This window comes from Vanessa cardui, chromosome Z, assembly GCF_905220365.1.
Source record: "Vanessa cardui chromosome Z, ilVanCard2.1, whole genome shotgun sequence".
NCBI lineage: Eukaryota > Metazoa > Arthropoda > Insecta > Lepidoptera > Nymphalidae > Vanessa > Vanessa cardui.
In genome coordinates, this window is record NC_061154.1 from 15,268,310 (window position 1) to 15,489,276 (window position 220,967).

The 220,967-nt window shown below is 32.2% G+C and overlaps 10 protein-coding genes across 15 annotated transcripts; 7 read left to right on the forward strand and 3 right to left on the reverse strand.

Annotated features, from left to right (window-relative positions):
• Nucleotides 1-2,972: 2,972 nt before the first annotated feature.
• On the forward strand, nucleotides 2,973-7,396 carry LOC124542848. The gene is made up of 3 exons (XM_047120733.1): nucleotides 2,973-3,144; nucleotides 5,278-5,454; nucleotides 7,179-7,396. The coding sequence occupies exons 1-3, from the start codon at nucleotides 2,973-2,975 to the stop codon at nucleotides 7,394-7,396; spliced, it is 567 nt and encodes a 188-aa protein (XP_046976689.1).
• A 6,688-nt stretch (nucleotides 7,397-14,084) lies between these two features.
• LOC124543210 (protein Teyrha-meyrha) lies at nucleotides 14,085-23,925 on the forward strand. 2 transcript variants are annotated; one of them, XM_047121326.1, is made up of 7 exons: nucleotides 14,085-14,144; nucleotides 21,060-21,254; nucleotides 21,958-22,123; nucleotides 22,398-22,573; nucleotides 22,681-22,894; nucleotides 23,054-23,156; nucleotides 23,589-23,925. In XM_047121326.1, the coding sequence occupies exons 1-7, from the start codon at nucleotides 14,142-14,144 to the stop codon at nucleotides 23,773-23,775; spliced, it is 1,044 nt and encodes a 347-aa protein (XP_046977282.1). In that variant the 5' UTR covers nucleotides 14,085-14,141; the 3' UTR covers nucleotides 23,776-23,925. The 2 variants fall into 2 exon arrangements, with proteins under 2 accessions (XP_046977282.1, XP_046977283.1); XM_047121327.1 differs by having other exon boundaries at nucleotides 23,054-23,151; nucleotides 23,589-23,674.
• A 1,651-nt stretch (nucleotides 23,926-25,576) lies between these two features.
• LOC124542850 lies at nucleotides 25,577-38,041 on the reverse strand. The gene is made up of 15 exons (XM_047120734.1): nucleotides 37,945-38,041; nucleotides 37,218-37,335; nucleotides 37,014-37,090; nucleotides 36,580-36,749; nucleotides 36,002-36,077; nucleotides 35,696-35,786; nucleotides 35,224-35,312; nucleotides 33,817-33,930; nucleotides 32,381-32,460; nucleotides 31,141-31,314; nucleotides 30,731-30,797; nucleotides 30,528-30,571; nucleotides 29,471-29,655; nucleotides 26,570-26,786; nucleotides 25,577-25,955 (listed from the first exon to the last, which is right to left on the reverse strand). The coding sequence occupies exons 1-15, from the start codon at nucleotides 38,036-38,038 to the stop codon at nucleotides 25,842-25,844; spliced, it is 1,710 nt and encodes a 569-aa protein (XP_046976690.1). The 5' UTR covers nucleotides 38,039-38,041; the 3' UTR covers nucleotides 25,577-25,841.
• Nucleotides 38,042-40,276: 2,235 nt separating this feature from the next.
• On the reverse strand, nucleotides 40,277-44,549 carry LOC124543004 (cdc42 homolog). Its single transcript, XM_047120990.1, has 5 exons — nucleotides 44,413-44,549; nucleotides 42,789-43,088; nucleotides 42,564-42,673; nucleotides 42,255-42,452; nucleotides 40,277-42,147 (listed from the first exon to the last, which is right to left on the reverse strand). The coding sequence occupies exons 2-5, from the start codon at nucleotides 42,964-42,966 to the stop codon at nucleotides 42,058-42,060; spliced, it is 576 nt and encodes a 191-aa protein (XP_046976946.1). The 5' UTR covers nucleotides 42,967-43,088; nucleotides 44,413-44,549; the 3' UTR covers nucleotides 40,277-42,057.
• Nucleotides 44,550-45,324: 775 nt separating this feature from the next.
• On the forward strand, nucleotides 45,325-53,471 carry LOC124542917 (peroxiredoxin-6). The gene is made up of 5 exons (XM_047120849.1): nucleotides 45,325-45,955; nucleotides 46,703-46,878; nucleotides 47,109-47,310; nucleotides 47,859-47,931; nucleotides 53,191-53,471. Exons 1-5 carry the CDS (start codon nucleotides 45,870-45,872, stop codon nucleotides 53,329-53,331), a joined length of 678 nt encoding a protein of 225 aa, XP_046976805.1. The 5' UTR covers nucleotides 45,325-45,869; the 3' UTR covers nucleotides 53,332-53,471.
• Nucleotides 53,472-53,931: 460 nt separating this feature from the next.
• On the forward strand, nucleotides 53,932-111,541 carry LOC124542916 (angiopoietin-related protein 2). The gene is made up of 8 exons (XM_047120848.1): nucleotides 53,932-54,210; nucleotides 98,626-99,744; nucleotides 99,952-100,159; nucleotides 104,852-104,983; nucleotides 105,761-105,948; nucleotides 106,534-106,677; nucleotides 109,532-109,656; nucleotides 110,248-111,541. The coding sequence occupies exons 1-8, from the start codon at nucleotides 54,047-54,049 to the stop codon at nucleotides 110,337-110,339; spliced, it is 2,172 nt and encodes a 723-aa protein (XP_046976804.1). The 5' UTR covers nucleotides 53,932-54,046; the 3' UTR covers nucleotides 110,340-111,541.
• Nucleotides 111,542-116,571: 5,030 nt separating this feature from the next.
• On the forward strand, nucleotides 116,572-124,024 carry LOC124542995 (protein diaphanous homolog 1-like). Its single transcript, XM_047120973.1, has 11 exons — nucleotides 116,572-116,803; nucleotides 116,879-117,486; nucleotides 117,563-117,638; nucleotides 117,719-117,810; nucleotides 119,216-119,294; nucleotides 120,431-120,590; nucleotides 120,746-120,808; nucleotides 120,949-121,023; nucleotides 121,103-121,223; nucleotides 122,851-123,111; nucleotides 123,193-124,024. Exons 2-11 carry the CDS (start codon nucleotides 116,883-116,885, stop codon nucleotides 123,339-123,341), a joined length of 1,680 nt encoding a protein of 559 aa, XP_046976929.1. The 5' UTR covers nucleotides 116,572-116,803; nucleotides 116,879-116,882; the 3' UTR covers nucleotides 123,342-124,024.
• Nucleotides 124,025-141,408: 17,384 nt separating this feature from the next.
• LOC124542992 (protein diaphanous homolog 1-like) lies at nucleotides 141,409-155,952 on the forward strand. Of its 3 annotated transcripts, XM_047120970.1 has the most exons (14): nucleotides 141,409-141,785; nucleotides 141,861-142,468; nucleotides 142,566-142,641; nucleotides 142,724-142,815; nucleotides 144,212-144,290; nucleotides 145,394-145,553; nucleotides 145,720-145,782; nucleotides 145,921-145,995; nucleotides 146,075-146,195; nucleotides 148,108-148,368; nucleotides 148,450-148,640; nucleotides 153,464-153,621; nucleotides 154,624-155,018; nucleotides 155,091-155,952. In XM_047120970.1, exons 2-11 carry the CDS (start codon nucleotides 141,865-141,867, stop codon nucleotides 148,596-148,598), a joined length of 1,680 nt encoding a protein of 559 aa, XP_046976926.1. In that variant the 5' UTR covers nucleotides 141,409-141,785; nucleotides 141,861-141,864; the 3' UTR covers nucleotides 148,599-148,640; nucleotides 153,464-153,621; nucleotides 154,624-155,018; nucleotides 155,091-155,952. The 3 variants fall into 3 exon arrangements, with proteins under 3 accessions (XP_046976926.1, XP_046976925.1, XP_046976927.1); XM_047120969.1 differs by lacking the exon at nucleotides 153,464-153,621; XM_047120971.1 differs by lacking the exon at nucleotides 153,464-153,621 and having other exon boundaries at nucleotides 154,624-155,008.
• A 1,992-nt stretch (nucleotides 155,953-157,944) lies between these two features.
• On the forward strand, nucleotides 157,945-165,673 carry LOC124543306 (GATOR complex protein NPRL2-like). Of its 2 annotated transcripts, none has more exons than XM_047121487.1 (9): nucleotides 157,945-158,278; nucleotides 158,651-158,742; nucleotides 159,703-159,859; nucleotides 160,324-160,435; nucleotides 161,360-161,598; nucleotides 162,128-162,238; nucleotides 162,987-163,121; nucleotides 163,941-164,101; nucleotides 164,677-165,673. In XM_047121487.1, exons 1-9 carry the CDS (start codon nucleotides 158,093-158,095, stop codon nucleotides 164,867-164,869), a joined length of 1,386 nt encoding a protein of 461 aa, XP_046977443.1. In that variant the 5' UTR covers nucleotides 157,945-158,092; the 3' UTR covers nucleotides 164,870-165,673. The 2 variants fall into 2 exon arrangements, with proteins under 2 accessions (XP_046977443.1, XP_046977444.1); XM_047121488.1 differs by having other exon boundaries at nucleotides 161,363-161,598.
• An 8,036-nt stretch (nucleotides 165,674-173,709) lies between these two features.
• On the reverse strand, nucleotides 173,710-215,201 carry LOC124543178 (proton-coupled amino acid transporter-like protein CG1139). Of its 2 annotated transcripts, XM_047121257.1 has the most exons (9): nucleotides 215,053-215,201; nucleotides 189,833-189,901; nucleotides 181,094-181,216; nucleotides 180,815-180,965; nucleotides 179,672-179,881; nucleotides 179,054-179,326; nucleotides 178,657-178,835; nucleotides 177,090-177,259; nucleotides 173,710-175,582 (listed from the first exon to the last, which is right to left on the reverse strand). In XM_047121257.1, the coding sequence occupies exons 2-9, from the start codon at nucleotides 189,895-189,897 to the stop codon at nucleotides 175,344-175,346; spliced, it is 1,410 nt and encodes a 469-aa protein (XP_046977213.1). In that variant the 5' UTR covers nucleotides 189,898-189,901; nucleotides 215,053-215,201; the 3' UTR covers nucleotides 173,710-175,343. The 2 variants fall into 2 exon arrangements, with proteins under 2 accessions (XP_046977213.1, XP_046977214.1); XM_047121258.1 differs by lacking the exon at nucleotides 189,833-189,901 and having other exon boundaries at nucleotides 215,053-215,187.
• Nucleotides 215,202-220,967: the final 5,766 nt, after the last annotated feature.

Here is a 220,967-nt window from a genome sequence, read left to right on the forward strand (position 1 = left end):
AGGTGTTAATACCACCAGTGGTATTTTCATCAGATAAGGCTTCTGCTCGTTTGCTACCGATCACATAAAAAGTCACATATACAGTTTAAATATGTGACTGTTTATTGTGACTGTGACCCTATTGTACTGAAATTTAACGCAAAAACACAAATATTTTTTCTTCAATGAATTCGAATTCGAACATAGAGCTTAGGGATTTCAAATAAGACTGAATACAATTCAGTCACTAAATCGAACAAGATTTTTTTATTTATATGCATTTATATATTATATTTATTTATTGGCCCTTGAAATAGTGGTGCAAAAAGCTTCATCAAAAGTATAACACCTCGCCTTGTTGCCACTGGTGACTGGTGGTGAGGGCTGGTTCGTATTTAGCCCAGAGGATCGGAAATAGAGGGAAATGTTGCTAGCAATCTTGGCACCATTCCACGTAGTCAAGATTTATACAGTAACTATTTTTTATTGAAGAACTGTATAAAAAAAAAATATCCTACACATACATAATAAAGACAAAAGTAAAACTGATATTTTATATTAAACAAACCTCTCCTTAGTCTTTTGTTTAAAACGAAGGCTTTAACATCGGCTTTTTTGTGCAAAGTCTAAATGATAATTTATATAAGGAGATATTTAAAAATAGCATTCAATTACTTTTAGCCAAGTAAGTCTTCACTCTTGTTCGTAATACATACCGTTGCGTAGAACTTACGGTAAGCTGTAATATTCGGTATTTTAAACATCCTGTAAGTAATAATTTCAAATTGAGAAAATAAATGTAAATGAAAAAGACAGACATGAAAATAGCTAAATCAAATCGATTGTGCTTTCCCTAAAACAAAAAATGTAATTCAGGCTAAAGTCTTTTCATTAAAATAATTTTAGGACTTGATACATAACATTTGAAAAATCTAATTTATACTGTAGTTTGTCACTATATTATTAAAATAATTTACAAAAATATTTACAATATATTGTATACATTTAAACGTCAATGAAACTAACTAGATTCTCCAAATGGAATAAAACTAAAAGACATCTAATATACTACTATTAAAAATAGAAAGAACCGGATTACATCCGTTTATTTAAAAGCGTGAAAATAGGTAATTATAATCTTATTTTTTCTTTCGCGAATTAAATCACAAAACATGGGACATAGTGCAATTTAAATAAAATAGCTTAACTAGAATTATGAAACAAATTGAATAGTATTGAAAGTTATTTTCGTTTTCTAAAATAACTCAATCATCAAAAATAATAATATTAAAAAAAAATAACAAAAGAATAATGATTATTGGTAAAATCAATGAACACTTCTCTCTCTGTGTATGTGTCTGAAAGAGAACGCGATATACACACATATATTGTATAATATGTCTGTAGCTTCAATATATGGCTTTTTATTTTCAAATGATGTGTATAAATGGCGCGAGGGCGGGACCTGGATGTTTTCCACTGGGCGGAGCGAAAGAGAAAAATCAACGCCTTGTCGACGCCACGCCCACATCGTCTCGCTTTTCCTCTTCAACCATTTTACTGTTCTGCCTTTATTACGTATGTCTGCGGATTATCGAATTAAGAGCATAGCTTTGCATAAAAATCTCTACTTTGCGAAAATTGGACTATATATTGAATTTTTATTACACTACCTTTCAAAAATACTTTTTATATGTATTGTATACGTATTTGATAATAGTTTAATTTGGTTTTTTATAATGATTATCAAATTTTTATTTTTTTTATTTGGTATTTAATTGATCATTGAAATGATACTACACATCTGAAAATATATTTATTATTTCATTTAAAAAGAAATAATCACTTGCCTATAATAACATTAAACAATTTAAAATAAAGCCAAGAATCAATAATTTATTAATTACATTTAATATTGCGGCAGAATATTTTGCGGTCAATGACATTTCATTTTTTTTTTTTTTTCAAAGAAATGTCATTGGCGCCAAACGTCGTCGAAGCGAATATAAATATAAATATACTAATAGTGTCATTATAACTTGTTAATCATTATTGTAACTATTATTAATATAACATCGAAAATATTTTCATCAGTGTATTGTAATTAAGTATTGTAGCACAATAATTTTGAAAATGACTGACTGTCAACATTTGGCGACTTCGATGTTTTTTCAGCCCGATTGGCTTGAACGTCTTTTAGAAGATTGCGAACGCGAAGGTATACTATAATTTATTGAGGATTACTTTTAATTAAAACTTATATAAAAATAAGTGAAAAATTAATTAACTTTTACGCTGAATATGTATAAATACGGAAATCAAATCCAGAAGACCACGTAGATACTACCAAAAGATTTAAATAAGTAAAAATTTAAAACATTGTTTTTTTGGCAGTGAGGTAGTCGTTATTTTATAAATTTTGACGCTTTTCTATCCGATTAGCTATAGATTATCGAAACGTGAAGCTCCTAAAGAGAGAGGGTCGATCAGCCGTATGGAATGTGTGCATGATGCTCGGCTGCCTGTCACACGGAGTGCCGGGTCAAGCTTGTCATCTTTTCGAGCGTTACTTGTATAGGCTCCTAAATAGTCAAGGAAACCTCAGCGGTATTGTTTATTTTTATATTTAAATATAAAAAAAATACAATCATTACTTTAACCCCCCCCCCCCCCCCATTGATTCATTTTAACCAAGAATCATAGAGAAAAGTAATAAATTCATAACAAAGGTCTTATTCTCCTCTTCTCCCGATCACGGGTATCAGTTCCTGGTTAGTTAATTGAATAATTTAAAAATCGAATTCTTGGTTTTTTTTTCATCAAAATCGACTGACGGACTTTTTTAATTCCTAAAAAAAACGGGACAAAATTAAAAAAAAAAAATCTGTAAAATTTTTAAAATAATATCTAATCATGTGAATTTAAGGCACACGCTTCACCGTGTAATGTAAATTATAGATCCTGAGTCACAAGTAGTAATAGTAGACAACATTATGCCACGGTTCCTTCTTATGATAACTTGCTGCGTGCAGCTCTCTGCTAAGATGAGCTCCGCGGACACGCACAACAACGCTTCATTATTGCGAATAGCTCTGCTGACTAAGGGCATATCATATTCTACTGAAGAAATCAATGCGACTGAGGCGGAAATCTTCAAAATGTTAGGTATGCACTTTCGATATTATTACAGTTTATGTTGACTTATTACCGATAATATAAAACGCTATTAATAAGCATAGTATCGATTCCTACGGAAATATTAACAAGACAAGTTAGGAATTCTTACACAATAATCGATTTCTTATCTAAACGCAATCACGCAATGTAACTATCTGTAGCCCAAGTCTCTATAAACGATATCAGCGCAGCTTCTCATTTCCCAATATCTGTACCGGCTATATTCAATCGAACGTAGTGTACAAGATTAAGATGATATTATATATAAAAACTCTTACACTAATTGTACATCAATGATTTATACACATACTTACACACACACACACTTACATATTTTTTATATTAATTAAAAGTTTGTTTATTCTTTGGTTGCTTATATAACACAACATGTTATGGAAGAGTGGGTCCCTCTGACACGAGTGTGAATCATGCTCACTAGAGAGACCCAACCTTAAATATGCTATGTAAACTGTGGTAACGAATAAATAAATAAAAATAAACAAAACAAATAACATTATCGCAATAGCATGAAAGCGTTTTGTCATTAACCGTTTAGCGATTTTCTTAGTCTTCCAACACAGATCTGGTGGTTCCGTTGAAATGCGAAAATATATCGTAACTAAATTTTTTTGTTATTGAGAAATCAAAACGGGAGCATGTCATAACCGTTATAAAATAATAGTAGAAATCGCCGACAACTCGATGGATACCTTATTTTCATATAACATTTGAGATTCGAGATGGCCCAGTAGGAGAGTCGAGATAGCCCAGTGGTTAGAACGCGTGCATCTTAACCGATGATTGCGGGTTCAAACCCAGTCAGGCACCGCTGATTCATGTGCTTAATTTGTATTTATAATTCATCTCGTGCTCAGCGGTGAAGGAAAAAATCGTGAGGAAACCTGCATGTGACAAATTTCATAGAAATTCTGCCTCATGTGTATTCCACCATTGGAAAAGCGTGGTGGAATATGTTCCAAACCTTCTCCTCAAGCGGAGAGGAGGCCTTGAGGCCAGGTTGTTGTTGTTGTAAATAACAATTATCCAAATCCTTGCAGTTAATACAATCTTTTAATATGAATTGTAATGTAAACTAAATTTCCAGTTGCAAATAAGAGGTCAAAAGACAACAGCTTAACAAAGCTGACATTGAATTAACGCGTTGTTGGTCGAGATTCTGAGTGATCAATGAAATTAATTATGGCCTCTCAACAAATATCCCTCCCTGTACACTTAAAATGACTCGCAATCTTCATCAATTAAAAAGTATTTCATGTTTTATTAATTATTATAACTGTAACATAACATTAAAATTACATTTTAAATAATAACAAGATCATGACTTAAATCTACTGACTGACTGATAAAAATTAATGTACTAATAATAATAAAATAACAAGTAATAATCTTTCCGAAGAGGGTTTATCGCACAAACAAAATAAACAAATAACTTACAAGTGTTTTTTTAATGATTAAGTTAGACGGATAGTCACCCCGCCCACAGACATCGATTCTTTAAAAAATACAAACAATTCCATACTCCGCTATCGACACCGAAAATGTACATAAAAATATATAAAAAGTCTTTCGGATGGTACTAGTTTTCATACAAAATTTCATCAAATACGATTCAGCAAAGTGGTATTGAAAAACAATAGACAAACTGAGCATGGGATTTATAATATCATACTATTACTAATATAAGTGCGTTTATAATACTTGATATTAGTACGCGTATGAAATAACTTTCCAAATTCGTCTTTAACATCTCTTTCCACAATGGGATTTTTTTTATGGTATAGGTTGGCGGACGAGCATATGGGCCACCTGATGGTAAGTGGTCACCATCACCCATAGGCAATGATGCTGTAAGAAATATTAAGTATTCCTTAAATCGTCAATGCGCCACCAACCTTGGGAACTAAGATGTTATGTCCCTTGTGCCCGTAGGTACACTGGCTCACTCACCCTTCAGACCGGAACACAACAATACTGACTACTGTTATTTGGCGGTAGAATAACTGATGAGTTGGTGGTACCTACCCAGACGGGCTTGCACAAAGCCCTACCACCAAGTAATACATGAAGATTTCGAAATTAAAACAGTTTCATTTTTTACAGATTTCCGTATGCCACTATGGACGAGTGTAGACATGGGCGAGCTCTTGGCTACGGAGCTGAAGCTCCCAGCCCAGATAATAAAGGCGGTAGCTCGTATCGTGGACTTGTCTGAGTACTACCGGGAGGACATTGAGAGGAAAGTCTTCTGGGCCGCGAATTTGACGTCACCGACACAAAGTATGTATCTCAAAATTTTACTTATTGACTTGTAACTAAATTTTAGAATGTGGTAACGAGTGAAAAATTTGGTTAGTCTATATATACGTCATCCATAAGGATTGAAGAAGCGATAAGGAGACCTTAACCCAGCTGTGAGATGTTGTATAGGATATTATTATCTGGAAAGCGTCCCTCTTCTATGTCTTTTACCATTTTATGGCTAAGTCCAGTGGTTTCAATTTTGATGAAATGACATACGAAATAAGCTTGAACCGCAAGGACGGACATGTTGGGGGTTGTATGCAACTTCTGAAACATTTTCGTCTCAAATTGAATTCCAAGCGGTTATATCCGCGGGTTTATCTAGTATTTTTATATACTCTTAGTACTAAATTATAACCTCATTTCGTTTGTTTTGTAAATATTTTAGAAAGCTGGATTGTTTGAGAAAGCCTTTCTATGTTTGTGTATGTATAAATATACACACACATGAACGATTATTTTCTCTTCATATAATTATACTGAATATATTTAAATTCCATACATTGGGTGGAACCGGTTTATAATTCCTTGTCTGAAATGTCCTCCTTGCGTTAAGCAGACCGATAGTTATTATGTGAGGCGAGTATTTTGGCTTACACATATTTTATTGAAATATTCTTAATTAAAAATAAATTTATTTTTATTAATTACAATCTCATCGTTCTTTTCTTCATTTCATTCTTTCATTCATTCTTTTTCTTTATAAAAGCCAAAATGAGAATCCTGGTGACATTTGTAAGGTGGGTTGCGGTCCAATTAACTTTGGGAACCACTGATGCAGAATATGGTCACAGTTAAATTGAAATTGAAGTAATGATAGTAGAATTTATTTGAAAATTGTCATGTTGTATAATAAGATGTGTTTTAAAGGAAATTATATGTTTTAGGTTTGAGGGTTTCATTCAAATGTTTTTTTTAAATCATCTTTTTATTTGTGTCCAGAATTGAATTTGAATTTTAAGTTTTTGTTACATTCATATACAGATAGAAGTAATTACAGCGAAAATGAAATGCTTAAAGATTTAGGATATCATAATGTCTATAGGTCTGATAATATACGAAGGCGCGCCCTTCCAAGCGTGCATTAATAAATATCTCCTTATAATCGATTTAAAAAAAGAGATGCTTTTTCTTCTTCTATTTGCTATCTTCTTTCTCACATAAGTCATTTTACGCACACAAATACATCTTGTAAATACAAATGCACTCACACTAATACGTTGATAATTTTGCGCGGAGATGCTCGCCTTCGTGAGTGAATGGATCTGTAAGACCTTATTATATCGCTTATATCGCTTTTACGCACACAAAGACATCTTGTAAATACTAATTGCACTCATACTGATACGCTGATAATTTCGCTTGGAGAGGCGCGCCTTCGTGAGTGAATGGATCTGTAAGACCTTATTGAATATCGCTCGTCACCACTGGTCGCTGGTAAGAGTGAATGGATCTGTAAGACCTTATTGAATATCGCTCGTCACCACTGCGGTCGCTGGTAAGAGTGAATGGATCTGTAAGACCTTATTGAATATCGCTCGTCACCAATGCGGTCGCTGGTAAGAGTGAATGGATCTGTAAGACCTTATTAAATATCGCTCGTCACCACTGCGGTCGCTGGTAAGAGTGAATGGATCTGTAAGACGTTATTGAATATCGCTCGTGACCACTGCGGTCGCTGGTAAGAATGGTCGGTTTAGATGTGACCGGTATACGGTCGCTGCACCTCTCCGCGGGCGCGGTGGCGGCTGCCGTGCGCCTCTCGCCGCACCGCCCGGACCCCGCGCCCGCCCTAGCGCGCCTGCTACGGCTCCCGCAGGCCTACGTCGAGTGCCTCCGTGACGTCATCTTGAAACAAATGGCCGGCAACCGCACCACGCCGACGATATTGAAAAGGAAAAATTCAGCATCGAGTTAAACAACCCAGTGATAAGTGAATTGTACAAATTTATATCTCCAAGTTGATTTGAAACGCTTGAGGCAATCATACCTCATTTACGTTTTGTTTGTATGTATTTTTTCGTCGAATATGACAATGTTTAAAGGTTTTGCAAGTTTATATACGAGATCACAGTACAAGTCAACGAATACGATCACCAACTGAAACTAATCTATCTAGATAGATCTAATAATGCTTGTCTATGTAAATTTCCACTTGATAAATATAGAAGGAAACAACCAAAAAAAACAATTATTTAACCTGTCTAGTTCTTGTAAACGTTTGGTAAATTTAAAAAAAGACTCAAGTAATAAACCGACTAACAAACTAATCATATCTCTATAAATACAGAATTTCTTTACATTTATATTTCATACTATTATAGCTTAAAATACAATTGATCAAAGAAAATAATGAAAGGGCTGCGTTAAAACTATTGTTTATATGTTAAATTATATTTCCTTATTATTTCAACTCGTGCACAGTTTTAAAAATGGAATAGAATAAAAATTCTTATTCTATTCGATTTTCAAAATTGTGATAAATATATTTAAGCCATATGTTATCTGTTATTAGCATGTTTTGATTAACGATATTAAAGAAAAAAGTAAAAAACCATTTACAGACGATTCTGTCTCTTGATTATAATCTCTGATGCGTTTATTAGTCTTCAGTAAGTAGTAAATGACTCATATATTTAGCATGCTCAATAAATCAATATTAGTAATATTAAAGGCGCTAACGCGTTAATATTCACATAAATAAATTGATATAGTAATAAAAACTATAATAAATAAATGATATATGTATAAAATTGTATGTAGAAATATAAGTTTTTTGTACGTGTTATTGAAACCATCGATTCAATTGTTTACGGTTTGTATTCGTAGAATTAAATATAGATATATTTAAGTGGTTATGTAACGCTCAAAAATAAGAGAATAAATATATTTTTTTAAGTATTTACTAATTTTTTTATTTAATCAATCATTATGTTTTACCAACAATACTAGTCACTGCAAATAAATCAGTTTCACTCATCATCAACAGCCTGAAAATTTCCATTGCTTTGCCAAGACCTTCTCTCCCTTTGATAAGAATAACTCGAGCATATTCCACCATGCTGCTCCAATGCGGATTGGTGGATACACATGTGGAAGAATTTCGTTGTAATTTATCACATGCAGGTATCCTCACGATGTTTTTCTTCACCACCGAGCACGAGATGAATTACAGACACGTGAAAAGCAGTGGAGCTGACTTGAATTTGAACCCGCGAACACCGTTAAGATGCACGCTTAACCACTGGGCCATCTCGGATTTACAGATTTGCCCAGTTTTATTCAATACAACATCTACGTCCAACAGTGTCGTCTGAATGCTGAGTACCGCCTGCTAAACCTGATATTGCATCTGCATGTATGACGTTTTCATTGTGAGATATAATTGTTGTAGTCTATGTCACATACCACTTTCTGATGTTTCACGTTGATCTTAATGAAAAGTAAGATATCACGACATGTTTTTTTTTATGGTATAGGTTGGCGGGCGAGCATATCAGCCACCTTATGGTAAGTGGTCTCTATCACCCATAAACAATGACGCTGTAAGAAATATTAACTATTCCTTACATCGTCAATGTGCCGCCAACCTTGGGAACTAAGATGTTATGTCCCTTGTGCCTATAATTACACTGGCACACTCACCCTTCAAACCGGAACACAACAATACTACTGTTATTTGGCGGTAGAATAACTGATGAGTGGGTGGGTACCTACCCAGATAGGCTTGCACAAAGCCCTACCACCAAGTATATGATGTAGTCATGTCCTCGATATGATCGACTACTGTATCCGTCAAATATTAAAATGTCAAACATTATAATACAAATTTTCGTATTTACAATATCAGTTACATTGTACTTAGTGCAGTTTGCATGCCATCGCCCGAAACCTAGACAGGGTTGAACGCCTGTATGTCCAATTATTTGTAATGAGATTGAAGCCGCAATTAATTGTCATTACAATTAGTATACACATACTATATTGTCATAGGCTATGTTTAATATTTTTAAGTAAAATCCTAGCAGATTTTGGTTACGCCTTATAATTTCTATATGAAACTAAACGAGTTTATAAAATTAAAAAAAAAATAGAAAATTCATTCGAAATTTAAATACTATAGGGATTTCCTTGAGAACGAATTAGTTGGACAATATTCAGCAAATGATACGGGTTAGTGATCTTAGCTGTAATTTATATTCCTGATTGGAACGATATTTCGATGTACATCTCAGTTAAATGTAATACGTATGATGCGTCACAATATATGTAGCAAATATTGAATAACTAAATAAAGGAAAAGTTTATAAAAATAACGAATCTCATCAATTTGTTTTTTATAAGAAATAAATATAAAAATATTGTAATTATTTTCTTACATAAACATAATGATTCTTATTTTTTATCGTTTGTCAGGTTAGGTTTATATTACTTCTTTTGCTACGGTACTTTATTAAAGTAATATAAAAGATTAAAAAAATGTTACCATAAATCAACTTAGTTATTCTAATTAAAATTTCAAATAAATTAGAGGTTCATATGTCCTAACCGCTTGAAGCCTCGTACTAAATACATCTGCTTATTGAAGATCTCGGACTGCGAGGCTTTGACGTCGATATATGTTGCTGAATGAATATATATTGTAGATAATTGCAATCAAATGTTTTGTAGCAAATAGTAATCATAAATAGTGAACTTAAATGAATCCAGGAATAATACGAACTAGCCATAGATAATAAATTTTGTTTTATAAAAAGATGCTTAAACAAATGAGCTGAGAAATATAATGGGTTATTTGGTTTTAGGGTGTTGTACCTTCCCTGTCGTACCAAACAACCACTCATTATACTTATATTCTACCGCCAAGCAGTAATACTTGGTATTGGTGTGTTCCGGTTTGTCTAGTGAGTAAGCCAGTGTAACTAAAGGCGCAAGGGATGAAGGCTCCCAAGGCTGGTGACCAATTGGTTATGTAAGGTATTCTCAATATTTCTTATAGCACTAATGACTATGACCGCTTACCAAGCGGTCCACAGCCCGCGTATGTGGCTTTTTTTCACGTCCGCCAAATTATATTATAAATAAAATGAATATTATACTCGTGCTAGAAATAATATTAAAAAAAAAACTATGAATTAAAAAAAAAGATAGAACTTTTTCTTTTTTCAAAGTCATAAACACGAAACATCATTTATTCACATTTTATTATAATTCGTAACAGCCTCAGTGCGAAGCACCACTTGTGAAAAGACAAGGGTTATTAGAGAATTTACTCTCATAAAGACTATAGCTAACCTTTAATGTTGGGGTGCTGGAGATATTAAAGTGATTCGACTTCCCAGCCGAGCAGCGCTTTGACTAGCGAAGCGCGAAATATGGCTGCACTGACGGAACCTAAACCCGCTACTCCCGCGATGCGTTCGGTTTTAATATTGGCCTTAATTCGGTTTAATATTGCGTAACTAGATGATTCCATCGACTCATACCGAATATTATGTGTGGAAATTAATAATAGTACTTTCGAATTAAGAATGTGTACTCAACATATCTCAACTTGTACAAAATATATACATAGGTATATTCACTACGATAACGCTTTCTATGAAATGCTTTAACATTAAAATTATAAATACAGTAAGAATCAGTTATTGTCATAATTAAAATCAAAATATACTTCATTCAAGTAGGCTTTTACAAGCACTTTTAAATCGTCATTTAGCAAATTATATAATGGAAGCTACCACCGGTTAGAAAGCAGATTCTACCGAGAAGAGCTAGCGAAGAACTCTTTTTTTTTATTTGTACAAATAAATCTTTGTTATTCTGAAGAGGGCTTCAGACCTTATTCACATTGCTTTATAATTTATTACCTTTGAACAATTATGCATACATATAAAAAAAATTAACACATTTTACTTAAGACTGCGAGGTTAAGATGAAAGATTTTTTGAATCTAATCAATATGAAAATAAAAGATTAAAAAACTATAACTTGCCAACCCTGAAGTAAAGGCGATAAATAATGTAATTAATTTTGTGTCCCAAATTAAGCACGTGAAAACTTAGGTGCTCAAATGTTATTGACCCCGTGTTCTTCAGTTGAAACCTAAGTACTACATCTACTGGGCTACCTCGTCGAAATTGTAAATAGACTAAAGGAATTTAATTAGATAAATCTTTTGGAGTAACCATGAATGCGATCAAAATTGTGACAAGTTATAAAAATTATGAATTAATGTCATCTAGACGAGGGTCGGAGGGTGCGCGGGCGCGGGCGCGGGCACCGCCGCGGCGGGCGCACAACAATGGACTTAGCTTTGGGGTGCCCAATAAAAACTTGACAAATGGCGTTTCATAATCGCGTCGCATACCGAGTCTCGTCACCGGCTTACCTTTTTGTCCTACCCTCGGAAAATACGTTCGCCATCCCGAAATTACATTGTGTGGTGACGTTCTATCACGACTCGTTAGAAATGAACCTTTGTCGTGACCGCAAGTCCGCATGCCACGCTCACTCAAGTCTCACAGATCACCAGGTATCATATCAAAAGCGATTGTTATTGGCTACTTATGTTTGTATTAGCTTTCAATTAATGCAGCCGCCAGGTTCAGTATGCGGTTTACATTATCTGTCGAGTGATAGTTTGCATGTCGTGTAATTATTGTTGATCAGCCATCCGATTTATGTATATATCTGGTATATTAAGATCTGCGAAACTAATCCAATTCAATCCAATCTGGTCCATCGAATCGTTCTACTTATTTTAGTCGCTTTATCGATCGTCGTTTAAAAGCTACGAGTGATATATTACGTTAAACACGTCGAGATCACGTTGTATATAAAACTCATAAGGTTAAGGTTTATTCTCACATAAAATTGCGAAGAGGTCATAAAGTAAGTCGAGGGATTATTATTATTACCCACTACTTGCCAGCGAGGAATTCCCGGTAATAAGGGTCGGTATTAGCGTCACCAAAATATTGTGGTGTCACCGGGCCCGCGCCCTGCTCCGATAATATTATTAAAAATAATTTCTCATTTTTATTGCCTTTCGTGGCTTGAGTGTTTGTAATAAATAATTACGTTATTATAGTTGCACTGATATGTCACCAGTTTACCGATTAACAACCTTACTACATTACTTCAAAACTAAATTGTTGTTCACTCATCTCCCTAAGAAATACATTTTTACTCGATTTTGGAGTTTAAAAAAATATTATGTCTGCTACGTATAAATTAATATAAAAATAATTAAATTGTCATAAACATTACTCCTTCGTCAATAATAGCTGTAAATAAATGTTATTCGTCAGGCAATAATTTTCAACAACGCGTAGCGTGTTCGTAGCACCTTTGTTAAGATCGCTTATGTTAACAATTAAAAGGATTATTGTATGACGGCATATTATTATAATTAACTTATCTTATAATTTCCTTGTTTTAAATTTTAAAGGACGTCTATTTTATTGATTTCTTTTTATTCTTTTTTCAGAACAATTTATCAATAGTATTCTATTAGATATGATATTATTAAAAATGTTATGATGTTGTATTCAATACGTATTTGTAATCATTTTAAAGCGTTGAGTTCTTTCTGGATCATATCGTTATAAATATGCAAATCCTCGTTGGATAAATTTGTTTTCTCTTGTACATACATCTGCGCCAGGGAGAGGTCTCCTCGTTCCGCCCTGTTTGGTTTCTTACATTTTTAGGTAAAACGAAACCGTTTAAAATGCTAAATTTTCTTATTCGACGCTGCTATGTGGATACTTACAAAATCGATCTGAAAAGAGCAATTGTCGATAATTCAACAGAATGATGACGTTAATCAAATCGCCAGTAAATGCGATATAAATTGTTACTAGAAGAGGAGAATAGAGGTGTTTCGTGGAAATCCAATAAGTTTTGAGTGTTGTTATTTTTTTCGTTGTGTGATGGGGCGTGTCGCGAGCGGGCCCGCCCAGCGGCTGCCGCCCGGCAGTCGTCGCTAGCTTTTCACGTTGAAAGCACGTAACGCGCGTCATAAAACTCAAACCGCGTATTTTGTGTAGGAGTTATTGAAAGAAGGTAAGTGTTAAATAAACTTTAATAAATATTGTGTGAGAAATATAGTGAAAATATTAAATTCAGATTATTCTTACGAATAAGTTAAAATATATACTTAACTTTTTATACGATTTTAGAGACTTTTTTAAATGGAATTTTTAATAAAATATTTAATTGATGTTACATGATAGACCGTGTACTTTAATAAATCAATTGAGCATTAAAAATACATTCATTAACATTAATTGAAAAGTTTTTGCAAGTTACATTACAGGCAACCATTATCATGTCTAGTAAAGACAGTTCACTAATTTTAATAATAGTTTATTATTTACATGTATTCATTATAAAAACGTGTGACTTATTGAAGGAAAGAAAGGTATTTTTTTAAATACGTAAATATTTATATAACGAATTGTATACGTAATTCAGTTTCATACATAATAATATTATACATTATACTTTACTTTTATACGTTATTAGTGTTGTAGTACGAGTGATAAGTTTAGTTTCATTAAATAAACGTCATTAGTGATTGCTTCGGAACCATTATTTTCAGAAGACCCTCAGCGTCGAGAGTGTCGGGGACGTTGTCGCAATGTTAATATGAATAAATGGTATGAGTTTTAAATATACAATTACGCATTGCGACTTTTCCATTTTTTGATTTTGAAAATTTGGTAAATATATACTTGAAAATCGTTTGGAAATTATTTGATATCTTAGATAAGGGTTGTGAACTGTTTTACAGCTTCAAATAATTTTGTTAGTTATGCGATATATACGGCAAAATTTTCCCTATTTTTTTTTATTATCTGTGACTTACATATTTTGTTAAATCCATCAGCCTCCTTTTACGTTACATATATACCTTAATGTATATATTACTCTATATATTACTCTATAGATAACGAGAAAAATACTACAATAATAAATAACAAATCGTAAAATTAAAAAAATTTTATAACAATTTATAGTTTTATTAAAAAAAAAATTAGTTATCTGAGATTGAGTATTATTTTATCAACTTTAAAATACAGTATTACTTAGTAAAAATATTCATAATACTTATAAGAGAAAACACAAATAAGTTATTATAATATTTAATATTGAACTACAATTCACAATAAAGTCTTATTAAATAATCTTTTATTGATTCGTAATTTTTTTATAAATAAATGTTAAAATAGTGAGAGATAACACTGAAATCATATCTGACCGCAAGGGATAGTGAAAGGCACGTAATGAGTATAGTCAACGAATTCAGCAAAATTTTCAATACTCTTACAACGATCTCTGACAATATGTACTTAGTATTGTAATTTCAATTGTCTTCAAGTAGATCTCACCTTAAAACCGAAAACTAGGTTCAATTTAATATTATGCTACAGAAAATAATAATCCATTTCTGCTACATTTGTAAGGACCATCTTACAATGGAGTAGAGTGGATGAGTAGCAGAGTTAGCTCCCAGCCTACTCCTCAACAGGAGAGGAGGCCTTTGTACAGCAGTGGGACATTTACGAGTACTAATTTTATGCTTTTACACTAATGAGACGGAGTATTAAATCGTATAATACATGTCTTTAATACTTGTTTAAGATATTTAAAAATTAAAAAAATATATATCTAGATTCAATAGTTTTTTTTTTTTTTATAAACGAAAAATACTTTCTGTGTTAAATAAAAGACGTAACGAAGATTTAGAACTTCGTTTTTGGAGAAAAAAATTTAATTGCATAGTCGGGCCGCCGTTCCGCGGCTCTAGGCAATGATTCTTATCGCGTGGCTTATTGAAAAAGGGGCGCATTCCTATCACGCATAAATCAGGCCCAACAGTATTTCTTTCAACCACTACACGCTGGATTTTATTGCCCACTTATTGGCCAATTATTACTGAAATCAATGAAAAATAGCCTATTCACAGTCAGAAGTCAGAAACATACTAAACTATTATACAAAACGATTTTATTATCATCCATGACAGTCTTTTTTAATTCAAACAGTTTTTATTTTGTTCACATAATAGGTATAACCTGTTTCAATATATAATTATTATATCTTTTAATTATATATTTAAACGTTAATATAAAATATATTTAATTATTGTGAAAACCACTGTTAAATTGTTTTTTTTTATTTACATTGGCTAAAATAGAAAAATTCTCAGGCATCATTTTGAACTTGGATTACTAAAAATTTGTTTTGTTAAATAATTATATATCTCTTGGCTAAGGTTATTGTGGTATAAATTAAGGTAAGAGTTATAAAAAAATACACGGGATTTTTTTTAAAGAATATTTTCATAGCTTAAAGGTTTTTCGAAAGGTTTTTTCTATTATATTTATAACGTACGGATTATTATTCTATTAAAGTAAAATTAATTTAATTATTTCAAACTTATAATTTTATATTTCATTTAATGTTAAATGCTACCTGTAATGGTCTAGCCATATCAATGTTCAGTCAGCGCTTTACGACACGGAAAGCTAAACGCACAGTTAATTCATGATACCTTAAAACATTAGTCATTTGATTATTATTATAAAATAGTTATATTCTCCACTAGAAACATTTATTTACACTTTATGCTAACATTATCGTGAAACAAACTCAATTTATAAAATGGTACATCGAAACAGTAAACAATCAAGAAACAAACAAACTCAGTCATGAAATCTGGACCAATTTCTCCGACGGTCTTTTCTCAAGTATTTTCCAACGAAAACATATTTTCACCTTTCATATTCTCACTCCATGGAGTCACTTTTAAAGCAATGTTAAGATGTTTTTAAAAAAATGTGTTCTTAAAGAAAGTGAAGGAAAATCTCCACAATGTATCCCGGAGAATATTTTGAGATAATTGGAAGTCTGATGTAGCAAAATTTTAAAGACCACGGATTGGAATTACCTAAACCCTTCAAGCCCGCTGGACCCATGACATGAAGAAAGTGGCGGGGCCCTAGATCCAAAACACGGAGAACCGAAAGGTTTATGGGCCTATGTCAAATAGCCAATTGCTATTGGCTGATGATGGTGAAAATGGTTATCTCTTATGTTATGGTAGTTGTTAATTAGTCAACATTTAGCCTTTTAAATTTTCTTTGGATGTTTCCAAAGTTGTGCGGCAATGAAGAAATATATAAAAATTAGAGGGTTTGATTCTTAAATAATACTTTATAAACCGAACTATGATTTAGTAGATTGTCAAACTAACAGAATATATAACTACAATAATATGAGATTAAGAGTTTATATTCTATGTTTACACTTAATTGCCAATTGTTTTTAATGTTTGATGTGTATTTTTATTCTTGGTGGTATATGAAAATGTTAGTGTCCTCACTAGTTTAATATTTAAGAACTTTAGAATCCATAAATTTCTTCCTACAAATGAAAGAAATAAATATTTCTTGTATTTTGTATAGATCACCTAAATACCTTACCCAGAGAAGTACACAAAACGTGCCAGAGCGCTCTTTCCAGATGTTTCGCAACAATAATTAAAATATTTAGCAATTACAAATGATCAAGTTAATTAACATGTGTAATGTGTAACCTCCAACTTTAAATATAAAAAATATAACGTAATAACCCTAAAATATCTAACAGTTAGTATCCTTTTCGATATCTGTATAGGTTCGATATCTGAAGTAGTTACGTGCTTAGCCTCAACTAGGACTCGACTTTGTTTAAAAATAGACAAACGGAAACGTACAGAGGCGAGTGCACCAAATGTATCATTTCATAAAGTTTACGTTAGTAGGTGTATTTATTGCTCGGCGGCCATATTCTTTTCTCAATTGTTTAGGTTTGCACGTAACGATGACGGTAGAAATGATCGTTGCGTATAATGCGTTCCAACTGTTCTATTCTATACTTGTGGTGTATGGAGCGATGAGCAACGGTACTCCACGGAATACAACTATAATACTGTATTCTATTATAGGTACTAAAATATTATGACACATTTACTTAGGTATCAAATGATAATAATAATTGTTTTTAAATGATATTAAAATCATTAAGGATTTTTTGTTATTAAACAATTATCGACTCTCAATTTTACATGATTATAGATTTATAACACAAAAATTTATATGGTTGTTCTTTAACTGGATTGAACTACATAACTGATTGTAATGAATAATCGAGAGATAACTCGAGACCTGGAAAGGAATAAAAACATACAAATAACAGTCGCGAGGAACAGGTATAAATCCGGGCAAACACTACTGAGTATATGTATTGTGTTTATAATTTATATCGGGTTCAGCAGTAAAGAAAAATGTCGTAGGATAACCTGTATGTGTCCTGTGAAAATCTACTACTTTTGTATCCACTAAACCGCAGGAGTCGACTGAGACCAGAAGTGCAACATTTAAAGTTTATTTGTTGATTTTATATTTTGTTTTCTCCTTAAATCGTCAGTTTTATAAAAATATACATGTAAACTCGTAATATCAACATGAGCAATAAAGACCTTACTGAGCTGAACCAATACAATCCTCAGTAACCAATTCCGAAGATTCAAGATGCAACGATCTAGAAATATGATAACAATTTCGCTGCTAATTCGTTTCAATTATTTAATAAATTGAAAGTACTATTGCAACGATACGAAAGCTATTTGGTCCTTAACATGTCACAAGCAATTATATAAATGCAAAGTGCATTAAGATCGTTTTGTATTTGGATCAACGGAACACGTAAGAGGTCATTTGCATAACACCTATCAATCTGAAGTGCGGCAAACGTTACAGAGTCCTATTAAGGTAAGATTGTAGCGTTGATTGCAAAACTACCTCGTCGCATGCTCAGTTTGAATTACAATTTCGATTACTCCAAAGCAAATCGGTATAGTTATGGTGTGATTCTAACGGCAGCAGCGCCACAGTATTGATCTTTTATATCCTTATTTGTACGCGATCATCTCATATTTTGATTTTACTGCCCATTAACAATAAATAAATAGATTTCTTGTAATGAACGTGGAATCATAACACTAACTTGTTAATCATAGTAAAAACTAACAGCGGCTTGGATTGGAAATACTCTGCATTGAGATCACAGCATTTTATTATTGTTTTGAGTGATTTAAATAAATAAATCAAGCGACCTCTTATATAACCAATCGCCCGTATTGTAATGTATTTTCCCGCACACGACGCTCTGCCCACCTCATATTTTGATGCGCTTATTTAATTATAAATATATACGATAAATAGCAAAGTGTAATCGTGATTATTATTCTAAATTTATTTAATGCAGTTGGTATATTTATCTACCTACTCCTCTTTTCAAATAAGCAATAGTGACCGCGGGCTTTACTGAAGATAATTTTGGGGGCGTAATATTTATGAAAAAAGTGATTTGTTAAAAGTGTTGGCAACATTTGTTTTAATAATGCCCAAGACCTAAACTCTTTTGATCTACGTTGACATTATAATATTTAATTCAAAAATATATACCAGGTTAGCATATCCTGCATCCGTTCTGAACTTTTTGGTCATAATTTGAAAATCTCATGAATCGAATTAGTATTTCGAAAAATTCTCTTCGGCAGCAAAGTTATCGTATTTATAACGGCTGAATTAGACCTTAACTATGATGTGAAGACATTATGCTGCGATACTTAATTATAATAATACATTTAACAATTAATTTTATTTATTAATTCAAAAGAGAAAGAGCATATATATTAAATTTTCCGATACTGTGCTCAGTAATTAAAAGTTTGTCAAGACGTAAATAAATATTTTTTTAAACGTTTGTAACTTGCTTTGATTGTCTATATGCTTTAATGCTTCACTATAATGCACCGCGCGATCCATTGATAATGCCATCCATACATGCCTTTTGGTTTATAATCCCTCTGGTATGACATAAGTTTTAGCTGAAAAGATACACGTGATAAACATATTTCAGCAATGCATCGTGCTTTATATACGAGCTATATCGTAACAAAGTACAGTCTGCACGATGTCTCGTGTTTACAAAGAAAACAAATAAATGCATCAGACACGTGGCTCCGTGTTTGTTAAAGCTAAGGCCAACAGAACTCGCACCTGACTCAAAGGAGATCATTGTTTACTACCCGATTGATTACGACGCAGCCATTCCACCTAATACCTGAGGACTAATTGGAGACCAACACAGTAAGGGCTGTCATCAACGACCACAGACACATCGCTGTTTGAAGTCTACTCATTCGTAAATAAATGTTTATTTATACAGGTTTAGGTACTCCTTGTCTTGTAATTATTAATAACTTTATCCTCGTCTACTTACTTAACTTTGTAACTTTTATATAAAAACAAGATAAACGATCATAAAATTAATTAGTTTTGCAAAGACAGTGTTCTAAATAAACTTATAACATAAATAAATACAAAAATAATAGTAATTATATATTATTAAAAATACGTTGTCGCTTTTTTATTTCTACGCGATAATTTTTAAATCGTAAATGTCATCCCAGTTGGAAAAGTCTTGTTTTGTTATAAAATAGATTCTGGGGGATCAGCCTTTACTCTTATAACTAATAATAATAAAAACCGTGAAAAATTCCGTCATTTCTGAAAAATCAACCATATATATTTCCTTTAAGAGCAAAACTTTGTTAGCTACATACAAATTTACGTGCATATAATTATTAATTGCTCATTTAACATTATAAGGCAAGCATCCTCACCGTCATAATACTAAGGAATGTATTCTTAAAACCAAAATTAAATGTTACGCAATTCTCAGAACCGGTGGTCAGCATCACGTACATACGTGTGTTTTAGAGGACGTTTATTGTTTCAAGGAGGAAGCCCTCCCGAACTATCGGCCGGAGCGCTCCCGACAAACATGTAATACGATTGTTTTCAAAATAAACACTTATAACTATTCTTGTGGTTTTATTCTTTGACGGCTGTTAATCTTTTTCTGTTTATTTCTCTTGGGTCATTTAAAACGACTACTTTTATGAAGGAAACGTTTTTACTATTTTGTGATCGGAATGCTTTTGTTTCTTCCTTCAGTACTGTGACAACGATTGTTATTTGTATTTTTAAGATAATTTAGAACAATCTTTGAAATTATTTATTCCATAGAATTAGTTCATGTATATTATTGTGTTAATATATCGGTATTCAATTCAATTCAAAGCTTACAGTTTTACAGACTGAGTCAAAAGCACAGATAAATAATGTTCTTTAACTAATAATAAAAACAGGTTGACATATTACATAGATTTATTATGTTATTAGTTTCCGCTCGTGGATTCGCTCGTTTGTGTGGGGAAAAGCAAGTGTTAGGCATATCAAAAGTACCTATGTGCCATTTCAAACTTTAATCTATCGTTGTGCCAAATAACATTCAGATCCGTTCATCCATAAAACATGCATTCATTCGTTCGTTCAAACGTTCAAGTTTATAATATTAGGAAGATAGTTTGGTGTTCTATTGTCATATAATATTTTAATGTTGCGCTATGCGATTTATTCATTTTATAATTCATCCTTTAACAAGATATTTGTTTTTAGACGGCTGCGATTATCATGGAGGGTTTCCTTCATCATATGGCGCCGCAGTTCCTGCACCCAGCGCTGCAGAGTTTCGGTTGTGGTGCATTTCGACCGATAGGAGGTGCATTTCATCCGCTTTATCCCGGAAAAGCATTTGCTAGACATTTGGGGGAGCAATATGCTCTTGGACAAAGCGTCGGACAAGCATTAAGAGTGTGTATAACTTTGAGTTAATGCGAATTAAATAACCAGTTTATTTATATGTTTAATATTCAGAGTTACTTTGTCGTATTAAATTGATGTACGAAATTAATAATTTTTATAATCCTGATCCTGAGTATCGCTTTGTAGCGCACAAGTAAACGCATTGTGGTGTTAAGTTTTCTTTTGCCTTTGCTATTACTGTTAAGTTGCCACTATTAAGTTATTTTCTCATTTAACGACTAATTACGCTATATACTTTTACTTCTGTATATACTAAAGCTATGTATACTTTTGTAGCAGAATATCTGCTATTGTATATCTTATTCATACAGAGCCTTTTTGGTGTCCTGTCTGTATTAGATCTAATCGAAGACACGCAGATTTAGACTACTACTTTATTCATTTTGTTTTGAATATGTATTAACACTTTTTATCTGGTTTGTTGCAATTAAGTACAATTAGTAAATTGTACAATATTTTATTTTATATATTGAAATCGTACACGTAGCGCCATTTACTATAGTGTCAAAAAATACTTTTTTTCTTACTTCCTTCTTGTCTCTGGCTCTGTTTCGAGTTGTAACAAGAGTGTGTGTCTGGCAGTAATAAATAAATATCTTAATGAAAAAGGTATTATTTTTTCATCAAATCATTATAAAATGGTTGATCGACATATTGTTATTGAGGTGATCTAGAGTGCAATTTGGTTTAGGGTGTCCGCGACGACAACAGCACTCCGCCGCTCTATCGGCACACGTATGCGGTGCGCGACGACACGAGCTCTCCCGGCTCTGCGGCCTCAGCCTCGCCGCGGCCCTGCAAAGACGAGGACCAACCAGCTACCGCTACTTGTTCCGACTCCCATGAACTATTTTCGCGTAAGTAATATAACCTAATTTTTCAATATGACGACCTCCGTGGTCGAGTATTATGTACACCGGTCTTGAATCGCTGTAGAAAAACAAGTTCATGTTTGTGGTACTGTTCTGATTTTCCATAGCACCAGTGCTTTAGCTACTTCCATTGAAGTCAGAGTAGTGTATGTGATGCTGTCCAATATTTATTTATTAATTTTTCAATATCCTAGAAATCTTGGATAATTCTCACAAAATACCAACTTTAAGTTACATTAACAACTAAATCTTTTGACAGCGGACGGTGAACGTAAGTCCGCTTGCGGCGTGTGCGGAGCCAGACTCGGACCAGGCGTTGCGCAGGCGCATTTCTTGCAAGAACTGCAGCATTTGTACAGCCTAACAGCGATACCTCGCGAAGCGGCAGCTCCTTCACATTCGCTTCATCACCAAGATGAGGATGCTCGCTGGGAGGTAATTATAAGAACATTATTTTAAAGAAAATATGATATAAATGTGCACTTTATAATTCATAAAGTATGATTTATTTATTATTAAATGAGAGTATATTTTATAAACAGACCTACCAACGTATCCGCGCAAACCGACAGAGGAGACTAAAGTTGCGTACACGCAAGCGTCACCACACTGTGGAAAGCATGCTCGGCTACGACTTAGAAGATGAAAGGCGCGAGGAGCGTCCACGCGAGTCTCGTTCGTACGACGCTGAGGACGAGCCTGTGGATGTAGAGGGCGACTCGCTCGGCTGGCCGGAAGCTGCCATAAACGTCGACGGTACGTTGTTTATAACATAAGCACGTAATACGCACCTTATACTAGTTGGTTGACTTGTCAACTATGAGTCAGGAACTAGAAACATATGCTGGAGCAGCAAACGCTGCTCTCTGCAAAGTGTACGTCATAATATTTTACGTAAATATTTTTGTATTTCAGAAAAAGACTCACGCAACGATGGAGAAAAGATACACCTGAGTTACGCTGAAGATCTTGAAATTTCGAGCACCAACGACACGATGCAGTCGCCTGAACGCGTGAGGTATTTTCTAAGTACATCACACGCAAACGAATTCCCTTCTAATGCACAAACACTTTCAATTTATATCAATTAAAATAGAAGATTTCGCCACCTGCTTATAAATAACAATGGGCCATAGACTCTTATTGTAGAAGTTCTATACATTAAGTTACTATTTTAGAATCTTAGAACTTTGTTACACTGGCTCACTCACTTAAGTAGAGCGTAGCGATGTGAAGAACATTTATTGGTTGTAGAATAACCAATGTATGGACGCTATCTACACGTATAACTTGCTAAATACATATATAATTCAACGTCGTTGTCTTTAGACGTAGTAAACTTTTCTTCCAGAAATTAGTTAAAATAAAAAAAAGTCGAGCTTTTATTTTAAATAAATGGCTCAGTAACTCATGACAAATAAATTCGAATGTATCCTTATCGTGAATACAGGATTGAGACCCCCAAGCCTCTGTCACTCGAGTGCACCAAGACGGAGAGTGTGGAGAGGCCGGCCGAGGTGAGCACGTCGGAGTGGGCCGCCGGCACGGACGCGTGGCCCGCGCTCGCCGACGCTTACGCCCACGCTCGCCACAAGATCGACGGCGAAATGCCTTCCTCGACAGACTCGCGCAACTAAACCTACTTTATTCCTTAATCATATTCTATGATTTTTTGTGTCCGGATGGTCTAGCAGTCACTGTAACTGACTTCTGTGCCATCGGTTACTAGTTCGGTACGAGTACAGCTACTAATCACGAATACTTATCGTTATATCTATGATTTGGGTGTATTCAGACCCTTGACACAATGTCATCCGAGTGAGGCAGTTTGATCGTGAGGTTTCATTCTTTTAGTAGAAGGAAAAAATTGAGTGTGGACGAGTAACAACGACACGTCAAAATGTTGGCTTACTTCGTAGTTCTTTTGTTATGGACTAAAACCTCGTAATCATTTTCGAAATTGTGTTTTTAAAGTTAATATAGCCATAATAAATAATTATTTCAAAAGAAACTAATTATGACTATTGTCTTAATCTTATCATTTTGTTGGATTTTATTAAGGTTTGCCAAGGTTACTTCTAAAAAATATTAATATAAGATATGTACATATAATGTAACTACGATAGCCTAAAATATCTAAAAAAAATAGTATCATAAATATACTTAGACTAAACAGAAGTTGAGAATGTAATGTAATTTAGTATTATCTTAGCTTTTAATCAAAATGTTTAAAATATATTTGGACACCGAGCCAATCATATCTTCACTTTGTAATTGTTTTAAAATTTCAGCAATTTCAGCGTTTTAAACAAAAGTAAGTTTTGGTATAGATTTATAATGACATCGCGTCACCGCTTAAATCCGCAACATATTTTTACCGCGCGTATTTTAAATAGCGTGTACGTACATATGATTACAATAATTGTTACAGAAACACAAAATTAAACAATGTGGATTTTTTCCTATCGTGGAATATACTGTATGCTTATATATACTTTGCTTCGTGTTGTTAATTTAAAATATAGTTGATTTATTTATTATAATTATAATCTTAATTGTTTAATATAGCTGCTTTGTCTTCCTCGATTAAAAAAAATATACATACCTTTATATATAATTATCAAAACTCCTTTGTAAATATGTGTCCATTTTAACCTATTAATAGAATTCTTCAGATTTAATATAAATCGAATAATTGGTAAAATTGAATTGTTGAATTTATAATATTTGTGTAAATATGTCTGTTTCATTGATGTTAATCGTATTCTTAGAATATCTAATCTGTGTCTAGTATTAAAGGGTTACTAGTCTAAAAAATGCATGCTTCACTGTGACATCGTACGTCGTAATGCCCCGTGTACACAGGTGATTACCATACATATTTAATCATCTGTGGTGTTATTATTTTCATGAGAAATAAAACGTTGATGTATTTAAAACATTTTTATTGACATTGACAAAATTGCAATTACGTCATAGCATGGTGTCTGCTAACAAATTTAAATACGAACGATTCACATTCAAAAAATCTAGACTACATTTCCTTACTAAACTTAGCCTAGCCACACAAAAATACATGCGATTTAACGGAGTACATATTATTAGCTGACAATCGAATTCGCTTTTTAGCTTTTTTTATATAACGTACATATTTTTCAATGAAATCAAATTAAACACAATAAATTACAATATTCATTCACAAAATATAGTACTGCACAGCGAGTCATAACTAAGATCTACCTACATACATACACATCTAGATATAATACATGAACATCGAATATTGTCGTTTATTTCATTGAAACGATTTATAATAAAAGAAGTACAACTTGATCCAACGTACTCAAAAAAGGCGAATTTCGACCACAACCAGTGTCAGTATTGAGTACAGTATGTGCATACAAAAAAAAACAAATAAATGGTGTACTTTATTTCGTTTCAATGCAATTTATGAAATAAGTGATTAACAAATTTAATAATATAGCTCATGAGTCTTGTCTCTATAATTAATTATTGACAAGTAAGAAAATCCAGGTTTATTTGATACAAGAATATTACATCTATATTCATTTCAAACGCAAGATGTTGCAAGTTAAAAAAAAACTGTGATTAAATTAGATATTATTGTAATATCCATCAGTTTCATTCACAATATATAATTTAATATACGTATAATTTCTCACATTCATAAATACATAATCCGTCACTGTTGGGTCTTTGTTGATAGTAAATCAAACTTCAAATTCTGATAATCCTCGTCCGCAATAGTAGCCTTTAAATCTTCCGCATTATTTTCGTCCCCCGTATCTCGAACGATCTATATATGTTTAGATATGTTCAACTACGACTTTGCTCGTGTTTTAGGGTGTTGGTTGCTATTTGTTAGGCAAAAAATAGCCTTCTTGGAGTTCAAGTTTGCTTCATACCAAATTTCATCAAATTCGGTTTAGCGGTTTGGTCGTGAAAAGCAACTAACAGACAGACAAAGTTAAAGTAACACACGTCGTGCTAACAATAACAGACCAACACCGCTGACGCTACTTCTAAGCGATTAGGCACATATTTTAGCCAATTGGCAGGTCGTGAAAGATCAGCGAAACTTACCTGAATTTAAAACTGCCACTTTTTTCAATTTAAGTTTAAATTGCATTTTTAACATGAAGTAAAAAAAATATTTTAGTTGCATTAATTGAATTTCAATAAAAAGATCCTTTTTTTCAGAATCTTAATGAAATAAACCTAACCCACTACCTCAAGAGGTCCTACACCAGTATCGTTGACTACGGTCGTATGTTATTCCTACTATAATCCTGTAGAAATAACCACTCCGTTTTATGATTACGATTTAATTTTCATGACGCATCATATTTGATTTCAGGAAACTTGAAAAAGTACAAAATTCTAGAATAATGTATCGATACGACATTTTACCTTTCGAATATACTTTTCACGTTCTGTAAGTTTCTTTTCCAGGCTGTCCTTATGTTTTTCAAGATCAGGATCATAGTTCTCATTAAGGCGCTTCTCGACCTGCTCGTACTCCCTGAACAGCGCCACGTATTCAATTAGGTTCTTTTTCTCCCCCTGACTCCTGCTTCGTCTTTTCGACTGCGCTGTCGCATTTTCTTCTGGATTCGTCGTTAGACTGCTTAATCCAGAAATAATAATTTAAATAACAGTCGGGATAAGAAAAGGTTCGCCACCATAAGATCTATTTTCGTGTGCTCAGAATAAGCGATAAGCTGCTGATCCGATCGAGAATGACATATTGCGTCGCAATGATTTGATGTTTAGATTCAAAAGGTACTAACAGTTTACTAAGCGACCGTTTAATAATTTATGAATATTTTTTTGTACAAATGTGTATATCTTAAACAAGTAAGTATGCCAGCTAATATGATCAGATTTCCAAAATAATTAGTAATTGCCGTATTATAAAAAAGGACATGATATAAATATCATCTTTAAAAATATACGTTGCGTCATGGTAATCTATGTAAGATTTGCGAAGTCTACCTCAAGCATAATGTGTTTTTTGAATAAACAACATTTATTAAAGGGAATAGGTTTTATTTTATATTTTTAAACTTAATTACATAATTATTAAATAAATGCGAAAGTTTATGTATTTAACAATTGATACTCAATCACACTTGACTGGACGGATTCTGATAAAATTTTGTACGAAAGTCGCTTCTAGCAATATTTAATGTCAATAAAATAATGATTTTCTTTTGCTTTCAATTTACATTCAGTGAAGCAGCGCTGCAGATTTACGACAAATTTTGTCTGTCAACAGTCATTTGAAAAGTATGATTTGCAAAAATCACGTGCATACTGAGGTAAAGTAACCCATTATATATAGAGCGTTGATGCTTAATTTGAGAACAGTGTGTATTATTATACTGCACAAATTAATTACTGATTCTTAAAAAAATACCATACAATTACGTTACTCGTTTATGGTTCGTAATTTAATATAATATAATACTTTTCAGAACATTTATAACTTACTTTTGTTAGTACACCACTATTTCTATAATTATTCACAAATCTAGCAAACTTATCTACAAAAAAGTGGAACAAAATGTTGTTTTCAAAGTTCCAAATAACTCAAGATAAAGTAAAACACGAAATATCCTGTGCAAATATTGTACATTTTATTTAAAAAAAAATCCTAATAGTATCGATTGAAATATTAGAAACATAAGAAAATGAAACATAAAAACAATTATGATTGATTCCTTCGTCTTGTTTTTTTTTCTGGCCACGATATTATCTGTAACGAAAACGTTCCTTTTTTAAATTTTGCATTTTTTTACATTACATGACTGTTAAGCTGGTGATAGACGTACGAGCAGAACATTTACGTACTACTCGACGATTTTTTTCGTCTGTGTCTCACTGTAAGTGCGCGTACTTCGCAATCCGTAGTCGTAGTTCGCCTCGGTTCCTATAAACCAGTGCTTCACCCAATTTTCAATAACGTATATTATAACATAATAAACAAGATCTGTCACACAATAAACTCTTTTGTCGACGAAATCACAATACAGTGTGAGCAAATTTATTTGTTTTACCTACGTCGAGTCAATGCGTTTGCGATCTTAAAAACCCTCTACTTAAATTTCGTACGTCTAACACCAGCTTTAAAGTAAAAATAAGGCGCAACACTATGACGTAACTGTTTCAAGAGGAAAGAAACAAAAATTAAGAAAAATAAAATAACTAGTATTAGAATTTGTTTCAAATATTTCAATAGTAATGATAATAAGTAAATATTGAACATGAAAAAGCCGATACGCAAAAAAATATCACGTGAGCAGCTAATCAAGTTCGTAAGATTACCTTCTGCTGATATGGATGGAATTTTAACAATAAATATATTTTTCAATATTATAATCGTAATATCCTTATAAAATTTAGTGATTAATATTACAGTAAAATATGTCTTGTATTAGAAATTCAAATACTCCGTTATCACCTCAATAAGTTGTATTGGCGAATGAGAAAAAAAAAGTCTATGCTGTATATAGTCTATGCTTTATTTTATAGCGTCTATTCATGCGGCTGAAATATGTCAATGTCAAAATCAAGTTTCTGTCTATTTGACAGTAACACAGAGGGCTATACAAATATCTAGATTAATTCATAGACAATTATTGTAAATCATTACCTAAAAAAATCAAAATTATTATGATTAAATTTGGCAAGCGGAAGCTATTCGTCTTTCAAATAAAAGAAAACCTCACAATCAGTTTGGCAATTATTAAAGAACACAAGTTTTTGTAACTTCTTGTAAGAGCAAAACTTGAATGAACTATAGGAAGCAAAATGTTTTTAAAATATGCTAACTAAGAATTTTTACTCTATATCAATACTCACAAAACATTTCTGAACATAGACAATATTTATGAATATAGTTTGATATTTAATTTAATTTGAATGTTTCAGAAAGGCCGTGGTGCCAATAGCTTCTAGAGCTTCTAGTGAGAAGGGCAGACTTTCGCTTATAGACAAGCACTTTTGGAGAAGTATAAGCCTCTCCTTACATCATGAATACAACGGCAATGACATATTAGATATAATGTCTCTCTTGTCTGTATTTACATCCGCTGCTCAAAATCACAGCGAATAAACATCAACAATTATTGCTGTTCGTCGGTTGAATGAGCCTGTTGTATAGACCAAAACATGTCTGCATGAAGCACTACCATCGATTCGAATATTTAAAAATAACTAAAGTATTATTTAGGAATGAGCCTAGAAATCAGTCAGTCGATTTAGAGTTCTTACGGGTGTGATATAATAAAAAAAAAAAAAACAACTTACTCGCACATAGACGTGTAGAAGTAATGTGGCCGCCCGTTGGCACACAGGAACCTGGACACCAGGCTGTTCCCCGCGCGGTAGAGCGACAACAGCCGGCAGTAGGACATGGTCTTAAACGACGGCAGGTGAAGCAACCTCTGTCCCAGCTTGATAACATTCATTTCACTGCTTTGCAACGTCGGAGACTGAGAAATTAACATCAAAATCAAAATTAACTTTATTCAATTAGGCTTTTATAAACACTATTGAATCGTAATGTAACAACTATCGGTTCGGAATGTAGATTCTACCGAGAAGAACCGGCAAGAAACTCATGTATTTATTATATCCTGCCTGGAAATTAAAAAGTATGCCTTCTTTACCAACATACATTTTATTAATATTATATAAATGATTTGAATTTATAAAACGGCAAAGTTAAAAAGATCCATAAATATAGTTTTATGTAACGTATAATCAGACAATCCACCCATCGACAGCCGCGTGCGATCACTCAATATGACCGAGCATTGTCTTGAATCCTAAAATGAAACGCTCGCAAGTCGAATTTTACAGTCTTCTATAGATTGGTCCGTAAGAAAATTACTGATACGTTATGCCTAATAACCCAAAAACTTTATACGGCAGTGTAAAGAAATCTGACGGTACATGTGCATTGAAGAATCGAACGTTCATCACACACGCATGTAGGTACTACCGTGTGTTAAACTTGTGTTCTGGAAAACTTTTTCTACATCGAGTCGAGGCCGGAAATGGAACCCGGGACCTCAGATTGGTGTACCCATGAAGCATTTGCTATATTGGAGTACGTTCATATGGCATACATTGATTCAGCTACTCTGTCATTAGGCAATGTCAGACGAAACAAATGACTGCATCGTGTTACACTGCACTGTTCGCCTTGACGTACTCGCCGATTTAATCCTAGTCTCAGTTATTGTGAGCACGAATACCCTATGTAGCTATTATTGAACTGGCTATTATACTTCGAACATGAATAGATCAATATCAATCAATTTAGTGCCAAGATAACTGAAGTATTATCCTTCGTACTTACCGTCATATCGCTTTTAGTTCCGCTCGTGGGAACATGACGTAGGCCTGTCAAAGAAAGGTATCATTACTAAACTTTATACAAACTTGTCACCAGTATAGAAATCTAAGGCACGTTTGCAGGCAGATATGTTTAAAGCGACGGACGGAAACTAGTATTTGACAGTAATAAACTAAAATAATTCACAATAACATCTAAAAACTAACCCATGTGGTGAGCGATTGTAAGTGGTATTTTCGAGATCGGCTGCTGTACTCTGAGTCCGTTTAAAATCTGCTCAAGACAAATACTGGTTGTAATATATATATACACATATATACACAGAATCAATATTTAATGGATACTGTTCATAAACATAGGCTTATTCAGTTTTATTCACCTGAATTGTAACAATTCACTTCTACTATTGTGTAGCGAGTTTCAAGTTTATCTTTAAAGAACCTCCTGTACAGATTCGAGTACAGTACAGTACAGTACAGTACGCATTACTGTGAGTGAAAACATTTCTGGTCATGTAAGCCAGTATATGTTTACGAATATGACAGAGGAAATTACTTTCACTATTTCTGAAAAGTCCAAAATTAAATGGAACATTTTTAAGTTCATTTAATTTTACCTGCTGAAGATTAACACCGACGTTGTGGGAAGGTGCGGAACTCTTGCTGACGACGAACGGTATGGCGGCGTGAGCCAAATTATCGTTGTAGCAGTGGAGAACAACTCGCTTCATTTTAGACGACACGGTGGGCAACTCGTAGTGCCGGTTGCGGTACTTTACGTTTTTATTACCCTTTAATTAAATACTTCATTATTTAGTTATGTTTATTGTAAACCTTTTAGGAAATTATGAGACCTTTTATGAACTGGATACAGGAATATATGGCACTTAACCAAAACACTAAATTTGCAATGAGGAACCACGCATTATAGTTAAATAAAACATAGTATGTATAAATTTTAATATGAGTTAACATCAACATGAGTTGAAGAATAGTGGAGGTGAAGGGGTGTATAAGCACCTAAACCTCTGTAATATGAAGGTCCTATTGTAGTTGGAAGTTTGGGATGCTACTTACTTTTAGAAAAGTGAAATATGTTAAACAAATATATTAATTGAAAATAATCTATTAATTGTATAATAACACTTTTTTGGCATAAATTATATCTATTCAATATCCATAATCATTTACTTTTACTGCTTAATATAGCTTGTTCAAAATTCATTAGTAATTAATTCATTATTAGAGACCTCACAATTTAAAAAACTAACATCTATATAAATGATTTTGTTTTTTGTGCTTCGGTAGTAGTATTTGGAATATTATGATAATTACACATTTCGTAAATTGAAAACCATCCATATAGATGTTTCAATGTTGCACTTCATATAACATAGACATACAACCATTGTTCTGCCTGTGTATAACAATTGGTATATAGTCAATTGTCTTGGCCATCGATTGAATTGCATTGATTTTGATGTACCTATTATGGCGCTGCTCGCCACCTAGCAGCGAATTACAGCAATGTGGATAGAATAAAAACCTTCTAATAACAAAACACATATATGTATGCACTTTCATGGATGACGGAGTCAAAGAGAACTTCCAAAATCAAAGGATGGTTTTGAGTATACCTTTCTTTAGCTTTTACCAGTCTCCAATAGTTTAGTGAGACGTTTTTTTTTTTAATTTCAATTCCAACTATTACAATTAAGAGAAAAATATTCATAGAACAAAATTGGGGCCTTTACATGAATGAAGTCGAGCTGCGTAACGGGTATAAAAGTACCTCCGTAAATTGTGCGTTCAAAAACTATTCAAACTTTTTTCAAAATTCAATGCAATTTTTGATACCTTTGGTTTCTTCAAATATGTTTGTGGCCCATTTTCCACTGGACCATTCGGCGAATCCTGCTTATATAGGGCGGCATTGTCTAAAATTAATGAATTGTATTAACTCAAAGACAATGATTTCGGTTTAAACCAACTCATTACTATGTTACTCTTATTTTTTTATGAATAGATAATAGGCTATTTGACTGGTTTTATATTATTTAGTAGAGGTTAAGGATAAGGAACCCAGTAAAAGTTGTTTTTTTTTTATTTCTAGTACATATTGCCGAAAAATATCATATTAAAAATTCCATATTTAAATAACGCGCGAAAACGCTACATGGACAATATGGCGCTGCAATGGGGTCGGTGACGTCACTTTGCTGTATTTTAATCTGTGGTACATATAGTAGAAAAGCAAGGTTTACAATAAAGTGACTTCATCATAACCCCGGCCAATCAGGAGCGTTTTGTGTCACGTGACAAACCTTTGATTTTTGAATAAATTAAGTATTGTTTTCAAGTTTGTTTAGTAAATAACCATTTTTAAACTCATAATATACACTGATTACAATAATTCACAGTTTATGTTTCGCATTGTCAAATAGCCTATTGTGTTATTTTTATTGCAATACTAGGTAGGTAGACCGAAAAGTGGATACTGGGATAACACTAATACTGGTTACTATTTCTGTCATGTGTTACAAATTATTAAGTTTGATCTGGAATATATAATATCCTCCTGACCGTCCTGGGCTATGGCGGCCAATCTCAAGTGGGACTAGCCAGGATATATTATAAAACGATACAAGTGTGTGCGCGAACACTGTGTGCATTCTATTCTCTCACTCTAATAATCATGGGATGAAAAATTCCGACACGATCGGAATGAGTACAGACGCACGATAAGTGGCTTTTCGTTCTTTCATAGGCATTGGAGTATTCACGATCAGGAGTAACTAACAAGTTACAGATTCATAAAAATATTCTTCAATTAGCAATATATAACAATTGTTTTTTTGCGATTAAGCATAAATTGAAAATGGTGAGCAGTAAGAATGAAGTTGTGTGGGAGTGTGGCTCCAATTATAGAAGCGTTTGGACGAATGATTGCAGTCGTACCAACTTCAAATCTGCGCAATTATTGCTATAGGTTATTCTTATAGGGGCCGTCGAGGCAGGAAATGGGAGGATGATTTGAAACAGATAGCTGGAACATTCTAGGAGCACCCATTGGAAGGAATGGGATCCAATGGGCCTATACCAAATGGCAATAGGGACCTTTTATAACCCTACGTTTAGGAATAAAAGGCTATTATTATTATATTCTTATACTTCGTAGGAACACCATGTTTAACTTCAAAATTAACTGGTGTGATATCATTGGTTGAGATTTGTTATTTCTTAGATTTATTATTCCTGTAAGAAATATGTTTGGATCTTTAGCAGCATGTTACCTTTTACTTTATTCATCTCCTTTGCAATGTTGATGTTCAGCTGTCGCGGACTGCGAGCTTCGTTCTTAAACAGCTCCACAACTTGCCCTCGTTCCGATTCACTTACCTTTGAACCTATTCATTTTAACACTCTGTTATTATCATCATAACATATCATGGCCTACATGCTAACCACCCATTATTATGTCGTATTGGCAAAATACTCCTCATTTTTCTACTGGTTTGCAAGAACTTGTAATATTTCACTTTATCACCGAATACGAAATGCCTTATAATGAAATACAAAAGATTTATTTGGATCAGCAATCTTATCTTTAAGTTTACTACTTAAGCCATCTCGGTGCTTATCACCAATGGTGATCTTTGTACAGAAATTTCAATATACTACTATATACTAAAGTATTGTAGTCAGAATGCTCAAACAGACAGAAAAAAAGTTATCTATTTATTAACAAATAAAAGCTACACTTGAATTATTTCGAATGAATTAATTATTTAGGTACTTACTTATATAAAAAACACTAAAATAAAAATATTCATGTAAAACAAATAGAGTTGCCATGGAGCAAGTAAAGAAAATAGACTTTTTTTATATATTTTTGTTTATTTTGGCCAAAATTATCATTTCACTACCGAAAGGCAAGTGGTCACCATTAACCAAGGATATGCACGCTATGACAACAGAATATCACATGAGTGTGTGGTATCAATACAGAAAGGCACTCATCTCTACCACCAAGTAAACATTGTATGTCTTTTGTCACAAGTAAGTACTGCGATTAATCTTCAAAATCATTCACTGGAATGCCCCTCTTATCATTAATGTATTTTTTATCATAAACGTGTTTTACAAAGTTGTTAGAAATATTTGAAGCTGAGTCAATCGCTATTTATTTTATTGTGACATCAGATCACTTCCATGACGCTTTGCGTCCGAGGTATAAAACGTGATGACCTATGGCGGCTTACTTCTAGTTCTCAAATGACTCTAATTCACGTTTAATTTTATGATATTATAACAATAAAGGCGTCTCAAATAATTTAATGGGATGAGGCCCGGCTTAGGTCCATCGCCTGTAGCGATGAAGTAGCGATGCTGGCACGACGTGCGTTTAGTAAACGCTCGACAGCATCGCTACCAAAAGTCATCGTGGGAGAGAGCTCTAAACATCTCCTTCTATGTTTCTCCAAAATATCATCGATGTGATTCGTCCAGAAGGTATCCCAAAAATATTTTTTGGGTATATATATCGCCAGAGTACTGGTTGCACCGGGATGCTTATTATACGAAGGATGGCGTTGAGTTAAATTTACATATTAAATATTTCTGTATTCGTAGAATAAATCTCGTACTTCTTACTCTATAGCCTTCATTGATACATTCATGAAGTGTACTATTAGTGTTACCTGTTTGTGATGCTGACGGTTTTACGTTTGCAGCGTTTCGTTTTGCCTTACTTTGTTTGGATTGTGGTCGACTGTGGTAATCTCTTTTTCTAATAATAAATAAAAAAAATATTATTATTTATATTATACTAGTCAAACCTTACCTATCTGAGTATTAAGTAATCCTCGAGGTATAACTGTGTCTTTAGTTCCAACCGTATAATTGAAGGTCAATTAATTTTAAAATTATTACAATATCAGCCAAATCATCTAAATATTTTACAAACTTTCAACTTAGACTTTTTAAAAGAATTTAAATTAATTCAACTTTCTAGGAGGTGAAATTACAATTTGCTAATAAAAAATTAAATAGAAAGTGAATAATAGTAGTCGCAACCGTAATTCTCATAGTTCCATCCACTCTCCAATTTTAGGATCATTTATATTTCTATGAGAAAAAAAAGCAAACCCTTTAGGGGTTAAAGGTACTCACTGTGAATAATACGTATTTTGTTCGTTGAATGACTTATCATCGGATGATTCATCTTCGCCGCATAATTCTGGGGGCACACTTTCTTGCTCACCTAGTCGATCAAAATCAAAAATGATTTACGCTAACGTCCACTTTTGGAGTAAACTATAAAAACATTTCCTTTAAAAATATACAGAATATTAAATATTGTCTTTGGTTTTGACTTACGTGGTTTGAGAATTATAGGTACGTATAGGAGAATCAACTTTTTTTCGTCAACCTAGTCCTCGTGTAATAAAGACTAAAGAAATTAAAAATTAGACTAACTGTCGCCATCAGCTGGAGGTCGGCGTAAATGCATCCGTGATTGGGCCGTATTTTCTGGGCCACGATTCGACTTTAACTGTACATTAAAAATAAAATTATTGTTTTTTTTTTAATAATATCTAATACAAGTATTTCAGACTATGGCTTTTAGAAAGAGTATCTAAGAACTAAATGGGAAGTTTGTTTAATTAAAATAAGATTAGTTATTTATGTAACAACCGTGCATTCTTTCTTAGTATTCTATCAGTAAAATAATGGGCATGATGTTAACGGCTGATAAAGTAACTGAAAGTTATATTTAAACCATTTTTCATGTAATAGATAAGCCGGCAAATAGGCCACCTGAAGTGGTCACAATTGCCCATTCAAATTGTCACTGAAAGAAATGTTAACATTTCCTAAGCTCCCCAATCTTAGAAACTATGGTGTTATATCTTCTGTGAATATAGTTACGCTTTAAACCGAAACAAAGTTAAATCAAGTTTTTCTTTTTTGAGGCAGAATACCTGATGAGTCGAGCCACACAAGGTCTTGCTCAAAGCTATATCACCAAGTGAAATTATTACATTTAAACTCGCCTTCGACGGTCTATGCTGTTGTTGATGTGGCTGCCTGTTCCCTTGAATTCTATTCAACATTTGCTGCTGCTCGATCACAGCAGGATCAACATACCCACGTGTAGTTTTTGTGGGAGGGTTTGCCTTGGCATTTTCAAGCCGTCGAAGAGTCTCCGGCTGCTGCGATACTTCTGAAAACATAAACGCTAGACCGATATCCATGTATATACGACTAGCCATTTTGTATGTATAAATCTATCATTTGGATATGTTTGCTGCCAATTCCATGAAGTATAATATACGTAAGTCGTAATATGTAAATATTGGATCGATATTCTGAAAAACTGAAACCTACGAATTGTTCCAAACTTTTTCATCGAATAGCTCCGTGAAATTTCAATTTTATTTATCCCTATAATAAGCACCACAACATATAAAATAAAATCCAAACTCACTTTTTTTCGGCCGACTTCGAAACGTAATCAGCGGTAAGTTCGTCATTGTTGACACTGGTTCGGTTATTGTGGTCATACTAAAATTCATTATTCCATCATTAAATTTATATTCAAACAAATTTCATATAAATTACATCAACTAAGAAACTTGGTAACTACGAATACTTTTCTACCAATGAAATTATATGTAATGATATCATATACCTTCTCTTTTTTAATTTCTTTTTTCGTTTTAGACCTTTTACTAAATCAATTTTCTCTTGCAAACTATCACATCGTGCTTCCGCTAAAGCGAATTGATCATCAACTTCCGGAATTGAAGCTTAAAAAAAAAACAAATGTTATTTACACCACTAATTAAAGCCTTAATTTACTTTTTGGATTAAAGCAATAACATTGAGGGAACTTCGTAAATACTATGACAAAAGTAACCAGCAAGAAGCAGAAACCACAACAGTCAACCAATCAGGCAATCTGTAAGCTTGTAACGAAGATGAAGACTTCTTTGGCACGAAGATTAAAATGCAGGATAAAATAAGAATTTAATACAAAAAGAATAACAAAAACATGCCAAGAGTTCGGTCGCTATTCATTTAAAAAGTGTTCTCCTACTCATACTAATAATAATTATTGAAAAAGTAAGGATAACAAGATGGCCATATGACTTTATGACGAATACGAAGATGGAGGTCGATATCTCACGTTCTTTACCGGCAAAGTAAAGAAACTCAAACTCACAAATTGTGATTCCGATATCTGTTTAAATTTATCGTGATGCCAAGGAGCTATCTAGTATCGAAGCAAAAATTTGTATAAAACTTCGTTTTGTCTTTAAATAATCTATCTCAAGTCTTAAAATGTATATAATTTAGGTGGCGTTTATGGATATAAATACAGCTAGCTAGCTATAAGCTATTTAATATAAACATACCCCGAACATCTAATTTTTTTTCAGAACGAACGCCTTCCAGAATTCCAGCAAGACTACTGGAGCTCCTGTGACGCTTGTCTGGAATTTCGACCATTACATTTTGTGTGAATATTATGTATTCGTCACAAAAAATACGTTTGTAATTAAGTTTATTCCTAATAAACAAGTTTCTTAATTGCAAGTAAATTACTACCTATAGTTTTCTAAAGTAATAAATAATAGTGTGGTGATTAGTGGTCAACTTCATCCCTAGACATTGAAGAAGAATACGACAAGAAAAATTAACCACATACTATACGCGCAATGCGCTACCCAAACATGAGATCGGAGATCTTAAAGTTTCGAATAATTGTTGTGATACGTTATGTTGTAATGGCGAGTGTTCCTTCCCCCATCGACTTCATAAAACTGGTACACATAAATAAAGCTATTCCATTGTTCAATGATAGAATAAAACGTTAATATGGACAGCGGACCTTACAACTTCATTTCAATAAAATTGTTTTTTAAAAAAATTTAAACTTAAAGAAAATAAATCTGAAGTTTTCTATATGTATATTTTTAAGACACATGAACATATTAACTATTGTTTGAGTGTTTGAAAAATAAAATGATCTTTAAAAATAAACTATGACCCAAAATTCAACATGGACCAAAAGCAAAGAGTTAATTTGGTAACGAATTAAATGAAGTAAGTGATTAAAAAAATACTAAATCCATTTTCAGCGACAGTACCTCATCCCAAAAACGTTAATGATCAGAATTGGCTGTTAATGATTTTTAAATAACAACACTTTAGGGTCCATTGTATGAAATGAAAGACATCAAATCTGTCTTTAGAGCTTGTGATGTGAAAGTTGATATTTCAGTATAATGCCAGCTGTACCAATTATTTTTACAGGTATGAGTTGGTTTATGTATTTCAATCAATTATAAAATCATTATTTAAAAATAAATAATACTGAAAAAAAACCAGCCACCTCATTGCTTTTTTTAAATAAGTAACGTGTTTAATATGACCGAAGAACGTCATTGATAAGTCTTTGGTATACCTAATAGTCCGCCATGTTGATATTACGTTTATCAATTCTACTAAAGCAACCAGATTTTAAAAAGGAATATTTAGTATACCTTAGTATACAATGTATTCTTCTACATTTAGTTATTATAAAATAAAATTATGATTATAAGTAAATTTAAATTTACTCGCCATATGGTATCCTAATACCGTCACCCATTTCAACTTAAAATTTTCATATCACATAAAAGCTTCGTAACAATTAAAAAACCTGAAAATTGCTAAATACTTATAAAAAAGGTGTTTTAATATAAAATCCACTAAAAAATCATTACGTCAAAGTTGTCAAAATTATGCCATTAAAAACAAAATAAAATCGTAACATTAAAATCTATGAACATAGTACGCATATATTTATAGAATAGACCAGTGATTTTTTTTGAACCGCCATTTTCTTAAATGTTGGCATGTAAAGCCAACCTTATTCCGCTATATGTTGAGAGTCGGAGTAAATTATTTGTTTATATTTTAAATTACTTTTTATTGCAAGAAAAACATATTTTATAACTGAACTACAAAAAAGACTAATAGAGGTACAAGTTAATTGTAAAATGTTTGTCACTTATTTATATTTATCTATATAGTTGTATATTGTTTAGAAAAAATGTGTCCCATTTTATTTAAATTATATATTTTTATTTATTATTCTCATACTGAGTGGTAGAATATCCTGGAACATAGTGTGATATGACGTAAGATATTCTGACTCATGCCACACGACGAGACTAGCATCCCGGATGATTTATATTGTATTACATGATTAATAGCAACAATAACAATGACCCTCAACTCTATATAGAGTGACGGTACATTCGTAAATAATAACTTCAATTTTGTCAATTAATTATTGCATCCTGTATTTTCATAATCCCATTATTATCATAAAACCATTGGTTTTATGATTTGTTTAGATCAAAAGTCAAATTAAAGCTATAGTTTCAAAACACTGCACCCAATCTTCTCATAATTACAAACATTTTTTGCCATTGTAATAATTGGGAAATCTTTCGAATGCGCCATTAGCTCGTTAAAATTTCTTTCATTTTAGTCGCACATAAAAAATTGGTTCTATTGCCAGAATGAACGCACCTACAAACAAGTGACACTATAGCCGTAAAGACTGCACCTTATTTTCAAATAAATTATATCGAAATTAACCATAAATAGTTGATACTAATAAACGCAACTGTCAATTAAGCATCATAATCGCTTGCCAAGAATAATTAACTTGATATATATTAATAAAACGCACCATTTAATCTTACATTTATTAATTTAATATACACCTAAATCTAATTACTGACACAAAGAAAAATTTTATAACCCAAATATTAAATGAAAGTCGTTTAAAATTATTCGCACATGTTATATATTCTTTATACCCCGAAAGTCAATAATATAATACCTTTAAACTCAGTACATATTTAATTTCATATAAAATCGTGATAATCATTCATATTTACATAAAGTATGGTATAATTCAAACGCAATTATAATTATAATAATGAATGCAAATATTCATACAAACAAGAGTAATATTAAATTAGTGAGTGAAATGCACTGCATTTTTCTTTGTATAAAAATCTTTCTTACCATGAGTACATACATACACTATTACCTGAGCATAATTATCGAGGAAGGCGTGAGGAAACAATACTGTAGCGATACTTGGTGGTATGTCCCTGTGCGTTTCTTTGTGTCGAGGCAACAGCATATACAGAGTATAAAACCGGGACAATGGCATCTGCTGCATTATATTAGCGCAAGCGGTTACATTGTATTATCCTTATAAAAATTGCAGTGCGTATATGAAAAATGCAAAAACATTCTACGGAATGAATACTTTCAATTCAGTCAAAATTCACAAAGCGATACATTGTGATAAAAATGCTACTTTTACTAAAGATTAATTCTAATAATTGATATTCACACCATAATATACTCTGTATAGTTAACCCCACGATGATATTAGTGGTACGCGTAGAGAACCACGTATCAATAATCTCATCGACTTCATAAAATTAATTGTTAATGAATGTTTAGAGAAATTAATATGGTTAAACCTAGTAGTCCGTCGCAAACATGTGTTTCTTTCTAATCAAAATACCGATTAAATAATTATTAAAGAGGTGGAATATTCAGTAACCCAATGAAGTACTTAAAGCCTTTGATATAATGATTTAAAAAAATTAAATTAATATCAAAATTTTCTCTGTATGAATTTTCAATTATTTTTGTCTTAGTTGTTAAGTCGGTAACTATTTTGATAGTTTGAATAGTTACAGTTGATTTGTGTTAGCATGACATTTTTTATTTAGAGTAACTATTTAGTCTTACTATTGCATGAAGTACATCACTATGATGATACAAACCCTGAACCGTGAAAATTGGATGGAAAACATTTTGAGAACATATTACCCTATTATACAAGCTATAAAAATGGTGTTGTTCCAAATGCAAGGAAGACAATGTATTGTTATAAATTTCTTATTATATTTACGTAAACTTCTTAATTTATTGGAACTTATAATGTATCAGTGAGCAATGAAAATGTCTAGTCTTGTTGAATATCTCCACCTCTATAGATATCTTAAATTACAAATATGCAAAACAACACATAAGAACAATAAATAATGTAAAGTTATAAAAGTCTTGTGATTAAAAGCATATAACCATTTCATAACATTGTTATGGTTAATAAAACTGATTAACTCGATATAGGTTATAAAGTATCAAAATTGTTTTATATAATACTATTAATAGGTACAAATGACTTACAAATGTTAATATTTAATAACTGACAAATGACATCATATAAATTTGCCTTACAACATTAATCAAGTATATTGAAAATATTAAAAGCCCAAATAGGATACTGTAGCACAAGACTTATTTCGATATTGCTATTTTTTTAGTTATGGCATATTCAATAGTAATGATAATAAAAATAAGATGAACATAGTGTTATCTTATGCTGGTCGCATAAACGCAGTAATCATTTTGATGGTAGACACAGTAAATGTGACTGTGACAAATTACAACAGAACACATTTCCTCCTCTTTACAGGCTCCGGGGGCTCCAGAGCAGCTAGAATTGCTTCATCAAATACATTCTTTAGCCCTTTCTGAAATACACAAATTATTTTATTTAGTCATAATTTCGATACTTAACACTTACAATTATAAATTCATAACAAATGAAATAATTATTATACAAGAAATTTTATTATACCTGAGTAAGAGCTGAGCATTCAACATATTTAACAGCTTTCAACTCCTTAGCAAGTTTCTCACCCTGTTCAAGTGAAACAGGCTTTTGTTTTATTTTAGCTAGCTTTTCCATAGTAGCTGGATCATCTCGTAAATCTATTTGAGTTCCCACCAGAAGAAAAGGTGTTTTCTGCTGATGATGAGTTATTTCTGGTACCCACTGGCAACACACAAATGTTACAATAAATAATTATATCAATAATGTTATAGGTAAACATTTTTAGGTTTTTTCATAATGTAACTGTAGATTTATACTTATGAAACAATTTACCTTTTCCTTAACATTTTCAAATGAACTTGGACTGACCACACTGAAGCAAACAAGGAAAACATCCGTCTGTGGATAACTTAGAGGTCTCAGCCTATCATAATCTTCCTGACCTGTTGATTAATAAATTTGTGATATAAATATAAAACCATTTTCAATATATTTTAATTACAAGTATGAAAATATCATTATAATATTCAAGTTATTTAAAACACATGTGGCACACACCTGCAGTATCAAAGAGCCCCAAGGTGTAAGGTTCACCTCCTATCATAACAGTCACAGCATAGTTGTCAAAAACTGTCGGTACATATTCAGAAGGAAACTTGTTTGTAGTATAACTGATCAGCAAGCAGGTTTTACCCACAGCACCATCACCCACCACAACACATTTTATTGTTTGCATCTTGTTAGTTGTGTATGGTATATTTTTAAAAGTGTCCCGTTATCAATTCTTCTATTTTGATTAATTTAAAATTTATCATGTAATTCGTTATTCATAGCACCTTACACTGAACTTTCAATTACCTGAAAAAAAAGTTATTCAATGTAAAAAAAAAAATATGACTAATTGAAATCAATCGCTATGCATGTGAAACAAGTTTAACAAAATATAACAAAAAGATATTCAAAAAAGGAACAAGCATAATTATTTTTAAAAGCTTACAGTCCATAAATCGATTTTAAACAATAATATTTGATGTATTGATTATATCAAAAATGTATTACATTCTTTAATTTGTCAACACTTAAATTAAATCAAGCAATGTACATACACATTTACATTCCAGAGTACAAGTAAAATGTGTCAACTTATGAATTCGCATTTGATAATATTGTAATTGTTTACTTAAATAAAAACTAAAACAACAAACAAACATTCCATACCACTTCTGTCATAACTGACATAAAATTATAAAAATTAGGTTTGAGAATATTAAATTATTACAGAAAAGGCATAAAAGCTCTATATCACCAGGTAAGCAGTAGCAATAGAAGATGTATGAATCACATCCTGCTATCAATACAGCATGAGTCCGAAATTAAGCTGGCTCTTTTAAGTTTCTATACAGAACACATCAATTTGGTGTTTTGCTTTTTGGCAGAATGATTGTAATCACTCGGAATCGCAGTAAGCCCTTGCAAAGTAAGTTTGAACCTATTTAAGCATATCTACTGACTAAGTATTGCATATATTTACATCACTAAAAATTATTAAGATATTTTATATACTAGTTTACTATAATACAAAAAAATCTTTAGATATTAACACCACTCATACATACATAGCTTCTAAAGCAAAAATTAATAAAATTTAAAAACAGAACACAGAAAATAATATCGCTTTGCATTTTAAACATAATTAGAAGATAATACCAGACTTGGAATTATAAGTACATTTGCTACATAGATTAAGTACTGAGTAAAAGAGGACAATGACCTTATTATATGTCATGTAAATAGAAAGATATGTTTTTATTACACTTTGCATTTGTAATGTTATTAAAATTCGGTTTCGAAATGCTTATCTTATATATTGATTGTTGATTCAGAGATCGCCATGCTCTCTTCCTACTTCAGGACATTAGCTATGCAAATTTCCGATGGGTTCTAGAGGAGTACTCGATATGATATTTTGATATTATATACGTAATACATTTTTGTAAGAAAGGTAAGCTTAAACGTTCGTTTAATAACTATTCATTATTAATTATATGATTAAATAAAATGTTATTTTACATAATCACGTCACAATACAATTTGACGTCCATTTTGTGTCGGGTCAGGACACCCAAGTATGGAAGTCGAATAAATGTCTATATTTTATCATATAACAATGAAAATTACTTACGTTTAATAACACAATAACTGAATAAATCTTTATAATGAACTCCAGTACGCGAAATACACCAAGAAACTACAAATTGCACGCAGCGGGTTGGGTCCTTGACGGTGACGCCATTGATTAAGATTTCAGTCACAGATAAGAAAAAGCTATAGACAGACAATATAATAATTATAATATCATCTAAAAATCAATATTCATATAAAATTGCGTTTTTGTGACGATTCGAATTTTTAGATTAAATTTATAATAAACCAAATTAAAATATAAATAAATATTCATTTGTTTTCTGATTGTACTTATAATTCCTTCTCAGTCAATTTAGGATTTAAACCTTAAAAAAATAACTGTAGTTACTAATTTACTAGTTAACTAATTATGTGGTAAGACGTAACGTTTAATATTATCTATAAATTAAATTTTTGATGTTTGTAAATTAGTTTCACAATCAAGAATTATAAAAACTAATGCTGGAATCTATTTTCTTTTCAACTGACTAATGTTTCTTAGAGTCTCTTTATTAGTCACATATTTTACATAATTTTTACATTCATTCATATAACATTCAAATATTGAATATGTCATATGGCACTTGTAAGCAGCCCTGAGCTCTCTTATTGTGATAATGCTATTTTAACTTCGACTGAATCTCATCTGGATAACGTGTAATGAAAACTTAATACTATACCTTATTTTTATTTTTTTTACTACAATAATTAAAATATTTTATATTCAACGATATAATTTACTAGGGGTAGGCAGCAATATTAAGTAATGCTTTATTCCGAATTAAAGCATTTTTTTTTAGCGAGTGTGAATGTAACTAATGAAACCTAAAATTTTAGTTCCTACAGTTAGTGGTGCATTAACGTAGTTAAGAATGCAAAGTATTTTATACAGCGCTAGTCTACAAGCAATGTCACTTACAGTCAAGTGGCCCACTTGCCCATCGGCTTAACTGTACGGCTAACGTGTAAATAATAAATAAAACTTTATTTTTTATATACGTCTTCTTCTATATTCAATCTGTCTTGTCTTGTGATTGTCGGTCATCTAATTTAACCATATTTGCACTGCAAGAAAGTACCTAATTTTGTTTATTGACTCTATAAAATTTCAGAATCAGAAAAATATATATTCTCACAGTATCGATGTTCAAACTTCAAAGTACTTTCTACTGTAAAAAACTTGAGGTGTATTAGTATGTAAACCTAGCCTTAATCTATGATATTCAAAAACAACAACAATTATTGCAACAGATAAATTATTTTGACTTATCTATAGCTCTTGTAGAGTATTATTTTTTTGAAATTTCGTTCTGTTTCAAATTTTTTAAATTCAGAATTTTGTATTTGAATATTACTCACTTGTGAAATTCAAATAAGTGTAAGCTTCAATCTTATTCTGACAATTATCTTGCACACATTTTTCTGTGTTCTTTAAATTTTAATATAACCTACACAATGGTGCTTCTTGGAGATGTTTTTCCCAATTTTACAGCCAATACTACAGAAGGCAAAATAGATTTTCACGATTGGCTTGGTGAATCGTAAGTATTTTTTTTATTTTAATAAATTATTTTATAATATTATTTCTGATAAAACAGTAGTGGTCAGGAGATATGTAAACATAAGGTATAAAATTGAAGCGACTAATATTTGTCATATTTACGTACTTTAGTAGCGCTTTTGCTTTTATGTCTCCTATCGTTATGATAGTTAGTTATTAATTTCGGGATATTTACCATGTTTTTTATTTTTTTAATAATTATTCGGTGAAGCTCGATATTTCGACATTATCTACGAACGTCTTGTTCTCGTGAACAAGACTTTCACATGGTAAATATTCCGAAATTAATAACTAATAATTTATTAATAATAACCATGTTAATTTAAAATCGTTATGATAGTGCATACAAGGAATGCATTTACTAAAAGTGCTTAATTTCTCTAACAAAATGGTGCATTGTTCTTGAGCCCCGGTTTTTATTATTGTAATCGGAAACACTTCTATCCATCACTTACAACAATACTTTTAAGAAGTAGCTGTTGTTGTACATTTTTTATATATATACATTATGCAGAATTCAATTAAGAAATTATGAAAATAATATTACAGTACAGATTAATTTAATTTATATTTAGAAATACGTAAGCAACATGCAAGTTACTGGGTTTTTAAATTTGTCCACATTTTAGTAACTAAAATAATGGATTAATAAGTAACAAAAAATTTATAATAGTCTGTAGTAATAGGTAGTAAAAACTTTTTGTCATGTTGATATTATCAATTCCAGGTGGGGTATTTTGTTCTCACATCCATCTGACTTCACACCTGTGTGTACAACGGAACTCTCTAAAGTCATTACATTGCTGCCTGAGTTTAAAAAACGCAATGTCAAAACTATTGGCTTGTCCTGTGATTCGGTGACTTCGCACATGGACTGGTGCAAAGACATAAAAAGTTATGCTGGTATGTATTTCACTATATAATAACATTTTAAAAAACACTGCCAAATTAACTTAATCATTCATAAATGTAATAAAATCCATAGTAGTATTTTGTAAGTGATTTTAAACAGTTATAAAAAGTTAGTCAATTATAAGCTGTCATATGTTTGTAATTTTAATTTAGCAGGTGTATATATATTATGATAATGCAATATTTGAAATTACTAAGCTTAGAACAATAATTTTCTTCAGGATGCCATGAAGATGAGAAATTCCCATACCCTATAATCGAGGACAAAGACAGGAATCTTGCCAAGAAGCTAGGTATGCTAGACAAAGATGAACTGGATACAGCTGGCATGCCATTAACTGCTAGGGCTGTATTTATTATAGACTCAAACAAGAAATTTCGACTGTCTCTGTTATATCCCGCTACAACAGGCAGAAACTTTGAGTAAGTATGTTCATACATACTATCAAGATATGTAATGAATAGATATTTCGTGTTTTATTTATAACAGACAAGTAGCTTCCTTACCTTTACATCAATGTAGTAAAATTTCCAATTACAACATTTGCCTATTTAAGAAAATGTTCTATTCGCAGAAAACTTTAGATTCTAATAGATCATTTTATCCAATCAGATTATAGTGACTCATTATTTATTAAAACTATTCAAATTCATTTAATTTTTATTATGATCCTCTGAATGGTGGTATATGATACCCTCAAATCACGGATAGTTTTTTTTAATGAGACATTTTTGGTGATGTCTGTGATATTAGGTCTGTTGTTTTCATTCTCCAAAATTGTTTAAATAAAGTATACCACTAGCATGTGTATGCACTCACAAATAAGTAAAAAGTTTTGCATGAGCATTATTGGGCAATGTGTTGCTGGATTGGTACACCATTCTCTCTATTTCTATTATACATTCTATAAAATTAAGAATTATTAACAAACTAGTGTACACCATCTTAACTTTTATAAATATTGTTACAGTGAGATCTTGAGAGTGATAGATTCCTTGCAGCTAACCGACAAGGCAAAAGTAGCAACTCCTGCAAATTGGAAGGTTAGTTCATTTATTTATATATTTATGCTTTATTGCACCAACACTTAATGCTACATTATACTTAAGGATTAATATTTAAAAAGTTGCATGAATACAACAGGTGGCCTTATCGTTAAAAAAGCTACCTTTTCCAGGTAATTTTTCACTTATATAAATATGCAATTTTATATGTGGATAGTTATAGATAGACAAACCCTGGATTAAAAAATTCACTCTTGAATAGTTTTTATTGATAAAATTCCAAATGTATTACATTTAATAATAATGTAAATAATATTACAAGAGAACACAGAACTCAGTAAATGCAGAATTGTTCAGTAATTCATATTCAATGATTTGAGTGAGTGAGTCCTAATTTTTTCGTTTGGACAAAATCAGACAATAATAGAAAATATAACTGGTTATAATGATAGCAGTCAAAAAGTGAAATATGTAAATAATAAGTATAATAACAATAAAGAATCGCCTTCAGATTAATAATATGAAGATGCAGTAAAATATCTGTAGTATGATATAAATACATGTAATTTAAATATTATAATAGTCATTTATCATTAGAACTAAAAAGATGTTATATTTTAGAATGAGCTCATATTGTCTTATCAGAAATGAATGTGGTCATATGTAACGGCAGATTATTTTTATTGAATATTTTCAGTGTAAATCTTCAACAAAAAACATTCTGAGAATAAACATGCTAAATATAATGATACAAATTACATAATAAAATATTCAGCTAGTTTTGCGTGATAAGTTTTCAAAAGGCAAGTCAATTTTATAATTGAGAAAATAAAATGGTCCAAGAATTGGTCCCTGGGAAACCTGTATCATTCAAAAATATTGATTATAAATTAATATGTTCAACAGAATATATTATTTCAATATGTATCCAAAACAATCTTTGTTAAAGTAGTCAGCAGAAGAGTTATTTTGGTTATGTATACTAATATTATGAATATGAACGTAAATAGTCGTTTCAAATTTGTTATGGAATATAAAGTCCGTCGGTAGACAATAGGGTATAGACTTTTTCATTCTACCCTAAGGGAGTAAATAGAAGGGTTTGTGTGCTATATGAAGGTGAAGTTATTATTAATAATAAATTTTATTCATGCGGAGAAGGTTCAGATATTGTCTTATTATTTAAAATGATACTACTAATTTGTAAAGTATTATTTGATAAGCGATTGCGAGGGCCACGGGTTATTTTCTAAATTTATATTTGTTTTAAATAAACAAAAATTGAAATGTTGCAATAAATAAAAATATGTATTCTCACTGACAGACTTGTGAAGTCATAAAAGTTATTGGCATATGCGGAGTGTCATGTAATTATCCATTGAAACATCTGTCTTGGACTGCATAGAATCATAAGATCGTTCTAGCATTCACGATCTGACCTTTATTGTGCAAAAGAAGGCACGCTCGAATAAACTTGCCTTCTTTTGCATAAGTTGTTTTTTCTGTAAATTTATTGTAGTCCTCATACCTTTTATCGTGCCATTCCCATGTAACAATTTTCAAGTGCCACCAAAAGATATATGTATTATAATATTTTATTTTAAAAATTGTTAAATTATCTTTTCATTATTACTGGATATACCCTAGGACCTGAATAAGAGCGATATCCATAAACTTATAAATATACAACGCAACAACAAACTAGCCTAGCCTTCTTGTAATCTCGTATTATAATATTTTATTTTAAAAATTGTTAAATTATCTTTTCATTATTACTGGATATACCCTAGGACCTGAATAAGAGCGATATCCATAAACTTATAAATATACAACGCAACAATAAACTAGCCTAGCCTTCTTGTAATCTCTGTCATTGGGTTCTCTTATACTTGCGCTGAATCGTCGCGTTATACAATCATTAAAATTATATTATATAGCGCATTTTGACCTTTTGACGTCACTCGATTACGAATTCAACAAATAACTCGGACCGTAAGAAATATGCAGTAATTAAGGAAATTGAAAATTGGAAAATGTCAGTGCTATCTGGGTCAGTGCAAGAGGTATTCTCTCGTTAAATACTGTTTGAACATGAGGTGAAGATATTGCATCAAAATTGAAATTGCGTGTTGAGTATTTACAGTAATGGTGAAAAAGAAAAAAATACATTTGTCATAATCGAAATAATTTTATAAAGCAATTGAAGCATAAATTCTCGCGCGTATATATACACGCACCTTTTTTTTATTGTACGTAAATCTTGCATTTGCTTGTTAATTTTTCTTGTTGTTATAATTTTTTTAGATGCATGTTTCTAGATCTATCCAATACTCGTGTACATTTTGGTCTGAAAGTGCATGTCACCATAATACTGTAAATACCGTTAGATTATAATCTATCTCACAGGTTGTGAACTATCTAAAGATTGTGAACCGTAATATACTACACACTGCTTGCAAATTAAAGCATTATTTTTCGGTTTGATTATAATCTATCAATTGTGAGTAAAAGATTTATACAGTAACTAGTTTCAATTCATATTTGTATATAAATATTTAAGCATTTAATGTTGTTAATTCTTACGTTAATAAAATCTTGAATATTGTGAGTTAAATTATAAGAAACTAACCTAACATATATGAAGTTTTAAACTATCGAAATTGTATATGTTTTATTGTGAATCTTTCGACAATTTATAATTAGATAGATTATAATCTAAAGATATTTACAATTTTCGTTGATATACATACATATATTATAAAACAATCTAATATGAAATTTGTAGTTAAATGGCAATGTTAATTGGTTGGAAATTTATATTAAAAAAAGCATTTGTTGCATTGAGGTCTATCTTGATCCAAATTAGGTTACAGATAAAATATAATAAAACAAAAGTTAGTATTCAGAATATTTTTATTTAATTATTTTCTACTAGATTTTTATATAACTGTAACGTTCATAAGCAGATATTTTCGAAATTAAAAAAAAAATTAACGCACTTCTTATCTTCGTCAAATTAGTAACATTAACATATTAAAATGACATTATAAGTGTGTTTGACATCCTTAGGTCATAATGACGACGCTCTTTAATGTATTTCTTTTCTAAACATACGATAAAGCATACTCATAAAAATGTTTCAAATCAAATCAATTTTATACAAGTAAACTTCACAATTAATCGTTTTTGAATCGTCAATAATTAAATACTCTACCATTTTAACGAGATTACCTACATGTATCATAAATTTATTTAGTACAGTTTATACTTCGTATTATATTTCGTCATTATCTCAAAAAATAATTAAAATGTAATAAGACAGAAATTAAAGTTTGACTCATCAAAAGCATTTTTCTTTATTTTTGATTTCACCTCTGCTAATTAGTTAAGTATTCATAAAGTATTCATAATATTATTAATATTGTTTAATATGATATATATTTGTAATTAAGTTATGATATAATTATGAAGCTTATCTTTATAATAGTAACGTCCGTTCTTCTAACAACTCATATCCGTAATAGGCACCGTGAATGATATATTGTTGTTTTTTCCAGTTCCTTTTATAAAAATCAATAAATATTGTATTAAATCACGATAACCACGAAACATTATGCTATAACTTCATAATATCAATAAATTATGTATAAATACATATTTTTTACTTTAAATATCAACATTAGTAACACATCATACACATTAAATACTAAAAAGGTATCGTAAAGGTGCGTTTACACGAAAATATGTTTATCTTTATTTTTATTTAATAGATTTGTTCGCGTTAAATCTTAAACAGCTATACATACAGCTACTGATGAGTAATAACACATATGTAATGACATAGACTTCCCATCAATTTATAACCTAATCCAACCGCAAGAAAAGGTTGAGGTAAATAAATAACTCTGACATTTAATTGACTCGATATAATTCGGTCGGTTCGCGAAATTAATTTTCATTCATTTTTAATGCCGTCGAAATTGTTGCTGGAACATTGGAAGTAAAATTAAAATTGATGTAAAGAGTTAAGTGGAATAGAGTTGTATTATAAATAAAATATTTCTCAATAACTAATACGTCAATATGAGCTCACAAATATTTAATTTGATCGACATACAAAAAATTAACAGATAATGTAGCTCAAATAAAACCGAGGTCAATGGTCCTATAGCTTTTTGATGTCATAATAAAAAGAGTTTAGGTACGTGTGGCTAAAACAAAAGTTTAGATTATGGCGAAAATAGTTTTTGTTCGACACTTTCACTTTTGGTTCAATGGCTTGGGATTATGTCTTTTGGCACACACAGTTCATAATCTGGATTAGCACAGAGATTAATATTTATCCCTAACACCTGCATACTAGACATTAGACGCGGGTGAAACTGCAGTCGGAAACTACCATTCAACCGCGCGATCGTCTGTTCTTAACCAACTCTGCCAACTTTTGATATTTACCGCTTCAAAACGAACACGATTTTCGACTTGTTCTGTTGAACTGTTTTTTGTATTCCACTTACAGAAACTTGAAACAACACGTGTTGACGACAAAAAAGTATTATTTCTTGTGAGAAGGTGACAGATATTTTTTGGCAAAAATCAAACGATTCGGCTTATGCCACTTACTGTAAACTATTTCAACTATCTCGAGTGTTTTATAATTAAATAAATTATCTGTTTCCTCAAAATATACGATTGAACGCGCAGTGATAAAGAACGAAAACATATATGAAATTTTTCGGTATTTACATATTGGGCCATGTTTTTGTTGTAACCACGTTGTGTTAAACAATCTTAAACAATATAATTTTACCAGATTTTCTTGTAATTTCACTTTAGTAAATTTCTTTTTACAATTCAATGTAACTCTTGATCTTTAATACTATTTGTGCGTATGTCCGGTTTTCTCTCGCATTACGTATTTAAAGATTTGTGCGTATACGTATCTGAAACGACATTTAAATGGAATTATGTAGGTACCTGACTTATACAGAGTTATAATTCAGTAATTGAGTTTCCCGCATCTCGTAATAACTAAACTATAGTGCTTAAGCTGTCAATTCATTCGGACCGGGTTCGTATAAAAGTATTTCCCGTCAAAATAAATGTATTTCTTACGTCTAATTGAACATTACTAAGTTTCCTTTTTATAATCAATGTTAAAGGAAATAAATAGTAATTAATTCTATTTGCCATGACATATAAAAAAGAATGTGTCTTGCATACAGACTTGGTTCTAACGTTCTCGTTGCGTAAAAAGACACGATACGACAAGTAAATACGGACTTTTATCGGTTTTAGATGGGCGACGATTGCATGGTTCTACCGACTGTTCCCGAAGATCAAATAGACAAGATGTTCCCGCAGGGTGTCACGGTGGTGCCTTTACCTTCCGGAAAGAAATACCTTAGGAAGACTCCGTGCCCAAAAATTGAATATTAAAATGTAACCGTTTAATATTTAACATATTAAAATATACTATCGAAACTGTTTATGTGATAAATTTGCACGTTTATATTATATGGCCAAATATGTGCACCTGTTATATTTTAAAATAAATGAATTAATAAAACTGAAACTTTTTTTAGTTATTTAATTTTATATTTTAATAGTTTACGAATTGCCTCACTATTTAACCGTTTTTTGGAAAACATGTTGATGAATCTGAGTGTAGAATAAAAATAAAAAACCTAAAAACGAAAATTATAATACCTACGCTATCAGGAACTCAAACAAAACTTGTCCGATCTCATAACGTTTCTGCGTCAAGGCGATTGAGCTTGACCAAATGTCTCGTTCATTTTCGGAGTTCGAATTTAAAACTCGAAGCAATCACACTTACTGCTGTTTTTGTAATCGTCGCGATCGGATCTCATGATTGCACGGTGAGCCAATAAGTGTATAGACTACCCCAGTGAGAGAATTATTATGAAAGGACGTTATCTAGTTTAAGGATTGGCATAGTGGCCCGTGGACTGAGTGCAAGCAAATAGTAGTGAAAGCCTTCGCTTTCATCGTAGTGGGGCGTGCGGCCGCCGGTGGCGTTGTAGAGCGAGGCACAACAAAAGTGAAGGTGGTTGGAAGCGAGTAGCTCACGGTGAGTCGGTAACTCGCTAGCGTGACTGTAGGTCGTGTCGCGTTCGTGCCCGGTCCCGTGATGTACAGGTGGTGGTTGGTGGTGGTGCTGGCAGCGGGCGCAGCGGCGGCGGGAACCCGTCTGCCGCGGACTTCGCCGCCCGCGCCTGCGCCCGCGCCCTCTCCCGCAACTCGTTTGCCCCAGAGGAACTTTACTATTTCTTCCCGTTCTTCGGTTAGAAACAGGTCAGTTGCATTTCCAGTACCCCGAACAATAAGCTAAGTTATCCATCTACAAATGTATCGGTGACATTAACTAATGCAAGATCTCAAAGGGCAGTAGCTGAGATCTCATACGTTTGCAGGTGTTTCGCTTGGAGTTTACTTTGTGAATATTGAGATAAATATATTACAGCGAGTCTTAAAGTTCATCGTAGATTAATGTAACTGACATTTATTCCGTAACCGCACTTATTATAACGTAGTCTGTCAGTCTTCTTTCAATTCGTTTGCTTAATGACTGAATGATCTATTAAATAGTTTGAAAGAAAAACTTAACCAACTATTATTTCAAAATGTCATGTGTTTGAATATTCGCATTTTAATTGTTATTGACACACTTTATCGCAGCCTTGTTTAATATTTACAAACTTAGTTCTAAAGGCGATTTGAAAATCAAATTTTAGGCCTCATATTATTATGACGTATAGCACATTTATCGCAGCTATTCCCGATTTATTGTATAATACAGAATCTTGTTAATGAATTGTACGATCGGACCGGACGATCTATACTATTCCCGTGTACATACTATTCCTGGATACATACAATTCGAATAAGACACCTTAGCACCAAATCCCATACGATTAACTAGAAGACTTCTTAAAATATTACTTTACAATGAGTAACTTATATTGTTTTTATTAATACTTAATATAAAATTATTGTAATATTAATAATTGAGAACTTTTATTTGTTGTGTCCGGATGCACAGAAACTGCTGATCTGATAAATATTAAAGCATTAATATATTTATCAGATCAGCATTTCAGGACGGATATGAGTATATTATAAGGTTTTCAGTTAGCTTTTGAGTTTCATAATTCAACATCTAAAATTAAAATATACGAAACATAAAATTTTAGAGAAAAAAATATTCTGAATAACTTCGTGTATGTTTAATATAAAGCAAAAGTTATTTGTAGACCACTGAAAGTCTGCAAAGGGCACCTTATTGATGACTTAAGACCAGTCAGACAATATCAACATTAATTGGATTAAATGTTATTTTTTTTATTTTGTTTTATATTAAAAATCGCCTTTCACAATCTGGAAATTTAAGTAACTATTTATACATATAGATAGATAGATCACCTGTCTTATTGCTGATTGTTTTTGTTGCTTATTTTATTGGTTAAAAATTAAAAAAATATTGATGACCATTTTTTAATTATTTAAAAATTTTAAAATGGGATAAAACTGCAACTGCTACCCGTGCGAAGGGACTTGAAGCCGGTATAAAATAATATAAATTCAATCGTGCTATAAAACATAAGTAATAAAGGTTAATTGTGGCGTGTGGATGTAGACCATTCACTTTGGGTGTAGGTATTAAAATTTATTTGTAATTTGATTTATATTTTTTGTTTCCTTTCAAGAACAATCGCCGGTTTATAAATATCGATTTATAAAAAAAAAAAAAAAAACATCTGGTTATTGCAGTCAAAATATATAATTAAGAATGTATATTTTGGATACAAAAGGTAAACTCACTATTCGGGTCAAAAAACTGAAGAAGAATCAGGTGAATCCAGTTCATCGTTGCTGTGTGAAAAAAGGCGATAAACACATTTTTATAATATGTGTAGGGATCTCAAACTAATGAAACTTGATTTCAAATTACGACTCGATCAGGGAACGGAAAGAGACATATGTATTAGTTTTTATAAATTTGGTACAGATGTTTACAGGTTCTTATTAATATTAGTTAAACATAAACGACAAAATAAAAATCGTATGTTGTATATTACACAAGTCGGATATGAATCTTCAGGGTGAAATTGATTAGAAGTTTGAGTGCGACGCAACAATACAAACACTTTGGTCGTTGTGCGACATATTCAAAAGGCTTAAATTATATAAATTAATGAGTTTTTTAAATCAATTTTATTACCACCCGAAAGATAATTTCCAGAATATAATTTCGTAGCATTGAAAAGTATTGCCTTGAATCAATGACTTGCAAAAAACTTAATAATATAAAATCATAAAATATGGAGTGTTTAGTAGTCGCGAAGACGCGAAACCTCTTTTATGACATTCCTGTTGACCACACCAACACATAACACCTTAAAAAGTTGCGTTTCTGTTAATTATCAAAAAATTATATAATGTTTTGACATTTAGTTATTTCAATGTAACGTACTATTAAATTGAACTTAATATTACGTAAACACTCCATTTTACATATTTTTTGGAACTGAGCGTTCTATTGTTGCAAATGATTTTGATAAAATACTGTCAATTTTATATTTAAGGTAAACAATATTTTTATTGCCTTGAAGATGGTATAAAATATAAGGGCTTTTTCGTCATTACTTATTTTATTTTATTAATATTTAATTTGGTAGGTAATCAATTTAAAGAAAACCCTATATAATGCCACTACCTAAATATACCAGCTCCACATGGTTAAAAATAATTAACATCAGTTAAGACGAAATAATAAAGTAAAAAAGATTTGATTAAAATCGAACTTTTTGATTCTGAGATGATCGTCATAAATCAACGTATACATATTATAAAGCAGTTTGCTTTATATTACAGTATTGGAAGAAGAAAAAAACAATTCTATACTCGATAAAATATTAATAGCACGCAGTTTGGCATTGATCAATACATCTTTTATTAAGTAGATCAATTCAATGTTATTATTTTGATGTCGTGATTAAAATTGCGTGTTATGTGTAATCAAGAGAAGATTTCCTAGCCGCATACCGCGCGCATCTCTTCGCTTTCCATTTTCCGTACACTGATAAATTATTTTGCTATTGTTATAATACAACCATTGTAATGGCCGAGGCGATATGTTTGTATGAAATATTAACTCCGAACATGACAGGGAAACATATTCATGGTCACATTCACTTCCTCGATACCGGCTACTGTGAACCGAATTGTGTTCGCTACGCGAGTTTAAGAATATTTTGTGAAATTTTCACATGCCATGTCTATTTATTGTTTAAGTATGACAACGATGAAATAATTAGTATCTATATTTATACTTCAGAGAAAAATTTGGGATTATTTTTATCATCGTTATTATCTTGCCCTTAATCCAATTGTTTGGTTTGTTTTTAAGATATTACAAGAAATATTTATATTATAAGAATTCAACAATAAAAATATACTCAAGAGTATGTTTTTATCATTATATTGATTGTACGCTACTAAAAATTTTGTCAGCACTAATGACAAGTTTGAGTCACAGTCTGCGTATTATACACGCAAGATACCACACTCTCCTCTACCATATGTAGAGGTTAGGTTAAGTTAATGATATAAGTGTGTATAATTCTAATTTACAGATAGACAGATATAAGGTTATTCCATTTTTTTTCAGAAAGAGATAGTAATGACTCAATTAAACATACGTATTAATGATGAAAAAAGGGTTGTTTTATGTATTATTATGTGATGCGTTACAAATTTTTTTATAGTTTATATACATAAATTAGATATCTAAAACTTTATTTTTTTTGTTTTTGTAATTTTTCGTATGATATTTCGGATTCGTTATCTTTCCGTAGTATTATAAACTAGCAGATGTGTTTGATTACGAGCGTTGTTTCAAACGAGATCAAGGCCAAATATGATTATTGTTACTGCACTACATAAAGCTGACGGCGTGTCAATAACGACCAAGTCAGGACTGGTCAATGTAGTTTCTAACGAAGACAAACGATAACTATTTATTATATAATAAAAAAACGAGCGCTATTAATAATATATTATTATTACACGTCACGTGTAGAGTTCATTATAAAGGACATATAAGAAAATACATGTATATTTCGAAGGGAAACTTAGCTTGGTCGGCCAAGGACACTAAGCACGTAGGCGAATGTATGTATGTCTCGGCATCTTGGGTTAATAAAGAACGATACATTTCAGTGCAAGCGGCCTTTTCGAATAGTGGCATCCCCTTCACACACTTTCAATAATAAGATTTTCGTTTCGTCCGTGCTCTGTTTCGCCTAAATGTCAATGTCGATCAACTTCGGTACAGGAAGAGACTTTGGGCGTAGTACGGTGCTGCTCGCTCTGATCATTGTCTTTTACATGTGTATGTGTAACAAGGACACCTACTGTGACAAGGATGTAGGTATTTGATCGTAGGTACGTACGACTATACCCAAATACATTAAGATCAAATTGCCACGGCTAATGTCTCTAATTAAAGTAATGTTGTTAACCTTTCAATGCTATTCAGATTAAATAACGACTTAATATTTAAAAAGCAATGAGATTTTTTTAAGATTAGAAGAGAATTAAAAAAATTGCATTTTTTTCAATGCACCTGCGTGACAATGGGAGATTAGGCTAATACTCAACGGGATGACAGATTCGAATGATGTATAGTACGACACAACTTAGATGTCGCATCGGCAAAATGCGTAAAACCGATCACGTCCGAATTGAGTACGCTATCCTAAATTATCAATATTTATTTCTCATGCGAATATGATTTTTCCACAAACGTAATAACTTGTAATATCATATGACCTAATATATTCGTCAATTTGACACGTCGATTTACATGCACTTGCGTTCTCTGTCGTGAGAATCTATGGCGACGAATAGCGTCGAATGGCTCGATAGGGAGCTATTTCTATTGGCCGTGTTAATCGGCAGTAATCGGTTTAATTTTCAATCCATTACATTTTCAGATGCTACATCTAATTTGTGTCGTACTATTACGAGCGGAGTAACAAATACAGCCTGGGGTTTGTTCGGAATCTGCAGTATTATTGGCTAGATAATGGACCTACCCAATTGACTGTACTATATTCCATATTTGTAGTTTTACTATGAATACTTCTAAAATTTTAGTTTTTGTATTTCAAGTTAACCAATAATACATAACGTGCATGTAAATTAGTTCACGATTTGGCTATTAAGCAAAATTATTACAGAAATACTACGGTATCACTTTTTCTAGTACATTACACACCCACTGTTCTTCCTAGTAGTTTTAATTGGCAGTAATTTTGTATTTACATATAAATATGTTTAAGTAGGTTTTAATCGTATATCTAAAAAAAGGAAATAAATGAATCGTAGTTGTTGCATATAAGGAGAACGTGGGCGGATCATTCGTTTACGAGAAAGTTAATATTTGCTTAAGCTGGTATACTAACGACAGTACAATAGTACCCACTAGTTCAAACAAACTGACGCTGCTTGTGACGATATCGGTGTCAAACGTGATTTTTCATTGATTTTCTCCAACGAACCCTTGAAAATTAAAATGCAATATGTACTTGAATCAGTTAATGCAATGTTAAAATACGCCTACGTATTTTTTTAAATGTTGTTATTAACATCCTGCAGGGTTTTATTAGATGATCGAACACCGACGATCAACAAACACAAAAATGACAAATAAACATTCAGAGTTGCTTGCCAAACCACTGGTGGGCTAATGTCTATTTCTCTCTGTTCGAGGAGAAGGTAATTCAAAGACATATATGAGATAATAAACTAGGTGTTCCAACCACAAGCTTATCTCGGCGCTCAGTTATAAGTTGTTCTAAATAAAATATGACAAAGTTTAAGATCATAAATCTAGTACTTTTCATGAAATATTTATTGCATAGATAACTAGAATTCTGGTCTGTAATAAAAATACTTATTAAAGAAAAAAATTAACCCGAAGTTATTTCAAAATAAATAAACTGATTGTTATTATAATCACCAAATACTTTTTGTATCTGAAGTAATGTTTGTTGGGTAATTGAAAATACTTATAATAGGTATGAAGCAGGGAAACTTATTCAGAAGTAAATATTAAACTTATTGTTATGGATTAGTAGCTGTAGAGAGCCGAGATGGCCCAGTGGTTAAAACGCGTGCATCTTAACCGATGATTTCGGGTTCAAACCCAGGCAAGCACTACGATATATATGTGCTAATTTGTGTTTATAATTCGTCTCGTGCTCGGCGGTGAAGGAAAACATCCTGAGGAAACCTGCATGTGTCTAATTTCATTGAAATTCTGCCACATGTGCATTCCACCCGCATTGGAACAGCGTGGTGGAATATGTGCCAAGCCCTCTCCTTAATGCGAGAGGGGGGCATTAGCCCAGCAGTGGGAAGTTTACAGATTATTACTTTAGCTATCAGAAGTCGAAGATTATATGGAACGATTCTCTTTTACGATGTGATTACAAGATTTCTCGATAGTAACTTAATAATGCCTGAGATATCTCTTGGAATATATCAATAGCGCTAGTTACAGAACTAAGGCGGACTGTGTCATGACTGCCCGACTTAATTTGATACAAGCAACGCTCGGTTTACGCAATTTAACCCGATTGTAGGGCGGAAGCATACTTATGGTAATATATAGTTGACTGCTGTTATTTTCCATTGAACGTAACCTGCTGGGTGCAGTCAGCGGGTGGACTAGGAGTGGGACCGCTTGCGACACAATTAGTAGACGGTGAAAGCAAAAATTTATTTGTTATAATTTTACCTTTACAGGTACAGCGACTACACAAGGTCGTTTAAAAAGGTTTTATATATTTTAATTATACTTAAATACTTTAGTATTTCACTTTGGTCCTAAATATACCTAAATAAACGAATAACTCTAATTCACCTTTTATTGAAATTACAAAACTTTGAGCTAGTGGGGATATTTGTTAAATGTCGCATAATAAAACATTATCTATTTAAGAATATTTATGAATAAATTTATGTACCGACTTAAAATATATTTAAAATAAGATAAATCCACTTTAAATTTTGATTACCTGTTGACTTCCAGGCAGGAAATATTAATTTAAATAATTGTATTAACTAACAGGACTTTGTATTTTTTAAATGTTGAAAAAGAGTAACTACTGAGTTTCTTGCCGGTTCTTCTCAGTAGAATCTACTTTCCGAATCGGTGGTAGCTTCACTTAATTGTTAAATGACGATTCAAAAGTGTTTGTAAAAGCCCACTTGAATATAGTTTATTTTGATTTTGATTTTTTAATGTACATGGACATGTTACTATAACCATTAAATAACGGGAAAGCGTCTATTTTATGGTCACCTTCCGATTCTTTAGGATAGCAACTTTATGTTAAGTCTATTCTAAAAATGTAGTACCAACGTTAAGCGAGCTCAGAGATTAGCTTTTTAATATTAAGATATATTAAGTTATTATTTTCACTTGGACAAAAACGCAATACAGTAACCGACAGTGAAACTATTTATTTGTATAAAATAAAGAGCGCATTGTTTTTACAATATAAAGTGGAGAAGTTCTTATAATGAATCACATTGTTTTATTTCTTACAATTCCCACGAGGTAACTTTCTAATGATGTTTGCACCAATTCTTCCCACTTTTAGCATAGTTTAAATTGTACTACAATTGTGTTAGGGTGCATTTCATTAATAATTTACGATCATTAAAACATCGAAATGTATGTCTGTGAAGAAATCCAAATCTAATGCTGGCTTTCGATATTCCAAGTAACAGGCGAAACTGCTATGAATATAATTTTCTAATTAATAAATTAATATTATATCTAAGAATGTTGAAGACATGATATGTACGTATCATGTTGTATGTATTTGTATAAAGCATAAATCACACATAATCCTTTTGATAAAAATCTTCACTAAATTAATTACATGTTATGATTATTTGCAAGCACTTCTATGATAGCGTGGTACAAGTTTATTACCCTGTTCATAAATCTGAATTCAAATTTATTTATACTGCTATAATTATTTTGACTTTATTTACTTTCCGATCTCCTAAACAATATTATTTAACGTGTAAAGGTGTCTTCACATGACCTAAATCATATTTGTAAGTCTTCACTCTTTCAAATATAAAACAATACCGATCTGTGAATGTAATTAAATTTTATTTGTAATAGTAACAATGTGTTAAGTCTTTAGCAATATTATATCATAGAAGTTGTTTTAAAAATATATAAGAATATGTATGTGGCTTTGTTACTGACCGAACCGTATAAAAACCGCAAGTAATCCTACCCATGTTTAGTGAAGATTTAACGAATTAATTTACATTGGCATTTACTTTAGGTAATGGTATTTTAGTTAATAATTAATGGCATAGGAATTTGATACAAGATACCTCATATTATGTAGTAAATCAAGTCACTATTAATGAAAATTACATTACTACGCTAATGTCCTGATTTACCTACTGACTGTGAACGGTTCACAAATATGGCGGGCGAAAGGGTTTTGCGAAATTTTCGTTTTAAGGTGGGCGCTACACCACCTCCATTTAGATCCAATCAATCCGTTCATGTAAAATAAAAGATTTTTTTTATAACACCGAGACAAATTAAGTTATTAATTTAATTTTAATTTTTTAGTCAACATTGTAAAGTCGGCCTTTAATATATTTTCCATAGACGAAGACCTATATAGACGTATATATAGTGCTTAATGTATTAATTTGAGACAAAAGCAAAAGAAAAGGTAAATCTATTTCATAAGCGTTGAAGTTATTAATATCCACTTAACGTATTTCCAAGTAAAAAACTAAAGTTATGAGTCCGCAGTCTACTGTCGAAACGACATCGAATATAATTTTAAATTGCGTCCGATGAAAGGCGATTTCAACACCAACAGTGTCGAGAGTAAAGATTTAACTGCATCTTTTGATATGCTATTTTATTACTTTAATTCTCTTTATATGTGTCGCATATTATAAAGATTTTAAAAATACTATTCATAATTTTAATAAAAAAATAATTATTTATAATATATTTTTCGTCGTCGATTTTAGTAAATGGAACAATAGTTTCCTCCTTATTTCACGCACCGTGAAATGTATTCGTTTTTATTTATTTTAAACGGTCTTGAAAGAACTGAAATTCTCTATTACACCAATGCGAATTTGCATGTAAATGTTTATGTAAGTATCTTTGTGTGTTTGCAATTTCTTATAAACGAATAACCGGATTTCAATGTCTCTTAGAAAGTTCTTAATGCTTAAAGAAGATCTTGTTTTTTTTTTAAAACATTATGCTAATCAGGTATAGTCATAAATACATATTACGTTAATAAATTAATTAAACAGGAGAAACGTTTAAATTAAATTCATAAAAGTGCTTGTGAATGGTCGTTATGTTATGATTGTTATTTACAATGTATCGGCCATGCAGTTTCTTCGATAGACGAGTCACAAAAGCTAGTTTCAAAATATCCGACCTTCAAACATCAGATTATCTGAACTTTTACAATCCGAGCAGAGGCACGCGGGCTGTATCAGGCTGAATGGCGACGGCTTAAGTAAATTAAGTTGACATTGTGTGGCTAACAAGTTTGACAGGATTGGTAATTTTCTTTTGCTATAAAAGATCAATGATCGCATCTTCAATACTAACATAAAAATAACACCGTTAACTACATTGTTAATTCATCCATTCATCGAACGTAATGTTATTTTTTATATAAAAAGTGCATAAACATCACTAACTAAAAATCATCACAAATAGTAGGTATCTTTTTCTTACGATATTTTGATACTTTGGGTTTCTAAATTTGTGGAGTGGCTCGTAATATTTAATTAATTGCTAAATTAAAACACTATACGAGTGTATCCATATTAATTTATAAATGGAAAGTAACTTTGTTGCGCTGTCACGGCTCAACCGTTGGTCAAATTTTACATCACTATTTCTTATTAATTACATAGCATACATATATTATGCATTAGGTACATACATAGATATATACATAGTTTAAGGTTAGTGAACGATTGTAAGAATAAGAAATGTTAGGTGTCTAATGCGTCTAGATTTAATCAGAGTTTTCGACGATAAACTCGTTATTAGTGATTATATTTAAAGTCCATCGACCGCAACAAATCGTTTGATAGAATCAGTATTGAGCAATATGATTTATACTCAGTATTAATACGTTGTTAGCGCTTTTTTATCTTTGACACTCGTGGCAGCCGATTAACTTTTTATTGGCACACCCAAATTAAGACAAATAAGAAACACTAGAATTGTTTTATTAATTCCAATTACTCAATAAATTGAATATAAAATAGTAATTGAAATAAAGTTATAAAATAATATTTTGGGTAAAACAAATAAAACTACATTACATTTAAGAAGGCAAGCACTTCACCATTATACAAGATCTAGACTTTGAAGATTATATAAATCAAAATTAAAATCAAAAGTATATTTTACTTTATTCAAGTGGGCTTTTACAAGAACTTTTGAATCTTTATTTAACAATTAAGTGAAGCTACCACCGGTTCGGAAAGTAGATTCTACCGAGAAGAACCGGCAAGAAACTCAGTAGTTACTCTTTTTCAACATTTAAAAAAAATACAGTCATGTTAGTTAATACAATTATTTAAATTAATATATCCTGCCTGGAAGTCAACAGGTATTCCATGTTTTTTTATCATCTACAAAATCTTGTATCGAATAATACGCCTTTTTTACCAATGTATTTTTTATAAACGATTTCAATTTACGAGACGGCAAAGTTAAAAATGTGTGCGGAATTTTAGTATAGAAACGGATACCTTGCCCCAAGAAAGATTTATTGACTTTGCGGAGTCGGAAACTTGGCGTTATAAGCTTATCCTTAATTCTAGTGCATACACAATACATAGCGAAGACAATACAAGTTGTTACTCTATAAGACACCACACACGTATGCACACACACATACATACATACACACACATACAAACATACACACACACGCAAACCCTTGATTACTCACTCATTATACTATTGTTCTATACCATCCACATATGAGATATGATGATCTCAATGAGCACACAAGAGTAGTTTTTAACAGTTATGTTATAAAACCTTATAAATTTGGGTACAGATAAACAATGTTATGAACAAAACGGCTAGTTAAATATAACATTGCATACGTGTATTGTTCATAATCACGTTACCGACCCTTGACCCGAGACGTTCAAGACCAATTTCTGTTCTTCGCATTGAAATTCATTGAATAAAAGATATGTACGTCATGACAAGATCAGATATTTCGTTAACGCTACACTGCAATGATGTTTTAGTAAACAGATATGTTATTAACGCTCAAAAAGTGAAGACTAGAAAACGTCCTAATTGGGAAGTTTGCCTTTAGTCGTTTTACGTAGTAATACGTTATAATACATCATAATTACGTAAAACATCTAGTTATCCCTTTTAAGCTATTCTTTTTACTTTTAACGAAATGTAAAAATAAACTAAAATAAACGGTCCCCGGCGCGGTACACTTTTTTCTGTTGTTTAGTATGGATATAACATATCTGTTTATTAGAATATCATTGCTACACTCCCATAAGTTTTATGTATACGCACACATATTACTTCTTGCTTCTGAACAGTTATGGACTGATCTATAATTAAACCAATTTTAAAAAAACACTTAGTAAACTTAACCGAAAAATATAATCAATCGAAATTGTATGCGCTTTAATGCTAATTTAATGGTCTGTTCAAATTTTTCTACTTTCAATTAGTCTAGATCTATTCTAAAGTAACTGCCCTTAAAATGTTACTGTGTCTTTACACTTCATTGAAAAACAATATTGTACATGTCGCAGCATCAGATAAATCATATAGTTTAGATATTTTATTCTGAATGGCCAGTGAGGTCGAACTCTTTGTCATGTTAGAAAAAAAAAACAAGGGAAGTCAGCTGTCAAGATTTAGATGACAGATGATGTCGCAAATATGAAGATTATGAAATATTGTTCTTCTCCATCGCACGTGGCGAAATAATCTGTGCTCTCTTGGCACAAATAAAAGCTATATATATAAAAAAAAATTGTAAAAATCAATATACGATAATAGTTCGTGAAATATTGTATCTATTTAATTTATAGCTTCGAATCGTTAGATTATATTCTTATTATACTTTGTTTCAGGAAGACAGTACATTACAATTTGACCTCTAAATATATAATATACGTAATATAGTAACGCTACAAATATTAACATTATTTTATTAAATAATAGTTTACAAACATGACCTCGTTTCATTGTTAATATTTCTATATCATATTACTTAAAACCAACATTTATTTTTTATAATTAATCTTAGGAAAGCACACGTGTATGTATATACAATAGAGCCCCAAGTATTTGTAAGTACACATCGTAGGAGCATTGAGTATTGACTGCTGTAAGACATATCGCCGTCGACAATATCGCGTTCATCATTTGATTCAAGATATATCTAGTAACGGTAACTGCATGGCCCACTTAGTAATCAAATCGCATAAATTCGCTGTTTGATGGTAAAGTAACTGATAAAATAAACACGCCTACACAAAGCCCTATCATCGGTGAGATTAAATTGCATATTGTTTGGTGATTATAAACAAATGGTACCTCAGAAAATTGCGCTAAATTTTGCGAACACACAGTAAACTCGGTGGTATACTCTACCGTGCAGCAGAAATACAAGTTCTGCTGTGTTACTGTTTCAAGGGTGTATTTAGAGGTACAAGGCAGGAAATTCCTTTGTTACAAAGTTTGGTGCATATTCAGTGTAAGGAATGAATAATTTTTTATGGCATCAACTGTGGGTATTATCGACCATATACCATTGATTATCTACTCGCTAGCAAAGACTACAATATTTTTAAAGAAAATCTATAAATATGTTTCTATGTTAAATAAATATTTTAACTTTAACACACTTGTTCATACGTACAGTCATCAACACTTTACAATGATTTTTAATTTCAGGTGATCAGGAGATAATAAATTGAAGCTTGGTAATAATTGTCCAACAAATATATTTCTCAATAACTAGCAATCACCTAATTATTTTCTCTTCACAGATAATCTTTTTTTTTAAATAAAAATACAAGTATGCGTACGTTTTTGTTCCAGTCTTAAAGTATACCAAATAAAATTAAAGTTTAACTAATTAGTAACCAACTAATTACAATAATATTTTTCTAAGTACATAATAATGTGAAATAAATAGTTTTTATTATAATCATTAGATCTAAAGTGATATAATTAATTATGGCATCCTATGACATAACACCGTAATGGAGGCTAGGGTTACTCGCTAACACAATACATGAACAATGTATGAGGTTCTAGTGAGATTCCGTTAATGAGAAGTAACATAGAAATTATCTCTTCAGCGTACTTGTAATTAGACACTTAACACATTTATGAATATCAACCTTCTTACTCAATAATATATGAATTAGGTCATGAGAAGTTATTAAGTTCAATTACATCGGATGTTGATTTATGAAGATCGATAAAAATACTTGTTTGGTAACATATGTATCAATGACACGTTAACTTATTTTGGCCCTTACTCATTTGAAATGCTGCTTAACTGCTGCTACGTAATATGGATTAATTTTAAATGCATTACAACATTTTATTATATATTACACAGAAACAATCGCTTGGTGACAATTATAATTTAACTACTATTTTTACTTAGTGGATTTTATACATAGTGGATTTATTATCAGATATTCTAACTCCATAGTACTCAGTAATGTTATAAAAGTCACATAAAATCTGAGTTCCAAAGATTGCTGTCGCATTGGCGATCTCGGGTTAGTACTTTTGATATTGTCTATGGGCGAAAGTGTTTGTCTACCAATATAATAAAATAAAAAGCTTGTGTAGATTTTGATGAATAGTACTGATAGAACTGTAATGTCAAGCTTACTTGGACGGCTGATAAATCTGCCACTTCATTGTATTATAATAGTATCTGTGTAAGACTAATATATTATCTTTTATCAGTAAAACAAGTGCCCTTGGTAAGGTTGCCCCTGCAAGTGGACAACATTCACAAATTATAATACTTATTACAAGTAAAACAATTACTATGTCCGGTTCTATTTATGGTTGTGCATATAAAATTAACTCTTATGTAAAAACTACTCAATATTTCAATCGAAGTCTTTAAAGAAATACATAGTGGGCTGCGTCGTTATTTATTTTAAGTTACTGTAAGGCCCACAATTTATTCACATTGTTTTTTTTTAAATATTTAGCTTAGAGTATATTGCAGTGTAGGCATCCAAATTTAACAGCCATAAGTATAATCCTAATGAATTTAGTGTTTAAATTATATACATATATATATAAATAAATTTTATTTGTTCATTGTTCAAAATGTTATTCGATCAGGTAATTTTATTAAATTCGTCGATTAAGTTATTGATTTTAAATTCGTCCACATTCGTAAGTCGCAGCTAACCTTGCGACTGCCAAGACAAGCTGCGATAACAATGTAACTCATGGAGACTTATAGACTCTAATTCATACATTTAAATTTTCCGTGGAAGGTCAAAACATTATATCGCTATTTAGTATATATTTATTATAACTTGTTCGATTCGCTTACGAATGCTATATAATTTTCGATTGTATATCTTCTTAAACGATTTGACCATATGTTTCAAAATTTAATAGGCTTTTGTAATTTATGTATTTATAGCTTTCTTCCTTTTATGGTTTACTTCAAAATCATAATAGACTTTATTCTAGTGGTTAAATGCACTTCTTAATCCTAATTTTACAAGGTTCAAATTCTAGTCCGGAATGTTGATTCTAACGAGAAAAATCGGCAAGAAACTCAGAAGTTAATCTTTTTCTATCAAAACCAATTTAGGTGTAATAATCATTTATAATTAGATGTATATACTTATGTATCCTCTATGACCTTCGACGAACATTAACACCAATCTCTTCTATCATTTATATAATCCTGTACAGTATAATGTGCCTTATTTGTTTTTTATTTAACGTGCGTTTTAAATGTAGCTACAGACAAATGTAAAATATTCTACAATTTTTTTTATAAAATCTAATACCCTGCACCAAGAAGGTTGTACTTACTTTTTAAAGTCGAAATCTTGGTCTAACAAGCTTATCGATATTAAATTGATATTATTGTATATATACTAACTTACTGTAAGTCTTCCTATGTTATGAAACTTACGTACCGAACGAAGTCACTAGTTCTAAGAATATATGTCCAAAGCTATTTTTGAAGAACGAATATCGTTTTAGGCCTTAAACATTACACCAAAGTAATATATCATGAGACATACTATGAAAATAATTAAAATATACCAACCGAGTATCAAGGCCAGTTAGTTGTCTAACTTTCCTAAGCGCGTATGCTGCTGAGCTAAATCGAATATGAGTAGGAATGATAAATGAGAATTATATTGATGTTTTAAATATACAGTACACACATACAGTGTGATTATTGTCTAACATAAGCTAAACATTTTGTTTTTATGAATGTACGAGTATGTCATTAGGTAAATTAAACACGGCTCGTTTAGTATATTTGTTATTAAAAACGAAACTATGATTTGTGAACCTTTTATTTATTTTTCAATGCGTCACTAACCTTGGGAACTAAGATGCTTGGTCCCTTATGCCTGTAGTTAAACTGGCTCACTCACCCTTCAAACCGGAACACAACAGTACCAAGTAATGTTGTTAGGTGGGAAAATAACTGATGAGTGGGTGGTATCTACCCAGACGGGGTTGCACAAAGCCCTAACACCAAGTAAATGGTGATAAAGCATTTACGTCGTCAGAATGAAAAAGAGAAATAATGCAAGTATAATATAATAAATTTGTTTAATACAATTAATTTGTACACTATCCAGCTTACAAACGGTTTATTGTAAATACGATTACGATATATGTTATTTATTATACTTGCCGCTTATATTGTAATATTAAAAATAAACAGTGTAAAGTAAGTAGTCTTTGATTCTCCCTGGGACTCGTAGTATTATACCGAATCAAATCGGGTTGTTGTTAAGTATGATAAGGTACCAGACAGAGGTACTTTAGCATTAGCAATATTAGTAGGAATATTTATAAAGAAAAATCATCATCATTACATAGCATAAAACAAAGTCACTTACTGTTGTCTATCCCTATGTATGCATAGATCTTTTTATTTTGCGCAACGGATTTTGATGCGGTTTTTCTTAATAGATAGAGTGATTCGAGAAGAAAGTTTTTGTACATAATACCTGGATAATAAAGTAAAGAAATATTGATAATTTTAGTATTGCACCCGTGCGAAGCCGGGGAGGGCCGCCAGTTATACTACATACATAGTACGCATAAAATATTGTCATATATTATACAGTTGATACAGTTAATTTAAATATAACATACATACAGTTGATTTAAATATAATTACATTTATTTACGTTTAAATCGATTATGTTTATTTATGTTTATTAGCTGAGTTTATTTATTTAATATAATTTGCTGCAATATCGCGGAAGCTGACAAATTGTTTGCTCCGAAATATTGACTTTCATGGACACTAAAAATACATCATATTTAACATAATTTAAGTCACGTAAATAATAAAACCGGTATTACGTCGCTGCAAACTTATAAATTGGTCTAGTACAGTTTGCTATCGAGAACGGGATACAAGTTATTGGAGTTTTAATTGATTTTTCTTATGTCCTTTACGTTTTTTTTTATATAATTAGGTTTTATATTACCCTATAAAGGCTGTTGCTTAACAACGTACTCCTGTACCGAAATGTGCGTAGTGTTGAGTTATCTCTAAACTTGTCATACGACCTGGCTGTTATGGTAAGGTACAGAGTAAATTCTCTCTTGCACAGTTCGCTTAGATATTTAGAACTGCGTTCGTATATTACAGAAATCATGTTCATCAACCAAACGAAGATGTTCACTTATCGAAGTGTGCATCATTAGAATCAAGATACCTTAATTGGGAAGAAGTCATGACTCTTTATAGATGCCTGACCTTGGATCGGACAAACATGTAAAATGATGTTATATTTACTATTGAGTATTTCGCCGCAACATATTAAAACCAACTTAGTAATACTATTGCCGTAAAAGGATTTAATGATGAGATGGTTATATATTATATAATGTGATGTTAGCGAGTGTTTAAGTCTTAGCTAAATTGTAAACATGTTTATTTTAAATCGAAATTTTTATCGGTTTCATCGGATACAAACGAACACTACTTACAAATATATTATGCGCTATATAATTTCAGAATCAATATAGACTTATGTTTACAAAGACTTTCTTAATCTTTAATAACATAGGTAATGTCAGACTCTACGTGGTCCAATAGTTCGCTGTCATTACAAACGATAATGGATAAACTAAACGTTTGTATTTAAGATTTGATTCGGTAATAGTCAATTCGGTCAGGTACTGCAATGGTTTATTTTTGAATCGTTGAGGTGGATTATCGCAAAAGCCCATGGTGAAAAGTGAAAAAAGAAACATACACTAACGATTACATAATAAACAAACTCTGAGCAAGGAAAATAGTGGGCTTGTCAAATTTCGTAATTCTGTAATCTGTCAACCTGAGTTCGAAATTCAAAACTGATTGTTTTTTTTAAACGCAAAAGGGGCCTTCTATTTGAAAGTGATCACTATAGATCGCAGCTAAAAAAACAACAATGAGAACAAATATATTACACCTGTTTTTGCTTTAATCAAACTAAATAAAACTCTGAATGAACGGTAGAATCTGATAACTAGCACCTCGGCACATTTGTATTCTTAGTCATATCAATTTTTTTAAGTACAATTGTTGGGGTCAGCTCAATTGTGACGTTTACGAACGTCGTGTTTGATACAATAGCTAATGTCATAATAATAATCTTCGATTGAGCAAACCGGCGTGCGTTTCTGCATGAAAGGCTACTCGATCACGTCGTTGAGCGAGATTTGTACTTGTGACTAAAATTAAGCCAAGCTATAAATAAGTATTATGATATAATTTCCTGTTATTTATATTAATTATGCATAATTATTACAATACGGTCAAATAACAAATTATTTTTTTAAGGTTATTCATAACACAGAATATAAGTCTATTGAAAACGTATCATAACATATATGTGTGTGTTCTTATTCTTATTAATTATTGAATAAATCTGGAAAGTTTTTATATAAAAGAACATAAGTATGAATACATATATCTATCACATACAAAGTTGCGGTAATATCACATTCCTATAAGTAAGCACTGAGCATCCCACCAAAATCATTTTTATGTAAAAATAATGTTTCCCCAGCTTTCGTCCGGTTGCAATGATCATACTTAATATAGTATAGAATATCTTTACACACAGCTTTTTGTCATTAGACAAAAGAAACCGCTATGTCCTGCATATTAAATCTGTTACATCTTCGAAAATATTCATTTAAATTATACATTGAACAGAATGAACAGTCTACTATATATTAATATAAATAGGTAATATTTGGTCTAAATATCTGAATAACATTTGTATCATATCATTATCTTTATATATTTTGCATCTGTAAGAAGCCTGTGGGTCGTTATATTATAATGGAATCGTTTCTAGCAAAAGGAAATCTTGAAAAAAACGTTTTACTAAAATATTTCTTTATGTTGTCAAGCGTTACTGCCACACATTGGTTTTTTTTAATAACTAGGTCGGTTTTTAGGCCGCAAAAAACTGTATCGTAACGTGTAAACTGCAGATATGTACATTGTACATAATTTAATAATTTGTCCAATCAAGGGTATACAAGTGAACGTTGGTGACGAGGTTTTTTATTAACATTTAATATGGTATTCGTATTATTTCAGTATTAATTGTGAGTTATGTAACCATGGTTAAAATAGCAATCCGAATTTTAATGTGTAGAAGTAACTACTGAATTACTTGCCGGTTCTCGGTAGAATCTACTTTCCGAACCGGCAGTAGTTTCACTTAATATAGTTGTTAAATGACGATTCGAAAGTGCTTGTAAAAGCCTACTTCAATAAAGTAGTGGTAAAAAAATCAATGTCAATCAAAAACATATAAACACCTTAATAATATATTATTCACTTATATTTAATAGCAAATTTATATGTGGTGTTTCTAGTTAGCTTTAGAATAAATCAATATGAGCTAGTATTATTGTAATACAAGTATGTTAATATGCAAGTCTCGAATTTAGATTAATATCAAAATATATTTATGGAAATTTATTTGATTCATATTAAATGATGTTTTGAAATCACGCCTTATTAAATAAAATTTAAAATAATAAACATTTATACTCATCACCACCCACTCATCAGATATTCTACCGCTAAACAACAGTACGCAGTATTGTTGTGTTCCGGTTTGAATTGTGAGTGTGCCAGTGTAACTACAGGCACAAGGGACATAGCATCTTAGTTCCCAAGGTTGGTGGCGCATTGACGATGTAAGGAATAGTTAATATTTCTTACAGCGTCATTGTCTATGGGTAATGGTGACCACTTACCATCAGGTGGCCCAGATGCTCGTCATTTTTTATTCCCTATTCCCATAAAAAATTATAACGTATTCTTGTTTCCTAAATTTAATAAAATCACAAAAAACGCTACTAATACTTTGGCTATCGAAAAAAGTATCCGTTTAATTTATAGTTTTGTCACCTATAATTTAGTAAGATTAAGTTTTCAAATAATCCTATTGTGTTTTCCTTAGTTTATATAAGATTTACGTTGACAAAACAAATAGAAAGAAAATTTATGCGAAAAGGATTCAAAGAATATGCAGAAGCCAAAAAAAAAATAGTTTGTCTTTCCAAATCTTTATTTAAAAACGTGTGCGTAATAATATTTAAAAAAAAGTAATTCAAGTATTTCCTGCTGTAGCTTGTATTTACAATTTGAAGATATTTTAACACTTTCTCAAAGACACACCTGTATGACTCATTTTGTAATTATTTATCATTCATATAATCGTTTTTGTAACACAGAGTTAAAACGATTGATAATAATTCTCGACAGAACTACTTTTACGGGCGATTTATTTTACTTTTCAAATATAGCAGTTAATAGCGGCTTGAAGCGAGCCGAGTTCGTTTTGCAATAGCTGATTACGAGCCTTGTTTATAAAGGATTAGGTATATGCAGTACGTATACCTACGATGTATAATCTTTCTCGATTCTCTTGAATTCTGAACAACTTCTTTTTATAGACGACCCTAGTTAAAATCAATTGACGCTCTCATTTTTAAAATGTTCATATATTACTTGAGTTAAAAACGTACCGTCCTGCTTCTATGATCGATTACAACCCTTATGGTCCTAACAAGATACCTAAATAAGACAAAATATGTTTTAAATTCAATTATAATTTATTTATAAATTATGATTTGCAACTTAAAGCTTGGAATTATACTTTGTTGACTCCAAATAGAGTATCGGTGACTCGGCCTGATAATAAATTAATAAATAAGCTTCAGCAACGTTCGAAGGAAATATAATTTGCAATGTTACAGATTAATGCCTGCGTGCTGATGCAAGAACAGGTGCCTTAATGAAAAATGTATTACGTGTCTGAGTGCTTTTATGTTAGGCTCCACGGCATGATCTACTTCGAATGTGGGCGATCGTGATTATGCTATATATTATGTTATATTATATTATATTGAATATTGTGGTTAGGTACTCTTACACCTTTTTTAAAGTAACGATATAACAGTAGGTAATTTCAGAGTAGGATATATTTTCTGAATAGCCAAGTAGGTTTTAGTTTTTTTTTCTTTAATGGTTATCTTAGCTAAGAATGCCCTTTGGCGCTATGGCCTAACGACCTTTTAATATGTTTCGTCTGAGTCAACTGACACTAAAATACATTATCACGCATGCATGTCGTTTATATACGACAAATATACGTCAGCCATGTGTTCAACTTTTATTTAAAAACAACGTTTGTAATGTTTAATGAATTGGGTATTTGCCGCACAATAAAAAAAAAATTACGATTATGTAAACAAGTTTTACCTTATCGTTGTGTTTTTTATTAATTTAAATATATTCATGATGTAATAATGATATTTGTGCGATACGTGAGTTATAACGGCGTTCTCATCGCCGATCATTGCGTCACTCGTTTGACAACAACGATTTTCCATCACATAAGCACTAGTGCCGCGCGGACCTCGCTCATTATACAAATATACATTTCGATTCGAGTTATCATTCATTCATTCATGGATTCGATTGTAAATATTTAGAAAAAAATATTTATAAAATTGATAATCTATGAAAAAGAATGGGAATGGAATACTATAATTATGTTCTATTTTAAACGTACAAAACATTCAAATGTTCCAACATAAAATGAATCGCGTAACAGCTGATCCGTACCTTTTAATTCGAGGTCTCTTTAAGTATGATACAGTTTTATAACTGCTATAAAGAATTCACTGAATGGGACCTTGTACATTTTATTATCTGTAATAATTGTTGCAATTGATTGTAATTGCCATTAAAAGCGCAGTTGAACTGTTGAATTGACGATGTCGGCTCCATATCTTGCCTCAATAATCTAATTGCACTCGACTTATATAATTATAAATTAAACATTAATTGCATTCGGACAAGAGAGTACTCAATACTTGGTACTCAATATTTTTAGGACAGTGTAATTACTTTAATACTTTGTTTTAATGTGCTATTTAATTGTATTAATAATAAAATACTTTTCAAAAGTTAATTTTTTGTTCGAATTATGTCTGGAGCCAAGTAAAAGTAAATTAAATTTTAATATCGTTATTTTTTATGTTTTAATAAAATAAGTCTTCGTTAACTGGTCGAAATCCATCAAACATCTTATTGTCAATTTTTATTATTGATAACATCAGAGCTCATCAAAAGCTACCAAATAGAAAAACAAGAAGAAGACATACATATGAGCTTGATGTACTGAACTGTGTTGCCCTTATATATTCTTAATCAAGAAATAATAATAACATATGACAAAACGTTACAGAATACGTTTCAATTGACGTAAAAAACATCACACGCATCATAAGTTTGCCAGTGTAAAGTTAGGATATTCGAAACATTCAGGTATATTATTACCTATAACATAAATATGTGCTAATCGTGCAAGTACATACAATACATATTTACTTTTCAAAACTGAGTTTCGTCCCGCAACATGCCCTTGTTATTCTACATTACTAACTTAGATCCCGAATCATATTTGAAGGAAAGCCTCAATGTCATAGTGAATGTGATGATAGAGTGAACTAATGAGGCTTTGGGGCCCCGTGGCCGAGTGCTCATTGGGCGATCGCTAACGTAGACGCAACATATAACCCATGACCATTGACTTTGACCGACAAATCTTAAACATCATTAAATAAGCTTAACTATACAATTAGAGTAACTAAATGATTAATTGTTTCATTTCCATGTAGTTGACAATTGTAGATTTGTCTTGTTTAGCAAATAAATTAGCACGTCCGATGTATATTTGCTGTCATAAAGCTGGTTCGTTCAGTCAGTGGGTCATTTCATAACGACATTGACAACTGTTTTGATAATGCATGCTTGGTTACATAATCGACGGCGAGTAAGTCGTAACTTTGTGTGAACGAGCTTGTGCGACTGTCGGCGTCTATTTGTAAATGATAACAAAACGAATTTCTTGTTATTGACGGTCATTTACACGATGACCTTTTCTTGAAAGTGGATTTTAACAATTTGATAACCTCAAAAAAAGATGATCGAGGCGATGAGTTTAAAGATTTTCTTGTATACGTGTGATCCTTTCCAGGAATGAGGAACTAAATAGTATTATATTTCATTTTTATGACATTTATCTCTGATTCGTTCACGACAACCTTTTTAGTACTGTTATTGATGTTATTTGTATTCTCAAATAACGAAATAGACACAAGTTATCATCAGAATATGAAACAATCAATGTACTAAAAGTTATTTCGTATGATATATATAAAATTACATTTTAGAAAATGGACGGGTAATTGTTAACCAATTTGTCTGATAACATAAAAGCTAATGCCGGCATTCCGATACTATTTTTTACAAACAATTATCTGATACGACTTGCGCGCATCTTATTGTACGTCGTCGACGCCAGAAACCTTTACGTAAATGCCAACAACGACTACAAAGTTTAAATGCAATCAGATGAACGATGTGTGCAATGAGTGTAAATACGTTTAAAACGCGTTGAACTACGTAACAAATTTAAATTTAAAAAAAGTACTCGCTATAAATATTTTGTTATTATTCCATAACATTGTAATAAATATATTTTACTAGAATAATTCATAGGTTGTCAAGTAAATAACATTATTAATAAGATGTTACGCAATTCATTCTTTTAAAAGAAGTAAAATGTCATTAGTGTCGTTCAATGACATGTTATTCCAGCTAACGAGAACCTATTCTCGTCGTAAGTGCCACACTCAAGCCCTCGGCTTCACGTAATGCTCTCATAGTACATCCTCACGATTTGTCTTATCTGATGCAATTGCTAGATCCCACCGGTTACTTTACTGACAGTTAACTTACTAAAGTTTTGTTCTCAATTCGCGATGTAATTATTGTTCGAAATTGAATGTGTTACTATTTAATCGACTTCGATGTATTAATTTAAATAATTTTATAGATGTCTCGGGGAAAACGATTACTCAGTTTTAATTCAATAAAGTTTTAATTGCCTAGATAAATTATTACTTTTAAGAACGAATTTAAACCACCATGAAACGGAGCATACATTTTGTTTATAATAAAATATACATAAACTGATTGAAAGTACATTTTGATCAATTACATCACATAATATAACAATTTATTAAATTATTGCATAATATTTATCCTCCAGTAAAATATATTAAACATCACACGTATTTATTATTTATTAGTCATGACTTATTAAGCGGCTTAGTCTAGAAATTGTATGATTTATAATATGTACCTAGTAGATTAATCCATATAAAAATATGCGAAATATAATTCACCTTTAACAGAATATGTTCTCAAGTTTATTAAGTAAAGTTCATTTCTCGAGACAATCGTTTAATATTACTGCTGTTAGTTATGATAAGCTTTGATCAAACAAAGGAGCTTACTTTTAGAATTAATAAATATGTAATTTAAACTCCAACAGTCAATAGTATATATAATAGCCATATAAATTAGTCTTTGACGTTTTATTGATTTACATATTCAATACCAATTGACAGTAAGCGTTGTTGAAGACTAAATGAAATCACCGTCTAAATATTATTCAGAATACTGAACATAGAATGATGGGATGAAGTTATGACTGAGTAATTATGTGTCATGCATAAATTTCTACAACAGGATCCCAGAAAAGGTTCAAATTGATTCTGTAGCCAAATAAAAAAAAAAATTAAAGAACGCTTGTGTGCAAAAGGTTATTCTACATTTAGTCAGTTTATGATTTCTAGCAAGCCTTGGGAATGAAACGATCGCATCCTTGCTTCATTTCTATTCATATGCAATATATGTAAATAACATAATTGAGGAAAAAAAGATTTGCCGAAGTTTCTTTCGCTGTTTCTTCTAAGATCATTTCATTTAAGAAGCTTCCATATTTAATAAAAGATTTGAGTTTGAGTCACAAAATATAAAACTTAACCAAATATTCCCAACCGGGGCATTACTATTTTTATGTACTCTACAATGCATTTAATTATCTCTGAAACTTGAAAAAATTACAGTACAAAGATTGTAAGATTTTTTTGGTTTTATGTAAGTACGTTATTGCATCGCATTGCACATGAAATATGTAAAGAATACGATTATTGTATCGATTGAAGTAAATCAACCGTTTTTATAATATTCCATGTTCATTACCTACATCAAATTGTGACTTTTGTACCAAATAATACTGAGATTATCATAAAAAATATAATGTTTACAAAATCAGAAATCAAATTAACTTTTATGTAATGAAGAACAGAAATTTCTTACAACACACTATCATGTCAGTTCTTATTTACAGTTACCGTTACTTTTAAAAAGGTATTTATTGGCCTGCATAATATAACCAACCTCCTTTGTTTAAATAATAATAATAAAACTGGCTGGAATGTCAATGTTATTGTATTATAAAGATTCAAAATAAATCGATTACATAAGGTACAAAAATATTCACTTGGAATTCGATGTTCAAAACAATGATAGCTATAATAGCATGTAATGTTCGTCGACCCATTGCCATCAAAATGACTTGCAGGACTATTCATAATAGCTTTTATAACCATTGAAGTGAAAAGGAAAGTGACATACTTTCGTCTATAGAATTATAATAAGTGACATGGTACGCTCGGAGTCGATTCATAACGTTTATTATATTTTGTTAACAATTTGCGTAACATTGATATCATTTGCTGAGCCTATTTAAATTAAAACGAAATAACTAAATGGATGTACCGATCATACACTGATTGATCACGAAATTTCAGAAACTAAAACACGTGCAAACTTCAAATTTGCTCTTATAGGATGTAGACATCCGTTGAGAAGGGATGAAACGAAACTCCATCTCTAAGGGGTAAAACGGAGGTTGGAAGATTGTGTTATATAAATTTCGCGAGAGTAAAGCCGCAGGTTCAGCTAGTAAATTATAAACTACAAGCAAAAGAGATGTAGCAATTTAGTTTACAAGATTGATGACTTGTTCGCGATATAAGAAATGGTTTAAATTTCTTGTGGCATCAATGTTTATAGACAGTAACCACTAGCATTCAATGGCCCGTACGTTTAACTACGTTAGAAAAGAAATAGACGTATCGTTAGAAATGTAAATGTAGTTTCGTTACCGCAACTGAAAAGTTTTCTCGAACTCAGTCGTGACTGCTTAATTTGTTGTTAAATAATCGTGTTGCCTCCAAACGACATAAAGCTGTGATGCCAGATGATCTATTTCAAAGAGAACATTGCTCTTAAAATAGTTCGCGGGTTCACGTTTTGCTAAGCGTTATTCAAATTTCTTGTGCGCAATGTTACTACTACATTTTACCTCGGTCTCGGCGGTGAAAGAAAACATGCAATATATACAACATACAGATATACATACATATGAATATACATAATTATATCACCAATAATATAGCAATATACATAGGTATATACATGTCTTTAATTAAACGCTTTTACCGATTTCGACGAGAGGTTTTGAATGTATTTGAATGAGACGAACAATTTCGTTTCATATAAAATAAGATTTAGTGCAAATAATGTCGTATTATAATTTTATAAACTATATTATGAAATTGTAATATCGCATCTCCTAATATAGAGATAGATTACAGGCACAATTTAATTCTGAAAGCATAATCGCAGTAGACTCTTTACAGCACAATAAAAAAAAATATTATTAAAATAACATATAATTACTCCACCTTAAAATTTGTTTGTATGATGCACTGTTTTTCTTATTCTCCATTATTAAAAATAAGTAACTATTGCATTATTTAGGTTTTTTTTAAATATATATCGATATATTTTCTACAAGATTCATTTGATATATCATAATGAAATCTGCCACATTTCATGATGATATATCAATATATCGAAAAAAATATTTTCTCGAAAAATTGCTAATCAACAAACATGTCATCATGTTACAAATACGTACCAATTTATAAAACAATTAAAGTAATATTACCTGTAGAAAGTTTTGGAATTTAAGAGGTTGTTTTAGTAAGTATTGGTTTATATAAAGTGGCTGCGATTTCTCTAGACGAGGAGGTAACGAGTTCCCATTATTGTGTGATTCTAATGAACTTTCGCTCTTTGGTCAATGCCATGGCTATCAGATGTGCAGATAAAATATAGATTAAAAAATATATTCTGCTATTGTCTTATAAAAAGAAAAAAAGTGACATAATTATATAATTTAATTACATAGTATAAAGTTACCGCTGTCTGTCCCTATGTATGCTTAGATCTTTAAAATTACGCAACGGATTTTGATGCGGTTTTTTTAATAGATAGAGTGATTCGAGAGGAAGGTTTTTGAATATAACACAAAGACGATATAATAAAGAAACACTGATAATTTAGAAGGTTCAATTTGATCTCGAAAACAAATTCCGTAGTATATTTAGTACATTGCAATTTGCACCCGTGCGAAGACGGGGCGGGTTGATAAGTACATGTCAAAATGTCCAGCAAAATCCTTCGCCCCGCTAAAGTTTCACTCTGCATAATGAAATTTATTCAAACACAACATAGACACAACAAATTTGGCTATATTTTAGTTAATATAAGATTTATTAAACGATGTTTCCTTTCGCAATTGAGTACGAGATCACCGGATGTGAGCTCGCGTTCTTATAGTTAGAATCTACGCAACTTATCTTCTGAAGTCTTATTTAAATTAAACATTTATTGTACCTATCATGAAATATTTCAAAAGCAAAAATTTAATAAACTTATATGAAGCAGGTTGAAATGAAGAATGTATTTTTTTTAGTTATTGTGAATGTATTATTTTAAATGATAACTTATATTTCGGTAATTAATAAAAAATACTGTACAATCTCTGATACCTAAATTAATATAGTTTTTATGGATATGTAATCGTTGATGCATATTTAAGCATTAGTGTAATATTAGAATGACTTAGAATACGTTGAGCGAATATTCTGTACGAACGTATAATCCTATTTGATTGCAGGTAAAACCGCGTGGCTAAGCCACTATATTTTCATTTCACATGGATGACGTTCTATGATCGATCGGTTCATTACTATTTGCAATAAATATCATCACAAATGACATAACACGGTCGTACAAAGTACGTCTTAATAATTATGTTTATATCATTTAATGTTCATGCGTGTTCCACTTTGATTTAGAGGAGTGCTATTTTATGGAATAATTAATGTACTTAAAAACAGTGTCAATCGTCAACGACGCTCGAGGCTGTGGCTTTAACTGTAACAAGGTGGTCGGCCGTCTCTCTAATCTTTCTATTTTCGGAGCGTACCGTCGCGCACAGATCATTAAATCAGAACAACCGAATAAATAATCGTGAATGTGTCGCTGAATGTACTCACATAATCTGTATTTTGATGTCAATCAACATGCGCCTGTTGTGCTTAATGCGGGCATTTGTTTATTTATTATTATAGCAACTGGTTCAATTACGTACCTGTATCAATATGTGCAATCGATGCCTTAATAATCACATATGTTATTTAAATGCTTACGGCCTTACTGTTAAACGTTATAGAACGGGTGAATTGTTACAAATAGATTTATCTATTTCTGTCATCAGTAATTTTGTATTTAACTACAAATTTTATAACATGATTTTCAAATTATATTTAATTATTTTTTATAGTTTATTACATACACTTACGAATATCATCAGCTATATTCAGTCAAGCATATATTTAAAAGGCTTGATAAATTTTAGAATATATGCGACGTACAAAGTCATTAGTAATGTTTTCGGCGAGTAATGATATCTATCGTTAATCGAGATACAATTACAATGAAAAGAAATATTCTCCGTCAATTTAAAAATATTTGTTTATCTAAAATTTGGTGAGAAAATATGTTTTTGTTATCTATAGACATAACTAGCCTTGGCAGTAAATATTACAACAATGTAATTAACGGTTCTGTAATCGTTCGCTAACTTGCTTTTAATTACAGATATGTACCTTCCGCCCTTGTTCTGTGAAAAATTTGAACAATAGGAGAGGTAGTTATTGTTAATCTTATCCGAGATAACGGCGTCGCGGCGTGCAGGGTCGCGTTGTTTATGCGGTCAAGGAAGACGGACGGTCGGCGCAGAAACCGACACTCATAATAGTGCGTTTCTTGTGATTCGCAAAACATGAAATGTCACATTATATTCATGATCATTTTATCTTATAAACGACACGTACGTCTTGCAACACCACTTGAGCTAAGATTCAATGCTATACATGACAAAAAGGCTTAAAGTAGAATAGAAAGACAGTATTTTTAACAATAAATTAAATAAGTATGTGGTTACATAATTATACGGCAACAAATAGAATGGTCACGTTTTGCATTGGGAAGAAATATTGTACATTCCTTACAAAAACCAATGCGACACTAACCCGGGTATTAACTGTTCCTGTAAATAACTAGTGTATTTGCCCTTTAAACCGGAACACGATAAAATTTGGTGGTAGCATGTGTCATGTACTCACCATATGTGGTACCCAGGCGGACTTGCACAAAGCTCTCTATTATAAATATTTAGAGTTGTATTATAATATACCTACGCCTAGAATACGAGTAAGTCTTAACTGAAATTTAATTCTTCGTTTATGAAGGCAATCTCATTCTTTACAAACTCACTTCGTTTCTCACTCATGAAATTTTACTAAAACTGGCCATTGTGTATGCATATGTTATAATTAATATCGTCAGTGTCGCAGATCACTTTCTGACATTACACGATCATGTTCTGCGCTAAGTTTCGAGGTTGTCCTTATAGAATAATTGCATTGGAAAGATTATTACACGTTGATGGAAACGGAAAAAAAATAATAATTATTATTCGAATTGAGAAATTATTATTTGTTTATTATTAATATTTTACACTGTATTACAATAACTATATTCGTTTAAACACGTTCATAACAAATGCGTTCCGAGTTAAACGGTAAGCGATTGGTCACGAGTAGCTGAACAGATTTAGTTTTTATCAACAACAGTTGAGGTTAGACTAAGAGCCACGAATATCCATATTGTGCGGTTACAATTACGTAAATATTCAATAAATCGTATTTTTTTTACATATACAAATATCGATGATAATTATTTCCAACACTTTCGCGTCTCAATAAATCATCTGTATTTCATTCGATTGATTAATTAATCGATTGGATCTATCGATCGATAATCGATTCTATTTAGATATTAGAATAGAATCTTGCGTATCCTAGGAATTCGTGTGTAAATAATCGGCATCGCTCTAATTCGAGAAATATCGATTAATAAAAACCTCTACTTCTACCCTTGTCAATATGTAAATTATGCCTCGTGTAATTTTTTTTCTGTTTATTTGACCTTTTCCGTTACGCTCGCTTTATAAAAAGATACTTACTCAGGTATTTGATTATTTCAGACGTCATTTTAAGCTATAAGAAAAAATAATATGGCGTTAAAAAGAAATTATTGCGTCTAGTACATGCGATTTCATGGTGCCATAGGTTTGTGATATCCAAGATTCCTAACTATTCTCACTGAGTACAAGAAGTATTTTTTTCTTATTAAGCACTGGTTGTCGCTCGCGTTTGTATAGATTATAATATGATGAAAGGGAGAGTAATGCGCTATATTGTACAGTACTGCTCGCTCTCTTGAGTAATGTTAACACTTTCACCACGTGGAAACAAATCGTTACGTCATTTTAAATAGTTAATTTTTTCTATATCTATTTTCAACATATATTTTTATTAATTCAACGTTAGCCTCATATTGTTTTATAAGTTAAAGTTTCAATTTTGTAGTTGAAAATAGATTATTTTAAACTTCTTTATAATGTATTTAATGTCAATTGTGACGTGCATTTTATGGTCAAAATTTATGTTGACCTGCGTGGTTTTCGAGTAGTATTGACCTTATCTTATCGTAGGAATCGACAGGGCGGTTTTTTGTGTTAAGCGCAATAATGATATTGAAAAACCTATCCAACCGTTAAAACCACACTGCACACACGACCTCAAATAAATGAGTTATGATGTTTCGTATATGGTGTTATCGACCAATGCGCCGGCAATAATTTATTAAAACAATATATGATTTGAAATGTTCTACTATTATTCTATTCGAGACAATAATATAGTCCATATACTTAAATATAATTGTATATATACCTATGTATTTAGTTGGTCTGCAGGTGTGTGTTTTATATTACATTTATCTATCTTAGTCGTATCTAAAACTGTATGGGTTAACAGAAACCTTTTGCATTAGACTATAACTAGACCTTTTCCTGAGCTAAGATTGTCTGGTAAAGCCTAATAAAAATCTGTTATTTTGGTTTTATCATAACGGTTTCGTCTTTGTGAACAATAAATCTGAATATGTGCAATACATAATGAAGCAATTGTGTGCTTAGCTGTTAAGTTCGAGTTTAAAAAAAAAAGCGCTCGTGTCGCCAGTCAGCAGCGAGACGGCGGGCGTGGCGAGCAGCAACTGTCCTCGTTTGCCGCTAATCAGCCCCAGTCCGACCCACTACTAATGAACTCCGCTAATGTATAATACTCAAACTACCATTCATCATAAGCAAGTCTACTAACACCCATAATTAATCAAACTTATTCATTACATACGCGGACCGCATTCATGCTAAGATTGTCAAGAGCCTTTTGAGCCTACAGACCGCCGCTTGGTTCACGCGTTACGCAATACATTTCACTTACACTTTAGTTATTTAAATGAGTAATGGAACGAACCTGCAGTAAATATTCAAAGGTAACTAATTAGTTACAAAAGAATTTAAAGACGTCGTGTCGATACCAATGCGTTTAATTAGAATAAAGAAACGATTCAAAAGCGCTACCAAATGTAATTAATAATTGTAATATATACAGATAATAATTAAGTCTTTATTTGTTGTTGACAGTAATATTTGTTTTACGATAAATAATTATAGACATAGCATCGCGTGAAAGTCGAACTAAGACAATGAAGTATTTACATCGCAATGTTAGAATTAAATGTTTCAATGTTTATTTTATAAGAAAATAAATACTATCATATAAACATTAATTTTATATTCTGCTGGCCCAAAGATCAAGTTAAAGAACTGGTTTTAAAAAGTGGTTTTCTTATTAAATAGGACGTTGAACTTTTTGCCCAAAAGTGTTATGTAATTCGCTACATAATTTGTTTTCACTCCGTCATTGGGTCGCATTCTTGATATTAATAATAGAAATAATTACAGATATTCATAATTGAACAAAATATTAAAGAAAACATACCACTGTTCAATTAAGTGATGTCGTATTTATTTTTTTATAAATCGAGTAGAAATACTAATCACATTGCTGTAAACCAAAAGAATAATAATCCTATTATATGCCGATATTTTTCTACATATTTTGAATAATAATATAAAAAAACACAGTGTGCCTGTATGGGAAAGATGATTGCATTTGATATTTTAATCAAGAATGTCTAGAAACAAACTAACCGAACATTATACACGATTCTTTTAGAAATTGAACTGCACATCTAACTTTTAAAGCGACTTCAAAAAGGAGGAGGTTATCAATACGTCTGTATTTTTTTTTATATAAAATACTTTTTGTTTTAAACAGTTAATCTGAACGGCTTATTCTGGTTTATATCATTTGTGACACAGAATTAAATGTCACTTAAATAAACGACCTAGTAACTTGAATTAATAACAATTACGGCTCTATTAATTTGGACCAGGCGGGTGCCAATTTTACTAACAAATTGATACTTTATCGCAGTCAAACCGAAGCGCACCCGACCGAAGTTTTAATCAGAATAGAACTGGGAATATAACATAATCCGTTAAATGTTCGTAGAATTATCTCCGTACTTTTGAATTTAGAATAATGTTTTCTGGTGTAGAAGTCTGACGCTACACTACAGTTCTTGACGCTACATTACTGTTCCCGTCTTAATTTAATAAAATGTATTCTGACACTGCTAAAATTGATACAGCCTTTAATCCTTTATATTGGATACGTTCATGGTGCATTGTTTAATATGTAAACATTGATTGTTTTTCATATAAAAGCAACATGAATATTTGACATATGTATAAAAAGTATTTATAAGATATTCGCAGTGAATAATAAAACATAACACTGAATTACTCTAAACGTTCTCAGAGACGTTCCGCATTTTCCATATTGATTCGATGCAAAATCTTACGATTTATATATAAAAAGAACAAAGCGTTTTTTTAAATAAGGATACGATGCCTTCGAGCAAACCATATTCACTTTCCGCGACTCCATAAACGCCCCAAGAATTTAAAGATATGAACATAAAATGACTGAATATGAAAAATCTTTGAATTCATGTCCCTAACTAGATAATGACATTTCCGATTATAGAAATTATTAATGTAATCATGCCATAATACATGTTACCTATATAACGCGACAATTAAAAAAATAAATCATTATTATTTAAAATAAGGTTATACGTATAAATAATTTCGAACTGCGCAGTATATTACTCAGAATAAAATTGAACCAATCAAATCATTATTCGAAATATAAACACTAAACTTGATTATCGATTGTCTTTCGATCGATTTCTCGTAACGATTAATTGTTTCTGAAGTAATCGTTATATTAATTTATTATACAAATTAGCGTAGTAAGTCGTAACTGAGCTCTATATAATAATAAAAATGTTATTTTTTTGACTAAAAAAACCGGAACAATTAAGAAAACATAAACTTTATAGGTCATGTTATATTATTAGTCTAAACGAAAACAGTCTCCAAATTATGTTGAAAAATTAGGAAATAACTGTTGTAGTTATTGTACTTGATATTTAAGAGTAATACAAGGTGAAGTAAGTTAAACCATAATTATTATTATTAAAAAACACTTCAATCGTTTTCTAACAACGTTAAAAAAGTATTAAAAATTAATGTTCACAAAACTGGAAGATTATAACTGTAATATAACCTTGACTACTTCTAACATGTTCATCTTATATAACGTACTGATTCAGATCTGTTGAATATAACGTGATGGTAAGGCTTTGTGCAAGCCCGTCTATACACACATTAATCAGTGAGCTGTGTTACACTGGCTCACTGATTACAGGCACGGGGTATATGACGTCTTGGCTCCCAAAATGGGTGGCGCATTAGTGTAATGAAAGGAATGGTTAATATCTCTTACAGTAACCACTTACCTACCTATTACATAAAAAAAGAATATTGGCAATAGTAGGTGTAGAGTTCATTTTGTTTTTGTATTTGTGTCGAATGTTTTGCAAATGGGTTTAAAATTGTTACGTAATTACACAATAACTTTGCCACACAACACACTTAAAAATAAACTAAAATTTTTTGCTGTAACATTCATAAAGCTGCGTCGACGATCAACATGAGAACCAATATCGAATACCATTACAGTTACCATAAATAATACCGGTCAGCTAAATATCAAAGTGTCATTCATATTTGCAATATATCATTCATATAACAATATGTAGGTATAAATAAACACTCGCAATATATGTAGGTATTAAAGGGCTTCTCGATGTAGTAGTTTTAAATAACATAAACTTGAATTACATAATTTATGATTTTTCGTATGTAAAATACTAAATGAATACTCCGTAATATTAAGTATGAGCGTAATATTTAGTAAGACCTTGCACGGCCGCAGTTAAACGGCCCATAACCAAGCACCTTTGACCTCCACTAGAGTTCCGCTAAGCGTCGGCAGTAAATTTACATGGAAGGGGTATAATTGTAAAGACATCAGATCCGACTGCAATTTTATTTATATGCTTAAATATAGTATATGGAATAAATGCCGTAATGATAATAATCCTTATTGCCTCATAATTACATATCGTGTCCATTGCTACCGCAGTATATATTTTGTTTGGACGCGTTAATCAATCAAAATGAGAATACAATTGATCGAGCGAGTCAATTAAATATTCTAGCAACACTGCAAGAGTATTCTGTTGAGAAATTTTTCTGATACAGCATTGTGTTTTTGATTTTGTAATGCGATATCACCAATGACAATCATTTAGGTTACACGCTGCTAGTGTTTGCTCCGTATTAAATACTATCGGCTTTTGAATGTTGCTTAGCGAGTGTCTGATCAACGCTTACTTCTTTCCTTCGTTTCTCTTTGATTTTACATTGAAAACAAAAAGACGCAGCTTTGTTAACACACTTATGACACTTTTATAATTGACACAAACTGAAATCTTAGTGTTCACTAATTAAATATTTCTAAAGTCTTCCTTTATTTTTAATTTCGTAGAAAAAGTCAAAAATTAAAAGTTACCTTGCAAGTTTCTTATTATTTGTTTGTCAATATCCATTGAGCAAACATATCGTCGCGTCGCCATAATAAAACAAACACTTTAAACTATATTACAGATGTACTTCATCAAAAATACGTCAAGGTTATTGTTAAATCATTAAATATTACAAACATATACTGGCCATCGCCTTGTAATGTCAATTTATTATGTCTCTCAGTTATAGTAAAGAAGAGTTTAAGACGAAGGCGCTGCGATGACAAGAAATGAATGTTTAAGACTAATTGTAACAATAGGCTATTTGACTGGTTTTTAAAATCAATTTTATATTATTAAGTAGAAGTTAATGAAACCACTAAAAGTAGTGTTTTTTTTATTTCTAGTATATATTTGCCGAAAAATATCATATTAAAAATTCCATATTTAAATAGCGCGCACAAACGCTACTTGGACAATATGGGGGGCAATGGGGTCGCTGACGTCACTTTCCTGTATTTTTTTTAATCTGTGGTACATATAATAGAAAAACAAGGTTTACAAGAAAGTGACTTCATCATAAGCCCGGCCAATCGGGAGCGTTTTGTGTCAAGTGACAAACGTTTGCAAAAATACAATTTTTATTGATGGATTTTTGAATAAATTAAGTATTATTTTCAACTTTAGTTAGTAAATTTTCATTTTTAAACTCATAATATAAACTGATTACAATAATTCACAATTTATTTTTCGCATTGTCAAATAGCCTATTGTAGATTTGAGTCTGTCCGTTCGCCTGGGTATAGATGTAGAGTTTTACGTCGTTCTAACATTTTTAAACGTAATGTAACATCGCGTTTTGAAGTCAAAGTTCCAATCTGGTAGTACATATAAAACTTCTCTTTCGAATTATAATGTATAATAGATAATTATTACAGAAAACGCTTAATTTACAAGTTTTAATGAGCGTATAATTCAGTTCGACAAATGACCTGAATATACTTTGTTCTATTATTATATATATCTACTATTATATTTAATATAAAAGATAGACACTTGTAATGAAGTCTATAAAATAGTGTTGTATAAGCGTTTGTGTTCAGAAAACTATAACCTATCGTAATTGGATGGTTCCATCAATCGGATTAGTAGTTTTTACGCGAATCCGGAAAAGACTGAGAAACAACCATAACCTCTTTATGATATTAGTGTGATACATTGTTACGTGATGCGACATAACAGTTATACGTCAGGCCCGATTCACACGAAAATGTTCTCACATTACTTAATTTTTCATTTTTTACTTAATACGCGTTATAATGCGTTAATTGCATTACAAAAAATCATTCTTCAATGAAACAATTTTATGTCGAGACAAAATAAATTAAAACAATTGTTACTTTTTGTAACAAAGAACGTATCAAAATCTAATACAAAACTTTATAAATGAGTTAGATTTTAGTAAATGATAAATGTAAAGTAATAACTTCTAGACAATGGCCCTCGTCTGGAGTAATTTAGCTTATAAACACAGAGATACGGACGACATACGCAGGTTTCTTTTACTATTTTAAATGTTGTTTATTTAAATTTAAATGTTTGAATATCAGTTGTTCTACTGCCAAACCACAGTCCTCAGTATTGTTGTGTTCCGGTTTGAAGGGTGAGTGAGCCAGTGTAAATACAGGCACAAGGGACATAACATCTTAGTTCCCAAGGTTGGTGGCGCAGTGACGATATTAGGAATAGTTAATATTTCTTACAGCGTCATTGTCTATGGGTGATGGTGACCACTTACCACCAAGTGGCCCATATGCCCGACCACCAACCTATTCGATAAGAAAGAATATTTTTGTGTGAGTAATTACTTATTGTGAGTAATTTATATTCAATCACACAAAATTTCTGATGGCGAAGTCTTAATAGCTCTTCGGAAAGTCTCACATACAATTTTTATCCTATTTATATATTTTTACGATTAATTGAAAATGTGAGTATTTAATTGAAAAATATCTCTTTTTATTAATAAACAAAAATTATATAGCATTATTTTATAACTCAGTCTAGGTCAATCAGTAACTATTTTTAAACGATTGCTGTGGTCGGCGCCCAGCGGTCACCTTACTTCTATAATATACCTATACTCTTGTCCTACTTACCAGCTTGATATTTAAATGATCAAACGCATCTTTATACTACCTGCTTTAATTACATACTTGACAGTTCAGCATTTGCGAATAGATAATAAATAAGATTGGAATTCTAGTCTAGTCATTATGTAAATAATTTAATCTTTAGATTTATTTTTGTCACAATACAAAAACTAATAAATATATCGTAATAGCAATTAAAAGTAAAACACTTTGTAAGTCCTGGTATAAAATATGTCTTTGAAGTTGGTATAAATAATCGTATGGACGTATAGTGCGACACAACATAGAAACAGCTTCCTATCGCCCCATTCGAAGCTATTCGTCGCTATAAATTCTCGCGTCAGTTCAACCCGAGAAAGCAAGTGCATACAAATATTGTCAAATTGATATTAGGTCATATGATATTACAAATTATTACGTTTTGCGTTAAGATCATATTCACATAAAAAATAAATTGATATGAATGAATTGATAATTTGGGATAGCGTTCTTAATTCAGTTTTACGAATTTTGCCGATACTACGTCTAAGTTGTGTCACACTGTACTTAAATGAGCGCTTACGAGATATATTAGAGAACCGAATCTGCCCATGCCGGAACAATACTTGGACACAGTGATGTAGCTTTGTATTAATGTTATTTCGTTAAATGATCCCAGGTGATACTCAAGAACTTAGGTTGTTAAACGAGGTCGCGGGTATTGCTCGTAAATAGTAATATTTCTGAGAAATATAGACTCAAGTGTTACGAAATATTATTTATACGATTTGCTTTAAATTGCATTGCCAATACATTCAAAGTATTACACTACTTGTTATCTACTTCGTGTAATCTACATTCCGGCGAACCGAACTAATAGAATCCATTCGCCAGACCCACTGCAAGGCACGGGTATAAATTATACCTAATGGTTAACATTATTCTGCTTGAAGTTATCTACTATATACCATTAGAGACCGCAAGGCGATACGATACACTTGCATACGTGAACGCGTTTAAGTCTAATGTACTAAGTAACACGTCTATCAAAAAAATACTACAATATATATTTCATGGCTAAACTATCAATGAAAATAAACAAAAAACTTTAATTATTACTACTCAATGCATCGTATATGTTATAAATCGTGATCGTAGCTTCATTATTAAATTAATTTCTTTTTTTTTTATTTCCGTGTTTTGTTTCGATGGCACATATTCTTGAATCTATTCCAAATGATGTTAAAACGAATTATAATTATATTATTCATAATCACTTTAATAATTATTATTATTTGTTAACAATGCCATTAAGTAGAATTTTTTTAATTAAAATCAAACGACTTCTGCACGTCTACGGTAATATATTGTAAAAGATTTAATTCTTTTTTAATTATGACAATAACGTTGTATATAGGTATATGAATAGAACAGTTTTTATGTTTATATTTTAGAACTTCCACAGCTACATTTGTGACGTGAAAGGTAATATTACATCAGTGTTTAATAGGAGATAAGATTATCGTAACAGTGTTAATTACTTATACATTCTATACTTAAGTCATTAAATTGAAAATCAAGCAACTCACTGGACTTAATTAATTTGTTATACATAAAGTAAAATAAAATTAAAACAAAATTAATTAATATAACTAATTATAAAATTATTTTATATTACTTACGAACTTCATTCTTAACAAATGCTTTAAGTTGTAGCTTTTGTTACGTCTTTATTTATAGGCGAAGAATAAAATGTTCAGTTATGTACGCTGTTAGCAAGCTTTAGTGTTATGGTTCTTTTTTTATCTTTTCAATAAATATCAATTAAATTCTAGTATCAACCAATGGGTGGAGTACTAATCCTTAATAAATCAATTAAAAGTTTTATTACAAATAATGACAAAAATATCACAATATCACTCAAAATGCATGGACTAGGTTTATTCAACAATTCAATTAATTATGCAGTGAATTGTTTTTTTTAATAAAAGTACTTTGATTATCGCACTGATAAATTACTTTTAATAAACACGAAATCTGAAAAAATTAACAAGTTGCAACAAAGTAATCTTTGCCAACGAGCTATGTTTGTTCTCTTTGTTCGAAGATGAGTTACCTCTTACACAGATATGGCGGTAAGGTCGGCATCGAATAATAAGCATTAAGTGAGTGATAATACTGATGCCGATGATACGCTCGGCTCTCCATTGTCGTGGTCTCTCGGCCCGCAAACACTCGCCGGATAACGCAGCTACTTATTTCAAAGAGGCCTTTTCCAAGGTCGTTGCCGTTATGAAATTGTCAGCTTTAATATAAAATTAATAGAACACGTTGCGGCCGTAACGGCTGTTGAACATGTCTCTTAACGTTACAAAATATAAAATAAATGTAATTCGACATTTTACTGCCGAAATTTCGTTTAAAAAAAACATTACAACATTTCGTTAAAAATAATAAAATAATATTACAACTTATTCAAGTGTATCCCTTTTTTTATTTGTGGATACTATTAAAACTTAGGTAGCAATAGTATCGACACTAGAGCGTTAATTTTGTCCTATATTATCGAATTGATTGTAGCTTGATGTTTTAAGTCGCATGTATTTAATGACACGTTACGCAAATGCCTTTCCCCGGGCTCTGTGGCGGACGCCCGCAGTGGCGTCGGCGCAAGCCACCTGATGTCAGTCAAACATGATAGCATCGCACGAGCCCACCCGGACACCGACATCTCATTCATTTCACAAATTATAGTTATTATCATAGTCGAGAACATTTCTTTCAATTTTATAATATTATCTGATCTTTCAAATGTTTCGACAGAATTTCCAATATCGGTAACGAAAAATATAGAAAACGGCTTTTAATAATCTAAATCTCAATTCACTTACGAAATTAAAAGATTCAAATAAGATTTGAAAATATATTACGTTGATGTTGACATTACACTAAGAACTAAAATACTTTTATATAAATACTTATAATCATTATCAATTATCACAAACATATAATATTCACAAAATTCTAGGTATTAAATGGCTTTATCAGAGAAATGATATGAAACATATGCAGATAGCATGAAATTATGTATAACTTTCTTTGCAATAGATAGTAAAAGTTAAGTATCAAATTATTCGCCTTTGCATTCTATTTCGTTTCAATTTCACGGTCTTTTAAATTGATAATTCGTGCAATTTTTTATACGTCGCTTGTCCATCAAACTAAATAAATTCACTAAATTCATATAAATCAAAACATCTACCTACCTTACCTAAGGTAAATGTGTATAACACTATTTCGTCGTCGTCAATATTTATTTTACTTTTAGAATTATTATCAGCTAGCATAGAAATGATTCTAGAATATCTTAGGCACTTCTTGTTAGATATATAAAAAAAAATTTAATGTACTTTTTTTAATAAACCGCAAAAATATTCACTTAAGGAAATAAAGGTGTTTTATTAGTCTTCACAATATTAATACTCTTCGTTAATATTTACGAGTTTGCGGTTATTATACTAAGTATACATGATTTCTGTTGCCAGTTGGGTTTCTTAAAAAAAAAATCTTGTTTAACATTCTTTGTTTGTATTTATTAAAGCATGTCAAAGTGACTTTGTAGTCTGTGTGACAACATTGTGTAATCAGTAAATTACGTGTTTAATTAATGTGATCGCAGGGCTTCGTAAGACTTCGAATCCTAACTACCGCATTCGGTTTTCCTTACTTGATTACTCGTACTCGGTGTAGTTCTATAAGTCTTTACTAATATTTTTTGCAGTGACAACATTAAAAATATTGCATCACGAAAATACTCTCAATATAACAATAGAGAAATCATCTATAAAAAATGTTACAACGTAAAGATTTCAAATTTTATTTAGATTCATTTGTTTTACAATTTTATTTCCATAAATTCAGAGTATACACAAATAACATGTGAGTTCTGTGGAAAAAAATGTGATGACGAAGGTACCAAACGAGTCTATACATACTTACATCACCTCACATTCGTAACTTCGTCAATATTAGGTAATGTCAAACTTATTTTTTTTTTTCTACAAAGGTAGTTTTTATTTAATGTACGAGGAATTATATACGCTTTACAATTTTGTTGTAATTATTCAACAATGCTCTAAAAATTTTAAACATTAGAACAATACAATTATTTCTTTTTTCATATGCAAATATCAGTCTACTTCGCCTTTTTGCATTTGTAATGGAACCGATTCCAAATTCGGTTCAAATTATGACTTTCATAAGATCCTCTTTTCTGTTCTTGAAGATATAAACCTTATATGGGCTTTCTTGTTCCCTAGTCTATTTGATATTGTTCAACAAAATCAAAGGAAGAAAGAAACTCAAAACTCAAATGATAAATATCAATTGATATATATTGGCTGCTACGTATGTAAACTATGGAAGGAATATCTGAATTTTGAGACATTTTATATTTATTTAAGTGACTAGCTGTCGAGAGAAATCTTAACATGTAACCGCCAAAGTCGTTAAATAATAGTTTCATTTATAACACATTCATTTATTATTAACCGTAATTTGTAGTCGTTTGAGATTGGCGTTCCATCTGTCATTAAAATAGCAAAGGTAAGGTATTAAAGGTTTGGAAAACATTTGCAATATATTTTTCGTAATAAATCATGGTGAACGGTAATTTTTCTCATTCGTTGTTATTGTCTTCACGTTGAATAATATGCGATGTATATTATAAAACTGTGGAGAATCGTAGGTAGTTCAATTGTTTGATAATACTGCAAAAGTAGAGAGTCATTATTTCATAGTACTAGTTCGTATCTAAGTTGTTAAAATCATCTTAAATAAAAATAACAAACAAATAACATACAAATCGTAATCACAATTAAGTGTTATGTTTCAAGACAAAACTACGTATTCATAAAGTTTGATTTCACAATGGACGTTATTTAATATTACAAATAATGGTATATATTGGTATTTAATTCGTATTCTTATGAGATTACGTACTGTCTTGAAACAACGCCGTAGTTGATTATTTTGTAACAAGAAGAATTAAACCATATGTATTTAAGCAATATCTTAACAAATATATTCAAGAATTTTTTACATAAACTATTGTGCACCAGCTCGAGAGTATTTCATAAAATCAACACAATTTGTTACGTTGATATTCCTTCTCTTAGGATAATTCTAATATGTTTACAATATACAATAATTATATTCTGAAATAAATGCATGATTAGGTACGAATTCTCACGCTACATGTCATGTTTTAGAATTGACAAATAATATCCGGTTTATTAAATTCGCGTTATTATCATATATATTTACAAAATAATTAAAATGACTTAATTTATTTGCTGGCAGGATAATTTCTGTGTTCTAGTTTTCATTAGGCAATCTCCTTGCGTAAGAACAGCTTAGTTCTATTTGCATGGACACCCGTAGGTTCGCCTTTCAATAAAATAATGGAACTATTATACATAAACGCGGTAATATGTTAAAGCATTTTCGCAATTGTAAATTTTACGTGTTAAAACAAGAAATATGTATATTAATTAAGATTAACAAGCGAAAACCTATTTTTTATATCGTTGCTCACATTTAAAGGTTTGTAACGGATATTATATAATACAAGCTGAATTATACGTAAACTTAATACATTTTTTTTTTCAAATACTTAATAAATACTTAGCAAACATATTTATATTTAGTACAGAAACTGTTACTTGTTTCAAGTTTACTTTAAAACCTTTGACTTTTGATAGAGCACTCTGGTGGAACATTAGCACGTAATGAGATCGACAGTGAATATCTTCGTAGAACTTTGAATAAGAAAGATTGGCATGGATTGCGCGCTCGCAATCGAAGTGATGGCGATACAATGCGGAGACCCTGAGCCACATTCGATTCGACGTTAACGCACGAGCAGCGCTACTGCACTGTGCGCCCGCGCCGCGGCCTGCAGCCTCCCTGAGATTACTGCAAATACTGTTATTAAGACCATATCAAATGCCTCTTAGTCAACACCAGAATACCTACGATTATGTTTACCAAAAAATGTTTTCAATTAAAATCACGGTTACTTTAAGGTGATCTGTAAAACTAAATTTCAAATTTTGACAACGTTAAATAACGTAAACATGTTTATTTTGTGTTGGATATTATCAAAACAATATATTATATGTCATGTATATTCATATGTCATACGTGTATTTATATATCTAGTAATTTAATAAATCTTAAATGCAAATAATAATAAAACGCATTAGTTGTTTAGTTCTACTTTGGAATCGTCAAATATAAATATAAATTACACAGATAATTTCGTTCTCAAGAAGAAAATATGTAAATATTATCGAGCAAATAATCGGCAAGGGCCAGTTGCAACTAGCGGCCGATTAAATATTTCAAGCCACTCCACTTTACCGACAGCGCCCATAATTTTAGAGATTTGCGTAATGGCGAACGACGTGAACCTTCTAAAGTTACCTGTTAACGAGCCTGCTCCGACGCAGGTAACACAATAAACAGGTGACAATAACGAATTATATTATTATCTATCTATTATTAGTAAATAAATTAATTTAATTTTTAATTGACATTGCACTGAAATCCATGATGCAATCGTATTGTACTATTTTCATTGTACTCAACCCTTACTGGAATGAAGTGTACGTGGCGATAAGGCTACAAGCCTTTCGAGTAAATTGCCTCACTGTTGCCAATTATTATTCTACTGCCCATACGATGATGGGTTAATTTATATGTGAATATGTATTCAGATTTAGAGTTCTCGAATTTCAAATTTGAATAGGTTTAATAAAAGAGTAACTAAATTATTGTGAAACATTTAAACAACTTATGTGTAATTGCATACGCCACACGGCTATTTGAAAAGACACACGGAGGGCGCGTTTTGGTTTTCACATTTTCTTTTGTTGCTTCACCATAATGCTACGGGCGATCTACCTAAAATCTTTAGTTATAAGTTCACATTAAAAAGCATTAAATATCGATATAAATTTCTGATTAATCTAGGCACTAATTAAAATACGAATCAAAATAATCGTGTTTCACTCCATATAAACATTTAAATACCTACTTTATTAAAACATGTATTAAAGTATGTCCATGTTTAGATATAAATAAACTAGGTCGTGATTTAATCATCATAATTTTTTTATAAATTGTGTAAGTTCTTCGATAAAAATTAATCTCAATTCAATAATAAATCATTTTTAATACTTGTAACGCAACAGAATCTTTGATAAGAATTTACAGAAATTTCAATCGATTTTTCCTTTCTCGGCAATGATTCTGTTATAGAAATACTAATAAAAACTTGACTCTATTTTTACTTTTACCTCTTTACTTTTTCTGTACATAAAAAATCCAAAGTCTATTTGATCAAGACGCCATTTACATTACGATTTAATTCTAATATACTGTATATTTTGTTTCAGGGAACAATACATTTTTAACGTATTCGAGGTCATCGTTAGTACCTTAGAAACGAAACTTCAAAGAATTGAAAACTTGGATAAAGCAGTTGAACACCTTATGAGAAGAGTTGAGGCGCTGGATTCACGAGTTAACGATAACATTCATAAAACGGATGCCATTATATCTAAATTGGGTAATTTAGATCTAAAACTGTTTAGTCAACTAGCGCAAAGTGCAGAAGAAACTGCTACTGAGAATAACAACAGGAAAACTCATGAGAATAAACTTAGTAATGCACAAATGCTCGATAAGAAACTAGAATCGTTAGATCAAAAAGTTTCTGATATTGACACGAAATTAGTAGGATTGAAAACCCAAATAGACAATAATTTCTTGCCCGTCGACGACATCAACGCCGAAGCAAGTGAAAAGAAGCCAATCAATCTTAATGTTATAGAAATCGCAAAAAGCTTGAACACGGAAGTGATTAACGAAATTACTAAAGAAGTCGATCAATTGAGATCATCAATGTCAACAGTAGATCGTAAATTACAATTTCATATAAATCTCGTGTCTGAAAATTTAGGAAAAGTGTTATATATGGTGGCGGATGTGCACGCCGCGATAGTCGAACCTGAATCTGCTTCGATAAATGTAAATAATATATTTAAAAATCGAACCGTTACAAGCACTGCCTCGCCAGTAATGAAATCCAGTAAAATCGATACCCTCGTCAATAAAATCATTCCGATGATGAGCGTTTCTGAAAAAATGGACGAAGTATGGGATGTGGTCGTCGGCACAAAGAGTTCCGTAGACGATCTCGTACCCAAATCAGATGAACTTTTGACGCAAACTCAGAGGCAGGAACGAGCTATAGGGCAGATTCATAATGACTTACGCCTTAAAACAAATCTCATTATTGAAAATCTAGATATGGTAGAAAAACGTCTCAAGAAACAGGAGGACGACGTAGCGACTTTAGCTCAACGGCCAGTACCAGCTGAGTTGCTGTTGGATCCCACAATAGACAGACTAGTGGAATATGCGCCGAACAGATACAGAGTGGAGGAGCCCTCAACAGATCCGATCACTACGGTTGCATACACTACCCCTACGACCGTCATCGGAAACAACAGGTGAAATCATTCTAAATACTATGGTTAATTTTGCGAAAGTTTACTTTGCGTGTGTTGATTTTGCTTTGCGTTGTGCTAATTAGCGAACGTTATTAATAATGTAATGCAATATCAAAAATGTAATTCAAATTGTGCACTGAATTATTAAATAGGCATGCGAAAATTTTATATATAGAGTATTTAGTCTAATAGTGATGTCGCATACAGCCCGAGCAGTCCGAGCAATTCGAGCGCAAGTCCTACGAGCGCCACTGTAACAGTGACACCGACAAGCACTGGCAGTAGCGCAGGCCCCACCAGTCCTAGACCCACGAGCCGCAAGGGCGGAATCATCTTCCCGAGTGTGAAGAACAAACCAATCATCGGCAATAACACATTCGCTTCCGAAATTGTCGCCAACTACAAAGACGTTAAAGTGAGTTATATACCGTATCGGTTAACAATGATCATTATTTATCAATCGGACTTAAGCAATGCGACGATTTTTAAACGAACATTCGTTTACTGAACATGTTACAGAATTGCTGTGCGAAGTATCTTGTTTAAGATTTTTTTTGAGCAAATCAGCAATATTACTCGCTTGTGCTTATAACAATATACTTATTTATTTATATCATTATTAACATGTTAAGATTTATCTATTAAACCAAAAATTAGAAATAGACACTTATTCTGAGCTAGATAAATAATATATTTATTTAAAGGACTACTAAACGCTACAATCGTATAATACAAAAATAATATATAATTCGGTGAGCATTTTTAAAGGAAACTAGATTGTGCAGGACACAATTGTCCGTTCCTTCGCTCGTATAATCTGTAAACACTTATCAGTCACGACTACGAACGGAGACCGTTCAAGCGCAGAACTACCGACGTGTTTTTCGAGGTAGGGGAGTATGAACATCCTACAGATTCCAGGTTACCTACCTGGAATCCTTAAGATGGAATCTCAGAATTTTCTCGCCCAATAAACCTTTTCTCTATATCTGTATTGCCCTTACTAAGGTTTGAACTGAAAAATGTTTCGAATGTAATGTACCGTTAAAGGTCTCGTATCATTAAAACACTTTTCCAATAACCAGAACAATAATATCGGTATAAAGTAATAGTAATTAATCACCGTTAGGTAAATCTAAGTACAAATATAATAGGTAATTCGAGTTAGTTATAGAACAGGGCGTTTCGTATCTAACCGAGTTATTTTGTAGGAATTTTAATCAGTACCGTTTCCAGTTTGTCAAATGAATGTAAAATGCACATACTATTTCTATCCACTATAGTGACTACCATTTAAGTCTCCTAGTTTAGCAATAAGGAACACTACGCAATATTTGGTGGCCAAGATATCCATTCACTAAACCACATCCTGCGACCACTATGAAAGGTATAATTAAAACCGAAGTATACGGTTACATTGATACACTTACCAATTTATCTAATTCTCTCGTTTGTTGACCATTCGACTGATTGTTGCATCTTAATAAATAATTCTCGTGTTACGTACCATGTTTTATTCTACCATGTAGAATCACAGTTGATGGTTGTTAATAAAAAAATTATAATAAAGAATTTTATAGAATAAATATAGCATTCAATTTCGTTACCAATTAGGTAATTATATTTTTCTTACTATTGTAAGCAAGCACTGCGTATAAATGTCTTAATAATAAAGTATATGGTAATACAGGTTCTTAAAAATTCACCATTTTCTCCTTTTGCCATTACTGGTACTATATTTAAAATAAAATAATGTCATAACTTCAAATAACAGTTTAGTAATAACAAGGTGTTTAATGTAATTGTGAAGTCAACGTGTCTTTCTGTATCAATTTTGTAATATGAAATATACACATTCAATCGAATCTTTTATAAATTTGCTATCATAATTCATAAAACTGTAAAATATTACAAAATGTATTTCTCGTGATGTTATCATCAGAGAGTAAGAAATCTGAACATAATTACAATACAATCTAGAGGCAAGTACCGCGCACTGATAATGTTACAGTAATAACTGGTTTCCACGTAAATGTATATCTACTTTTGTTCTTACTACAAAATAAATGTCGCAAAGTGGTACAGATTCTCCATTTATGCTAAAATATTCCCAATGTCGTATGTGTCATGAATCCAGAAGCATTTAAAAAAGATTTGTTTATAATAACTTCATTTGTCTAAAAACTTTTACATCGCACATTGAAACGAAACTCTATTCAACGTTTCCAAAGTGTGAGTGTATTTGAACTATTTCGAAACAGTACGCATGATTTTGTGATACACATAACATTACCCGTTTTATATTACAGTTGTTATATCATGTGTGGATACGGGCTATGGCAGAACGATTTCAATACTGGTATTGAAAATGGGACTCCAAGCTGTGCGCCAAGAGTTGCGCGCATGGAAAGTTGATATCGTTACGTAAATCTGGTTCATGTACAATATAGTTAGCAGGCAGTGCTTTTCGCGACTTTGTCGGCTTGCAAAAACAAGCCGTTCCCACCGAGTGACTATTACCAATGCTTACAGCATATTATTGTTCCAACCTACGCTTAGTTATGTCGGATTACGTCGGGTATCTTTATCGAGTGATGCGAAAACTTCAAATTCACTAAAATACACATCGGAACGCTTTTTTATTTCACTTATCAGAAAAAAGTATTTTCGTATAATGAATTAAAATAATATTATACTAGCGACCCGCCCCGGCTTCGCCCGGGTGCAATACTCATACTAAATATACTATAGAATTTTTTTATTTAAGACATCACATTGCAAACTTCTAAAATTAACAATGTTTCTTAACTATAATGTTCATGTATTATATTCAAAAACCTTCCCCTCGAATCACACTATCTATTAAAAAAAACCGCATCAAAATCTGTTCCGAAGTGTTTAAGATATAGGAACTACTAAACGGCTTACAGTTAGGGTGCGACTTGGGGCAGAATTTCTTACTGTCATTCATCAAATTTTGTGTACATGATGTGATGCCATATGATGCCATTGTGTATATGATGTACGACATATATCAGCTCTTTTGCAAAGATTTTTTACTGAGGCCGATTACAGCTCTTTCGAGGGTGGTACCTTGTAGTTTATGTCGCATGTATTAAAGCCGTATTTTCGAAAGTCTATTTTTGCTTTATTCGTAAGTTTTTTTTTGAAATTGTCCTTGAAGTAGTTTCCGACTCATATAAACGGCACGCTTAATCTGTCCATGTTAAGAAAAAATTGTTAATCTACATCAGCTTCACTTAAAATCAAAAAATCACCACCGACACCGACTTCAAATATATCAATAATTATAACTACACTACATAATCGTATTTCGACTTTTAAGTAGTCTAATTTTTCATTTCATTTTACTTAGGAGGACTCTAAAAAATATGTTAAATACGCAATTATTTTTATTACTTTTTAGCGCACATTTATTTGTTTTAAAATAGTGTTTTATTTGAAATCTGTTATTCTTTTTGTTAATTTTTTTATTTATGTACGAGTACTAATTGTAGTGATAACAAATGGCTACAATATACAGTTTTCACTCATTAGGAAATTCAAACCGCTATAAAAATATTCATTAAAATTACATGCTGTAAACGGCCATATTGATCTATATTTAATGCACAATTTATTTAAGGTACCTAATTGGATAAGGATTAATGTCATATTGCTTAAAATTGCTTCGAAAATAAGCCATTATTTCTCGTAAAAATAAATGATAAAAAAATGTTTATTGTGGGTTATCTTTAAGAGATAGACATATACCATTGCTGACTTTTTTGTAGACATTTTTAAGGTGTATAATTCTGTAGTACATTATTTTAATCTATCTAGTGGGGTTCAGCCAGCGTTTACAATGTAAGCGCAAAAACATTAAAAAATTTACGACATCACATTAGAAACTTTTAAAATTATCAGTGCTACTTAACTAGATTGTCTATGTTTAATATACAAAAACTTCCCTCTTGAATCACTCTATCTATTAAAAAAACTGCATCGAAATCCGTTGCGTAGTTTTAAAGATTTAAGCGTACAAAGGACCATAGGGACAGAAAAAGCGACTTTGTTTTATTCTTTGCAATATAATCCTCCATACTCGAGTGGTGTGTTTTCCACCGGTTTTCATGGGTACGCCACTCTGAGGTCCCGGGTTCGATTCCCGGCCGAGTCGATGTAGATTACCATTAGTTTTCTATGTTGTCTTGGGTCTGGGTGTTTGTGGTACCGTCGTTACTTCTGATTTCCATAACACAAGTGCTACTTCAGCTACTTAAATTGGGATCAGAATAATGTATATGATGTTGTCTCATATTTATTATTTTTATTAAAAAAAAAATTGAAAAAGTTATAAAGATATTAAATTAAAATATAAAACGATTTTAACATTTTAATTATACATTGGATTAAGTAAGCGTGATTGGGTAAAAAATGTAATATATTTACAAAGTAAAATCATTGTACGAGTCGAATTTATAAACTTACTGTTACATGCTTATACCATACCCTCATACGGATTGTTGCAACACTAGGTACACTTAATCTTGCAGAATATATGTTTCTATATATATTTATTACATAAATAGATGTATGTGTGCAAACATATGGTAAATATTGATATACTGTATAAAATATACATTGTACTTTATTATGTAAGTATTTTAAAATAATTAATTAGTAAGCATAAAATATCGAGTTATTTAAATGTCATAACACATAAAATTGCTTTCGATGTAATTATTCTATTAAATTTATTATAAATTAACCTAAATAATTACGTACGCAATTAATTCTACTTAAATCGTACTGTGTATCCTTCAGTAACGGAAAAGAAAGCTATAACAAAATTTAAAACGTAATTTAAATTGGTATCGCTTACTATGCTTTGATGTCGAAGGTGTGTCGATTTCCGTTACAATTTATAAATTTAATAAAATTAATTTTAATTAGCTCATATCGATGCATTGCGATATTTTATACTTATACTTTGATATTATTTAAACATTGCGTGAACGTATTATATAATGTATGGATGTCTAAAGCGCTTTAAAGCGGATGATCCGTTTGAGATGATCTACAATGCGTTATGAAAACTTTTCAGGGCTACTCGTGTGTCGACCTCTTGAACGCTGGGATGCGAGAGTCGGGCGTTTATTATCTGCAGATAAGAGGCACAACATACTGGTTCTTGAAAGTATTTTGCGAGCAGAATGTCGCTGACGGCGGGTGGACGGTAAGATTATCTCCAACGAACCAATATTTATCGCCTTTTTTATCTTAACCGATTTATATCCAAAACAGAATCCACTTACGATGTAAATTCATGTTATCTTTTTTGTGAAATGTTAATATATATAGTTCTATCAACATCTTTCATGGACAGGCATTCACATTTTATTCTGCTTATTATAAATAAAAGCGTGCCTTTTAATTTATTTTAATTATAATGTTTTTACTTACTTTATTTACAAATCGGTCAATAAACTGGGAAGTTTGTGGCATTAAATTAAACAATATATCTTATGATATTTCTGTGCTTATTAAATTACAAAAAAGCTCCACTTGTTAAATTTACAAAGCCGGACAAAAGCTGTTACAAAAATACGAAAATAAGTCTTAGTCTGAAGCTTATTTTAATTCCCTTCAAAAATGCATTAAGGAATTGAGTTGAGGTTGTACCTGAATACAACATATTACTATTTGGTTTTTGGAACAATGATTTTTACTTTAGCATTGGGTGGTATTACTCCAATATAATCCCATTTCAATTTCCTTGCTATAATTAACAGCAGCGAAATTATTCACTTTATCGTTTCTTATTGATTAACGTACAGAATACTCTTAAATTGGTGAAGTGTCCACGAATTGATTCAAAAACAAAAACAGAATAAAACGTAGACTAAAAAATAAGCTTATTCAGCAACTCTGAGATTTTATATACACTATCAAATGAAAATACAAGTAATTAGTCTTATAAATTATGTCAAATAAGTTAAACAATTAATTGCAGGTAATTCATAGACGTGATGACTTCGGTGTTCCGGCTGAGAATTTCAATCGCGATTGGAGTGACTATAAGAACGGTTTTGGTGACCCCAGCAAAGAGTTCTGGCTTGGCAACGAAAACATATATATGCTAACCAACAACGACGACTACATGCTCAGAGTTGAATTAGAGGACTTTGATGGTAACAAACGGTTAGTTATTTTTTTGTTTTCAATCGTGACTAGTACACCTTATACTCCAAAATAAAAAAAATATCTAATTACTAATATGAGCGTCGCTTCAAAAAAACACGGATTATTTTCACTCCAAACTAGATTAACACATTGACATATTAATCTATATTTCTAATAAACGTTTGCAACATACTATTTATATATTTATATATAGCCAAAGTGCCATATTAACAAGTTGATATCAATGAGATTAGGCTTTTGTGTAAAATCGAAAAAAAAATATTACCTCTAATGTTAGAAGGAAACTCTTACTTAATTTTAAAAAAAATGTATTGAAAGGTACATTCTTTAGTAATAAATAATAGTTTTTAATCTTAACAGAGAGATTATCAAATTCACGAGTAAAGAAACTTCCACCTTACAGTGAAATTAAATTTACATTTTATCAACGTATTGTATAAAAACTTTTTAGTTATAATATTAATTAACGACTAACTATTATATGGAATAATTTATTGAATACAATTTAAGATCGACGGATTTATAAAAATGCTAAATATTATTATAAACTATAGCGCTAACAAGAAAGCTTCTGCGTTCCAGGTACGCGCAGTATTCGCACTTCAAGATCTATTCCGAAGCGGAATACTATAAGCTTGAAATAGAAGGCTACGAGGGTAACGCTGGCGATTCTCTAAATGATCCGTGGTATGGATCCAACAACAGCCCCTTCTCTACTTACAACCGGTAATTATTTGTATATTTATTGTATAATGAACACGCTTCAGTGACGCTACATGTCACTATGTCACTACAAGTAAATATTTGTAGCGACCTCTAGGCTATACTATAAAAATGCAGCAAGATATATTTCAATATATACCGTCAAGAGACCATTTATGATTTATCTAATCTGAGTCTTTCGGCGATTTTATGTACATTCAGTTACCGATACATGCCAACAAGATATTATTAGTAAACCTAAATTATTTTGAATCCCTTAGAAATGCAATTTACTTGTTTATTGTATACCAAATTAATCCCGATCTTATTAAATAAAATTAAAAAAAGGCGATAAACGATAAGAGCGGATTTGTACTATACACGTGCTCTACAAATGTCCTAAAAGTTTCACACGTTATATTAATATAGAAGATAAAAGCAGTAAAATAATCAAGTCATTAATTTTTATATGAATTATTTAAATTTTCATTATTACATATAAATTATTATTTTAATTTTAAGCCCGTCTGGGTAGGTACCACCCACTCATCAGTTATTCTACCATCCAATAACAGTTCTCAGTATTGTTGTGTTCCGGTTTGAAGGGTGAGTGAGCCAGTGTAACTACAAGCACAAGGGACATAACATCTTAGTTCCTAAGGTTGGTGGCACATTGACGATGTAAGGAATAGTTAATATTTCTTACTGCGTCTTTGTCTAAGGGTGATGGTGACCACTTACCATCAGGTGGCCTATATGCTCGCCCGCCAACCTATACAATAAAAAAAAATTGAAAACTTCGATACTGTTACAATCATGATCACGTGGAATTCTGGCAAAATTCCTAGCGGTATTTCCTCGCTGCTCTGAGCGAAAAGGCAGTTAATGGAACAGTTAGAATTAGTTATATTGAATTAGTTGTATTGCAAATTATTTAGATACATATTCAAAAAATATACCAGAATGTTTGAAGAAGTACTTCTCCAGTGTCGAATTGAGTACACATCGTTACGTAAGCGCTGTCGTCTGAGACGCAGTGTGCACGTCAACGCTTACAGCATCCATAGCAGATAATTTACATGTGTAGATGAATAGCATTAAAAAAAATAGAAACTGTTCAAAGGGAGAAAATGTATAGATTGATTGTAAATATTACACGAAGTAAAAGAAATATATTTAATGAGGTTACTGTTCTAAAACGATTGCTTAGAACTAATATTAATAACGAAACTAATTTAAAAATAAACATTCTAAAATTTTCTTTACCACCTTAATTGCTTTTTTATGGTACGGATTTAATGCGGTCGATTAAAATTTCGTGGTAAATTACACCGTTTAATCGACTGCCACATTGATCTAGTGAACTGATGAAGCATCCTAAGGCCAAACTCTAAATAAATAATAGTAAAAGTATCTATTAATAATCAGAGTTGCAGTCCGAATTTGAAAATTGGCATTGGTACTCACTGTTAGGGAACAGATAACTTGCAATATATCTCCAACGCCGTGACAGGAATCGGTCTTTGTGGTATCGTCATTAGAAATGAAAGACATACATATATATATTTTGTGTACCGAGTGTAGTATATCATAATCCATAGTAATAAATAGTTCCTATCAGATGTATTTATAGCTCTCGGCTATTTCTTTTGATTTTACATTTTTCCTACTTTTTTTATGAAATTCGTATGAAAATAATATTCAATTTATTGATTGATAAGATTTATGGATAGAACTTTAAACGTGTTTAATGATTTAGTAAAGTACCCGCATCGTCAATTATTGTATTTAGAAGTTTATAAACAGTCTAACTATACAAAGTACTTATTGACTTTAAAACTTCTGATTTCATCCGAACTTGTATTCGTGTTTCTCTAAAGTGTTATTATCGTCTCTTTCTGGCAAGTTACTTTCTGTATATTGATTTCCCTTTTTCTACAGCGTTTACGTTTGAGGTTCGATTTTAGGTTATTTTATTAATAGATCGCATCAAATGGTTTGCTGATAACCATCTCAACTCTCTAAGATTTAAGTTAAAATGATATTCACTTTTTATTTGTCAAGAATGATTGTGTTATAGTAAATACTTTCGAAATATATCATTATAATGTTTACGAAATTGAACCGATTTCACTTGCTATTGTTTATAATCCTATCCCCAGGCACGTTTTTCTTGGCACTATGAAACAGCGCGCGAGACGGTTATGCAAGTCCCCTTAGGTCTTAAACCACTTCTGAGTTGCCTAATACGACATCAGATAACGAATTGAATTGTATAATGACTTTGAAGTCACCCGTTGAAACTTCTGCAATATCATTAAATGTGTCCCCCTAGTCTGATTATCCAATATTATAAATACTACAGTAAATCTGCTATATGTCTGTCTGTCGGTCATTAAAGATTAAACTACTAAACCGCATTTGTTGATATTTTATATTAGGTAAGCTTAAACTACAAAAGAACGACATAGATTCTTTATAAAAAACTCCTTACGGTGAATAGCTGAAGAGCAGGCAAGCACCAGTATACACATGTGGCCCAGTGGTTAGAACGCGTGCATCTTAACCGATGATTGCGGGTTCAAACCCAGGCAAGCACCGCTGATTCATGTGCTTAATTTGTGTTTATTATTCATCTCGTGCTCGGCGGTGAAGGAAAACATCGTGAGGAAACCTGCATGTGTCTAATTTCATCGAAATTCTGCCATATGTGCATTCCACCAACGCATTGCAGCGTGGTGGAATATGTTCCAAACCGTCTCCTTAATGGAAGATAAAGCCTTATCTCAGCAGTGGGAAATGTACAGACTGTTACTTACGATGAATATCTAAAATGCTATTATATATTTTGACTTTACAATAACGTTTTTAATTACAGGGACAATGACAGATCTTCGTTGAACTGTGCTTCTATGCTAAAAGGCGGCTGGTGGTGGAAATCCTGCGGCCGTGGTCTCAACGGTCTCTACCTTCACGACCCTCAAGATCTGACAGCACGACAAGGTACTAATTTTTCCGTCGTGTAAAGTTATTGAAATTTATATAGACTTAACTTAAAATTATACTTGCGAAAAGTTTTAATTCGTCACTTTTTTAGTTTATATGGAATGAAAATGTAGAGAATCCACATTTTATATCATAAGAATATCACAATATATCTTTGATATAAAATGTCACAAATCAGAACATAGAATTAACAAATTCAAGTCTTTCAGTATTAAAAATATCCTCAGAAGAATTTGACTTAACATTTGGCAGGAAAAATAATATACATTTCTACTTTTTTGCATTTAAGGCTACATTTTGTATGTCAAACCAAGCGAGAACCTCTGCCAGAGCACTGTTTACAAAGTCATAGTTATCGTTCTGTCAAATTTAAAGATAAGAGATGTATCTGTAAACAGTACAATAAAATACTAGTTTCTTTTAGTAAATTGCCATTCGTTTTATATTTCTTAATTTAGGTACCTACGATAAAAAAATCAATGACTGAAATCATCAATGATGCTCTAATGAGTTACTCGTCACGTAGTCCATGCAGTATATAGTATATATATTTATAGTATAATAACAGCTATTTGTCTTCCCTCACAGGTATTGTGTGGTTCCGCTGGCGAGGTTGGGACTACACTCTCAAGCGAGCGTCTATGATGATCAAACCCAAAGGCTTACAGCCCAACACATGAAGCTCTGGACAAATTTCCGCGATTTTATTTTATTATGTCTCTGTTCAATTGTTACGTGGATTCTAGACCTGTCTAACCGACTGTTTGTTAAAAGTCAACAACAACATTATAATTTCGTGTAAAAGTTTTAATTAGCCGTGGTGAATGTGTCGCAACAGTTATTTATTGGAGATGTTCAATGATTTGTTCTTGATATTAATGTTGTGATTTTTATTAAGCTATGAAACTGTTACATTTTAAATCATTTCGGTTGTAACCCTCGCGTTACAAAGATGAGTACTGAATCCACGTAATGACCCAAAAAAACAGAAGGCGGCTCATCGCTCAATTCGGTATATGACTCCGCTCTCCTAATGTATTTCTGTAAATAATTCCCTTAAAATCATCCCGTCACGGCATGTCTTCGTCATTATCGATTATCGTCTTTTTGTATATAACAGATTGTATTCATAATATCTTAAACGTCGTGCCACAGCCCTAATTCATTAATTTATTATTCATAACTTGATACATTAAATTTTCGTTAATTAGCTTTATAATTTTAGATTGTAGAATAAAATTAAGTTGTAAATAAATATGTATAACTATAAATTGAAAAATAAGCTATAAACAAGATGACAGTTGAACTGATTTATAATATATCTTCTCTTCGTTCCGAATTAACGGGGCATATATGTATAATTACGTCATATTTAAAACTATATCGACAATTTTGTTAAAAAAATTGCAACAACTTTTTTATGCGTCAAAACCAAATGTTTAAACGACACACTTAACTTCAAAATTAAATAAACACTTCATAAAGGTACAGGTTTAATGCCTATCTCCATTATTTTGTGGATATCTTGGGAACGACATAATATGTTTTGTCATAATTTATTTTGACAGCAAAATTTAAAACATCAAGTAAATTTTATTTACGAATTGCTTACTACCTGATATCTGTGTAGAACATTTTATTAAATTTTATACATTAGTATAAATTCCAACTGATTGAAATTTTCAGTTGAGCCACCCTAAGCATCGTAAAGAGCGTGTTAAAATCTACAGACTAAGTAAAAGTTCAATTTTCTTTCTTATTTTTGTATATTACGTTTATTCTTTTAAGTTAAAAACCTTTTGATACATTGCTTGTGAAGATTTGGAATTTTTTTGTACACATGTACCTAATATTATTAGTTATAATATATTTGCTATTATAATAAGTTGTTTTAATGTCGTCGAATTACATCAACGACGGATAAAACAGACACACACACATAATTAAATTAATCCTATCCTAATTTGGACCTAGATATACACATTTCTTATTATTTTGATTTGATTGATTGCAAAAATTATAATAATTAATAGAAACTTAAACAATTAATGATACTACAATTTCTAATTTATAATTACAACTAGCGACACGACCCAGCTTCGCACAAGAATGTCTTTATGCACAAAGTCTACAGATTTTTGTCATTAAACAAGACCAACCGCTATGTATATCTTCAAAAATATCCATTTGAATTACTTTTAAACGATGTTAAAATTAATGATTAATGTTGTATAGCATATAATCAATTCGTAAGTAAGCCATTATTTCTCGCAAAGATAAATGATAAAAAAATCTTATTGTGCGTTATCCCGTAAGGCGTAAAATACTATCGTACATTATTTTTATCTATCTCGTATTGTTCAGCCAGGGTTTGCATTTTAAGCGCCAAAATGTGTTTATTTACGACATCACATTAGAAAACTAAAATTATCAGTCCTTCTCTCATACTATCAATATACTCGAATCAGTCAAAATATAATTTTGAGTATACACATGAACCGACAGACAGTGGGAAGCGACTAGGCATTTTCCATAAAACTGATAAAGTTTCTATAAATAATTATTAAAAATAAAATGATTTTTTTACGATTAAAAAAGATAGTAAAAATATATTTTTTTTAAGTAATGATAAAAATAATATATTTTTATGCGACTTCAAAAAAGGAGTGTTCTCAATTCGGCCGGTATATATTTTTTTTACGTTTATTCGCCGATTACTTCACAATTTATGAACCGATTTTGATGATTTTCGTTTAGTTAGAAAGAAGATACTCCTGGAATGGTACCATGATGAGGATATTAGAGTCTGATGATGTGATCCTGGAGAAATCGAGGGGAACCCTCAAATTTTATAGTCACATGTACCGTGTTTTACATATTTTCTGAAGTTATACTGGCATTTGCTTCTGGCAATCATAATGGTATATACTGCTGAGCTGATGATGGAAGGTGTAGGTCCTCAATTACTAGGAGTTAGGAAATAGTTCTTTCAACATTAATATATGGATTTATACTCCTCTTCGTAGCTTTTATGAAGAGAAGTACAAGTTCACTAAACATTTCTTATGTTATGTTATTGTTTGGTATATCATGCTCCAGAAGTGGTCCCGTATAAGTTTGCATATTATATATGTCGAAGCGTCGAAAAGTTATTGTAGAGTATTTAGGTGGTATGATTTTGACGTATGACGTACTTCCCTTCTCGTGTGGACCGCCGTAACGTGTGCAAAGTGAGTGCACCGCGCTTCGAAATAAATTAGTGTAACGGACTATTATCCTTCTCCTATAACATCACCCATCCGCTAGTGTGTTCTTCGAGTGTGTGAAGACCAAGGGAGCGCGCCCAAGAAAAAGAGTGCCTTCAAAACCAAGAGCCCAGAACTTGAGGTAACAACTCCCCTTCCTAATCAACTAAAATATACAGTCCACTTATCTCTCGCGCGTACAGTTATATTAAGATTTATTTATTTTTTATCGTACGTGTCTACTGGCGACGTGAGTGTAGCTGTGAGTATGACGTGAGTATATATAAAAAAGTGATATTTAAAAGAATAAAACTGAAATTTACTCATACGTTTGGCAATGTTATAGTTCACCTTCTAAATTATTTTTTGGTGAAGATACAATTAATTCTAGTGTAGGCGTTCAGCAAGGAAATCCATTGGGTCCTGCTCTTTTTAGCTTAGGCATTAATAGCTGCATTTCGAATTTCTAAAATCTAAATTAAATGTTTGGTATATAGATGATGGAACTATAGGAGGTAAAGTAGATGACGTTATTGAAAATTTAATTAAAATTAAAGAACAATTTGATAAAGTTGGTCTTAAATTGATTTTTTCAAAATGTGATTTTTTTTTACGGGCAATTTATTACCCACAAAAATATTAGTTTGGCAATGGATAAATTTAATAAAATTGCACCTAACATAAAAATTCTTCATAGAGATACACTTTGCCTCCTTGGTGCACCACTATTTGATGATAAAACATTGCCTTTTTGTTCCAAAATTAATGTACATTCTACGTGCGATCCCAATCTGGAAATATCCTAGTCTTACCAATCAAATCGATGCCAACCTTAAAAAAGCTTTAGAAAAAATTCTAAATTTATCTCTTGATGAATATTCTTGGACTCAAGCTACACTTCCCATTTCTTTTGGTGGCATCGGCGTGAGAAAAATTTCAAGTGTTGCCCTCCCGGCCTTTCTTTCTTCTGTACATAGCATTTCAGGCCTTTGTTCAGAAATTTTAAAATCAAAATCAGTCAAAATCATGAATGTTACTGAGGCGATAGAGACCTGGAAGGTAAAGTGCCCTAATGATGATATCCCTAAGGATGTTACAAATCAAAAACTTTGGGATTCGTCATTAGTTCACGCTACACTACACAGCTTGACACAAAATTTAACAAGTGCTCAAGACCGTGCCAGGCTTCTAGCGTTATCATCTAAAGAGTCCAGTCACTGAAATAAAACTAGTTATAACGGATTTGAATCGCGTATATTAATTATTTTTTGCATCCCGACAGACAAAGACAACATTAAGTCAAATCACTGGTTGAATTCATTACCCTCCAAAAATCTTGGGACACTTTTAGATTATGAATTTTTTCGCATATCGATTGGTCTCCGACTGGAAACACCGCTGTGTTCTGAGCACAGATGCCAGTGTGGAAAGGAGGTGCACTCTTTCGATTTACATGGTCTCTCTTGCCCCAGGAGTTCAGGCAGGCTTTCCGCCACGGTTCTCTTAATAACATAATAAAAAGGGCTCTTGCCACCATCGACGTTCCTGCTTTTACTGAGCCTTGTGGAATTAGTCGTGATGATGGTAAGAGACCTGATGGATTAACATTGATTCCCCGGGAGCGAGGTCGGGCCCTTGTGTGGGACGCTACATGCGTTGACACGTTGGCCCCATCTCATATCCGAGAAACAATGTTAAGAACCGGTGCCGCTGCGGAAAAAGCTGAAGCAAAAAAAGAACTAAATATTCGTGTATTACATCTAATTCCTTTTTATTCCATTTCGGGTCGAAACGCTTGGCCCTTGGAGTAGTGGTGCAAAAAGCTTCATCAAAAGTATAACACCTCGCCTCATTGCTGCTGCTAGCATTCTATTCATTCATTCCACGCGGTCAAGATTTATACAGTAACTAGTTTTATTACATATTTGTATATATTTAGGCATTTCATGTTATTAATTCTTATGTTAATAAATTTCTAATACCTAGTTGATTTTGATATACATATTACATAAGATATTATAACAAAATAATATAAACTGCCACTCATTCTATAACCTCCACCAGACGATCTGAACCATACAGCCATAAAAAGAGCGCAAACTTGATGACTATCTCATTAACCAAGAGATAATTGCAGAGTACACGCTGTAAAATACAATGTGTAAGGACCACCACGATAAATCAGTTGCTATATTAGTAGAGTGCCGTAAAATAAAAATTGCAAAATCTCGGAACCCAGAGCCAGTCAATGAATCTGTATAACGAGTGTTTTTTCGCATTATTAAAAAATTAAATCAAAAAGTGAAAAAGACAAATTGACCGATCTCGATTATAATAATTTTTAACATCAATTTACTGGAAAATGAAAGGTTTCCACCTTTCAGAGAAAAACATGTTTACGTTAAATATTATATTAGAATTTTATATTTTATAAAATATATTTGAGCAGTAACTTCCATACTCAATAAATAATGATTTACAAAAAAAAGACATCAACTAAATAGAACACTTATTATTCATTATATAGAGTATAGAGTATAGAGTGTAGGTGAAGCATTATTACACCATTGCAATCTAAGTAAGCGGCAGTGTATTTTAATCCACTTTTCCCGCACCCATATGATGCTCCGCATCAAGTTTTGCATGTGCAAATACTAATTTTTATTAAAGATTCTGGAGCAGGTCGCTGCGTCGTTCTTTGTGGTACCAATATACCGCATTCATATTTCTATCTTCATAAGTCTTCAAAGCGGCATCTGCAGCAGGTGGTTAATACGACAGTTTAACGGTAATATTCTTAGAAATTGCTTTAAAAAAAGCTATATCTTAATAGATTAAGATGTTTTATTTTTTGGAAGCAACGTGTAAAGCAAGAGTGCACGTAACACCGGCCTTAAAATTTCATTGATATATTTGCATTCATTTTTAAAAACTCACTAAATTTTTTTTTGTCAGTTGCAACAATTTAATAAATTGCATTTTTAATTTTCTGCATATTTAGGACTGAAGCTTTTCAAAGGAAATCATAGCGGTTCGTTTATGTGAAACTATCGTCTCATACTCACTGGGACAAAAATAATAATCATAATTACGATATTAATATATACTTTCTTTTAAATTTTGGTTTACATTCCCAATTTTAGAATCAATTTATTATAAAATGTACGATTGAGCATTCACAATTGATATCCCGTCTAGTCTCCTCTCCACCCTTTATCTTTATTCATCTTTATACCTACTTGCAGTTACTTGAGACCCCAGATCGAGTTTGTAATAGTTTTCCTTTTTAAAATATAACTGTAAACCATATAATTAATAAACAGGGAAAAAATTATAATTATTTATAATAATAAAGAGATCGGCCCATTCTTTTCTTTTTTTCACATATTTCTTTTTAATAGTATTAAGTGTTTTAATAGTATTATTAAAACCACATTTATTAAAATTCATTCACTGGCTCTGGATTCCAAGGTAAAAAGCCAACGAACGCTTCACTATATACACATTTACCTGTCTGTATATAAATAAAAAAAAATTATGAATTCGTTGTAGATTTTTAATACATATAACATATCCGCATAAAATTTTGTAAAATAATGGCAACACTAAACTTAAGCTTTTATTCCTGAGCAGAGACAGTAGAGTTGAATGTTGATGTTGAAGATTGAAAACTGAAGTTGCTAGGTACTTGTCTGTCACTTTTTACTCTAATACTTTTGAGTTAAACTATATCAACATGGCTGGTCTCTTTGCGTGACATATTTAAAATAATTATTTAATTACATTTGGCATCAAAGAAAACAATTGACACAGTTTGATTCAAAAGTTCTAAACTCTCCTATTATTGGAATATAATAATTACTGAAAAAAATATTGGCAATTGAGTAAATACGACGATTGTAAGTAATGTGGTATTTTAACATATAAATATTAAAACTTTTTACTTTTCTTAATGTTTTGTTATTATATTGCAGCTAAATGAGCAATAAAAGCGAACAAAATGGCCGCCAGCCACCTCTTCCAGGACCGCCACCGCCTTCGCTAGACAACGAAGTTAACAATGAAAATGTATCCACTTCGAATGATAAAATGGAAATATGCCGCAATTTTGTTTGGGGTAGTTGCAACAAAAATACCCAATGCAAATTTCGGCACGAGCTTGACTTTGAGGAGATGAAGAAAATATTGAAATTTTGCCACGACTATCAGAATCCTCCTGGTTGTACTAGAGAACATTGCACTTATCTACATACGACCAAAGAAGAAGAGAGTCTCTTTTTTGCCACAGGGCAGCTTCCTCGGGTTCTTGCGGAAAGACATGCAAATATGTCGGCTGCTGCAGCGGAAACTATACCGCAAATAGCTCTTTTCATTCAGGAGTCCTTCGTGGGGCCTCCGCCCCCTCCGCCACCTCCACCTGCCCCCGCTCCAGTAGCCGCTGCTCCGCCTGTAGCTCCAGCTCCTCTTCCAACTGCCAGACCGGCGCCTTCTATGCTGCCTATGCAACAATTACCGCCGCCCCCGCCCCCGCCACCTGTGTCAACTGCAGTGCCCATTCAGCAGCATGCGTCTGTGTTCCAAGGTACTTTGCTACTTTTGAAATACAATAAAAGAAATCATATGTTTAACAGAATGTTAAAAATAAAATTTATTTCCAGCACCAGCACCGGCAGCAGCACAGGTTAATACTGCGGCATATGCTGTGAATACACCCCCACCCCCTATGCTTCTAATGTAAGTTAATAATACATTTGGTATGCTTTTAACAAATATCAACTGACTGTCAGTCTTATAATACTATTTTGCGATTTTAGGTTTGATGCAAGCAGACCCCCACCACCAATACCCAGCCATGTTCCTACAAAAAACAATGCAATAAAACGACCAAATCCTACTAATTTTGATGGTAAGGCACTTTGATTAAATTTTTTCTCATTGTTTATTCTGAAGTTCTTAAAACATATCCGTAATGACTTAATTTTATTATATCTGCATAATCTCATCGATATGCTTAGCGATATCAAAAATATGAATTAAGAAATAAGCTGATAAGAAACTCAAGCCTTAGCGAACATAAACTATCATATTCTTTAATAAACTTAAGTTCTATAGTTTGCAAATACAAATTTTAATGAATTGTGTGCCCACACTAAAATTTAATTTAACTGTGAAAATTGTTATAAAAATTTACTGCAGTTGCTATTACTTAGACTAACTTTAATGATTCCATGAATATAGAAGATATTTTATTTGCATACAAACATTATAACTTTTGAAAATTAAGTTTGGATAAGCTCGCATTTATAACTTTAAAGCTATTTTCTATTTAGAAGAATTGTTTTGTTTACCCCACAATAGTCAATATTAATTATTTTATTTTATTTTATTTATTTATGAATTCATAATGAAATATTCAATAACATCAATAGTTAGCACAGTCTTTAGTTGTTCCTCAGTTTTACTTTACATTTAATCTTAACTTGAAATTTTAATCTATATTTTACATATTTTTTTTTACATTTCAATGTTTTTCTACAACTACAATTTATATTTGTTTTAGCTAATTAAGGGCAAATTAACACTCTTATTCTTTATGATATTTAAATTTGTAGTTTGTTGCCACTAGCATCAGGTCAACAAGAAAATTCTAATCTAAATTATAATAATTACAAATACTATATTATTAATTAGCAAAACTTTTTGAACAAAGGTTAACACACTTTGCCTACATTTTATATTTTTTAATATTCTTTCTCTCTGTCCCTTTTTAACTCTTAATCTATCATAATAGTCTAAGTATAAGGGATTCCTATTCATTCTTTTTTTTCTAAAATCTAGTCTAATTCATGCTACAATTAAACGACAATTAATATCTCATTATTTTTACCCATCCACGAAATAAGTGTAAAGTTTAAGCAATTTAATTTTCGTTTAAAATAATTATCTAATGTTATTATGAATTCATAAATATGTTAAATAAATTGCATTTTGTTCATGACAAGAAAAGGTTATAGTCTATTGATTAAGATGTTAAGTTATTGCTATTTAAATGATAGCAATACTGATTGATTAAGACTCTGTAATCCGATAGACTCATTCAATACTGACCACGATATCATGATATGAGGGTCTCATCCTCATATCAAAAGAACCTTTTGGATTGTAGTGACTTGAATCAATTTAAATTAAAAGTATAAGCAATTCTCGGGTGAAGCATATTCTCCATGGATACAATTACAAAGTATGGTTATTTTGTCATCAATTACGGTATATGTTGTCTATGGCTTGGCGATCATTGACTTTGTTCTCAGCCCAACCGAAGAAACGGAAGGTGGAAGAGGCGAAGGTCGCTGATGGTCACTGCGATCAGTGCGTGCAGCGTGATATCAGGTTTGGAAACATGGAAATATTTAAACATTGTCTGTACTGGACTTCAGGTCACTTTTAGTTTAGTAGCTTTGTCTAGATGTACTGTAATAATTTGATGTGAATTTATTTGCGGGAGTATTTATTTATATGCAATGCGCGACACAAATAAAGCGAATTTTTAGAAATAAACATTTTCGAAATTTCATCTTAATCTGCTTTAGCTATCAATGTTACATATGAGCACTCAACGATGAGAGTACTAATCAAATCTACACGGTTACACTCGCGTACGTTGCACGGGTTTTTAAATATTTTGAAGGCTGTGCGAAAAAGATCATACATCATACGTCATACATCTATCAATATGTTCTTTCTTTAAAAAAACATAAATATTTTAAAGCAATTTTTCTGACACCTACACAAAAACAGCTCTAATTTATTTTATTCTTTTTTTAGAAGTACATAAAGCTGCTTTAACAATTTGTCAAAAGTCTTTTTAACAAAATAGTATACAGTGTTGTCTTATTTTAATATGTAAAACAAATTAGTAAATTTGTATGTTCATATTGTTGCCAAACTCAAAAGTAAGAACTACTCTGACTAAATCCATGAAAAATCATAAAACTAACAGACTTCGTTAAGCTAAAGCTTCGTTAAGTTGAATAAAATATGAAAAGTTAATGAAATAAATTCAAATTCGTATTATTATGAATATATGTAAAATGTTTACCAGATTTGAAATATTCTGGACTTTTTGAGTGTTGCCAAATTTATTACAGGAAAAATCAAAAACGATGAAAGCGGTCATCACATTACATATCATAATGTCCTTAATGCATTATGATTTTGTGACTCATATTTACACGGCTTGATATTAAAGTATTTAAGTAAGTTTAATAATAGTCTCTATTACTATAGCAACTGGAAATCATTTAGGAAAATGATTTTAATAATGACAACATCACAACCTATGCCGGTTACTTCAATTGGGCGGTGTTGCGAGGCGATTTCAATGTTTTAATGCCTTAAGGTTCCAAATACCGAGAGAACGATTCAAGAAATATAACTATGAATACTTTAATATATTGTTTATGTTTCATGCCCATCGAAATGATATATTTACTGCGAATATGTATAAAAATTAATTGTATTTTCAGAATTGAAACTTGTAAACAAGAAATGGACAAATTATGTAGTGAAGAGGAATATAACACCTTGATCTACAAAAAAAAGTTGGAGGAGTATCAAAATCGTAAAGAACTGTTACGATCATTAGTCAGTAATGATCTTTTCCGACTCATTGAAGAATATGTTGAAGTAATTATATTTAAAGTAACCTTTTTCTAATCAGAATTTATTAAAAAAAAATATCGAAAAACATTTAATATTATGTTAAAAGCTTTTATACAACCTCTGTGGTTGTTTATGAAATTTACATGGAAATAAACATAAAACGACATTTATTCTTCCAGGGAGTACCCCAACTTCACGTGCACGACGTTCTAACACAGCTCAACCAAACGCCATTTGTTTCTGTGAGTTTAATTTTCTTGGTGACATTTAGATCACTTGCTACTACAAGTAGAAATGTCTATGTTTTTCTTTTATTTGAATTAAAAATAGAAAAAGTCCATTTACTTTTGTCAATACTAAAAAAATACACTATGTTTTTTAGGGGACATCGAGTGTACCAAAACAGTTTTTATTACAATTAATGGAGTATGTTCTGGAAAACTCAAGAGTTGACTCAGTAAGTAAATATCTTTAAATAATGTGTTTTTATTGAACATACTATATAATACATATGTGTATATTTGTATCTATTTTAGGTTCCTTCCTCGAGTCTGCGCTTAGATGAGACCTTATTGCAAAGTTTGTCCAGGAGGACTAATTCTGTCGGACTTTCATCTCCAGATGTCTTACAAACTTTTATGGAAATCCTTAGACAGTGTAAGTATTTGACTAGACTGATGCTTTAGCATGATATCAAACAAAATTGCATGAATTGAATTCACAAGTCGAGTGGACCCGATGGCATCCCTCCAATAGTGCTATGGACATGTGCTCCCGAGTTGGCACCGGTCTTAACGCGTCTTTTCCGGCAATCCTACGTATTAGGCGGCGTCCCCAACTCCTGGAAGACTGCTTTGATGCATCTGATCCCTAAAGAAGGTAACCGCTCAGATCCGTCCAATTATAGGCCTATAGCCATCACCTCCTTGCTCTCCAAGATAGTGGGGTCCCTTATTAACTGCCAGCTCCTGCGGTATCTAGGGGAGAACCAGCTGATAAGCGACCGCCATATGGTTTCCATTGAGGTCGGTCGGCCGGTGATCTTATAGTTTACCTTACTCATAAATTATATGCAGACGACAGTACCGTCAACACTTTATTCACCGGCCGTGCTAATATTTCTCGGGAAACGTCGAAGAAAACTGGAACAAACTTGTGTCTGAAATCGAGTCTTCGTTAAACGAAGTCTTGAACTGGGGCCGGCTAAATTTACTCCATTTCAACCCCAAAAAGATGCAAGTTCGCGCGTTAACCTCTAAAAAATACCATTTGTCGTATCTCCACGATTTGAGAACACCCCGATAGCCGCTACAGGTAGTATCGGCGTTGATATTTCGAGCTTCGTTCAGTTCTGCGGTCAATTGGAAGGCAAAGCCAAATTGGCTTCAAAAAAACTCGGTGTGCTCAGCAAGCCGATACAGTATTTGACGTCGACCCATCGCCTAAAACTTTACAAGGCGCAAATTCGGCCTCACAAGGAGTACTGCCCTCACCTCTGGACGGGTGCTCCCCAGTTCCAGCTCCTTCCATTTGACCGTATCCAACGTAGAGCGGCTCGAGTTATCGACGATCAAGCCCATTCTGATCTCATGATCCTTTGGCTTTGCTTAGAGATGTTGGATCACTCTGCATCTTCTACCGAATTTTTCACGGGGAATGTTCCGAGGAATCGTTCGGATTAATCCCGGCTGCTGAATTTCACCTTCGGACATCTCGTTTAATTCGAAATTTCACCCGCACCATCTTGTTGTTGTCCGAAACTCCACAACAGCGCGATTTCTTAGACATTTTCTGCCTCGCACTTTGTGGAACTAGCTTTCGCCAGCGGTTTTTCCGAACTAGGAAAAGAGCGTACTCCTTTCTTAAACGCGTCTGCAAGCCACCTGGTGTTGCAGATGTCCAGGGGCGGTAGTCACTTTCCATCAGGTGAGCCTCCTGCCAACTATCCCATGAAAATATAAAAAAAAATTGATCAGATGTTATGGTGAAAATGTCCCAGTCTTATTGTTATTTCTGTATTATTTCTTACTCAATGATATGCTTTAACCTAAATATGAAACAATTTCTGTTCATTTAAATTAGTACTTTTAGTATAGACAATCGAATGTGTAGGTTTAGAATAAATACGAATAAAAAATAAAGAAAATTTGTCTCTTATAATTGTATATGATATGCCTAGATATAACCAATCCTTGACTGATCTTTTTCTGTAAATGCATCGTAAGTTTCATTTTCTGGATGGAGTTTTGACCCAAAATCTCAAATGCCGTTCACTGTCCTCTAGCAAACGCACCTGAGCGTGTTCAAGCAACAGAAGTAGCCGGAACTATACCAAGGTGCAGTGCTCTGACGACCAGTACCAGCACGAATGGCCTCCAACGCTTCTCGAACGGGCAGAGTCGGGCACAACACACGGAGACACAAGTGAACCGGATGGCGCCTCCGCCGCCTCAAGCAGCTCCTCCTCCGCCGCCGCCCTACCACCACTATCCGGCACCGCCGGCTAGGCTGTATTACCCTCCGCCATTTCCCGTTCAATCTTCGGGTAAGTGTAACAGACACAGATCGTTGCCCTCACGAGCTCGGGGAGCTTGCTTTGTATGCTAACGGAAAGTGCCACTCGCAGGAGGTGCGGTCGCCACCAGCCAGCTGACGCGAGCGCCGCCTCCGCCCGCGCCGGCACCGCCCCCCGCTCCCGCCCCTCCGCCCGCGCCCTCTTGCCACCCGTACTCTGCGACGAGGTACCCTCCGCCGTTCTACCAGCGTCACCAATAGCGGACAGTGCTCTTCCCAAGCTCAGCTAGGCTGACACACAAGGTGAACATGAACTTATTGTATAGTACAGCCATTTGGTATCTTTACTTGGAAAGTTTTCCGGGAGTTTTGGAAATTGGTAATTTTATAGATTTTGACGTGCTCTTACCGAATTGTAACTTTGCCACCTCGTATCTTTGCCGCTCGCGCCGCCATGCAAAAATGGCGCCTAAAAGCAGTTTTTGATAGTAACTCCTTTCCGACGCATTTTACAAGAAAAACATATCTGTACAAAATAATAGAAGAGAAAATTTCCTACAATTTATGTCACACCATGAGATAGAGAAAGTGGCAGTAGGCCTAATCCACATCTCTTGACTCACTATTTCAAAATTTAATTCAATCTCCGTCGCTTTATTCCTGTTGACGGACGAGGTGTTGTGTTCTCATCGTCTTTACCACTGATTGGAATATCAAAGACGGAAGTTTCTTCTGTATCATCGGCGATGGGGTCATCAGTTTTATCGCGGTCCTCTTCGTTCTCGATTCTACAAAATTACCAATTTTCATAACTCCCGGAAAAAGTTTCCAGGTAACCTCTATTTTTTCGACCAAATGGCTGTACTAATAGATAGATACATATATGACAAGTTTTTTAACCTTACGAATATATCGAATGTAATAGTTGTAAGGGGAAAAACTAGTATAAGTAAAGGAGTTATTATCAAAAAACTGCTTTTATATAGGCGTCATTTATGCAATATTAGGTGGAAAAGTTAAAATTCGGTAAGAGCACGTCAAAAACTATAAAATTACCAATTTTCCCAACTCCCGGAAAACTTTCCAGGTAACCTCTAGTTTTTCGACCAAATGGCTGTACTAATAGATAGATATATGACAATTTTTAACCTTACAAATATATCGAATGTAATAGTTGTAAGGGCCAAAACTAGTGTAAGCTCAAATGTGTTAGATTTATTTTAATTATAATTGACAATATTTCGAAAAGAATTTCTCAGCACTCATGGTGTTTGGATGAACGGTGCTCCCACTGCTATCACACTGAACGGGTTGGCTATTTTGTATCTCGATCGTGGATTCTTAAGCCGGGTACCTGATTATACGATATGATTCTATGATAATACTTCGTAGTTTATATGAAAAAGAAGACTATTTGCGTTCAGTAGAAAATAGCCAACTCCTGGCTCACCGGCCGCAGCATCGCCTTGGATTTACTCACTTTCAAAGTAATGATATTTTAATTAGTATATGAATATATTTTTATACTACTTTCGAGTAGTACATTCCTTAGCAATCACGAATGAATTGCGGTGATTTTTTAATAGAAATATTAACATTTTTATGAAAAGAGTTTTTATTCGGTTTTGCTGAGGTTCATATCAACGTAAATATAACAATAAAGTTGTTTTGGCAGTGTTCTTTTTTCGAAATAATTATTGTTCCAATGTGTTTGTAATATTTTTTACGACTTATATGAATTGATAAATGCTATTTTTTTGTTTACATTTTTAGATGAGGACATTGATAACTAATGTGTTTTATATGAGTCCGATGATAATATAAAGGCAATTGCACGTGTTGTGAACAAATATTCAAACCACCGAACACTAATTAATATAAATAAAATTAATAAATAGTGAGACGCTGAAAAAATTTATGAGAACAGTATCATTGTTTTGCCAATATTTAAAAGATTGTTCGTACTAACGTTTACTGGTGTTTATTTGGGTTGGGTCATTTTTGCACAACACGGTCGAAGGCTAGTTGATTAGCTGCATCTTTGAATGCAAGCCAGTTCAGTAATTAACGTTAAACAATTTAAAATTGTTTTATTACGAGGATAATGATAGATATGACTGCAACATGGAAATTGTATGTGATTTAAGAACTAACTAAATAGCAATTCTTTGTTCCGCCTACATTGAGTGAGTTTAGAAAGTGATAAATTAAGCGGTGTGACTTCTTCTAGAACAGTTTGTAATTAACGGCGGTTCTGAATTGTTATGTAGATTGACGGACGATCGAAACGGTGACTTCGTATTATAATTTTGATGTTATTCATAATCTACACCTGTAATAGAACGTTTGTATTTCGTGTATCTTCAGATCCAATAGAAGGAGGGATAAGAGAAGTCATTTTGATCTTCATTTGACATTATATAACCGATGAACGTATTAAGTACTGAACCGAATGAGTCGCATAATAGTCACTTTGTATTATATATTAATTAATTATATTATTATAAATAATAATCATTACTTTATTATAATTATTTATTCGTGAATGTAATAAACTATAATGAAATAAAATTGTCAGTGATTACGACGTCGAACCGAATTGGTTTATCAAAAGATAATTTAAACTTGTGTGGGTGTAAACATAAACTGCTTTTTGTAATAAATAAAATAAAATAATCATTATTTGATCATTTTATTTTATTTATTACATCTTTAAAGTATTGTTTGGTAGTAATTATTAATCTTGTTAACTACCATTAATAATAATAAAAGAGAAATAAAATAAAAATATAGTACCAGTCAGTAAATACACGAGTCGAAAATAAAATATATTAAAAAAAAATAATTATTTTTTGCCAACTGAGCCAACCGAACCACCAACATGAATCTAAACACAAAACAGTTTAGTTTGACTAATGAGAAACGGAAGTCCAGTCTCTTCCAATAAATTACGTCTTTAAAATAGCTGGCGAACTTAAAATGCTTAAAACTTAAAACGAAAATTATTATTTTGAAAAGTAATTAAGTTAAAAAATAATCACAATTTTTTCTTCCGTTTTAATTAATAAATCGCTTGAAATCTGTATCCTCTAATTCCTGTTTCTATTGTAAAATGATTTTGTCATCTGAAAGAATAAATCTATTTTTAGCAAGATGAGCCTTTTTATTTTGTTTTGAAACCATTTATCTCATTTCGTACAAATTATAAAATTAACTACCCATAGCAGACCTGGAGGTCTTCTTTTCAAAAATTGGTCTTAATATATTTTAATATTAGCTGTGCCTGCGACCTTTCACGCGTTTGAATTTAACAAAAAAAATATTATTGTAGCCTAAGTTAGACCTTATTATATCAGTTATCTGTCCGTGAAAGTCTCGTAAATATTAGTCCAGAGGTTCCAGATAACGATATAACGATAACATTTTTTACAGAAATTGTAAAAAATGTTATCTTGGTATATGTATAGTGTATACATAAATATGGAATAAAAAAGCCTAATTTGATATTACAAATATCAACTCCAATTTTATTATATGTATAGATTTAATCAGACTTATTACAAACTTAAATTGTTAAATTTGTTGCACAGCTTTGATTACTCCTTTGAAATGGACACATCCTAGAGGTGATGAGCAATTTGGAAATCATCGATTTTACTAAAGCTGTGGCAATGCCGCAATGGCAAGGTAAGGTTGAATATTTAGGTACAAAGGTGGTGCTCGAGTATACGATAATACAAGAAAAACGATGCCGGTAAACTATTGGGAGTGTTAACCAGCCAATTTCACTCATGACATGATACGACAATTTTGCCTTAAAATGTATAATATAAAACTGTTTTTATTATTCGTTGCGTACTTTTCAAATATGACTTTTGATCTTGTAAGTAGCCAAATACGTTAAAAAATGTATGAATGATTACAATTGTTTATTAATTGGTGGTATCTCATATGTGATTGATTTGGTTTCAAAAACAAACAAAAGTTATGTTCTTGTTTATTAAATACGTCTGTAGAAAGTAAAGTATTTATTTATTGTTGGTTTTATTTTTATATTATTGTCGTTCCATCGCGACTCTCTCTTGTTTTTTTTAATAATCCGTTGGCACGGCCATACCAATGACGTTCTAAAATCGATTACACTTTTACGAAAACAGATACACTAAAAAAATGTGAGTTTATTAAATATATAATTATAATATAAATGTATTAGCATAAAGAAGTATCTCTTACATTCGGCCATTCTGACTATAAAGTTTGTCCTCAAACCTACTCATCTCAACTAATAAGTTGGCACCACGCCCCTCATTAATGACTACGGTAGTATTGACTGCAAAGGTTAGCACCTCAATCCTCATCACACATTGTGAATATTTTGACTAAGAAGCCAATCATCTTGAGAGATTTGCAATACCCTTGTAAAATGATCATAAGTGTGAACCATTTTCACTGAGAATAGGATTGCGACTGTGTGCATCAACATGTTGTATCGAATGCCCCGGTCTATAACTCTATAGAGCAATCATATTCCAGAAAAGCTATCCACTAACGGGCAACAAGGGGGGAATAAGATCTCGTTTTAAGAACGTAGATCGTAAGGCATTGCAGTCTGTAAGCATTTTAAAAGATTTTCCTATAAGGTAGGGGTAATTTGAATTAAATTAGAATTACGATAAATATCTTTATGTTCTTTACAAACGTCTTTAAGAAATTTCAAGATTTCTTCACGTTCTGTAAAACAAGCGGATGACGCTCCCGCACGTATTGTACGATCATCATCATCATCATCATCAACAAGTTGCTCAAGGAAGCACCACTGACGCGCACGTTACGTACTCTCAATGCGATAGCAGACAGAGTTGATTTGTTTTGTTGCAGTATGAGTGAACTTACAATAGTTTCTGCTTGGAATATATCATATACAATTTAGTATTATATATATTATTATAACATGGATAGATGTATTAAATTTGTTTTTTTAAAGTGCTGTAATATCGAATTGGGGCACAATCCTGTAATAATATGTAATAGGTTGGGGAAAAAGTTTCTTCGTATTTTATATGAAAATTCAAAAAGATTTTTTTATAGTTTATTTACATTTGACTAAAGTATGTAGGTGCCATTTTGTTCCATAACTTTTTGCCATTTTGTTGGTAGTGACATGATCCCATTGCTGTAAAAAAATTGGGGCTTCTGATCGAAAAACTGCGACAAGTGGTTTTGGCAGTCCTCTCGTGATGTTAACCTGACACTGCCTAAGGAATTCTGCAGAGACCGAAACAGATGAAAATCTGAAGGTGCAAGGTCAGGACTATACGGCGGATGCATTAATACATCCCAGCCAAACTCTCGTAATTTTTGTTGAGTGGCTAAAGATGTGTGAGGTCTAGCGTTGTCATGGTGAAAAACCACACCCCTTCTGTTGATCAATTCTGGCGGCTTTCTCTCAATTTCTTGCTTCAATCTCATCAATTGTTCGCAATACAGTTCTGAATCGATGGTCCTACCGGGCGGTAACAGCTCATAATGAATGATGCCCTTCCAATCCCACCATACACACAGCATTACCTTGTTGCGAGTTAATCCGGGTTTTGCCACAGTCTGTGAAGCTTGACCGGCCTTTGACCACGATCTTTTTCGCACGTTCTTGTCGTATGTGATCCACTTTTCATCACCAGTTATCAGCTTCTTCAAAAATGGTTCGGTTTCATTACGTCGTAATAAAGAATCACAAATGAGTACACGGTTCATTAGGTTTCTTTCAGTGAGTTCATGAGGCACCCATATATCGAGCTTTTTGGTGTACCCAGCTTTATTCAAATGAGTCAAAACCGTTTTGTGGTCAATTGCCAGTTCTTCAGCTACATCGTAACTACTAATATGCCGATCTTGTTCCACTTTTTCAAAAATGGCATCAATTTTGTCCGTAACAGGGCGACCAGAGCGAGATGCATCTTTGATATCAAAATTTCCGGCTTGAAAACGCTTAAACCAAACTTGCGCTACTCTCACAGATACTGCATTAGGTCCATAAACATCACAAATTTTTTTCGCGGCTTGAGTTGCATTTTTACCTTTTTTATAGTAAAATTTTAAAATGTATCGAATTTCTTCTTTAGATTCACTCATTTTAACAACAACAAAAACAAATGAAAATCACACAAATTCCTAATTTGAATTTGGAAGTGCCTTCTTTAAAATTAAAACTTTTTAATGATACCAAAACCAGCCAGATACAAATGGTATAGCCAAAGAGATTTTATTACAAGTTCATACATACTATATGCGAAAAGACTTTTTCCCCAACCGAAAATATACAGTGTGGCATTAAATAAATAAATAAATAAAAAATCTATATCGTGTATAATACAATCTACAGCCTTTTTGCCAAATATACCACACGCATTTAATAATTTATAATTTTTTCTCATAGAAATAATCAGCTACGCTTTCTACCCTACCCTCATTAGTTATTCAAGCATTTCTGCTAAAACGAGTCTTGACTGACTAGTTTCGGATGGAAAAGCTTTTCAAAGTAATATTTTCAACTCTGACCAGGTATGTAAGACAGTATGTTGACTATTATACCATTTTTAGGGTTCCGTACCTCAAAAGGAAAAAACGGAACCCTTATAGAATCACTTTGTTGTCCGTCTGTCCGTCCGTCCGTCCGTCTGTCAAGACCCTTTTTCTCAGGAACGCGTGGAGGTATGAAGCTGAAATTTATATCAATTACTCAGGTCTACTGTCCCTTGAAGCTGTGAAAAAATCAAACTTCTAAGCCAACGCAATCAAAAGATACAGCGGTTTATGCCGCAAATTTTCGACACTTGCAAGGGAATCAAAACCTACAGGGTGCTTCCCGTGAACTCAGAATCTTGAAATTTGGTACGAAGCAACGTCTTATAGCATAGATAAAGGAAAAATTACGAAAACCATAATTTTTTAGTTTCATCACATAATATATATTTTTTTAATAATTTTAAACTTACTCATAAACGCGTAGAGGTATTAAATTGAAATTCATACCAAATACTCAGGTCTATAATACCTTTAAGCTTTAACAAAATCAAACTTCTATGTCAACGCAATCAAAAGAAACAGCAATTGAAGCTGCATATTTTGAAACTCGCAAGTACTCGCAAGGGAATCAAAACCTAAAGGGTACTTCCAGTCGACCTAGAATCTTGAAATTTGGCATGAAGCAACGTTTTATAGCACACATAAAGGAAAAATTCCGAAAACCTTAAATTTTTAGTTACATTACAAAATATATATTTTTTAATAAATATAAACTTATTACTTTTTTCCTCATGAACGCGTAGAGCTATCAAGTTGAAATTCATATCAAATACTTAGATCTAATTGCCTTTAACCCGTGAAAAAAAAATGATATGTGTTAATATAAAATAAAGGATTACTTAAACGATAAAGAGATCTTTGTTTTAAATTTATGCTCCTCCATCTTTCCCCATTGTAATGTTATGAATTTCATTTTGCAATAAAAATACCATAGTTATGACTCGATTGTCGTAATGAACGAACTTTGTAAACCTTGCAGGTTTGTACGGAACCCTCGGTGCGCGAGTCCGACTCGCACTTGGCCGGTTTTTTAGCATTACCAGGCAACTTCGGTAAAGCAAAATGTACAATATGAGATTCACTAAATCCATATATTTTTACACACTTATTTACCTTTGATAGCCATAAATCGATACGATGATTCTTTACAGATGGATCAAATTCCGGTATAAATAAGTAATTATTATGCGTTAAACTAGGCCTTATTAGCTAAATCACCAAAGTTAAGTATTGCTCTCGAGGAATTTAAATGATGTGACTCACCTAATGTATTAAATGGCATGTGCTTTGGCACGGTCGATGATCTCGGAGAAAAAATTGTCTCAGGGTCGTCATTGATCGCTTGTTCCCGAACTGGACGAAAATCTCCAGCCTGGAACTCACCTTCACCGTTCACACTATCTCGTCCGGTTGCAGAACAAACTCTTGAAGTCGCAATATCTCGTCCGGTCGCAGAACAACTCCTTCTTCTTCTAACGCCATCGTGTCCCATTGCATAACTATTTTCAGTTAAATTCATGTAATCTTTTCTAGTGGCCGAGTTTTCTGTTGTATATCTTTGTACGGAACTTGGTGTTCCAGTTCTATTTCCTCTAAAGTGCATATTAATATTTTTTGTAGTATGGTTTCTCTGCTTAGCGTTATCTTTATCCCGCTTTTGATATTGAATACGCCAGTAGAAAGTATAGTATTTATTTATTGTTGGTGTAATGTTCACATATATAATTGTAAGATCGTTTTACAAGTTACATATAAATATATATAATATTTAAATATCCACTCGCCGTGCACATACACCGTCTTCAACCGCGCCTAAATCATATATTTTATATTCCCGCGCTTTTCGCGATGTGTGTCACTCGAGGAGACAGATACATAAATACACAGATAATATATATATCCACATACAATATAAGTCCAATAATATTTATTATATTATTACAGATCTGTGTACACTACATCCCTCCTTTGTTGTAAATATAAAATACTATAGAAAATGGGATGAATAATAAACTTCATTTTCTACAATAACTTAATAAATTTGTTGACCCGTCTCATCATTGCGCACTATTACGTCCCCGCCCTAACTCGATTCAACAGTGTGAGGAGCTGGGTCATAATTTAAACTCAACTTATTACACTTTGTCATGTTTTTGACGTATACCTTATTCCCTACTTCTAGTTCACTGTCTGAAGATTGTCTCTTTTTATCTGCGTATTGTTTTCCCTTCTCTTTCTGCCTTGCCTGTCCCTGTCCCTCACTTCCTGATCTCCGGCATATGCCATATCTTGAATTATAGGTCATTTATCACGGAAATGACGACGGAAGATTAACTCTGCGGGAGTCTTTCCTGTTATGGAGTGTGGTGTACTATTGTACATTGTTATATATTCCCTTAGAGCTTCCTTCCAGTCCTTATGTTCAGCTTGGGAAATTTTGTGACGTTTGATTATATCTCTGTTTTGGCCTTCGACCTCCCCTTTCTGTTGAGGCCAGTAGGGTATGGTGTTAAAAATTGTGATGTTCCTCTCAGAGCAAAAAGTTTTAAACTCTTCACTTGTAAACTGCCGACCATTATCTGCAGTTATAGAGACAGGGTTACCAAGCCTGCTAAAAATATCTTTTAAATGGTTAAATATTTCTGCGCTTGTTATTGCTCGGCCTATTTTAACTTCTTTATACCTAGAATAGTAGTATACCAGTACTAATAGGTATTTCCCACGTGATAATGGATCCATTAATTAAGTCGATTGTTGTGTCAACCCGAGTTCCGTTGGCAACTCCCGCCGCTTTAAAGGGTTCGGGGGGTTTGGAGCAGAGACCAAGGTGCATCCCTTACAGGATTTGCAACAATTTTCAGCATCTTTGTCGCACTTCAGCCACCAGACTTTAGTTCGTAATCTACTCTTCATTGCAACTATACCAGGATGCCCTTCATGTGCAGATCCTAATACTCGACTTCTTAAATTGGTAGGAATTACGATCTTTGTTCCTCACAAAAGGATATCCCCTTGAAAACAAAGTTCGTTTTGGAATATCCCTATTTAAGTGTAATGTCTTATTAAGTGTTAATACTTTTATCCCAAATATTATTATAAAGTCCTTCCTTTACTTTTTGTATCTCTGAATCCTGACGATAACTATACTGGAGACGTAGTCATCGAGAGTTATACTGGAGATGTAGTCATCGTAAATTGCTTTCGGATTTATAGCCAATTTCCAAAGTCTTGAAAGTGTATCTGCTATATTTGTTTTACCTGCTCTGTATTTAACCTAAAAATCATACGATTGTAGCCTTAAAACTCATCGTTCAATTCTGGCACATGGCTTTAATACTGGACTAAATATTACCTCTAATGGTTTATGTTATGTAATTAGTTCAAATTTTTTGCCATAAAGGATCATATCAAAATGTTCTTCTGTCCATACTAGCTCTAACGTTTCTTTTTTCGTTTGACAATAGCGTCGTTCGCATAATCTTAAAGTCTTATTACCGAATGCAATAATTCTTGGTCCATCTTTTTTAATTTGCACAAGCACAGCACCTAAACCTACCGGGTTGGCATCGACTGTAACCAAAGTCTTACCAAAAGGATCGTAATAACCTAATGTTGGTACATTAATGAGAGCCGATTTAAGATCATTAATGTATTTTTGTTGAGATTCTCTCCAGTACTTCCGAATATATACATTCCTTACCAATTTCTGTCGTAATATTTCTTTTAGTGGTTCTGTTATAGTTGCTAAGTGAGGAACCCATTTCCCCACAAAATTTACTAAGCCCATAAAACTCTGTAACTCGGAAATTGTTTCAGAAATCATTTCCTTTCCAATATTTTTTGAAAATTACTGGTGCACATGTTATTCCAAACATCATTCTTTTATACCTAAATAGTCCTTTGCTGCTTATAAACGTAGTAATGTGTCTTGAATCTGGGTAAAGTTTTATATGATGAAAGGCATCTTGAATATCTAATTTGCTAAATATTGTCGCATCTTTGACTCGCGGTAATAATTGATCCATTGTCGGCAACGGATGATTTTCACGTTTGATAGCTGTATTGGCGCGTCGCATATCTATACATATACGAATCTCACCATTTTCTTTCAAAACAGGAACTATAGGTGATACCCAACTAGATGGGCCATTGACTTCTTTTATTATATCTTTTTGCAGCAACTCAATAAGTTTGGATTGCACTTTTTCCTCAAGCGGAATTGGAATCCGGCGATAAGGTTGTACTATAGGTTTTACTGAATCATTAATCGGGATAACTACTAAAGCATCTTTAAACTTAGGAAATACCTTGGTTTCAATTTGATTCACATTAATTTGCTGTATACCTAATGACATTGCAATTAGCTGCCCTAGCAAATTTCGGGACCCACTTGCTACCACATAGAATGTCGTATTCTCTGAAACTCCCTTAAATATTTATATAATATTGGCTTGAAATTATCCCAAAAGCTCTAGCGGTACTGCCCTACCATAAGCTATAAACGTATTTATATCTATCTATATATAATCCTATCAATTTAAACGTATATTGATAGGATTTCGGTTTATATTTGTTACTTGAGCTTTATTTTGTTTCATAACTTCGCAGGTCTGCCGTGTGATTAAATTATGCCTACAGCCAGAGTCAATAAGCATGTTCACTATTCTTCCTCCAATATTACATGTTATCTTTATATCATCTTCCACATTTTTATGTAATCAATTTTATTTTCATTACTCGTTATAGTGTCTGTTGTTTCAGTCGTATAAGAACTTATTACTCTTTTGTTTCCATTCTTATCAATTCTTTCTTCATCTAGCTTCTTCTTTTTATTGTGTCTAGTTCCACATCGTAGTCTAAAGTGACCTACAATTCCAGATTTTAAATAGGTCTTCCCTCTTGCAGGACAAATTTTATCACGTGAAAAATGCTTTTTGCTTCCACACCTGCTACTAGAAACTTCTCAACCTTTTCATCAGTCTCTTGCTTTAATAGTCTGCATAAATGACGCTCATACATTTTGCTTTGCTTTGGAGCATAATACTCATCCAACTTTTGAATAGCTATATGAAATAAATCACCGTCATTAATATTGGCTTCCCGTATACTGTAAAATATTTTTTGTAACTCGCATCCTCCAAAGTGCAATAGACTTGCTCTTTTCTTTAATTCGGTATCAATACCGGCTGCCTCAATATAGGCTCCGCTTCCATCTTTCCATCCATCTAATAGAAACTGACCCTATATCTCCCTCAAATTTGAAGTTTTGCGCCATTGATATTGCGCAAGCCTGTATAACCTTATGCTGTCGATTACAACTTCGAGTACAATCAATAAAGTACCCAAATTTAGCAATTTAATAGTGATGTTATACACATCCTATTGAATGAGCAAACATGTTTTCATTGAATGCACATCGCAATTTAATGCTCATCGCAATTCATTGCCAGATAACCAACGCAATTTAATGCTCATCGCAATTTAATGCACAAGTAACAAACGCAATTGAATGCACCAGTAACCAACGCAATTTAATGCTCATCGCAATTTAATGCCAGATAACCAACGCAATTTAATGCTCATCGCAATTTAATGCACAAGTAACAAACGCAATTGAATGCACCAGTAACCAACGCAATTTAATGCTCATCGCAATTTAATGCCAAATAACCAACGCAATTTAATGCCAAATAACCAATGCAATTTAATGCCAAATAACCAACGCAATTTAATGCCAAATAACCAACGCAATTTAATGCTCATCGCAATTCAATGCCAGATAACCAACGCAATTTAATGCTCATCGCAATTTAATGCACAGATATACGCAATTGAATGCCCAAATATCCAACTCAATTTAATACTAAAATATCTAACGCAGTTTAATGCAAAATGACTAGCTAAGTCAATTATAAAATTAAAAATCAGAACTTATATACAACTTATAATATAACACACATTTCGCATTTTACTCCTCATATGTCTCTTACCCATCTATCACCTATGATAAATTTGAAATTCATTGTTTTAGACATTCATATATTAAGGGAACTAAAACCGAACAATTGTTATTAAAAAAACTAACTTATTTTGTATTTAAGTAACTAGCGTTATTCGTAATAATAGATTAACTTTATTATTAACCTCTGTTCTATGTAATCGTAATAAGCTTAAAACCTTGGAAATAAAATCTTAAATTAACATCGACCATTTACTACGAGATTCTATTGCCTACCCTAGGTCGTTCTTAGCTTGAACTACCACCGTTGGGAATCAAATTTGTGATATATATGTTTTTTATATTTATTTAATAACAATAAGTCTCTTTTATGATTATAATGCACTGTCTATATCCAATTTTCAGCAAGATAATTATCTATTAGAGTTTTCCAACAGCCACTATATTGAACCATTTACTAAAAAAGTTACTAATTAGATTTTCTCTCATCTTTAATTGTATTAAAGTTTATTTTAGTATATTTTGAGCATCAATATAATTAAATAAATAACTATGATACAGTTAAATTTTTTCAGGAAAGTGAATAAATCTGCCTGGGAATCTCCTTTCCTATAATTAAGAACATAAAAAAATAACTCACAATTATCCTCGTCGCCACATGTAATGTTCACATATATACTTGTAAGATCGTTTTACAAGTCACATATAAATATATATTATATTTAAATATCCACTCGCCGTGCACACACACCGTCTTCACCCGCGCCCAAATTATATATTTTATATTCCCGCGCTTTCCGCGATGTGTGTCACTCGAGGGGACAGATACATAAATACACAGATAATATATATATCCATATACAATATAAGTCCAATAATATTTATTATATTATTACAGATCTGTGTACACTACAGATCAAATTCCGGTATAAATAAGTAATTATTATGCGTTAAACTAGGCCTTATTAGCTAAATCACCAAAGTTAAGTATTGCTCTAGAGGAATTTAAATGATGTGACTCACCTAATGTATTAAATGGCATGTGCTTTGGCATGGTCGATGGGGGTCGTCATTGATCGCTTTTTCCCGAACTGGACGAAAATCTCCAGCCTGGAACTCACCTTCACCGTTCACACTATCTCGTCCGATTGCAGAACAAACTCTTGAAGTAGCAATATCTCGTCCGGTCGCAGAACAACTCCTTCTTCTTCTAACGCCATCGTGTCCCATTGCATAACTATTTTCAGTTAAATTCATGCAATCTTTTCTAGTGGCCGAGTTTTTTGTTGTATATCTTTGTACGGAACTTGGTGTTCCAGTTGTATTTCTTCTAAAGTACATATTAATATTTTTTGTAGTATGGTTTCTCTGCTTAGCGTTATCTTTATTTTTTCTTGAGTTTTTTCTTTTGTTATGAGAAATATCATCTTCTTCAACAGATTGTCTTTTTCGCTTATCAACATCATCAACATCATCGCGTGATCCTGAGCGTAGTCGTTTATAACGAGGCATTTTTGAAACAAAATTTATCCCGCTGTTGATATTAAATACGCCAGTAGAAAGTATAGTATTTATTTATTGTTGGTTTTATTTTTATATTATTGCCCTGAAGTTTACAAATCGAATTTTACAATAATTTTTAAATGTCGTTCCATCGCGACTCTCTCTTGTTTTTTTTTAATAATCCGTTTGCGCGGAAAAACCTTTTGTATAATTTTATACAGCCATACCAATGACGTTCTAAAATCCATTAAACTTTTACGGAAACGGATACACTAAGAAAATATGAGTTTATTAAATATATAATTATAATATAAATGTATTAGCATAAAGAAGTATTTCTAACATGTTTAAATTTAGTTTGTAAAATTATTATGTCGCTCACACTCCCATCCATCGTTTTTTTTAAAGTAAAAAAGAAGTAGGTACTTCGAAATTAATAAACTAGTCATTTTTGTCTTCCGTTAATTGTAACTATTTTATTGACCCTGACTTGGAGGAGACCGTACAATCAGTACGGTCTCCTTCGTTGTATTTCTTTAAAGTATAATCTATCTTCATATTGGCATCTTTTATAATAACATTCGATACGGCGCGATTCTTTCAGTATATAATAGAATAATTATTACATCGACATATTTTTTACATATCGGTAAGTCTTTACATCATCACGTGTTAATGTGCACATCGGTTAAATTTTTCACGCGAATAGTATATACATATACTTTCAGTATATTTATTTGCATAAGATATTGTAAGATGAACGGCTCAATGTCATTAAAAACGATAAGAATATTAATGAAATGTACTGATTTTAAGTATTATATTATTAGAAGAACTAAAATATCAAACCTTTAACCTATGTTATATATCTAGTACTTAATTATGTATGAACTAAAACCATTGATGAAAAGGTATTTTTACTTAAAATTGACAAATTTAGTTAATTGGAAACAAAATATTTTAAGTATAGTAAGATACGGCTAAAACGGCAAAGAAGTACATTTTAAAAGTAAGAAATACCCTACCGAAATTTTATTGTTATAAAATCATAAAAAAGCAGTTTTTTTTATATTTTCGACATCAACCGAGATTTTTTAAATTTTATTAATAACAATCTGGGTAAATATTTATTTTATATTTATTATTTTGTTGCAGATAATGAGCAACATAAGTTAACAAAATGACTTCCAGTTACCGTCTTTGTTAGGGAACGAAGCTAATAATGAAAATATACCACCGCCTACTTCAAATAAAAAAATGTAATTCGGTCGCAATTTTAAATTTAGTCACGAATTAAATTTAGAAGAAATGAAAAATGTCCTGAAATTTAGTCACGACTTTCAGAACCCATATGAGCAAGGCAGAAGAGATTTTATTTTTCGTCACGGGTCTGCTTCCTCCTGTTCTTGTAGAAAGGCATGCTAAAATGATGAAAAAAAAGATTATTGACTTTTGAATAACTACAAAGATTGTAAGTGTAGGTAAGATAACTTTAATTTATAAATACCTAACCTTTTTTCCTTTTAATATTTTTTTTTGTTATTTTGTTGCAGTTAGTAAACAATTAAAACGCTATCTCCTCTTACCATCATAACTTACCAAAGCTGCATCATCTGTAGCTCCAGCACCTTTTTTAACTATTATATCAGCTCTATCATGACACATTACGTCGCATTCATAATTTCAACTGTGGCGTTTCTTCAGTCTGTCTTAATGTATCATTTATTCATAGCTTAATCTTTCATCATGTCCGTGCTGAAAAGAAGCTATCGCTATATGATCAAAAATAATTCGACGAAGTATACATCTATGGATTCAACATAATGACTTTGCCACCCTTCAAATATAATATACATTTTTTTTTCATTTATTTGGAACATATTTACAGCGTCGAAGATACTTTTTTGCATTAATCACATGAATATTACTGAAAGTAGTGGTATGAGACTATATGGAACTGACCAATGGCCCTGGATACCAAGGTAAAAAGCTAACAAACGCTCCACTATATACATATTTACCTGTCTGCCTATAAATAAAAAAAATAGATGAAGTTGTTATAGATTTTTAATACATATAACATTTCAGCATAAAATTTGGTAAAATAATGGCAGCACTAAGCTCAAGCTTTCATTTCTGGGCATAAACAGTAGAGTTGAAATTTGATGTTGAAGATTGAAAGCTGAAGTTGTTAACTGTCTGTCTTTCTCATACTTTTGAGTTAAACTATATCAACGTTCAACGTTTTTTTGCTCGGTCTGTGGTATTGTTTACTACACGTGCGCAATCTTTAAATTAGGTTTTTTGTACTAATGTCTAATATTGCTTAGTTTCACTAATACATTGTACATATAATGTATTTGTATTGTCCTGTGTTGTTTTGTGTGTATTATTGTGAGGTAAGTTTTTCTGTAATTAGTTAGTAGTTGTTGATGGAAATTGAGGAGCCCCGGATGGGGGCGGAGGTGACTCCATATGTCATGATATAGAGATGGTTACTGGTGCTATTATTAGAGAAGACACTAGAAAAGTATTAAAAGCTGCCAAACGTTCTCAAAACGCGGAAGAGAGTATTACAAACAAGAGAGATGCTTCCTCCCCCTCCTAGCGCTTCCATCCAGCACACATTAACACTCCCCGAGTTTAGTGGCATCAAACTAAAGTATAACGACTCCCATCAAGGCCCTTTCATTGTCCACGTCTCTAGAGTGGATCCCGAGAACACGAGAACCCATCAGCTGGTTATAACATTAACCTACTCAAATTTGCTCAAACTATTACAAACTCTTTTGCTGACCCCACATGCTCTTCACTCAAATCTATGTCCACTCCCACTCGCCCTACAATGAGCCCTCTCATTCCAATCAATGAAATCTCCAGCCCTATAATTCCTTCTATTTCATCCCAACGGACAACTGTATCTTTCAAGCAACAATCTCGTCCTCCCATTATTAAGGGATTCAACAAAAAAGCTCACTCTGTCCTTGTTAGTTCCCCAAAATCTTCCCAACCTAATGACTGTGCTCTTACAACTTCAGATAATCATTCTAGGCAAAATCCTATGTAACCTTATGCAATGATATGATTTCTGTCCGAGTCCAAGGTACTATACTTCCCCCATGAATAGTTTGGAAGGGGTTACCACAGGGCGATATAACCCTTTATTATGCCTCAAAATCTATCGATGATTGCTCTGTCCGCCTTAATTCTGCCATACAAAATTTCTATATCTAGCTAGCGGATCACGGCTCATCTCTGTCTGGTCCTAAAAGCACTGTAGTGGTATTTTCCAGAAGAAGATTGATACCGGATGTTGATATTGTTCTGCAAAATGAGACCATTCCAGTAAAAATAAAGTTAAATATTTGGGGGTATACTTTGACGCTTATATGACTGGCACGATCCACCTTAACTACATTAAGGAAAAATGTGAGCTTGGTGTTAATGTTTTGAGGTCTCTCTCGGGTATGTGGTGGAGTGCTCACCCCTAAACTCAAAAACTCCTTTATAACACCATTGTTTCAATTTCAATTTCAATTTCCTCGTAATCCTTTGTTTGCTGTCTCTTTTGTTGCACTTTTTTTAGGCCCAATGTAATTACATGTTTTGGTATTAAAAAAGAAGATCCTGTAGCCAATGTTTGGTTTAAAGAAGAAGAAGAACTGTTCATTTAAGAGTTCTTAAACGAACAGTTCACCCTATTAACCTTAAAACACATGAACTTCTTTTTATGTGTCACTCTGCTGGAATTGAGGTAGCCCTTGCATGGATTCCTGGCCACTCCGGGATTTTGGCAATGAATAGGCTGATATATGTGCTAAGTGGTCTATTCACAATGGTATGGAGACTTATGCTAACTACTTTGCCCAAGATTTACATTCTCTCGCTAAAAGTGATGTATGGAACTATTCCCGTCATGTAAATGGTAAATTCTATGGCAGTTTACAACCTGATACTCCATTAAAACCTGGTTCTTTGAGTTTCGTCACTGCTCTAAATTTTCTACTTCTACAATAATTCGGTTGCGTCTGGGCCATAACTGCAGCCCTCATGGACCACTCTTTATGTAAATGTCGCCTTGATGAGGGTACCGTTGTATTTTCTTTGATTGCACCAGATTTTCTGTTTCATTGTATGATGTCCTTCCTCCTCACCCTTTCAACATGTCCTGCATTTTGTCATCTTCAGAAATATATTGTATTGTATATTGAAAGATATAACATTAAACTCTGAGTTAATTGAAGTATATATTATTTATAGTTTATAGTTATATAATAAGTATATTTATGAAGGTTATTTTTATTATTTTGTATCTTAGTATGTGTTGGTAAATTATATTGTGATGTCCTATTTGTTTTAGATTGTTCTACTGATCATTCGGCAGAACGAAAGAGAGCTGTATTAAGAAACCATGTGTATTTTTCAACGCTGACACAGAATTGTCAGCCTATTGACAGAATCCTTAAAATATAAAAATTGAATTAAACTATATAAACATGGCTGGTGCAAAAATGCGTGACTTATTTTAAATAATTATTTAATTACATTTTGCATCAAAGAAAACAATTGACACAGTTTGATTCAAAAGTTCTAAACTCTTCTATTATTTGAATATAATAATTACTGAAAAAAATATTGGCAATTGAGTAAATACGACGATTGTAAGTATTGTGGTATTTTAATATATGAATATTAAAACTTTTTACTTTTCTTAATGTTTTGTTATTATATTGCAGCTAAATGAGCAATAAAAGCGAACAAAATGGCCGCCAGCCACCTCTTCCAGGACCGCCACCGCCTTCGCTAGACAACGAAGTTAACAATGAAAATGTATCCACTTCGAATGATAAAATGGAAATATGCCGCAATTTTGTTTGGGGAAGTTGCAACAAAAATACTCAATGCAAATTTCGGCACGAACTTGACTTTGAGGAGATGAAGAAAATATTGAAATTTTGCCACGACTATCAGAATCCTCCTGGTTGTACTAGAGAACATTGCACTTATCTACATACGACCAAAGAAGAAGAGAGTCTCTTTTTTGCCACAGGGCAGCTTCCTCGGGTTCTTGCGGAAAGACATGCAAATATGTCGGCTGCTGCAGCGGAAACTATACCGCAAATAGCTCTTTTCATTCAGGAGTCCTTCGTGGGGCCTCCGCCCCCTCCGCCACCTCCACCTGCCCCCGCTCCAGTAGCCGCTGCTCCGCCTGTAGCTCCAGCTCCTCTTCCAACTGCCAGACCGGCGCCCACTATGCTGCCTATGCAACAATTACCGCCGCCCCCGCCCCCGCCACCTGTGTCAACTGCAGTGCCCATTCAGCAGCACGCGTCTGTGTTCCAAGGTACTTTATATTGCTTTTTTTACCCTTTGTTACTTTTGAAAAACAATAAAAGGAATCATATGTTGAACAGAATGTTAAAAATAAAATTTATTTCCAGCACCAGCACCGGCAGCAGCACAGGCTAATACTGCGGCATATGCTATGAATACACCCCCACCCCCTATGCTTCTAATGTAAGTTAATAATACATTTGGTATGCTTTTAACAAATATCAACTGACTGTCAAAGTCTTACAATACTATTTTGCGATTTTAGGTTTGATGCAAGCAGACCCCCACCACCAATACCCAGCCATGTTCCTACAAAAAACAATGCAATAAAACGACCATCTCCTACTAATTTTGATGGTAAGGCACTTTGATTAAATTTATTCTTTATTGTTTATTCTGAACTTCTTAAAACATATCCGTAATGACTTAATTTGATTATATCTGCATAATCTCATCGATATGCTTAGCGATATCAAAAATATGAATTAAGAAATAAGCTGATAAGAAACTCAAGCCTTAGCGAACATAAACTATCATATTCTTTAATAAACTTAAGGTCTATAGTTTGCAAATACAAATTTTAATGAATTGTGTGCCCACACTAAAAGTTAATTTAACTGTGAAAATTGTTATAAAAATTTACTGCAGTTGCTATTACTTAGACTAACTTTAATGATTCCATGAATTTAGAAGATATTTTATTTGCATACAAAGGTTATAACTTTTGAAAATTAAGTTTGGATAAGCTCGCATTTATAACTTTAAAGCTATTTTCTATTGAGAAGAATTGTTTTGTTTACCCCACAATAGTCAATATTAATTATTTTATTTATTTATGAATTCATAATGAAATATTCAATAACATCAATAGTTAGCACAGTCTTTAGTTGTTCCTCAGTTTTACTTTACATTTAATCTTAACTTGAAATTTTAATGTATATTTTACATATTTTTTTTTACATTTCAATGTTTTTCTACAACTACAATTTATATTTGTTTTAGCTAATTAAGAGCAAATTAACACTCTTATTCTTTATGATATTTAAATTTGTAGTTTGTTGCCACAAGCATCAGGTCAACAAGAAAATTCTAATCTAAATTATAATAATTACAAATACTATATTATTAATTAGCAAAACTTTTTGAACAAAGGTTAACACACTTTGCCTACATTTTATATTTTTTAATATCCTTTCTCTCTGTCCCTTTTTAACTCTTAATCTATCATAATGGTCTAAGTATAAGGGATTCCTATTCATTCTTTTTTTTCTAAAATCTAGTCTAATTCATGCTACAATTAAACGACAATTAATATCTCATTATTTTTACCCATCCACGAAATAAGTGTAAAGTTTTAGCAATTTAATTTTCGTTTAAAATAATTATCTAATGTTATTATGAATTCATAAATATGTTAAATAAATTGCATTTTGTTCATGACAAGAAAAGGTTATAGTCTATTGATTAAGATGTTAAGTTATTGCTATTTAAATGATAGCAATACTGATTGATTAAGACTCTGTAATCCGATAGACTCATTCAATACTGACCACAATACCATGATATGAGGGTCTCATCCCCATATCAAACGAACCTTTCGGATTGTAGTGACTTGAATCAATTTAAATTAAAAGTATAAGCAATTCTCGGGTGAAGCATATTCTCCATGGTTACAATTACAAAGTATGGTTATTTTGTCATCAATTACGGTATATGTTGTCTATGGCTTGGCGATCATTGACTTTGTTCTCAGCCCAACCGAAGAAACGGAAGGTGGAAGAGGCGAAGGTCGCTGATGGTCACTGCGATCAGTGCGTGCAGCGTGATATCAGGTTTGGAAACATGGAAATATTTAAACATTGTCTGTACTGGACTTCAGGTCACTTTTAGTTTAGTAGCTTTGTCTAGATGTACTGTAATAATTTGATGTGAATTTATTTGCGGGAGTATTTATTTATATGCAATGCGCGACACAAATAAAGCGAATTTTTAGAAATAAACATTTTCGAAATTTCATCTTAATCTGCTTTAGCTATCAATGTTACATACGAGCACTACACGGTTACACTCGCGTACGTTGCACGGGTTTTTAAATATTTTGAAGGCTGTGCGAAAAAGATCATACGTCATACATCTATCAATATGTTCTTTCTTTAAAAAAACATAAATATTTTAAAGCAATTTTTCTGACACCTACACAAAAACAGCTCTAATTTATTTTATTCTTTTTTTAGAAGTACATAAAGCTGCTTTAACAATTTGTCAAAAGTCCTTTTAACAAAATAGTATACAGTGTTGTCTTATTTTAATATGTAAAACAAATTAGTAAATTTGTACTTTCATATTGTTGCCAAACTCAAAAGTAAGAACTACTCTGACTAAATCCACGAAAAAAACATTAAAACTAACAGACTTCGTTAAGCTAAAGCTTCGTTAAGTTGAATAAAATATGAAAAGTTAGTGAAATAAATTCAAATTCGTATTATTATGAATATATGTAAAATGTTTACCAGATTTCAAATATTCTGGACTTTTTGAGTGTTGCCAAATTTATTACAGGAAAAATCAAAAACGATGAAAGCGGTCATCACATTACATATCATAATGTCCATAATGCATTATGATATTGTGGCTCATATTTACACGGCTTGATATTAAAGTATTTAAGTAAGTTTAATAATAGTCTCTATTACTATAGCAACTGAAAATCATTTAGGAAAAGGATTTTAATAATGACAACATCACAACCTATGCCGGTTACTTCAATTGGGCGGTGTTGCGAGGCGATTTCAATGTTTTAATGCCTTAAGGTTCCAAATACCGAGAGAACGATTCACATTATAACTATGAATACTTTAATATATTGTTCATGTTTCATGCCCATCGAAATGATATATTTACTGCGAATATGTATAAAAATTAATTGTATTTTCAGAATTGAAACTTGTAAACAAGAAATGGACAAATTATGTAGTGAAGAGGAATATAACACCTTGATCTACAAAAAAAAGTTGGAGGAGTATCAAAATCGTAAAGAACTGTTACGATCATTAGTCAGTAATGATCTTTTCCGACTCATTGAAGAATATGTTGAAGTAATTATATTTAAAGTAACCTTTTTCTAATCAGAATTTATTAAAAAAAAATATCGAAAAACATTAAAAAAATAATTAATATTATGTTAAAAGCCTTTATACAACATCTGTGGTTGTTTATGAAATTTACATGGAAATAAACATAAAAGGACATTTATTCTTCCAGGGAGTGCCCCAACTTCACGTGCACGACGTTCTAACACAGCTCAACCAAACGCCATTTGTTTCTGTGAGTTTAATTTTCTTGGTGACATTTAGAACATTTGCTACTACAAGTGGAAATGTCTATGTTTTTCTTTTATTTGAATTGAAAATAGAAAAAGTCCATTTACTTTTGACAATACTAAAAAATACATTATGTTTTTAGGGGACATCGAGTGTACCAAAACAGTTTTTATTACAATTAATGGAGTATGTTCTGGAAAACTCAAGAGTTGACTCAGTAAGTAAATATCTTTAAATAATGTGTTTTTATTGAACATACTATATAATACATATGTGTATATTTGTATCTATTTTAGGTTCCTTCCTCGAGTCTGCGCTTAGATGAGACCTTATTGCAAAGTTTGTCCAGGAGGACTAATTCTGTCGGACTTTCATCTCCAGATGTCTTACAAACTTTTATGGAAATCCTTAGACAGTGTAAGTATTTGACTAGACTGATGCTTTAGCATGATATCATACAAAATTGCATGAATTGAATTCACAAGTCGAGTGGACCCGATGGCATCCCTCCATTAGTGCTACGGACATGTGCTCCCGAGTTGGCACCGGTCTTAACGCGTCTTTTCCGGCAATCCTACGCATTAGGCCTCGTCCCAAACTCCTGGAAGACTGCTTTTTTGCATCCGATCCCTAAAAAAGGCAATCGCTCAGACCCGTCCAATTATAGGCCTATAACCATCACCTCCTTGCTCTCCATGATAATGGAGTCCCTCATTAACTGCCAGCTCCTGCTGTATCTAGAGGAGAACCAGCTGAGTATCGACCGTCAGTACGGTTTCCGTCGGGGTTTACGTCGTTCGGTCGGTGATCTTCTAGTATACCTTACTCATAAATGTGCTGATGCAGTTGAAAGCAAGGGTGAGGCATTAGCAGCCAGCTTGGACATAGCGAAGGCCTTCGATCGCGTGTGGCACGAAGCGCTTCTTTCGAAGCTTCCTTCCTATTCCCATAGGAAATTATGCAATTGGATTACCAGCTTTTTGGCAGATCGGAGCATTGACGACGGTGCATGCTCTGACTTAAAATTCGTCAATGCTGGTGTTCCACGAGGCTGCGTTCTATCACCCACTCTCGTTTCTTCTGCATATCAATGATTTGTTGCAAATCGGGAACATTCACTTATATGCAGACGACAGTACCGTCAACACTTTGTTCACCGGCCGTGCTAATATTTCTCAAGAAACGTCGAAGAAAACTGGTACAAACTTGTGTCTGAAATCGAGTCTTCGTTAAAGGAAGTCTTGAACTGGGGCCGGCTAAATTTACTCCATTTCAACCCCAAAAAGATGCAAGTTCGCGCGTTAACCTCTAAAAAATACCATTTGTCGTATCTCCACGAATTGAGAACACCCCGATAGCCGCTACAGGTAGTATCGGCGTTGATATTTCGAGCTTCGTTCAGTTCTGCGGTCAATTGGAAGGCAAAGCTAAATTGGCTTAAAAAAAACTCGGTGTGCTCAGCAAGCCGATACAGTATTTGACGTCGGCCCATCGCCTAAAAATTTACAAGGCGCAAATTTGACCTCACAAGGAGTACTGCTCTCACCTCTGGACGGGTGCTCCCCAGTTCCAGCTCCTTCCATTTGACCGCATCCAACGTAGAGCGGCTCGAGTTATCGACGATCAAGCCCACTTAGATCTCCTTGACCCTTTGGCTTTGCCTAGAGATGTTGGATCACTCTGCATCTTCTACCGAATTTTTCACGGGGAATGTTCCGAGTAATTGTTCGGATTAATCCCGGCTGCTGAATTTCACCTTCGGACATCTGGTTAAATTCGAAATTTTACTCGTACCATCTTGTTGTTGTCTTCTGTCTCGCACAAGCACTTTGTGGAACCAGCTTTCGCCAGCGGGTTTTCCGGACCGATACGACATGGAAACCAAGAAAAGAGTGTACTCCTTTCTTAAACGCACCTGCAAGCCACCTGGTGTTGCAGATGTCCATGGGCGGTGGTAGTCACTTTCCATCAAGCGAGCCTCCTGCCAACTATGGCATAAAAAAGTAAAAAAAAATTGATCAGATGTTATGGTGAAAATGTCCGAGTCTTATTGTTATTTCTGTATTATTTCTTACTCAATGATATGCTTTAACCTAAATACGAAACAATTGCTGTTCATTTAAATTAGTACTTTTAGTATAGACAATCGAATCTGTAGGTTTAGAATAAATACGAATAAAAAACAAAGAAAATTTGTCTCTTATAATTGTATATGATAAGCCTAGATATAACCAATCCTTGACTGATCTTTTCTGTAAATGCATCGTATGTTTCATTTTCTGGATGGAGTTTTGACCCAAAATCTTAAATGCCGTTCACTGTCCTCTAGCAAACGCACCTGAGCGTGTTCAAGCCACAGAAGTAGCCGGAACTATACCAAGGTGCAGTGCTCTGACGACCAGTACCAGCACGAATGGCCTCCAACGCTTCTCGAACGGGCAGAGTCGGGCACAACACACGGAGACACAGGTGAACCGGATGGCGCCTCCGCCGCCTCAAGCAGCTCCTCCTCCGCCGCCGCCCTACCACCACTATCCGGCACCGCCGGCTAGGCTGTACTACCCTCCGCCATTTCCCGTTCAATCTTCGGGTAAGTGTAACAGACACAGATCGTTGCCCTCACGAGCTCGGGGAGCTTGCTTTGTATGCTAACGGAAAGTGCCACTCGCAGGAGGTGCGGTCGCCACCAGCCAGCTGACGCGAGCGCCGCCTCCGCCCGCGCCGGCACCGCCCCCCGCTCCCGCCCCTCCGCCCGCGCCCTCTTGCCACCCGTACTCTGCGACGAGGTACCCTCCGCCGTTCTACCAGCGTCACCAATAGCGGACAGTGCTCTTCCCGAGGTTAGCTAGGCTGACACACAAGGTGAACGTGAACTTATTGTATAGTACAGCCATTTGGTATCTTTACTTGGAAAGTTTTCCGGGAGTTTTGAAAATTGGTAATTTTATAGATTTTGACGTGCTCTTACCGAATTGTAACTTTGCCGCTCGCGCCGCCATGCAAAAATGGCGCCTAAAAGCAGTTTTTGATAGTAACTCCTTTCCGACGTCTTTTACAAGAAAAACATATCTGTACAAAATAATAGAAGAGAAAATTTCCTACAATTTATATCACACCATGAGATAGAGAAAGTGGCGCGTTTTTTTTTTCGTGGTGTCCCCAGTAGGCCTAATCCACATCTGACTCACTATTTCAAAATTTAGTTTAATCTTCGTCGCTTCATTCCTGTTGATGGACCAGGAACACCTGGTCCGTCAACAGGAATGAAGCGATGAATGGTAAAGACGATGAGAACACAACAGTGTTCTCATCGTCTTTACCACTGATTGGAATATCAAAGTCGGAAGTTTCTTCTGTATCATCGTGGATGGGGTCATCTGTTTCATCGCGGTCCTCTTCGTTCTCGATTTCGTCGTTTATTTGCTCGAATAGTGTCCGTTTCTTCATCTTCACTGCTATCTTGTAATGGAAATTGCGAATTCGTCCACACAACGGAGCACTTTAGCCCTGCCTTTCTGCAGCCGCAAGCTTTGTGACAACCTTTCTTGCATTTGCAAGAAATAAGTTTTATCAAGCTGTCCGGAGCAGGGAGCTCGATTATAGTAACAGGAATGAGCCCGTTCTTGTCTTTTTTCCATCCCCATTGTTCTACATTATGTTCGTTCCCATACCACTGCTGAATCTGGTGATAAGTTCGAAACGACTGTTGTCGTGTTGCGGCTTCTGTTGGTGGTAGCGACGCAATATTAAATTTTCTCTTATATGCAAATGCTGTGAAGCATGCATTTCTATAATTATTTAAAGAAATACTTTTCTGATTTTTCACATCGCTGTAGCTGTATAATTCGACGATGGTTTACGCCAAAACTATTGATTTTAGGAAAAAAAGGTTATGACATAAATTGTAGAAATTTTTCTCTACTATTATTTTGTATGGATATGCTTTTCTTGTAAGTTCATCGGAAAGGAGTTATTATCAAAAAACTGCTTTTGTATAGGCGCCATTTATGCAATATTAGGTGGAAAAGTTAAAATTCGGTAAGAGCACGTCAAAATCTACAAAATTACCAATTTTCACAACTCCCGGAAAACTTTCCAGGTAACCTCTAGTTTTTCGACCAAATGGCTGTACTAATAGATGGATATATGACAAGTTTTTTAACCTTACGAATATATCGAATGTAATAGTTGTAAGGGCCAAAACTAGTATAAGCTCAAATGTGTTAGATTTATTTTAATTATAATTGACAATATTTCGAAAAGAATTTCTCAGCACTCATGGTGTTTGGATGAACGGTGCTCCCACTGCTATCACACTGAACGGGTTGGCTATTTTGTATCTCGATCGTGGATTCTTAAGCCGGGTACCTGATTATACGATACGATTCTATGATAATACTTCGTAGTTTATATGAAAAAGAAGACTATTTGCGTTCAGTAGAAAATAGCCAACTCCTGGCTCACTGGCCGCAGCATCGCCTTGGATTTACTCACTTTCAGAGTAATGATATTTTAATTAGTATATGAATATATTTTTATACTACTTTCGAGTAGTACATTCCTTAGCGATCACGAATAAATTGCGGTGATTTTTTAATAGAAATATTAACATTTCTTTTTTTCATATTTATGAAAAGAGTTTTTATTCGGTTTTGCTGAGGTTCATATCAACGTAAATATAACAATAAAGTTGTTTTGGCAGTGTCCTTTTTTCGAAATAATTATTGTTCCAATGTATTTGTAATATTTATACGACTTATATGAATTGATAAATGCTATTTTTTTGTTTACATTTTTAGATGAGGACATTGATAACTAATATGTTTTATATGAAACCGATGATAATATAAAGGCAATTGGCACGTGTTGTGAACAAATATTCAAACCACCGAACACTAATAACTATAAATAAAATTAATAAATAGTGAAACGCTGAATAACACTTTTATGAGAACAGTAACATTGTTTAGCCAATATTTAAAAGATGGTTCGTACTAACGTTTACTGGTGTTTATTTGGGTTGGGACATTTTTGCACAACACGGTCGAAGGCTAGTTGATTAGCTGCATCTCTGAATACTAGCCACTTCAGTAATTAACGTTAAACAATTTTAAATTGTTTTATTACAAGGATAATGATAGATATGACTGCAACATGGACATTGTATGTGATTTAAGAACTAACTAAAAAACAATTCTCTGTTCCGCCTACATTGAGAGAGTGAGTTTAGAAAGGGATAAATTAAGCGGCGTGATCTCTTCTAGAGCAGTTTGTTATTAACGGCCTATCTGAGTTGTTATGTAGAATGACGGACAATCGAAACGGTGACTTATATTATACTTTTGATGAAAAAACTTACCGAAATGTAAAAAAATATTTCGATATTTCGAATAATTATTCTATAAATACTGAATGAATCGCGCTGTTTCGACTGTTATTATAAAAGATGCCTATATGAAGATAGATTATACTTTAAAAAAATACACGTCAGGGTCAATAAAATAGTTACAATTTTATTAGCGAAAGACAAAAACGACTAGCTTTATAATTTTAATTTAATTAGTTTAATAATTTAATGAATAAATAAAGTAAAATAATCATTACTTGATTATTTTATTTTATTTATTACATCTTTAAAGTATTGTTTAGTAGTAATTATTAATCTTGTTAACTACCATTAATAATAAAATAGTAATAAAATAAAAATATAGTACGAGTCAGTAAATAAGCGATTCGAAAATAAAATATATTTAAAAAAAATAATTATTTTTTGCCAAATGAGCCAACCGAACCACCAACATGAATCTAAACACAAAACAGTTTAGTTTGACTAAAGAGAAACGGAAGTCCAGTCTCTTCCAACAGATTAGGTCTTTAAAATAGCTGGCGAACTAAATATCCGAAAATGATTATTTAAAAAAATAAATAAGTTAAAAAATAATCACAATGTTTTCTTCCGTTTTAATTAATAAATCGCTTGAAATCTGCATCCTCTACTTCCTGTTTCTATTATAAAATGATTTTGTCATCTGAAAAAATAAATCTATTTTTAGCAAGATGAGCCTTTTTATTTTGTTTTGGAACCATTTATCTCATTTCGTACAAATTATAAAATTAACTACCCATAGCAGACCTGGAGCTCTTGTTTTCAAAAATTGAATATTTAATATTTTTTAATATTAGCTGTGCCTGCGACCTTTCACGCGTTTGAATTTAACAAAAAAAAAATTATTGTAGCCTAAGTTCTACCTTATTATATCAGTTATCTGTCCGTGAAACTCCCGTAAAAATTGGTCCAGAGATTTCATAGATTAGCCGGAACAAACAGACAGGCAGACAGAAATTGTCAAAAATGTAATTTTGGTATATGTATAGTGTATACATACATACGGAGTAATAAAGGCCTTATTTGATATTACAAACAGCAACTCCAATTTTATTATATGTATAGTCAAAGTCAAAAAACCTTTATTCAAAATAGAAGTGTTTACACTTTCTTATTTATTGTCGAAAATCTACCACAGATTCGGAATATAATACCTCAGACCTGAGAAGAACCGGCGAAAGAAACTCAGCGAGATTTTTTTTTAAAATGTCAATTTACAATATACAGTAATAAACATATTCTTGTTATTTGAAACAGCCTGGAGGCAATCATCACATTCCCAAGGTGTGCAGTCGACTAGAAAGTCATTAGTGCTGTAATATCCTTTAGCACACAAACGCTCTTTAACGATTCTTTTGAATTTTATAATTGAATACTGTTGAACGTTTTCTGGGAAAAAGAGTTACTAACCCTGTGTAATCGGGTACTAGGCGTAACAAGTTTATTCTTGTTCCTAGTATTAATGGAATGTACGTCACAATTTTGGGGAAAATCCTTTATGTTTTTGCATACATACATAACATTATCAAAAAGAAATTGAGAAGCGACAGTCATTATTTTAATTTCTTTAAATTACATCTTAACGAATCTTTTGGGTCCAGGTTATAAATTGCACGAGTAGCCCTCTTCTGCAGTACAAAAATAGTATTCATGTAAGCTGCATTACCCCAGAGTAGGATGCCATACGACATAATACTGTGGAAATAGCTAAAACACACAAGGCGACCCGTATCCACATCAGTCAAAAATCTAATCTTTTTTACCGCATAGGCTGCAGAGCTGAGTCTATTCGCCAATTTACTTATATGGGGGCCCCATTGGAGCTTAGAATCTATTGTCATACCAAAGAACTCTGTTGATTCTAATACATCTAATGCTTCCCCGTTTAAAAGTACATTCGTTTTAACACATTTTACATTTAATACATTGTGTCATTTTACTATTTAACATTAAATTATTGAAACTAAACCAATGTGCTATTTCCGAGAGAGCATTGTTCACATCGTCATACATTAAAAGACGTCTTTTTTAAAAAAATTAAATAAGTATCGTTAGCAAACAATACTATCCCGAGTTTATCACCTAAGAGATGTGGTAGGTCATTTATATAAACAAGGAAGAGAAATGGACCAAGAATTGATCCTTGAGGGACCCCCACAGTAACCTGAGCCCCGGGAGGTCTCTTTCCATTTACATCAACCTGAATCCAATTGCTTAGATACGAAATCTGAAGAATGAGTGCAGTGTATAGATTTAGTCAGACTTATTACAAACTTAAATTGCTAAATTTGTTGCACAGCTGTAATTACTCCAATGAAATGGACACACATCCTAGAGGTGACGAGCAATTTGGGAATCATCGATTTTACAAAAGCTGTGGCATTAGCAAGATAAGGTTGAATATTTAGGTACAAAGGTAGTGCTCGAGTATATGATAATACCAGAAAAACTATGCCGGTAAGTCTATTGGGATAATTATACCTTAAAATGTATAGTATAAAACTGTTTTTATTATTCGTTGCGTACTTTTCGAATATGACCTTTGATCTTGTAAGTAGCAAAACACGTTAAAAAATAAATGAATTATTACAAATGTCAAATGAATTGGTGGTATTTAATATGTAATTGATTTGGTTTCAAAAACAAACAAAAATTATGTTCCTGTTTAAATTTACTTTGTAAAATTATGTCGCTCACACTCCCATGTATCGTTTTTTTTTTTTAAGTAAAAAATAAGTAGGTACTTCAAAATTATTAAACTAGTCATTTTTGTCTTCCGTTAATTGTAACTATTTATTGGCACTGACGCGATTGTACGATCTCCTTATTTCATTGTATTTTTTAAAGTATAATCTATCTTCATATAGGCGTCTTTTACAATAACAGTCGATACGGCGCGATTCATTCAGTATTTATAGAATAATTATTACATCGAAATATTTTTTACGTTTCGGTAAGTATTTTTTTTTCATTATCACATGTTAATGTGCATATCGGTTAAATTTTTGACGTGATTAGTGTATACATATATTTTCAGTTATTTATTTGCATAACATATTGTAAGATGAACGGCTCAATGTCATTAAAAACGATAAGAATATTAATTAAATGTAGTGTTTCAGTATATTATTACAGGAGTTAAAATGTCAAACCTTTAATTATGTTATATATCTAGTACTTAAATATGTATGAACTAAAACCTTTGTTGAGTAGGTATTTTTACTTAAAATTGACAAATTTAGTTAATTGGAAACAAAATATATTAAGTATAGTAAGATACGGCTAAAACGACAAAGAAGTAAATTTTAAAAGTAAGAAATACCCTACCGAAATGTTATTGTTATTAAATCATAAAAGAGCAGTTTTTTTATATATTTTTGACATCAACCGAGATTTTTTTAATTTCTATTAATAACAATCTCGGTAAATATTTATTTTATGTTTATTATTTTGTTGCAGATAATGAGCAACATAAATGAACAAAATGACTTCCAGTTACCGTCTTTGTTAGGGAACGAAGCTAATAATGAAAATATACCACCGCCTACTTCAAATCAAAAAATGGAACTCTGTCGCAATTTTGCTTGGGGCAGCTGTACTAGAAAAACGCAATGTAAATTTCGTCACGAATTAGATTTAGAAGAAATGAAAAAAATCCTGAAATTTTGTCACGACTATCAGAACCGATTCGGTTGTACTAGAAAAAAATGCACTTATCTGCATACGAGCAAGGAAGAAGAGATTTTATTTTTTGCCACGGGGTTGCTTCCTCCTGTTCTTGTAGTAAGGCATGCTAAGATGATGTAAAGAAAAGATTATTGATCTTTAAATAACTACAAAGATTGTAAGTATAGGTAAGGTAACTTTAATTCATAAATACCTTACCTTTTTTCCTTTTACTAATTTTTTTTGTTATTTTGTTGCAGTTAGTAAACAATAAAAACGCTATCTCCTCTTACCATCATAACTTACCAAAGCTGCATCATCTGTAGCTCCAGCACCTTTCTACCTACCTGGTCGACACCGGAGGATAATAATACCTGGATCTATAAAAAAGTTGAAGTAATACCAAAATCGTAAAGAATTGTTACAATCATTAGTCAGTAATGATCTCTTCAAACTCATCGAAGAATATGTTGAAGGAAATATATTTAAAAAAAAAAACCGTTTTACTAAACCATAATTACGAACAATAGTTAATATATATATAATTTTAATCATAATTGACAATGTATGATTGACAATTAATCTCTTCGCTCCAATTGTGTATGAAGGAATGGTACACCCAATGCTATCGCATAAAAGCTATTACTACCACAGCCACACCACCTTAAAATTAATGACATATACAGTTAAATTTGAAATTGATTTGTACATTATAAAGTACTATAATATATGGTTAAAATGAAATCAAGGTATGCAACTTGCGAACAATTTTTGACGATGATTTTATCTTGCTTATTTGACGGTGTGGTCTTATGCCACATAAAACGATTTGTTTTTTGTTACATATTAACTTTAATTATATATTTAAATTTTATTTAAAATAAAATTACTTTTTCTTATTGTTACTGGCATTCTCGTCCACCATTTTGTTTATAATAGTGACAATTTAAATGTTCTTAATTTGAAACTAATATAACTACTAAGATTTATACAATTATGTAAAAAAGCAGCCCATGCCCTTAACCATTAGTAAATCGAATTTATTATTATCCATTAAATATATAACGTAGTAATAATTTGACATCCAAAAGTTATATTATAATATATTTCTATGAAAACGCATGGTTTTATTTGTTTCAATTTTCATTTACCTTATTTCAAAAACTGAGTATTCTGTATTGATAAGACAAAATAAAAATTTCCGATTATCCGGCTGATCAACAGATTTCTAAAAATTGATAAATAACCTATAGTCTCATACCACCATTACATTCAGTAATATTCATGTGAATAAAGCAAAAAAATATCGTCGACGCTAATTATGTTCCGAATATATGAAAAAAAAAACTATATTATATTTGAAGGGTGGCAAAGTCACTATGTTGAAGCCATAGATGTATACTTCGTCGAATTATTTTGATCATATAGCGATAGCCTCTTTGCAGCACGGGCATGGTGAAAGATTAAAATAGGTTTAATTTACTTAAGCTATGAAAAAATGATGCATTAAGACAGACTGAACAAACGCCACAGTCGAAAATCTATTAAGAATGCGACGTAATGTGTCCATGATAAAAAGCCATGGGTTAAGCAAAACAAGTTTAAGTAGAACATACTCTTCCACCGCGCTCACCGACATACCGACATACTGCGAGCCCAGATTGAAACTTCCGCGCACTAGTGACGCAAGCTCATACTCACCCGTGCCCGGCGCACTCAGAGCGACATACCGCCTGTTATGAAGTACGCGACACGCACACACACATACATACACGATCCCAAACGCGTGTTAGCAAATAAACAAAATGATTTAAATGTTTATTAAAAAAGATGGCTATAAAAGTAATAATTAATATGTCGTCTCTTTTTTTAAAGAATGATATTTAGATTAAATGTAATGGATTAAATTTTTAAGACCATTTTTGTGTGTACTTGAAAGATTTTATTCAAGAATTTTGTTCAAGAAATTAAATTTGAACCAATGGATCTAATAGATTTTACTTAAATAATAACACTTTTTTAACGGGAAATGATTAGTAAAAAAAGTATATTATTTCTCGATCCTTATAAACGATTGGAAATACTTTGATTCGTCAGGTATGAGTAGTTTTTTCATATTGACAAGTTATTTTCTTAGACAAAGACGGTAGTTATATAAAAATCTTTCAAAATATTCATATAAAGGTGCCATATTTTGAAGTGTATCTACGAGTGATAATAGTGGGTTTTCCTACTTGAAAGTTAAAGTTAACAATAACATTATTTTGTTATTTTATTTTTATATAAAAGCTGCTAAGAAAGTAAGTTCTGCTTCCTTATATCGAAGTTATATATCATAATTTTAAAGCATCCAAATCGAAATCGCTAGTTGCTAGTATTATACAGTCTGTCTTTGGTTTTGAGACTTCTTGTTTAGGATGACCTTAATTATAACAACATTTAATTTGGTACAGCTGGTCAAAATGTCTAGATGTTTCCCTAATTCCCTCATAAGGTTTATCCTAATTAAGAATTTCTGTCTAAATAATGAAATGAAAAGTTGACATTCGTCACACGGCACTTATAAAAAACATACACCGTTCTTTAAGTTTTTAAATTAATTTCAGTAATTCAAGTGAACAAAAAGTCCTCTTGAAGTTTAGCGCCTTGTTTATAGACAAAATATTGTTTTATCACTCTTGTTACATATAATCTATTTATTATCTTTTTATTAATAAAATTGATCGAACTAGCTGAGTGTTCATAAAATATTCTAAAGCAACTTTGAACGTCAACAAAAATCAAGAAAGATTTAAAAAATAATTACTTATAATTTGGCTGTACAAAATGAGTGTATAATTATTTTGTCTAAATAAAGTAAGAGTAATATCAAAATCACATTAAACGAACTTAAGAGTTATTGCATCAATTTTAAAGTTAAGTTAAAATTGTATTTAAAAGTTTTCTAATAGTTAATTAAGTGTTTGTGTTAAAAATTAATAAAATGCTTAAATTTAAAAGAAATCTATAAACAAGGCTTTAAAATACTTGCATCCAGAGCCAATAAATATAATACACGAGGAAAAGTCTGTGGTTTTTCTACATAATTGTAAATTGACAGTTGAAGTTTATGACGATTACGATTTTTTTTCAATTCGTGGAAATGCACATTACAATGTCACGCGATCGGCGATCCTTATTAGTTTTTATAAAGCATTAGTCGGAGTAGTAAAGGATATTATTTTTATTTAAATTTATAATTATGTTCTGGTAGTTTTGTCCAATGCAAGTCTACCTGGATTCCGCATCAGATATTGAGCATGACAACGGTGTCGATTCAAAAATCACCTTAATGTCCTCAAAAATCATGGAAACACGTTATTACGAAGGATGTGGGCGCGAGGGTCCCATCCGATGCATATTTCTAGGTGAATTCCATCCAGTTGCAGGGCCTAAAATATCATGTCAGGTAACAAAGTATGCTTTTATCGCTTATAATCGGACTATATACAAAAACTCAATTGTTTATAAACATTTCATAACAGGTTATTTTATATATTGCAAAAAAATGCTTTTGTGTTATTTCTTCCTAATGTTCATAGTAAATAAATTTAACAAATAATGCTTAGTCTCATATTATAAGTAAAGTTCAAGACAATTACTCATGAAACAATAAATGAAAACATAGCTGATAGAAACAGCTAAAGACTAACATACATTTTTATTTTGTATCTATACATTATATGAAAAACAATTCAACTCAACCAACAAAAGTATAACTGAAATAATAATTATTATTGTATGATAATTACAAATTGCAATAAAATATTATTAATTTCAGTTTCCTGATGATTATGTATCAAAAGAGCTCTTTGATTCAATAAGTGCTTATATCATTCCAAAGCCTCAGATTCAAAAATGTACAATGACTATGTAAGTATTATGACTCATTAAACAAACTATTACAATACTACTTAACTAGATATTAATTTTGGTCGGCTAACTACTGATTATTGCAAATTTATTTATGGGCCCAACAACAACAACAACAGCCTGTAAATTCCCACTGCTGGGCTAAAGGCCTCCTCTCCCTTTGAGGAGATGGTTTGGAACATATTCCATCACGCTGTTCCAATGCGGGTTGGTGGAAGTGGTTTTATGGGCCCCACTGAGGAATATTGGCTTATACTTTCCAAGATAAATTTTGTGAACAAAGCTGATTACAGGAATGCCATAAAGCTCCACTAAAAAGAGAAAAATCGATCAGTAGCGAACATTTGTGCAGTTATAGTAAAAATCTAAAATAAAATTACTGCCTGAAAGAGAGTGCTACTTGAACATTTCTTTAAACTTAAAAAAAAAATGTTGATATTATTACATGTATGTAATCTACTATTATAGTAGCAAATTGTATATGTATATATTTCATTAATTGCTGCTTGGAATCTAGTCTCTTCTAGCAGCTATTTCAACTTAACATCTTATTCTCGACTTACCTTTAAAATAGGGAAACCAAAGCTCATTGGTTTTGTTGTCATGTATGGATCAGTTTTTGACTATTAAAAATGAGATGGAGTGCATTGATTATCAGCTGATTACTCAGCTGAACAAATATTTTGAAAGAAAAAAAAGATGTTTCAAAATTGTAGAATAAATTGGTTATTGAATAATTAATATACATTTGAGTACTTGAATTTGAGAGTAAAAATTTTAACCTGTTGAGTTTCTATTGTGGATTCTTCTGATTTAGGACTGAAGTGTTTCTTACCAAACTGGTAGAACTTTGACATTCAATAAAAAAAAAGTATATTCTATGTTGAATAAAGACATTTGAATTTGAATGAGACTTGAAAGAGGGGATGATGTGTTGATGAGTTATGTAATGGTTTTCAGAAATGCACTTGGCCATAAAATAGTTGGTTATCCCATAAGGATAGAAAACTCAAGATATGAACGTAACATGTACCTGTTCAACCTTTGCTTTGTATGTGATAGCTGGTCGAAGACTGTGCAATATGAACCTGTTGTTAAGAAACTCGGTGAACATTTGGTAAGTTGTGTTTAACACACACACACATGTTTAAACTAATAATAACTTCATAATGATAATGCTAAAATTTATAAGTGACACAAGTTTACATAAAAAATTATGCTTGTATTTTTACAACAAACTATTTAAGTTGAATTAAATTCAATCAACCTTGTTCTGTCACTTTCCTTAATATTAAACATATTCTATTTTTTCTTGCTCTTGGCTTTTGTTTTAGCGTGTTGACTGGCCTGTGGCAATAATGATGTTTTGTGGCATTTAATAATTATCATTGTAAACAGCAGTCATATAAAAAGTGTCTGTTTACATTTTTATTTAAAGAATAGTCTCTTGTACAGCAAAGACCTCATGTGTTAATAACAATATTTGAAGCTTATTGCTATTACACAAAAAATATGGTGCTTTCTCTATATTTGCTTAAGATCAGATCAGAAATGATAAGATCATAATATTTCCTTACACAGACAATCATGGAAGAAGAAACGAGATTTGTATCGAGTGGCTCAACTAAACTGCCAACACTGCTCGCTCACTTATTACATGACCTGAACACCTACAGGAAAGCTACATTAGTCGGTGTGTTATTTTTCATTTTCTGATTTGTATTTTTTTAAGCAGAACAAATTATATTAAGGTTGGACATTCTTCGTAATACTTATCCTTAGCGAGCTGCCCCATTTCCTCACGAGTGCAATAAATAAAGAAAATGAAAATACTTAATATTGTCTTATTAAGAATGTATTCTTTTTAATGTACATTATGAGATATACTTTACATTAAAAGTTAATTTAGTTAATATTCATTCAGTCATAAGTTATTGTGAAATAATGATCAAAATATATATTATACGACAGCTCGAATCTATAAGGTGCGAATTTGGTTACTTTTAGTATCCAAGGTCAATTTTTGTTGTGACATCCGGTTATCCGTTTCGCAGCGAACGATTATTTTTTGTTGTATGTCATTTAGAAACGGTGATAACTTCTAAATTATTCGAATGATGCATTGCTAAAGACAATTTTAATGGTAATTAGTCTAATTAACTTATTTATGTGATAATAATTAATTAGAGAGAATGGCTTCATATAAGCATATACTTTTTTACTTATGTATAAATATATGGAACTAGTCATTAAAGTGTAGCATGATTTGCACATGATTATTGCAGACTATTCACTAGGCTTTTTAAGAGCTACAATTTTGTAATGAATTGTTTTGATTGATATTCTGTGGCATAGTAGTCTAAGCCTATGACGTCAGCTTTTTTGAATAACGACTGTAAAAATTCTGAACGAATGATACTCAAATAGTTTATCGGTTTTTCAAAACCCGAAATAAGTAGGGGAGATATAGGCAAGTGCTGAAAGCGACCTCGTTTTCTACTATTGATAGATAATTTAATTGTTAATTTAAAACTTATTGACATACATTCTGCGGTTGATTGTTTCTGGTTAAAAAGAAAATATGTGTTTTCTAAGTGATAACCTCATTTATTATCAGAAGGCGAGACCGTAATGCACTTGAAAGTGCTCGAAGTGCGTAAAGACCCCACGCCGGTGCACGATTTCGACGTCCCAGTACTGGTCGCGTCGGTGGGCCTCCCCCGACCAGGGAGACCGCCGCGTATAGTGCCACAGGAAGGCTCCGAACAAATACCTAGCCAGGAGCATTTGGACGTGGAGGATGAAGAGCCGTTCGAAGTTGATATGGACGCTGACTGGGACCTTACGACCCGACAGGTAAGACATTAAAAATAATACCTTTTTGGTAATTTAAACATAAAACTACTTTTTCCAAAAAATACTTGGCAGTTTGCCAAATGTCCTTGTGAAATAAAATTTACAAAAAATACCATTCGAATACACAATACAGGTGTATTCGAAGGGTATTTTAATTGTATTGTAATGATTTTTTTTTGGTCTAACTTGTCTGTCAGTTACAGAATAAAATCTCGTATCTAGCTGTCAATAGTAATCCGGATTATTGATAGCATTGACCTTTAGAAGATTGTGTAATACTTCATTCGTACATCTGATCTTTCTTCTACCATATTAGCTTCTCGACTCCATTTGACTATGAAAGTAATGATATTTAATGTAGAATTAACACCGATAAATTAATGAGACTTTGAAAAGAAATATCAATGATAGAATGTAAGGCACAACAAACTTTGACATGGCTCCGTGAACAATTTTTTTTTTAAACCGTTGGCTTATTATATATTTTATTATTATTAAATTTATTTCCATACTATTTATTTATATTCAGCTTCTACCACACATCAATGGTTACAACCACGTGTCGAAGATAGCGTCTGATACGAATGTGGAGAAAACTCTCGTCAAATCGTGTATACAAAATTTGGTCTATTATGGAGTGGTGAGTCTACTAAGATGATTACTTGATAAACTTATACATATATAGTTTGGAATAGAATGTTCTCGAAGTTCTCTCTCAAAGGGCTAAGTAATTAAAATTAAGTCATGATTGAATTTTAAAACTATTTCTCTGATAAAATATGGTCTTGACTTCTGCCACATGTATGTCTTTGCACGACCTTGATAAGAGATGGCCCTATTTGATCATTTGAGCCTAAATCGATAATTATTGTACATTAGTACCCTTCAAGTTTCTTTTTCAATTCATTAATATTAACTTTGTAATTAATAATGTACTCGTCAATGCATTTGGGCATTATTATGCTTTCAATAATTTGGAGCTATTCACCTTTATTATAATTTTTTTTATGGTATAAGTTGGCGGATGAGCATATGGGCCACTTGATGGTAAGTGGTCACCATCACCCATAGGCAATGACGCTCTAAGAAATATTAACTATTCTTTACATTGTCAATGTGCCACCAACCTTGGGAACTAAGATGTTATGTCCCTTGTACCTGTAGTTACACTGGCTCACTCAACCTTCAAACCGGAACACAACAATATTGAATACTGTTATTTGGGGGAAGAATAACTGATGAGTGGGTGGTACCTACCCAGACGGACTAGTACAAAGCCCACCCAGTAAAAGACTATTTTAAAATTGGAAATAAGACAGACATTTAGTTTGTTATCAATAGTTATTCTCATTATTGTATATTATATAATTATGCTTTATCATTTCCAGGTAGTTTTAATTCCAGTGTTGAAGTTCAGTAACATGTACCGAGCCACACCGAGTCTCAGCAGACTGTTCAGTGACCACGAAATGCAGAAGTCTTGTATTTCTTTCCTCAGCAACGATAACGAAAATAAAGAAAAAGTAATTACATTACACCCAAGTACATTGGTTTCTAAGTTTATTTACAAAATAAAACATTGGGCTTGAAATAAAATATTATGTATAGTCTATTTCAATGGTAGGAGTTGATATCTATTATATAAGCATTATAAACAGTTCTTGATTAATATATGTTAATTTTTTAATACATTAATAATATTTAAACAGACTGATACTGGTTGAAATAGTTTATAATACTTTAAGAGTCCGAGATGACTAGAAGGATGCCCCGTAGTTTATTTTCCATATTCTGTTGACTATATATTACTGTGACATTCCTTATTATATTCTGTGTCCTCACAACTGACCATATTGGCATAGCTGTGTAATCCGCACTAGTAGTTCTAACTATCTTATTTTTGGTCTATTGGTTTCCCGAGGTGAGCTCAGTCTCTTGAGTGAAATGGTTGACCATTATTGTACATCGAGATATAAATCTTAGGAGGGACTACTGTAACTGATAGACAAATCAAATCTAAGTCACAATCTTGTTCCTAATTAAATCATGTTTATATGTATGTAATATGTTGTTTATTGAAACAAAAACTGTAGATCTTCCTCTGTAAAGAGAATTTTTTTTTTGAAAGTTTGATACAATGATTATTATATTTGCAAATACAATTTACGACTACTTATATACTTAGTTCAAATTAACATTATATTATTTACTAACTTGTAAAGAGAAATAACATTAAAAGCTATTCCTTTTCAAAAATCTTAACTTCTAACTTAAAATGCACAAAAAACAGAGAGCCTTTTTTTTACAGATTAAATTATATAATTAATTATTAAAATTTCCAGCCAGTCTTATCCGACGTGCTTGGAATACTCTGTTCGCTACAGCAAGGCACAACTCTTCGAACGGTTTGCGAACGATTCTTCCCATCGCCGGGCGTGCCTTTCGATGTCCGTCGCTTGGTTGTGTTCGCGCAGATACACGGCCTCGTTAAGTGTTTGAAAAGGTAAATATATTTATTGACGTATTGTAAGACACAAATTAGATGTAGCATCGGAAAATGCAATGGAATGAAAATAAAACCGATTACTGCCGATTTAGACAACCAATAGAAATAGCTCCCTATCGCGCCATTCGACGCTATTCGTCGCTATAGATTCACGCGTCAGAGAAAGCAAGTGCATGTAAAACGACGCGTCAAATTGACGAATATATTAGGTCATATGATATTACAAGTTATTACGTTTGTGCAAAGGTCATATTCGCGTGAGAAATAAATATTGATAATTTGGGATAGCGTACTTAATTCGGATCTGATCGGTTTTACGAATTTTGCCGATGCGACATCTTAGTTGTGTCGTACTATACGTTCTTATTAAATCACTATTGAATCGTAACTTGAAGCCACCACCGGTGTCTCGGTAAATATTATTTTCCCAAATGACAAGTTTCTAATGAATTCAACACAAACTAGCTACTATATCTAATCGTATTATAAACGAATAGTATGTCCAAGGGAGGATGTGTAATAATTTTGTGTAGTCGAAATTAATTATTGCAATTTTGCTGTATTCTGTGTAGGTATCCTGTCTACGTCCGCAGTCCGGTTCGACCCAACGGCTTTACCCCACGTTTGGACTCCATGCTGGGCATCCGGCGACTCTTCACCGGCAAGCACAGTGTTGATGAAATTTGCTGTCTCGCGCGGATCGACTTGGCAACTCTCGATCAGATCATAGAAGACGATTCCAATGTCGCTATAATATGGAGGTAGACTAATTACTCATAATGTATCCACAACAAAAAATTTTGGATTCAATGAAAATTATGTTCAGCTGAGATAAAAACAAATCCTCAGTTCTTTCCGCAATGAAACAAATGTTCTCTAACTTCCATTTACTGGTGTATTCAACAATACGAAATATATTATTATATTTGAAATAATTTCAGTAGGATAATTTTGCAGAATTTAACTTACGAATAAATATACATCATAAACTTAATATTAAGGAACGCAATAATAAAGAATGTAAACATATGATTTATTGATATCAATGTGTCTTAAGGCTCGTTTACATTGGTCGATAGGAAACGAATTCAGGGAGCAAGGCATGACATACGGTCATTAATATGACGTTATGGAATATAACATACGGCATATTATATTATGAATCCCAGCGAGCTGTGTAATTATAGAAGTATTAATACGCGGTAAAACGTATAGGCTAGCGCCACATATGAAGGACCTTATGATACAAACATACATTTTTAATATATAGCTGACCTGGTGCACTTTGTATCACCTACAATTTCTATTTGCACATATTTATGACGTGGGATGCCCTTACAATTTCTATTTGCACATGTGGGCATATTTGCATGTGTGGGATGTCCTTGAACTGGTGTTTCTTGTATTCGACGCTCAAACGGTTTTGATTCTGCGTTCCATGTATATTGGTGTGGTATTTCAACAACAGCCTGTTAATTCCCACTACTTGAGGAGAAGGTTTGGAATATATTTCACCACGCTGTTCCAATGCGGGTTGGTGGAATACACATGTGGCAGAATTTCTATGAAATTTGTCTCATGCAGGTTTCCTCGCGATGTTTTCCTTCGCCGCTGAGCACGAGATGAATTATAAAGACAAATTAAGCACATGAAACAGCGGTGCTTGCCTGGGTTTGAACTCGCAATCATCGGTTAAGATGCACGCGATCCAACCACTGGGCCATCTCGACTCAATATGTGATATTTCACCCTACTGCAAACTACAAGCGAAATCTGTTAGACAAATAAGAATCTCGTTCAATATGTCTGCTGCTTTCTCTCGATTGAATTTTTCAAATAGACTACTGCATAGGTATTTCTTGTCGCATTATCGCCACTGACAGAGCGACCAGTCTGAGATATTTTAAAACTTGCATTTATTATATCGAAGAGATCGAAATCGCTGCCTTTGTACATAATTATGTACTTTATCGACTTGTTGGTATTCCAACAAGTCGATAAAGTACACTATTGTGTTCGAGAGTAACGTGAGCCTCAAAAACTTTAGATAATATTGGCGGGTAAAGCTCGATGCTATAATTGTCAATGTCACTTTCATAACTACTATTCACTTACTATCCGAAACTGATCGCTGGCGATACAGCGATCAAGTCTTTAGGGGTCTCGCGGGAACATTGACTGTCTATTATAAAGTGTAATTCGTTGTTGAAAACTTAACAAAGCCCAAGGTCATGTTCTTGGTCATTTTGGATCGAGTTTTATCGCGAATTTCAACTGAAATAATCGAACGATTTCATCTGGCCCAATTTTGGCAATTAACCAATCTTCACGTTCCTTTCGACTGAATACTTTACTGGGTATTGACTGCGATATCACCTCTGTTTGTATTTCGTTCTTAATTTAAATTAATCGTGGGATACAACTTACAGATGAATGTTATAAATAGGCCTGGCCAGTGGTTGACCATAGGCTGGTGAATTTAAAACCTCAAACTAAGTACTCGAATCATATGTCTAAACCTATAAAGTCAATGTGGGAGAACAAAATGGCGGATTAAAATAATCGATAGTTCGAAATATGATCATTTTTATAATAGAAATGACAGTTCAGTACCGGACCTCCTACTATGGCTATCTCTTAAGTTTTTAATTTAAGTTTTAAAATTTTTAACTGTTCTTTTATGTTTTCGCTTTGTTTTAAATTTTATCTCAGCCGTATTTATAAAAACGCACACAAAACGTTTTTGAGTTTTAGAGACAGTAATTGATTTATATATTTATAATTTAAAAAAAAATGTTATATATTTTTTTTGCAATCAGTCAAAATGATATAGATGAATAATAGTATAATTTATATCTTGCCCTTATATATATATGGGCATCGTCAGTCGTATCGTTTTTCGTGTTTGTATAATACATGGTATATCGAATGGCCTTTAATAAATGTTGCCATTAAAAAAAACCTTCATTTCGATGTATCCACTATTAACTTTTAAAAATAATAGGTAAATTAAAATTTAAAATAAGTAGATTTCGAATCAAAGTTAATATTTTCTTCGTTTGAGATCGTTTGAATAATGATTGAATTTCTTGCCTACAAATCAGAATTGTTTCGATTCCTTAAACTGGTCTTAACTCATTAAACAAAGGTTTCGTCGTTCGTTAAACGTTTAAATGTGAAAGTATAATCATTTTTCAGTCGGATGTTGATAAAAAAATTAACTACGCTTAATTTTTTGTAGTGTGTTAATATTGATGTACAATAAAAATATCATTTAAAAAACTTTAATTAGGTAGTTAGAAAATATGAATGTTAGATTTCTAGGCTTAATTTATAATGATATATATTTGAATTATAAAAATATCAATTGGCCAAGGATACTTTAAAATAATTATGCATAATTTATACCTTTTTTATATTTCTTTTTTACATTTACCTATTAATGAGTAATTATTTATTGAAATATTAGAATAAAATTATTTATTTTTATTAGAATCGAAAAGAAACTAAGGGTATTAATTTTAGTTAAAAAAAAACTTATAATTAGAAAACAACTTCGACTCGTCTGATTTATCTGTTTTACTAATAGATATTGCTGTAGAAAAGACTTACGATTTATATCATCTATTATAGAGTAGATATCATAAGCTAGTACAATTCTCAATAATAAATAAAGCAAAATTATACATTTAAAATCCCAGTGTCCAATCCAAACGATACAATACACGAAATCATCGCAGCTGAGGCTATTGGATGATGATTGTTTACAATGAAATAGTGAAGAAAATTATAATTTTCTTATTGCTATAATTATATACAACAACGAAGTAAATAATATTGGACATACATTTTCCCAGAGAGTGCTCTCGAGACCCAAAATGACGTAAAAAATTTCAATGTAGCATTTAGTTTCCAATCTATCTCATTGTTGGTAGATTTAGATCATATCGGAATATTTGTGATATGGGTTTATTTTTTTTTTTATTTATACTTAAATTCGATATTGTCTCGAAAACAAAGCATAATAATAACTATCACAAGTATTTATTAAGGCTCGTATTCAATTTATTAAATATGCAATGCATTTCAAATTATTATTCTAATATTCCTAAAACTGTCCTTTAGTACTTTTAACCTTTTTCTATTGAATTGATTCACAAATGCTTGTGTAATTGAAAAGTATTATATGAGTTTGTTATTATTGGGTTCCTTATAATTTTCCGTTATATTTATTATCGCATTTGTTTGTTTGATACGTATGTGACGATAATATGAATATAATTAGAATTTAAGACTGCCTTCTTAGCAATACGAAATAAAACAAAAATATAAAGAATTAAATATTTGACACTATTTTTAATGTGTACAGTCGCATTGATAAGTCATATCATATACTAATGTTCCACCTGATACGAACTCGTACATAATTGGATGCTATTATCTCACTCTCATACTTGTAGCTACACCAGTCCTATGAAAGATAATTAGACAATATTTTATGTGTGTGAGTGACTGTATCGCGGCTATTACTGTTTCTTTTAAGGCTTTTCCTTTATCTCACATGTGTGACGGTATTATTTAACGTGTTGTACCCATATTAACAAATGTTTGAATATTCAAATTGCTATAACCAGACTTAGTGTCTCTGAAAATCCGCAACCAGTGACGTACCGTCTCGTTGATAATATATCGATGTGGGTATCCTTTATACTATTTACACTGCCAGTGTATGAGGCGCGTACGTGATCGTAGATTTGAAACTCGAATCATTTTTGTGTATACCTTGAGATTAGGGCATTATCTGTGCCGTTAGCAATATGTAATTATATTATTAGCTTTGTATTCACTGCCTAATCGTATGGATATCATTGGTGTTGTGTGAGTTTAATTGTAGTCACCTTCTCTGGAACGCAGTCTTGACGAGGACGACAAATAATTTTTATTATAGTACAATTAAAATGTGCCTTTTATTAAGAGCAAAGGTTTTATAACTTTTGGAAAGAAATTCTGAAACCTACGTATCCTTATTTCATTGATGTGTAACGCTACTGCCGTGGCGCGATCCTGGAGCTGTGAATGTTATTTGGTATTTTTATAGATATTTGTGAGCGACATGGCCTTTGTAAAAAACAAATGGGCGCCACGCGTATACTCTGCCTTATTTACGTCAAATAAACATCGAATGAGAATATTATTTTCAGAAATGCGCAGTCCCTGCTTGATGTTTATAGTTTGAGACCAATTACTTAAGAAATATGTCGGTTCGAGAGCGGACTGCTTGAACACATCTGCTGTCTTATGTTTGTAATCAATTGCTATGCATTAGATACTTATTTAATTTTTTTCGGTTCTCAGGGCACATATTTCTTTCGTATTTTTTAAGTGCTAGGCAGGTTTGAAGGAGTTCACGTGTCGTTCATGTCAACAGTATTATTGTGTAAGTAAGATTTTATAACGAACTAAAAGTTTAACACGCAGCTGTGCTATTAATTTTATAATAATATGATTTACGTCTGATCTTGTATAAATAGAGAGATTTATGTGAAATGTTTATCAAACGTGTGTATATAAAAAAAGTATATTTAAACATTATACCGCCGCGCGGGCGCGAGTCAGATTATTTTATATTTTTAAGTAGTTGAAACAAAAGTTCAAAGTGCACTGTGCCGCTTGCCTTCTATTAAATGTACAGTCGGGGTAAGAAAAGGTTCGTCACCTTAAGATCTATTTTTGTGTGCATAGTAGGTATGAGCGATAAGCTGCTTTACCGATCGAGAATGACATTTTGCGTCGCAATGGTTTGGCGTTTCGATTCAAAGGGTACCAAGAGTTTGAGACTTGATAAAGGAATTATTTTGAAAAATGACGAAGTTTTTTCTTCTCTGACTGTACTTGTCTAAACCACGCTTACGATTTAGCTGCAGTATCGACTTACTCGCTTTGAAGGCGTGTTGATATTTAAAGCGAGTAGAGAGAGACTAGAGCAAGATTAAAAAAAATGAAAATTGAAATAAAAGTAAGAAACATAATGTAACAAAAACCTTTAAAATACACATAATTCTTTTTTGAAAGTCCATAATGTTACCGGCTTTAAATCCCTAGTTATTTTTAAAACGGGTATTGTTATTATATTTTCATGATGGTTTGAAAATGATATCCGTGCGGTGATGTATAATGTTTAAACTGCGCTTTATGAAACTATCTTTTAAACAAGAATGTTTAAATATATCCTTTTATAATTTAAGGCTTCCGTCGCACGCTGCGTGTCTCTGTCGTGCTGACTGTCCTGTATGTATGTACTTATATGGTTTCTTTAAGTATTTATTATTAGTACAAATCTAGGTAGTGGGTGTATTATTTAAACTTTTGTATTATTTATTATAGTCTTAAATGTTTGAGTTGTAACCAATGATGTTCTAGTAAACAGATATGTTATTAACGCGCAAAAAGTGAAGAATAGAAAACGTCTCAATTGGGACGTTTGCCTTTATTCATTTTACGTACGTTTTGCGTAATTAAAACATCTAGTTATCCCTTTTCCTTATTGTTTTTATCAAGCTATCATTTTTACTTGTAAGGCTAAGAACTCACGGAGCGGTTTTCACCCGCACCCGCCGCGGGTGCGGGCCCGCAGCTTCTGTAGAATGCAGATATATGTGTAAAAAATTAAAGCACATTTCACGACGCGTTTTACGCCCGCGGTGTGCGCGGTTGTTTGCGGGTCCCGCTGCACTGGCGGTTCATCTTCTACCGGCGGGCGCGGGTCGCGGTCCCGCAGCCGCGGCGATTTGCACCCGCGCGCTCTGCGGTCGGTTGGCGGGCGACCGCGTTGGCAGCGGGGGGGAAATCGCGCCATTTTGCTGGTAGGCAGTGATAACTCCTTGTTCCGTAGTGACGCGTTCAAGCACGCACGCGCACGTTTGTCAACAAAATGGATACTGATATTGAAGTCGATCTACTAATTACTTTGGTTCAAGATAGGCCAGTTATATGGGATAAGAGCTTAGAAGAATATAAGTACAAAAACTTGACACTCAAAGCATGGGAAGAAATCTGCGGTATTTTAAATAAAGATTTTGAAAATTTGGATGAGACAAATAAAAAAAAATATGGTTAGTATTATATAAGTTTATTTTTAACCTACAATAATAATTAATAATTGAGCTGTGTAGTAGCGGGTCGTAAAAAGAATAATAATTAACGTTATTAAATTTTTGACAATTGCCAGCTTAAAGCTCCGCTGTCACTCATAAAATATTGTTGAAAAATATCTCTTATGTTGTTGGCTTGTCTTCCACTGCGTATTGATGGAGGTGTTTGTATACTCTCAAGATTATGAGTAAAATCTTCTTCTCTAATGTGATGGCCGTCTCGTTTTCGTACAAAATTGTGAAGTATGCAACATGCCTTCACAATATTAATTGATAAAGGTATTGATACATCCAATGCACGATTTAAAATTCGCCATTTGTTTGATAAAATGCCAAATGCACATTCTACGTATCTTCGTGCTCTCGATAGGCGATAATTAAATACCCTTTTTTGTACACTCAAAAATTGACCACCATAAGGTCTCATAATGTGTTGATGCAAACCAAATGCCTCATCGGCTACGAATACATACGGGACAGGTGGCAAAGTAGACACCTGACGCAAAAAGTATATAAGTATGTTGTATCCGTTGTCTGGTATCTATAGTATAAGCCTCGTGCTTAGTTTGGGACTAGATGGCGCTGTGTAAAGATTTCCAAGAACAACATTTATGTGTGTGTGTGTGCGTGTGTGAGTGCGTATGTGCGTGCGTGCGTGCGAGTTGTTAAAAGAAACTTACATACCTTAATGTGACTGCCAACATTTCCTCTGGTGATATGGGATCTCGCATATTAGTATGTTGTTTTTGAAGAGCAGTTTCTGTTTTTTTTTTAAGTTCTAAATAACTACTTATGGACATTCGGAAATAATTAAAGAACTTCTCCTCATCCTTCTTTAACTCATTAATAAGAGTAACAAATAATCCATAACGATTTCTTTCCGCAATTAGTGGATGTATCCAGAATCTTTTAGGCCTTCTTTTTTTAATTCTTCTGTGAAGTAAATATAACGCAACAGCTCGTTTCTGGTGTGTATCCATGACGGTCTGGAACTGAACTGATCGTTTAACCGCCCGTCTTGCAACCGCCCGTCCTGCGATAATCAACCGCTACGTTTGCGGGTGATAATCGCAACCGCGGCGGCTGCGTTATCGCACAAAACTGCGGTCTCGTGAGTTTTGAAAATAAACTCCATTCCGCCACCGCGGCGGGCGCGGGCTGAAAACCGCTCCGTGAGTTCTTAGCGTAACGAAATGTAAAAAAAAAGTCCCCGGCGCGGCACACTTTTTTCTGTTGTTTGGCATGGATATAACATATCTGTTTATTAGAATATCATTGGTTGTAACACTTTGATGTAGATATATCTCCTTTGAACTAAAAAGCTACTTTCAAAATTAATTAATATTCCTCTAAGTAGTGGTTCCTCTCCATGAACAATATTCATCCAATAAATTTCTGAATAATTACTACAATTATTTTTTTATTTAATTCCTACTTTTATACAATACTAAGATTATGTCATGAGTCTCTACTTTAAGCTACGATAAAATAGTTCTTATTCTGTAATAAAACGAAATATTTTTTTCTGTACACTTACTGGAGTAAATAAAACACTAAATAATGTTTTAATCTTTATTTTTCCCCAATAACAAATATTTTCTATCACAGTTTACAAGCAAGAAACTAAAACGAAGGTAACATCTTCGGTACAGCAGGTTTCGGTTTTAATATTAAGACAAAACATTAATGACGCCATAAGTATCGGATGTTCGGCTTTCAAAAGCTGCAAATTATTTGCGATTTATTTGCAAATCAGAACCCCGTGTCATTTACGTTCTACAAGGTTTTACTTAACCAATATTTTTTTTTTATTTTTCAATTCTGTGACTTGCGTTCCGATATTTTTGCAATTTTAATGGTTAACTTGCTTAATCCTCATAACAGCTATGTATGTAGTAATGCAGTGCTGCAAAAGCCAAAGTATAGTATATATGTTCCTAAAGTTAATACCAATTTGGTGATAGCCAAATTATTTAAAAGGTCATTATTTTTATTTGCGCTATCTTAATATTACTTGTACATAAAATGTTACGCAGAGTGTTATATAAAACAAGCAACACGTGTTCATTAATTGTATTCTGGCCACTTTACACTAGACCACAGAAAAATAACCTATTACACAGATTTGACACATCATAACAATATTGCTATACATTATTATAAGTCCATATAATATTTGCATGTTATGATAAGAAATAAATCATTTGGTTCAGTATATAAGTATTTCTTAAAATTAAACTTACGAAACTAATATCGTATTATTTATATATTATTGAGATTATTTCTTAAATATTTATATATAAGAAGTAAAAAGGCGTTAAGTGTTCACCATTGCCCTATGGACATGCATACAAATATACTTGTAATTAATATAATAAGTATTTATGTATGAGTACTGTAAAGAGTAGAAATATTACCTTAAATATGATAATAGTTCTTTTAAATAAATCAAAGTTATATAAATTCGTTTTTTTTTAATTGTAATAAACATTAAATAAATGATATTTTTATAAGCAAAATCTACCATAGTAAGTACTACTACATATATCAAAATTTATTTCAAAATATTTATACACAAAAGTAATAATAAATACATACATTTTTATTTATGTACACACATTAAATTACGTCATTAGAAATAAGTTTCTAATTGGTAAATTATTTTAATTCATAAACACCAAGAAATTCAATTATTTAATACCATTAGCTAATTTGTAGTTATTATTTTATCCACTAAGTAATTCGTAATTCCAGTCCGCTGGACTTACGATGGTCGTCACACATTACATAAACATATACATTTAAGTATGTTATTGTCTTTATTTATAGTAAAATAGTAGGTAGTATATCTGATGCAAGGTTTATAGTTCATTAATATCATAATTTGATATTTAATATATAGGTTTGTATTATTAATAGGCATAATATACATACATTTCATAAAGGTTTAAGTTTGAAACATAAGGCTTATTTCAAATGAGAGCACCTTTGAGGTAATATAATCTATATATAGGTAAGTTATTATAAAAATAACTCAAAGACCGTCTGTTAATAAATAAAGTCTGTTGATACGATATATTTTAACAGGCTTTTTTTAAACATATTTTTAAAACCCTGAATCCGAGGACGCTAAAATATTTTATTTTATAAATAAAAAATAATAGTGATTTCTTAATAAGTGTTTCTTAAAATAGTGTTTATGGAATATTAAACGTGCGTATCCAGGTTCTCATATCCAATGTGCTGTGCAGTGTGCACAATGCCTTCTAATGGTACTCACAACTCACTTCTTTATTGTGTAATTGCTAATGACCTTTACAGTATCAGGCGAGTATTAGACTCCAGTTTGAAATATGAGTCGTTTTGGACTCCCGAGATAAATCCTCAAGGTCACTCTTATGAGTTCGCACCGCTCGCCCCATTGTCGAGGCCTGTGGTCGGTGGGATGGGGTACGTCATCTTATTAATTATTATTCTTCACTAGATGCTCGCATTAAAATCTAATAACAGCAAAGCATGTAATGTTGATCGACAGCGAATCAACTAATGACACTATTGCAGGAGTGAGAACACTTAAGCTACGCAAACAGTGGCTACGCACCAAGTTTTAAAGATATATACATGTATAATAATGTGTATAACTTCGGAAATCTCGTGATGAGTCAGTTATGTTGCGTTTACAAATTTATATATAACAATATGTCTATATTATAATAATCTTAAATACGACTGAGCTTAAATTTAGCGTAGTCCTAAATTTCTATAGCACATTCTCTTTTAATAAAAGTATACCGAATGTATTAAAAGGACAGTTCGGCATGTCTCTTGATCATAGAGAAGAAATGCGACGAGCATTGCATCAAGTCGATTCAAATGAACTTCCCTAAGCCTACCTATTCGTGCAATTTATCCCTCTGATTTCACGAATTATAGTAATCGTTCACTTCGCAAATCGTGTAATAATTATTCACTCTATTTAACGTGCTTATCACGTCATATTAATTAACTACAGTAGACATTACAAGAGATAAATAGATAATTGTCATCCTTATACGTCCTAAAATCAAATATAACAAACATGAATATGATTAGAATGCCCGTATAATGGATGCGAGACTTTGATATGTTCCCGCTATGAAAATGAAAATACCAAGCATTATAATAAGACCATTCTTCAAGATCATGTAAGGAGGTATCTTATTGTTATTCTGGTACGTGGCCACGAGCTGAATGACTGGAGGGAACATGAGCGCCAGGGCTGTGCTGCTAATCGCGCCCACCAGCGAAATGAAGAGTCCGAGCTGAGGTATTGATTCCGCCAAGATAACTAAAAGAATAAAATGAAATTTAGTACACGGCATGCTAGATTGAAATTTATATTTTATCTTATTTTTATACAATATTATTGTTTTATTTGATAAAAAAACGGAGTGCCATATGAGAGCATCTGCTTATCACTTCTCATAGATATTGGCATAAAGTAATATAATCCATTGGATGTGCCGTCTACGCGTCTGACTAATAGTAAGTTCTAATGATATAATGTACCTATGTGGATAATATTAACACAAAATACATATAGCTCCTATTTTAGCCGTGTTAAATTTACAACTCTGGCTCCTTGGGGCGAAATTACATAGTCTATATATCAAATCTCCAAGTATTAAGTCTAGGGGTAGCTCTTATGGACGCATTAATATGATGTTATACTAAAGGGGGCTGGCGTTCTTTATAGGTTAACAATATTATTAATGTCCGTCTGACCGCGGCCTAGCTTTTGCTGAAAATCTCAAGGGAAACTAACAAACTTCGCAGGACTCATTATTGCGTACGTGCAAGTGAGCAAACACAGCATTTTCTTTTCCCTCAGACACGTTATACGGTTTTCCGAAAATATTTTGCTAAAAACCCCAATAAACTGTTGGTTTGGCAAGGTTTTGAATCCAGCACCACAGGGTCTGTGGCCTTGTGTCTAGGCACTGGACTTGTGACCTGGATGCTGTCAAATTAGTAAAGTAACAAAATATAAACAATCAACTTAGTATAATTCAATAACACAAATATGAGAGGATTACTTGAAACGAAGCGCCCTACTTTGATAAATTTATGATTAACGCTCAATGTCATACAACCTAACGATATTCTAAGATATACTGATATCTTCAAGATTTGATCAACTATTACAAAATTGACACAGTTATTTTATAAGAGGTTTTCAAGATTAACTTCACAATCCAACGAATTGATCTACTTATTTGAGATTGGTTTAGACGTAAATAAAGTCAATCCTTATTCAATGACTGTTCAAGTAGGTTAATCGGACGCAATATAATCCGTCGCGAGTACGAAGGGCTATACCTATGGACATATTATCTAATTACATGTTTTTATAGAGTTGTTGAAACGAGAAGGCTTAAACAGAACAGAGGTCAATAACCCGAACGGTCAGTAACGGCTCTACTGATGGATTAAGCTGGTACCGGCACGTTATCTCATGATATCTTCCTTTTTTTTAAACTTCAAATGCATAATGGCAGACTGCCATATGGGCCGCCTGGTGGTTATTTACACCGCCGCCTAAAGATAATTGTTTGTCCATTCTATGTACTACTCACCCTTCAAACCGGACGCACAACTTTGCTAAGCATTAAAAAAACAAGAATAAAATCCACCTAGATACACTTTTAATTGGTATTTTATTTGGCTTGTTGAAAAAACTGGTTTGTGTTTATTAACAAGTAAGTTTAACTATACTTAATTAATAAAACTAATTATACTTAATTAGTATTCGTATTAATCCACCTTTATCCTAATTAACGTAAAAGAATACTTACAAGTAAGCATAACCATCAGCGCCCGGTATCCCAGCTCCTTAGCTACTGGTAGCCTCTGACCGAATTTCTTGCGTAAGGGAGGCCAAGTGATTGCAATGGGAACATAGAACTGCAACGGGTACGTCAGCAACATCGCCACGGTGATCAGGACTTGGACTGTGGTGCTCAGACTGTACAAAAATAATTATGTTCAACATAACATAGCAAGCTGAGTCGAGATGGCCCAGTGGTTAGAACGCGTGCATCTTAACTGATGATTGCAGGTTCAAACCCAGGCAAGCACCGCTGATTCATGTGCTTAATTTGTCTTTATAATTCATCTCGTGCTCTGCGGTGAAGGAAAACATCGTGAGGAAACCTGCATGTGACAAATTTCATAGAAATTCTGCCACATGTCTATTCCACCAACCCGCATTGGAACAGCGTGGTGGAATATGTTCCAAACCTTCTCCTCAAACGGAGAGGAGGCCTTTAGCCCAGCAGTGGGAATTTACAGGCTGTTGTTGTTGTCGTTTGTTGTTGTAACATAGCATGCAACTTTAAAAATATAGAAGCTTACTTCAAACAATAGTATTCAAATAAAAATATAATAAAATACATTTCAGAATTGTTATAAATAAACATGCAACCGATTCGTGCCATGGATTCTACTATTAAATTATTCTGAATAAATGGACTTATCGAATAGCTTTCAATTCAACTGATATAATTAATTTATTAAATTCCCGTTTGATTTATTAGATAATATTATTTGCATAAGATTTATGAAAATAATAATGTATTATTACCGACACCTGAATAAAAATTCTATAAAAATAATCGGAACTGGAATATTTCATTTGAGTAATTTTTTTCTGAATACGTGTCGTTTCTCATAAAGCAATCACCCAAGCTTTAATCTACATTTAAAACGATCAGTCAATTCATGAAAGATATTAGGGTTTTCTATAATTAATGGTTAATCTGTCATCTGTATTTACTAATAGGTAATACAAAAGAAGATGGCACATTAAAACTTTTCCTATTATATTTTCGTTTAATAACACCACACGTCAGAAACATTGGCCGATCGATCGATTTCGGAGCCACATACATTTAGAAACGTGAGGTTTGTTCTGTAGTCACGTTTGCTGTTCATACATAGCATTGTACTTATAGTACATTTATGGTTATCGTTCTTGTCAATGTGATTTTCTTCAAAACATAATATGAATGATTTTATGTATTCTTAGTTTTTGTTTTGTTGATTATTTGTTGAACGTCGCGTAACGTATTATCCCTGTACAATGTATGTACATTTTCCTTAATATGTTTCCGTCTTATTGATGGTCACGGTCAATGAAAACTTCTGTGCCGCATTATTAAGATACTAAAGACTACTGACAACATGTTGATAATGTTAGTAACAATGTCCGCGTTAAAATTTATACTTTTTCTTTAGCAGCACTGAGTTCATATGGTAGAGTCGGAATGTCATCGAAAAGGATTTTTTTCTTTTTGGTATTCCTGGGTTATATTGAATACAATCTTAATCTAATAAAGTAAATAATAATGTTATCAGTCTTACACGTGTCCCGGACGCAAGTTGAGTGTTAGACTTCCAGCGACATCGTCACCCCACTTGAGATACCCAAGAAAACCCACAAGGACAAAGATACTGGCCACGACCACCATGCCTACATTCAACACGCCTAGAGGCTTCTGGAACTGCTCCCTATTTTTCATTTCATTCTTCAAGGGCAAAACCTGTAATAAAAATATAAATACAGGTTGTTACTTATCAGATCATCGATTATTCAGATTTTTCTTCAATTATATTTTGATTGGATAGAAAAAAATAGACCAACTAATATTAGGAACACACCTAATTATTACTGTATCTCTATACGCAAATGTTGTTGATAACATAATTATCCATAACATTACGTTGTTAAAAAGATTTGTCATTTAAAGTTTCTGCTTACCAAACCTATACCCTCAAAAGCATAAACTGCGGTTCCAAAATATAAAGGCAGCTGGTGCCAAGAGGCCAAGTATTCCCTTGACTCCACGGGTGGTAGATCTTGTGTGGCCTCATACAATACTGCACCAACTCCTACAGCCATCAATACGTTGGCAACCGTTGAAAATGGTGTCAAATATTTCAAGTTTCGAACCATGCAGAGAATAAGAACCGGGATGACCACAAAAATCATATGAATAGACAGTTCTATGTGGATACCATACTCATCGCATATCTGAAAAGTACAATAAACACAAATGAAAGGTCAAATTACAAAAGCATACATGTAGTACATAAAGCATAAGGTTGGTGATTTAAGTGTGACATGAAAGACCTTTGCACAGGCTCGTTTTAAAACCAAAAAAAGTAACATGAAGAAAAAAAGTCATTTCATTAATCTATAATTTATTTGCTTGCTGTTAAAACGTTAATGTTTTATGTAATAACTAGCGGAGTCGGATTACCAGCCACTCATTAGCGAGTTCAAATTAGCTAATTTAATTTTAATCACTGTTTTAACAAATTTAGGAAAAGTCTATTTTGTTAACCATATCCATAAAATTTCAAGTAGCATAATTACCGTTTTAACGTTATTTGCTATAAATACAATGTAAATACAGCAGAATCCCAGTTGAGTTATGCAAAGGAAAGCGTTGACGAGTATTTTCATTATAGGGGCCAGAGGTCGGAGCCTAACCGGTCCATATTCAAACACCAGCGCCACTGTATCTGCAAAGCCTGGAGGTTTCTCACGTTTCATCCTTGTGTAGATGTCTTCGGAACAGTTTAGCTGTTATAGGAAATAATCAGACATATATAATATACTATGATGATACTAAATCTACGTACTTATTTCATATATTCGTAACAAACAATCACGTTATTACCACACATACCGAGATGGTTCTTTGGATATGTACCTGTAGTTGGTTTTTTGTCTAGTATAACAGAATTAAGCCGTGTAACTGATTTAGTTTAATGAAGTTTTTTTAAATATAATATTACCTAGTGATGTACTTCTTAAGCTAAGACATGGATTTAATAGGTAGAGGCTAGGCTAGGTCAAAGCAACTGCAATTTATGTTGCATAGTTAAATGTTGACATCACATTTCTTATGCAATATTGTAAGCTATACGAAAGTCTAAAATTTCCTTTAGAGGCAGTTTCTACATTTACCTACTGAGACTATTATAAATCTGTATACTTTGACCTACGACTCGTTGCAGTTGCTCTAGTCCAGTTAAAGTTCTGTGAATAATATATATTTCCTTATATAAAGCAAATCGTTTACGATTGACCAGATAATCCCTTTGAGCCGTTCAATTTTGATCAAATACAACATTTGATATTTTAATGTACAGTCGTGGTAAGAAAATATTCTTCACCTTAAGATCTAATTCGTGTGCTCAGTATGAGCGATAAGCTGCTTTACCGATCGAGAATGACATATTGCGTTTTAATGATTTGGTGTTTAGATTCAAAAGGTACTAAGAGTTTAAGACTTGATAAAGGAATGAATTTGAAAACTGACGAAGGTTTTCTTACTATGACTGTGCAACAAATACAACAATAAGTCAAAGATTATCATTTCTTAAACCCTTTATTAATCGCAGCGTATGTGAGGGACAAGTCACAAAATCATCCATAATTCATGAATATTATCAAGTGTACTTTATTTTTTATCTATTGTATAAAAGTTGTGGCTTTTGTGAAAGGCCATACCAATAGATGTTGGGCGTGTACGCAGATGACTCCAAGAATAGCCGTCATTATCGGAGCAAAAATTATGCCGCCGTTTTTGAATGCGTCTCCCATCGCGAGCAGCCCTGATCCGATGTTTCCTCGAAACAAATGAAGCAACGTATCTGCATATCTGTTTATTAAATAAAAAAGTCATAAGTAATAATTTATATAACCATAAAAAATAGGGGACTAAATCTTTAACATTTGAAAAATCTGTTTGTTTTTATTTTTCGTTTTACAATAAATTAGTCAACTCACGATGTAGGGTGGCTGACGTGATGATGTCCATCGTTTCCACTGTCGATGTTCAACTGGCTCTTGCTTTCCAAATTTATTATCTGCTCACGAGATTGGAACGCGCTATATCCATCCGATATGTTACTGAGAAAAATTAAACAAATTTATTTTTGGATGATAGTTACACAAATATATATACTATATACATACACTATATATAAAGGCCTATTTTTTATCTAATTGATTTTGTAAAACTGTTTCCCGCTCACTTCTCTAATAATAATAAAGGTTTTTACTGTCTTGTAATCATAGATGACGTCATAATTCATATAATCTCTAACCTACATCAATAAAAACATGATTGTTGCTGAGATTACTGCGTTCGAACAAATAAACAACCTCTTCAATTTTATAAAATTATGGAAAAATAGTAGAAGTTATTCCAGAGTGATTGCATCTTAGATCCCATGTTTGCAACGGAGAGTGACCATCTTTATTATTGAGGCTTTTGCACGATATTCTAGATATCCTAGGAACGATAGGCGGTCACAGTACATTGGAGGATGGTTATGCATTCTGGAGGATATACGCTTTTACTTGGTGTAGGGCTTTGTGCAAGCCCGTCTGGGTAGATACCACCCACTCATCAGTTATTCTACCGCCAAATAATCTCAACAACTTAATCTCGCCAACTCAGTATTGTTGTGTTCCGGTTTGAAGGGTGAGCGAGCCAGTGTAACTACGGGCACAAAGGACATAACATCTTAGTTCCCAAGGTTGGTGGCACATTGACGATGTAAGGAATAGTTAATATTTCTTACAGCGTCATTGTCTATGGGTGATGGTGACCACTTACCATCAGGTGGCCCATATGCTTGTCCGCCAAACTATACCATAAAAAAAAACGCGAAAGTCTTAAAAACTTAGGCCGACTTAGGTTCTCCGTTAGAAAGACAAAAGCGCACACCCTTTGAGTGCGCTCGAAGCGTTGCAGTGGCATATAGAAGGGCCGTTTCAGCGAGAAACGGTACGCACGAAGTCTGGTCTTCAGAGCAATGCTGCCGAACATTGAAACCTTCTGAATTACTCGGACAATGACATAATACGCATGTTTTGGAGTTTACCTTCGTAATACTTGACGCCAGGGACTATAAAATGAGTTGATTTAAAAATACTTTAATGTATTATACTATGCGGTGGTCTTTGGCGATGTGTATTTTGATGAAAACCATTTTTGTTTTACGCTGATCAAAATTTGGTGTTCATCGTTTTAATTGGTCGAGTTTTTTAATAACTAAAGTTACTGATGACATATTTGGTTCAAACTTAAATATTTATAAAAATCATTTTTAATTCTATAATTTTATGCTCATATTCTGATAAATATGTATAGATGAATATATTTTGTGGCAATATATATAGATATACATTTAAAAGGGAGTGTTTTCCTGGAATAGCTTACAGAGAAACACTCCCGGGAAACTATTCTAAGGAAAAACTCCCTCCTATTTCGCTTCCAGGGATTAGGGAAGCAAGCTGTAGGTAATGCATCCGGTGGATGCAGGTATATTTACTATTTAGTTTATTTTACAATTAACTTTATGGAATTATTGTTGTTTATTTAATGTTTCATTTATACTCTTAGCAATGTTTACTTTTTACAAACACAATTCAGGGCGGGAATGCTCAGCTCTAATTGCCCGCATGTGATAAAAGTGAAGTGATGTTCTATGATTAAAATAGGTACATAGATTGTGTCTATTAAGTTTGCCTAGAGTTGTTTAAAGATATATTCTTCATTTTATTGTTTTTGTTATAACACTCAATGTGAACCAGTTAACTTAATAACGTTAACAGGTTAAAAATATTGTTATAATGCTTTTTAACAATTTTAAAAATAATAATAAATGAATAATCACTCAATCAAAATCAGGGAATGTGGTCACCACCACAAAGAATAATATTCAAAAATATTCGTAAAGATATTTCGCACAAATATAATATTCGCTTTGCAATAATTGTACACAATTTAATTTGTCAAGCAAATAAGACAATTTATATTACATGTTAAAATATTTTGTTATTTGAAACAATGAGAGGAATTTTCCACTTTTCAATATGGAAAAGGAAGTACAATGCAAGACGCAATTAAGTATAAATTAATTTGAGTTTATTATTATAGCCAATAAAAAGTTCATTCGTTTGGTATGTGGGATATTATAATTCGCTTTGCATATGTTGTAACCATCCCACTCCGAAAAATTGAGGGCATTGGTTTACATAACATAGTTTTGAATTTAATAAAATAAATTATTTCTCTTTACCGAAATCACGCGTAAATAAGTTTTTTAATATTTTATGGTAGGATTATATTAAGCAAGGAGTATTAAATACATATCCCTACATTTAGACACCTTTATCCACACAACTGGCTAGAACAAATAAAAAATAAAGAAAAAAAAACAAACACGCGAAACTGAATTAAGCCGCCATTAATTTTTTGTTTTGGAATTTGGACATAGAGTGTGAGGTTGATATTGACGTGAATTGTAATTTTTTTTAAAAATTGTTCATTATGTTTTCTTTTGGACTTGTAAGCTTAACTGAGTAAGTAGTTTGCTTCAAATTAATGATTTAGTGATTTATTTATTTTAAGACGAATTCGACATTCGAACTATTTTTGATTTGAGTAAATTGTTATAAGTATTAAGTAAAATTCTTTTTCTTAGTCTATTTCACTTGTATATACTAAATATCTCTATAAAACAAGTGTTCTCGTACATTGTTAATAAGTACAATATAAATAATACAATAGTTTTTATTACTTTTTAAAAATGTAAGAAAATCAATCCCGAAATAACTGTGACGTCACAACTGTATGTAAATGATGTAATTACAATTAAGTACCTTTATTTATACATCAGCAATAGTTATTTTGTTTATTCGAATTATTCGATTAGAAATCGATTCCGTTTCGATTCACATCTGATTACAATTCGTTTAATAGAAAACATCCTGCCGATTCATTTTCTTCCATCCCAACTTATCGAACACGAAGTATTCTTTTCAAAAATTTTATAAAGATTTGTAAATCGAATAACGCTACTAAAATAATTTAATTGAAATAACCTAATTTTGTAATAAGATCTTTAATCAGGACATCATTTCATGCTTCAACGGTCACTTTGCAAGATACTATGATTTAACAATGTTTATTGAACAACAATCAAAATCGTAATTTAAGTATAATCTATTTCAGTCTCTAAATAATATACACAATAAGAGTCAGTTTCGTAATTATCACTGCACTTTAAAACAGCTTATATAATGGTCTTAAGAACTGATTCACTTGCTTGTTAACTTTTCTCGGTCGATTGAAGTAGCCTGCGACCGCACTTCCGAAACCTGATGCGGCAGCCGAAACCGCATTCTGTATTGGGTTGAAATTTTGATATTGATTGTATTGGTAAGGCTGATTATAGCCATAGTTCGGTTGTCCTCCAAATGCTCCTGGGAATCCTTGGACACCATAACCACCTTGACCGTGTCCTCCATGACCGTGGCCCCCATGACCGTGGCCCCCATGCCCGTGGCCCCCATGACCATGGCCCCCATGCCCGTGTCCCCCATGACCATGGCCGCCTTGAACGGGATACTGTTGAATCGGAGCGAGTGCCGGCCCGCCACCACATCCAAAGAAGTAATTTGTAACAGGCGCGTTTACGTATGTGTAATCGTGAGGTCCAAACTTTTCCCCGAAGGTCCTTCCGTAACCTCCATAGCAAGGGTTATTCTGATGCTTCTTTTTCTTTCTATGTTTACGTCCGATGTCATCATCATAGTCGTTACCTCCGAGATCTTTGGTTTCGAGCGCATCCTCAGAAGTGACCAGGAGCACAGAGGTTTGCAGAAGTAAAATGATAATTTTGACTTTCTGAAATATGAAAGCGATGGTTCAATATTTAATAACACACTTATTCATTTACACTGACTATTTGATTTCAAAACTCATTCAACAATTATAGTTTAGCTTAATGTGAATATTAAACAAAATACACATAGAGAAAAAAGTAATTAAGAGTCAAATTTTATTAAAATTAATTAAAATAAAAGCTTTATTTATAGTATTATTACACATTATATTACTCATTACACATTATATGTTTTTGTATCAGATTTAATGTGTAAGTTGGCTTGAAAAACAGCTTTAATTATTTTGAGCATTAATTAATTGAAAAGTTATTAAATAATTATGCGCGTACAATAAAGCCTGACTTAATTAAGTATGTACGACTCGCATTGTCTATGGACTATGTTCGTGATTTAAATGTAGTCGTACAGTCGGTTGAAAACAAATCGTTTTAAAATTAACAATCATAGATTTTTTTTAAACTATTTCAAAGAGGCCGATTATTTAGTTTTTTATAAAAATATCTATAATTTATGGTCACAAACTTATATTAATTTGAAATATTGTTGTTTAAATTTTCAGTATTGAAAATATATAAATATAAAACCAAATTACTTACCATTTTATCCCAGCTTTTATTTTAATCAGCTGTTTCGGTTGCCGTCTTCAAATCAACTAACTCCGTCATTACGAATTTGGGAGATACCGATGTCGAAAGTGAAAGGTATACTCCGCATCATGTTACAGTATTAATATCGCAATTCTTAGCGACGGCTGTGAGTAACTATACCTGGGTATGGCAATTGGGCAATAACCATAAACAAATACCTTATTAGTTAAATAGCTTCCCTTATAAAAAACCTTTGCATCAGAAATGTTTCACTCACGCGTTACACCTATAAATGTTGCACTAACAATTAGATTTTAAAATTTTACTTTATGCTTTTAAATAAGAGTTTACTTATAAGTTTACTATTAAGTAAGTATTTAATTATGTATGTAGTCTGTACATTGGGAAAGATTTATAACTGTTAAAAGTACCTACCTATATAGAACTATTAAAAGTTACAATTGTCTATGGCTCAATGACATTGTCTTTGATTAGTTGACGTACGCTAGACGATATCTATATTACAACTCTGCTCAGCTCAGCTGGATATGACATGAATATCTTGTCTCATCTATATACTTCAAACTATATGAGTGTTGATTGTCACCTCTATATTATAGACAGTCAAGTATAAGTTGGCGTTCCTGTGGCAGCACCTGCTACACCCTTTCTTTTGCCACTTTTTTGTTTATTTTACTAATATCTCCCTTGAAAAATATTCTCTTTTCTTAATAAGGGTAAATAAAACAAATAAGATATAAATGAACAAAAAAAATTAGTACATGTTTTTGCCACACGCCAACTTACACTTGACGCGCTATACTAAAGGAAGCAGCCAAGGCGCTAAAATTTTACAAAAATTGCCAGTAATTTTGATGGACCTGTTCACTAATTAACTGTAAATGTAATTTTGAATGAAATATACAAAATGAACGACACCCTATAATTCCACTTTAAGTTATGAAGAAATAACTGAATTATAATTTGATAACGGAACCCTAATAAACGCAACAAAGGTACAGGATCTATGACCGTTAAAGAAAAACCCAGCGTTTCGTAAGTACGATCAGACCGGCGTATACGTTGCAACATGAAACGTGTATTTGCGTTGTGGGCTTACAGCTGATGATTATATCTACGAACATATTATTTATTTTTCTAAGGCCATACATATAAAAATCAAGTTTTCTTATTTAAAATTAATCCGTCGACGATGAAAGATATTAAATATAGTATTTATAATGGACCTGGCATGTAGTATATTCTGAAAGTTACATACATTATGTAATTTTATAATAATTAATGAATTCATCATTTCACGGTCATTTCACTAGTATATATATATATATATAAAACTTCCATATGTAGTACTTCTTTTATTTTATGTTATAGATAGGCGGACGGGCAAATAGGGGCCATCTGATGATAAGTGGACAGAAAGATAAACATTAGCGCTGCAAAAAATATTAAATTTGGGCTCTATGTTGTATGTTACATCCCTTTTGCCTACAAATACTCTGGCTCACGCACCCTTCATACCGGAATACAACAATTGCTGTTTGTCGGATGAGTGTTGCTACCTATACGGTCGGACTCTTGAAAGATCCTACCAAAAAACCTTTAGAGGAACATTTTAAATAACTAAACAGTAGTAAACATACTGTTTATTCTAAATCAGAATGTCAATGTGTGGGTAGCTACGTTATAATGCACACATACATATGTATATCGTAAATTAGTAGTATAATAAGACCAATTACTGAACAGTGAAATACAATAGTATAGACGTTGCTGTAACTCATTTTCGGTCCATAATTAATTACGGTTCATAATGTTTGTTTAAATAACTCTTTAATTTATCATATATCACGTGTTGGGCTTACTGTATATTTTACTATATTTTATAATAATGTGCAATTGTTTTCTTGCATACCCAAAGATTTTATAATTAGTAGGTAATGAGGTTATGTCGTGACAAAAACTAAGATAAATAACTTAAACAATAGTATAATTATAATTACACACTTTACCTTACTGAATGGTTGTTTTTTTACAAACGTGCTTAAAATAATTTTAAATATACCCACATAAAAATTAAATATTTCTTAATTAATTAAATAGGCTGGTTGCCAAACGCTCATTATTGAGCGAAATTGGAATTTTATTAAAATTATTTGATATTTAATTAAATAATTCATAATGCAAGTACTGGACAGTACGCTGTATCAGCTACAGTTGTAGGGAGTCCGTTTCTTAGTATGCATCCTGCTTATTACATATAGTAGCAGATAATAGTTTAATTTGTGTTCATAATTTCACAATAATATGTATCTTATTTTTATTGCAATTGTAAAAAATATATCATATTTTTATACTTGTAGAAATACGTTATACGATTTGATTTGTATAAGGCTGAAACGCAACGATGGAAAAATTTCATTTCCTCGACCAAACCGATTCGTATTGACCTGATTTTTATTTCGTATCGATATGACACATGAGGTAGCCATTATAAACATTCATATTTCTTTACATCATTCAAATATTAATTTCACTATTATTGAAATATTAATTACACAGTATATACAGATTAAAAATGTGTTTTTTTTTTAATTTATCTTATATCATATACAATCTGTGCAATTAAATTGCCTAGTTTTCTAAGTTTTTACAATGACTAAATTACTTGGTTGTAGGGCTTTGTGCAAGCCCGTTTGGGTAGGTACCACCCACTCATCAGTTATTCTACCGCCAAATAACAGTACTCAGTATTGTTGTGTTCCGGTTTGAAGGGTGAGTGAGCCAGTGTAGCTAAAGGCACAAGGGACGTAACATCTTAGTTCCCAAGGTTGGTGGCACATTGACGATGTAAGGAATAGTTAATATTTCTTACAGCGTCATTGTCTATGGGTGATGGTGACCACTTACCATAAGGTGGTCCATATGCTCGTCCGCCAACCTAAACCATAAAATAAAATATATCTAATATTAAATGAAATTACTGATAACATTTCGAGATAACTGTAATTTATTTATTCCTCCAAAAATTTCAAATTTTAAGTCGCATCTTATTCAAATTTATTACACATCATCAGAATCTTCATGTTTGCCTTGGCCTCAACCAAGGCGCGCCACTGAACCCGATGTTCGGCCCTTCTCACCTACCGGCCATCTTCCGTACAACATCGCTCCAACGTGTGACAAGGCGTCCTACACACGCTTACACGCTTACTTTACTACGCTACCATACGCTAATATGTACGCTTGCCGACTCGCGATGTAATAAATTATAAAAATTATTCAAAATGTTACCACACTCTGATGTTTAATATAAAATGGCTCTACACCCATGCAGATATATATCTCATTTGATTTTTATTATGTAAATATTTTTCTGTACATAGAATCAAACACGAGTATTCGTCCTGTAGTTACAATAGACTATGCGATTTTTTAAATATCTAAATGAACCATCCTTTGTTTTGTAAAACAATGATATTATGGAGAAAAAGACGGAACAGTTAGGTTTATTCCAAGTTTTTTAGAGCATAACGCAAAAATGTTACATAATTGTCAAATATAAACGTTATCCAAATTACAATTTTATTTGATATTCCTTTGCCTTTATATTGCTAAAGGTCTATAGTGTAGGCTATATACTATGTTATAGATATTAGCCATACATCTGAGATAATTGAAGAGTTCCTCGATTTAGTTACCATAAACATTCTCATCGGGAACATTTCCGTCATGAGAGTACGGCTAGACCCCTTAATGTATGTATTTTTTCAAGGTTTTTAGTCTCTTTATTATCAACCAATAATACATAATAAATACTCACGTACAAAAATGTGATCTTTTATGGGACTGACGTACCAGTGTTGGACAAAAGTCCCAAAAAAATAAGATTAAAAAAAAATGTGATCTTTTGTACGGCGTACATATAGCATGTACACATACGCTGTGACATGACAGCTAGTAATATAATAGCTAAGCCTTCAATTGCATGCAGTGGCCCGTATAAATCATTTAATAAAAGTACTTAAAGAATGCTACAATGTACATCCAATAAAAAAATCCAATCAAAACTGATATTGGAATACCGAGTAGAAATCCTGTTAGTAAAGCTTTTGAGGCTATTAGTGTAATCTAGTCACAACAAAAATGCTATCTGTCGATTTTCGCCAGAAAATTGAGCCAGATTCCGATGATATTGTATTTAAATACTTTATAGGCTTACCTGCCGTCATGACTAATGGACACCGCACTCCCACTGAGGTGGCTGACGTTGGATTTTTCATTCATAGTGCTAAAAAAAAGAAACAAATAAAAATATAGATTTGAGGAGTTGACTAATAATATAAGAGACGAGTTAGTCCTAAAACACAGTTTCGTTATATCATTATTTTAAATTAGGCAAGCATATCCTAATCTATTCTTTGATTTTATTTATTGTCACTCAAAAGGTATGGCATCGTAATATATGTATATTAAATAATGTAATTAGGCTCGGAATTGCGATTCAACGCTAACGCAACGCAGGATGCTAGCATTCTTGCCACCGTTCCACGCGGTCATGATTTGTACAGTAAGTATTTTTAATTTTTTGTTTGTGTATAATTAAAGTCTTAATGTTTTTAATTCTTATATAAATAATATTTCGAAATATATTTTGTATAATACCACATGTTTTTATAAGTAAATGAGACAACATCACATACATTACTCTGATCCCAATGTAAGTAGATAAAGCACTTGTGTTATGGAAAATGAGAAGTAACGATGGTACCACAAACATCCAAGACAACATTAAAATCATATGATAATCTACATCGCCCGGGAATCGAAATTAGGACCTCGGAGTGGCGTACCCATGAAAACCGGTGTACATACCACTCGACTACGGAGGTCGTCGTTATTATGTCATGTAGTAAAACTGTTGATAGAGATAATAATGTAATATATTCATTTATATTAATTGAAATTATGATCCGTAAACAAATAGTTGAAATTTGATATACCTTCTATGCATTTTTTAATGTTTACTTTTGTCTTACTTTTTTTAATCACAGCATGCATCCAGTTCCGGTAAAGTTAGCATATGAAACAATTTATTTAAATGCTAAATGCTTTTAGTATTTTCAATACCAAATACTAATATGAAGTGTCAAATATTGACAAAACAGTCAATACAAAACAGAAAGTTACAGTCAATAAATGTTCCACTGTTGGGCCTCCCTTCCCTTTGAGAATGAGGTTTAGAACTTATTCCACCTCGATAGTCCAATGCGGATTGGTGACAAATGTATATTCATTCAAACCCGAGCACGAGATGAATTACAAACACAAATTAATACTCACACATGAATATTCAGAACAGTTTGAACCGCCAATCTGCGGTTCGGTTTGACATGTAATACCGTATTTGAGGCATTCGCTTTATTTAAGTGAAAATACTTCTAATGCAATGTTTGTGTACATTAAAAATAAGTGCAACGAGCAGAGATGGCCTAGTGGTTAGAACGCGTGCATCTTAAACGATGATTGCGGGTACATACCCAGGCAGGCACCGCTGTTTCATGTGCTTAATTTGTCTTTATAATTCATCTCGTGCTCAGCGGTGAAGGAAAACATCGTAAGGAAACCTGCATGTGACAAATTTCATAGAAATTCTGCCACATGTGTATACCACCGACCCCAATTGGAACAGCGTGGTGGAATATGTTCCAAACCTTCTCCTTAAAGGGAGAGGAGGCCTTTAGCCCAGCAGTGGGAATTTACAGGCTGTTGTTGTTGTTTGTTGTTGTTACTTGTTGCAACGTACAAGAGCCAATAATGTCTATACATGTTTCAGTTCCAATCGAAGGAGTTGTGATCGCTCTACGTTGAAAATGAAAATATGACTTATCTCATTTTTAAAACTGCGTAAAACAAGTTCCTATACATTTCTCATTTCGAGCCGGATATATATTAGCTTTAATAACTATTAATCGTCTCGCACAAATAGTATGGCATCATAGCCACATAAATACCATTTGAAAAACACTTTTCCATTTACCATTACTTAGCGATTATGTATTCAAATAATTATATAATTTTGTCGCTTATTTTACGTTTGTGTGACCATAAACATGTTTATCCAAACAAGGTCAATACGATTTAATGATTCTCCAAATTCTATTATATTTTTGCAAAACACATTTAGTTCATGTATTGGCCATTTTGCGTGGAAGCGAATATAATATGATCTAAATATATCAATATAATAAATAATAAAAAATAAATAATCAATATATTTACAATATACAATTAAATCATCTCTGAAACGCGCTTCACGGTCAGTGTATATTGGGCTTAGTATAAAAAAGTATTGCTTATTTTCTTTAAAATAAATAATCCTAGAATGTGATCGCAGGGACGCCTATTTTATGTACTCTAAACCATTCAAAGGCTTCCATCATATACTTGTTTTTTTATGAAAATCGGCTTGGTTAGACTTTGTTACAGTTTCAACAAATATAGAAATCAAAATATTGTTTGAGCAGTCACATAAAAGCACTTTGAATTGTTATGTTATCCGAAAGGAGATTCTACTGTCATGAGTACCTAAGTTTTGTAAGGCTGAATAATTCTGGCTTACAACACTTACTTTACATTTTACACATTGTACGAAAAATATTCTGGGAACGAAAGCAGGTCAAGCCAGTTCAAATGTAGAAAGAAGTCGAAGATATCTATAATCGCCCGCATGTATCATACATTCAAATGGAAATGCTGTTGAATAGTTAGTACTGGTGATAAGGAAGTAGGCCTGCCATGATTTTGTTGGTTGATTAAAGGAAATCCCAGAACTCGTGGGTTTTGTACCAAGTAACACATCTATCTCATCATCGTCTTCATCATGAACTTGCGACATGAAATAATTTAAACTTTCATGTTGGTTTTGCTTTTGTTTGTGGGAAATAAAGTGTTTACAAAGGCTCTTGACTTCCTTAACAATTACTTATCAAATCAATTGACTGTGTAAACAACAGTTACACAACTTCAAGTGCGTCTACGTTACTGTTTTTTGTGTTGGATAACATATCATATGTTCGATTGTTCCAAACGCGTAAGTATTTCGCGACTTGTACAAATACTTGTTTTTAGTGATCACTATTTGTTAAAAAATCAGTCAATCGACAGTTCCAAAAAGTTATCAGTGATACGAAAATAGTATTAATTAGAACTAATTGTTAAAAATAATCACTCACTGAACCACATCGAAGTAAAAGTTGTGTATGTAATTAATAACCTGGATGTTCAAAAAGAAAACCTTATCTCTCCCAATATCCTAAAATAAGGCTACATCTTAATGCCTCACGCCAAATTTTAAGCGACGACGACGCTTAAATTTTGGCCCTCATGAAGACCTGAGCTCTCAGTTTTCCTAAATCGAAGCCTGTTGTTTTTCAATTTGCATAGTTGCTGTATGTAATGAAAAATATAATAAGTTATATGATCCATAGCAAAGTAATTGTTCCTCTCTGAATACTTTCTTATGAATCAAGACCTTCAAAGGTTAAATCGGAGCCAGACAGAGTGATTTGATTGTTGTCAATGCGAATGACAGAGGTACATTATATTTATTAGACTCCATGCCGTTGACCGTCATAAGTGGACGTTTCCTTCATTTAACCCGCAACAGTGTTACTGCAGTGTACAACGTCGCCAAGTTTTAGCTGGAAATTACACATTAATGCGTCATCGATAATAATCGTTAACTCTGGTCTCAACTTCTGCACCATCGGATATGCTTACAGCTTCTGCAATGTCCTTTAGACCTTCCTTAAGTTGTAATCGTATGGTTGCTTAGAAATAACAATCCGATCGTGTGTGATTAATTTCTTATAAATCAAATATTTGCACCCTTACAAAATAACAAGGACTATTTAATACTCGAAATTTAATTGCTTAGTATTGATAGGCAATAAGAGCTTGTTAAATTTGGTTCTGCACATATTTGTTGATTATCTATATATGCTGAGTGCATTAACACTCGTTGTAACTAACAATAAGATGTCAAGTCAAACAACGGCAGCCGCAGGAATTTCATACCTATATTTGCTTTACATATTCACAACATTCGTGCTGCCTTAAATTGACCGATCTTAGAATATCAAAAATAATGTAAATCCTAACGGATTAAAATATCGAGAGATTAAAGAATCAACGCTACACAAAAATACTAATATTGTAAAAAAAAAAAGCTATAAATATATTTAAGGTGTTTTAAAATCACAAGATATTGTAAGATTAAGCTAGTATGAGTAAATTATGATTTAAACTGTCTGACGATAATAGCACTGTCACGCGGTTCTGCTTTAGAGAGACAATATAAAAAGACTCGTATAAAAACGAACCAAGGAAACAGGTTTCAGAGGACTACTTAATGAAATTCACTATAACAATATTCTCAACTTGAGATGAGATGGCCCAGTGGTTAGAACGCCTGCATCTTAACCGATGATTGCGGTTTCAAACCCAGGCAAGGACCACTATATATGAGTGCTTAATTTGTGTTTATAATTCATCTCGTGCTCGCCGGTGAAGGAAACCTACATGTGTCTAATTTCATCGAAATTCTGCCACATTTACATTCCAGCAACCCGCATTGGAACAGCGTGGTGAAGAGAGGGCTTAATGTTTATCTTATCAGTGGGAAATGTACAAGCTGTCACTTTACTTTTTTACTTCAATGTACTCAACATTTTCCAGCGCCAACAAATCACTTAATAGCAAAGTTCTATCCTTGCTGAGTACAATAATTGGTGTCGAGAAAAATATGTAAACAATGCCCGGTCACGTTGTAATTCATAAGAATTGCATTCCAAGGCAGCTGAATAAAAAATCAATTATTTCTTTGATTGCAATAATAAAATACTTCGACCATGACCATTGAACGTAAACATTTCGTCTGCTAGAAAAGTTTTACATAACTCCTTGCAAATTAAATAGACTATGTACAAAAATATTTACACAGATATTTCAACGAGTTTAGTAGCACTTAACATATAGGTACTTCGCTCACCGAAATTTAACTTAAATTAAACATATTAAAATTATACCTATACTAATTTTCGTTTTCAAGGAGTTAGGTTTATTTAAATGCGTTTATGTCCTCATTAATTTCATTGATTAGATTTAATTTAAGAATTAAAACTGTATTTCATAAATTCGTAGTGTCAACATGACCCAATATTATAGATATACTTGTAGTATGAAAAACACGTATAACCGCTTTTTCCTGCTAAGTACATTCGTTTGTATTCATCAAGGACAGTTGCACATTATATACAAGTACCTAACTGTTTAACTATTATACATCGATTTTTCTCATGACATATTGTAAGATTTTGTGTATTACATTTAAAAATCTAGCTATATTATAATTTTAACGCGTGCTATGTATTGAATGATAATTGAAAGATCCGCTTCATTTTTCTCTAAGTCATGTTTATTATTTGATTTATGATAGAAAATAATTTTACATCAGAATAAAAATTAAGATAAGTAAATATGACCTATGTACCTGTGATCCTAGGAACTAAGACCTTCACGCCACTAGAGGAAGGTTTCGAGTTTATTAGGCCATGCTTCTCAAATGCACGTTTTGTATCCAATATATGTAACATTATCTAACATACAGGGTTTCTCGCGTATTTTTCTTTGACGTCGGGTATGAGATAAATTATAAACAATAAAAAGCTTGTTAACAATTGAATAGCAACAATTTACCGGACATCGTGATATCTACAGTAATATCCCGCTCCGAATGTACCGAAGTCGTATTCAAGTAATTTATGGAAAAATTCCTATTAATCCAATTAACCGCAAACATTCCACAAGTGAAATTTCAACATTAATTAATTTTCAACTTAACATAATCCCTATAAATACCTGTTTCTTATTTATTTTTATAATGTATGTGGGGAAGGGGCAAATGGTCACCGGATTGTACGTAACCACAAATATTAACCATTACTTACTACATATTCACCACCAACCTTAGGAACTAAGTTGTTACGTCCCTTGTGCCTGTAGTTAAAATTTGGAACACAATACTATAGAGCATTGCTGTTTGGTGTTAGAATATCTGATCAGTGGTTGGTACCTAACCAGACAGACACAAAGCCGCAAAGTAAATTTTAAATTAACGTTACATCAATTTCCACTGATTTTTGTCTGCAGCTTCGTCTATAAGTTAGGAGCTCTTTTACTCTGCCAAGTTAAATAGTAAAAATCTTATAAATTTTGTAAAAAAAAAATTAATATTTATTTTAATTTATCGATTGAAAAAACATTTTCTACAATCAATGCCATTAGCATTATTAAAGCGTTTTATTTTATTTCGAATAAAACGTAGCTTCAACAATACGTCAAGCGGAACATCAAATTACAAGGTATATTACCACAGAAAGACAGATGACCGAATTCACCAGCTCATAAGTTTGTCAGATCAACACGATGGAACTGTGATTATATTGTAAAGTTCTGCTAACCTTGGGAACTAAGGCGAGTTGTTATAAGAACTGTATTGTTAAACCACAATTAAGTACATAAAACATCATAATCGCTTAGTGCATTAGCTGTGAGTGATACCTAATAAGTAATACTTTTCATCCTTCAAGGCAATCCATCAAATCATTTATTTTTTACTTTTAAACAAACGAAACGTCATTTAAATAAAAAATCATAGACATTTTTATGTAATAAGTATTAGATACCCAATGCACATATAAACCTTGACAAATGTCTCAGGTTCAAAGCCGAATAAAAGTGACAAGTTTTTGTACGCTTAATTTGCCCTAATAAGTCGTTTCATATTCGGTGAAGGAAATCATAGTGGTTACACTCTTATTCGTATTTCCGGCGTTTACTTTACTTGAATACCTTAATATTTTTCAAAGTGGAATTTAGCACAGTGTATTTTATCTAAACAAGAAAATGAAATGAAATATTGGAAAAAAAATAATGACATATTTATGACCGTCGGAAAACAATAGCAATATTTTAAAAATCAAATTGCTTCTATTTTACAATGCAAACTTTATATTAGCAAAAAATCCATTAGCACCGAGGAAGATTTATAAATATATGTTTGATGATAACCCGACTTCACTTGTGTAGAATTAACAAAATTGAATAAACCAATGATTTGAATTGATAATCAAAATTTATATGTATATATTTACGTATAAATTTTGATTATTAAACACGTTTCTATATATTTTTATCCTTTGCTCTTGAAATTCGGATTGGCCTGTGAGTTTTTTTGACTACAGCACTCACAATTTTCATGTCAACAATAACAAACTAATTAAAAAAATATATTATTACAAACATAGTCGCAGGTTGAATTGTCATATTAGTGAATTTCATAAAATTGATATCGAAATACCTATCTCGAATATACGAATTATACCGATATATTAGTATGTATTCGACTAATAAATCATTATTTTGAAACTATCTATAATTCTAGGTTTCGATCGGGTTTATCGTAGATCTGCATAAAATATTAAAATAGATAGTTGTATCCTTTTTGATATTACTTTCACTAATGAGCACAATAGACTATGGTAGTACACATAGGCAGTACGAAGTACACACTGTTACATTTGTATATTCAAGTATGTAAATTACAGCAACTTATTGATTACTTGTAACTAGTTAATAACTAGACATCGAATTATATGCATTTGCATATTTGCATATGCAAATGTATATAATACTATTTTATAGCATTATTGCATATTTCAGTACTTTTTCATTGAAAGTTCTTATTTCTGTAGTTAGACTAGTCTAGACGGGATAAATAAAATTGACACCTTTGTCAACGGCACCGGACAAACTGTTCCTGAAGAGATATCTGCAGGAATGGCGCCCAATTTCAAGTTTTGTCCGGCAACGTCAGTTGACGTCGAAAGATCATTTTTAGCGAATGAATTAATATTAAGAATATAACGTCACAAGTTTACTGTGAAAAAGATGGAAAAAAAATTTATTGTTTATTTTTACAAAATTATAATAAATAAATTATTTTTTTCTATGTTTTCTAATCTTTTAAGTTATAGTTAATTAAAACTATAAGTTATGATTAGAATAGTTAATTAAATGTCAAAATCTAATTAGAAATGATTTTTGTTTGTGCATATTTTACCATTTTTAGTGCATATTTGCAAGCATATTTTGGCATTGCGATAGTGCATATAATCCGATGTTTACTTATAACATTTAATGTCTAATCATATCCTCAATTTTTATACTTGATGGAATGTATGTATTCTTTTGGGAGAGTTTACTAGACGTATTTATGTGGCTATAACTATAAGTATCACCTAATATATTTTTATCACTTATGTTTACTGCTGTGATAGTGACCAAGTAATAACAGGTGCAGGTACATCTGCTAAATCGAAGACACCATAGATGTAGACAAGAGCTAGTAGCCCATTAAGTAAATAATGATTTATTTAAAGATATAACCGTTTGGTAGGTCCACGTACATACAGGTGACGCATTAGCATTTCAGCCTTCAACTTTATAGTAAAAAAAGAGCAATCATGAAAAAGAAAATCTAATTTTGCATCTATATACCATTATACCAGATAAAAATACTACATTACTATACTAAAAAAAAGTTATTTTTATAACCTAAAAGTGTTTTATCATCACGAAAAGTCCTTGAAACCACTCGGAGTATCAATTGCAGTAAACAATAGTGATTATATTTAATAATCCCTTACAAGTTTTATCGATGTGCTACTTCTATTATTGTTAATTTAATACGAATACTTGTAAGACACTGTGGATTCGACCAAAAAAGGGTTTATAAATAATTATTTATCAGTTTGTTTCATGTAATTAGTAAATCATTCAGTCAATCAATCAGTTTTTAAACAATATATTTTAGCGATTAGAAAATACATAGAATTAGAATATATAACCAGTTATATTTTAAAGTCAAGTTTACTTAAATATTATTCTATTAAAACTTAGATAAGTACGATAAGTATTTTTTTTTTGCTGTCTACTGTTTTTAAAGACGTTTCAACATTAATATATTTATCACATTATAACATAAAGGTTTAAATGTATTTACATACAAAACCTTTGCTTACTGATCAGGATCCTTATTTATTTAAACGTCTAACTGAATTAACCAATACAAACTCTTACTAGAAAACCTTACTAGAAAAGTTTCAAGGCTATAATTTTATTTAATACATTACAGTATATGTGCGTATTTAATTTTATGACCCTTGTAAACATTACGCCCTTAAATATATATACTGTATAAATCTTGACGGCGAGGAATAGTCGATTTGCAAAAAGATATAATTAAACAAATAGTGTGTCATTGTTTTTATGACGTTAAGTATTAATAATTTTAGATACTATCCCCTAATGTTTTTGTATATTTTCGTAAATAATAAGTTTGTGTAAGTTTGTATTCAAATAGTGCAATAAAACATTGTCGATGGTTAAAGTTAAGTGCCCGTAACAATAATAGGCGCACAGTCCTTAAAAAACAGGTAATGACCATATAATAAGTATACATATATAATGTCGCTTGTTGCGCGAACGGAAGTATTATAAATTGTTTACTAGTTTATTTATTGAAACAAACTAAAATAAAAACGTGGTCGCTTCTTCGATGTTTTTTTAAAATAATACAAATATTTGCAAGTCTACAACGTTATGTATTCGCCGACCAACCACCGTGAGACGTGCTTTATTATAATCTGTAATGACACGGGCTGTTTACCCCTTACACAGGAACTTCACGATATTAAACATTGTTTTGTGTGATGACGCTTTATACCAAATTAGCACTATTCAATTTGTTAAGTTTTTTTTAAACATTTTGTACCAAACACAACCAAACTGTTAACTCTACTGCCGTGCAGGAAAGTTATGCTGCAAAGGTACTCAGCCTAAAATTACTAGATACCTGTGCACCGAACACCCAGCGCAACACAATGGACGTTTTCGAAATACATTTTCAATGAAAGCAAAATTCATGTTAACATTCAATTCTCGTTCCTAGAATTATGAATTTATGAAATGTTTGAATTAGAATTCCACTTCTGACACAACGTGCATGTAAGGGATTGGCATGCACCTTTGTTTGTGGATAGGATATTTGATTGGCTTTTCAGATTCTTGTTGTCGAAATATAACCGTATTACCTACTGTGTTTACGCAATATATACGTCAAAATTAATTATAAAATGCTCTATTAATATCACAAATAATAGGCGGAATCGAACAAAAAGGTTTCAATTCTAGTGGAGTCATGAACTCAACACGTAACATGTTCTTAAGACGGAATCAACACTCCTATTATTTATTTAAAGCAAGGTTGGTGCCAAGGCCAAGCTAACTTATTGCCACTACGATTCAATTGGCGAAATCGTTTCCTTTGTAGCGAATGCAACCGCCTCGTGCTCAAGAAAGTAGACGCACTATGTGTCGGCTTCACCAGAGTCATCGATCAACTATAGTTGAAATCAATTCGACACGTCTGAACATACAATAATAAAACTTACACAAAGTGTAAATTATTTTTCTAACAAATAATTACAGATATTTCATTCAACACGATATCAAAGTACTGTTTTCGATGTTTTATATATCTGTCTCATTGTCTATGAGCGCTTTTAGACGTAAGTTACTTTTAAACATTTCAAACATTTTCCCGAGAGTTAAAATAGTATCCAAACTTTTATATTCGAACTCAGTGGAAAAAGCGCACGTGTCATATCTGAATTTTATTGTTCGTGTTTAGTATCATAGTGTTGAGTTGTTGGTAAATTACTGCTACGTAGATAATACATTACATCCTTAATACGATCATAGTAACAAATTGCACACCATCTTAACAAAAAATCAAGGTAATGAAACAAATATCAACCTATTTCATTAAAAATACATACTAACAAAAACTACTTATTAAATGAAATAAGTCTATATCTAAATACATTTTAATGAGAATAATTTTATACATACCTAATATCATTCAAATAACTACGTTAGTATTTTCAAAAGCGTTTATATGAAAATCGGTAGATTTAAAAACTTATTTCGTAAATGTAAATAATATTTTCTGGTTATATTATTTTTAATTGCAACCCACGCTGTTCCGGTATGAGTACAAAGCATTAAGATTTTTCATACAGACTTTCCTCATAACATCTTCCTTCACTGACACATAAGATGCGTATCGCATGTATGACTAAAGTTCAATATTCATGGACACATCCGCACACATATTATTCTGACATCCTATTATAGTTTACGCATTTTTACTCAGAAGGTCAACAGGCTCATATTGTATCCACTTAATTTTGCCCTGTTCCACACTTCGAAAATGCCACTTTTGAACATTATTATCTTATCATTGATCGTACTCGATAATAATATTTCATAGAAAAACATCGTGTGTACTTGTTTACTATAAAGTATGGCATTGTTGGTTCAATACAATTCAATTAATTCTTTAGCCAAGAGTAATAGAATTTTCTATGGCTAGGTCTTGTATTATTTTGCAACTTTGATCGTATCGTGAGCCGTAACGGTTCATTAGTTTAGTACTTGAGATTGATTCATGGAAACCAATGTGTATATACGTAAAGGTAAAGTTTGTATTTATTATTTTCATTATACATAAATCACCGAAAACCACAATTATTACTATTAATATAATAACTTAATATCGTAAACATTATATTGGTTCATATATAACAACAGCTTAAAAATATATTTACTTCACATAAAATAAAATCAACTGCAAAATTATTATATATCATATTATTATTAGAGTAGTTAGTAGTTATTTTTATTACGAAATAGGTAAATCTTCAATATACATTAGAAAAACGTTCTCAATTGCTATACGATGACTTTAATAAGATTTTTATAAATAGGTTTTGTATAAAATATAGTAATTATCACTACAGTATAATTATAACCATAGTCAGGATACAGTTATTTATGAAGTAACTATGGAAAAAGGATGACGGCATATGTAATTTTCAATCAGAAACAATAATTTTTAAGTAATTGTACTTTGTAAGCTAAGAAAATTTTTACTTTTTTAATAGTTACTAAACCTATACAACCAAAAGTATACAACAGTGCAAGAAATATTTTTTATTATTTTTAATTTTTATAAATATTATAATTCTGAAGTAAAAATAAAGCCCATTTGACCAAAATAAAATTCACATTACATGACTGACCTTTACTTTTTTTTTTTTTGTTTCTCTCTCAGGTTTTAAAATTAAAACAAAATTTTATTTTTAAACTATTCCAATTACGTTGCACTTAGTTTTATGAAATCGATTACATTTACAAAATATGCGTTTATAAAATATATAATTATTATAATATACATGTAACCCCATAGATTAGCATTTGTGACACTATTATAAGAATTTTTTTGAAGACAGATGACGAATTACATTGAAAAACGTTCAAATATTACTAGCTAAACTTTTTTTTTAATAAATACGTTTCAAAATTTATCGATATTATATAGCTGTATATTTATATAAGCACCCTTAAATAGTAGGTATATAAGTTACTGATTGATTGATTCAATGTAACCCAATTTCAGCCACGTTAAACGTTAAAACTACGCTACGCCGCCATGGACCGTAGCGTCGTTTTATAACGTTTGACAATAAATGGGTTTTATCTAAAGCAAATAGGATCAGATCGGAAGACTATATGATCCGGATTAGTGCGTTTTATCAAATGAGCAATTCTATAAAACAATAATAGATAATCTATAGAGGATACAATTTGTCAAATCAAAACATACGTAGACACAGAACCTTCATTTAAACAGAATGCATATATGTATATCATACGTATGTATATGTATATCTACAGCATATAAAATATATAAACAGAACATTAATTTATTAAAGCTTTATATACCGAATGAAATGAATTATTATGATTGTAAAAACAAACAAACGGGAGTATTATTCTTTACTTCGCAATGATATCGTTGTCATGGCAACGTATACGTCACGTTAAGTGACGTAAATCAAGAAAATCATATTTCTGAGGTCACTTATATGCTATGTTCTTAAACACGTGCTTTTTTAATGTAGATCACCTCTTTGTCGACCATGTCTAATGAAGGAAATATTTTTCCTGTGCTATAATTAGTACATCATATTATACATATATCTGATAATTATAGTAGAAGTAGGTTCTCGCGATTTTGGACTAAGGACTATTATAGTGTATGTATATTGATTACACTTTAATTTCAAAAAAATTCTTTAATTAATTATTTCGTATATTGCTATGCATTTATGTGAAATAAGACAGCTGAAGACTAAGCTTCAAAAAACGGAAGCATCACGTGATTAACAATTATATATATATATATATATATATATATATATATATATATATATATATATATATATATCTACACTAATATTATAAAGAGGAAAACTTTGTTTGTTTGGTTGTAATGAATAGGCTCAAAAACTACTGGACCGATTTCAAAAATTCTTTCACCATTCGAAAGCTAAATTAATCCCGCATAACATAGGCTAAATTTTATTTTGAAATAAATAGGGTTCCGTAAGTTATTTTGGGTTTTTCGGACAAAAAAGGAAAAAATCTACCAAAAATTTTTTGGTTTTTGCATATGACGCCTAAACTATAAAAAATAGAACTATAAAATGTTCTAACTCCGGTCCTTACAGGGCATAATGGCCTCCGACCCTAAGAACCTCATCAGATTCGTGGCTGATGTTGGTCTGGCTGAGGTGTTGTGATCACGAATTTGAGGTTTATCACAATAGATCCAAGCGCCGGTTGCAGTAATTCTTCAAATGTGACCGTGCCTCAGCAGTAGGGATATTAGAAGACTGATTATGAACCGTTATCTACGCGGGCGAAGCCGCGGGCGACCACTAGTTATATTATATACATCAAAATATACAGGGCATAGGTGGCAAAGATCATGAAATAGAATTATTTTCGGAGTGTTATAAAATACATGTATTTTGTTTCACAGAACATTGGGTAAAAAAAATTGACATATTTAATATTTCAAACTTTAAACTGTCAAGTGCGTTCGTAAGAGGGAATGTTATTCGTGGTGGCTCATTTATATTAGTACGGAATGATATCGTTTGTAAATCTCGAAAAGATATTGTGGCCCTATCTATCGAACGTACTATCGAACTATCCTGCGTGGAATTTCCACAGTACATTATAGTCTGCGTGTACCGGCCCCCATCGGGAGATTATTATTTGTTTGAAACCACTATGGAGGACATTCTTAAAAAGCTATGTAAAACTAATAAATATATAATTGTATGTGGGGACTTTTACGTCGACTTACTTAAAGAAACTACGTTAAGTGTTCGGTTGGTCGCCTTCTTTATGTCATTTAATTTAACTCATAGAGTTAATGAACCGACGCGAATAACCGACGGTACTTCTACGTGTATTGATAATGTGTTCTGTGACTGTGAAATATATGAAGTATCAATTATAAATAATTTAACTTCTGACCATTGTGGTCAGAAGTTTTCATTAAAACACAAAGAAATAAATCATTTAAAAATAATTACATACAGGCCAATAACGGCTAACAAATTACATTATTTTAAAGATATTGTGGCGTATAAATTGTCTAATCTAGATCTTACGACACAGGATCCAAATGAGCTTTATATTATAATTCATTTTTTGAAGTAATACTAAAAGAATTTAACAATATATTTGAAATGAAATCATGTTATAGTAACACAAAATTAAAGTTTAGTGACTGGGCTACTGTTGGTATTTATAAAAGTAGAAATAAATTATACGACTTATATGATATGAGGCGGTGGAATCGAATCGTAGCCTTTTTAGAATACGTCATTAAATATTCCAAAATTTTTAAAACAGTATGCATTTCTGCTAAGTCCTTATATTTAAAGAAAAAAATCCTGAATTCTGATAATAGAATTAAAGCCACATGGGATGTTATTAGTAGTGTTAGTGGAAAACCCAAAAAGGAAATGATACCAATAGAATTGAACACAGGTAGTAGATACACGAGTTCTGAATTAGAGGTTGCTAATTTATTTGAATCATTTTTTGATAAAGTACCCCATAAAATAACATTTCATTTAAAATCATCTACATCAAATGCAGCTAGGTTATTAAATAATAGTGTTTCTAAATGCGTTATTGATTTTTCATTTAAAACGGTTTCTGCAATAGATGTCATAAAAGTATTTAAAACTGTAAATATTAAAAAAACTAACGACATATGGGGCATTTCGGTAAAAATTTTTAATAACATAATATACGATATTGCTCCGTATATAGCGGTAATTTTTAACAAGAGTTTGGACACCGGTTCATTTCCTAACTTGTTAAAATGTAGTAAAGTTTTACCACTTTTTAAAACTAGAAACAGAAGCGATCCCGGTAATTACAGGCCTATTTCAATACTCCCATCCTTAAGTAAAATTTTCGAAAAAATTATTTTAAATCAACTTCTCGTCCATTTCGGTACAAATGCTATTTTTCATGGTGTGCAATTCGGTTTTAGAAGAGGTCGCTCGACAACTGATGCGGGGATTGCGCTTCTCAAACATATTTACGATGCTTGGGAGAAATCACAGAACGCTATTGGAGTATTCTGTGATTTATCTAAAGCATTCGATTGTGTAGAACACGAAACGCTTCTTTATAAGCTCAAATATTACGGTGTTAAAGGTAAAGCTCTTGATCTCATCGCTTCATATTTAAGTCAAAGAATCCAGCAAGTTTTCATTAATGGAATAAAGTCTTCTGGATCTACGTTAAAAATGGGAGTTCCACAAGGTTCAATTTTGGGTCCCTTTCTATTCCTAGTATATATAAATGATCTTCCTTTCTATGTTAAGGGTATATGTGATATAGTGTTGTTTGCTGACGATACTTCGCTGATTTTTAAGGTTGACAGGAAAAAAAAAATGACTATGACGATGTGAACGGTGCATTATCACAGAAACACAATTGGTTTACAGTAAATAATTTAGTTTTGAATGCTCAAAAAACAAAATGTGTAGTTTTTACCCTACCTAATGTTAGCAAGCAAAATTATAATATATCTTTAAATGGTGACCGTCTTGAAGTAGCTGATACTACGGTTTTTAGGAATTTAGGAATAGAATTGGATTCCAGACTTCAGTGGACTTCTCATTTATCATCCCTAACAGGAAAACTCAGCTCCGCAACATACGCGGTTAGAAAAGTTAGACAACTAACTGATATTGATACCGCTCGTTTAGTTTATTTTGGTTATTTTCACAGTATTATGTCATATGGCATATTACTTTGGGGTAACGCTGCAGATATTGAATCTGTCTTTATTTTACAAAAGAGAGCAATTCGGTTTATTTATAATCTTGGAGCTAGAGACTCTCTTCGGGATGTTTTTAAAAGAGTAGCAATACTTACTGTTGCGTCGCAACATATTTACAACAATATCATATATATTCACAGTAACATTGATCACTTTGATAAAATCAGTGATAATCATTGTATATGCACTAGAAGTAAGGATAAACTTATAACGCCAAGTTTCCGACTCCGCGAAGTCAATAAATCCTTCTTGGGGCAAGGTATCCATTTCTATAATAAAATTCCGCAGAAATTTTTAACTTTGCCGTTTAGTAAATTCAAATCGTTTGTAAAAAATACATTGGTAGAAAAAGCATATTATTCGATACAAGATTTTGTAGATGATAAAAAAGCGTGGAGTTAATACCTGTTGACTTCCAAGCAGGATACATTAATTGTAATAATGGTATTTAATTAACATGACGTTGTATTTTTTAAATGTTTAAAAAGAGTAACTACTGATTTTCTTGCCGGTTCTTCTCGGTAGAATCTACTTTCCGAACCGGTGGTAGCTTCACTTAATTGTAAAATGACGATTCAAAAGTGCTTATAAAAGCCTACTTGAATAAAGTTTATTTTGATTGATTGATTGATTGATAATAGTTTTTAATAATTATATTCTTCGTATGCCTTTTTCAAACAAGATTAATAATTTCCATATACATTAAAAATATATTCTATTCCTACATTTATTTATAAGCAACACGGCATAGCAAAAAGGATTTTATTTTTATAGTTATTATATTGCAATTTAATTAGTTTAAATTGAAGTAAACCTTTGTGAATCTGTATAAGATTTATAGCATAGAATATTATCTCTCCAAAAATTAGGCACAACGTCACATTGGTTATTTAGCCCGGTATATCTTCGATCGTGTCAGCGTGTAAGATTACCTTCCTATCAATCTTTGAGGGAAATCAACAATTCGGTACATGCGCACGCTGCGCGAGTTAACTGGTGTTTCATTGGCGTTCGACAAGACCATAATCAGTGGCGTAGCTAGGTGAGGAAGGGCCCCGGTGCATAGAAAAAGAATCGGGCCCTCATCCCCTCTTTCCCATCCCTCTTTAACTAATAATTACCCTTTAAAATTATAGATAGCAAATAAGAAATCTTTTGCGCAGGGTCTTGATTTTCCAGCTTCAGAAGCTTAAGGTTTAGTTTAGAGGGCCCCCTAAACTCCGGGGCCCTGGTGCACTGCACCACCTGGCCCTACGATAGCTACGCCACTGACCATAATCTCGATATATCTATCAGTACATTAAAATACTTTTGAATATTATTAAAGAGAAATATACGGAAACTAAAAGTTGATATATATGTACTATACAATAAAAAAGAACAAATGAAAAAGTAACTAGTTTTTCTTAATCTTAGTGCACGCTAAGCCGCTGTGTCCTCGATTTAATTTGCATATTTACAGCATAATGAAATATCTCAACTTATAATTAATTATTTTAATTTACAAATCCGTTATTATTACTCAGAGGAATCATGATTTTAATAAAAAAAAATGAATTTAATAATAAAAAGAAAAATAGACACAACCCTGAATTGAAGTAAATCTCAGTTCTGTTTACATAAACATATATTTATGTGCATATGTATGTATTTCATATATATACATATAAATACCACAGGGATTTAGTTAGCCTACAAATGGACGTGGATTTAATATTTCTGATATTCTGAGAATTCATAGCTAGAATAACAGATTTAATCCATTAAGTCAAATGTAAAGACATATTGCCAGCTAATAGCCATACGTACAATGCCTATTCAAAGTAATTCGACACTGAACTCGATTTGTCTTTTACCATCACTTATATATTTATACCACTTCATATTTTTCCATATACCACTTTATATAGTTCTAGTAGGTACGTGAAGGCAGAGTCGGATTTAAAGGTCTGGCCCCCGGGCCACAAAGCAGTGGGGGCTAGACAAACAGAAGCGTAAATACCCTAATAATCATATTATTATGAATTAATTAGATTTTTTTATTTCAATCTGTCAGCTATGATTTATTTACTTTTATCGGTAATTTTTAAAATATTAAGTAGTAACAATATTATAATTTGGTATGGTATTAGTAACATTACCCTATCTCGGTATTTATTAACTCGCTGAAAACTGACGTGGCCCCCTCATGTGGAGGCCCCAGGGCAGTTGCCCCGGTTGCCCTCCCCTAAATACGGCCCTGCGTGAAGGTATGGCAGAAACACTCACGTGCGTGTCTAGATCACCTAGGGCCTAAAAGCAATGATGTGGAAGGGACTACAAGTGCTACTGCGTCACCAGAAGCGACGAAGTTTCCGGGTAAAAGGCGATTCCGTACCTGAACTGGTTATATTCAATCAAAAGCCACACACAAGTACATGTTACATCTGTACAGTTTTTAATTCTTTATATACATTATATTTATTTTTCATAAACGCAGGTGCACAATACAAACCTCTATAGAAGTTTCTGCATTTTATACAATGGGAATTGCATCGCACTTAGCATACGTAAGCTAATATTTTTAACTTGCAGAGATTTAACAGACACATTAATTAACATTTCAATTGGTACAATATCGGTATATAATTGGTATATCGAATTCACATTAAAAGATAAGATCATCCGTATTGTATCTTGATGTCATTGTCACGTCCTTGTATGGGAGATGAGTTAATAAGCTCTATATAATTTTATGTAGGTATTAAATAAACTTACGTAAATTGACGGAAATAGTAACTTAATTCCGAATCGACGGCAGTTCTACATTAAATTAAATTATATACGTGATTATTTAAAAGTTTGAATCAGTCTTTAAAATTTTTTTTTAGTTTGATTTATTTTGTAATTGTTTCCTACCATATATTGTAGATATTAATTTCTTCTTTACAAAAGCGAACAGTATATGTTATTGTGTTTTATGTATCCAATATAAGAAAACGTTACGCACAAATCAAACGAGAATCAATGGTAATCCATATCCTTATAGAAGATTAATGCTCATTGGAAGAAAATAGCACTATTGAATACTTCCAAACAAGCATTAATTAAAATAAGTTCGGTATTTATTTGATAAGAGATTGCAAAATTAATATCAAAATTTTTAAGTGTAGTTATAAATGAAAATGTAAATAATTTAATGCGTACACATTGTATAATAATTAATGAATTTATAGTTTATCTTTAGTCAATCAACCCGACTTTGCACAGACACTTCACAAGACAGTAGGTAATACTTAGCGAGCAATTGGCACATAAAACAGCTTTGCTTACAATATGCATTTATAACATGCAAATTTTAACATTGATATATATTTATATATAAAATCAAATCAAATCAACAATAAAATCAAAGTTAGATTTATTATTTTTTATTTCCAAATTATTAATTGATTATAGTATTACACCTTAATATTATCCGTGTAATTTCGGGAGTCATTGGCTGATAATACAAAACAGCTATTAACAAGTTTTTTGTTTCTGAAGGCAGAGTTGTTCAAAGCACGGGCCACTCGCCGCATGCATCCCGTGGCTTATGTTGGTGAAGCGCGACGTGATTTTGATTTACCGCTAATACGGATTGATATACGCCTGAATTAACCTGACGAAGTAATTAAGAATATGATCCGCCTTTTACATAATTTACAGCTCAATTTTTATGTTTTAATTACCAATTTAAATAAATTATGTAAGAACATTTTGTGGTTTTCATTGACCCGGGAACGATATATAAATAGGGGATATATAAATAGAAAGGAACTATATGTAATGATGTTTATATAGCGTATTGATAACACACGTTAGATATATTACAGTCGGTGATTATGAAATATAAATTTAGATAAATAAATAATAATTATATAATGTTATGTGTCCTTGTGTTAGGGCTTTGTGCAAGACTGGTTAGGTATGTACCACTGATCCCCTATTCGACCATCAAACAGCAATATCTTTTGTATTCCAGTTTGAAATTTGACTCGAGATCAGATGCAGGTTTTCATTTATCCCTTTATCTGTCATTGTCCTGCATTTAACATTTTGTGGAAAGTGTATATATAACATACAAGTCATCCAACAGTTAAAACAAAACGCGTGCGCCACAATAGTCCATTGACCAAAGGATCATGTCAGATGTTATAATGAAAGATATTCATTGTTTTCTTTCAAACACACACTGAGTACCTACTTCAAAGCACCGAGATTGAAAACGCAATTTAAAGATATCAATTTTAACTAAAATTACACAATTTGCATGAAACGCAATCTTATTGGATTTGATATTTGTGTATTGTACCGTGTTACACACTAAATAAAAAAAAAATACAAACTACATGTAATTATTGTTGTAATTACATATAGCTTATTGTGTGTTAAAGTAGTTTCTCATTGTGCAATATTTGTTAGTAAAGTAAAGGTAAAGCGGTTTACCTCCAGAGACTCGAGTGCCGCATACGAATGTATATCGAGCGCTAGTGGCCTTAAACATCGATAATTCGATGCAAGATTGAATGAAACTCAACACGAATTAATTCAAACGAATAATTCATAGTTAGTAAAATTCTTATCATCATATCGAATTGAACATCAAAAGTTTTATTAAAAAAAAAAATGAAAAACATCATTCGACCTATCGAATTCACCTTTACCTATAAAGGTCTCATATTTTGCGAAGGAATTAATATCGTAAAGCAACACTAGTAACTACTATAGTGTATTATAAAACAAAATCCTCCATCCCTTCTATCGGTCAAAACGCGATAAATTCGAAAGCCAAATGAATTTTCATTCAGTTTTCACCAATGGATAGTAATTCATGATGAGTGTCGATGTATAATAAATATTACATGAGAGCACTTTAGAGATTAGCTGAAATAAAATGATGATGATTGAAAATTTTAGAAAAAACATAGCCGATTGGTCGCTTTACTAGTTTGCGCCGCGTCAACCAATAGGATTATAATGCAACTATATTCAACGTTTAGCGTGTGTGATTCTTTACTCATGCAGCTCCAAAACTGATATAGGTATACATAGATACAAATACAATATCATCCGACACTTGTAGGTTTCCTCGTAATATTTTTCGTGGCCGCAGAGCACGTAATTAATAACAAAAATATTTCGCAATGCTTGTTCAGGCTTAGACCTGCTGTGTTCTCTTACAAAGAAACAATTATATGATTAATTCTAACCACTGGATTAATAGTCATCTCAGTTCATTTATCGGATTCTATTTGATATCATTTTACACTAACGTTCCGCTAATTAAGATATCAACCATATAAAAACAAAGGTATAAAGCTTTTCAGTTACCAACATTATCTTTGTAATTATCACTCAACTGTCTATTCTGAATAAGACCAAGTAATTACAAATAGACAAATAAAATCAAATCAAAATAAGACGTTTTAAATATATATTCTGTTACTGAATTAAAAATTAAAAGTAAAACATATTATGTTCAAATAGGCTTCTAACGTTACGGTCCAACCACACTGGCTAATTCACCCTTGAAACCAAAACACCAAGAACGAACATTAAAAACTGGCAATTTGGCTGAACTACCCACCCAGACACCACGTAAGTGTCTTCTACGTAGAAAAAATACTCGTTTTTGGAGCATACAATCAAAGTAAAATATATATATCAACATATTTTGCTTTTCGTTCTTATATGTTACTTATTCAATACAGGAGCTTTACACTTAGTTATTGATTGTCAAATTAAATAGTACCACCTCTTCGAAAAGGGAAATACCGTGACCTGGAGAAGAACCAGGGAAAGAAATTCAGCCAGTCTCTTTCTTTATAAATTTATAATAGCTTCCAATTATTCAGTATAAAAAAAGAAATAGACACGAGGCGACCGTTTCAATCTCTAGGTGTGAAATACTACTTAGGTACTAAAAGGTTTTAGCTAATTGTATTCCAAGCAAATAAAAAAAACTGTAACAACACCAGCAAACGTAAATAATTCCGTTACCTCACGATTCGTCCTTGAACACTCAATACAATCGATATATTTATTTGTGTAATCAATGGCACTTAAACTATTCAAGCATAATATTACGATTTCTATGAAATAATCGTCTAAAATAAATTTAACGAATCTTAGAACCTATCAACTAAAAAAATGCAACTCAATACGAGCCTATATAATCTTTAAATTTATTTTATTTAGTTTAATATAAGTATGATACTTGAAAAATATAAATATTTGTGCTTATAATTAATCTCGTGCTCGGTGGTGAAAGAAAAAAAAATGTCGAGGAAATCATTGGGATAATTTTACAAACAAATTCGAAAATACAACAACGGCTAAAAATTGGTAAAGCCGTTTTAAGCTTCCGTGCCTTTAATAAGGGACCCTTATAACATTGCTTTGTTGTCCGTCTATCTGTCTATCTGTCAGTCCGTCAAGACCCTTTCGCTCAGGAACGACTAAATTGAAATGAATACCAAATATTGAATCAAAATATTTAGCCGCTTCCCATACATTTACAAAATAAATCAAAACTTATAAAGAACTTCCCGCTGACGGAGGATGAAGATATTTGGCAACAAGCATTAGAATAATTTGAAGCTAGTAGGGATACTTGATAGGACAAAAATTGTACACCCTAATTGCATTGTAACGTCGATGGCCATTTATATTTGTCTATTGGTACGGAACTCTCCGTGCGAGTCAGAATCGCAATTGCTTTTTTTTTAATTCTACTAACACAACGACACAGTTCCGGTTCGGTCAAAGTTGGGTTGGAATAGAAAACGCAATGTAATCGTTATAAGTTTGTAAAATTGGTACATAGCAATTAGTGTTTGTTTAAATTCTGCAACATGTGTTGGAAACACATACCGCTAGAGCAGCGCGGTAGAATAAACTCGAAAACATCTTCACCAAAGAACACCTAGCCCAGCTTCGATATATTTATTTTTTATTAAAATATGATTACTATTTATGAACTATTACTAATTACTAGTAAGTAAATTTCCCAACTTTTCTTAAACAGTTTACGTCATTCTACAACGAGTGTTAGAACGTAACTATTTCTTTGTATATTATATACATGTAACTTGACAATAAATAAAACTCCAATTTTTCACTTATAAAATAATATTTTAAATTTCAATACAACATTCAATCAAAAGAAGCCGCATGAAAAGTTGCAGCAGTTTGCGAGAATTTCATATTCGAACAGCTAAATTAAACGTTTCGCTTTTACAACGAATTCTCAGTGTTCAATAATAATTTAAAGTAAACTTTTCGCAATAGCTATAAAAACACAACGGCTGATATTAATTTATTAACAGGTCACCTGTTTACGTCGACTCGATGTTGAAATTTCATTAATTTCGCCCGATAGCCCCTCACTGATGCATAAAGGGCACTTCCTCTGCCCTTAGCAAGGAAAAGGATACTAAGTTAGCCGGGTCTATAGTTTAACCTAAATAGATTTTATTCTACTTAACTCTATTTTTATTTTGAATAGCCAGTAATATTTTACGTTGTGAAAATTTAAGTATATCATAAACTTTAACGTTTCAATATTTTATTGTCACCTACACCGTACATATATTGAATGGCGTAAATTTATTTTTTGAACAAGTATGATGAATGATGAAATTTATCAATTCAAAAAAGAATGTGTTATATTAGTGGAAAAAATAATTCATTAGTAAAAAATGTGTGCGAAGTTTAAGAAAATAATTAAAGGTCTAACTACAATTCAAATTACTATTACTAATAAAAAACACAAACATAGAAAAAAGTGTTTTAGGGATGTTCGTGTACCCGCGGCTTTATTATTTCACATTTATGGTGACTTTATTTTTCTTTAATACTTGTCAACCGGCACTGGTGTCAGTCACTAGACTGAGAACGAGATTGCTGACCGGGAGCATGAGCCGTTACCAAATTTGAATGCAGCTTGCTAAGAAAAAGTACCTACTATTCGCTAACTAAATTAAGTGTAACTTTGAGTGGCATAATTCAACTAATTAGGCCTTGTAAGACAGGAGCTAGGTACCATATATAGTCATTTCTATACCTGACAACATTTATGCATAATTTAATAATAATCGGTTGAGTGACTGAGGCGTGAAAGTGTTATAAACAAACAAATCATTCTCATTTATAATATTAGTTGGGACTTAGGCAAAATATAAACAGCTTTATTGGATTCTATTGTGATAGTTATTGTATCAAATCGATTATCTAAACCGTACCTTAATATTATTATTTATTACGATGAATATATATGCGTTTAGTGAAAATTATATTTGTAAGATGTAATTGTGTTTGAATGGAAGGTATAACAGTATATACTTAAATATTAATACGTTGAGTTATTATTTTCAAGCCAAACGTCATCTCCGATACATAATTACTTCATACAGAAATTAACAGAATATTATGTGTTATTATAAAAATCATAATAAAAGCAATGTACGTACTCTTTATGAATATATATAACATTTTTTTTTTTTCATAACGGTGTATGGGACACTTAATTATCATCGTGTCTCAATAAAGAATTTTATCGACCATTGTGATGTATTCGAAACATAAATATGAGAAGCAGTTTCATTTATGACATGAATATTAAACCCCTACTTTTTCTAACACCTGTGGCCAAAATATAATTCGCATTTAAAATGATAACATATTTTTATAACACGTAATAAAATATATTTTTATCACACTTCGCTATTTCAAATGTTTAACAATATTTTATGAATAAAAAATCTAAGTAAGTGATACTGTGGCTGATATTTGTTAAATTAAATAATTAAACGAAAAAAAAAAATTTAAACACAGCTAGTCTCCTAAAAAAAATTATTTAACATAATGTAAAATATTTACAACCATATATTCCAATAATTATTAAACACAATAAAAAAAAACATAATATAAATTAAAACTATTTTGTATAATTCTAAATAGATTAAAAAACGTTCGCAGAGCCTCACATCGAAATAAATATTGATATGATTTACCTTTATTATGAAACACAGTCACGAGCGCGTCACAAGCGCGCCGAGTTCCGACTGCGGTTCACGAATCACGCAGATCTGTAAACGTTCACTTGATTCTGTGCGAATATCGCATGTATGTATTTACGATTGCAGTGATTCTATAAAACTAAACCTCAAGATGATCTTATCAATAACACTTCCAAGACTGATTTTGTTTTTTAGCCTTAACTTAACCAAACTCTCGTACCGCTCGAAGTTCACGCAAACCCTAGAGGAAGATTTTAGTTAATTGTTTTTAAAGTGTCCCTCATATCATTGACACTAATACATATTCTTTAATAAATCTTTTTAATGACGATGAATTAACATAAATATAAATCGGTACGATTACGACTCCGATTTGATTAAGTATACAAGTTTAATTATCAAACAGCGCGTATTTCGCAGAGTCGAGATGGCCCAGTGGTTAGAACGCGTGCATCTTATCCAATTATTGCGTGTTCAAACCCAGGCAAGCACCGCTGATTCATGTGCTTAATTTTTCTTTATAATTCATCTCGTACTCGGCGGTGAAGTAAAACATCGTGAGGAAACCTGCATGTGACAAATTTCATAGAAATTCTGCCACATGTGTATTGCACCGACCCGCATTGGAACAGCGTGGTGGAATATGTTCCCAACCTTCTCCTTAAAGGGAGAGGAGGCCTTTAGCCCAGCAGTGGGAATTTACAGGCTGTTGTTGTTGTTGTTGTTGCGTGTTTTAGTTAAACAAAAATTATACAGCATCGAGTCGAGTCTAGAGAATTTTTCTGAGTAACAATTTCAAAATCACATACAAAATATATTATTTCGGTAACACTAAATGGATTTTCTTTGCATTGGATTTGATAGAATATAAATATATTTGTATCGAATCAAATGCTAAGATCCTTTAAAAATTTAAAACTTTAAGAAATTCAAAATTCAAAGTTCATACAGGACACGTTTTTTATTGAATAAAATAATTAGTTTGTTATCATTAATAATAAAAAACATTTTTTCTAAAAATTTGTAAGTACATTAATAGAAATAATTGACAAATAAATAGTATACGATTAGTGTGTAACAAAAATGTGATGATACATTAAGGTCATCCACGTGAATAGTAGACGTCGACCTTAAATGTTGTGCGTTTAATTCTCATCCAGCACTGGTGAATTTTCACATGCTTATATTGTGACTAGCGGCCGCCCGCGGCTTCGCTCGCGTATTAGTATATAAAAGATAGAGATATGGTATCGCGGACAATAATTAAGTCAAACCAGGTAGCCGTACATTGTTTTTAATTTTAAGCAACTGTTTAGGCAGCGCACGCAAATAATTCTGTCTTATGAGGTATTTTTTTCCGACTTGCTAGACAAAAGTTGGGATAGCTCGTATAATGTACATGCTATAGAAAAAATTTATAGCCTATAGCACTCAGCAATAATGTAACTTTCTGTCTTTGTACTCGTCAGTTAACAATAAAATATTAATTTGATGAGCAAACTCGCGAGTCCGATTATTATATTATTACTTGTTTATCCAACTTCTAGACAGCTTTGTATAATAAGTTTTTACTTGATGTGAGAGGGCTTTGTACGGTTGCGAGGTAATTACGCGCTTTTACAGTAGTACCTTTCCTTTGAATCCTTTAACTCGGGGTGGTTTAACCCATTATCTTTGGAGTGAACAGTTCAAAAACGCTAACTATAAGTATAGTTTTTGATGTATTACTTTACTTCCGAGAAGTTGAAAAGTGAAGTTAAAAATATCACCTATGTAGTAACTAGGTACACGTTTGTGATTAAGCGCTTCCAATACGCAAGGACTATCCACGTGTTTAGTAAACGTGGATCTGAAACGAAGATAAGTTTGAACATTTTTTTACTATTATTCTATCTGACTAATATTTTCGAAACAATTATGTTATCGATCTTGTTCGATTTTAAACATAACGTGGACTTCCTTGCAGCAGGTAATGAACGATGATGGTGAGGTCCTCAACGAGACTAACACATGACAATGGGGTTAATGTAGTATGCGTATATAAACACAAATCTGTTCGTAACAAATACTTTTAGCTTTATTTGTAACTGTATTTTGCTCGTAATTAATAAATATGACTACCAAAAATGATATGTGGAACTAGCCGCTGCTGAGTTCACCGGCAAACCCACTAAATAACCCGGCGATTCTAACTCCTAAGTAAGGGGAACATCACAGATTCGTTGGCGCATGCCACCATGACGCTCGGACAGTCAGCCTGCTTTAATCCTTAGTGGTGTCCAGGCTGCAAAGAGCGAAGAAGCGAGAAAGGCGAAGAAATACAGCCGAAACGATCTTATTAATTGATTCTTAATTTCTTTATGTATATTTTTTGAAAAAAAAAGTGTTTCTATATATTTTTTTTTATTTTTCACTAATTAATTTTCATATTACTATTTAATTATCTAATGTAGATACACAGATTTATAGTATACCAGGAAATAATCACATAACAACGTTACAAGTTAATTATCTTATTGACTCAGTATTTAACGTTTAATTTAGGTAATCTAGACTTAGCTGTTCTTATAAACTGTACACGTTAACGTTACTATGTTGTCAGTAAGTAGGATGTTAAAACGTACCTACATATAGTAGGAAGTCAGTAATAGATAGGAATGCGCTAGTCACGTATTGAATTATGTAATTTGCACCGGATTTTGGTAGTCCGTCGTAAACAAATACTTTAACACAATCATATGTATAGGATACATCTCCGCTCCGTAAAACGTAAAGAATTTTGCAGATGGTTGTAAATATTGTAGAGTATTTTATAAATGTTATCATAGTATTTTTTATCTTTTATACTACCTACTTGCTTAAGATTAATATTTTCATTATTTTTTTAATCATCGTTTAGTTAATATTACATTATTTATTTCATTACATTTTCTTGATAGATATTTTGTTACATTTTTTATTATAGTTTTTTGTGTCTACTCTGCCTATTTTAATTTTCATCTCAATTTGTCTCATAATTCAGTAAAATTCCAAATCTTCATGTCGTTTATTATAAGAACTATTTGTGTACTCTTTGAAATATATAAAATTTTACGTCGTCAAGGTGATAGACGAGAAAAGCTCGCACACTCATAGGGTTTCAGAAAATGAAGAAATTGTAAATCTGAGGAGAATTGTCGCTCTGTAAAAGGTGAATTGTAAAGATATATTTTTCGTTTTCCTTTCTTAATGCTCCGTCTTTATATAAGTATATATTCTTTAGACTTTAACCGTTTTAACAAACGAAAACTTATGTTTGTATGAAATAGCTCATACAAATATAAGTATTCGAATCGGAAGGATCTATAGTCGAAGATTTAAACACGCTACACCAATAAATCTGCTGTATAAAATACAGCTGTACTTCGTTTGATCTTCTAAACGATATCGATCTTCAAATTCTAAAACGGAAAATTCCAAAACGAAATATTTTTATCTCTCATGTAGATAAATCGCGGCATTAGCGGTAGGATTATTTGTACAAACATAAATTACATAATTTCAAGTATTTTCTGTTACTAAAAGGTTGTACACACATAACGTTTAGACCAGTAGAGCTATTGTTAAAGTTCCGTACACCACTTACATTCTCTGCAATTATAATATTATAAGAACAATTCTAGACATTAATTGAAGACATGAAAATTAATTGGGTTCGAATCCACAATCATCGTAAAAACGCACCCGTCTAACTACTGGTCCAACTCGGTTCAACCACATAAGAGTAATATAAGTAGGACGTGCGATAAGGCTTATTGGCATTGAGAACGGGCGTCGAGATCGCTTGTCCTGATACTGAAGGTATTATAGTATGGAAATACTAAGTGGCGTAACTAAATGGATAAAACCCACGTGTGGCGTTACATTCAGAAGAAACCAGACCCACACTATCCACGTGGTATATTCAACAGTAATCTATTAGCATACTAAAATCTCTCAAACATTTTGTAACAAAAAAACGTTATAAGCGGGCTGAAAACGTGTCTAAAATTATATACCATTTTTTTGCTTTAATTATTTTTATGATGGGAATTTTAATTGTAAATAAATATATATTGTTTGCATGGAAATACAATCGTATTGCCCTACTCTGGTGCACCGGGCCTTATTTATGGCACTAACACTCTATAATGATTAAGGAATTGAAACCCGCAATATTATTTTTATATCAAAAGCTTCAGACAACCCTCTGATTTGAACAGCAACAAAATGTCTTATAAAGTACATCAATCGAGGACTCGTTTTAAAGAAGATGTAGCCAAAATGGCGCAGTGGTTAGTACTACTAAGTGAATACCACACAAACACAAGTATACAAAACCTCACAAGCAGCACAGAATTTCGTGTGCTTTATTTGTGTTTATAATTGACCTCATACACGATAGTAGAGGACATAAAAGGGCCATTGTGCAAACCAATCTTTGTAGGTACCACAAATTTATCAATCATTCCACATCCAAACAGCAATACTCAGTATACATATTTTATAACTAGCCAACAAACAACAACAACAACAGCCTGTAAATTCCCACTGCTGGGCTAAAGGCCTCCTCTCCCTTTGAGGAGAAGGTTTGGAAGCTAGCTTTGCCCGCGAACTTAATAAATTTACCAAAAAAATATTGTTGTAGCCTAAGTTACTTCTTGTTATATCAGTTATCTGCCAGTGAAAATCGATGCTCCAGAGATTAGGCGAAACAGACAGACAGACAAAAATTGTAAAAAAAAAAGATATATTGGTACTGTGTAAACATATATATGCATTGAGTAAAAAAGGGCTATTTTAATATTACAAACACTTCAGTTTTATTATATGTAAAGATAATACTCAGTGTTCGAGCGATATTCCCCGCTTGAACAAGCACTTTAACAATTTTTCATTATTTCCTAACTTATACTCAGAAATTAGCATGCACTCTAATAATAAATTCCAATTTATGTTATGTACAATGTTGTACGCATGAAATGACTGGACATGATTCGTATTCACAATATAACTATAAATATGTACATAGGCATGTAAGTATCTGAACAGACTATCTGATAATTACAGTGTTTGCGTAATCCACTCGTACAAAAAACAATTGAAGTAAAATGATTATTCCACTTATTAAGACTGATACATTGAAATGTTTTCAAACATTACTCTTTAAGCGATATTCGATACATTTCGAGATTAAACGTTCTCCTACAACCCGACCTAGGACCTTTAGATATTTTAATTGTTGGAAGAATGGTATTTGGTATTGCAATTTGAATAATTAAGGTTTTATATATATTATAGACACTAAGTTTATTTTACCAATATATCTACACGATCCGCAGACATTTTTAACTTTGCCTCTTCGTAAATTCAAATCGTTTATAAAAAATACATTGGTAAAAAAGGCGTATTACTCGATACAAGAATTTGTAGATGATAAAAAAGCGTGGAATTAATACCTGTTGACTTCCAGGCAGGATATATTAATTTAATAATTGTATTAACTTAAAAATTAACTAACATGACTGTATTTTTTTAAATGTTGAAAAAGAGTAACTACTGAGTTTCTTGCCGGTTCTTCTCGGTAGAATCTACTTTCTGAACCGGTGGTAGCTTCACTTAATTGTTAATTGACGATTCAAAAGTGCTTGTAAAAGTCCACTTGAATAAAGTTTACTTTAATTTTGATGCTTTGTGCCCATTAGTTAATTTGTAATTTGGTGGAAATTTTGTAGAGAATTCCACAAAACCAAAATTTTTTCTTAGTAACCCTTTCCTTCAATTCCAAGATCTTATAGAATTAGAACCTTAAGCCACCCGTACGACGTCGAGATGGGTAGCTAGTTCAGTAGTGCATAATTCTACTTTAGTATAAAATGGTTATTAATGAA

Bases quoted from the DNA above. Each gene is read 5' to 3' on its own strand.
- LOC124542848 (XM_047120733.1), top strand. From the start codon at position 2,973: ATGCCACGGTTCCTTCTTATGATAACTTGCTGCGTGCAGCTCTCTGCT. The intron at 3,145-5,277 runs GTATGCACTTTC...CATTTTTTACAG, and splicing joins GGAAATCTTCAAAATGTTAG to ATTTCCGTATGCCACTATGG. The intron at 5,455-7,178 runs GTATGTATCTCA...TGGTCGGTTTAG, and splicing joins TTTGACGTCACCGACACAAA to ATGTGACCGGTATACGGTCG.
- LOC124542992 (XM_047120970.1), top strand. From the start codon at position 141,865: ATGAGCAATAAAAGCGAACAAAATGGCCGCCAGCCACCTCTTCCAGGA. The intron at 145,554-145,719 runs GTAATTATATTT...TTATTCTTCCAG, and splicing joins TCATTGAAGAATATGTTGAA to GGAGTGCCCCAACTTCACGT. The intron at 148,369-148,449 runs GTAAGTGTAACA...TGCCACTCGCAG, and splicing joins ATTTCCCGTTCAATCTTCGG to GAGGTGCGGTCGCCACCAGC.
- LOC124542916 (XM_047120848.1), top strand. From the start codon at position 54,047: ATGTACAGGTGGTGGTTGGTGGTGGTGCTGGCAGCGGGCGCAGCGGCG. The intron at 54,211-98,625 runs GTCAGTTGCATT...ATTTTGTTTCAG, and splicing joins CGTTCTTCGGTTAGAAACAG to GGAACAATACATTTTTAACG. The intron at 106,678-109,531 runs GTAATTATTTGT...TTTTAATTACAG, and splicing joins CCCTTCTCTACTTACAACCG to GGACAATGACAGATCTTCGT.
- LOC124543306 (XM_047121487.1), top strand. From the start codon at position 158,093: ATGCAAGTCTACCTGGATTCCGCATCAGATATTGAGCATGACAACGGT. The intron at 158,743-159,702 runs GTAAGTATTATG...AATGGTTTTCAG, and splicing joins CAAAAATGTACAATGACTAT to AAATGCACTTGGCCATAAAA. The intron at 163,122-163,940 runs GTAATTACATTA...TAAAATTTCCAG, and splicing joins ATAACGAAAATAAAGAAAAA to CCAGTCTTATCCGACGTGCT.
- LOC124542995 (XM_047120973.1), top strand. From the start codon at position 116,883: ATGAGCAATAAAAGCGAACAAAATGGCCGCCAGCCACCTCTTCCAGGA. The intron at 117,811-119,215 runs GTAAGGCACTTT...CTTTGTTCTCAG, and splicing joins AAATCCTACTAATTTTGATG to CCCAACCGAAGAAACGGAAG. The intron at 123,112-123,192 runs GTAAGTGTAACA...TGCCACTCGCAG, and splicing joins ATTTCCCGTTCAATCTTCGG to GAGGTGCGGTCGCCACCAGC.
- LOC124543004 (XM_047120990.1), bottom strand. From the start codon at position 42,966: ATGCAAACAATAAAATGTGTTGTGGTGGGTGATGGTGCTGTGGGTAAA. The intron at 42,453-42,563 runs GTAAATTGTTTC...GTGTGTTGCCAG, and splicing joins TTGAAAATGTTAAGGAAAAG to TGGGTACCAGAAATAACTCA. The intron at 42,148-42,254 runs GTATAATAAAAT...TGTGTATTTCAG, and splicing joins AATGCTCAGCTCTTACTCAG to AAAGGGCTAAAGAATGTATT.
- LOC124542917 (XM_047120849.1), top strand. From the start codon at position 45,870: ATGGTGCTTCTTGGAGATGTTTTTCCCAATTTTACAGCCAATACTACA. The intron at 45,956-46,702 runs GTAAGTATTTTT...TATCAATTCCAG, and splicing joins CACGATTGGCTTGGTGAATC to GTGGGGTATTTTGTTCTCAC. The intron at 46,879-47,108 runs GTATGTATTTCA...AATTTTCTTCAG, and splicing joins AGACATAAAAAGTTATGCTG to GATGCCATGAAGATGAGAAA.
- LOC124542850 (XM_047120734.1), bottom strand. From the start codon at position 38,038: ATGGTCGAAATTCCAGACAAGCGTCACAGGAGCTCCAGTAGTCTTGCT. The intron at 30,798-31,140 runs GTAAAATTAAAT...TGTCTTGAGCAG, and splicing joins TCGGTGTTAATCTTCAGCAG to ATTTTAAACGGACTCAGAGT. The intron at 29,656-30,527 runs GTAAGTACGAAG...TTAATTTCTCAG, and splicing joins GAACTAAAAGCGATATGACG to TCTCCGACGTTGCAAAGCAG.
- LOC124543210 (XM_047121326.1), top strand. The intron at 22,574-22,680 runs GTAATTATAAGA...TTTTATAAACAG, and splicing joins ATGAGGATGCTCGCTGGGAG to ACCTACCAACGTATCCGCGC. The intron at 22,895-23,053 runs GTACGTTGTTTA...TTTGTATTTCAG, and splicing joins AGCTGCCATAAACGTCGACG to AAAAAGACTCACGCAACGAT.
- LOC124543178 (XM_047121257.1), bottom strand. From the start codon at position 189,897: ATGAATGAAAAATCCAACGTCAGCCACCTCAGTGGGAGTGCGGTGTCC. The intron at 181,217-189,832 runs GTAAGCCTATAA...AATTTTTCTCAG, and splicing joins TCCATTAGTCATGACGGCAG to TAACATATCGGATGGATATA. The intron at 178,836-179,053 runs GTAAGCAGAAAC...TTTTTATTACAG, and splicing joins CTTTTGAGGGTATAGGTTTG to GTTTTGCCCTTGAAGAATGA.